General features: G+C 40.0%; 2 protein-coding genes, 1 non-coding gene and 2 pseudogenes across 6 annotated transcripts; 4 read left to right on the top strand and 1 right to left on the bottom strand.

Moving 5' to 3' along the window:
• The first annotated feature begins 26,466 nt into the window (after window positions 1–26,466).
• Window positions 26,467–27,304, top strand: LOC125356896 (annotated as a pseudogene).
• A 60,678-nt stretch (window positions 27,305–87,982) lies between these two features.
• Window positions 87,983–88,809, top strand: LOC125355988 (annotated as a pseudogene).
• Window positions 88,810–92,710: 3,901 nt separating this feature from the next.
• Acyp2 (acylphosphatase 2) lies at window positions 92,711–212,790 on the top strand. Of its 4 annotated transcripts, none has more exons than XM_048352935.1 (6): window positions 92,711–93,011; window positions 99,704–99,720; window positions 101,723–101,832; window positions 112,886–112,943; window positions 134,204–134,276; window positions 134,311–135,057. In XM_048352935.1, the coding sequence occupies exons 1-5, from the start codon at window positions 92,879–92,881 to the stop codon at window positions 134,249–134,251; spliced, it is 366 nt and encodes a 121-aa protein (XP_048208892.1). In that variant the 5' UTR covers window positions 92,711–92,878; the 3' UTR covers window positions 134,252–134,276; window positions 134,311–135,057. The 4 variants fall into 4 exon arrangements, with proteins under 4 accessions (XP_048208892.1, XP_048208894.1, XP_048208893.1 ...); XM_048352937.1 differs by lacking the exon at window positions 112,886–112,943 and adding an exon at window positions 131,299–131,306 and having other exon boundaries at window positions 134,212–134,276; window positions 134,311–135,056; XM_048352936.1 differs by lacking the exon at window positions 112,886–112,943 and having other exon boundaries at window positions 134,311–135,055.
• On the bottom strand, window positions 137,192–137,373 carry LOC125356972. Its single transcript, XR_007212007.1, has one exon. It is a non-coding gene; the product is annotated as a U2 spliceosomal RNA (small nuclear RNA).
• Window positions 212,791–231,665: 18,875 nt separating the features above from the next.
• Window positions 231,666–281,206, top strand: C8H2orf73 (chromosome 8 C2orf73 homolog). Its single transcript, XM_048352933.1, is given in 8 exon segments — window positions 231,666–231,691; window positions 237,001–237,205; window positions 245,443–245,596; window positions 257,591–257,703; window positions 258,768–258,810; window positions 258,813–258,955; window positions 258,958–259,125; window positions 280,650–281,206. Coding segments are annotated over 7 exon segments (732 nt in total). The 3' UTR covers window positions 259,006–259,125; window positions 280,650–281,206.
• Window positions 281,207–288,358: the final 7,152 nt, after the last annotated feature.

The raw sequence follows: 288,358 nt of genomic DNA, 5'->3' as shown, positions 1-288,358 counted from the left end.
AGAGAGCTAGAAATGTAAATGCTTTAGGTTAGTAAATCATTGTTTACTTTTGGGAGTTGAACAGGATACATTATCTCAGAAACTTTGGCAGATTATTTAATGTTGAACAAAATATAAAATTATTTCCATAGTGAATTTATTACCAGTAATTTAAAAATGGAATACTGGGCTGGGAATATGGGTTAGTGGTAGAGTACTCACCCTGCATGCATGAAGCCCTGGGTTCAATTCCTCAGCACCACATAAACAGAAAAAGCCAGAAGTAGCACTGGCTCAAGTGATAGTGCTAGCTTTGAGCAAAAAGAAAGCCAGGGACAGTGCTCAGGCCCTGAATCCAAGCCCCAGGACTGGCAAAAAATAAAATAAAACAAATTAAAATGGAATACCAAGAGAAACTAGCTCAAACTTAGTTCATCTTCCTTTAAGAGATCTGTTGCCAGATCATATAATTCTTTATTTTTTCTTTTGTCAGTCATGGGGCTTGAACTTAGGACCTAGGTACTGTCCCTAAGCTTTTTCCACTCAAGGCTAGTGCTCTACCACTTTGAGCCATAGCACCACTCTTGGTTTTCTGATAGTTAATTGTCAATAAGAGTTTCACAGTAGCTGGGTGCTGGTGGCTCACACGGGTAATCCTAGGTACCCAGGAGGCTGAGATCTGAGGATTGCCGTTCAAAGCCAGCCGGGGCAGAAAAGTTGTGAGATGCTTATCTTCAATAACATACATGGAAAAGGCCAGAAATGATCTGTGGCTCAAGTGGTAGAGTGCTAGCCTTGCACAAAGAGGCTCAGGGATAGAGCCCTGAGTTCAAGCCCCAGGAAGTTTTGTTTTTTTTAAGTCTCAGGGGGCTGTCTTAAACAATGATGTTCAGATCTCATCCTCCTAAGTAGCTAGGATTATAGGCATGAGCCACCACTGCACGGATAGCCATATATTTCTGTTAGAGCATAAAATTTTTGCTGCTAATAAAAAAATACATTATGTATAGTATGCTGTGGTCGGTGGTAGATGATCAGTTGTGAAGAACACACATGCTTCACCATTAGCTGTCTAAACATACCTATCATTTGGAATGTAAGGGCTTCATAGTATCAGCTTGTTGAACACTGGCTGACTTAAAGTCTGGTTTTCAGTGGTCAAAACAAGAATAGTTATTCGAATTAATGAGCGGACTGATGATCACTGCAATGGCCTGCAGCCATCATGTCACAGATATCTACTGTTCTATAACAATCTGCATTATCTCAGAAGGGCTAAGAGTTATTCAAACTGAACTAAGATATTAAGCATGACATTCACATCTACAGTGTTTAGCCAGAAATATGAGACTATTTCATATTGATCTTATATTTTTAATCTGGTTTTAGCACCTAATTTAATGTCAGTATATTTGGTCATCAAGCAAAAGCACTATATTAGCCATTAGCACAGACCTCTAATCCTAGCTACTGAGGTGGCTGGGATCTGAAGATTGTGGTTCATAGCCATCCCAGGCAGGAGAGTCTATGAGACCCTTACCGCTAATTAATCATCAAAAAGCTAAAAGTGGAGTTGTGGTTCAAGTGGTAGGGTACTAACCTTGAGCAAAAAATCTCAGGGACAGCACGCATGTCCCAAGTTCAAGTTCCAAGACTGGGGCATGCATTCAAATGGGGATACACACACACACACACACACACACACACACACACACACACACACTACATTAAAACAGTTTTTGTAGTTTCTCGTGCTGAAAATTTTACATGGAAAGTTCCATTAGTCATAAGAATTTGGGCCTGTTTCAGAGAGGTAAGAAAATAAGGGGCTGGGAATATGGCCTAGTGGCAAGAGCACTTGCCTCGTATACATGAAGCCCTGGGTTCGATTCCTCAGCACCACATATATAGAAAAGGCCAGAAGAGGCGCTGTAGCTCAAGTGGCAGAGCACTAGCCTTGAGCAAAAAGAAGCCAGGGACAGTGCTCAGGCCCTGAGTCCAAGTGCAAAAAACTAAACTAAAATAAAACATTACATAAATATGCTTTAAAATAAATTCAATTTTAAGTCAGGTGTGGTAGCACTTGGTAAGTAAGATGATCTTTGAGATGGTTTTGGGTTGGAGATGAAGCTCAGTAGTAGGTTTGCTTTGCAAGTGTAAAGCTCTGGGTTTATGCCTCTTCCTGGGAGTGGGAGAACAAGAGGAGAGGGACAGTTTGTAGAAAAATGCAAAGCTAGCATAGTTCCCATGTATTCTTCACCTACTTCCCTTATCATTAACACTCACATAGTTGAGGTCCAGCAAATAATAACTCCAAATATAGCTCTCTGGAAACTGAGAAAATAGCAGGCACACACAGGTCATTTTGACCTTCTCTTGGATATTTCTTTTCTGAAGGAGGTTATGGAAACTAGCACTGTCTTTACCACATTTCTCTTCTAAAAAAGGCCATAAAAATGAGGAAAATCCTGGGGTTTGAACCCTGGGCCTGGGCTCTGTCCCTGATCAAGGCTAGCACTCTACCACTTGAGCCACAGCACCACTTCTGGATTTTTCTGAGTAGTTTACTGGATTTAAGAGTCTTATAGACTTTTCTGCCTAAACTGGCTTCAAACTGCAACTCTCAGATCTCAGCCTCTTGAGTAGCTAGGATTATAGGCATGGGCTACCAGGGCCGGCTATTTCCTTCTTTTATTTTTCAATTAAAATGTTTATTGTGGGGGCTGGGGATATGGCCTAGTGGCAAGAGAGCTTGCCTCCCATACATGAAGCCCTAGGTTCGATTCCCCAGCACCACATATACAGAAAATGGCCAGAAGGGGCGCTGTGGCTCAAGTGGCAGAGTGCTAGCCTTGAGCAAAAAGAAAGCCAGGGACAGTGCTCAGGCCCTGAGTCCAAGGCCCAGGACTGGCCCCCCACCAAAAAAAAAAATGTTTATTGTTATTATAAAAGAAATGCACAGAATGGTTATGATTACATAAGTTAAGTAATGAGTACATTTCTTTTTTTTTACAATCTCACCTCCTCCTTTGCTCTTTCCCATTTTTTTTCCCCACTGTCCTATCTATAAATCGTATAGCTCAATTTTTAACATATGTCCAGTGAGCACCACTGCTGCATTTGGCCTTTTATTTTTTTTGGAAACTTTTGAGAAGCATTTTATAGGTAGTTTGTAAAGTATCCCTCAGCTCAGATTTGCTTTATGTATATATCTTACAGCTAGACTAGATGTTGTGGGGAAGAAAACCATAGAAGTAAATGCTGTTTTCATCACACACTTCAAAGGTTTGTGCTGCCAACACGATTTATTGCTGTGTCTGTGGACCTTAGTTATTTTCATAATACATTCAATCTCTTTTTCCATTTCCAAAGTAATATGTTTATAAAAAAAATTACAGACCTTAAATTACCTCAAATTTCATTATTTCCTTTCCCAAAGTATCCTTAAAAAGGAAAACAACAGTCATTGATGCTTTCCAGCTTCCTCTTCCTTTAGAAAATCATGATGAAAGTCAAGCTGTTGATCATTGTATGCTATAACAATGATCATAGAACAGTAATATCCTCAAGAAATGCACTGTGGTTAGAGAAAAAGAGAGCCAAGATACATGGTAGCCTGTGCTATAACAGAGGAGAATCTGGGGGTTCTGTGGAAGGGGAAACCATTGCCTTTTCCACTGCTTCCTGGGGAAAATACTTCTGAAAGACACAAAATTGGCCAGGTAAAACTGGAGAAAAGGTAATTTCTAGATAGAGAAAGTGACTTCTGCAAAGATAACCAAGTGAAAGAGAAACCTTTGTATTTATTGGATATTTAGGTAGTTTAACTAGGGTTAAAGGCTAAGGCAAGCTGGTAAATGGGGGAATCCAAATAGAACAATAAAATGAGGTTAATGACAAAAGCAAATTGAGAGAGCTTTTTTAAAATATTAAATTTTGGGGGGCTGGGAATATGGTTTAGCAGTAGAGTGCTTGCCTTGCATACATGAAGCCCTGGGTTCGATTCCTCAGTACCACATAAACAGAAGAAGCCGGAAATGGGGCTGTGGCTCAAGAGGCAGAGTGCTAGCCTTGAGCAAAAAGAAGCCAGGGACGGTGCTCAGGCCCTGAATCCAAGCCCCAGGACCGGGCAAAAAAAATGTTTTTTTGGCCGGTCCTGGGCCTTGGACTCAGGGCCTGAGCACCGTCCCTGGCTTCTTCCGGCTCAAGGCTAGCACTCTGCCACCTGAGCCACAGCGCCCCTTCTGTCCATTTTCCATATATGTGGTGCTGGGGAATCGAACCGAGAGCTTCATGTGTAGGAGGCAAGCGCTGTTGCCACTAGGCCATATTCCCAGCCCCAAAAATTTTTTCAAAATAAATTTTTTATTGTTATAAAGGTGATGTACAGAAGGGTTAGAGTTACATAAGTTAAGCAATAAGTACATTTCTTTTTGGACAATGTCACCCTTGCTTTCTCCAAGTTTTTCCCTCACATTGAGAGCGTTTTAAAAGTAGAATTGGGGGGCTGGGGATATGGCCTAGTGGCAAGAGTGCTTGCCTCGTATGAAGCCCTGGATTCGATTCCTCAGCACCACATATACAGAAAATGGCCAGAAGTGGCGCTGTTACTCAAGTGGCAGAGTGCTAGCCTTGAGCAAAAAGAAGCCAGGGACAGTGCTCAGGCCCTGAGTCCAAGGCCCAGGACTGGCAAAAAAAATAAAATAAAATAAAAGTAGAATTGGGCCAGGCACCTGTGGCTCACAGCCATAATCTGAGCTACTCAGGAAGCTGAGATCTGAGGACCAACTAAATTCAAGCAGCCTAGGCAGGAAAGTCCCTGAGACTCTTATCTCCAATTACCGACCCCCCCCCCCCCAAATCTGGAAGTGTAGATGTGGCTCAAGAGATACAGCACTAGCCTTGAGCACAAAGGCTGAGGGGCCAGCACCCAGGCCCTGAGTTCAAGCCCTAGGACGCATGAGCATGCGTGCACGTGCATGCGCGTGCATGCACACACGTGAGCATATACACACACATAGTTGTGAAGTCATTAAGGAAATAGGACTTATACTTGTCTTAAGCTGCCTTCTGAAAGTTAAACCTTGACCAGTTTGACTACAAGCATCTGAATGATCAGGTACAAATATACCAGATTCATGTCCAAAAGTTATCAAACTCACCTTTCTATTTTGGTCTAAACATTTATTCCTTTATCCCCATGTCATGGTAAAGTTTCCCACCAAAGAATTTTTAGTATAACAACAAAAAGAATTTGGGGTGTGGGAGTACAGGTAATGATAGAGTATGTGGTTAGCATGCATGAGACGAGGCTCTAGGTTCAATTGGCCCAGATCCCCTCCTCCAAGAAAAAAGAAATTTTACTTATTTACAAAACTTTTTTTTATTCTGCCAGTCCTGGGGCTTCGACTCAGGGCCTGGGCACTGTCTCTGGCTTCTTTTTGCTCAAGGATAGCACTCTATCTTTTGAGCCACAGTGCTACTTCTGACTTTTTCTGTATAATGTGGTACTGAGGAATCAAACCCAGGGCTTCATGTATGAGAGGCAAGCACTCTACCACTAGGCCATATCCCCAGCCCCCTTATAATATTTTTTGTTATTGTTATTGGGCCTGGGGCTTGAACTCATTACTTGGGCACTGTCTCTGAGCTTTTATGCTCAAGGCTAGCTCTCTACCACTTTGAGCCACAGCACTACTCCTTTTCTGGTGGTTAATTGTAGATAAGAATCTCAAGGACTTTACTGCCTGGGCTGGCTTCGAACTGTGATCTTCATATCTCAACCTCCCAAATAGCTAGGATTAAAGGTGTGAGCCACGGACACTCTGCTGCCTTACAATACATTTTGTTAACTAGTTGCCTTGAAATAAGTTTTTGCTGCCTTGCACCACTTGTTTATATATGTTCTCACATTCCTTGTCTCTTTCAGAACACACACTGATTAACTGAATCTGTGTCTGTCAAATTACCATTTCTAAGATACAAAATAAAGTTTTCACACTTTCTGAACTTAAATTGATTGACACAAAGTGAAAAAATTTTTACAAACTACCCTGAAGAGTTTAGGTTGGTGGTTATCAGTGGGGCTGGGCTGAAAAGTATAGGTGGTAGGGTGGTGTTACCTCTCTGTCTTAGGGAACTATAGGGTATTTTGTTTTGTTTTGTTGTTTTGAGATGACTCTCTCCCTAAGTTGTTCATGCTGTCTGACTATTGTAAGTTAAAGATGTAAAAAACTATTCCTTTTTGGGGCAATATTGTGGGACTGAGCCCTTAACACATGGTGGGGTTTATGTGTGTGTGTATGTGTTGATTTTTTTTTTTTTGCCTGCCCTGGGGCTTGAACTCAGGGCCTGAGAAGTCCCTGGCATCTTTTTGCTCACAGCTAGCTAGTACTCTACCTCTTGAGCCACAGCACCACTTCTTGCTTTTTCTTTTTATGTGGTGCTGAGGAATTGAACCCAGGGCTTTGTGCATGCTAGGCAAGCACTCTACTGCTAAGCCACATTCCCAGCCCCTGTGTTGATTCTTTGTTTGATTTTTGTTTTGTTTTGCTCTGCTTTGTTTTATGTATGTATGTATATATGTATGTATGTATGTGTGTGTATGTATGTATGTATGTATGTATTTATTTATTTATTTAATTTATTTATTTAGCCAGTTCTGGGGCCTGGGACTGAGGGCTGAGATCTGTCCCTGGCTTCTTTTTGCTCAAGGCTAGCACTCTATCATTTGAGCCACAGAGCCACTTCTGGCTTTTTTTTTTTCTTCTATATATGTGGTGCTGAGGAATCAAACCCAGGGCAAGTACTCTACCACTAGGCCATGTTCCCAGCTCCTTTTATTTTGTTTTTTTGATAAAGTTTTACTATGTAGCCATGTTTGGTCTAGAACTTATGATCTTCCTATTTCAGTCTCCCAAGTGCTGAAGGAGTACAACACAACATCTAGCTTAACTTGTAGGATTTGAAACTATCTTCAGGAAATTAGAACCAAATTAAATTTGTGGGCATACAGCTGGTGTCTACTGCAGAACTGATCGGCTGTTGCTGGGGAGAAATTCCCACACTTTTGGTGATTCAAGGTCTCAGGTATTTTATCATTATGATGAAAAGAAACTAACCCAATTATTCTTCACTGATCACTCACTAAAAAGAACTTAGAAGCAGGGCACTGATGGCTTACACTGACAATCCTAGATATTCAGGAGGGTGAGATCTGAGAATCGAAGTTTGAAGCCAGCCTGGACAGGAAAGTCCTTGAGATTCTTATCTCCTATTAATCACAGAAGAAGGTGGAAATGGAGCTGTGGCTCAAGTATTAGAGTGCTAGTAGCCTTGATCAAAAGGAGCTCAGAGACAGCACCCAGGCCCAGCGTTCAAGTCCCAAGCCCCACACAAAAAAATAAAACAAAACAAAATTTGGACACAAGTAATGTGGCATCAACCTATCTATAGATTCAGGTATCCATCTATCTATATGGTATCTATCTCTGTATAGCTCTATATTATAATGGGGTCCCTCCAAGGGAGGGGACTACAATGTAATGGGGTCCAAGGGTGGGTCTCGAGATCCCCCATCCCTCCAAGAGTTCGCCACTCAGAGACAGTCTCAAGTAAAAAGATGAATTTATTGGGGAAGTAAAAAGCATACTGACTGGCCAGGGTCATGGCTCAGACTCGGGAGCTGGAACGGCAACCATAAAAGCAGGCTAGTCGGCCAGGGCCCAGACTCACACGCCCCGGGCCATGGTCAGGTTATAAAGGCAAACACCACATGGTCAAGCTTGCCACACACAGGTGGCCAATGAGGTTACAACACTTACAGAAGATGCCAGGTCACTCTCAGGTGTCCAATGGAGCTACAGTCTTCCTCATAACAACTGTTTGAACCAACCTATCATTTTAGTTAGACTTGGTGCACAGATTTGTCAGGGCTCACATGATGCAGGCAGGTACGCCTACTCATAGGAGGGCAAAGGTTTAACCTTGAATGTTCCATTACTCAGTTGGTCAAGCAGTTTACACAATCTTATTACAGCGAAGGGGAACCTCCCTGGATAAGGTGGGGGAGATCTTAGTGAAGATGGAGTCGGCTTCTGCTCTCTTTAACTAATCTGAGATGGAGTCAATCTGACACCCCTCAACAGCCAATAATGGCACTGGCCAGATCTGACCTCCATAGTACATATATATGTTTTCTTAAAACAGGCTCTCACTATGTAGCCTCAAGTCTCAAATTCACTGGCCTCAAATTCACTATGTAGACCCAGGCCATTTTGAATTTATATGCTTCCTGCCTGAGCCTCCCTACTGCTGGGATTATAGACATGTGCCACCATACATACGTACATACACACACACACACATATATATATATATACATATATAAATTTACAGGTATATTAGTGTAGTAAAAATCCTTTAGATTTAAATACACATTAGGGTTTTCTGTTCTAAGTAATTACGATCAGCATATATTTCTGATCATGTGAAATAAGTAAAACATGCAGCTGGGCATAGTAATATGCAACTATAATCCTAGCACGCAGCAAGTGAGGACAGAAGTATCATGAACTCAGAAGAGCCTGGGCTGTATCAAAAAATCAAGGGCTAGTGATGTTGCTCAGTATCAGAGTATTTGCCTAGCATGTACAACATCCCATGTCCAATCCCTAGCACTAGAAAAGAAAATAATTTAATAGAGTATATGACAAAACTGAAATTTGTGCCTTTTAAAAAAATTCCAGCACTGGAGTTTTGAGCTAAAGGTCTCATGCTTGCTAGGAAGGCACCCTACCACTTGAGTCTCTCTGCCACCCCCTTTTTGCACCCTACCACTTGAGTCTCTCTGCCACCCCCTTTTTGCACTGATAATTTTCAAGACAGGGTCTTAGTTTATGCCTGGGCCAGCCTGAATTTGTGACCCTCCTACTTGTGCTTACCTACACTGCTGGGATGACAAGCTTGTGCCATCATACCCAGCCTTAGTGCTTCCCCTGTAGCTTGGGATGCAGGCTGTGCACAACAATGCCTAGCCATTTGTTGAGATTTACCAACCTCATTTCTGATTTTTTGGTCACCCTGGAGCTTATATTCTAATTTTACCAGGCTTTGGAATTATCTCCCACATTGTCATGTACTATTCAGGCAAGAAAGAACCCTTCAGTTATATAAGAATGGTATGAGCCATAATATCAATTGGGTTCTTAGGCTTTATGGTATGAGCCAACCATATATTTACTGTAGGAATAGACATCGATACTTGAGCATACTTCACTTCTGCTACCATAATTATTGCTATTCCAACGGGGGTTAAAATATTTAGCTGACTAGCTACTTTTCATGGAGGTCATATTAAATGGTCCCCTGCCAAACTTTGATCCCTGGGGTTTATTTTTCTATTTACTGTAGGAAGCCTGACAGGAATTGCATTATCTGATTCTTCCCTAGATATTGTCCTTCATGATACTTATTATGTAGTTTTCACTATGTTCTTTCAATAGGAGCTGTCTTCACTATTATAAGAGGCTTTGTACACTGATTCCCTTTACTAACAGGTTATACCCTAAATGATATGTGAGCTAAAATTCACTCTACAATTAAATTTGAGGCGAGCACTTTACCACTAGGCCATATTCCCAGCTTACAATTATATTTATCGGTGTAAATATAACATTCTTTCCACAACATTTCCTAGGTCTAGCAGGAATACCACGATGCTATTCAAATTACTCTGATGTTTTATACCACATGAAACACTGTATCCTCTATAGGCTCCTTTATTTCACTTACCACTGTAATCCTCATAATTTTTATAATTTGAGAAGCTTTCACATCTAAATGTGAAGTTGGTCTGATCAACTTTTATGCCCAGAATAGCCTGGAAACATGACAATCCCACCCCCTATCTTTGCCTCCTAAGTAACTAGGGTTACAGGCTTGAGCCCCCATGCTCTTTTTTTTCCCTTTTTGATACAAGGTTTTGTTATGTTTTCAGGCTGGTCTCAAACTTGTGAGTTCAAATAAACATTCCACTTAAACTTCCCTAGTAGGTAGAAAGGCACTCATTGTTATAGTAGATATGACTACTTGATGGTTCCCTAGTAGGTAGAAAGGCACTCATTGTTATAGTAGATATGACTACTTGATGGTCAGAATACCACCAAGTGTGTGCAGAGCTTTATATGTATGTATATATGTGTATATTTCTGGTGTTAGGGTTCAAACCCTTGGCGTTGAGCATATTACTAACTAGCCACACCCATAGACCTCAGTGAGCCCTTCAAACAAATGAAATTTAATAGAACACATTTAAGCTAAATGGCTGTCAATGATTATACCAGAAGATTGAGAATAACCACAAAGTTGAAGGAGCCTGAAAATTCTTTCAAGAACGTTAAGGTGATTTAGTAGGTTCTGTTCACCATATATATTCAAGTGAATTGGGATAAACATTTCCCCAGAGTGTAAATTTTTTTCCAAAACTTTCTCTCCTACACAGTGAAATGACTACAATTTGATATTCAGTGTTACCAACACCTTCCCTTACATAATAAGGTAATTAAAGCATAAAGTAGGAAAACCAAGCTGGATTTATTGAGACAGCTCCAGATCATCACTTCCTGGAAGGTGGGAGGACAGATTTATTCTTACCTCGGTCTCCTGATTCAACCATTTGTTCTGTGTCCTCCACCTGAAATGCCCTTCTTGTTAGCCTACTAAACACTTCCACACTCCAAAAAGCATACTAAACACCAGCTACTCCAAAGACTTCTTTCCCCTTAAGAGAAAGTAGACCTTCCCATCTTCTTTGCTACATGGAAGACTCAGTATATTTTCACACATATGTCTTAGAGTTTTCATTATATGTGAACTTCTTTTTTTTTTTTTTTTTGCCAGTCCTGGGCCTTGGACTCAGGGCCTGAGCACTGTCCCTGGCTTCTTTTTGCTCAAGACTAGCACTCTGCCACTTGAGTCACAGCGCCACTTCTGGCTATTTTCTGTATATGTGGTGCTGATATGTGAACTTCTTGAAGGTAGGATATACATATATATATGTGTGTGTGTATATATATATATATATATATGTATATATATATATATATATATAACTTAAAATAGCACCTACTAAGTCCAGCTGCTATTTCAAACACTAATGAACAGTCAGTCATTTAATCTGCAGAATAGTTCCATGAAGAATTGTGTGTGTGTGCGGGGGGGGGGGGGGGTTATGACAATTTGGTCAAATTTGTAATCACTCAGTTACTTAATTTATACTCCTCTACAATATGTGTAGAAAAGTTAACATTAATTGTAAATTATTGTACAGGAGGGGTTTTATGGTGACATGTCCTCATCTCCACACAATGTACCATTATAAAACTCACCTCCTATATCATTCTCATTTACTTTCTCCTCCTTTCTTGTTACAATTCAGAATCTACTTTATTATTAATGGCTTATATGAGAACTATACTACCAACACAAAGAGCTTGTTGTTAAACTAGTAAGTGTTGTTTATGGATAAGAATAATTTGAGAGACAATGATATTCCATAAGTCATATCATAAATGGATTTTTCTTTGTTTAAGTTTTCCCTTAGATTGTTTAGAATTCTTCCATTCAAATATTAGCTCATTCTGGCAATAAAAACCACAGCCCTGTGGTAAATGGTGGAGACTGACTCACTCAAGTTTCCATAAACATACATTTTTTTTCTCTTTCTGTTTGACCAGTCTCAGTATCTTTATTAGAGCTTGCTAAATGATGGGTTGATCCTATTGATGAGATATGTGTTAAGACATATGATGGTGAGGGGATTTTATTCCCTTAGGCTATCTGTTTGGCTTTGACTTTTATATTCAACAGTCAGAAAGAGAGACAAATATTACTACCTGTCCTTGGTCAAGGGAAAAATATTCATAACAGAATTTTCTTAAGCTAATGTAAGCAGGAGGAGAGAGAACCAGGGAACAAAGCACAAGACAAACCAGTTTTGTTTTGTTTTGTTTTTTTAGGAGCCTACCTCTATCTGAACACCAATCATTTCCACCTCCCTAAAATGGAACTATAGCACAAAGGAAATGCTTTGTCTGTCTCTCTTTATATTCTTCAGTCCATGAACAGCAGGGCCACTCCCTGACCAGAGCCTCTTCATTCTCCCCTACCAAGGACCTTACAACATGGGATGTGGTTCTTTCTGCTTGTGCTATTTTTAAGCCAGTGGCCTAAAAATACATGTGTACAAATAGAAAATAAATGCTTGTTGAGTTCAAGCTTACCAAGCCCCAAATCTCTTAGTTTGGTAGGATAGCAAATATATCTTGACCTATTACCTAGAAATATTAACCAACGAAGAACCAAAAGGAATTCAATATGTAAGTACTCTTATGGAAGAAAGTGGTTCTTCACAGTGGCCATAGCACTTTTAGAATGTTGTTTGGGTGTTGTGGGTACATAATTGATTATCATAATTTTGGAGTGCATATTAATTCACATTTGGTGGCCTAAGGCCAGGATGTGTGAGACAGTTCCATAGAACAAATAAATTATCCTGCTTGACTTTCAAATGCCTTGTTGGACACTTATGTGGAGGAAAATCTTTTTTTTTCTTTTTCTTTTCAGGCAGAAGACAGAACTTTATTTTCTGAACTGTCTGCCCTGCGATGCATGGTGGAGACACATGTAGCTGAAGGGCCAGAGGGCCGTTTTGGGAAAAATCTTTGTGTAATTATTTTAACACAGATCTTAACACTACTTTTTGTTTGCTTTTATTTTGTGCCAGTCCTGGGGCTTGAACTGAAGGCCTGGGCACTGTCCCTAAGCTTTTTTGCTCAAAGCTAGAGCTCTACTGCTTAAGACACAATTCCACGTCTGGCTTTTTGGTGATTAACTGGAGATAACATTCTCACAGAATTCCCTGCCTGGAGTGGTTTCAGAATGCAATCCTCAGATCTTACTGTCCCGAGTAGCTAGGATTCTAGGCCTAAGCCACCAGTGTCTGGCATTTTTCTTTTTTAAATTACACTTAGGGCAGTGTGTTAACTTTTTCTGTGTGTAAGATTACTATATGTAAGAATTGCATTTCAGGACAATGAAGGGGATATTTTGTTACAAAAAGGTGGATAGTGTGTCTAATACAATTGAGAACTACTATCCTAATATGTATGTAGACATCCTTTCCATAGCATATGTACAGGCTGTCTGTAGTTTCACCCAACCTATCCACAAAATACAGGAAGACATCAATTCCAGTAGTCTGCATTTAAATCTTAAGTGTGAAGACTTTCACTTGAGGGCTTGCTGTGATTCCTCTTCCTTAGCCCAGAGTAGGAGGAAGCTAAAAATAGGAACTGTCAAAGTTTCTTATGGAAAGGGGAATCACAGTAAAAATGTGTGTGGAGAAGGGAAATAGGCAACTCCAGCGGGGGAGAAAAAGCAGGGAAAGGAGAGTCCAGGCCCAGGCATCAAATTTAGTGAAAAGCCCACAAAAGACAGAGATTTGTTTCCCAGACCTCGCTCTACCACAGATGTACACCTAGAGCAAATTCCTGCCTCTACAAGTAGAAACTGTGTGTCTGAGTTCCTTGCTATACATCACAAACAAACTCCCTTGCTTCTCAAGATATATGTTGGATAGTAAAACATTTACACTAGAATATGTTTTCACTAAGCTCTGGCTTTTCTATTGAATGAGGGTTCCAAGTGTAAGGTTTGATAAGATCTTCAAAATAAGATCTAGAGAAGCAAAGCATTCATTATCAGAACCTTACAATGACAAGGATGTAAGATCTTATTGAATCATTAGGATGAGGCAGTTGCACATACTTGTAACAAGAAGACACAAGTATATAGCATGCTATGTAACATGCTTAACAACACAGTGAAAACTGCCTGAAGCTAGTTTTAGTCTGGTGTTTATGTCTATGTCTACAATGGTGTGTGTGTGTGTGTGTGTGTGTGTGTGTGTGTGTGTGTTGTTCCTAAGAGGGAAACAAGATGGAAGTCTTCGGGTTAGCCAAAGAGAAGATTTGATATTCAAAATTCACATAAATTTATGAGATACATTCCACTGTTGAGTAATGTTAAGAGAGAAAATTTGATTCAGCAAGTGAAAAGATTGTATTTGTCTATAGGTTGGGCCTCTGTCTCTTGTGGATCTATACAGGACCTCTAATGGCAGAGTTGTTGCTTGGACAAAACATTTTCTGAATTAGATTGAAATACGAAAATGACGATGTGATAAAAGGCAGCGAACTAGAGTTAATTTAAAACACCAACTGTGAAATAAGAAAATAAGTGAGTCTGGATCAAATATCAGTAACCAATGGTGCCAGAAGCACCAACTCAAGCTACCTAGACTAATACAATTATTCTTGTGAAAGAGGCTGTATAGGCTTTTGTAGACAGAAAAGAGTAGTTGGGATCATCAAGTATATGGACTACAAAGAGGTGGAATTCAGGTAAGATCTTTAACAAGCAAGGAAATCCTTTACAGGACTCAGATGTTGACTTTAACAAGGTAAAGAATCCTACTGTATTCAGATGCTATCACATTCTTAGCTTTAGGTTTGGAAGAGCCCAAAGTCTATCAAACTTAGTTTACATTCCAAGCATTTTATCTAGTAGTAACAAAAATGCCAGATCAGGTACAGAAGTTAATTGCAAATGGCTATTAGAAAAGGCTAAAGAGCCTTGAATGGTGGCAAACCCTATAATCCTAGCATTGGGGAAGTGGAGGGAGGAGGTTTGAGAGTTTGGGACTAGGCTGGACTACATAGGTAGACTGTCTCAACAAAACAAAACAAAAAGCCAGGTGCCAGTGGCTCACATCTGTAATCCTAGCTACTCAGGAAACTGATATCTGAGGATCATGGTTCAGAGCTAGGTTGTACAGGGAAGTCTGTGAGACTCTTATTTCCAATAAAGTACTCAGAAAATGTCTGAAGTAGTGATATGGTTCAAGTGGCAGAGCACTAGCCTTGAGCACAAAGAAGCTTAGGGATAGCACCCAGGCCCTGAGTTCAAACCCCGGAACTCGGGGAAAGGAGGTGTGAAAATAGAAGAAAGGAGTAAAGAGAGGCTAGCATAACTTTGGCTTCTTGATTTTCAGTATTCTGTCTCTTCATAATCAGATAAGGTCAAATAGTCTGAACGTAACACTTGTGGCTTTTTAATAGAACTTCAGTTCATGTGGCAATTTAATGAGTGTACAATCTCTGCAATAGCACTGTTTTAGAAGGGCCCCACATCCAATGGTCACCTTGATGCTGCTGGTCTAGAAATTAGTTGTGTGTGTGTGTGTGTGTGTGTGTGTGTGTGTGTGTGTATGTGTACATGTGAGCATGGTACTGGGAATCCATACCAGGAGTATGTACTAAGCAAAAATTCTACTACAGAGCTATATCCCCAGACCTGAAACTAATAATATTTTTTAAATAAGGGGGACTGGGAATATGGCCTAGTGATAAAGTGCTCGCCTCATATACAAGAAGCCCTGGGTTTGATTCCCCAGTACCACATATATAGAAAAATGGCCAGAAGTGGTGCTGTGGCTCAAGTGGCAGAGTGCTAGCCTTGAGCAAAAAGAAGCCAGGGACAGTGCTCAGGCTCTGAGTCCAAGCTCAGGACTGGCAAATAAATAAATAAATAAATAAATAAATAAATAAATAAATAAATAAATAAATAAATAAAATAAGGGGTCCTGATTCTTTTGCCAGTCCTGGGGTTTGAAGTCAGGGCCTGGGCACTGTCCCTGAGTTTCTTTTTGTTCAAGGCTAGCACTGTACTGCTTTGAGCCACAGCACCACTTCTGGCTTTTTCTGTTTATGTGGTACAGAGCGCTTCATGCATGCAAGGCAAGCACTCCACCACCAAGCCACATTCCCAGGCCCTGAAATTTTAACTTGCAACTGAACTTATCAAATTATACCAACAGTCCTGGTCAAAAGAGCAAATATCTGAATCCAAGAGAGCCAGTTTTTTTTTTGTTTTTTTTTTTTGGCCAGTCCTGGGCCTTGAACTCAGGGCCTGAGCACTGTCCCTGGCTTCTTTTTGCTCAAGGCTAGCACTCTGCCACTTGAGCCACAGCGCCACTTCTGGCCGTTTTCTGTATATGTGGTGCTGGGGAATCGAGCCCAGGGCCTCATGTATACAAGGCAAGCACTCTTGCCACTAGGCCATATCCCCAGCCCCAAGAGAGCCAGTTTTTAATCTTAGCTCCATTAAATAGTGGCTGTATTATCGTGGGCAATTTTACTCTCTTTTCATATATAGAATAGGACTATAATGGGACTATTGTCAAATCTAAAAGGAATAACCACCTAGCAGTTTTCACTCACTATTATTATTGCTATTTCCAATGACAAAGACTAAGATGACATTGCAGAGGCACCAGGGCACCAATGCTGAGATTTGTCAAAATCCATTTTTGCTAACACATTTCTGATCTGGATGTGTAGATGACGTCACCATACTGTGGCAAGACAGGCCAAGATAATTTTCCTAATTGCAAGCTTCACTGACACATTTTGTGCCAGAACCAAAGGAGAGTAGGTGTTATTTCAAATCTGTGAATCATCACCACACATTTCTGCATAGCATATTTCTAATAGACTTAAAAGAATTAAACTCTAACGAAGATAATGGAGACACTATTTTAGAATGTAAGAATATGCCCATATAAAGGCAACTTGCTATTAAAAATACTCCTGCTGCGTGGGTCTGCTAAGTCATTTTATTGGCCATAAATTAATTGAATATAATATTCCCAGCCAAAGAAGGTACAAATCAAAAATTATTATCAGGCCCATTTTGCTAGGACTACATACTAATTATCACCTTGCTATGAATAAATTGATGGGATTGTATTGTATTCGAATATGACTTGGGCTAAGTTAGGAATAAAATGTGGAGATAGGGCCAAGTGGAATAATTTTCTTTCATTTTGACTGATGTTCCCTATTAGCTACTTGCTTATTACTATAATGAAAAGTTGTCTTTGGCAGTGCTTGTTCTTTTCCAAGCATTTAGGGAGTTGAGAACAATTTTTTAATGTAAAATAAAAAATTTTAAGTGTAGTTATAGGGCATATTAGATATGCCAAAACCATTCTTCGAAGTGGAACTTACCAACTTGGGCTAGCGTACTGTGATAAGAAAGTCTCCCTGAACAAGTTGAGTCATTATTTTGACAGAAAACTCTTCAATGGACAGAGAGACAAGATTAAAATGTGGAAGTGAGTGCAAGGCTGCTTCAATGGCTGCATAGGAAGGTCAAGTCCATCTGCTAAAATTGGTGGTGGTGTTCAGTGGTAGAACTAGTGCATCAGAGGCCCTTTGTGGGATCCCAAATAAGTAAATAAATAAAAATATTAAAAAATATTCAGCTTGGGGCTGGGAATATGGCTTAGTGGTAGAGTGCTTGCATAGCATTCATGAAGCCCTGGGTTCCATTCCTTAGCATAAACAGAAAAAGCTGGAAGTGGCACCATGGCTCAAGAGGTAGAGTGCTAGCCTTGAGCAATAAGAAGGTAGGGTCAGTGCTCAGTCCCTGAGCCCAAGCCCCAGAACTGGCAAAAAAAAAATTCAGCTTTACTCCATTACTTAAATAATTAGAAATAAGCTTATTCTTGTAATCCTAGTTACTGAGGATGCTGAGACTTAAGGATCCAAGGTTGAAGCCTGTTAGAGTAGAAAAGTCCTGTGAGTCTTAATTACACAGCAAAAAAGCTGTGTTGAATGGTGGCTCAAGGGGTAGAACACAGACCAGCCATGAATGGAAAAAGGTGAGCCAGAGTAGGAGCCTGAGAGTTCAAGGTCTAGTTAGAATTCACCCAATAGAAAGAGAGAGAAGCAGAGAGAGGAAGAATCTCAAGGACTTTCCTGTTCAGGCTGATTTGGAACCACGACTCTTCAATTTCAAGCTGCTGAGTAGCTAGGATTACAGGTATGAACGATTGGTACACAGATCCATGACAGTTTTGATTTCAAGTTAATTTTTATTTTCACCACAAAAATGTTCTGCTTGTCTTGGTCCAGATTTTTTTCATAAAATAGTAAGCATATTGCAAGTTTTTCGTGAAGGCTTATTATGTTTTTGTTTTGTTTTTTGCCAGTCTTGGGGTTTGAGACTCAGGGTCTGGGCACTGTCCCTGGCTTCTTTATGCTCAAGGCTAGCACTCTGCCTCTTGAGCCACAGTACCACTTCTGGCTTTTTCTATCTATGTGGTGCTGAGGAATCGAACCCAGCACTTCATGCATGCTAGGCAAACACTCTACCACCAAGCCACATTCCCAGGCCCTCATAAGGCTTATTAGTTGCCAGCTGACACTGATATTTTGACAGCTTTCTAATGTATTACCTATTGATTCCTATACTAATCATATAAAGCAGCAGCATATGACAAGTAATCTATCAAAGTCTTCCTGACAGTTGCAAAATTTAATGAAAATTATAGCTATTATGAAAATAATGCAAGTAAAATAGCATTTTCAGCTGTTTAATATTTTCTTATTTGATTTATTTGATAATTTCATCCTATCTTTTTTTCTGTTTTCTGTTTCTGGAATCTATTAATCAGATGTTGGACATTCTGGACAATCCTTTAAGCTTCTTATTTTCCTCCCTTTATTATTCATCTTGTATATCATTTGATTTTACTTTCTGGGATGTTTCCTTGTTTTATTTGCTAGGTCTTCTATGGGATTTTTTTGTTGTTGTTGTTCAGTTCATGACACTGTTCTCTTCCTTGCATTGTCTCTGTTTCCTTTGGGATTATTATTTTTCTTATTATTATAAATTTATTATTGTTTTCATGTCGGTTGCGGGGCTTGAACTCAGGACCTGGGCATTGTCCTTGACCTCTTTTGTGCATGGCTAGCCCTACCACTTTGAGCCACAGTGCTACTTCAGGTTTTTGTAGTTTTTTTCTTAAATTTTTGTTAGTTGTGGGGCTTGAACTCTGGGCCTGGGCACTATCTCTAAGCTCTTCATCTCAAGGCTAGCATTCTACCACCTGAGTCACAGTTCTGCTTCTACCTTTTTCTGAGTGGTTTATTGGACATGAGTCTCACATTCTTTCTTGCTCAGGCTGGCTTTGAACCTCAATCCTCAGATCTCAGCCTCCTGAGTAGCTAGGATTACATATGTGAGCCACTGGCACCTGCTGGGATTAATTATTGGTATTGGAAACTTCCTTCAACCAACTCTTTGGTTATCTTACTTTTTTTTCCCCTGGCATTGGAGTTTGAACTCAGAGCCTAGAGTTTTCTTGGTTTGCTTGTTTAGCTAGTGCTCTACCATTTGAGGCACCAGTGTGGCTTTTTGTTGATCATTTTGGAGATGGAGTCTTAAGGAGTTTTCTGTGCCAGATATTTGGAATCATAATCGTTGCCTTGGTTTTTGTTTGTTTGTTTGTTTGTTTTTGGTCTTTTGTAGTGTTTGTTTTTGTTTCTTTTTCCCAGAGCTGAGGACCAAACTCGGGGCCTTGCGCTCGCCAGGCAGCCGCTCTTCCGCTGAGCTAAATCCCCAGCCCCTCAGTCTTCTCAGTAGTAATAATTACAGGCATGAGCCACTGGAACCTGGCTGCATTTCATTTCATTTATGGTGGTACTGGGGTTTGAACTCAGGGCACAGAGAGAAAGTTTATTTGAAAGTGAATGAAAAGTCTGGGAAGTGGGGGTGGGGGGGGGTGAGGGACTCTGAAGAGAGGGTTCCCAAAGAGAGATCACATAGAATCCTCTTGGGGAGCAGTTAGTATAGCCTGAGGCTCCGTCCATTTCTTCTTCCCCGGGCATTGTGCTGATTGCTTGATGACTTGTGCATGATTCTCCCCACTCTTTTTCATTGGTGGAAACCCTAACTGTGGTTAGGGCACAGGGGCATGTCTGTTCCACACTAGTTCCTGTGGAAAGGGCGGGGTGTCTGTTCCACACTAGTTCCTGTGGAAAGGGCGGGGTGGGGTGGTGGTGTGGGAGCTTCTGCTGAGGGTCTTTTACATGGATGACAGGACCTGTGGTTTGTAGGTTGTTCCAGTGGATCATGGAAAGACTCAGAGAACAGTTTATGTGAGGATTTATTTTTTGCCTTTGGTAGCTTGATGGACTGTAATAGAGAAGAAACAAATTTGACAAGCAGCATTGAGCATGGAGAGGCCAAATATTAGCAGAATTATTATATCGCCTCGCTGATCTTTACAACATAATGTATTGATTTTCTTTAGAGGTACCTAGCTAACTTATTTGCTGACTATATTTTATACTTACAGGACTGAATTTTATCTACTCATGAGGCATGAAACACTTCTGTGTGTGGGGGGGGGGGGGCATATCAGTTGTGAGGCTTGAACTCATATAGCACTTTCCCTGAGCTTTTCTGCTCAAGGCTACTGCTCTACCATTTTGAGCAATAGCTCTGCTTCTAGTTTTCTGGTGGCCAATTGGAGATAAATGCTTCTCTACACAGAGGAAATATTCATGCTTCTATGCCCTCAGTTTTTCTGGATGCCTGCAGGGTAAACTGGCTGGCTGCTGTTTAGTATCTACCTCTATGGAACTTAGGCTTTGGCTTCTCTTGGCTTAGCCATGTCAATTACTGTTCTGCCATCTGTTCCCTAGCTTTCCAAAACTGGTTGCTTTTTGTCTACTGATGTTCATTTCCTCTGTGCCCTATAGTTTCTGCCATTTGTAGAGGTGAGATTTCAGGGAGGGTGTGGGGATGAGCTGGGTTCCTAGCTACTGAGGAGGCTGAGATCTGGGTATTGCAGTTGCAAGCCAGCCTGGGCAGGAAAGTCCATGAGATTGTCTCCAATTAATCACAGAAAAATCTGCAAGTGGCGTTGTGGCTCAAGTGATAGAGTGCTAGCTAGCCTTGAACAAAAAAGGAGCTCAGGGACAGAGCCAGGCCCAGAGTTCAAGACCCAGGAACATTTAAAAAAAAAAAAAAGAGATAAGCACATTTAGTTAATTTGCCGCATTTAACTGGAAGTCTCTAGTTTTTGACTAGAGAAATATGACTGGTGAATATGAAGATGTCTTTATGGTTCAGAACTATTAAATTTAAAAAACTACTTTTTTTTGTGCTGGTACTAGAGCTTGAACTGTGTTTGGGTTCTGTTCCTGAGCTTCTTTGCTTAAGGCTAATGCTCTACCATTTGAGCCACAGCTCTACTTCTGAATTTTCGGTAGTTAATTGGAGATGAGAGTCCTACTAACTTTCCTGCCTGAGCTGACTTTGAACTGTGATCCTCAGATCTCAGCCTCCTGAGTAGTAGGTGTGAGCCACAGGTGCCCAGCCAACTAGGTTATTTTTGATTGGCCAGAATTATTTTCCTATTTCCTTTGGAGAGGTGAGATTTCCTTTCCTTTCCTTTCCAAAAAGCAATTAATTACTTTGGGCAAACTGGTTGTCTTCAGTCTGTGTAGTCTTGATGGTTCTGCTAATTACAGAACCTCAGGACTCTGACCACACAGGTGGGCCTATGATATAACTGGAAAATTGGTTTCACTGTTCCGAGCAGAGACAAATGGAGACAAAGGTGTTGGTGGTCCTCAGTTCCCCCACTCATGGTGCTTGAGGACCAAACCCAGGGCATCATGCATCATCTCCAGGCATAGTGCTTAGTCAACTCCACAGGGGATGACTTGGGATTTTTATCACCTGGGACCTTTGTCAGACACAACAGAACAGTTTCATCAGGAAATGTCTTTATTGGAAGCACAATGAGTAGTTCAAAAAAATGTATGAGGTTTTAGTTTATTTGTTTTTTTTTTTTTTTTTTTGGCCAGTCCTGGGGACTGGACTCAGGGCCTGAGCACTGTCCCTGGCTTCTTTTTGCTCAAGGCTAGCACTCTACTTCTTGAGCCACAGTGCCACTTCCGGCATTTATATATATATATATATATATATATATATATATATATACACACATATATACATATATACATATGTATATACATGTATACATATGTATACATGTATACATACATACATACATACATATATATATATATATATACATATATGCGCTGAGGAATTGAACCCAGGGCTTCATGTATACGAGGTGAGCACTTTACCACTAGGCCATATTCCTAGCACCTGTATGAAGTTTTAGAATCAGACTTAGAAAACAGTTACCAAGTGATTAGTGTACTACTATTACTAGATTACTAATACTAGATTACCACAGGTGTGGCATAAAACCACACGCATTTCATATAGTTTCTAGGATTATAAAATCAAAATCTGTCCCTTTTTGTAGGCTGCAGGGAAGTATCTTGTGTCTTTGCTTCTTTCAGCTTCTAGAGGCTGCCTTTACAGTTTGCACCTAAAATGCTCCCAAAGTTCATGTATTGGAGGCTGGGCTCCCAGCTGATGGCATTTTAAGGAAGTGATGGAACCTTCTGGAATCAGGGCCTTATGAAAGGTCACTGAGAGTGATCTCATGAAGGGATATTGGGACTCTGATCCCTTCACCATGAGGTGAGCAGCCTCCTCTGCCACATGTCCCTATCTTGATTCACTTGCCAGGCCCGAAGGCAACAGGACCTGGATGTCAGGGCCAAGTAACCATGGTCTGACAATTTTGAAATAAAAAAATATATATCTGCTTTATTTAATAAATTTTCTTTAACTTGATTGTCACAGATATTTTGTCACAGTGATGGAAAGCTAACACACTATCCCTTCCTTGCATACCTCCAAACTCTTGCTTCCATAGACTTCTCCCCCCTCTCTTCCTCCTTCCCTCTCTCTTTCTCTTATAATGATTCATCTGGTTAACCTCAGAAAATCTTCCCATTTCAAGAACCTTCATTTAATCACTCCTTCAAAGGTCATTTTACCACGAAAGGTAGTGCATAGACAGGTTTCAGAAATAAGGGCATACACATGTTAGGGAAGCCTCCACACCAAGGAAGGCTAAGCAGGCAAGAACATAGCTGGATAACAAAATGAAACAGTCATAAACCCTTCATACTACTGATGTGAAATATGCACAGACAATGGTGTGAGCAGAGACCTGCATCTCTTAATGTTTCTTTTCTTCCTAAGTAGAACACTGATTATTAGTTTGTCATCCAACATCATTTTGAGCTGATCACATGATTTTCAGGTGGTAATAGAATTTTCCACTGTTCCCATGATCAACCAGAATAAACACTACACTCCTCAGCTTTCCTGTGGTTAAGCACAGTCCTGTGACTAAGATATAAATGGAATTGTCTTGGGGCAGCTTCTGAGAACTTTCCTTAGAAGCCAGCATGGTTATCTCTCCATATCTGTAGCTCAGCATCCACAAACTTAACAAAATGTGGATTAAAAACTGTTAGGAAAAAAATGCTACTGTATTGAACATGTGCATATGTTTTTCTTGTCTTATTCCCTAAACAATACAGTATAACCTCTATTTAAATAATGTTTACATTGTATTAGGCATTTTAAGTAATCTTGAGATGTGGGGTCTTTTTGCATGCCAGGGCTCAAAGCCAGAACCTTGAACATGCTGTTATGCAAGTGCCTTGCTATTGAGCTATTCCCAACTCCACAAGAGATGATACAGAGGATGTGTGTAGGTTAAATACAAGTAATATGTCATTTTATTTAGGAGAGTTAAGCCTCCATTAATTTTGACATGGGTTGGGGAGAGGATCCTTCACTAATCTCTTACAGACACCAGGGCATTAACCCTTTGCCTTCTTCATTCATTCTTACTTTCTGCTACCATGTTGGACCCTGTGGACCAGATCTACACCTTAAAGATCATGGAGCTGTCAGCAGAAAGAGTCTAGGTCTCTGGAGAGTTCTTGCTATGTTAAGTCTGTACATCTCACCCTGGGCTCAATGAGATTAAAATTCTGTTGTGTTTAAGCCACGGTTGTTTTTGGCTTTCCTTTAAGTTTTCTAGAACTTAATCCTAAATGATACACTGAGGGTAGCTTATTTAGCTCTTCATTCAATAGGGTGATGTTCTCTAATGTCCTTCCTATAATCTTTAAATTAAAAGCAAAAGGAAGGATTTTGTTTCTGGGAGTGCTGCAAACAATTGTACCAACCAAAAGAAGGTTTAGAATGTCAGTATTACAGTGATACATTCATAATCAGAAAACAGATTTCTGACTCCTCCATCCCAGAAGATCTTAACAGAGGAGACATCATATACTACTGTGGCAGTTTGGAAGCTTGAAGACACATTAATATATATATATATATATATATATATATATATATATATTTTTTTTTTTTTTTTTTTTTTTTTTTGCCAGTCCTGGGGTTTGAAATCAGAGCCTGAACTCTGTCCCTGAGCTTCTTTTGCTCACTTGAGCTACAGCGCCACTTCTGGCCTTTTCTGTTTATGTGGTACTGAGGAATTGAACCAGGGCTTTGTGCATGCAAGGCCAGCACTCTACCACTAAACCACATTCCCAGCCTTGAAGACATATTTTGATTTGTTAAAAATGATTGGAGGACACTTCAGATATTTAGCAAAAACATGCAAGACAAAAACATGCATCAAAAAATCATTGTAAACTAGGCAACTGTGGCATATGCCTACAATATTAGCTAGATCTGAGGCTAGTGGTTTGAAGCCAGCCTGGGCAGGAAAATCCATGATACTCTTATCTCTAAGTAACACCAAAAAGCCAGTAATGGAGCTGTGACTCACATGGTAGAGCACTAATCTTGTGGAAAAAAAAGTTCAGGGATCCTTGATGGAAAAGGGGTGAAAAAGTGCAACAGTGAGCTCACTGTATACTGATGAAAGTAAACTATATAACTCATGGATGAGACAGGAGGGCTGGACTGGAAGAGAATGAGGGAACAGAAGACACTGTATAAAAGACATTGTACTCATTACCTGACTCATGTAATTATAATCGTACTGTACATCATTTCTATAATAAAAGAAAATAAATTAATGAAAAAAAAAGAGGAACAAAGAGAGAACACAGAAAGGGAAGGAGGGAGGGTATACAAGTGCCATGAACAACTCATGCTATTCAGTATACACTATGTGGAAAATGAACTGTGCAACTTGGGGGGCAGGGATAGGAGAGGGAAACTGGAGGAAAACAATGGAAGGGGTGACATTGTCCAGAAAAGAAATGTACTCATTCCTGACTTATGAAATGGTAAGCCTGCTATACAACAACAATATTAACAATAAAACCATATTTTTTAAATGGAAACTGAAAAGCAAATAAATAAAAAGAAAAGAAAAAGAAAGCTGGCATCAGTGGCTCATGCCTATAATCCTAGCTACTCAGGAGGCTGAGAACTGAGGATCATGGTTCAAAGCCAGCCAGGGCAGAAAAGTCCTTGTGAGATTCTTATCTCCAATTAACCATTCAAAAATGAGAAGTGGCACTGTGGCTCCAAGTAGTAAAGCACTAGCCTTAAGTGAAAGAGCTTAGGGACAGAACCCAGGTCCTGAGAACAAGCTCTACAACTGACAAAAAAAAAGCAAAGCAAAACAAAAAAACAAAGCTCAAGGACAGCCCTTAGGCCCTGAGTTTGCTATAGAGCTGACTCCATCTTGTTTAGTGAAACATGGTAGGATATGGCGCGAGATGCATTGTCTTAAAGAGAAACAACAGTTAAAAAGATTTCTCTAATTTGTGGTTGAAAATTTTGGTATCTTAATGCATAAGACTATTTGTACTGTAATCAAGCTATCTATCTGGTTTAGCAAAAGGCATTGAGAACTTAATTTATTTTCACTGTTAAAATTTGGGTCTTAACTGTTAGAAATTTGGATATTAATGTTTGATTATCACTGTTAAAGAACTGCTTGGGGTTTTCATTCAGAGATCAATAGGAAAGGACAGGAAAAACCTGGGGCAGGCCTGTGAGCCTCTCCTCAGGAGTGAGGGGGTGATCTGGCAAAAGTGCAGCTTAGCTAGTCCACGCATGGTGGAAAGTACAGGCCCTGAGGGGAGTCCAGGCATGGTGTAAAAGGAGTAAAAGGAGTAAGCTGGCACAAAGGCAATTCATCAGGCCCCAAGGAGTAAGATGGGTATATACCCATTCTATAGGATAGGCCAATGGAGGCCTTTCTTCATCCTCTTTTGTTCTCAGATGAATCCTGGAAACCTGATGGTAAAAATGAATGATTTGATTGGTATTTCTAAAACTGCCCCTTAGGATAGATTAAAATTAGAAAGTCTTTAAAAGGTTAAAAAGGTTTATTTGTATGATGTAGCTTGATTTCTGTGCTATTTTGCAATTTGGATGTATTGAAAAACAAAGATGCTAAGTCCAGATTCTTGTGTTTGTAACTCTGTAAGTCTTGCATTAAGGAAAACCTCAATAGAGTTTAGATGTTCTAGGCAGTGAGTCAGAGTGACTGCACTTGCAGGGACAGTAAGGACTGGGCGGAGGGCCAGGAAGGTGGGGTGTCCCCGTTTTCGCAGGCTAGGAAGGGAAACTTCGTGGTGCACATCACCAGGAGCTGAGCATTTCAGACCTGCTTAGTAAACTTGGTTCATCACCATGCTGGCTGTACGGGTGGTGTGTCTCTGGACATTACTTTCTAGGGTTTTCCACCCAGCTTTCACCAAGGCCTCCCCCATTGTGAAGAATTCCATCACAAAAAATCAATGGCTCTTAACACCTAGCAGGGAATATACCACCAAGACACGAGTTGGGATGTGCCATGGGAAAACTGCGCAAGAACTCAAAGAAGCAGCATTCAAACCATCAATTGAAAAAGTATTTAAAGTTGTCCAGATGGGAAGGTGGTTTGTTGCTGGAGGGGCTGCTGTGGGTCTTGGCATGCTGGAGGGGCTGCTGTGGGTCTTGGCATGCTGAGAGGCTCTTGGGTGACAACTGGCACAACTCTTGCAGCCGTGATTAGAGTTGGAATGGTAGTTCAATCCACATCATATCACCAGAACATGGGCGCAAAGCATCTTGCTTGGTTTCTTCATTCTGGTGTGATGGGTGTAGTGGTGGCTCCTCTGACTATACTAGGGGGACCTCTTCTCATAAGAGCTGCGTGGTACACCACCGGCATTGTGAGAGGCCTCTCCACTGTGGCCATGTGTGCTCCCAGAGTTTTTGAACACGGGCGCACCTCTGGGAGTAGGCCTGGGTCTTGTGTTTGTGTCTTCACTGGGGTCCATGTTTCTGCTACGTAGAACTGTGACTGGTGCTACTCTGTACACAGTGGCAATGTATGGTGGATTAGTTCTTTTCAGCATGTTCCTTCTGTATGACACTCAGAAAGTAATCAAACATGCAGAGGTAACACCAATGCATGGACAGAACACTGAATATATTTATGCACATCACAACTATGCTAGCAACTAGAAGTAACAGAAAGAAATGAAGTGGCAGTTCCTGACTCCCCAGTATGTCAGGAGTCTTGCTGTCGAATAGCAGATATTCATGGCACAGTTTGGACAAGCAGCCTGAAGCAATGGGTACCTGTCTAGGCTTCAGAGTTCTTCAAATGAAAGCTAAAGTGTAAGTGTTAAAGCAGAGGTCAGTAAAAGGCTTTAGAAATCAAGAATGCATTTTAGATATGAAATTTGAAAGTGAAATTGTCCTAAATGTTTGTTTCAAATTGTTGCTTTTAATTGGAGTAAAGTGGCCATTTGTAAGACTCATTTATCTGAAATCTGCGGTTCAAAGCCAGCCCGGGCAGAGAAAGGTCCCTCTGGGAGTCTTCATCTCTAGTTGGCCAGCAGTATGCTGGGAACAGAGTTGTGAGTTGTGTGGAGCTCAAAATGGCAGAGTGCTAGCCTTGAGCTGGAGAGCTGAGGGACAGCACTCAGGCCCTGAGTTCAAGTCCAGAGACGGTAAAAGTGGAAAAGTCACTCCTGGGACAAAAGTGATGGAGCATCCAGAGGCAGTAAGCCACTGCTGGGATGGCAGAGATGGTGTCAGATCCTAGAGTCACTTGTGTTTGGCCCTTCAAAAGTTAATCGGGGGGCTGGGGATATGGCCTAGTGGCAAGAGTGCCTGCCTCGGATACACGAGGCCCTAGGTTCGATTCCCCAGCACCACATATACAGAAAACGGCCAGAAGCGGCGCTGTGGCTCAAGTGGCAGAGTGCTAGCCTTGAGCAGGAAGAAGCCAGGGACAGTGCTCAGGCCCTGAGTCCAAGGCCCAGGACTGGCCAAAAAAAAAAAAAAAGTTAATCGGAGCCAGGAGGTCCTAGAATAGTTTGTAAGCATACCTTTCTAATGCCCATGTCTGTCTACTTTGTAACTAGGCAGGAACTTGTCAGTCATCTGTGATAGTGGTTAGTATAGCTAAGTTTGTCAAATGGGGGTATAGTTTAAAATCCCAACCCCTGCATCTGCTCAAAGCCCTAACTGAATTTTGAGCTGGCATATCTGTTTAGAAAGGAAGCTTGTGGACCTGAGATCGTGTCTTTATTGAGATCTGTCTAACGCCTACAAAGGTAACTTAGGCATTGTTAGGCCATCAGAGATCAGTTTCCCCAGCCAGTCAGGAAAATGCTTCTGCAAACCAGAGTGCTAAAAGACTCCAATGTTGTGGCCCAAGAAGAAGTCTGTGCAGTTAAGGTTATAGGTTCCTGGCTAGGTAGGGTCAGCGTCCCTTAGACAGCCTGAAGTTACAGAAGATGGATGATCTTCGCCCATTAGCTCCCCTTTAAGATCAAAGTACCAGAATAATTTTTGGGAAGATGAGGCAGGATAACTTAGAGGCATGGAAGACAGTGGTAACAAATGTATAAGAGTGGAGACTTGGACTTGTGAGAGATGGTTCTTTAACCAGTCTATGCAGAAAGTTGCAGGCAACCCAGCAGAAGGTGTGACATTCTATGCGACACTGGGAGAAACTGCTGCCTGCAGCCACCGCAACCCCTGCCCATCCCACATGGATGGCCTGAGAGACATCTGGAGGAATCTACATCTTCAACCTGAGCATCTCTACTGTGGTAAAAGTAGATCAGACTTCATCACACGCATGTGATTCCTTCTGGAAGGCTGCTTTGGATCTGCTGAAACTAAGATTTTGGGGGGACATTCTTTCTGCGGTAACCTCCCTACTCCTGAGTTGACTGACTCGCTCTATTAAGAAAATTGGATAAAGCATGTGTGGCAGGCTAGAGAGTCTCTCCTAGGCGATACCTGGGATGGGAGGTGTGTCCAAGTGTATAAGGGTGTGATCTCAGACAAGAAAGGGAGCTAACTGCCTCCAGGTGTGCCAGTCACCTAGGTAAGTGGATGGAGATTTAAATAGGTGAAAGCACCTGCATGGAGCCCTCCTGGGGGTGGACCTCACAGATATCACTAGAAAACCTTAGGCACTTAGAGGCACAGGAAGCTGGATTGGCCCATATGTACCCAGAATTGGAGCCATAAAACTGATGGTCTTATGCACCCAGTACACACCCCTCAATGTAAACAAAATAAGTCAAGGGTTTGACTAGGCTGAAAGAAAAGGGATGCTGTAGAGCTGACTCCATCTTGATTAGGGAAACATGGTAGAAAATGTTGGGAATAGAACTGACTCCATCTTATTAGGTCAACCTGACCCCAAAATTCTGCTTCTGTAAACGGCTTGTGCATTTGTTGCTTGCTTACCCCCTGTGTCAAGCCCCTACATCTGTGCTATGCTTTTACCTTTATAAACCCTGCTAACTGAAGGGTCGGGGCTCTCAATACAGATCTGCTGCATCAGTGGCAGTTGTGAGTTCAAGCTTGAGCTTGCAATAAAGACTCTCATCCATTTGCATTGGAATCGGCTCCTTGGTGTTTTTTGGGGACCCCAAATATGGGCATAACAAGTTCAAGCCCCAGTCCCAGCACATGCATATACATACTTGTGCATTTACACACATACAGACACACGCACACACATTGCATATAGTTTTCTGGGGGAAGTGAGTGACAAGAGGTGGTCACTATTTTGAACATTCATGGCTTGAATATCAACACTACTCATGTCATTTGAGGCCCCAGCACAACATGATATTCTCTGCCTCTGTGGCTTTAACAGTGATTCTGTCCACAAATATAAGCTTCTGGGGCTGGGAATATGGCCTAGTGGTAAAAGTGCTTTCCTCGTATATATGAAGCCCTGGGTTCGATTCCTCAGCACCACACATATAGAAAAAAGCCGGAAGTGGCGCTGTGGCTCAAGAGGTAGAGTGCTGGTCTTGAGCAAAAAGAAGCCAGGGTCAGTGCTCACGCCCTGAGTCCACGCCACAGGACTGGCAACAAAAACAAAACAAATAAACAGGGCTGGGGATATAGCCTAGTGGCAAGAGTGCCTGCCTCGGATACACGAGGCCCTAGGTTCGATTCCCCAGCACCACATATACAGAAAACGGCCAGAAGCGGCGCTGTGGCTCAAGTGGCGGAGTGCTAGCCTTGAGCGGGAAGAAGCCAGGGACAGTGCTCAGGCCCTGAGTCCAAGGCCCAGGACTGGCCAAAAAAAAAAAAAAAAAAAAACAAATAAACAAATATAAGCTTCTGATGGCCTAAGATTTCACATTTCTGTAATACTGTTTTTTACAAGGATATCTTATTTACTCTTTATTTTGTATTGTTAGATCATTATATTGGTTTTTCAAGTCTTTTGTTTCACTACTTATGAATTCCATTTCAGGATGGTAAAGGAGACGTTACAGAATATGATATAGGCAGAGAGCATAAGCCTAGGAAACACAAGCACGATCTGCTGGAATAGTGGGAGTGACACCTGGGGATGCTAAGTTTGGCTTTGGACCTAGGATGGACTTATCCCTTGATAATGCTGACAGACTTCTCTCATTTGCTTCAGCACTGCATAGATTTTGAATTCCCAGATCAAGAATTGGACCTGCTTTGCTCTATAGATTATTTTGTATTGACTTCACCCATCAGCCATCTCTGTTCCATTTCATCTCATTCCCAATATGAAATTGGAAATCAGTATTTTTAGATGCTGGTACCAGATAAACTAATATAGAAAAAAATAAATATAGTTCCATTTTTACTTCCTGTTTAGGATCTCATTAGCATATTTTCCATATGAATAGGGACCGTCATGTGCCATATGTTATTCACCATATGGCATTGTGCCTCTTATAAGGCATCTTTTAATATAGCACAGAGTCAAAGAAGTTTAAGTGGAAATGTTTATGCACAGTGGTTTAGACTTTCTGGTATTCAGGAAGCCTAAGTTAGCCCTCTGTGTGTATGCCATAGAATGAGCTATCAATAAATTAACTAGACAAGTTAACTGAGCAACTGAGCAAGAAAAACTTCAAGCAAAATAAAAAGAAGGGGCTTTAAATGTGGCTTAGTAGAGTGCTGGCCTTGCATACATGAAGCCCTGGGTTTGATTCCTCAGCACCACATAAACAGAAAAAGCAAGAAATGGCACTGTGGCTCAAGTGGTAGAGTGCTAGCTTTAAGCAAAAAGAAGCCAGGGACAGTGCTCAGGCCCTGAGTCCAAGCCCCAGGACTGACTAAATAAAAGTAAAAAGAAGTTATTTGAATTTTATGTCAAGTTAGGCAAGATCTCAGATTCTGCAACTGAAGGCCATTTTAATGGGTGGGTAGAAAAAGAACTTGGGAAGTAGTTTGGCTGAAAGTAGGAAAACGAATTCTCCTATTTTATTTATTGAAGGCCCAAGAATTAGACTGTTTTAACCTTAATCAAGTAGTGCAACCATCATCAACCATTTTTATATTATTCATTGATTTTTAAAAATTATAAAGGTGATATGCAGAGGAGTTACAGCTATATAAGTCAGGTAATGAGTAGGCTTCCTTTATTTCTTTTTTAATTTAAACATCTTATTGTTATTTAAAAGGTAATGTACAAAGGGGTTACAGTTACATAAGTCAGGTAAAGTGTCTTTCTTTTTGGATAATATCACCCCTTCCCTTAATCTCTCCCAGTTTTTCCCTTCTTCCCCATCCACAATTTGTGGTTCATTTTCAACATAGTATGTACTGAGTACCACTGTTGTATTTGTTTACACTTTGTCCCTCCATTTCTGTGCTTATTCATTTGCTATTGTTGTTGTTTTGTTTTGTTTTTTTGCCAGTCCTGGGGTGTGAACTCAGGGCCTTCTTTTGCTAAAGGCTATTATTCTGCCACTTGATGCCACAGCATCACTTTTGGCTTTTTCTGTTTATGTGGTACTGAGGAATCAAACCCAGGGCTTCATGCATGCTAGGCAAGCACTCTATCACTAAGCCACATTCCCAGTCCATTCATTTATTTTTATTTTTCATTTTTTTTTTTTTGCCAGTCCTGGGGCTTGAACTTAGGCGCTGAGCACTGTTCCTGGTTTCTTTATGCTCAAGGCTAGCTCCCTACCACTTGAGCCACATATGTGGTGCTGAGGAATCGAACCCAGGACTTCATGTATGCGAGGTAAGTACTCTACCAGTAGGCCATATTCCCAGTCCCCAATTCATTTATTTTTTTTTATTTTTTTTAAATTAAATTAAATTAATTAATTTATTTATTTATTTATTTTGGCCAGTCCTGGGGCTTAGACTCAGGGCCTGAGCACTGTCCCTGGCTTCTTTTTGCTCAAGGCTAGTACTCTGCCACTTGAGCCACAGTGCAACTTCTGGCCATTTTCTGCATATGTGGTGCTGGGGACTTGAACCCAGGGCCTCATGTATACGAGACAAGCACTCTTGCCACTGGGCCATATCCCCAGCCCCAATTCATTTATTTTATTTATTTATTTATTTATTTATTTATTTATTGCCAGTCCTAGGCCTTGGACTCAGGGCCTGAGCACTGTCCCTGGCTTCTTTTTGCTCAAGGCTAGCACTCTGCCACTTGAGCCACAGCGCCGCTTCTGGCCGTTTTCTGTATATGTGGTGCTGGGGAATCGAACCTAGGGCCTCGTGTATCCGAGGCAGGCACTCTTGCCGCTAGGCTATATCCCCAGCCTCCAATTCATTTATTTTTAAGAAAAAGATTATCTCTATTTTGCCCAGACTTGCCTTGAACTTGCAATCTTCCTGCTTCAGTCTCCTAAGTAGCTATGACTATAGATAAGTGCTACTACATACCCAACATGAATTAGATTATTTAAAGAACTGTGTCTTGAGCCAGGTGTCAGTTGCTCATGCCTGTAGTTCTAATGTTGTGCCAAGTCGCAAGACCACCCCCAAGAAGACCACCGAGATTCAGACACTCCGAAATGCAAAAGCAAGGCAAAGCTTTATTTAACGAGCTGCCAACTCGGGCCTCGTCCTACCCACCGACACAGCGGAGGTTAGGAGGGAGCCCCGAGCTGTGATTACACAGGGCTTATAAAGGCAAAGAACAAGGTTACAACAATCAGCTGTGCAAGCAAGATTAGAACACAGGTACAAATCTGATTGACTCAGGGTTCGATTCTAAAATGGGGTTCACGTGGTGGGGCCTGACTTCAAAGTCTGGCACCTCACTAACTATTCAGGAGGCCGAGATTTGAGGATTGCTGTTCAAAAGTCAGCCTGGGCAGAAAAATCTGTGATACTTTTTAATTAAAAAATATAAAGATGATCTACAGAGTGGTTACATAAGTCAGGCAATAAGCACATTTCTTTCTGAACAATGTCATTCCTTCCTCTATGAGACTCTTCTCTCCAATTAACCACCAGAAAATCAGAAGTGGTGCTGTGGTTCTGTTGTGCCAAGTCGCGAAACCACCACCAAGAAGACCACCGAGACTCAGACATTCCGAAATGCAAAAGCAAGGCAAGGCTTTATTTAAGCGAGCTGCAACTCGGGCCTCGTCCTACCCACCGACACAGTGGAGGTTAGGAGGGAGCCTCGAGCTGTGATTACACAGGGCTTATAAAGGCAAAGAACAAGGTTACAAGAATCAGGTGTTTAAGCAAGCAAGATTAGGACACAGGTACAAATCTGATTGGCTCAGGGTTCGATTCTAAAATGGGGTTCACGTGGTAAAATGGGGCCTGACTTCAAAGTCTGGCACTTCAGTTCAAAGTGGTAGAGTGCGAGCCCTGAGCAAAAAAGCTCAGTGACAGTGCACCCAGGCCTTCAGTTCAAGCCCCACAGTCAAGGAAACAACAACAAAACTGTCTCATGTTGCAGATGCCTTCATTGACTGAGGCCTCACTCTGTGTCAGTTACTATGCTGATTCCTAAAGGAAAACTGGTAAGAAAAGATAGATAAATCCCTGACCTCAGGGTGTCTACAATCTAATGAGGCAAAGAGACAATAATCAGTTTTAACTCACTCGTGATTACAAAGCTACAAAAGAATTAAGAACTGTTAAGGAAAGAACATAAACAATAGTGACTAACTTCTTTTTCCATTAGCCCTTCCAATTTCACCCTCCATCTCTCTAGTTTTCTTCACCCTGCTCCCTCCCTCTCTGAGTTGGACCAATGACCTGCAAGTGAAATCACTACTCTCTCCCCATCCTTGCCAGCCTAGAGATGAATTTCTTTTCTTTGCGTCAAGCCACAGCTATTCTCTCTGGCTTTTGGGATCCATCATTTCCTTATTCTTTTAGGTGAGAGGTGTGGAGAGTTCCCTGCTGTTGCTGGCTCAGGATGCTTTGTCACAGCTGGGTGGTTTTGTTTAAGTAAATGAGCCCCTTATTAAACACATAGATGTACCATCTGTTTCCAGCCAAATCCTGACATAGGCCTAGACCTGAGGAGTGTGAGGCTGCTGGAGGTGAAAGGAGCATTCTAGATGAGGGAAGAGATCTGAAGTATAGCTAAATTATAGAGGAAGTAGAGGAGAGAAGGGGAGGCAAGGGCCAAATCACAGGCCATAGAATATAAGTGATGCTTTTTCCTTTAGTTCTTCCCTCTCTCTCTCTCTTTCTCTCTCTTCCCCTATCCCCTTCTTTCTTTTTGGGGGCAGTGGGGTAGGTGCTGCTCAGCATTTGAAACACCTCCTTATGTTTGAGGAGCTCCTTACTTTGTCTTGATGGGAAGCCATCTGTCTGGCCTCTTATTGTATCAGCTCAGTGAAGACATTGAGCTCTGGACTCAATTTTGGCTCCCAACCCAGAAGCACAACAGTGAGAAATTCTCTTGAGTCTTTGCAGTTGTGGCAGTGGCTCCAGCTAAAGTTTCCAGAGGATTGCCAGTGCAGGCTCATCCTGGCCCCAGCCTTCCTGGTGACCACCTGCTTTCATGCCTTTCTTTTTTGCTGAGTAAATTACTATTAGATGCACCAAACTTGTACACTAAACCTTCTGACACAAATGCACAAAATTAAATTGGCAGCATTAAAGAAAGGTTGCATGAATATTTTGAGATATGTAGTGTTTGATGTTGAGAAGTCTTCTGTTTTGGCCATCATTGAACAAAAATTTCCCCCAAACCAATTTTGAACCAATTAGATTAACAAAGCTTTCACATTCCTATATGAATGGTCAGAAACCATTTCTTTTCTTTTTAAATCAGACAGAGTCAATTTCTATTGTTGATAACAGAACTCGACGACTAAGTACAGTGATATGTAAGAGCAATATACTTTTTAGGCTGTTTTATGTGTATTGACTTTAATCATAAGAACAAAAGGAAACGATTAAAGACTTCTTTTCTTTCCTCTTCCTCCCAATCCCCTCCTCTTCTCCCTCCTCTTCTACAAGATCTCATGACATAGTCCAAGGCTTGCCTCAAACTGTGTGTAGCTCAGACCAGCCTTGTATTTGAGATCCTCATGTAGTGCTGTTATTATAGGAGTGTGCCACCAAATTTGTCTCCATTGAAAACTTTTAGGCAACATAATGGAGTGGTGTCAGAGACAGAAACAGGTCCGCATTTTAGAGAGATCTTTCTCTCTGGATTAAATGTGAGGAGACCAAAGAACAGATGATGGTAGACAAAGAGAAGTGCACAGATTTAAGGGTTATTTGTTATTATTAGCTGTGTTGGAGGTGAAAGAAAAGAAAAAAGGCCAAGTGCTTGTAGCTCCAGCACTTGGGAGACAGATCCTCACTTGGGGGAGGATCCCTAGCTCAAGATTCATTTGGATTATATAGCAAAACTTTGTCTCAAAAAAAAAAAGCATCAAGATTGATCCTCAATTTTCTGCTTCTTAAACTGGTGTTGACTACATGAAGTCCAATTACTTTGTTTATATCCTTGATTGCTAGCAAGGATTCAACGGCTGATTGAAATGATCTTTCCATTTTTTCATGCTGCTATAAACGTGTATAAACTTCGAGGAGCTGGATGACAAATTGCACATAAATTTCCTTCAGCTCCACACTCTCAATTGAGACCAAGTTTCAGTGGTTGGCTCTCAGAGATGAGGAGAAACCCAGTTGGTCTCTGAGTCACACTGTGAAGCAGAATTCAGAGCTGAGGATTCATCTGCAATGCTCAATGCAACACATCCTTGGGATGGTGCAAGTAGGAGGAAAACCATTTTAGAGAGGCCAGAATTGGGCTGCCATCTGTCATGCCTGGGCTTTGCTCCTTAGATGTGAATACAACATTTAGCAAGCAGTAGCTGGAAAGGGATATACAGCATCTCCATTCATGAGAAAACTCTAAATTTGGTTTTCCATTTAAGGCCATTGTTTAAATGTCCTCTGAGCCATATTTAGGCATCTTCAGTTGAAAGAATTATTACCTAAAGTCCACTATCATCATCACTTACACTAGGACCTAATATGAGAAAATGATAAAAGTAGGAATTGCTGCTTACTGGTGGTCACAGCCTCCTCAGTGCAAGTCAAACCATATTTAATATCTCTTCCAAACATGACTTATTTACAACTTTCCCCAACCAAAGTCATTAAATTTCAGTTGATTCGGTACTTATTTTGTACCAACAACTCTGCCAACCACTAATATGTATAAAACAAAATAAAATAAACTGCCTAAATAAACTAGTCTCTCTCCTCTGTTCTGTGTTTTCTCATCAGGTAGCAAACCAGACTGTGTACGGTGTTTTGAAGGTGGAGACATCCCTATTAAATAGAGATAAATATGTAGATAAACAAATGAGCAAGTAGGATGAGGTATTATAGAAATCGTTAAGGGAATTTAAATTTTAAGTGGCTAAAAGAAGTCATTAGGATCTGATCAATTTTTAAAAAGTCAGCCGAATATTCTTCAATGGATTTTTCCATTTTACTCCTCTATCACAAATTAGGGTAAGAAATAGGACCAGAAGATACTTTAAATATCACACTAGGTTCATCACCATAAAGGGAAAAAGCTGGACCTACTATAGGGTTTGATTTGGAGCTTTAAATCCTGCTTTTATTATCAGTTGTATGAAGTTGGGCAAATATTTGACATCTCAGCGCTTCTGTCTCTTCTGAGGGTAAAAGTGTTAGATAACATGAATTAAGTGAATAACATTTGTAGAAATTATTTAAAAACCATAAGTCATTATGCAAATACAGATATTGTTAACTTGAAGCTCTAAAAGCTGGATGTCAAGTTTAGGTCAAATGATAGCTATGTTGTTATAAGCAGAACAACATCACCAACTGCAATGGCAGTCATCAAGATATTTTGTTTTATTTAATTTTGAGTGAGTGTGTGTGTTTAAACTCAGGGCCTCACCACTGTCCTTGAGCTTTTTTTTTTTTTTGGCCAGTCATGGGGCTTGAACTCAGAGCCTAAGAACTATCTTTGGCTTCTTTTTGTTCAAGGCTAGCACTCTGCCACTTGGGCCACAGCGCTACTTCTGGCTTTTTCTATATATGTGGTGCTGAGGAATCCAACCCAGGGCTTCATGTATGTGAGGCAAGCACTTTACCGCTAGGCCACATTCCCAGGCCCTGTCCTTGAACTTTTTTGCTCAAAGCTAGCACTGTTCCACTTAGGCTTTGCGGTGGTTAATTGGAGATAAGATTCACAAATATTCCTTCTTGGGCAAGCTTCAAATCCTCAGATCTTCACTTCTTGAGTCCCAAGGATTACAAGCGGACACCACTCATGCCTGGCCTGGTTTGGTGGTTTTTTTTTTTTTGGCCAGTCCTGGGCCTTGGACTCAGGGTCTGAGCACTGTCCCTGGCTTCTTTTTGCTCAAGGCTAGCACTCTGCCACTTTTAGCCACAGAGCCCCTTCTGGCCGTTTTCTATATATGTGGTGCTGGGGAATTGAACCCAAGGCTTCATGTATATGAGGCAAGCACTCTTGCCACTAGGCCATATCCCCAGCCCTGGTTTGGTGTTTTTGAATGTAGCTCAAACTACCCTCAAGCTTGATATGTTGCACAGGCCTTCCTTACTCTTGTAACACTCTTGCTTCAGTTTCCTCAGTGCTTGGATTATAGGTGTGCACCACTTATCAACACAACAAATTTTATGTTTGCCAAGTCTTTACATTTTATTCTTTTGATTACAAGACATTGCCATTGTATAAAACTTTAAGAAGAAAAACTGAAATAAGAACTTCTCTAGTATCAGAAATAAAAAAACACACAATTTATTTCTCTCTTGCCCTGTGCACCTCCCTCTTTGGAATACCTTTGCTTAATACCATTTATGGGGAAAAAATGTAACTTAAGCATCTGTAGTTAAATTTAGCAGATAATGTGGAAAGATGAGACTAGGAGAATATATTTAGAGAGAAAGCCTACTTGACATGAATCTACTAAAGGGAAAAAAAATTGAGTTCCAGGTATTCCTAGAACTCAGTCTATCAATCTGTTCATCATTAAGGGCAGAATGCAGTAACTATGCCTGAAATTATTGCTTTAATATCTCAATTGTGAATGTATACCTGAAAGTGTTTCATTTAGGAAATTCTCAAGAGAAAGTAAAACCTAACAAAACAGCAGATAATTTTCAGTTCAGAGATTCTTTAAAGTTAATGTAGCAATTGTTTGCTTCTTTTCCAAATAAAAACAATAAGCACAAATTGCTTTATAATTAGCTCAAGTACTTTAGTTGTCGTAAGTATAAAATAATTTTAGCTCTATTTGCATAATGAACTGGATTTAAGAAACACTGAAGGAAGGAGAGTGAGCATTTAGTGTGACATTTTATTCTACATTTATTCTGGCAAAGAAGTCCAGTTAAATGTTATTCATAGCTGGTTTAGCTTATGTTGCACTAGAATTGCTATGTTTTGCTGGGCACTGATGATTCATGCCTATAATCTGAGCTATTCAGGAGTGTGAGATCTAAGGATCACAGTTTGAAACCAGCCTGGACAGGAGAGTCTGTGAGACACTTCTCTCCAATAAACTACTCAGTTAGGGACAGACATTCCTCCCCCCCGCCCTGCAAAAAAAAAGATTTTACTTTTTTTTTCCTTGTAGTCATTAGTTTTCTTTCATACGCATTCACTTTATTGGCAACTTAGGTCACATTTATCTCCAGATTACCTTGAATCTGGTCAGTAAAATGGATATGTTTATGTCCAGGAAAATTTATTTCTTTAGCCTCTTTGGATTTTTTCTGCTTCTTCAGTTACTTCATCCCAGAAGAGGTAAGATGATTCATTTCTTGCCCAGTTTGAGTGAAATTCTAGTCTTGCATAGCCCTGTCTACTTACAGTAGACATTATTTGACATATTTTCCTAGCCTATAATAACAAGGATATATACATTTTTTTGAATACTTCACAGGGAGGGACTTCAGGCAGTTGGCTGCCCATATCTGGTAACAAGCAGGCATCTGCTATATTGAGCCAATAAGATTTCTCTCTCACTAAGGATTTGAATGGGAAGGTGGAAGAGAGCCAGTCAAGCCATGGTACAAATCTGAACTCAAAAGTTTTAGCAAAAAGCCAGGAGCTGGTGAAGAGAGAAAGATGGCGCCGAAAGAATAGGGAGGCACCCCGACTCGCACCAACTGAATAGCGAGGTGGGAACTCCAACACCCAACACCCCATCAAGAACCCAGCAAAACCAGCAGCCAGAAGCAGTGGAGAAACGCAGGAAAACAAAAAGGAGCAAAAAAGAAGAACCGAAAACCTACACAGAGCCGGAGATTCTCCGGGGCACCTCCCCCCCACCAGCTGACCCTGGCCCAAACAGGGCCAGGCTGGGAAAGGGGAACCCGGTGATCGGCAGACAGGCTGCCAGGAGCGCAGAATTCATATAGCGGGAGACCCCACAGACACAAGGCAGGGTGCGGACCAAGACACACACCGGCAGCGATGAGAAGTTCGGCTCCACACCGGGTTCGGACAAGGGAACCCAGCGCGGCAGAAAGAGGGAACGGGGAAGCCACCATGACACTTCACCAACCCCTGAAGGGCCAACGGCTGCGCGGGACACACACACAAAGCAGCAACTGTGAGTCCCCCATTATCTCCTCCCCCAACGGGAGACCAGCTATCAGAGACCCAAGCCCGACAAAGAAGCTAGATCTCCCTCCCTCCCCCTCCCCACCCCCGAGGGAACAAAGAACCCCCAAATCAGGCGGGAAGCTCCCATCAGGCGCAGGGAAGCCAGTTTAGCAGGGGAAGGGCAGAACAGCCCCAAGCCCCCACAGGTTCCTGAACTGGCAGAACCGGCCCCACCCCCATCCCAACAGGACCATATGGAATCCAGAATCTCTCGCCAGGATGATGAAGCAGCTGACAACAACCAGAAAATGACCACAGTCCAAGAAAAGGTGAAGCTTCAGGGAAGACTAATCCAGGAACTAATGGACAAAGACAAGAGATATAATCTGCGCATAATTGGAATAGAAGAAGGAGCCGAATATCAGAACAGAGGGCTTAATCATGTTCTCAATAAAGTTATTGCAGAAAATTTCCCCAATCTCACAGGGGACCCCATCCAGGTAACCGAAGCCTATAGGACACCTGGCAGGCCAGACCCCAGGAAAACCACCCCAAGGCACATAATATTCAAGACTACAGACCTCAAGATTAAAGAGCAAATTCTGAATTCAGCCAAAGCGAAAAAGGAAACGTTTTTCAATGGGAAGAGGATTCGAATAACATCCGACTTATCCACACAAACTTACCAAGCTCGAAGTGAGTGGAAGAACACCATCCAAATACTTCAGAATAACAATTTACAACCTCAGATCAAATATCCAACGAAATTGGAGTTCACATTCGAAGGGAGAACCAGATCTTTCCACACCAAAGAGGAGCTAAAGGAGTATGTGAATAAAAAACCAGCCCTACAGCGAATATTAAGAGGGGAACCCCACCCAACAGAGATCGTAAAAGACACACAGACAGAATCAGAAAGAAACTACAATAGCCAAAGTCCAGCAGAAAGAACAGCTCACTAAAGACAAGAAAAAAAAAAGAGGAAAAAACAGCCCAACAAGAAAATGGAAGAAGAAAAAACACCCTTATCCTTGATCTCTTTAAATATAAATGGTTTCAACTCCCCAATAAAGAGGAGCAGACTGGCAGAATGGATTCACAAACAAAAAGTTGACATCTGCTGTCTACAAGAGACCCACCTTACAGCAAGGGACAAAAACAGGCTTCGAATGAAAGGATGGAGCAAGATCTACCAAGCAAATGCACCCACCAAAACGGCAGGTGTAGCCATTCTGATCTCAGACAAGCTGGACTTCTCTTTAAAGTCCACTCAAAAAGACAAAGAAGGACACTACATATTAATACAAGGAAAAATCCAGAATCAAGAAATCACGGTGATAAATGTATACTCACCGAACAAAAGAGGCCCGACATATGTCAAGCAAATTCTCACAGAATTACAGAGCAAGATAGACGCAAACACAATCATAGTGGGTGACTTTAATACTCCTCTCTCTCCAAGAGACAGATCCAACACCCAGAGGATTAGTAAGGGAGCTGAGGACCTAAATAACACCATTTCCCAAATGGATCTAACAGACCTATATAGAACCTTTCACCCTACAGAGACCCAACACACCTTCTTTTCAGCAGCCCATGGATCATATTCCAAAATATACCACGTCATAGCCCACACAAAGAACCTCAGCAAATATAAAAGTATTGACATCATCCCATGTATTATATCTGATCACAGTGGATTAAAGGTAACCCTCAACAACAAAGGAAACCACAGACACTATACACACTCTTGGAGGCTAAACCCCACGCTGCTTTCCAACACTTGGGCCACAGACCAAATTAAAGATGAAATCAATGAATTCATAAGCCACAATGACAAAGAAAACACATCACAAAGAAACCTATGGGACACAGCTAAGGCAGTACTGAGGGGCAAGATTATTGCACTCAGCACCCACATTAAAAGAATGGAAGCAGGGCTGGGGATATAGCCTAGTGGCAAGAGTGCCTGCCTCGGATACACGAGGCCCTAGGTTCGATTCCCCAGCACCACATATACAGAAAACGGCCAGAAGTGGCGCTGTGGCTCAAGGGGCAGAGTGCTAGCCTTGAGCAGAAGAAGCCAGGGACAGTGCTCAGGCCCTGAGTCCAAGGACTGGCCCCCCCCCCAAAAAAAAATAGAATGGAAGCAGAGCAGGTGAATACCCTCACGGTGAAAATAAAACAACTGGAGAAACATGAAATGACAGAATATAAAACGACTAGGAGGGGAGAGATCACAAGGATTAAAGAAGAGATAAATCTGATTGAAAATAGAAAGACCATTCAACAAATAAATACGACTAAAAACTGGTTCTTTGAGAAAATAAACAAAATTGACAGACCCCTTGCAAGACTTACAAAAAAAAGAAGAGAAGAGACTCATATACATAAAATCAGGGACTCCACCAGAAAAATTACAACAAGTACACACGATATTCAAACAATCATAAGGAGCTATTTCCAAAACCTCTACTCAGCAAAAGACAATAATTTTACAGAAATGGATCAATTCTTAGAGAAGTACAAACTGCCCAAACTGAACCAAGAAGAAATAAATCAACTAAATAAACCAATAACTTACGGTGAGATACAGGGGGTCATCAAGAACCTCCCTACTAAGAAAAGCCCAGGCCCAGATGGATTCACCAACGAATTCTACAAAACCTTTAGTGAGGAGCTAATACCAATACTCCTCAAACTCTTCCGCGAAATAGAAACAGAGGGAGAAATCCCAAACTCATTCTACGAAGCTAATATCATACTCATTCCCAAACCAGGCAAAGACCCAACAAAAAAAGAGAACTACAGACCAATATCACTAATGAACACAGACGCAAAGATCCTCAATAAAATATTAGCTAACAGGATCCAGAAACTGATCAAGAAAATCATACATCATGACCAAGTAGGCTTCATCCCTCAGTCACAAGGATGGTTCAACATCCGTAAATCAATCAACGTAATTCACCACATAAACAGATCTAAAATTAAGAATTACATTGTTATCTCAGTCGATGCCCAAAAAGCCTTTGACAAAATATAACATCCATACCTATTAAAAGCTTTGGAGAGAATAGGAATAGATGGAACATTCCTCAAAACAATAAAAGCCATACAACAGACCAACTGCTAATATCATATTAAATGGAGAGAAACTTAAATCATTCCCCCTAAACTCAGGAACAAGACAAGGATGCCCATTCTCCCCACTTCTGTTCAACATAGTGCTGGAATCCTTAGCCATAGCAATAAGGCAAGAGGAGGACATCAAAGGGATCCACATCGGCAAGGAATAAATCAAGTTATCCCTATTCGCAGACGACATGATCTTATATCTGAAGGACCCAAACAACTCAGTCCCCAAACTCCTACACCTAATAAACCAATTTGGCAAAGTAGCAGGATACAAAATCAACCCACAAAAGTCAGCAGCTTTTCTGTACACCAGCAATAGACAAACAGAAAAGGAAATTATGGAAACAATTCCATTTACAGCAGCCAAAAAAAGAATAAAGTACCTAGGGATCAACTTAACCAAGGACGTGACGGACCTATTCAATGAAAACTACAAAAATCTAATAAGGGAAATCAAAGAAGACACAAGGAGATGGAAAGACCTCCCATGCTCATGGGTAGGCAGAATCAATATAGTGAAAATGGCCATATTGCCCAAATTGTTATACAAATTCAATGCAATACCTATCAAAATCCCAGCCACATTCTTCACTGAAATAGAGAAACCAATCCATAAATTCATATGGAACAGCAAAAAACCTAGAATAGCCAAAGCAATTCCAGGCAAAAAAAGCAGTGCAGGAGGTATCACAATACCTGACTTCAAGCTCTACTACAAGGCCATCATAACAAAAACAGCATGGTATTGGTATAAAAACAGATCGGAAGACCAATGGATTAGAACTGAAGACCCAGAAATAAAACCGCACTCTTACAGCCAACTGATAATTCGACAAAGGAGCTAAAGACATACAATGGAATAAACATAGCCTCTTCAACTACTGGTGCTGGGAGAACTGGGCAGCCATATGCAGAAAACTCAAAGTAGACCCAAGCCTATCACCATGCACCAAGATCAACTCAAAATGGATCAAGGACCTCAACATCAGACCTGAATCCTTGAAACTACTGAAAGACAGAGTAGGAAAGACACTAGAACTTATAGGCACAGAAAGGAACTTCCTGAATAGAGTCCCAGGGGCACAACAAATAGGGGAGAGACTCGACAAATGGGACTACTACAAATTAAAAAGTTTCTGCACAGCTAAGGACATAGCCACCAAAATAGAAAGACAGCCAACGATATGGGAAAGGATATTTACCAGCACAGCAACAGACAAAGGCCTGATATCGGTCATCTACAGAGAACTCAAAAAACTTAGCCCCTCCAAGCCCAATAAACCTTTTAGGAAATGGGCAAAAGAGCTAAAGAGAGACTTCACAAGAGAAGATATAAAAATGGCAAAGAAACACATGAGGAAATGCTCAACATCCCTGCTAGTAAAGGAAATGCAAATAAAAACAACCCCGAGATACCACCTCACCCCAGTTAGAATGGCCTATACTCTGAACTCAGGAAACAACAAATGCTGGAGGGGCTGTGGGGAAAGAGGAACCCTTCTCCATTGTTGGTGGGAGTGCAAATTTGTACAACCATTTTGGAGAACCGTATGGAGGTTTCTCAAAAAGCTCATTATAGACCTACCCTATGACCCAGCCATACCACTCCTAGGCATCTATCCTAAACAGCAAAACCCAAGATATCAAAAAGACATTTGTACTTCCATGTTTATCGTGGCACAATTCACAATAGCCAAAATATGGAAACAACCAAGATGCCCCTCCACAGACGAATGGATCCAAAAAATATGGTAGTTATACACAATGGAATACTACATAGCGATTAGGAATGGTGAAATATTGTTATTCGCAGGGAAATGGTCAGAACTCGAACAAATAATGTTGAGTGAGACAAGCCTAGAACACAGAAAACAAAGGGGCATGATCTCCCTGATATATGACTGTTAACAAAGGGAGATGGAGAGACAGTAGAGACCAAGTCTGTGAACACTGTTTATGTGCTTGATACATTGTATATTGCATATGTGTCTACCTGACCTAGACAAGGGATGGAAAAACAGGTTGTAAGATATCACAAGAAATGTACACACTGCCCTACTATGTAACTGCACCCTCTTTGCACAACACCTTGTAAAAAAATTTATGTTCGGGGCTGGGGATATGGCCTAGTGGCAAGAGAGCTTGCCTCGTCTGCATGAGGCCCTGGGTTCGATTCCCCAGCACCACATATACAGAAAACGGCCAGAAGTGGCGCTGTGGCTCAAGTGGCAGAGTGCTAGCTTTGAGCAAAAGGAAGCCAGGGACAGTGCTCAGGCCCTGAGTCCAAGGCCCAGGACTGGCCAAAAAAAAAAAAAAAAATTTATGTTCAATTAATAAAAAAAAATTTTTTTAAAAAAGCCAGGAGCTGGTGTCTCACAACTGTAATCCTAGCTACTCAGGAGGCTGAGATCTGAGGATCACAGTTCAAAGCCAGCCCATGCAAGAGAGTCTATAAAACTCTTTATCTCCAACTAACCACCAGACAGCCAGAAGTAGTGCTGTGGCTCAAAGTGGTAGAGCACTAGCCTTGTCAGGGACAGTGCCCAAGCCCAGTCAAAAAAAAGTTTTAGTATGGCCATTGCATTCCCCTCATGGATGGAAAGAGAAGTCTAAAGTAGGCCTGAAGAGAAAAGCTCTTGTTCTGATAGGTTATTTATTTTTATTTCCAGTCCTTTTCCTTTGTTTTTTTAGCATATATTTAGTTATACAAAGGAGTTTCGATATTTCCACACACGCATATAATGTAATTTGGTCAAATTTACTACTTCTATTATTCTTTTTATACATCATTCTCCCCTTAAAATAGACACACACGCACACACACACACACACACACACACACACACACACACACACACACACACTTGCCGGTCCTGGCCTTGAACTCAGGGCCTGGGCACTGTCCCTGAGCTTCGTTTTATTCAAGGATAGCACTCTACCATTTGAGCTGCAGTGCCACTTCCGGCCTTTTCTGTTTATGTGGTACTGAGGAATTGAACCTAGGGCTTCATGCATGCTAGGCAAGCACTCTACTACTAAGCCACATTACCAGCTCCTTAAAAAATATTTTTAAACTGCTTTCATGATTATACTTTTTCTAGAGCCTGGTTGAAGTTCCTACACTGGGCAGCATGATATACCTGTATCCTTGTAGAGTCAAACAACAGCAGTGATTAAAATTGAAATTGAATGTTGGTTAAGTAATTTCAAAGAATAAGCCCAAGTTTAGCATCTGTTGTTCCTCTTCATTTTCTATTGTGCTTTCAGGAGTGAGGATCTTTCCCTGCTTCCTTAGCTCTACTCATTGTCCTCAATCCAGGCATGATTTAATGTACACTATTGCAAAATTGGTGATGATTGTACCAATTAAGGCCTCTGAATGTCAGAGAATTCCTCTTAGTAACTCCATTTACTTTGTAAGCTATACTCTAATTTTTAGTGATCTCTAAATAAAAAATATAATTCAAAGGTTTTTGAATATAATCCAAAGAGTTGTTTGACAAATAAAACACTCTTTCACAATAATTAGAAACTTTAAATTAGAAATAAAAAGGAAGTTTCTCAACCCCATAAAAGGCATCTGGTGAAAGACTGAAAACATTCCCTCTAAGATTGGGAATAAGACAAGAAAGTCTGCTTTCAACACTGCTATGCAAAATTGTACTACATGTTCTAGTCAGCATCATTATGCAAGAAAAAGAAGTTTGGCATCCAGACTGGAAAGGAAGAACAGCTCTATTTACAAATCACATAATCTTCTGTGTAGAAAATTCAGGGGAAGTTACCACAGACCTCTTAAAGCAAGGGTGTGGCAGGCACACAAGATCAAAATGTAAAAATAAATTGGTATACATTAGCAATGAATCTAAAAATGATTGAAGAAAATTTCCAGCCAGGTTTGGTGGCTGACACAGGAAATCATGAGTTCAAGGTCAGCCTTAGTTACACAATGAAATCCTATCTTAACACACTCCTCCCAAATGAACAAACAGAACAATTCCTAGCTGGGGATGTAGCTCAGTGTTAGAATGTTTGCCTAGCAAGGTCCTGGGTTCAATCTTCAGCACTGAGAAAGCAAAAGGAAAAGAAGAAAGAAAATAATTTTTATATAGAAAAATTTAAATCAACAAAATACTTAATGAATTTAAGAGACAAGTGTAACCTCATACCATGAAAACCATGAAACTTTGTTAAAAAGGAAAAAAATGCCTAAACAAATGGAAAGCCAAAGTCATCTGATATTCAGGAATCAGGAGACAATGATAAATGTCCATACTTTCCAAACTGATCTACAGAATATAGGTACTCCCTGTCAACACCTCAGCTGCTTTTAAAAAGTAGAAATTGAAACGGACAAAAAACCCAAACATATGAAAATATAAGGGATCCAAATAATCTCTTCTTTTTGCTTTTTTGCAGTGCTGAACCCAGGACCTCATATATGTCTGATCTTAAGAAAGAACAAAGTCTAAGGTCTCATTTTTCATAATTTGCAGAATTATGAAAAAGCTGCATTAATTAAAACATTGTGATACTGGCAAAAATCCAGACATGCAGATGAATATAATAGAGCTGAGAGTTCAGAAATACATTCTTAATTTTTGGTTACTTGATTTTTGACAAAGGTTACAAGACAATCTAAAGGGAGAAAGAATAGTCTTCAGCAAATGGGGCTGGGATAATGAGATATCTAACTGCAAAAGAATGAAGTTGGAGCTAGGTAAATTGTGGGGTTGGGAGAGATGTGTGAGAATGATGAAAGGGGTGATATTAACCAAGATGCATTGTACTCACAAATTGACATGTTGAACTGGAATTCCTTTGCACAACTACTTAAGGATAATATGTTTTAAAAAATGATGTTGGATTCCTACCTCACTCACAGTACACATAAAAATTAACTTAAAATGGATCAATTAACTTAAAATGGTCAGAACTCAAAGTACAAAATTCTTAGGAAAAAAGCAGATATATGTTCTTGTGATCTTGGAATAGGCAATAGCTGTTTATATGTGATTCCCAAAGCACAAACAACACACACAAAATAAATAACTTGGATCTCAGAAAAATACAATGAATAACGTGTGTTTTTCATATAATTGGGAGGCTGAGATAGTGAGGCTTGAATTTCCAGGCCACCCTGGGCAGAAAAGTCCAAGAGACTCCATCTGAACAGAAGAATCTGGATGTAGTGGTGTGCATTGCAGCTATGACAGGAAACCTACACTGGGCAGATCGCTGTCCAGGCACTTATCCAGTCAGGAGTAAGACACTCACTGAAAAACAACTGGTATAAACAGGGAAGAGGCATGACTTAGCAGTATGGCACCTGCTTAACACATAGAAGGCCCTGAGTTCAAATTCTGGTCACACAAACACACACACACACAAATCAATACATACGCATACATACATATACCACACAAAAGTGAAAAGACAGCTCATGCATATTAGCTGACTCATATTATTCAGCTCTCTGGCCTTGGGACAAAATACCTGAGATAAATAACTCAAGGGAGAAAGTGTTTATTTGGCTCAGTTTCAGTCCATGGTTTTTGCCTGTGGTGAGGCATCATGAAAGTAGGGGCATGTGGCAGAAGAGATTACTTACCTCATGGTAGCCAGGAAGCACACACACAAGAAGGAGAGGTAGAAGAAGAAGGGTGCAGGTGAAAAAGTCTTGCCAACCCTTCATATATAACCCAAAATGCCCTCACAGAAACAATAATGTTTGTACAATAATGTTTGACCACATGTTTGCATGCTGTGGCCCAGCTAATTTGAGACATAAAGTTAACCATTGTAATAGCCTATTATTTCCAGTTTTTCATTGGTCTAGTGTGGTTGAATAATTGTTAATTGCCTAAATAGATCATTGTTAATATACCTAAAAATCAGTCTTAATATAGCCTGCTATTCACAATGAAAGTTCACCAGACTGTGTTATGCTTGACAAGCTAATTTGGCTATTAATAGAGTTAATAATGGGAGTGGTGAAAATAAGTCCTAATAATTAAATAAGATACTGTCTATTTCTAGAGGTTTTCCTTTTCATAAACTTATATAATAGGAGATTTTAAAATACTTTACTCATATTGACATTTATCCTTTTAATTAACATTTATATGCTGTGAGTTCCATGTAGTAGGCACCATGAATTTTGCATTTTAAAAATGTGTTTTGGGGGCTGGGGATATAGCCTAGTGGCAAGAGTGCCTGCCTCGGATACACAAGGCCCTAGGTTCGATTCCCCAGCACCACATATACAGAAAACGGCCAGAAGCGGCGCTGTGGTTCAAGTGGCAGAGTGCTATCCTTGAGCGGGAAGAAGCCAGGGACAGTGCTCAGGCCCTGAGTCCAAGGCCCAGGACTGGCCAAAAAAAAAAAAAAAAGTGTTTTGATTTTAGAGTTAACATTCATTTTAAAGTATCCACAAGGGCTAGGGCCAAGAGTAAAAATGTTCCCATCTGGGAAATTAGACATTTGAACACAAGTTAAACTCCTTTTCTTTGCACAAAATCTGCTTAGTTATGTGTAAAATATTAAGTCTGGTAGGGAGCTTATGTAAATACGACGAAAGCATTCTGGATGAACACATACCAGCTGATGGCAATGGGAAGAATGAAAGAGATCAGGATCAAGTAAGTGATGGAAGGAAGTCCAAAAGGAATTCCAAACTGGACCATAACATAGTTAAAATTTATATGGAGAACACACACATGCTACTTGTGTAATTAGCAATCATATGTAATGGGTCTGGTCTGATTTCCTTGCATGGCTCAGAGAGATCGAGAGGCTCCTGGAAAGAACACTATGATGAGTTGTAGATAGGACTAGAAGACAGGTGTCCGGTCATCAATCTGGTACTCTACTTGAATTATCCATCCCTCACAGTACTATACTAAACACATCCAAAAGGCTCTTTTTTATATACTGAATATAGAAAATATTAACTAGCATGGAAGTGTAGTGGATTTTTACATAGAAATTAATTTGGAAATCTTAAATTGAATTTAATTTTCCATAACCAACAGGGGATTTCTCCTCTCTCTCTCTCTCTCTCTCTCTCTCTCTCTCTCATCAATCATGAGGCTTGAGCTCTGGGCCTGAGCTCTGTCTCTGAGCTCAGCACCACTTCCCATTTTCTGGTTATTAATTGGAGGTAAGAATCTCATTGCCTTTCATGCCCAGTATGGCTTTGAACCATGATCCTCAGATCTCAGCCTCCTAGGAAGCTAGGATTACTAGTGTGAGCCACCAGTACCCGGCTTGCTTTCTTCTCTTTCTTTCCTTCTTTGTTTGTTTGTTCCTTTCTTTCTTTCTTTGTTTCTCTCTCTCTTTCTTTTTTCTTTCTTTCTTTCCTTCCTTCCTTCCTTTCTTCTCCTTCCTTCCTTCCTTCCTTTCTCTCTCTCTTTCTCTCTTTCTTTCTTTCTTTCTCTCTTTCTTTCTTTCTCTCTCTCTCTCTTTCTTTCTTTCTTTCATTTTCAGTGTTTTGGAAGAGGGAGAGACTTAGAACTGCTGGGCTTGGAGACAAGTTGAGGAGGGAGAACTTAAATCAGCAAGTTCTGACATGGAGTTGGTGGACAGGTCTGAATCCCTTCAGAGTGGCTCAGTGCAGCTCCATGCAGGCAGGGAGAAGGCCTGGAGCCACCTGGACTGAGTACTGAAAGTCATAGTAGTAATTTTACTTCTGTGAGCAGGTAATTTCTACCTAATTCCAAATCTAAAGTGAGGTTTCCATGGTCTTTCAAATAAGTATTGTTTGGACATAAAATGGTTTTATTAAACAGGCATATACATATATGTTAGGTTACTAATAATGTGTTTTCTTCATGTCAAGTTTGAGAGAACCTTTAAACACATTCCCTATGTGGTTTACATCATTTCAGAATATTACAAAATTTCTTGAGCAGTGACAATCTTAAGCACTTTTGGGTTCATTACATATAGTTAGAAATTGTCCTTAATGTCTTCTGTGTTGTGGTGGGGTATAAAGTTTCTGTTTTTCTCAATGATATCAGTATTTTGGGTGAGTCACCTATATGTGGCTTCTCTCAGTTCTGCTTGTAATGCTATTATTGTTTGAATCTTGTAAGTACTGGGATTCTGATGGATTTCGCCTCAGGTGGTCCCTATCAAGAAGAAAACACGGGCTGGGGATATAGCCTAGTGGCAAGAGTGCCTGCCTCGGATACACGAGGCCCTAGGTTCGATTCCCCAGCACCACATATACAGAAAACGGCCAGAAGCGGCGCTGTGGCTCAAGTGGCAGAGTGCTAGCCTTGAGCAGGAAGAAGCCAGGGACAGTGCTCAGGCCCTGAGTCCAAGGCCCAGGACTGGCCAAAAAAAAAAAAAAAAAAAAAAAAAAGAAGAAAACACAACAGGATGCACTCATAATTATGTATTACTGAGTATATACCAGAGAGGAGAATTTCCAGTATGACTAGGTATCTGTGTATGTTTGTGCATATCTGAAAATCTCTCTCTCTCAATCTGTCTCTCCCCCCTCCCCCCCCCCCAATCCTGGGGCTTAAACTCAGGGCCTGAGCACTGTCCCTGGCTTCTTTTTGCTCAAAGCTGGCACTTTACCACTTGAGTCACAGCACCACTTGAGATTTTGTTTTCTGTTTATGTGGTGCTGAGGGATCGAACCCAGGGCTTCATGCATGCTAGGCAGGCACTCTATCACTAAGCCACATTCCCAGCCCTGATAATCTCTCATTAGGGGGGTGGTTTTCCTGCTCTGAGTCAGCTCCGCTGATTTCACTCACCCATTCATGGGCAAGTGGTGGACTGACTGTCCACTGCATGATGTAGCAAGACTGTCATGACTGTCTTTGGCTGGCAATCAGCTGAGCCAACAGGGATGACTAGCCATATCTTTCATCTTGCAGTGGCTACTTTTTTTTTTTTTTTGGCCAGTCCTGGGGCTTGGACTCAGGGCCTGAGCACTGTCCCTGGCTTCTTTTTGCTCAAGGCTAGCACTCCGCCACTTGAGCCACAGCGCCACTTCTGGCCGTTTTCTGTATATGTGGTGCTGGGGAATCGAACCCAGAGCCTCATGTATACGAGGCAGGCACTCTTGCCACTAGGCCATATCCCCAGCCTACTTGAACTTCTTTATAGGACAGTTATTGTCCCAAGGACAATAAGCACTTTCCAAGTTTCTGCTTCCTTTGTGTGTAGGGCCTCAGAGCCTTATATGCCACTGTAATCCTCAAACTCTGCTTTGTCCTGCCCTGCAGCTGCTCTCCCTGAGCCCTAATCCTGGCCCAAGGGGTACATTGCAGAAACTAGGTATAGGAGTATGACATCAAAGGACCTCTAATGATGAGCTGAATTTTAAAATATAAGTTTCATTATTCTTGTTTAAAGTCAGAATACATACATAGTTCTTTCACAAAGTAATTTTTTTTTTTTTTTTTTTTTTTTTTTTTTTTTTTTTGCCAGTCCTGGGCCTTGGACTCAGGGCCTGAGCACTGTCCCTGGCTTCTTCCCGCTCAAGGCTAGCACTCTGCCACTTGAGCCACAGCGCAGCTTCTGGCCGTTTTCTGTATATGTGGTGCTGGGGAATCGAACCTAGGGCCTCATGTATCCGAGGCAGGCACTCTTGCCACTAGGCTATATCCCCAGCCCACAAAGTAATTTTTCATTAGCAGAGAATTACTTCCTCCCCATAGTCATGCTTTTAAGCTTTATGTTCTATATTATTTTAGCCCTTCATGTTTTTAATCTACACAAGTTTTCTAGAATAGACAGACTTGTAGTGATTGAGTTAGGGGTTGACATTCATAGTTTTTAGGCAAAAATCTAACTTCATAGGTAGGATTCGTAAGTAATTATTATCTTCTCAGGGAACTTTCAGAAACAGAAAAACAAGAGACTTGATGATGTGTTGTCATGGCAACAGCTGCCCAAGTCTTCCCAGTATCACAATCTATTATTGAAGCTAACACAAAAGTTAGTCTGCAGCCACAAACAGGAGTCAGCTTGAGCATGATGTCTTTCTTGAGGGCTAATCAATAAGCGTTAGAGTCCACAGCAATGTCAAGCCATGGGAATCTGACATACGATCTCTATTTCTCATTCTAGCTGGAGCCTTGTTCAATTACATTTTACTTGTGAGCTATAAAGATTTTAATTCCCATAGCTGACCCAGAATTTATGACTGGAACAAGTTCCAGTTGTTGCCTCCAAGAGAAATCAAGTCTGAAGTTTATAGCCATTGTTACAGTGTTCTACAATAAGCAGAGTGATAGGAAAGAATAGTGAATCTAAGATTGTCAGAATCAAGCACACACTACAGAGAGAAATTCTCTACACAAAATGTGCTGTCAGGAGTCTGACATGAGGCTCCTGAGTTCTGCTCAGAACTGTAGTTTTGGTTCCCACAAGCATACAATCTGGACAAGATACTGTACTGAACTCTCCTAGATTCTGATATACAAGCACATCTGAGACAAAAATAAAATTTACATTCCAGGTAAAGTATAGATCCAAAGAATGAAGTCTCTCTCATCTAAAACATATAAGACAGTTTTAGAAATCTTCAGAGACTGGAGAATATATTTTTTGAAGGACCATCTTTCCAAGGATCAAATGTAAATCTTAGTATTCAGTTTATCTCTTCTAAATAATGCAGATTTGCTTTTCCCCTTGGGGGTTTGCTAACAGTAGAAGTAACAGTCACAGTCACCTAGGTGAGAAGTTCGATTACTCACAACCAATGAATATCATTACTTATTAGGGAAGAAATACCACAGGAGTCACAAAGACCAGCCCCAGCTCTCAAGGACTTCATCACACAGTCTGTCCCTTGTCTTGCACTGCCCTCTTTCTGCCAGCCAGGGCCAGCCACAGCAGGGAAGGACATTGGAGGAGGATGCTCAGGAAATCCTTCACTGGGAAAATTTAAATATAGACTTGAAAGTAGATGAAACTGTTAAATTTGTGTTCGTTTTCTTATTGTTATTAGAAAGGAGATGAACAGAAGGGTTCGAGTTATTCAAGTCAGGTAGAGAGTACATTTCTTTCTTTCTTATTTTTGTTAGTTGTAGGGCTTGAACTCAGGGCCTGGGTGCTGTCCTTGAGCTGTTTTGCTCAAGGTTAGAGCTCTACCACTTTGTGCCACCGTGCCACTTCCTGTTTTCTGATAGTTAATTAGAGATACGAGCCTTACAGACTTTCTTGCCCCAGCTGGCTTTCTACTGTGATCCTCATATCTCAGCCTCCCGAGTAGCTAGAATTACAGATGGGAGTCACCCTGGCTAAGAGTACATTTCTTTTTGGACAATATCACTTCTTCTCTCACTCTCTCCCACTTTCCCCCTTCTGTTCCCACCTATAAGTTATATAGCTCATATTCATCATAGTGACTAGTAAGTACCACTGCTGCAATTGTTCACCCTTTGTTCCTCCACTTCTGTGCCCCGCCTTACTCTGATAGTTCTTGAGAAAACTAGAGATACACTAGAGTGACACAAAAATATAGTTCAGAAAATTCATGATATTTTAGATTATGCACTCCTGGCAGCAAAGGACTAATTCTTGCCTTGTTTCCAGTATTCAGCTCAATTAGAATTAGAACTAGAGCTAGAAAACTACTTAATTTGTGTGTATGCATATGTGTTTGCTAGTACTGGGGCTTGAACTCAGGACCTAGGCACTGTCCTTTAGCTTTTTTTTTTTGGCCAGTCCTGGGCCTTGGACTCAGGGCCTGAGCACTGTCCCTGGCTTCTTCCCGCTCAAGGCTAGCACTCTGCCACTTGAGCCACAGTGCCGCTTCTGGCCGTTTTCTGTATATGTGGTGCTGGGGAATCGAACCTAGGGCCTCGTGTATCCGAGGCAGGCACTCTTGCCACTAGGCTATATCCCCAGCCCTGTCCTTTAGCTTTTTAACTCAAGGCTATTTCTCTACCATGTGAGCCACAATTCCACTTCTGGCTTTTTAGTGGTTGAGGATTAGAGTCTCACAGACTTTTCTGCCTATGCTGGCTCTCAGCCTCTTGAGTAGGATATCAGGTATGAGCAACTTCAACCTGTTTAGTTTTGGGGAGTGGGGTGAAGGTGGTGGTGAAGTTTGTGTTTACTAGGCAGGCACTATACCATCTTAGCCACATTTCCAGCCCTTAGAATTGTTAATGGAACTTGCATAACAGTTAGCTAATTAACTAGTACAATGTACTTATATTAGCATTATTGTCCTCATTATTGAGTCTATAACTATTTTCCAGCAAAAATTTTGTCTTAATATTTTTCTTATATTCCTTTAATAAGTTCATAATATTAAGAAGAGTGTAAAGGGAGACACAGAAATGGAGGGATAAAGGGTAAATAAATGTAGCAATGATACCCACTAGACCCTATGTTGCAAATGAACTATACACCTTGTGGGTGGGATGGGAGAGAAAAACTGGGAGAGACTGAGGGAAGAAATAACATTGTCCAAAAGGAAATGTACTCTTTGCCTGACTTATGTAACTGTAACCCCTCTGCTTTTTGTATTTTCAAATAAATATAGTAATAATATCTTCATCAAATCACCTGACACTCAGCATTCTCCTCCCCCTGCCCCCAAGATTGTAACGATAAAAATGTATACCTCTGTGTTATTCTTCATAATCTCGAAAGAAAGTGTAAGGAATTCTGGGCTACTTGGCATCCTTAAACACAGTGTTTTCCCTCTTCCTGCCCTTGCTATGCTAGTTTTTCCCTGTCAAAAGCAATCTTTCTCTTCCTCTTCTTGCTGCACTATCTTCCTTATGAGTTCCCTTGGCCCTGGCCCTCTTCCTTTGTAACACTGTCCTGACCAGCCCTGGCAGTGGTATTTCTTCCTCTCACTCTGGTGGGATCTCTCAAACAGCACCCACTGCATAAATTGGCAGGGCTTCCCTTGCATTTGCATTATTTTACATTCTGCATCTGATGCTGTGAGGCTAGGAAGTCTGTCTCAGATACCTTCATTTCCCTCATGTTCCCTCGGACGTAATGAACATTGACATAATTGTTGATTGAGCTAAAAAAGATTTTTCTGTTTAAAATAGAAAGAGAAACTACTGGTGTTTCAAAAGCAACACCCACAGGCACTGCCTGGAGTTACTGAAAGTGTCAGAAGTGCTATTATGTGTTCTAATTAAATATTTCCAATTCAAAAGAGTATTTATGAGATATAAAAAGAAAGCTCTGAACATTGCTTTAGTACATTTGTAATAAAACCATGTTGGAAGATGGGAGAAAGAAGTGTATATTAGAGGTGGAGGATACAGAAAGAATGCAGAATGCTAAATCCTCAACTTCTCTCTGGGCTTTCTTTAGGAAGTTCTTTGAGTCTCAGACTATCCTGCCTGGGCTGGCTTTGAAGTGAGATCTTTAGATCTCAGTCTCCTGAGTAACTAGGATTGCAGGCATGAAGTGATACTGAATTTCTAAAATAGGAAATAATTTCAAAATTGCTGCATAAACATTTTCAACCATGAAGGTAAATAATGAAAGAATTGGAAAATAAAGTTTTGTAGTGGCCTCTGTATGTCCTTATCTCTATCCCTTTGAGCTTCTCTGATTACATATGTTAACTCTTTTTATTTTATTTTTGCACTACTGGAGAACTGAGCACCTTCCCCACGTAAGGCAAGTCCTCTACCACGAAATTATATCCCCAGCCTCTTCTTTCTTTCCTTCAATTTTATTTCTGGAGCAGTTTTAGGTTAATCTTTTAGCAGAAAATTTAGGTAGAAAGTACAGGGAGCGGTGCTCCTAGTCACCCAGTGATATGTTTGTGGTTTTGAAACTGGAGCTTTACACCTCTGACCCAAACTTCAAGAGTTCCACAGGGCAGGTTCAGTCATCTGTCCCTACATGCCAAATAAAGAGACATGGATGAAGGGCAGAGAAAGGAGATATTACACAGTAGTGAAATATTTCCTTATGTTTGGTGCTGAAATCTGGGACTCAAAATTCTGGACTTGAAATATTTCCTTAACAATAGTCACAGGAAAAACATTTTCAGCCATCTTCTGGGTACAAATGTGAGCTAGTGGTAGAGTGCTAACCTTCAGTGAAAGAGGTAAGGGACAGTGTAAGCCCTGAGTTCAAGCCCCAAAACTGACCAAAAAAAAAAAAAAAGTAGGGAACTGGAGACAAGAAGAGAGGCATGGTAGAGATAATTATTAGACTGTCCTGAACATGGCCCAATTGATAATTATTTCAGTCCTTTATTTTGGGAAGTGTTCCAGAGTCTTTACCACTGTTATTATTGGTCAGCATAAACAACTCATTGTTGCCTGTGGGTGGCATATCCCAAGGAACCTTAACTGTTCCTTAGGAGTGGTTTCAGTCCCTTGTCATAAAGACGATATCAATCAGTCTGTCCTTCTCAGATTCCAAGGTGATTGCCAAAGGTACTGCAGAAGGAAGGCATAGAGCAGAGACACATGCAAAGTGGAGGCAGAGATGCAAAGCTTTTCTCCTGATTTTAGTCAAAGACATGGATCCCCAAAGGCAGCTTTTAAGTCCTTCTCACAGTTACAACAGATGAATGCATATTGATCCATTATTAATGATTAAAATATGTATTTTACATTGGGGTACACTCTTCATATTACACAGTCCCATAACTCATGTATTTATCATGACAGTATCACAGTATGACCCCATTGTCCTCAAAATCCCATGCGCTATGTATGGGATTTGCATTAGTGTATTTTTTTCAGTCAAATTAATGTGACTAAATATCAAATAGCAGTGATACAAGAGTCTCTGCTTTATCATATCATCAATAACACAGGGTATTACAATATTTACTTATTTATTTACGTTGCCTTTTGGAGCCAGGGTCTCACTATGTAGACTAAGCTAGCCTACAACTCTAGTTTCTTCTGCCTCAGCCTTCTGAGTGCTGAGATTTCAAGTATGTGCCACTTTACAAGGCTTTATAATTTTTTTTCTTTTTGCTGGTCCCTGGGGCACTGTCCCTGAGCTTCTTTTGCTCAAAGCCAGCACTCTACCACTTGTGCCACAGCACTACTTCCAGCTTCTCCTGGATAGTTTATTAGAGATAAGAGTCTCATGGACTTTCCTGTCCATGCTGGCTTCAAACCATGATCCTCAGATTTTGGCCTCCTGAATAGCTAGGATTACAGGTATGAGCCATCTGTGCCCAGCCAGTCTTTATAATTTTTTATTTTTAACTTTAGGGAAAATAATTTTGTACATATTAGGAGAAATAGCAACACGATATCAATGTCTTTAGATGACGCAAATAACAAATAACATTGGAGCCAGTGATAGATCAGTTCTAAGACTGAGTCTTCAGTCAGTCTTGCACAGAGGTGAGAAAAGGACAAGAAGAAAATTAAGAGCAGATATACTAAAGTAGGCAGAGAGCCATATATGAGCTTATTAGAAACCCAAGTAAGCGAAAATAGGATAAGTTGCTTCCTGCATCTGGATGCTGGCCTCATGGTTAATTTGACTCAAGAACTGGAATAGTGTTGATAGAAAATGTGTTGTCCCTCATTCCTCTTCTATTGTACACTAGCTTTTTCCTAAGGGAAAAGACATGGTTTCAGGTACCTCTAGGCCTGTGTCCTCTCAATTAAGGAGGTCTAGAGGAAAGAGAAGTCTTAATTTTTTAATTTAATCCTACATTGATCAGAGTTCATTAGAATGTTGTGCTAGAAGTCTAGCAAGCTAGTTTAAGCAAACAAAGTGTGAATATATTGTATCGCATAATTGCAAAATTTATGGAAGGGTCATTCTTTCAGCAACAGCTAGATGAGGAGCACAAACAATGTTTTCCAGAGTTGCTTTTTAGCTTCATAGAAGTTGCTCTTCCTTAGCTTGGCTTCACCCTCACACAGACAAATGGTTCTTGGCTCTTGACTTGGATGACTCAGCAGTATCATTACTGATAGATTCAGCAAAAATCTGAAAAGACTGGTTGGCCTCTTTTCTATGTTTATCTTGAAGCCAGTCACTGCTTCAGAAGGGTGAAATAATTGGATTAGGTAAGACTGAGTCTTCTATCATCCTTGCACAGAAGTGGAGAAAGGAAAGAAGACACAGGAGAGGCTAGGCAGGGAGCCAGACATTAGAGGGAAAGAGAACAGGCCCTCTCACCTGCTTCTGGCATTCCAAATGTAACAATCAGTCTTGTCTCATCATCAGCAAACATCTTTCTGATAGGCAGCAGTGAGTCATAAATGATGGAGATACTAAGTGGGAACCTAGTGCATAGGATTCTACAAATCCTCCAGTCCTGGAGGTGGGAAAAATGGTTGTTACCATGAGAGAAAAAGATCACAAGATCTTTGAGAAAAAAAATAATTTGGGCTGGGAATATGGCCTAGTGGTAAAGTGCTCGCCTCATATGCATGAAGCCCTGGGTTCAATTCCTCAACACCACATATATAGAAAAAGCCGGAAGTGGCGCTGTGGCCCAAGTGGTAGAGTGCTGGCCTTGAGCAAAAAGAAGCCAGGGACAGTGCTCAGGTCGTGAGTTCAAGCTGCAGGACCGGCAAGAAACAAACAAAACAAAACAAAAAAATAAACAATTTTTCTCATACACAAGTGACCAGTTTCTAGTAAGATCAAAATACTCCACCAAAGTCAATAGCATGTCACAATGGGATGTTTTTTATTCTACCTAAAGATTGCCTAATTAGTCTAGCCTAAAATGGGTTCACAACAAGAAACTCTTACAAGCTCAAATAAAACAAAGACATAGGCCTGTAGCCATACCACAGGGGTCATATTGACCCAATGGTCATTTATAGATTTCCCCTAGCTTCCTGACACATTAGGTTAACAGGCAGATGTAAGTTGTGATGTGAGGAAAAGATCATAAGATCTCTGAGAACACACACACACACACACACACACACACACACACACACACACACACACTTTTTTCTCACTCATAGGTGACCAGCTATTAATCAAGAAAAATATATTGTCATCAGTTACCTCTGCCCCATAGGTTGGGCCTGGGAAGGGACTTAATATGCCAAGTCCTTCACACTTTAGTAAAAACCTGTACCAGGTGAAAATAATTATCCTTTTCACTCTAAAGATGACCTGCTTTCCATCTATGCAGTGTGTTCTTTTCTTAATAAACTGTGATTTGCAGTCCCTCTGTCTTGCCTGAATTCATCTCATGCTGGACACAAAGTACAATATTGCCACCTCTGCAGGGGTACAACTTCATTTCAAAATTAAATATGTATAATGAATTATATAGAAGCTGCTTGAACTAAAAGTTGTCTCCATTTTGAATCTGTGTTCTTTGCTTTGAGTTGTTCTCTCTGTAGTCACTTTACAATCACCTTGGAATCCAGATGTGTAGGACTGATGGACAACATCTTTACAAGAGAGATGGAGGATACTACCCTCATAAAAATAAATAGCAGAGCTGGGCACTGGTGGCTCATGCTTATAATCTTAGCTACTTAGGAGGCTGAGATCTGAAGATCATGTCTCAAAGATAGCCCAGGCAGAAAAGTCACCTTGAGACTCTTATCTCCAATTAATCACTCAAAAACTAGAAGTGGAGCTGTGGCTCAAAGAGCACTAGCTTTGGGCAAAAAAGAACTGAGGGACAGCACACAGGCTGTTCAAGCCCCATGATGGCTAAAACAAACAAACAAACAGCAAAATTTTATCAAGACAAACTACTAGGTGACAATGACTTGTTTATCCAGAGGAGGATGTTGCTCTCCTCAATTAATGGTAGTTATGACAACTTCTCCAGAGCCCCTCTTAAAACAAGGGCTAGGTAATGATCAACTAGACAACCCTCATGACTATGACCATCATACCTTTGGCTCACTACCCAAATACTTTCTCTATTTAAAAGAGAAAATACCTTTACCATAATAATGTTTGGAGGTGGCCTAAGTGCTTACTTTATCTCTTCCCACAGAAGATACAAGTCATGTAATGAATCTCCTTCCTCTGTTCTTTGCCACTTCTGCCTCTTTTGTCATGTTGGAGTGAGTACCTAGACTTGACATGGAACTCCAGGAGTCTAGCCTAGAGCCTAAAATTCTGGTCTTTCATGCACACATTAAACATAAAAGCCACAAGTGACACAACTCAACCTTCCTAGAGTGGCCTCAGACCCAAAGGGAGAAAAGGATCCATTTAAAATGAGTTTGCCCTTATTTTTGTTACTGTGAAGGAGTCTGCTTTCTTACAATTCCACACTATGTACACCTTCTCTGGCCAAACTAGGTGGAGTTAAGGATAGAGGCAAGGGGTTGTATGAAGGGATTTCTCCAGTCTGTTGCCTAACAAAGGACTTGGACAGCAATAGCTTAGAGGAAATCAGGCTTTCTCTCCAAACTCTACAGAGATGTCATTTTTAGTAAAAAAAGCCTTTTTTTCACAATAAAAGTTTGTCTACTGTGCTTCCCTTTGTCTTACTGGCTTATTTTTCTTTTCTTGACTCTAGGGTGGTTCTAATTTTATTCATACAACCCACGCTTTTACAATGCCATTCTTCCAACTTACCACTAACAACTAGTAGCACATTCTGTATCAACAAAAAAAAAACACAATTATTCCAAATATCAGCTCTCTCATAACCATATTTGCCATGTGAAAGAAGAGAAAGGAACAAATATATAGACAAAAGCAACACATATACATTCAGTTAAATGTCTTAGCAATTTATTTACTTTTTTCTGAGTTAACTCTGTGTGTGTGTGTGTGTGTGTGTGTGTGTGTGTGTGTGTGTGTGTATGTGATGGTTCTGCAGCTTGAACTCAGGGTCTGGATGCTGTCCCTAAGCTTTTATTGTTCAAGGATAGCATCACTCTGCCACTTGAGCCACAGCTTCACTTCTGGCTCTTTGGTTGTTAATTGGAGAGAAGAGCCTCAGGAATTTTCTTGCCTGGGATACCTTTGAACTTTGATAATCAGACCTCAGCCTCCTGAGTAACTAGGATTACAGATATGAGCCACTGGTGCCCAGCTTGAGTTAACTATTTTGCTGTTGAGCAGTACTTTTACTTTAGTTCACAGAGTCCCTAACATACTGATCTTGGTCAGTCATGTATGCAGGGAATGTTTCCCACAACTGTAAATTGCTTATCAGTCAAAACATTGTTTTTTTGTTGTTTATTTTGGTCATGGTATTGAACTCAGGGCCTAGGTGTTGTCCATGAGCTTAAAGCTAAAGGCTAGCACTCTACCACTTTGAACCACAGTACCACTTCAGTTTTCTGGTGGTTAACTGGAAGTAAGAGTCTCACATACTTTCCTGCCCTGAATGTCTTTGAACCAGAGTCCTCAGAACTCAGCCTCCTGAGTAGCTAGGATAACAGGCGTGAACCACTAGCGCCTGGCTTGGATAGGCTTTAATTTTACTACTAACATGAGATAGTTTTACAGCTTATTCTGACTTAGTTAATTTCTGTAGTTCATCTGCAAAAGTAGGTCATAATTCTTCTTCCTATCTGTATAATTTGTTAATGGTTGTCAAATAACATTATTTGATTTCAAAGACTAGTCCTGAACTTCGTGGGTAGGAAATATTAGGAAAATCTCATTACAGTAAAAATAGCCATCATCAAGATGTGGGGACAGGAGGAATGTAACTATTATGGAAATTAGTACGGAGGTTCCTTGAAGAATTAAAAACAGAACCAAAGCTAGGTATCAGTGGTTTATGCCTATAATCCTAGCTACTCAAGAGGCTGAGATCTCGGGATTGAGGTTCGAAGCCAGCCTAAGCAGGAAAGTCCATGAAACTCTCATCTCCAGTAAAAATACCCAGAAAAAGTGGAAAGTGGTACTATGTCTCAAGTGATAGAGCACTAGCCTTGAGCACAAAGAGTCTTGGGGATAGTGTCTAGGCCCTGAGTTTAAGCCCCAGGACCAGAAAAACAAACAAACAAACAAACCAGAGCCAACCTATCATCTAGTGTTACTCCTCTTGGGCATTTATCCAAAAGACTATGTTAAGGACACTCGCACTCATGTTCATTGCAACGCTATTTTCCATAGTTAAGCTATGGAAATAGCCCCAATGCCATGCCCAAAAACAAATGAGTGGATTAAGAAAATGTAATTACCTACCTACCTGTCTACCTGTGTGTATGTAACCATTAGGAATAATGGCATTATATCATTTGCAGGGAAATGGATAGATCTAGAAAAAAATCATAGTGAAGTAAGCCAGGTTCAGAAAGACAAAGGGTCCATGTCTTTCTGTGGTGTATGCTAGAGTGAAATTCCATGGTGTAGCTCCTTTGAGCAACCAACAGACAGCTTAAAGAAATGGCTATCAGGAAGCTTGAACAGGGTAAGGGCTAATGGGAGGGGGATGGATAAATGGAAAAAGGAATGGTGAATTAATACAGTCAGAATACATAGTGTACATAGTGAAAATGAAAGTTGGAAACTTGATGTGACTGGTTAGGGGAAGGGGTAGGTTGTGGGAGGAGGAGGGAAAATGATGGAAAAGGCAACTTTCATCAAGATGCACTCTATACGTAAAACGGACATTTTAAATTGAAACTTCATGTACACCTACTTGAAGATAATAGAAAAGAAAGAGTATAGGAAGTATCTGAAGCGGTCATTTTGTAGCTTGAATTTAGTATATATCATGCCAAATAGAGCAGAATAAGCTCCTTCTCTCTTGCCCTAGCCAGCCAACGCCTAGAGCAGGAGGAGGAAATGCCTGAAGCTCCAGAGAACATGGATGCCCTTCAGAGTAATTGGCAAGAGACAGTAAGGCTGGGCTACGTTAAACAGATCAAAGCTTGCTCCAGGTTGAACAAGAAAGAAGGAAGCCAGTACATTCCTAAGAGTAACCATGGGCACAGCCTCCACACCTTGCTTCTTGAGAATATTGTTTTGTTCTGTTTTAAATGCTGATGTCTGGCCTAGCTCTATATTAATTAAATTAAAAATCTCTGTAGGGGAAAGAACACTCTCTAAATAATTATAATGTACAAGTAGATTAAAAAATAAAGGCTAGGGGTCAAGTCATCTGTAAGAGGATATTTTTGCCCACAATCTAACATGTCAAACTAACATATAATGAATAATTTAATTCTTCCCTTCCAAAACTGCATGTATTGTATGGGGTGGGAGGGGGGGATGGTAGGGCAGTGTCTTGCTATATAGTTCAGACTGGCCTTAATCTCACATTTTTTGTACTGAGTAATGGGAATATAAAAGTGTGCCACAATGTCTGGACAATTATTTTTTTATTTGTTTATTAATTGAACACAAATATTTTGACAAGGCGTTGTGCAAAAAGGGTACAGTTACATAGTAGGGCAGTGTGTACATTTCTTGTGATATCTTACGTCCTGTTTTTCTATCTCTTCTCTAGGTCCGGTAGACATATATACAATATACAATGTATCAAGAACATATATAGTAGACACTTGGCCACACCCAAGAAAGTTCGCCTAGGGCTTTAAATGTACTGTCGATATTAGACCATATGTCGAGAGTAGTCTTATATGAACGAACATAGCTAGCTTTTGAGCTATTGTATTCCCCTGAGATGTCAAATTTTTGACCTTTATATGTTGAGTAATTGTTTGGTTTTAGTTACATACTATTGGGTCACTGCCCCAATCCTGTGGGGAATACTATTTGACAAGAAGTTTTTGGTTTCACAGACTTGGTCTCTACTGTCTCTCCGTCTCCCTTTGTTAACAGTCATATATCAGGGAGATCATGCCCCTTTGTTTTCTGCGTTCTAGGCTTGTCTCACTCAACATTATTTGTTTGAGTTCTGACCATTTCCCTGCGAATAACAATATTTCACCATTCCTAATCGCTATGTAGTATTCCATTGTGTATAAGTACCATATTTTTTGGATCCATTTGTCTGTGGAGGGGCATTTGGGTTGTTTCCATATTTTGGCTATTGTGAATTGTGCCACGATAAACATGGAAGTACAAATGCCTTTTTGATATCTTGGGTTTTGCTGTTTAGGATAGATGCCTAGGAGTGGTATGGCTGGGTCATAGGGTAGGTCTATATTGAGCTTTTTGAGAAACCTCCATACTGTTCTCCAAAGTGGTTGTACTAGTTTGCACTCCCACCAACAATGGAGAAGGGTTTCTCTTTCCCCGCACCCCCTCCAGCATTTGTTGTTGCCTGAGTTCAGAGTATAGGCCATTCTCACTTGGGTGAGGTGGTATATCAGGGTTCTTTTGATTTGCATTTCCTTTACTAGCAGGGATGTTGAGCATTTCCTCATGTGTTTCTTTATCATTTTTATCTCTTCTCTTGTGAAGTCTCTCTTTAGCTCCTTTGCCCATTTCCTAAAAGGTTTATTGGGCTTGGAGGGGCTTAGATTTTTGAGTTCTCTGTAGATGACAGATATTAGGCCTTTGTCTGTTGCTGTGCTAGTAAATATCCTTTTCCATATCGTTGGCTGTCTTTCTAGTTTGGTGGCTATGTCCTTAGCTGTGCAGAAACTTTTTAATTTGTAGTAGTCCCATTTGTCGAGTCTTTCCCCTATTTGTTGTGCCCCTGGGACTCTATTCAGGAAGTTCCTTCCTGTGCCTATAAGTTCTAGTGTCTTTCCTACTCTGTCCTTCAGTACTTTCAAGGATTCAGGTCTGATATTGAGGTCCTTGATCCATTTTGAGTTGATCTTGGTGCATGGTGATAGGCTTGGGTCTACTTTGAGTTTTCTGCATATGGCTATCCAGTTCTCCCAGCACCAGTAGTTGAAGAGGCTATGTTTATTCCATTGTATGTCTTTAGCTCCTTTGTCGAATTATCAGTTGGCTGTAAGAGTGCAGTTTTATTTCTGGGTCTTCAATTCTAATCCATTGGTCTTCTGATCTGTTTTTATACCAATACCATGCTGTTTTTGTTATGATGGCCTTGTAGTAGAGCTTGAAGTCTGGTATTGTGATACCTCCTGCACTGCTTTTTTTTTTGCCTAGAATTGCTTTGGCTATTCTAGGTTTTTTGCTGTTCCATATGAATTTATGGATTGGTTTCTCTATTTCAGTGAAGAATGTGGCTGGGATTTTGATAGGTATTGCATTGAATTTGTATAACAATTTGGGCAATATGGCCATTTTCACTATATTGATTCTGCCTACCCATGAGCATGGGAGGTCTTTCCATCTCTTTGTGTCTTCTTTGATTTCCCTTATTAGATTTTTATAGTTTTCATTAAATAGGTCTGTCACGTCCTTGGTTAAGTTGATCCCTAGGTACTTTATTCTTTTTTGGCTACTGTAAATGGAATTGTTTCCATAATTTCCTTTTCTGTTTGTATATTGCTGGTGTACAGAAAAGCTGCTGACTTTTGTGGATTGATTTTGTAGCCTGCTACTTTGCCAAATTGGTTTATTAGGTGTAGGAGTTTGGGTACTGAGTTTTTTGGGTCCTTCAGATATAAGATCAAGTCGTCTGCGAATAGGGATAACTTGATTTCTTCCTTGCCGATGTGGATCCCTTTGATGTCCTCCTCTTGCCTTATTGCTATGGCTAGGGATTCCAGCACTATGTTGAAAAGAAGTGGGGAGAGTGGGCATCCTTGTCTTGTTCCTGAGTTTAGGGGGAATGATTTAAGTTTCTCTCCATTTAATATGATATTAGCAGTTGGTCTGTTGTATATGGCTTTTATTGTTTTGAGGAATGTTCCATCTATTCCTGTTCTCTCCAAAGCTTTTAATAGGTATGGATGTTGTATTTTGTCAAAGGCTTTTTGGGCATCGACTGAGATAACAATGTAATTCTTAATTTTAGATCTGTTTATGTAGTGAATTACGTTGATTGATTTACGGATGTTGAACCATCCTTGTGATTGTGGGATGAAGCCTACTTGGTCATGATGTATGATTTTCTTGATCAGTTTCTGGATCCTGTTAGCTAATATTTTATTGAGGATCTTTGCATCTGTGTTCATTAGTGATATTGGTCTGTAGTTCTCTTTTTTTGTTGGGTCTTTGCCTGGTTTGGGAATGAGTATGATATTAGCTTCGTAGAATGAGTTTGGGATTTCTCCCTCTGTTTCTATTTCGTGGAAGAGTTTGAGAAGTATTGGTATTAGCTCCTCACTAAGGGTTTTGTAGAATTTGTAGGTGAATCCATCTGGGCCTGGGCTTTTCTTTGTTGGGAGGCTCTTGATGACCCCCTGTATCTCACTGTAAGTTATTGGTTTATTTAGCTGATTTATTTCTTCTTGGTTCAGTTTGGGCAGTTTGTACTTCTCTAAGAATTGATCCATTTCTGTAAAATTATTGTCTTTTGCTGAGTAGAGGTTTTGGAAATAGCTCCTTATGATTGTTTGAATATTGTGTGTACTTGTTGTAATTTTTCCGGTGGAGTCCCTGATTTTACGTATATGAGTCTCTTCTCTTCTTTTTTTGTAAGTCTTGCAAGGGGTCTGTCAATTTTGTTTATGTTCTCAAAGAACCAGCTTTTAGTCTTATTTATTTGTTGAATGGTCTTTCTATTTTCAATCAGATTTATCTCTTCTTTAATCTTTGTGATCTCTCCCCTCCTAGTTGTTTTAGATTCTGTCATTTCTTGTTTCTCCAGTTGTCTTAGTTTCATCGTGAGGTTATTCACCTGCTCTGCTTCCATTCTTTTAATGTGAGTGCTGAGGGCAATGATCTTGCCCCTCAGTTCTGCCTTAGCTGTGTCCCATAGGTTTCTTTGTGATGTGTTTTCTTTGTCATTGTGACTTATGAATTCGTTGATTTCATCTTTAATTTGGTCTGTGGCCCAAGTGTTGAATAGAATTGTGGGGTTTAGCCTCCAAGAGTGTGTATAGTGTCTGTGGTATCCTTTGTTGTTGAGCATTACCTTTAATCCACTGTGATCAGATATAATACATGGGATGACGTCAATACTTTTGTATTTGCTGAGGTTCTTTGTGTGGGCTATGACGTGGCCTATTTTGGAATATGATCCATGGGCTGCTGAAAAGAAGGTGTATTGGGTCTCTGTAGGGTGTAAGGTTCTATATAGGTCTGTTAGATCCATTTGGGAAATGGTGTTACTTAGGTCCTCAGCTCCCTTGCTAATCCTCTGGGTGTTGGATCTGTCTCTTGGAGAGAGAGGGATATTAAAGTCACCCACTATGATTGTGTTTGTGTCTATCTTGTTCTGTAATTCTGTGAGAATTTGCTTGACATATGTCAGGCCTCTTTTGTTTGGTGAGTATACATTTATCACCGTGATTTCTTGATTCTGAATTTTCCTTGTATTAATATGTAGTGTCCTTCTTTGTCTTTTTGAGTGGACTTTAAAGAGAAGTCCAGCTTGTCTGAGATCAGAATGACTACACCTGCCGTTTTGGTGGGTGCATTTGCTTGGTAGATCTTGCTCCATCCTTTCATTCGAAGCCTGTTTTTGTCCCTTGCTGTAAGGTGGGTCTCTTGTAGACAGCAGATGTCAACTTTTTGTTTGCGAATCCATTCTGCCAGTCTGCTCCGCTTTATTGGGGAGTTGAAACCATTTATATTTAAAGAGATCAAGGATAAGGGTGTTTTTTCTCCTTCCATTTTCTTGATGGGCTGTTTTTTCCTCTTTTTTTTTTTCTTGTCTTTAGTGAGCTGTTTTTTCTGTTGGATTTTGGCTATTGTAGTTTCTTTCTGATTCTGTCTGTGTGTCTTGTACGATCTCTGTTGGGTGGGGCTCCCCTCTTAGAATTCGCTGTAGGGCTGTTTTTTTATTCACATACTCCTGTAGCTCCTCTTTGGTGTGGAAAGATCTGGTTTTGCCCTTCAAATGTGAACTCCAATTTCGCTGGATATTTGATCCGAGGTTGCAAATTGTTAGTCTGAATACTTGGATGGTGTTCTTCCACTCACTTCGTGCTTGGTAAGTTTGTGTGGATAAGTCAGCTGTTATTTGAATCCTCTTCCCATTGTAAAAAGTTTCTTTCTTCGCTTTGGCTGAATTCAGAATTTGCTCTTTAATCTTGAGGTCTGTAGTCTTGAATATTATGTGCCTTGGGGTAGCTTTTCTGGGGTCTAGCTGCCAGGTGTCCTATAGGCTTCGGTTACCTGGATGGGGTCCCATGTGAAATTGGGGAAGTTTTCTGCAATAACTTTATTGACAACATGTTTAAGCCCTCTGCTTTGGTATACGGCTCCTTCTTCTATTCCAATTATGCGCAGATTATATCTCTTGTCTTTGTCCATTAGTTCCTGGATTAGTCTGCCCTGAAGCTTCACCTTTTCTTGGACTGTGGTCATTTTCTGGTTGTTGCCGGCTGCTTCATAGTCCAGGCGAGAGATTCTGGATTCCATATGGTCCACTCTTTGTGTTATGGTTTCAATTGCGGAGTTTATGGATGTCAGAGAGCTATTCATGGTTGTCAGATCAGCTCTGATCGTGGAAATTTCTTCCTTTAAAGAGTTGTATTTTAAATCTATTTTTTCATGCATTTCAATTCTCAGGATGTGAAGATTTTCTTTAAAGAAGGCTTGCATTGTATCCATTTTTGCTTCCATTTCTCTAAACGAGGCTTGCATTGTATCCATTTTTGCTTCCATTTCTTTCTTGGCTTCTTGGGTGTCCTTCAAGATTTCCGCTCTAAACTCCTGGAATTGTTTTCTGATTTCATTTCTGATGCTTTCCATCATTCCTGTTAACATGGCCTCTTTTGCTTTTTTAATCTCCATCTCCTCTTCAGTCGTGCTGCTTTTTGGAGCTGGTGAGTTGGCTTGCCCTTTGATGAACTGTGTTATGTTTCTTTGTGATTTGCACATCTGGAGATCTGTGGATCGCTTCTCAGGTTTGGTTTGTAGCTCTGCCCTCCCTCCTGTGTAGGCGTGTCTACGGCAGCAGTTGCTGCTGCTGTGGCCTCACCCACCAGAGCAGGGTACGCCTACCAGAGCGGGGGCTGTCGCCGGGGGCCCCGCCCTCCTGTGCGCTGTGCGCCTGCTACAACAGGCTCTGGCATTGTGGCCCAGGTTGTTGGGTTGTGTTTGCGCCCTCCCGTGAGTCCGTTGGGGGGGCGGTATGTGTGGGGCCCAGTGGGATCGACTGTCCGGGTGTGGGTTAGCACCGTCAGACCTCGCCTCCGCTGTGAGGGGGGGACGTGATCAGGCCCAGGTGTCCCTGCTGTGCTGGTATTGCCCACCAGCGCCTGTGATTTTAGTTGTAAGTGTCCGAGAGGTCCAGGTGCCTCGTGTGGGGCTTGCACTGCCGGCCGTCCCCTGGCCCCTGTTGGGAAGGGGGCGGGGCCGGTTCTGCCAGTTCAGGAACCTGTGGGGCCTTGGGGCTGCTCCACCCTTCCCCTGCTAAACTGACTTCCCAGAGCCTGATGGGAGCTCCCCGCCTGATTTGGGGATTCTTTGTTCCCTCGGGGGTGGGGAGGGGGATGGAGGGAGATCTAGCTTCTTTGTAGGGCTTGGGTCTCTGATAGCTGGTCTCCCGTTGGGTGAGGGGGTAATGGGGAACTCACTGATGCTGTATTGTGTGTGTCCCGTGCAGCGGTTGCTCCTTCAGGGGGTGGCGAAGTGTTGTGGTGGCTTCCCCGGTTCCCTCCTTCTGCTGCGCTGGGTTCCCTTGTCTGAACCTGGTGTGTACCCGAACTTCTCATCGCTGCCGGCGTGTGTCTTGGTCCGCACCCTCCCTAGTGACCGTGGGGTCTCCCGCTATCTGAATTCTGCGCTCCCGGCAGCATGTCTGCCGATCGCCGGGTTCCCCTTTCCCAGCCTTGCCTTTTTTGGGCCAGGGTCGTCTGGTGGGGGGAGGGTGCCCCGGAGATTCTCTGGCTCCGTGTAGGTTTTTAGTTCTTCTTTTTTGCTCCTTTTTGTTTTCCTGCATTTCTGCACTGCTCTGGCTGCTGGTTTTGCTGGGTTCTTGATGGGGTGTTGGGTGTTGGAGTTCCCAGCTCGCTATTCAGTTGGGGCGAGTCGGGGTGCCTCCCTACTCTGTCGGCGCCATCTTTCTCTCTTCTGGACAATTATTTTTAATATTCAGATTTTTGTTTTGTTTTGGTTTTTTGCCAATCCTGGGGCTTGGGCTCAGGGCTTGAGCATTGTCCCTGGCTTCTTTTTGCTCAAGGCTAGCACTCTGCCACTTGAGCCACAGCACCACTTTCAGCTTTTTCTGTTTATGTGGTGCTGAGGAATTGAACCCTGGGCTTCATGCATGCAAGGCAAGCACTCTACTGCTAAGCCATATTTCCAGCCCCCAATATTCAGATTCTTGAATGTTATTTTTGTTGAAAACTACTATTTTTGTTTGCAACAGAGAATTAAAAAATAGATATGTTGCAGATGTTGAGGTTACAAAGTTCGCAAAGAACATGAGTATAGAGACATTTTATAAATGAGGGAATTTTATATGATAAAATTCATATGGATAACTTTAGTGGAGATTTTATGCATTTTGTCATTTTTCTTCTTTCCCCCAAATACATTGTGTGTGTGTGTGTGTGTGTGTGTGTGTGTGTGTGTGTGTGTGTGTATACCAGGACTTGAACTCGGGGTCTCGTGCTCTTGCCTAAGCTTTCTTCTCAAGCACTCTATCACTTGAGCCATACTTTTACTTCCAGCTTTTTGGTGGTTAACTGAAGATAAGAGTGTCATGGACTTTCCTGCCAGGGAGGGCTTCTGACCGTAGTCCTCAGATCTCAGTCTCTTGAATAGCTAGTATCACTTGCCCAAGCAACAAGCACTCAGTTCCACTTGTCCTTAATTGGCAAATTGATACATTTCTTTGTGCTGGGTATAGCTGTGTAATTGAATGTCTAAGTTTTTTCCTCATACGAGAAAACCAGACTTTAAAACAAAGTCTGTTTTACTTGCACAAGAACAGTATGTTTAGAAGGTATAGCTTCCACTAACAGAGAAATGGGAAGTCATAAAGAGAAGGGGATGCATCCACTAGAGGATGTGCTATTAAGCCAGTTCCTTGGATCAAGAACTTTGAAGCATGGAGCTAGAGATCCTGACTGTTGGATATATGCTGAGGCACAATGGGAGTCTATGGCAATTGGAGGGAACAGGACAGGATTGCTTGGGTGGGTTGGGGTGGGGGGATTACACAACTAAGTAGACTGATGTTAATACAAAGTCTTATTTCAGCCTCAAATAAGCACTTAATACAGCTGGTATTCTCTGTGTTTTTCTTATAAGCTTATTATATTCCTACTCTCAGAACGTCAATGCCTGATAATTGCAATGTTGGATTACTTGTATTCTGTTTCAATCACCTGCTTTTCTTTTGTCTTTTGGTCCTGATATTGCTTTTTTATTTTTTTGCCAGTCCTAGGCCATGAATTCAGTACTGTCCCTGGCTTCTTTCTGCTCAAGGCTAGCACTCTACCGCTTGAACCATAGCACTACTTCCAGCTTTTTCTGCTTATGTGGTACTGAGGAATTGAATCCAGGGCTTCAGGCAGTCTGGGCAAGCTCTCTACTGCTAAGCCATTCCCAGCTCTGGTCCTGCTCTTGGTAGGAATCATCTTATACTTTTTTCTCTTCTTTTCTCCCTTCCTCTTTTCCTTTGTCCTTCCTTACTTTCCCTCCTTCCTTTTTTTTTGCCAGTCCTGGGCCTTGGACTCAGGGCCTGAGCACTATCCCAGGCTTCTTCCTGCTCAAGGCTAGCACTCTGCCACCTGAGCCACAGCGCCCCTTCTGGCCGTTTTCCATATATGTGGTGCTGGGGAATCAAACCAAGAGCTTCATGTGTAGGAGGCAAGCACTCTTGCCACTAGGCCATATTCCCAGCCCCCCGCTTTTTTTTGCCAATCCTGGGGCTTGAACTCAGGGCCTGGACACTGTCCCTGAGCTTCTTTTTGCTCAAGGCTAGCGCTCTACCACTTGAGCCACAGAGCCACTTTCAGCTTTTTCTGCTTATGTGGTACTGAGAAATTGAATCCAGGGCTTCACGAAAGTGAGGCAAGAACTCTACCACTAATTCACATTCCCAGACCTCCTTTCTTCTTTTCCTTCTTTGGCCCAGACTGTCCTTGAACTTGAGATTCTCCTGCTTTAGCTTCCCAAGGACTAGGATTATAGGCCTGTGTCATAATCTTTGCATTCCAAAAAACAAGTATCTAGTTGATGTTATCTTCTCTATAAAGATTAACCTTTTTGTTAACAGTGTAGAATCTTGCTATCTTGATGCTATCAGGAAGTGAGAACATTCTAGATATTGTTAGATGGTGTGAGTTGTTCTATTTCTGGTTAGCCACATTCCTCAAGAATCCTCAAGTGTCTTCAGGAACATTAACAGAAAGTGGAGGGGCTGGGGCTGGGAATATGGCCTAGTGGCACAAGTGCTTGCCTCATATACATGAAGCCCTAGGTTCAATTCATCAGTACCCCATACTCAGAAAAAGCCAGAACTGGGCGCTATGGCTCAGGTTGGCAGAGTGCTAGCCTTGAGGAAAACAAAGCCAGGGACAGCGCTCATGCCCTGACTTCAAGCCACAGGACTGGCAAAAAAAAAAAAAAAAAAAAAAAAAAAAAAAAAAAAGTGGAGGGGCTTGTTTCTTTTGGTGTGACATAAAGTACATTTTTCCCTTCTACCTAGTACCATGACACCATCCAAAATTTGTATTTTTAACCTTGTAGAGTATTATTTCTTCTTAGTTTCTTTTTTTTTTGAATAATTACTTATTTATTGTCAAAGTGATGTACAGAGAGGTTACAGTTTCTTACGTAAGGCAATGGGTACATTTCTTATACAATTTGTTATGTCCTCCCTCATTTCCCCCTTCCCTCCTCCCATTTCCCTCTCCCCACAAGAGTTGTTCAGTTGATTTACACCAAATAGTTTTGCAAGTATTGCTTTTGGAGTTGTTTGTCTTTTTATCCATTGTCTCTCAATTTTGATATTCTCTTCCCTTTCCCTAGTTCTAATACCAGTATATACAGTATCCAGGGTATTCAGATGAGATACAGTGATAGTGTGGGGACAACCACAGGCAGGGGATACAAGGGGATCATCAACAAAAGAAGCTATGGATACACATGGGACGTTGAAAGTAGTTACAACTGTGAAATAACAATCGTTTCCATAACATGGAGTTCATTTCACTTAGCATCATCTTATGTGTTCATAAGGGTATAGCTATTGGGCTCTTGTGATGCTCTGCTATTACTTGCCTAAACCTGTACTAATTATTCCCAATAAGGGAGACCATAGAGTCCATGTTTCTTTGGGTCTGGCTCACTTCACTTAGTATAATTTTTTCTAAGTCCTTGCATTTCCTTACAAATGGGGCAATGTCATTCTTTCTGATAGAGGCATAAAATTCCATTGTGTATATGTACCACATTTTCCTGATCCATTCGTCTACTGAGGGGCATCTGGGTTGGTTCCAGATTCTAGCTATGACAAATTGTGCTGCCATGAACATTGTTGTGTTGGTGGCATTACTGTGATTTTGTTTGTGGTCTTTTGGATAGATACCCAAAAGTGGGGCTGCTGGGTCATAGGGGAGTTCTACATTTAGCCTTCTGAGGACTCTCCATACTGCTTGCCAGAGTGGCTGAACCAGTTTACATTCTCACCAACAATGAAGTAGGGTTCCCTTTTGGCCACATCCCCTCCAACAATTGTTATTGTTGGTTTTCTTGATATATGACATTCTTACTGGGGTGAGATAGAATCTCAATGTTGTTTTGATTTGCATTTCTTTTATGGCCAGTGATGTAGAGCACTTTTTCATATGTCTCTTGGCCATTCTCATTTCCTCATCAGAGAAGTCTCTTTGTAAGTCTTTAGCCCACTTGATGAAGGGGCTATTGGTTCTTTGCGGTTTTGTTTTGGAAGAAGGTAATTTTTTAGTTCTGCATATATTTTAGAGATGAGGCCTTTGTCCGTTGAATGGCCGGTAAAGATCTTCTCCCAGTCTGTGGGCTTTCTGTTTATCTTGCGAGCTATGTCCTTTGCCATGCAGAAGTTCTGCAGTTTGATGCAGTCCCATTTGTCCAACCTTTCTTTGATTTGTAGCCTTTCTGGGTCTTTGTTAAGGAAGTTCCGTCCTGCGCCAAGGAGCCCAAGTGTTTCTCCTACTCCTTCCTTTAGTGTTTTCAGGGTGTTTTGATTTCGAGGTCTTTAATCCATTTGGAATTGATTTTGGTGCAGGGTGATATATAAGGATCTAGTTTTAGTTTGTTGTATGTGTTGAGCCAGTTTTGCCAACACCATTTGTTAAAGAGGCTATCTTTCTTCCAAACTATTGTTTTAGCTCCTTTATCAAAGAGTAAGTAGGCGTAGTTCTGTGGGTTCATTTCTGGGTCTTCAATTCTGTTCCATTGGTCTTCAGGCCTGTTCTGGTACCAATACCAAGCTGTTTTTATTACTATAGCTTTATAATACAGCTTGAAGTTGGGTATTGTAATTCCTCCAGCACTGTTCTTTCTGCTTAGGATTGTTTTTGCTATTCTAGGTCTTTTATTGTTCCATATGAATTTCTGGATTGCTTCCTCTATTTCATTAAAAAATGGTGTTGAGATATTGATGGGTATTGCATTGAATTTTCACATAGCCTTTGGCGATATTGCTATTTTGCCTTTGGAGTTGTTTGTCTTTTTATCCATTGTCTCTCAATTTTGATATTCTCTTTCCTTTCCCTAGTTCTAATACCAGTATATACAGTATCCAGGGTATTCAGATGAGATACAGTGATAGTGTGGGGACAACCACAGGCAGGGGATACAAGAGGATCATCAACAAAAGAAGCTACGGTTTCACCTGGCATGTTGAAAATAATTACAACAGTGATATAACATTTGTTTCCATAACATGGAGTTCATTTCACTTAACATCATCTATGTGTTCATAAGGGCATACCTATTGGGCTCTTGTGATCCTCTACTGTGACTAGCCTAAACCTGTACTAACTATTCCCTATGAGGAAAACCCCATGTTTCTCTGGGTCTGGTTCACTTCATTTAGTATAATTTTTTCCCCCAAGTCCTTCCATTTCCTTACGAAGGGGGCAATATCATTCTTTCTGATAGAGGCATAAAATTCCATTGTGTAAATGTACCATTTGCTGCATGATTCATTTGTCTATGGAGGGGCATCAGGGTTGGTTCCATATTTTAGCAATGACAAATTGTGCTGTGATGAACATTGTGCTGGTAGCTTTAGTGTGGTCTTGCTTGTAATCTTTTGGGTAGATGCCCAAATATTTCTGCTTAGTTTCTAACCTTTTCTTTTTGCCATTGCACAGTTTAACATCAAATATAAAGCACATCAATACAAAGCCACATCAAATATAAAGCTTATTTCTCAAGTCCTAGCTACATTTGTTTTCCCTCAACTCCCATTTTTGTTGCTTTGCTTCCAGGGGCCAGTCGAGGACTCTATTCTGCGGTGATGCTGGAAATCATCAGGAGAATTTATGGATTCTATTTTCTCCTGAAGCAAGATGAGTAGCTGAGATGAAAGGACAATAAAAGAAGTGGTGAGGTGATTAAAGGAGTTGACATGATTGAAAAAAATAAAGAAATTTTTTGCAGAGGAAGCAAGACTCATCACTAATCAAAACTGGATAGGGAAACAAAATAAAGGCCCAGTACCTGTAGCTCATGCTTATAATCCTCTCTACTCAGGAAGTTGAGATCTGAAGATTGTGGTTGGAAGCCAGCCTGAGCAGACAAATCCAGGATACTCTTATCATCTCCAATTAGCCAATGAAAATCTGGAACTGGAGGTATGTCTCTAGTGGAAGAGTACCATCCTTGAGGGGAGAAAGTCAACCAGGTCCATGAGCCCTGAGTTCAAGCAGTAGTATAGGCACGGGGGCGGGGGGGGGGGGAGCTTCCAGATGTTTGAAAGCATTGTGAATAAATAAAAGTATCAAAACTTTATGCACTAATGTCTGAGAAAAAGGTTAATACAGTGTAATGACTGGGCAGTTCCTGTTGGTTTTTCTCTGTGGGAAAAATTTCTAATTTGCTGCATGAAACAAAGAGCCCAAATGCTCTTCCCTGACTGCCCACTGTATTTGAAACAGAAACATTGACAATAACCCACAAAGCCAGGCACACTATTATCTATAGAAACTGGGCCTGGAAGCATATTCATGTCAGGCATGTTCCTGATTCTCCTTGTCTGGGCTAACAGCTATATTTAATGTCACTTTTCCTTGTTTTTACAATGCTTTGGCCACACCCTGGGATTCTTTCAGTTCCATCTACTTGGGAAGCTCCAGCTTCCCCCACGTCACTCCCTCTGTCTAGGTCAAGATCTCCCACATTTTCTCTTGGCTCATTCATATCCATCTTTCAGAGATTACTTCCTCAGAGACCCTCCTGACAATCTCTTTATGCCCCAATCCCCAGTTCGAAACTGAGCATCATGCACATAAAGCACACACTAGTCACTCTTTCCTTCCTTCCCCTCCTTTCTTCCTTTTTTCACTCTCTCTTTTTCTTTCTTCTCTCTCCCATCCTCCCCTTCTGTCTTTCTTTTTCTTTTTCTTTTCTCTCTTCAATAGCTTCTGTAAATGTAGTCTAGGCTGCCTTTGAAATCTAGCTCCTCTGCTGCCTAAGTGTTCAGATTATATAGCTGTATACCTCAGCCAGTCTCTTTGTGTTGTGTTTATTGCTTTTTGATGGTACTAGTGGCATGAATTGTGCCACTTGGGCCGAAATCCCAGTCTTCATTATCAACTTTTTTTTGTGGTAATACTGGTGATTTGGACTCTGGGCCTTACTCAGGCTGGCATGATATCTCCATCTCTGTTTTTTCCTGACTGTTTTTAGGATGAGTTCTTGCTTCCTGCCTCTGCACACACCTCAGGCACAATCTGCCTATTTTTAGGCTTCATGTTGTTGCTGGGATCCCAGGCATACCACTGCATCCAGCTTTCCTCCACGAGAATGGAGCACGTTGAACTTTTCTGTCTAGATTGGCTAGAACCTTGATTCTCCCAATCCTAGCCTCGTTTATAGCTTAGGATGACAGGCATATGCCACAGCACCCAGCTATGGGTTAACAAGGGAGTCTTAGAAACTTTTCTTCCTGGATTGGGCTCAAATGGTGATCTTCCCTTTTCAGCCTCTTAAGTAGTTAGGAGTACAGGCATGAGTCACCAGTGCCTAATGTCATCACTAGTATGTTAAAGTTTTTTGTTTTTTGTTTTGGCCAGTCCTGGGCCTTGGACTCAGGGCCTGAGCACTGTCCCTGGCTTCTTCCCGCTCAAGGCTAGCACTCTGCCACTTGAGCCACAAGCACCCCTTCTGGCCGTTTTCCATATATGTGGTGCTGGGGAATCGAACTGAGAGCTTCATGTGTAGGAGGCAAGCACTCTTGCTACTAGGCCATATTCCCAGCCCCTATGTTAAAGATTTTATAAAAAGTAGTGGAAAGTAAATAATTCTGTGTAAAACTATTCTACATTGCAAAAAAAAAAGTTCAAATAAAACCAAATTTATTTATTTCTCTGAAACACACAGTCTCTAAAAAAGCTAATTTTAAAGATTGTAGTAGATGAATACATTTAAACATTATGCTATATAATAGAACTTAACCAACTTTAATTCAATAAATTAATTTTATTGTTTTGTTTTTCCTATAACATCCATATCTAGTTGTAATTTAGGGTCAAGACTCGTTCATATTTGCCTATTGAATGATTAGCCCTAAAATCACTGAAGGGTCTTAAAATTACTTAACTGATTGTCATTTAAAGGTTTGTCATTTAATGTATTCTGGAAGTGGGACACTAAACTGAGACACAATGTAGGTAGTAACAGTCCTGAAAGCTTGAGAATACTATCCTTGTGCCTTTCCTTCAATAGTTGGTAGATGGCAGCAACAGACCAGAAATGATGGTTAATGTAACTAAACAGCACCGAAATAATTTTATGTTTGTGGGGGCCCTGAGGTTTGGACTCAGATCCTTCAGCTTTCCAGGCAGCCGCCTGACCCATGCCACCAGTGAGAGTCTTTTTAATGTTATAATTTCATTGATTTAAAAAAAATCAGCCAGGAGACAATGGCTCATGCCTGTAATCCTAGCTACCAAGGAAGCTGAGATCTGAGGATTGTGGTTCAAAGCCAGCCTGGGCAGGAAAGTGTCTGAGACTCTTATCTCCAATTAACCATCAGAACACTGGAAGTGGCACTGTGGCTCAAGTGGTAGAGTGCTAGCCTCAAGTGAAAAAGCTCAGGGACAGCACCTAGGCCTCCTGAGTTCGGGCTCCCTAACTGCCCCCCCCCCCCAAAAAAAATCCCAAACAAGCTGGCACCATGGCTCAAGCTTGTAATCCTAGCTTATTGGGAGATGGAGATTAGGAGATAGTAGTTCAAGGCCAGCCCAGACAAAAAAGTTTGTGAGACTCTGTCGTGAGAGATGGCTGGGCACAGTGCCTGTCATCCTAGTGACACATGGAAATAGAAACAAGAGGATCAAAATCCAGGCATGCCCAGGCATAAAAAAGCATGAAAAAGGCCAACACAGAGGGGGCTGGTGGAGTGGCTCAAATGATAGAGAGGCTGTCTAGCAATTAGGAATCCCTAAATTCAGGACCCTAGAGCTTCCTCACTCTACTCCAAATAAAAATAAATCAACATAGCTGAAAATCAAGTATATAATATAATAAATAGGATGCAACTATTTTACAGAATATGTAGTCTACCCATGCCTTTATCCTATAATCTTTCCAGGATGGCCTTGAACTTGTGAACCTCCTGCCTCAGGCTCCCAAATGCTGAGACTATGTGTATGAACTACCACATTTACCATCTTCTTCCTCCCTCCCTCCCTTCCTCCCTTCTATGCCCCCACTTTTCCTTCCTTTCTGCCTTTTTTCCTTTTTATTCCAGTTCAGAGGCTTGAGCTCAAGATTTAGGGACTGTCACTGAGATTTTGTGCTCTAGGCCAGCACTCTTACTACTTGACCCACAGCTTTACTTTTGGCTTTTTAGCGGTTAATTGGAGATAAGGGTCTCAGGACTTTCCTACTATGCTGGCTTTGAGCCTTGATCCTCAAATCTGAGTCTCCTGAGTAGCTAAGATCACAGGCATGAACCATCAATGCCCAGCTCTACCATTCTTAATTCTTGTCCTTACTCCTACTAGAAGTGTTGCCCTTACAAACTGTGTCAATCAAGTTAAGTTACCTATAATGTAATGCATTTATACAATTTAAACAGAAATGGATTTAGCAGTGTGTATTAGGTGGCTAATGAAAGTGTTGGGAGGTGTTGAGAGTTTCAGATCAATTCTCTCTACAGAACTAGGCCATCAAGGGAGTTACTAAGTCTTCCGTAGTCAGAAAACCATGCTTTAGAAGCTGCTGCTCCAGCTGCTATATTCGAAATGCTGCCTTTGCCACCACTGAAAGTTGTTATTATCTGAAAACTCCCATATCCAGAAAGATGCCACTCCAGAACTCACACTTGCTCTGATGCTAACCAGTAAAACAGGTGTCCTATACTGTCTTTTGGAGTTTCAGAAGTCGCAGACTGAATTCCTCCACCCTATGTTTCTCATAGAACTATTTAGCTCCTCTGGCTCAGCCTCTACCAAATGGAATCATAATTGCAAGGATGTGCAGGGTGTGTAGTTTTGAACTGAAAGATAAGCTATCAGGATATTGGAATGAATATGTGCACCAATGTACTGCTCCACAAGGACACTGTGAAATACACGTCTTAAAGACTAGAAGATTACTTTTTTGGGAGGGAATGGTACTCAGTTCTGAACTCAAGGTGTTATCTCCTGAGTCATGACCCCAGAATTTTATTTTGGTTACTTTTTTAAACATTTTAAATAGTTATTATAAAGGTGATGTCCACAGTGGTTATAGTTACATGTGTCAGGTAATGAGTACATTTCTTTTTAGACAGTATCACACCTTCCCTTGCTCAATCCCAGTTTTTCCTTCCCATCCCCACCCACAAATTGTAGGGTTTATTTTCAAGAGTGTCTGGTGAGTCCCACGGCTGCATTTGTCCACCTTTTGTCTTGAGAGAGGGCTTCCTTTCTGCCTGGGGCCAGCCTGGACTTTGATTTTACTTTTTATACTTCCAACAGTAGCTGAGATGATAAGCACATACCACACAGAAGATTTGTATTGCTCAGTATGGGGTCTTGTAAGCTTTTGCCTGAGTTTGACATCAAACCTAAGTTTTCCTGCTCTCAGCATCCCAGCTAGGGTTACAGGAATGAGCCACTGTGCCTGACAGGAATGAAAAACTACTCTTGATGTCATACTAGCCTCTTTCTGAGGGAAAATTTGATTCATGTTTTTTAGGGAATATGTGTGTATGGAAGAGAATCAGAAGAGATCCCTTAAGGTCCTTGCTTCCACTAAGACTGGCTAAAGCCCATGGTTGGGGCATGTTAAGCAGGAAAGGCCTTGGTTGCCTACATTTTTGTCTGAGTTGGCTTTTTTTGTCTGAGTTTGTCTGGCTTTTTCTAGCCTTCTTGTTGGACACATGTTATTAAAAGCCCTGCTTTGCCATTTGTTGCTCCTCTGATAAATCCAAGCAGCTGTATCTGTGATTAGGGTTAACTTTACCCTTCTCTCAGTACTAATTATAACTTCAGTTTTTCATATTGTTTCTTCACTTCTGGATATTCTCTTCTTTTTCTGGATATGTTTCTCTTATTTCTTCTTCTAGAAACAAACTATGTGTCTATAGCTTTCTCTTCATTAATGAAAGTTTTAATGTATGTTTCTACTTGTGTTTCTTTATGGTAGTTTAGATGTATGTTAGTGCCTTGAAATATTGCTTGGTCTTGCCTTTGTTTGCCTGAGTATAACTTAGAAGTTGGCTAAAAATTTAAATTACATGCTTATATACCAAAATAGTGATTCTGAAATAGCGATTTCTGAAATAGTATTATTGAAAATACATGACAAGATATTAAAACTATGTTTTAAAAAGTAGATTTTTGTTTGGGCACTGGTGGCTCCATGCCTGTGGCTACTATCTGTGAATCATAGTTTGAAGTCAGCTTGAGTAGAAAAGAACATGAGACATTTATCTCCAATTAACCATCAAAAAGCCAGAAGTGGAGATGTGGCTCAAGTGGTAGAGAACTAGCCTTGAGCAAAAAAAACACAAGTGAAAGCAGGAGGCTTTGAGTTCAAGCCCCAGTATTGATATGCATGCACACACACACACACACACACACACACACACACCCTCTTTGAGACCTTGGTATTTAGTCCGTAGAGCTAGAATGAACTGGTAGCTGTGTCATACATGAGGAAGGACTGTGGCTGTATAAGCCAAGATAAAGCTTACAAAGCAAAGTGCAAGTAAAGAGTGTCAGTGAGACAGTGCCTTCTAACAATGGCAGCACTGAGATGACACCCCATAATTAAATGGCAGGAAGATTTGGTCCTGTGCCCAGTTTAAAGTGGACCCCTCCTCCCTGTCCTGGGGCTTGAACTCTGGCACTAGGCGCTGTCCCTGAGCTTTTGTACTCAAGGCTAGTGCCAGAGATCCTGTTTGCTTGGAGATAGTCTCTCTCAAGTAGTAACCATTTGGAGGATCACATTTACTACAGACTCTGGCATGGAGCAAGAACACAGCACAGACATTGCCTATCAAGCAACAGCAGCCTGGAACAACTACAGCAGCAAAGCCTTGAGTCCTTTCAGAAAGTAGTTCACAAAAAAACTAAGCTTTTAATATTTCCCAGTCCCAGAGAGCCCAGATGGTAACAGTTCCTCCCAGCTCTCAGCTAGGGATGGGGGGGGGGGGATGAAGGAAAGGGGAAGTATGAGCCATGGCTTCTCCCCATCTTAGCCTAAAGCGGAGTGGAACTCTGAGAGAGCAAACAGCTTTAAGATTACATGTCCTTCTGTGATTCTTAAATTAAATTGCTCCAAACCTGAGACAGATTTACTTTCTGGGAAGAAACATGTTTTCTTGATAAAATGCTCAAGTAATTTTCTAATAAACTGTAATAAGATGAAAGTGTCTTCTGGGAAGCCAGTTACTTACTCAGCTGACAGTCCGGAGTCCAATGATTTTTAGTTCAATTTAGTAATAATTATCTAACTATGTCCTTACCTATAAAATAGTCCTGTCCTGAGAAGAATTATTGATTGGCTTCTTTATGCTGCTCCCCTGTGGAAGCTCATGTTATGCTAGATTTCTGTTCCCCAAAGACCACCAAGGAGCCGATACCGATGCGAGTGAGTCTTTATTGCAAGCTCGAGCCTGGACTCCCAACCGTCACCGATACAGTGGATCTGGATTGAGAGCCCCGACCCTCAGATAGGCAGGGTTTTTATTGTGATTACAACAGGGACAGGGTATTTCCAACTTGGCAGATACTTGATTGGATGACATTTAGCAAGCAAGCCTTGTCCTATTTCCATTGGCTATCTACCCTTTCCGTTACCTATTTTGGCTTTGATATCGGGAACTGGCCTTCATATCAGGAATTGACAACAGGTGGTCACATAGCACTGACACAGAGGGTTAGTGCAGGGGGTAGAGCAAGTCACAAATGGGTTAAGCAAGCCATTTACAGAAGCAGAATATTGCGGTCAGGCTGACCTAGTACCAACCTTATTTGAACAATTGCGACCATGTTTTCCCATTACCTCTAAGCAAGCTTGAGTGGGCTAAAACAATCCAGTACTCAATCATAAGTAAACCAACCCAACAGTTACCATGGCATTTCTACTACTATTATGGTTATTTCTATAGTCTATGACTATGATCATTTTTTACTGTCCGTTACCATGGTTGTTACCCAGGTACAGAGGGGAACAAGTGCTCCCTACATTTTTAAATGTCAAACTATAAGAAACTAGTCTCACAGGTGGGGGTGCAGCCCTCTATCATGGAGTCATCACCAGAGTTTAGAAGCTGTTATAATTTTAACACTAAAACTTATATTTAGTTACTCCAGTTTTCAGGTCAGCCCTAACACTCACAGTTTGGATCCTGCCAAGCCCTGCTCTTTCAACATGATGACAAAAATAGTTTAGGGATAAATATATGTTGAGGGATGATATCATGTGAGTTGTTCTTGAAATCAAAATCACATTTTTTCTTCTAGTACTGGGGCTTGAACTCAGGGCCTCTCTCATTCTTGCCTGGCTTTTTTGCTGTACTACTTGAGACACTACTCCAATTCTGGCTTATTTTTGCTGGTTAATCAAAGATAAGAATCTCTCAGACTTTGCTGCTGTCAGCCTTCATGAGTAGCTAAGATTACAAGTTATGAGGTACCAGCATCCAATGAAATCAAGTAAATCTGAAAATCAAATGTCAAATATATCATTCCAAGAATCACTCTCAACTGTTTTTTAAATTAAATTTTATTGACAAGGTGATGTACAGAGGGGGCACAGTTACATAATGAGGTAGTGAGTACATTTCTTGTCATATTTATTATACCCTCCCTCATTTTTATTTCCTTTCTCTAGTTCAGGTAAGCATATAAACAATATCCAGTGTACCAAAATCATATACAGTAGCCACATGGGGTATGCCAAAGGAGCTCTCAACTGTTTGCAGTGATGACAAATTAGAGATTTGTAGGTGGTTCCTCCACAATTCAAAGGTCATTTGGTCATAGAGACAGTGTTGTCTACTTTTGTTTCACAGGATTTAGTGCCTGGCCATCTTTCATACCTACATTATACAGGCAGGATATCTCTCTGCTATGCATTATATTAAACATGATCCTCTATCATGAATTGTTAAAAAGGATTAAAGGAAGAGAATAACTTAGCAAGGTTTTAATTTCAGTCAGTCATAACACAGTGCTTACTTATTCCAAAGTTGTTCAGGTTGTAAAACCCACACTTTTTCCAGGCCCTGATGGCTCACACCTGTAATCCTAATTACTCAAGAAGACTAGATCTGAGAATCCCAGTTTGAAGACAGTCAGGGGAGGAAAAGTCTGTGAGACTCTTTTTAAAAATCTTTAAGTAGTTGTACAAATGAGTTGCCATTTTAACAAAGCAGTTTACGAATACAGTATACCTTGATCAATGTCACCCCTTTCAACATTCTCACCCATTCTTCCTCTTCCCACCCTCTCCCTCATTCTTCTTTTGGATTCTTGTCTGCATTTTCCCCCTTGTCTCCTCTTCATTTGTCTATCTCTTCCCCTTGACTCCACCCCACCCCTTTCTAGTACCTGTTTTCCGGTGTTTTATTTTGCTGAACTTTGATTGCCTTTCTAAGGAATTACACTATTTGAGTTTCCTTTGAGCCTACCATGTTTCAGTTAATACTTTTTTTTTCTTTTTTTTTTTTTGCCAGTCCTGGGCCGTGAACTCAGGGCCTGAGCACTGTCCCTGGCTTCTTTTTTGCTCAAGGCTAGCCACTTGAGCCACAGCGCCACTTCTGGCCATTTTCTGTATACGTGGTACTGAGGAATCGAACCCAGGGCCTCATTTATACGTGGCAAGCACTCTTGCCACTAGGCCATATTCCCAGCCCCCTGTCCCTGTCTTCTTTTTGCTTAAAGCTAGCACTCTGCCACTTGAGCCACAGCGCCACTTCTGGCCATTTTCTGTGTATGTGGTGCTGGGGAATCGAACCCAGCACTTCACATATATGAGGCAAATGCTCTTGCCACTAGGCCATATTCCCAGCCCCAGTTAATACATTTATATACACTTGCATACCACTCCAAAACAACAAACTAGCCAGGTGCTAGTATATACATGTATTTACTTATAAATTGTTTTTGAAGCAAGGTCTTGTTATGTGGCTCAAGTGGTAGGATGCTAGCCTTGAGCACAAAAGTTCAGGGACAGTGCCCAGGCCCTTTGTTCAAGCCCAAGATCCAGTGAGCACATGTATGTGTATGTGCATGAGTGCATACATCCCCTCTCTCAATATTCAAACATTTCACTCAATTTAATTATGTATATGTGAAGAGCCTGCATACATTGGTTGGCATAAAACATCTATTAATCATGTACAGTGTTGGTAATAGTAGATTTAAATTGGTAAGTGTCTTTGAAAAACACTAATTAATATGTATCATGAACAGTATATTCTTAGACTCCTTGATGTAACTCCTTAAATTTATAAGTATTCTAACTTTTAATTTAAAAATATGGAAAGAAGTTACATATATGAATATTTCTTTCATAATATTTTTTATGGTAGTGAAATAAACAAGAAGTGATCCGAATGTATAAATTTATGTGTTTTAAAATTTTATATTTACTTTTGTTGTTATTGTCGTGGGGCTTTTACTCAGGGCCTAGGCATTGTCTTAGAGCTATTTTGCTCAAGGCTAACCTCTACCACTTTGAGCCACAGCTCCACTAATGGTTTTCTGGTGGTTATTTGGAAATAAGAGTCTCAAGGGCTTTCCTGCCCCAGCTGCCTTTGAACCATGATCCTCAGATCTCAGCCTCATGAGTAGCCAGGATTATAGGCATGAGCCACCAACACCCACCCTAAGACATGTTTTATATTCCTGTTATAGCTGAATTCATACTGCATATATATGCACATATGGAGAGGGGAAAAGAGAATATGCAAAAGTGATAATAATTTTGTTATGATTATGGATTTTTTCACAAATTTCTCTGGAGTTTTCTAAAATTAAGTGTCAGATGCTTAGCAATTCTAAAGTAAACATTTAAATGTTCAAAGTTAGTTTAAATATTAGAAATATTTGCTTAAAATGTCTAAAGTCTTAGAATCACAACTTATTGGCAGTCCATGTTGAAATGGTACATAAAAATTTCCGTTTGCTAATGTTTGGCTGTTGGCAGATAAAGTAAATTTTTTAGCTAAGCAAATGTCAGTTGTTGCTATAGCACTTCTAAAGTTAAAGCTGCATGATAATTGGCAGGGGTACTCTTGGGTAAATGTGAAGCAAAGTCAAGGATTGATTAGGAAAAGGAAAATGTCAAACCTCCCACAAGTGACTTGGAAGACAGAACCAGAGGGAAGAACACACTAATAATGATGATGAAATCTGGCAAGCCATTGCAAAGGCCACTGCCCAGAATAGAGATTTGGGTGCAGCAGGGGGTATTTCAGATAAAGAATGGTAGATTTTTTTTTTTTTTAAAGCTTTCTGGGGCTGGGATGTAGCTCAGTGGCAAAGCGCTTGCCTAGCAAGTGCAACATCCTGGGTTCGATCCCCAGTACCAAAAAAGAAAAGAAAAGAAAAAAAAAAAAGCTTTCTGTGCAATGCCCTGACTATAGGCCACCTATAAGATTTGGGAAAGCAGGCGACAAGAGGGTATTGGAAAATGAAGACTTTAGGACTCATTCTAAATGTGATGGAAAGACTCAAGATATTTGAAAATAATTATTTAAAATCTACATTGAGCTGGATGTGGTAGAGTATACCTGCAATTCTAGCACATGGGAGGCTAAGGCAGAAGGATCACAAGTTTGAGTATAGCCTTGGCCTACATAGCAAGACCTTGTCTCACAAACAACAAACTAGCCAGGCCTTGTTGGTTCATCCCTGTAATCCTAGCTACTTAAGAGGCTGAGATCTGAGGATTAAAAGCCAGGATTGAACCAGCCTAGACAGGAAAGTCCATGAGACTCTTATCTCCAACTAACCACCAAACAGTTGGAAATTGGAAGCTGGCTCAAATGGTAAAAGGCTAGCCTTGAGTGGAAAAAGCTAAAGGACAGTGCCCAAGCCCTGAGTTTAAGCCCCAATATTGGCATTAAAACAACAACAAAAAATGACAACCAACAAAACCCCATAGTCTACATAAACTAACTGTAAAGAAAACAAGAGGAAGAGATGAATTGTGAAGTCTCTGCAATACACCCAGACCTTTATCCAAAGTAGCACCCTCAGAATGTATTTTACCTTAAGAAGATATTTAGAATTGAACCAAAAGGAAGGAAAGAAGCAGAATTTTCCAAGACTAAATAGAAGACTCCAGCAAAGTGGTACTCGGCAATTCAAGATGAGATTATGGTGGAGAATCCAACAGAATTCTGGTTTTGGTAAAACTAATCTGAACTGTAGAGGAAGAATAACGCCTGCAAAAAGACGTTCTTATGGAGTTGTCACTGGCCTTGCAGCTAGGAAAACACCTGGAATTCAAAAGGGAATTAGTCCTATGAATTGTCCTCCTCTCAGTGACAAGAATATAGAGCGATATTTTCCAGTGTTAAAAAGGAAGGCAAACCTGAGACAGAATGAAGCACAAAGGAAACCAGTTGCAGTTCTCAAGCAACCTAACCAGTTAAACAGAAAAACTAACCTCCCAGTTAATTTTACCAGGAGTGGGAATAAATTAAGCCATCAGAAAGATACTCTCCAGGCAACTTTTCTTTTCTGAAGAGGCCTGAAGGTTCAAGCCCAGGTGAACACAGAACAGAAGCTAGAAGATGTAGTAGCAAAGAGAACGCGTCAATGGCGTACTTCCACCACAAATGGAGGAATTCTTACAGTGTCCATTGACAATCCTGGAGTGGTTCAGAACCCAGTAGCTCAGAAACAAAATGAGAGCAATCTGATGTAAAGAAAGATCTTAAAGGTGTTCTCCTACAATTTGACATAAATAGTGTTGGAAAACAGACAGGAATGACTTTGAATGAACGATTTGGGATAGTGAAGGAGCAAAGAGCCACTCTCACGTTCAACAAAGGAGGAAGCCACTTTGTAACTGTGGGATAAGATCCCTTGTCAAAGGAACTTTTCAGTTTGAGAGGTTGAATTGCTTGAAGAATTCATCATAGAAATTCAAAACTTTACTTCAAAATATCTAGAAGGCTAAATAACTTTCCTTTTGGAAGGTTTTTTTTTTTAATGTATAAAGTAATCCCCTGAAAGAATAACAGGGAATATAGCTATCTGTTCTTGAAGATTTCTTGGTTGGCCCAGACAGAATAATTTTCTGTTGACTTCTTTGGTGCCTCATGAAGCAGAAGGAAGACAGAATGATAGCAATTGCTTATTTTTATGATAGTGACATTTAGGATCTCATTACTTTTGCCCATTTTTCAGTTCTCGGCCATGGCCAACCTTAGTCTTCGGATATATACATAGCCCCCTTTGTTGCTGTCACTTAACTTTGAATAGGGTTGACATAAGTGCAGTTGCCTTTTCTTCATTAGTTATATTAAAAAAATGTTGGAGCTGGGGATATGTCTTAGTGGCAAGAGTGCTTGCCTTGTATACATGAGGCCCTGGGTTCGATTCCCCAGCACCACATACACAGAAAACGGCCAGAAGTGGCGCTGTGGCTCAAGTGGCAGAGTGCTACCCTTGAGCAAAAAGAAGCCAGGGACAGTGCTCAGGCCTTGAGTCCAAGCCCCAGGACTGGCCAAAAAAAACAAAACAAAAAAACAAAAAAATGTCAGAATTTCAGTTTTGGCTTTTAGGATTTATGGGAATATCTGGAACTTGGTTCATTTTTCAGATAAAATTAGGTTAAATCCCTAAAGTTTGTCTTTCATGTTGAAATTCTGACAAGGAATGTGGTTCTCTTATATTAGTCTCAGCCTAAAATGTTGATGTTTCCCTACTATAAATGCATATTTACAAAGTTACCTGACACTTTAGAGGGTAAGTTTCAGTGTAAAACCCTGAAAGTTGGTGTTTGAAAAATGTAGAAAGGATGACAGGGAATAGCAAGTTGAAGGACCAAAAATTTAGATGAAATACTTCAAAACCCCAGTTGTGGGTAGACTCTTTGGGTTTAGTGGTATCATCAGTCTAGTGTCCACACATTATTCTTCAAATGGTATTTATAAGATTTTTTTTTTTTTTTTTTTTTTGCCAGTCCTGGGGCTTGGACTCAGGGCCTGAGCACTGTCCCTGGCTTCTTTTTGCTCAAGGCTAGCACTCTGCCACTTGAGCCACAGTGCCCCTTCTGGCCGTTTTCTATATATGTGGTGCTGGGGAATCGAACCCAGGGCTTCATGTGTAAGAGGCAAGCACTCTTTTTTTTTTTTTTTTTGCCAGTCCTGGGGCTTGGACTCAGGGCCTGAGCACTGTCCCTGGCTTCTTCTTGTTCAAGGCTAGTACTCTGCCACTTGAGCCACAGTGCCACTTCTGGCCATTTTCTGTATATGTGGTGCTGGGGAATCGAACCCAGGGCCTCATGTATACGAGGCAAGCACTCTTGCCACTAGGCTATATCCCCAGCCCGAGGCAAGCACTCTTGCCACTAGGCCATATCCCCAGCCCAAGAAAAAATTTTAAGATGGACTGAGTCACTTAGATATTTTGATAGTAAACTTAATAGCCATAAGTCCTAAACTGTCCTTATTCAGAGTTAAAATTTCTAAGTTTCTAAACTTGCTAAATTAACAATTTCTAGTTCTAAAAATATACTTGTATGTGTCTCAAAGAAAAGTTGAAAAATTAGAATTACATTGTAACCTTGTTATAAACCTTTTATTCTGATTTGCTCTTTTTTTTTCTTTTTTTTTTTTTTTTTTGGTATGATATAAAGTTCAGACATTTAAAGGGAGAAAGATTTTTCCTGTTCTGGACTACTGATCAGAGTTGGTCTGACATGCCAAGATAATGGTAAAAATCCTCAGACTATTGTATACACAGATTATAGTAAAATGCCATAGTGAAGAAAAATATTCCTGGTTCAAGTTAACAAGTTTGGTCATTTTGAAGTTTGACCTTAGGTTTGCTATAATTTGTATAAGCCTCTAAGTAGGTGTTAGGTTTCTGGTGTTTATTGACTTTTTCTATAAAACAAAACATCACTCCTGCTTACCTTGTATTGTATATTAGACTTCATGGTCTCTCATGCTCCTTGGTTTATTCTAGCCATAGAATGCTATCAGTAACAGTTTCATGCTTATACCAAAGAATTAAATCTGATCTTTAATGCCAGTATTTCTATTTAATAAGGAATTATTGGAAGCCAGTCACAGAATTTTAAAATAAACACTAGTCTCTCCTTCACTATATTTGAGGCTTTTCATAGAAACCAAGGACTCATTGTAAACTATTTTTGAAAGTCTGAATTCTTCTATTTGGTCTATAATTCTTCTATTTGACCTATTATAGACTGGTTTGGAATTGCTAGTAGCTTAAAGAAAAACAATTGGGCATGAGTTGTTTAAAGAAAAACCAATTGTGCGTGAGTGTGTTATCTTTAAAACTGTCTGTGAAAATGTATTATAAAGGTATTCATTTTCCTGTTATTTAAAATATTATACAGAGGGGCTGGGGATATGGCCTAGTGGCAAGAGTGCTTGCCTCGTATACATGAGGCCCTGGGTTCGATTCCCCAGCACCACATATACAGAAAATGGCCAGAAGTGGCGCTGTGGCTCAAGTGGCAGAGTGCTAGCCTTGAACAAAAGGAAGCCAGGGACAGTGCTCAGGCCCTGAGTCCAAGGCCCAGGACTGGCAAAAAAAAAAAAAAAAAGAAGTAAAATATTATACAGAGATTATTCATGCCATTTTTTGTAAACGTTAAAAATTGCCCCAAACGTTAATATTAAGTGCATCAAATAAGTGTCATTGGTATATTAGATGTTTGCTCCTCGTGCTTTTGTAATTTTCATTCAAAGTGGTTTTTGCCTTTGGTACAACTAAATTAAAACTCTTGTGTACTAACATACTGTATATAAACAAAACAATATGCTTTGTTAAAAAAAAGAAGGGATTTAACCATATTCTATAAATTTATAAGTGGGGTTTTTGATGTATAATATCAATAATCAGGTTGTAGTAGATTATTTTGACCATGTGGCCAGATGTAAAGAAAAAAGGTAAAGGTATTGAGAACAAGTTCAGAAATGCAAAATCTCATGCATTCAAGGGACTTGAACTGTAGAGGGTAACAGATTATCAAAAGCTGTATTCATATCCTTTGGAATGATAGGCTAATAAATTAAGACTTTATAATAGTTCACCATGAAACAAAAATTCTCTAAAGTGCTATTACTGTCCTAGGCAACTAAGATGTTGCCAAGCAATTGTCAGGATTATGTATATGTATGTGTGTGTGTGTATATATATATATACACACATATATACATATATATCACATATGTATTTCCAATCAACAGACAAGATGACTACCATCTGTTATATTTTTGTTCCTGTTAACACAAGAGAACACAGATTTTTAAAATGTAACTTATTCTTATAAAGGTGATGTACAGAAGGATTGCAATTACATGAGTCAGGTAATGAGTATATTTCCACCCTTTCTGAATTCAGATTCTTGAAAATGTTTTCTTGTTCCAGAAAATACCACCATGTATTTAGAAGAGGGGTAACAGGCCTTTGTGTGGCAGAACTGCTGAAAAGGTTGCAGACCTCATCCTAGGAAATGCCTCAAAATGATCTGGCAGGTGCCAGAACGTGTTTCCTATTCCATTCACTAACCAAACACCCTCAGCAAAGCTGAGCGGGGAGGAGAGATTCATTAGCCCGCATCGACGCAGCGGCTGTCTCCTCTGAGGATGACCTTGCCTTAGCCTCTTCTCAGGGTGTACCTCCTGTCCCAGCATCCGGCGGGCACAACCTTTCCGGGTGTATTTCGGTCACTCTTCCATGGCGCGTGGGAGGGAAGGGGCAGAGCGCGGGCGCACGCGGGGCTCCCCGGACCGGCGGGCCTGGCAGGCCTCGGGCGTTCCGCAGGTTTCCTTTCCCTCTCCATCCCCACCCCTCCTTCCACGCCGTCTTATTTGCGGCCTCTGACGCGTGACCCCGCCACGCTCGCGTCCCGGGCCGGTGCCAGGCGCGGGGTGCGCCCGGCGCCCCCATGTTCCTCGTCCGGGTGGCCGCACTCGCCGCGCCCCGTATCCCACTCCGGCTCCTCGGGAGAGGGCGCGCCGCCATGTCCACCGCACAGCCACTCAAGTCCGTGGACTACGAGGTGTTCGGCCGAGTGCAGGGTAGGGGCTCCCTTGCAGTGGAAGACCCACACCGTGCTCGGGGAGGGAGTGGAGAAAGTTAGGAGGAGAACCTTCCATCTTGAGAAGGCCTCTTCGCTAGGGCGGGACTTCCGCTCAGCCATGACACAGCAAATGTGGGTGGGAAAGGAGTCGAAGTGCGCATGCGCGGGAGTGTAATGAGCGGGAACTAGGAATGGAGAAGGGGAGGAAGAGAAGGGGCTGTGGGTGGGGAGGATGCTGAAGGCCTGGGCCTTAGCGTCCAGACAGAAAGGTTACAAAGAGTAGGAAAATCAACAACTAAATTACTTTTGAACAAAATGAATACTAGGAAGCAGAAACATGGGGTGGAGGCCGGGGTGTGGGAGCAGATTGGATGGAGAGAGGAAGAGTGGGCGAGTATAGTCATCACATTTAATGTACTTATGTGAAAATGGAACTAGGTATCTTGAGATGGGTGGACTTGGGCGAGAGAGGGGAAAATGAAATGGGATGACATTAATCAAGATGCACTGTACTAAACTGATGTGTGAAATTGAAACCCATTTTGATAACTACTTAGAGAAAAATTTCAAAATTATATAAATTTTTTAAAATGGAGAGGAAAAGAACAGAAGGTGTTTAAACTACTTGTCCCCTTAACTTGCTAACTTGGGCTTGACTTAAATGTTTTAGGAGATTTAAATAATATTTGACCATTCTCTTTCTTAAAGGTTATAGTAGCATCTCAATTCTTAAAAGAAGTACTACCTGATTTGCATTTCATTAGATGTTAGTTTAAAAGCTTGTAGTGGCTGACTTGTAAATAATATTTATAAACTACATTAAATCACTTTAAAAATTATTCAATGGGATGTAAATACTATGGTCATTAATATTCAGTATCACTTACTTAAAGCTTTCTAACAGTGGGAAATGTTACTTCATTTTTTTTCTCTTTGAATCTGATTTTTGTTCTATGTTGCCTTAGAGAATTTTATCCCCTTGATATGCTTGAGAATTTCTTATTGCTTACCCTATTAGAATGTTCTACAATCTACATAATATATGTATATATGCATGGGCACATATGTTCATAAAATAAAGAATGTTTCTCTCCTTCTCCCTCTCCCTCCCCTTCTCTCTTTCTCTCTCATCATGGGATTTGAACTCCAGGCCTGTGTACTGCCTCTGAGCTCTTTTTGCTCAAGGCCAGAACTCTACCAATTTGAGTCACACCTCCACTTAACCTTTGATTTCTTTTTCTTTTATTATTGCTTCTTCTTCTTCTTTTATTTTATTTTTTTGCCAATCCTGGGGCTGGGACTTGGGGCCTGAGCACTGTCCCTGGCTTCCTTTTTTTGCTCAAAGCTAGCACTCTACCATGTACTTGAGCCAGAGCGCCACTTCCGGTCTTTTCTGTTTTATGGTGCTGAGGAATTGAACCCAGGGCTTCATGCAAGCAAGGTGAGCACTCTAACACTAAGCCATAGTCCCAGCCCTATCCTTTGATTTTGTATATACAGTTTTTGTAGTTTGAGGCAGTGTACCAGGGTGGTGGTAAAAATAGTGAAGGTTTGTCTCCTGCATGGAGCCTTTCTTTTACAGATTGTGGGAAAGGATGTTGACAGAGAGAACTATGGCAGATAGGTCACAGGTGGGTTTTTGTTTGTTTGTTTTGTTTTTGGTGTTTTTTTTTTTCCAGTCCTGGGGCTTGAATTCAGGGCCTGAGCACTGTCCCAGGCTTCTTTTTGCTCAAGGTTAGCACTCTACCACGTGAGCCACAGTGCCACTTCCGGCTTTTTCCATATATGTGGTGCTGAGGACTGGAACCCAGGACTTCATGTATATAAGACGAGCACTTTACCACTAAGCCACATTCCCAGCCCTATTTTATTGTTTTTAATTGTTATTATAAAGGTGATATACAGAGAGGTTAATAAATGAGGTAATGAGTACATTTCCTTTTTTTGTTGTTGGTCATTGGGCTTGAACTCAGGGTCTGGGCACTGTCCCTGAGCTCTTTTACTCAAGGCTAGCCCTCTACCACTTTGAGCCACAGTGCCACTTCCAGTTTTCTGGTGGTTACTTGGAGATAAGAGTCTCATGGAGGGGCTGGGGGTATGGCCTAGTGGCAAGAGTGCTTGCCTCGTATACATGAGGCCCTGGGTTCAATTCCCCAGCACCACATATATAGAAAATGGCCAGAAGTGGCGCTGTGGCTCAAGTGGCAGAGTGCTAGCCTTGAGCAAAAAGAAGCCAGGCACAGTTCTCAGGCCCTAAGTTCAAGTGGCGCTATGGCTCAGTGGCAGAGTGCTAGCCTTGAGCAAAAAAGAAGCCAGGGACAGTGCTCAGGCCCTGAGTTGACGGCCTAGGACTGGCCAAAAAAAAAAAAAAAAAAAAAGAGTCTCATGGACTTTCTTACCCAGGCTGGCTTTGAACCATGATCCTCAGATTTCAGCCACCTAAGTAGCTAGGATTACAGGTGTGAACCTCTGGTGCCCAACTCAAGTACACTTTGTTTTGGACAATGTCAGTTTTTCTCAGTTCCAGCTTTTTGCTGGTGAACTTTTAAAATAAGAGACTCAGATCCTCAGATCTCATCCTCCCTCAGTGGCTAAAAATATAGGCAAGAGCCACCAATGCTTGACTCCATTATACTTCTTATTTTTGCTTCTGTCTACCCATTCTGCTTTCCACTGCATTAGTTATTCAAATAACTATAGTATACACATGACTGTGTCTCTCACTAAACAATAGATATGATATTTTGAAGGTCAGGCTGGTGTCTTGTTCCCTTCAGGGCTGTGCCTCTGGTGAGACCTTCAGTATGTCTTAAATTACATGGAAGTGCCTGGAGATAGTTCTAAGAAGGGATACTGGTGTGAGGCAGTTTCAGCTATATTAATGATGCCTTGTGTGTGGCTCCTGGGACCAGATCTTGGGTCATGGGGAAAGGCTGAGTGAGGCAGAATTTCATTCCTTATAAGCAAAGCTTTTCTGACAGTGAAAGTCATTAAAAAATCATTAAGGAATGCTTTTTAAACTGGTGAGTAAATTACCTTCTGCACTCAAAATTTATGTATGCAGTGAGATCCCAGATGAAGGGGTTTATCAAATTGTGAAAATTTTGATTTTCCTCCCTGACATTTAAAAATTCATATGGTTTCTTGAAATACCAATGTTTCTTTGTAGATTTAAAGTGCATTTGCATTGTACATATTCACCTCAGGTTTCCTACTGATCCATCTTCCCACAAAGTGAGGAATAGTTGCAGCTGACTGAGCCTTGACTGTGTTGTTCATGACTGAAGGGCTGATGTCTGCTCTAGTTTCCAGAGCAGTGTGTCACATCAGCCTCTCTTCTCTTTAGCAAGCCAGGCGGAAGCAGTGCAGGACCCTGAAAGCCCATACAAAGCATGTTCTCCAACAGAGGCCCTGACCTGAGTGCTGTGCTCCAGCCATTGCTGATGAATTAGTTTATCAAAAAGAGCCTGGAATATGTCAGGGGGGTGATAGAGCTTGACATACTTGATTTCCACATGGCACAGTGCTTCTCAAAATTAACAAGCTGGAGGTCTTGAGACTCCTTGACATACATTTCTTCTAAGTATTTAAAATAGGTAGTATTTGAGGGGCTCCATAAATAATACCTTTTTCTGTTATGTGATTTATTGAGAAGGAAGACCGGAGAGTGGAGTTTGGGGAATGTGGCTCTTAAATATCTGTATTGCAGAATTAAATATCCCCAAAACGGTTTAGTCCTGAGGGTACCTTGCTCCCAGAGGGGAGGAGACGAAGCACCTAGCCTATGCATGCTTCTCCTAAAGTTTACCCATCAGTAAGCCACTGTGTGTCCATGTGGAGGAGTCAGGGCAGGGTAGATGGTTGCCAGGAGTTACTTGTAATCTTAGCTACTCAGGAGGCTGAGGTAAAGGGTGGAGATGTGGCTCAGATGTTAGACTGCCAGCCACTGAGCCAGGTACTGAGTTTGAGTTATGGTCTCTGACCCAAGAAAAAGGGCTGGGAATGTGGCTTAGTGGTAGAGTTCTTGCCTAGCATGCATGGCACCTGGGTTCAATTCCTCAGTACCACAAAAACAGAAAAAGCTGGAAGTGGTGCTGTGGCTCAAGTGGTAGAGTGCTAGCCTTTGATAAAAAGAAGCCAGGGACAGTCCCCAGGCCCAGAGTTCAAGCCCCAGGTCTGGCAAAAAACCAAAAACACAAAACTGGTGATTTATGCCTATAATCCTAGCTACTCAAGAGGCTGAGATCTGAGAATTACAGCTAGAAGCCACCCTGGAGAGGAAAGTTTGTGAGACTCTTACCTCCAATAAACTCATCAGAAAAAGGCAGAAATGGAGCTGTGACTCAAGTGGTAAAGCACAAGCCTTAAGCACAAAAAGTGTAGGGACAGAGCCCAGGCTTTGAGTTCAAACAGCAGCACACACACTAATAAGAGGCCGAGATCTGGAGGAACATGATTCAAGACAAGTCCAGGCAAAAAGTTCCTGAAACCTCCATCTCATTCAATGAGACCTGGGCTTTTATTGTCACCTCAGCTATGGTAGGAAGATTGTGGTCCAGGCCAGCATGGGGAAAAAGTGAGATTGTATCTAAAAATAGCCAAAGCAGAAAGGATGGATGGTGTGGCTTAATTGGTAGAGGCCCTGTGTTCAAACCCTAGCAAAAACAAAACAACCAACCAATTTAGGAAGTCAAACCCAAAGTCTCTGATTTTGTGGCCTTTCCTTCATGATTTCAATGTGGCTGCTGTAACTCCAGTCGTTAGATTCATATAAGGTCAAGAAGAGAGAGGATTCTGGTGCAGTCCCCTTGGCTGAGTGAGTCCCTTTGGAAGAGCTTTCCTGAAAAACTCAACCAATGAGGCGCTCATTGACCACCCTATAATAAAAACCCTGGGAAACACAGGAGGTCATATTGGCTTTTACCAAGTGAAATCAGAGTTATGTAAGATGGAAGAAGAGGAGAATGAATTTTGTATATGCAACAAACAGTAGCTGCCATAGGGTTTTTTTATTTGTCAGTTGTGGGGCTTGAACTTGGGGCCTGGGAGCTACCTCTGATCTCTTTTGCTCAAGGCTAGTACCCTACCACTTTGAGCCACAGTGTCATTTCTGTTTTTGGTGTTGTTGTTTGTTTGTTTTGGATTTGAGTAGTTAATTACAGAGAAGGGTCTCTTGGGGACTTTTCTGCCAGGCTGGCTTCCAACCATGATTCACAGCCTCCTGAATAGCTAGGATTATAGATGTGAGGCCCTGGCGCCTAGCTCAGCCATAGATGTTTTTTAGTGAATAAAATTTTTAAATGTAATTATTACATTTAATATCCTTTCTCAAGTAGTGACCCCAAAAGACACACTACAGGAAGACTGATCTACATGGTTACCATCTCCAAGTATCAGATAGATAACCAGGACAACTTAAATTTCGATTAAATATGTATTGAGTTTTTTCACATTGTCACATTGCCTAAAGTAATGAGTAATGCTAGCCTTGAGCAAAAGAGCTCAGGGATACCTCCCAGGCCAAGAGTTCAAGCCTTACAACTGACAAAAACAAAAAAAGGCAAACTAACTTTATTCAGATAAGCTAGTCTTAAATTTTTAAATTCTAAGATTTATGTATTGAGTTTTTTCACATTGTCACATTGCCTAAAGTAATGAGTAACACTTATCTAGTTTGTCAGTCAGAATGAATTTAGCCTAGAATTAACCTAAATTAGCTTCTTAAACTTAAATGAATTCTTCAGTGCTACTATTTTAAGATTTTAAACATAGGGCTGGGTACAATGGCTTAAGCCTATAATCCTAGCTACTTGGGAGGTAGAAATTTGGGGTAAAAAGTTTGCAAGACTCATCTCAACCTACTAGTAGCTAGGTGAAGTGTCTTGTGCCTGTTACCCAGTGACCCAGGGCAGTCCAGTCATAAAGTGAGACCCCCATCTCAAAAATAACTCACAGAAAGGGATGGCAGAGTGGCTCAAGTGATAGAGCACCAGCCTAGCAAGCACAAGGCCCAGAGTTCAAACCCCTGTACTGCCAATATGTGTGTATGTAGTCTTATTAATAATAGTTACAAATACTCTTAAATTTAAAACTATGAATATTTCAATTTAATCTGTGCACATTAATTTAAACAAGAACGTACAGAAACAATAGCCACCATATCCTGTTTCAGTTTGAGATTCCTGTTCCTAGATGGTCTAACAGACTAACATTCTGGTAAAAGGCCATGAAGAGGGAATCCCTGTGGCATGTTTAAGGGGCCCAAAGAGGCCCAGAGGTTGGCTGCAGGAATGAGTGAAGACCAAGGTGCCAAGAGATGAGGGAGAAGCATTGGGAAGGAGCACGGAGAACTTGGAAACCAGAATTCATTTTATTTTGAGTGTGATGGGGAATCACTAGAGCATTGGAAGCTGGGGGAGGAAGTGATTTGATTTTACTTAAGAAAACCAATGTGGCTGATTTCTGAAGCGTACCTTCTAGGAGGCCTTACTGGAAGCAGGGACATCTGTCGAGGAAGTGCTTGCAATAGTTTAGTTGAAAGATTGTGGAAACTTAGGTGTAAAGGCATTATTACTCATAATTTTATGAACAACTTGAACAGAAGTGAACTACTTTTTTTTAAGTCTCAGTGAAGTTTGAAAAGGTAAAGGTACAAATGCTTACATTTTTTCTTATCTTTCTTTTATGCAGGTGTTTGCTTCAGAATGGTAAGTCAATACAATCTGTTTATTTTTGCCATTTTTCCAGTTATTTTTTTAATCACAGAGATAGAATTTTTCTATATAATGTGGGTCTGGTTTGTCTTTGACAGCAAAAAACTCATGGATTTTCCTTGAATTTACTGATTGTGGTTTTTATTGACAGTTAAAACAAAAGAAAACAAAATACTAGTCTATTGTAGCTAGCTACAATAGTGAGGCTGAGATAAGCCAGCCTGGGCAGGAAACTCCATCAGATTCGTATCTCTAATCAAGCACTAAAAAGCCAGAAGTGAAACTGTAATTCTGGTAGTAGTAGCAAAAAAGCTCAGAGGCAGCTCCCAGGTCCAGACAACCCACACCCACCAACACCCCCCCTACCCCTCCCCGCCCCCAAAAACAACACATCAACCAAAAACCCTCTAGTCTATTAAAAACATTGCAGATTCCCTAGCTTTTAGTTAATATTTCCTGTGAATTCTCAAAGTAGTCTCTCTCGGTGATTCAAGAGAAACATTTTCAGTCAGAGGTATACAAATATTAATTATGAGACTTCCTACATATATGTTCTCATAGAAAAAGGAAAATGTTGTATATGGAAGGGTTCCCAGAGTTTCAGTAGTTAAAATGAAGTTTCTTTCTATATTTTTACTAAAATTAAAATCCTTACTATCTGAGCTAGGAGTCATTTTGGTTCCCAACCTCTCAAAGTTCCAGTGTATTCTCACAAGTGAAGTCTCTGTGAGATGGCTCTATGCTTCAGAGTTCAAATTGCCTCCAGTTTCTTTAGTACCTTGGTTTGTTTTCAAGCCATTTCTCCCTCTGTCTTAGCTGCAATCAGTTTTGTTAGTGTGGCTTCACTTGGTGGAGTCTTGGTGGAGATCTTGGCCATGCTGACTTCCAAACAGATAAGTGTACTTCTGAAGGGTTCTGGTGGAAGAGCTTTTTAGTGTGTTGTGCTTAAAATAACTTAATCTCAAAATGTTTCTTTTTCATTTTCCAGAAGTATAACAGAATCTGAAATTGGGAAAAGGAATTTTGAAAACAACAACAAAAAAACCCCCAAACTATTAAGAATAATAGGTTAGGCTGGGAATGTAGCTTAGTGGTAGAGCTTACACAGTATGCATGAAGCCCTGGGTTAAAATCCTCAGTACCACATAAACAGAAAAAGCCAGAAGTGGTACTGTGGCTCAAGTGGTAGAGTGCTAGCCTGGAGCAAAAGAAGTTCAGGGACATTGCCCAGGTCCTGAGTTCAAGCCCCAGGACTGGCAAAAAAAAAAAATGGTTAGATCAATTTGACTAGAGAAAATAAAAACATTTTGTTGCAAGTCCAGAGCCAATCAAAACAGAATCTTTTAATCATGCAATAGCTCTGTCAACCAGCATGTTTGGACCAGTGTTCTTGTTAGTTTAATTTTCTTACTAAAATTATTATCTCCCAATTTTATTGGAAATTTCAAAATGTTTTAGGTTTTGTTTCAAACTGTGAGTGCTTTATGTTGATCCTAACTAGATACTTTTTGTCAGTGATAGAGAATCTTGGATCACTTGTCCTTTGGAATCTAGATTAACAATGCAATTCAGTTAGCAAGTGTAAGAGAAATCCACCTGAATTTTATGAATCACAAAACACATCATAGAAAGTGTCTATGAAGTAACACCCATTTTTAGTTGTTAGTGCCACTTCCAGCTTTTTCTGTTTATTTGGCACTGAGGAATTGAACTTGACACAGAGGGCTTCTTGCATGCTAGGCAAGCCCTCTTACACTAGGCCATATTCCAAGCCCTTGATTTGTTTTTTAATAATATGCTTGTCTTTACTGAAAGTACAACCTCACAAAAGATACCCTTTAACTAAAGGTCCCTATAAAATGTGATTGTTAAAGCAGGTTAGCTACACAATTGTTGGCATGAACTGTATTTTATTTCTGAATAATTAGAATTGAGTAACTTATGAGTTCCAACTTTTGATGATGGACTTCATGTCTCTTGTTTGTTCCTGAACCAGTACACAGAAGGTGAAGCTAAGAAAGTAGGAGTGGTTGGTTGGGTGAAGAACACCAGCAAAGGCACGGTGACAGGCCAAGTCCAAGGGCCTGAAGAAAAGGTCAATTCCATGTGAGTAGTAAGGCTAATGTGGATGAAACTTTTGAAGCTATTTTAATATTTCATTGTATAATAAAAATGGGGTATGATTCAGTTTGTAGATTATAACTAAACTCACATACTGTAGGTAGGCTAGCAAAAAATTTATAGAGCTGGGTGGCATTTCTTTGTTGAGGAGTGGATTTCCCACTTGGGCAGGCTTTAGGAAAAACTGTCACGAGCTGGGAATGTGGGTTAGCAGTACAGTGCTTGCTTAGCATGCATAAAATCCTGGGTTTGATTCCTCAGTACCACATAAACAGAAAAAGCCGGAAGTGGCATTGTAGCTCAAGTGGTAGTTTGCTAGCCTTGAGCAAAAGAAGCCTAGGGACAGTGCCCAGGCCCTGAGTTCAAACCCCAGGACTGGCAAAAAACAAACAAACAAAAAACTATCACATCATTCCAGTCTATGAAGTCATCTTCCCTAGTTTCCTCCAACAAGTACTTATGAATAGGGTCCAAGGATTCCTCATTTGAAATGTTGGAACAGAAAAGCATAGGACCTGTCGAGTACCAGTGGCTCATGCCTGTAATCATAGCTCATCAGGAGGCTGAGATCTGAGAATCATGGTTCAAAGCCAGCTTGGGCAGGAAAGTCCATGAGAGCCTTATCGCCAATTAACACCTCCCCCCACCACAGAAAACAGAAAGTGGTGCTGTGGCTCAAGTGGTAGAGCACTAGGCTTGAGCACAAAGAGGCTCACAGACAACACCCAGACTCTGAGTTCAAGCCCTATAACCAACCACAAACATAAACAAAAGAAAAAGAAAAGCATAGGACCTAATGATGGTTCTTCAGGATCTTAAAGTAGCTTTTTAAAAAAAAAAATTGTGTAAGCATCTTATTTACCTAATTGAAATTTTATTTTTTTTAACTGTCTATGAAAATGTGTCAATGAGCTGTATGGCTATGGTAATACAGGTCCTTGAAGTCCAAGGGAGAGTCATAGGGAACCTTAGTCATAGGGAACCTTGCTTTATGTACATTTCATTTTCAAAGGCTTTGCCCTTTTCGACTTCATAATTTCCACTGATTTATTTTTAAAGTAAAAATAGTTAATATTTATTGAACACTTACAGCGTGTTTGAAAATATGCTAGGTACTTTATATGAATTATCTTGTTTAATCTTTTTTTAAACAGGTCCTATGAGGTAGGTACTAAGTAATGCCAATTTGTGTTCTTATTCATAAATTGGTTTTGTTTCAGCTTTCCAGTATTCATTTTGTTAAAGTGTACATTACCAACCCTTACTTTCTTTATCTTCTGCTTTGCAAATGATGTGTACTGGGAAGCTGGTTTGCTCTTCTAGCTTGGTGTCTGAGGTTACATTCTTTCTATCTCTGTCTCACATATGCACAGCATACACACAGATACATTTAGACACATTTTTGTCTTTTGATCAATACATGTTTTTATATCAATACATGAATTTATCTCAGTATTCCTAATGTAAAAATATTCATCAAACTGCTCTCAAAACAGCTGTAAATATGCATTTCTGTTGTCAATTGGTATTATTACTTTCTAAATCTTATGTAGTTGGCCATGAAGTGATTATTTTACTGTAATTTGCATTTCTCTAATTATTAGTGAATTTGAGCACTAGGCTGTGGCTAATGGATTTGTTCTCATGAACTCCATTTTATTTTTTAAATTGTAATTACATGAGTACATTTCTTTTTGGACAGTATCACCCTTTCCTTGCTCTCTCCCAGTTTTCCCCTCTGGTCTCCAACTACAAGATGTTTAGTTCATTTTCAATTCACCCTTTGTCCCTCCATTTCTCTGCCTCTCCTTATACTCCCAGAGACATATAAACGAACAAACAGGGCAAAAAGAAAAGAGAACAAAAACAGCAAAAAAGAAAAAAAAAAAAGCCTCATTTCCATTCATGAGCTCCATTTTCAGGTCTTTCCCTGTCCCTCGCCCCTTGTTTCCTGCCAGTATTTTAGGGCTCTTTGTGTTAGGTTTTTAAAGTAGGTAGCCGGTAAAGGAGAATGCCATGCGGTATTCAGGCAGGAGAGAAAAGTTTATCACCGAACCGCTGGCCTGTGGCTGAGATGATGCATGGCCAGAGAGAAGGGAGAGAAGGGACACCCCCCAACCCAGCCCTGCCTTAGATAAGGCAGGGGCAGGGGGTGTGGCCAGGTGGATTAGGATGTGACCTCAGGGAAAGAAGAGGTAACTGCCTCCAGGTCTGCTGGTTACCCTGGTAACTGGGTGGAGACTTAATGAGGTGTGTGTGTGTGTGGGGGGGGTGGGCATCTGTATGTAGCACTCAGGGGATGGACCTTACACTTTGTGTCCATGTAATGGACTAACCCAGTGTTACCTAGTTGGCACAAATTTCCCTAAATCTAGCATGGTCTATTAGTTTTGTTTATGATAGCTTCTGTACCATAAATTGCTTTTAACTTTTATGAACTCAAATATAGCTATCATCTTCTGGTTGAGAAACAGATTGTGAGCATTGTCATCTAGATTTTCTCTAGCTTCTAATGCTTGGTTAATTATGTTTAAGCATTGACTCCATCTGTAATTTGTTTTTAATTCATAACGTATGATAAGGGTATTGTTTCTGTCTTATGGATAGCCAGTTGTATCAGCACCAAATACTAAACCTTCACTCTTCCCAATCAACTTGAAATGCATTTTGTTAAATGTTACAACATCAAGGGCTAGGAATGTGGCTTAGCAGTAGAGTGCTTGCCTAGCATGCATGAAGCCCTGGGTTTGATTCCTTAGCACCACATAAACAGAAAAAGCCTGAAGTGGTGCTGTGGCCCAAGTGGTAGAATGCTAGCCTTGAACAAAAAGAAGCCAGGGATAGTGGTCAGGCCCTGAGTTCTAGCCCAAAGATTGGGGGGAAAAAACACCTTAAACTACATTTTATTCTTGGATTCTGTTTTCCACTGATCTATTTACTTATACCATACTAATATCCCATATGGATTTTTTTTTTGTCAATCCTGGGGCTTGAACTCAGGGCTTAGGCACTGTCCCTGAGCCTCTCTGTGATCAAGGCTATCACTCTACCACTTGAGCCACATCATCACTTCTGGCTTTTTCTATTTATGTGGTACTGAGGAATCAAACCCAGGGCTTCATGCATGCCAGGCAAGCACTCTACCACCAAGCCATATTCCCAGCCCCTCCCCCCCATAGATTTAATCACAGAAGTTTTATAGTTTATTTTCTCTCATTGTTCTTTACTCTTTTATCTACTTTCTTAGGCCTTGTTCTCTCTAAAGTTTAAGATACTCTTATCATATCTACTTAGTTGGAATTCCATTTTATTTTCCTTAACTGGGTGTGGTGACTCCTGGGTGTAATCCTCCATCCTCTGTGAGACAGAGATTGGGAAGATCATGGTTAGAGTTCCCATCAAGCCAAAAGTTCATGGGACATCATCTCAACAGAAAAAAAACACACACCAACAATGGCATGGTAGTATATGTACCTGCTACATCAGGAAGTATGTAAATAGTAAACATAGGCAGGCTGGGGGAATAGGAAAGCTTAATTTGAAAATATACAATGAAAAAAGGCTGAAGGGCCTCAAGTAGAAAAACATCTGCCTAGAAAGCACAACTCTGAATTCAAGCCCCAGTATCACACACACACACACACACACACACACACACACACACACACTTCTCTGATTGATTTATGTTTTATTTTTAGTAACTGTAATTAGAGAAAAATTGTATAGAAGAGATTTCTAAATATTTTAACTCATTTTTACTTTTATTAACATTTTTCATTAATATTATACATGTTATGGTTAATGAATTTTGATACATTACTATTAAGTAATTGCATTGTGAAAGTTAAGTAAGAAAAACTCATACAAAGCATTTAGCACAGTGTCTGGCATATAGTCAATAAACACTCATTACTGTTGTATTGCCCCTTTGTACATGGTGAGTGGCCAAGTGGAAATGCCACTGGGATCCTAGCTATAGATTGTTCTTACAGAACTGGGATAGAGACATAAATGTGGTTGTCATTAGTATGTGAGTGGTGTTTGAAGTCATATGTATCAATGGGATTATCCAGGGGGACCTTGTGTAATGACAAAGAAGCAGGAAGATGACACTGCAGAGTGCCTTATTTTCTTCTAGTTATTAAAAAAAAAAAGACTTCTAAAATGTGTTGTGTTAAAGAGATGCAGAGAGTAGAGTTAAATTACAGACAGAGCTAGCCTGGCTGCACTTGTAGCAGCGCTGCTTTGTCCTTGCTAACAAGACAGCAGTATGGAAGGACACACTGCAGATGTGTATGTTTTATTTGCTCACAAAGAATGACAATGGCTTCCTTTTGCAAATTGCACTGTGATTCTAATTGTAGATGTGAGTCTGGCGGCCTTTTTTGATGTCTAGGAGCCATTTTTGAGTATTGTTTTTATTAAAAGTACTTTTGAGAGCAAGATAAAAATATTTTTCTCTTTCGCCAAGTCGCGAAACGACCACCAAGAAGGCCACCTAGACTCAGACATTCCGAAATGCAAAAGCAAGGCAAGACTTTATTCAAGCGAGCTGCGGCTCGGGGCCTTGTCCTACCCATGGACACAGTGGAGGTTAGGAGGCAGCCTCGAGCTGAGATTTCACAGAGCTTATAAAGGCAAAAACCAAAGTTACAGCAATCAGGTGTTCAAGCAAGATTAGGATACGAATACAAATCTGTTTGGCTCAGGGCTGGAGGCATTCTAGGGGTGGTTAGAGTTAAGCATTCCCCGTCGTTAGAGTTCTTGACCAGCTGGGCCCTAATAAGCTTGCCCTGGGTTTGCTCATAGTTTAAACAGACAACAAAACGGGGGCTGCCTGAAAATGGGGTTCACCCTAACTCTTCATTCCCCCCTTCAGTAATCACTTAAAATTAATGTACCAAATGATGACAATAGGCATAGGTCTTTGACAGAAGCCTTACAAAATATATTTTAATTAAAGGCTAAGCATAATTTTTTGAAACAAATAATGTATTTGGACACAGGGAGCCAAATTTTAAAATTAAAATTACATCTCCATAGCTACTTTTTTTCCCTTTTTCTTTTTGTCATTCCTGTGGTTGACCTCTGGGCCTAGGCACTGTCCCTGAGCTCCTTTCGTTCGTGGGTAGCATTCTGCCACTTGCACCACAGTGCTACTTCCAGCTTTCGGCTTTCTGTGATTAATTGGAGATAAGAGTCTCACAAACTTTTCTGTATGGGCTGGCTTTGAACCATGATCCTCAGGTCTCAGGCTCCTGAGCTAGAACTACAGGCATGAGCCACTGGCACCAGGCTTTGCTACTTATTTTTTAGGTGTTGGGTTTTTTTTTTTTTGCCAATCCTGGGCCTTGGACTCAGGGCCTGAGCACTGTCCCTGGCTTCTTTTTGCTCAAGGCTAGCACTCTGCCACTTGAGCCACAGTGCCACTTCTGGCCGTTTTCTGTATATGTGGTGCTGAGGAATTGAACCCAGGGCTTCATGTATACGAGGCAAGCACTCTTGCCACTAGGCCATATTCCCAGCCCTTTGCTACTTATTTTTAAAACCATATGTCTTGAATCTGTCTTCTACATGTTAAAAGATTGTCAAATTGATCAAATTGTTCCCTGGTCAGGAAAACTATTTCATAATACAAGGAATGCTTGCAAGCCTTGGGAATAATTAGCTGGAGAGAAATTCTCCCAGGAATCATGACCGTTTACATCAACTATTTCAAGGGCGAGTACATGAAAAAGAATAGATCTTTTCTGGGGCTGGGGATCTGGCTCAGCGGAAGAGCACCTGCCTGGCGAGCGTGAGGCCCCGGGTTTGGTCCCCAGCTCCAGAAAAAAAAAAGACAAAACTACAAAAGAATAGATGTTTTCTGTTGTTTCAGAAGGAAATAATTTTGATTGTAGCAGTGAGTTGATTTTTCTCATTTCATATCACAATGGCAAAAATAATTCTATAAAGTTATCAATGTATCTATCTAATGGTGGGCTTTTATCATTAACTAGGAGTAGATTAGATCAGAGATTTATAATTTACAGCCTGTGGGCAAGCTCTGTTTTGGAGGTTTTACTGGAACACAGCCACACCCATTTATTTATTATCTTGTTTATAGTTGTTTGGCAAAGTTGATTTGTTGCAACAGGAAGTCTGGATGGCCACAAAGCCTAAAACCTTAAAAAGTTTTCTGAAGCCAGGCCTATTGGCTTATATCTATAATCCTAGCTACCCAGGAGGCTAAGATCTGAAAATCTGGTTTGAAACCAGCACAGACAGACAAATCTGAGACACACTTACCACCAGTTAACTTAGAAGAGTGGCTCAAGTGGTAGTAGAGCCAGGGTTGGAGAAGACAAAGCCCTAAGTCCACCCTCTGTATGAAAAAGTTTGCTGACTTCTTTGCAGATATCTTATAAGTGGAGAGTGTTGCAAAAGATCTAATATGTTAGATTGGGTGACTTCTGATGTGTTTTCTTGCTAAGATTCTGTAGCTTTGTAGAACTGACAATATGTACTTAGAATTAGAATTCACTGACAGAGTTGGTGCTTGTGTAAAATATGAAGCTGGAACAGCATTCTGTTTTTTAAAAATTTATTTATTCTCAAAGTGATGTACAGAGGGGTTAAAGTTTCATACATAAGGCAGTGAGTACATTTTGTATCATATTTGTTGGGGGAAGGAAAAAAGGGAGGGGGATGGGGGAAATGAGGGAGGAGGTAACAAGTTGGATAAGAAACATATACAGTGCCTTACGTATGAAACTGTAACTCCTCTGTACATCACTTTGACAATAAATAGATAAAGTAATAAAAACTTGTTACCTCCTCCCTCACTTTTCTCTCTCCTCCCCCCTCCCCAGTTCCTTCCCCTCCCCCCACCCCAGTTGGATTATGAGTATTGCTATTGCATTGTTTCACCTTTTACCCTTTGTCTCTCCATTTTGACATTCCCCTTCCCTTCAGTAGTTCCAATAAATATATATACAATACCCAGGGTCCCCAAATCAGTGACAGTGATAGCAGGGGTAAAACCCTGGGGAAAAAAGACAAAAGAAAGTGGCATAATTTCAGATGGTACATGGAAAATAACACAGCATTCTGTTTTAACTATGAAATGGTATTGTTTTGAATTTCTAGCTGTTACGGTCATAGATTGGAATGAAGCAATAATTTTTTTGAACAATTAGGTGGTATTGGATTCAGAGATATTTTTAATATTAAAAATATAACTTTCTTTGGCAGATCATTAGTGGAGTGAATTTGTATGTAACCAGAGCTGTTGGTTTTTCCCTGCTTTTTCATCTGAGAATCTTAAAGTACGTTGCTAACATCTTGATACCTTATTCATCAAGGTACTTTGAACACAAATAGAAGGGGTTATGGAGAAGGGTTCCTTTGAATGGTCTCTGGAAAAATTAGAAGACTTGGATACTTTCCAGCAACAGAATTTCATGGAGAAGCTGTAATTTTGGAAGCAATTTAGTGTAACCTAATTGATATGAATTAGTGGGAAACTAGAGACATGAATGATACAGTTGAAGTAGGAAAGGCCTCAGAAAAGTGAGTCATTTATTTTCTTCTAGAATACCATAGATCTATATTAACATGACTTAAATGCATGACTTTGGCCTCAGAGTTAACATATAATGTACATTCATTAAAGCACCCATATTTAATAAAACATATAGTACTGTACTAATTACATTTTTTTTTATGGTGCTGGGGATCAAACCCAGATCTTGGCACATGAGCTACCACTGTTATACTCTCAGTGCCAGCACTAATTACTTTGATAAAAATTAATAGACTTTGTGTTTTACAGAAATTTCTAGCTTATAGAAAAAAATGTACAGAGTTGTCATGCATCTTCTCATACCCCTCCCCGTAACTCTTGAATTTCCCCTTATCGATAACTTGTATTAATGTGACTGTTACAGTTGATGAGCCAATGTTGATAAAAGATCATTGACTAAAGCCCATAGTTTATATTAGGGTTCACTCTGATATTGTACATTCCAATTTAACAGACGTATTGTGACATACACCTACCATTACAGTATTATACAAAATAGTTTCATTGTTCTAAAGATCCCCTGTGAGCCTAGAAGTTGGGGTCTGTGTGCATTAGCCTCTGAAATACTGGAATTATAAGGGTCTGCTTCTGTAATCAATTCATCGTTATTATTCATGAAGTTAACTTATAGTTAAAAAAAAAGGGGGGAGCATAAAATATTTTTTAGAAAGATAGCTCAGCTAGGTGTAGGTGGCTCAAGCCTGTAAATCCTAGCTACTCAGGAGACTGAGATCCAAGGATCATGGTTCAAAGCCAGCCTGGGCAGGAAAATCCAGGAGACAGTTATCTCCAATTAATCATCAAAATGCCACAAGTAGAGCTGTGGTTCAGGCGATGGAACTGAGCAAAACCAAGATCAGAGACAGTGCCCAGGACCAGCACACACACAAAAAAAACACATTTCAATTTTTCAAAGAAAATGTGATCATTCTTTTTTAAATCTATGAAAACCTTGTGTGATTGTTCTAAAAATTCAATGCCATAGAATTATATTGAGTAAAAATGTATTTCTTTTCTGTCTTCCTAAGCCCTATATACTACCTATTTTCCCTGTTTATAAAAATGAGTGTGTGTGTGTGTGTGTGTGTGTTGAGTACATACAACCTTATTGTAAAAAATCTAATTATACACACTTTCGTGGTTCTTATGTGAGGAGACCCAAAATTAACTAGGTATTTTCAGATAATGGTAATTGCCATGAAAGAAATGGTGTTTTCCTTTTTTTGCTCAAGATTAGCACTCTGCCTTTTTGTGCCACATTTCTACTTCTGGTTTCTAGTGTTTAATTGGAAGTAAGAGTCTCATGGGTCTAGGCTAGCCTCAAACCTCAATCCACAGATCTTAGCCTCCTGAGTAGCTAGGATTACAGGCCTATGTCACTAGCACCGGGCCATTTTCCGTCTTTAAATTGGATGGACAGGGCCTTCTGTGAAGTGACCTCTGAGTGGAAAGCATGATGAAGAGATTTCCAGCATTGAGCCCTGGTAGAGCATTCTAAGCACAAGGAACAGAAAGCACCTGTGTGCATAGGCAGGTTGTGGGGACTCACTTTTATAACTGGGCTCAAAAAGTCATAAATCAGCCCCTCCACTAGACTATAAGGGGTGGTGTGTGTGTGTGTGCATGTGCGTGTGCATGTGCGTGTGTGTGTGTGAGTGCGCCAGCCAGTACCAGGGCTTGAACTCAAGATTTGCCTTGAGTTGGCTTTTTGTTTATAGCTGACACTCTACCACTTTTGAACTATACCTCCAAAAGACAGAGTTGCACACTTTTCTACCCAAATTGGCTTTGAACTGTAATTCTCAGATCTTATAGGACTAGCACCCAGAATTTTTTTTTTCTTTTTTACCTGTTGGGTTCTTGCTATGTAGCCCCAGCTGGCTAGCCTCTATGTTGGCAATCCTCCTGAGTGCTGGGATTAAAAGTATACACTATTACATCTAGTTTTGGATTGTAACTTTTGGGGATGCGTTTTAGTTAAAATATTTTGTCATAATTTTTTTACTCAACAAATATTTGTGTCTTTCCATGACCCTCTGCCAGATGCCAAAGGAATTTATATTCCTGATTAAAAGTATTGTGAAAAATTCAAATAGTTTAATTAGGGTGAAAGAGGTAAACTCAACACAGTATGGAATGTACAAAGGTGGGGTTAGGAATGAGGCTGAGAGAACACAGGGAAAGATGTCTTTCTCCTACCTTGAGAAGAAAGACAGACATGCCTTTCTCCTTCCAGACTTTCTTGTCTCTTATGCTAGCATTTAATTCTGATACACCATGCTCCTTTTTCCTTCTTGCCTTTGTGGGATCCCCTGCTCTCCCCAGAAAGTATACCTCATTCCTGTCTCCCACCCTCAGTGTACATCTCCCCCTCCCCCTATGGTGCTCTCAATGTAAGCCTGCTTCTGCCCATCACTCAGCACAGCTGTTAGGAAAGAATTTCTTGCTTCATAACCCCTGCCTTCATGCTAAGAGAATGCTTTCAGCTATAAGCAACAGAGAAACCTGAGAGACAGTAACCTGATAAACAGCTGAGTCCAACAAATGGGGTTTCTTCTATTCAAACATAAAGGAGACTGCAGTCTCCTTTGTTGCTGAGTGGTTGCTGGCACTTGTGTCAGGACCTGTGTCTGTAGAATTCTCTTGTAGGATGGCTGCTCCAGCTTGAAGCATCATACTCACACTCAAGGTTGGAGAACAACCTTGAATTTGCAGAATGTCTCTGGGCTTCCTCCTTACCTGCTGGTGACACTGTTTTAGAAGGTTCTAGAAACTTTAGGAGGTAGGTCTTACTTGGTTACTGGGGGTGGTTCCTTGGGAATATCTCTTCCCTGGATATGGCACACTTGTCCAGCTCTGGTATACGTCTAAGTTTTTTTTGCCATGGGCTTTCTCTAACTGTGATTAGCTTTTCCAGCTGCTAATAAGTAGGGAAAGAAGAAGGGGGTGGGGAATGTATAAAAGAGGGTGCTGGGTTCAGTATTCATCGTCACTTATCACACCTCTCAAGACTGAAAGCTTCTGGAAGACAGGGATTTTCCTGTTGTTTCTTGAGTTCCCAATATGCAGCCCAACATCTGCCATACACAAAGAGAAAACGAATTCTAGAAGAAAATTTCTGGTACAAGGGCACTGTTGAATGAACCTCTATTGTGAACATAGGCAGAAAACAGGAAATGGAGAAAATGGAAATGAAGACTGAAATGTAGGATTAGAATCAATGTATTGAAAGCTTTGATGTCATGTTAACTTCTTTTGTGAGTAGTGAGGAGTTGTTGAAACATTTCAGGCCAGTGACTGACCCAGTGAGACTATGGGTTATGATATAGTTTTAGTTAGTTTGGCCAAATGCTATACATAAATAACTTAAGGGAGGAAGGGTATGTTTTGGCTCATAGTTTTAGAGGTTGCCCTCATCTAGGAACATCCTGGCAGTAGAAGCCTTGGTGTAGGACCTTCTTTACCTCATTTCAGACACAAATCAGAGCGAAGGAGCCAGGAACAAGATAGCTTGAGGAACTGCTCCCTTCAGGTCGGTCCTACCTCCTAAAGTTTCTAGACCCACCCAACATAAAGCCACCAGAGGGGGACCAAATGTTCAAACCATGAGCCTGCGAGGGACATTTTACGTTTAAAGCTTAATAGGTAATAACTGTGCAGAGAGACTACCATGTCATTTTGTGGTTTGATAAAGGAGAACAAGAATGATTTAGGGACTTTAGCAAGTATAAGTTTATGGTCCTCTGGGAGAATGATTCTCTAACATATAATCCTGGGTCAGTAGCATCAGCATTAGCCGGCAGCTCAGTGGAAATGTAAATACTTGGGCTCCACTTGAACTTAACATACTGCAGACCCCTCTGGAATAGGGTTCAGAAATGTGTATTTAAGTCCCCTTGGTGACCCTGACCTACACTAAAGCTGAGAACTATTGAACTAGAGAAACAGGCCCTGAACTGTGAAGAAAGCCTTGGGATAGGTCATCCAATCTGGTGCACCCAGACTACACAGTAGTGGCACCTGAGAGCTTGGACAAGACTGTAGTCTACTCCCTCCTCCTCCACAACTGAATCTGAATGTCTAGAGCTGAGACCCAAGTATCCAGTTGTTCCCAGTGCTCCCAGGGGGTGCCCAGAATCCAATAAGGTTTCTGCAAAGCATTGATCTTTTAAAGCTGTTCATGAGAAAACTCAGGATGAGGAGAATTGTTCAAGGACATACAGCACGTTCAAGTTAAGAACTATATCTCTGGAATCAATAGTAAACTGTCTTCTCCATGATAGTTTAAACACTATTCCAATTTTATTTTGCTTTAATATAATAATCCAATTTTCCTTAAATCACTTAATTACAGACAATATTATAAAGAATTCAGTTCTCAGCCAGGCACCAGTGGCTCATGCCTGTAATCCTAGCTACTCAGGAGGCCAAGATCTGAAGATCATGGTTTGAAGCCAGCCCTGGAAGGAAAGTCTGTGAGACTCTTATCTCCAATTAACTACCAGAAAACTGGAAGTGCAGCTGTGGCTCAAAATGGTAGAGTGTTAGCCTGGAGTGAAAAAGCTCTGGGACAGTGCTCAGGCCCTGAGTTCAAGCCTTATGACCAATAATAAATAAAAACAATTCAGTTCTTATTTACATCAATGGTATTTCACATACTAGAAAGTATTCCTTATTGTAACACTTTGTAAAATTATATATTTTGAACATGAATGGAAAAGATATAGAGGAGATATGGTTATATAGTGTTTTATTTGTGTGCATATAAGAAGTAACTTTTTTTTTCAAACTGTAGGTGGAGCTCTTTGGTGTGTGTTTATACATATACATATATATGTTTATTTATAATTTTGAGCCTTTTTTTTTTTAAAGGAGCTATTTTTGGGCTTTAAAAACACATTTGAAAATCCATAATGAGTATTGTCAACATTTCTCAGCTCTACTTTTCTGCTTATTTCAGAGCCATAGAGTTAAATTTTTATTTTTTTTTCATGGCTGGACCAAATCCAGATACAGGCTTTAGAGAGTCATGTTCATATCCATCTTGTATTTGTGTTGCTGTCTCCTAGTATTTTATGAGCAGAACATGCTTCTCATGTTTATTGTTTCTGATAAGCCTTGGTGTTTAAGTGGAATTTCTATGAGGCGTGTCTTCCTTTATGAATGATGCCGGTGGAGAAGGTCCCTGGGGATAACACAGCTGTTGCTATAGTAATTTCTCCAGCTATTTTTATCCTACTGTGCAAAAGAGCATTAGTAGCTATGTTCTTACAACATAAATGAAACATTTTGCTGTGACTTCCTTTTCTCTTCCTTCTCCTTTTAGTAGTTGAGAGGACTTGAGGAGGATACACTTCCCTACATTGGAGACATGGTATTTGTAAATGGTATACACTAATGATGCAGTTCCTAGAACAGCAGTACGACCATTGACATCACCTGGCAGTTTATTGGAAATTAAGATTCTCAGGTTCCGCACTACCCTGATTGAGATAGACATCTTGGGTGGGGTTCAGCCATTTATGTTGACTCACTGGAGTAAGCTATTTGAAAGGACAAAAATTCTGTATTAACTGGATTCTAATTCTTTCGGTGTAGTCAGTTCTGCCCATGTTAGGTTTCTCCAGTGTTTCTCAAATCACCCCTCAATGGTGATCAAGGGCAGGATTCTCAGCTAGTAAATTAGGGGTAGAACTTCAAACTTTACATTTCTAAGAAGCTCTGAGAAAGTATGGATTTTGCTTGCCCTGGAACATATTTTGAATGGTGACAATATTGACTAGCCAAATAGTACATGATAAGCCATGGTTTAGGGACATGGACTTTTGGTTTAGTATGCCTATAACTAGCCAGCTCTTACTTTTCATTCACAGTGGTGGCAATTTCTGGGCCACAATATTTCCTTGTCTAGTTTACAGCGAAGAAATCCTGGCCACGTGGTAGCATCCAGGCATGACCCAGGCATGTATACAGGAACAGGGAGTAGTTCAGACTACGTCAAGCTTGACTTCTTGTCTAAGAATTATAAAAGTGAGTCCAAAAGCTTGTTGCTTGTTGCTTATGCCTGTAAATCCTAGCTGTTGGAAGGCCAAGTCAGGGAGGAAGATAAGCAAAATGTTCATGAGCCAGGTGTTGGTGGCTCATGCCTATAATCCTAGCTACTCAGGAGGCTGAGACTTGAGCCTCATGGTTCAAAGCCAGGCTGGGCAGGAACATCCATGAGACTCTTATCTCTAATTAACCACCAAAAAGCAGGGAGTAAAAGCTGTGGATCAAATGGTAGAGTGCTAGTCTTGAACACAAAAGCTCAGGGATAGCTCCTAAACTCTTGAGTTCAAGCCCAGAACTGATACAAAGAAAAGACAGAAAAAAAAGTCTATGAGACTCCATCACCTATATCTAGACATGGTTTGAAGAACTGTCATTGATGAAATATGCAGCTTCAGAGATTGGAGCCTAGCTTAGCTGGTAGAGCATTAGCCAATGAGCAAAAGCAGCAGGTACTGAGTTTGAGTCTCAAATCCAGACCTTAAACAAAGGAAGGAAGGAAGGAAGGAAGGAAGGAAGGAGGGAGGGAGGGAGGGAGGGAGGGAGGGAGGGAGGGAGGGAGGGAGGGAAGGAGGGAGGGAGGGAGGGAAGGAAGGAAGGCAGGCTTGAGTTGAAATAATAGACTGGAAGCTGAAATACTGCATTGAGTGTGTAATGATGAGTTAAAGTGGAAGAAAATATAAAAAGGAAGGGAATTGGCAAAGGAGAAACAGAGACAAATGGAAGAAAAATGAAAAAAAAATTGGCAAAGGAGAAACAGAGACAAATGGAAGAAAAATGAAAAAAAAAATCAATCAGTTACAATGAATGTCAAGGGTGTTTGGGCTATATACCTGTCCTTAATGATATCCTTACTTTCCAACTAGCTTTCTTGGAGATGCTGTGTGGACCAGGTGGTTCAAATGATATTGCCATTTTCCTGATTTGAAGTTTCTGTATTACTGTATTTCATTCATATGTACCCTTTGGTTTTGTATCTTCCTTTAGGATCTGCTTTATTTCCCATAGTCAGTGAATATATTTTGAATACTAATAGTCATAAATTCTGAAGGACCTCCCTCTAACCCTTCTCCCTCGAAAGATATTTTTTAAAAGTCTAGTACTTGCAGCAGAGGGAAATTACTTGTAATAGTAATGCCAGGTGTCTCCATGCCCCAGCTCAGATGAGAGTAAGTTGGTTACTGTAGGATGGAAAGGAGATTTGGTGTCAGGAAACACTTTGAACCAATCTTTTCAGGAAGGTTCCTCCCTTTCTACACTCCAAGGAAGAGCCAAAGCATAATGGTCCCTTGGACTCCTTCCTAGATGTAGGATTTTCTACAGCTGTTTATCAACAATTACCAGCCATTTTGCAGAGTCTTTCCCTAAAAGTCCTTGGAATCCATGTAAAGATATTGGGTCAGAGTCTGGGGATATGGCCTAGTGGCAAGAGTGCTTGCATTGTATACATGAGGCCCTGAGTTCGATTCCCCAGCACCACATATACAGAAAACGGCCAGAAGTGGCGCTGTGGCTCAAGTGGCAGAGTGCTAGCCTTGAGCAAAAAGAAGCCAGGGACAGTGCTCAGGCCCTGAGTCCAAGAACCAGGACTGGCCAAAAAAAAAAAAAAAGATATTGAGTCAGCGACACCCAAATCTCATTTGATATAGAAAACCCTACAATGACAAATCACATGTGTAACACTTTTCTTTTTGCCAGTCCTGGGGCTTGAACTCAGGGCCTGGGCACTGTCCCTGAGCTGCTTTTGTTCAAGGCTAGCACTCTACCACTTGAGTCACAACTCTACTTCTGTTTATTTCTCTGTATGTGGTACTGAGGAATCAAACCCATGGCTTCATGCATGCTAGGCAAGCACTCTATCACTAAGCCACATTCCCAGCCCCTGTGTAACATTTTTTAATGACAAATGTGAAACTTTACATTTCAGTTTACTCATTTCCCAATATTATAGCTTGAGCTATTGGTCCAGTGGTGCCTTATTGTTATTTTTGTCTGAGTACAGCCTTAATAATGGTTGATTTTGTGCTATCTATGTGGTCAGCCAGTGAGACCAAAATGTGTATGTGTCAGTGGCTTTGTAAAGTTTCCAGTACAGCTTAAGCTGATAGACCAATGGACTAGCATTTATTCATTCCATGAACATGGACTATATATATGGTCAGGCAGAACTGTGGATACAAAGACCAGTAATGCATCTTCTATCCTTAATCACTTGAGAGGAGAAGAATATGTGTACAGGATGAATCAAGACATGGACAATTTGGTCCAGAAGGGTCTTAGGAGTTTTGTAAAGGACCTTATCCTTCAGGAGAGTCAATGCTAGTGTGATCTCCATTGTGATGCTGTGCCATTTTACATTGTGCAGATCATATCTGCATCTCCAGTTTGGCTGACATTGCTGTTTTCTGTCTGACATAGGATGAGGTAAAATTGGATGATGGCTAAGATCAGCACAGGGAATCAGACAACTGAACACACTCACCCTCTCACTAGCAAGATGGTCAGGGTACCTTTCTGAAGTTTTCTTGTAGCCATGGAAACATACCATGATTCTATAGCAGTTTCACATTTGTATCCCATTGTTCACCTCTCCCACATTTCTAGTTGCCATTTACTACTCCAGTCCCCTGATAATACTAGAAAGATCCAATATATCAGCATATCCTTTTACAGGTTTGGAGGGCAGTTGCCCTTCATAGTGTGTGTGTGTGTTTCAGATAATTCCATTCGATCTAATCATTACTAAAGCTAGATAGTAGCACGTAGAGCTTTTTTTTTTTTTGGTTAGTTGTGGGGTTGAACACTGGGTATAGGTGCTATTACTGAGCTCTTCAGCTCAAGGCTAGTGCTCTACCATTTGGAGCCACAGTGCCAATTCCAGTTTTCTGGTTAATTGGAGATCAGAATCTTATGGACTTTCCTACCCTGGCTGGCTTTGAACCGTGATCCTCATATCTCAGCCACCTGAGTAGCTAGGATTATAGGCATGAGCTACCAGCACCCAGCCCTTAGATCCTTCATTACAATCTGCTGTGACCTTTGGTCTCAAGCTCTTGCTGAAGATAGAAGCACAGTGTGTCACCAGCCATTTCCTCACCTGGATCTTTGTTCAGGTTTCTAATATATTTTGCACTTATTATTCCCCTGTCTCATCAACTGAAAAATTTGATAAGCATTGTTTTTCTCTCTCTTTTTTTTTAGATGGAAACCATCACAAATAGGCCTTTTGTCACTATTAAAAATCTGAAATTTGGACTGGGAATGTGGCTTAGCAGTAGAATGCTTGCCTAGCATGTATGAAGCCCTGGGTTCAATTCCTCAGCACCACATAAACAGAAAAAGCCGGAGGTGGTGCTGTGGCTCAAGTAGTAGAGTGTGATTCCACCTCACCCCAGTGGAGGTGGTGCTGTGGCTCAAGTAGTAGAGTGTGATTCCACCTCACCCCAGTAAGAATGTCCATTATCAGGAAAACTAATAATAACAAATGCTGGAGGGGATATGGCCAAAAGGAAACCCTATTACATTGTTGGTGGGAATGTAAACTTGTTCAACCACACTGGAAAGTGGTATGGAGGTTCCTCAGAAGGCTAAACATGGAGCTCCCCTGTGACTCAGCAGTCCCACTTTTGGGCATCTACCCAAAAAATTACAAGCAAGACCACACTAAAGCTACCAGCACAACTATGTTCATCACAGCACAATTTGTCATTACTAAAATATGGAACCAACCCAGATGCCTCTCAGTAGACAAGTGGATCAGGAAAATGTGGTACATATACACAATGGAATTCTATGCCTCTACCAGAAAGAATGACACCACCCCATTCGTAAGGAAATGGAAAGACTTGGAAAAACATCATACTAAGTGAAGTGATCCAGACCCAAAGAAACATGGATACTATGGTTTCCCTCATAGGGAATAATTAGTACATGTTTAGGTTATTCATAGCAGGAGGTCACAATAGCCCAATAGCTATGCCCATATGAATACATAAGATGATGCTAAGTGAAATGAACTCCACGCTATGGAAACAAGTGGTATATCATTATTGTAATTATTTTCAACATTCCATGTGAAACAGCACCCTTTTTTTCTCTCTCATATTCCCTTCCTGTGGTTTTACCCCTGCTATCACTGTATCTTAGTACCCTGGATATGGTATATACATGTATTAGAACTAGGGAAGGGAAAGGGAATACCAAAATCGAGAGACAAAGGATAAAAAGAAAAATCATTCCAAAAGCAATACTTACAAAACCATTTGGTGTAAACAACTGTACAACTTATGAGGGGGAGGGGGGCTAAAGTGAGGGAGGAGGTATCACAAGTTGAATAAGAAATGTACTTACTGCCTTACATATGAAACTGTAATCCCGCTGTACTTCACTTTGACAATAAAGAAAAGAAAAAAAGAATAAGCCCAGGATGGTGCTTAGGCACTGAGTCCAAGCTCCAAGACTGACCAAAAAAAAAAATCTGAATTTTAAACGGATTCTTGGATTGGTGGTTTGTATCCATCAGCTTGCTGAACTTTAGCACCAGTCTCATCCCCAGTAGCTTTTCTAGAACTCCCACCTTCACCATGATTTTTCCCAATTCAAACTTGGGCTTCTTCAGCATTTTTACTTTGCTAGTAAAGACATCATGTAGTGGATAAATAGGCTGGCAAACCTTTTCTGTGTTTTTCCCAATGCTGTCTGGAATCAATTTATTAACTACTTCTTTCAAGTCATTTGTCTGTACTTCTAAGGTCATGATTTCCAACATCTTTTGGATATGGTGGACCGGCTGATGCTGAGCATAGGGGGGTCTAGTAGATTTGATTGTTACTATTTTTAGTAAAACCAATACAGAACAGATGAAGCAAATAACCATCTGTAGTCTTGACATTCACATGAGCTTCAATCATGGTCTGCCACTTTTTGCCCATGGAGCACATTTTGTCTCAGGTGAGATCCATGCCATGAAGGTGGTTAGATACTTCTTGCCCTGAACACCCTCAGCAACTAGCTTTTTCCAAATGCAACTTCATCATTCTGCAGATCAGCAAGGCTCACTTCAAGCACCCCACCTTTAAGGCCATCAGATGCGATTTTGGTTCCTTGAGTCCTCATGACTAGTGTTTCCCCAGTGTTTCTTTTTTTCTTTTTTTTTTTTTTTTGCCAGTCCTGGGGCATAGACTCAGGGCCTGAGCACTGTCCCTGGCTTCATTTTGCTCAAGGCTAGCACTCTACCACTTGAGCCACAGCACCACTTCTGGCCATTTTCTACATATGTGGTGCTGTTTCTGGCCATTTTCTACATATGTGGTGCTGGGGAATCGAACCCAGGACTTCATGTATAGGAGTCAAGCATTCTTGCCACTAGGCCATATCCCCAGCCCCTCCCCAGTGTTTCTTATACTGAATATGGCTAGTGCTTTCACATCATGCCAATCTTAGAAAACGAACCAATCACTTTTTTCTTGGCTTCCTTTTTGCTGCCTTTTGTAAGGCATGTTCTTGCTGATGGCCGTGGTGTTGCTCAGCCCAAAGAGGTAAACATTATTTCTCTATCATTGTCCAAATGATTGATTGCAATACCAAATAGGACAGGGCCAAGTAGTATGCCCTAGAAGCTTCCTTCTCATTCATACATAGACATGATTATAAAGAGGTAATACTGTGCCGGGTTCCAGTGGCTGATGCCTATCATCCTAGGTTACTCAGGAGGCTAAGATCTGAGGATCACAGTTCAAAGCCAGATGGGACAAATCTGACTTTTATCCTCCAATTAACCAGCAAAAAGTTGAGTTGTGGTGGCTCAACTGTAAGAGAAACAGCTACAATCAGAAAAAAAGCCCTACTGGCACAAACACCCCCCCACCCAAAAATGTTATGTTTACAAGATTATTATTGCTGTCATCATCATCATCATCGTCATCATCAGTGCTTGTCTTGGAGTTTGAACTCAGTGCTTGGGTGCTGTCTCTGAGCTTCTTTTGCTCAAGGCTAGCATTCTGCCACCTGAGCCACAGCTCTACTTCCAGCTTTTTTGGTGGTTAACTTGAGATAAGAGTCTCACATTTTCCTGCCTGAGCTGGTTTTGAGTCACGATCCTCAGATCTCGGCCTCCTGAGTAGCTAGGATTACAGTCACAAGCCACTGGTGCCAGCTACAAGTTTATTATTCACCAAGTTTTTTTGTGTTGTTTTTTTTTCTCGCCAGTCCTGGGGCTTGGACTCAGGACCTGAGCACTGTCCCTGGCTTCATTTTGCTCAGGGCTAGCACTCTACCACTTGAGCCACAGTGCCACTTCTGGCTTTTTCTATATATTTGGTGATGAAGAATTGAACCCAGGGCTTCATGTATGCAAGGCAAGAACTCTTATCACTGGGCCATATTCCCAGTCCCCACAATTTTATTATTGATTGTCATCATGACAGTTGTTTTGGTGTCCTGAATTACAGTATATGCTAACTACATTATTTACCTATTTAAGAACAACCTGGTGTGTGTTTGTCTATAAAGGTGAATTTTCACTAATAGAAGCAATACAAACAAATTTAAGTGGAAGAACTAATTTAATAGAAGCAATACAAACAAATTTAAGTGGAAGAACTAATTTTTTTTTTTTTTGGCCAGTCCTGGGCCTTGGACTCCGGGCCTGAGCACTGTCCCTGGCTTCTTCCCGCTCAAGGCTAGAACTCTGCCACTTGAGCCACAGCGCCGCTTCTGGCCGTTTTCTGTATATGTGGTGCTGGGGAATCGAACCTAGGGATTCGTGTATCCGAGGCAGGCACTCTGCCACTAGGCTATATCCCCAGCCCAAGAACTAATTTTTTTATACAGTAGATTTTATTTTTATTAGTGAGTTTAAAATTTTAAATGAAAATTTAATAATAGAGTAAGTAGCTGTAAGCTTCTTTGGAAGTAGTACTGTCAGGTCTATTTGTGGTTTCTTAGGAAATAAGTTAAAAACAGCCTTGTAGTCCTTGATAGATTTCTAGTTACATTTCTTTCTCCTCTTTTCAAAGGTTTGTTGCCCTTTTTAAAGGGATAGGGCTCTTTTCCTGTACTAATTAGAATATTGGTTTTAAAAATTCATATTTCCTCCATCCACAGACATTAAAAATCTCTGTATAAATGTTTATACGAGGTAACACAAAAGTCAGATGCTTGGGCAAAACTTTAAATGGATGTAGGGATGGACTTGGCTTATAGGCCTGGAGAGTGGTAGAGCCAATCCATGTGTTTTTGAATACTTTTAGTTTCACTTTTGGCAATATGAAAATTTATCATGTCAGTTGAAAAAGTCACTTATTCACCAATAAACCTATTTGCTAATTAGCATGGTATGACTTAACTGATTTAAATGGTAGAAAGATTTGGAGAATCTACTTCTAGAAAATATCTTTTAAAGCATAGTGCTAGCTGACTTCTCAGGACTAAGTTTCTTTTTAAAATGATTTTTGTTATTTTTAAGATTTTATGGGCTGGCAAGAGTGCTTGCCTTGTATACATGAAGCCCTGGGTTCAATTCCTCAGCACCACATATATAAAAAAAATGGCCAGAAGTGGCGCTGTGGCCCAAGTGGCAGGGTGCTAGCCTTGAGCAAAAAGAAGCCAGGGACAGTGCTCAGGCCCTGAGTTCATGGCCGAGGACTGGCAAAAAAAAAGAAAAAAGAAAAAAAAAAGATTTTATTTTCCAAGACGTGTACTATGCAACCTGTATACCTCCTTTTGCAGCCTAAGAAGCTTTATCTGCAGCATTAGAAGCTGTATGCTGAGGGTTCTAGAACAACCAGCTGGGAGGACAGGTATCCTCAATGGACTTCTTAAGTTCATCAAGTGGACTTTTTAAGGCCAGGGAAATAAACCCAAATTTCTTATGTCACTATTTAAATCTCCTTGTCACAGCATCTTAATTGCTCTGTATCCTAATACTTTAAAACAGGAAGTGATTTGGCCACAATTCTATAACCCAGAACCAACCATTGTTAACAGCCATCATGGTGGATGTTGTGGCATGCCTCCTTCCCCATCCCTTCAGAATGATAACATGATAAGTTGCCCAGTATTGCATAATGGTTGCTTACTGACTCTAACCAGACATTATCTTGGGACTTGTGGGAGGAGCCTGCAAGCAGTAACCCACTTCTCAACTTCATTGGGACTCTCTTTGAAGGGCTATGCTGGTTCTAGAACCTGATAGGAATGGTCAGGGGCTCTGTTGGAACTGTGCTGCATTTTACCTTCTTCTTCCAATCCTGCTTCCCTTCCTACCTAATCTGTTCCAAAGGGCATTCCACAATAACCCTGCATCCAAATCTTAAACTCTTAAATTTGTAAATACATATAGATTTACAGATTTGGGATTATAATACCATATTTCCTAAACATTATATGGGACAATCTTCAAGTGTCCCTCTCTCCCCCGCCCCTACCAAGACCCACATTACACCTGATCCACCCAGCTCTGTATTGGGAGACTGACCTCCATAGACTGTGCCTATGCCTTCTGCCTACTCACTGATGCCGCCAATAACAGACACTGGCCGGAGAGTAGATGGTAGGGGAATAGAAAGACTCTAGTTTTTGTTTTCTTTCTTGCCTGGCTATAGGTTGGAAGAATCACCATTCCCATACTGACATTCCAGATTGTTCTGTAGCCTAAGGTGTTACTATATTTTGCTCAGGCAGTTGCTTCCTCCCAGCACCCCTTTCCGTCCAAGCTAGAAGTGGTAATGATTTCCTCACTGCTGCCAGCCCTGGATGCTTTCCTTTATTTTTGGCTGCATCTTCTTGATTATCTACTTTGATTGTGCCATCCATTTGCTGGCAGGGCCATGATGGATGGTCTAAAGGTACTGCCCTGCTTCCTAAGACTTCTTCAGAACATGGTTTCTGTTGCTCATCTATAATTCTCTCATGTACATATATCTACCTTTCTTCAACTAATTCCCCACTCTTTTGTTTTGTTTTGCTTTTGTCTTCTTTCAGAGACAAGTTCTCTATGTAGCTCAGGCTAGCTTCACCATATTAGCTCTATTATTGACAGGTATACACAATTTTGTACTGTTTTTTTTCTCACAACATATCAAAGCGTTTATTATGCTATTAAAAACTCCCAGTAAACACCTTTCTTTAAAATGACTTCTTATGGGTAGACTGTGTACTTTGAATTGTTTATTCAACAATGATAAGAGATTGGTTTTGTTCTATCTGATTTCTTTTGTTCAGTGTTTACAATGACTAAGGAAATGTATTTTCAAAATGTTTGGTTAGCTTTACTTTGTAGCTGTCACTGAATAAAGCAAGGCCATGTCCCATTCCTACTACTTTAAGGTTAATTCACCAGGTGAATTCACTGGTACAAACACACGTTTGAACTCAAATCCAAGGTTTTCCTGGGGAAGGCTTTGCTTAGATGTTGCATAATAGACTTGGTGACCCTATTATATTCCTATGTGCTTGTACCTAGAAGAAAAATTTACAAAGTTCTCAGTGGAGAGTCTTTGAAAGAGAATACAGTTGGATCACCATGTCTCTTGTTAAAGAATAGCACCATGATTGAAAATACTTAAGAGCAGGTTTTAAAGAAAGAGAATTGAGACCAGAACCAAATAATTATGATGTTTTAAATTCTGGCCTGCTAGCTCTCTTCATTCTTCAGTGACTTGTAGTTGTAAGATCTTGTCCCAGTTTGTCTGGGCTGCTATAACAAAATACAAGATTAGGTTGCTTATAAACAAAAGAAACTTGGTTCTCACAATTCTAGAGGCTGAGAAGCCTTAGATCAAGGTTCTAGCAAGTTCATAATCTGGTTAGGACTTGCCTCCTTGTTCAAAACAGAAGCATTCTTGTCTCCTCACATGGTGGAGGATGCTACAGAATTCTACTACTGCTTATTGCGTGAGAGAATTGCTATGATTTGAATATGTATTTCCTTAAGGCTTCTGTACTGAATGTTTGATCCTCAGCTGGTGGTGCTATTTGGGGATGTGGTGGAAACTTTAGAAGGCAGGGCCTATGTGGAGGAGGTGGGTGGGTTACTAGGAGTGTTGCTTCTGAAGGTTACACCTGGTTCCCTGTCACCTCTTCACATGCTGTGCTTCCTGGCTACCATGAAGTGAGCAGCTTCCCCCTCCATGTCCTCCAGGCATCATAATATTCTGCATCATCATGGGTCAACGACTATGGACCGAAATCTCTCAAATCATGAGCCAAAATGAGTAATTCCTCCCCATAAACTGTTCTCTGAGGTATTTTAGTCATAGCTACAAAAAGTAACACAGGTACTAATCTTATTTTAAAAGCTCCATGACCTCCTTAAAGGTATTGCCGCTATACTCTCACATTGGGGATTATTCCAAAGGACAGATCTCCTTAGGTAAGTCAACCTTCCTTTAGTACTACAAAAATGACCTGAGTACATTCATTCATTCACTGATAATAGTTACTGAGAACCTACTATGTTCAAAGCACTAAAATTAGCTGTAAAAAGTGAAGAATCATCTACTCTAATTACTCTGTGCAAGGAGTCAGGGTATTAACAAGTAAATAAAATGGTTATGAATTATGACAAGTGCTAGAAGGAAATAAGCAGGATGATGAGAGTAAATGTGGCAGGGATAGGAAAGATCAATGCAAATCTCATTCTCTGTATTCTGGGAGGTAATATGCTTGAAAGGGGTAAGAGAAAACTATAGCTTTAGGGCCTTGTGCAAGTCCCTTCTTGTTGAATATCATGATGGGTTAAAAGATAAATAAAACCAGTAAGAGAACAATGATTACTACTATTTATAATAATTACAGAATTAAATTAGAGAAAAATCCAAACATTATAAGTATTCCTTCCTCCCTTCCTTCTTCCCTCCCTCCCTCCCTCCTTCCCTCCCTCCCTCCTTTTTATGTTTTGGTGCCAGTCCTGGAACGTTTGTGCTCTAGGTTAGTGCTATACTACTTGAGCTACAGCTCCACTTTTGGCTTTTTGGGTGTTTAATTGGAGATAGGAGTCTATGGACTTTCTTGCTCAGGCTGGCATTGAACCGAGATCCTCAGATCTCAACCTCTTGAATAGTTAGGATTATAGGCATGAGCCACCCATACCTGGTTATTAGCATTACTTTCTGCCAGGCCCCAAATATTAATTTCCTGCTGATCACTCTTGAAATTGTGGATACTTGTAATTCTGTAATGCCATTCTTCAGTGACATGATTTCACAAGAGAGTTCTGTACAATCCGAATCAGTTAATTCATCACAAGTTTTTGGTATGATGTACCAGTTTTCGGTGATATAATGGTGACCAAACCACTATCTCTGCCTTGTCAGAGTTTAGGGGCTCACAAAGCTGTTTTTCACTACTGACTCTCCTGACTAGTAGTAATGATTTCTTTACTGCATCAGTATGCATATTTTAAGCTTTTTTATTGTGAAATAAAATTAACATGCAAAAGTGCATAAAATATAAGCCATAAGTCTTAACATGTGACAGACACTCTTGTACAAAACTCTAAATGTTTATTTATGGGCTTACCATAAACTTTCTGTCATTCCCCCTAAAAATAACACAGGGAAGAGAAAAACAGAAGATAAAATTCCTGACCACTCTGTATTGTCTAGACTGCCTTGCTTCTGGATTGTTTCAGACTTGAAGGAGTAAAGTCACCCAAAGCCACACATTTTGTCAGTGAATTTAGAGTAGTTGTTTAACAGGGTTGAAGGTTTAGTTTTGATTTTTTGTTTATTTTTTCTTGGCTTATTATGTTTGTCCACAGTGGCAGTGCCTGCATTGGTATAGTCCTAAATTTTCCAAATCTCAACAGGGAGACCTGGCCACATAGCTCTCAAAAGATCTCACACGGGAAGGTTGGAGGGATATCAGTATGAAGCCAACAACAACGGGTTACTCACTGATGAGCTACCAGAGGCAAATCCAAGTCAAGCTAGTGACAGGATGGATGCCTACCATCACCACTACTTAATAATATTCAGGGAGTTCAAGAATGTTGTGGGGGCTGGGGATATAGCCTAGTGGCAAGAGTGCCTGCCTCGGATACACGAGGCCCTAGGTTCGATTCCCCAGCACCACATATACAGAAAACGGCCAGAAGCGGCGCTGTGGCTCAAGTGGCAGAGTGCTAGCCTTGAGCGGGAAGAAGCCAGGGATGGTGCTCAGGCCCTGAGTCCAAGGCCCAGGACTGGCCAAAAAAAAAAAAAAAAAAAAAAGAATGTTGTGAAAATGCAGAAGAAATAAGAAATACTATAAAGTAAGAGACAGGACTATCAGTGTTAGCATTCTGTAACATTGTGTATCCAGAAGAGCCACAAAACCCAATATAAAACTGTTAAAGCTAGTAAGAAATCAATCCATTTGCACAATGAAGTGTCTGCCTTAGGTTTCAATGCAATGGATTTCATTTGAACTGCCATGTGTAGGAGTGAGAATGAAATACAGCTCAATGGCCCCAGATTCCTTAGGTACTATGATGAGTCTTATGAACATGTGATCTACAAGGACTAATAACAAATGTTAGGAGAACAATACCTACTTTCTATTAGCATATCTGGCTCGGATGTGATTGGATGGTCAGCAGCCATCCTGCCCTGATGTCACCAGTCTATGAGGCTACAGATAACACAGGACCAGGTACACTCCTAATTATTGCAGAGTCAAGTAGGAGCATAAATGAGGGCCCACAAGTCTTATTTTTAAATATTGACTTTTAAATCAAGCTCCTAAACTTCTTAATGAAATATATCCTAATCCCCCTGCCTTGTTAAACTTTCCATGACAAGAATACTGAAAATGTCAATAAAAATTATTAAGCCATGGTTTCTACACATGTAAGCTTGCAAAATTTTAAAAATGGTTACATTGGATAACTATGCACACCTGGGTATTCTGATGATATGCCAGCATTTTGGGAGCAATGGTAATATAAAATAATGTATGAATCATAATCTGAACTATAAAATTTATTTACTTTGCTTTCATTTTCAAAATAGTTAATTTCATTATAATCAAGATGTTCATAATTTTTGTTCTAGTCACAGTAATGACCTGGAATATTTTTTAAAAACTTATTAAGTAATTGTGCAAAGGGTTTTCCATACCAGAAGTCAGGATATGAGTATAATGCACCTTAGTCACTGCCACCTCTTCTCTAAAATATTTTTAAATGTAATTATATTCAAGATGTATTTAATTTGAATTTTTTTGTCAAAAATGTAAATTAAAGCAACTGGAAAAGTTTTAAAAATTAAATACTAATATGTTTTCCTTTGGAAATTTTTAAATGATTTATTCATAGTCAAATAGGTCATGACTGAATATAAAATTTTAAGTAAATTTGAACAAATAAAATTTAATCTTTAGAAAATTTTGTCTCTTACAATTGACTATAATCTTACTGTATTCCCAGGAAAACAAAACAATTTCCAATTTTAGTGCTAAATAGTCTGCTAGTTGCCAATGCAAAGACTTGATCTTATGGTTTGAGCCTGTTACAGCTGCATCCACAGATGTACAGATTTAAAAGTAATATGAGTTTATTCCTTTAGAATTACACCTTTGAAGTTAAGAGAAGGTGATGGACGCATCACACTTCCAGTGGGGAGAGCACTGCCTCATGCCAGAAGCTACGGCGTTGATTCCTAAGAGAAAGGACTGACAGGGTAATTAATTTGTCATTTCTTCTCAGCCTTGCTACCATTTGGATCCTCCAGCAGTTGAAAGCCAGGTCTGACTCTAAGGTCACAGTACTACAACATTTAGAAACAGTGCTTTTTTTTATTTGGAGGACACAGGAACAAATATCCAGAGGCTGAAAAATGTCATTCACAAGAGAGGATGCTCAGATTACAAGTTGCAAGTTTTAGTGTCATAGTCTGATTAAAAAGCATTCATGCAGTAGTAAATTAACTTTTTGTGTAGGCAGCAAATATGACAGAAAATAAGAGCACATTCACTATAGAACCTTAAATTAAAATATCAAAAATTAAAGAAATTTATGTGCCAAATAATGTGCAGAATATATGTGAAGAAAACCACAAACCCATTCTGAAATACACTAGGAAAAGCAGAGTGTTTGAATAAATGCAAAGAGGTTCTGTGTCTTTGCATGAAAAGAGTACTGTGGAGATAGGAATACATTTCAGATAAATTAATGAATCCCGACTGAAAGGAAAATTGTGATTCTCTCTCTACAAGTATTAGTCCAAGCAAATAATTTTAATACTGTCTTTCTTAGTTGGGATTAGTAGATGAATGAGGTGACAGGATTCAGTGTGACATACAAAAATGATTTGCTAGTGGCTTCTAGACTCTTGCTACATGTGAGTGAGGATGCAATGGTCCAGGTTCTTCTACCATCTTATATCTGTGAGGAGACATAGCTGTAAGGTGAGCTTGAAACAATGATGGCCGAACTGGTAGAGGTGAGATGGAGAAACCTAAGTTACTAACGGCATGGATAGAAATTTGTTCTACCATTGGGCTCATAGTTATGAAAGGGCACTTCCTTTATTGTTCAAGCCCTGTGGATTAGGTTTACAATTATTACAACCTAAAGCATCTTAACTAATGATCACTTTTCTCCTAGGAATTGTTTATGTATTTTCTTCTTTTTTGGGGGGTGGGGGTTGGATTGTTGAATTCAGGGCCTGGGCACTGTTCTGAGGTTCAAGCCTACTCTAGCAGTTCTACCACTTGAGCCATAGCTCCACTTTGGTGGTTAATTGAAGCTAAGAGTCTCACAGGCTTTCCTGCTTGGGCTGGTGATCCTCAGATCTCAGCCTCCTGAGTAGCTAGGATTACAAGCAGGAGCCATTGGCACGTGGCCACTGGGGACTTCTTGAGTCTCACAGTGTGATTTCTGTCACAACTGACTAGGACAAGAATAGGCAGAGAAACTTACTACCAGCCTTCACCTCCCTTTAGATCTCCCAGGGCACTGACTTGCCCTGTAGGTTACAGGTGTAAGTGGTGAGTCAGATTCACATAGGGTCCCAGCTTTTGTGGACCTTGCAGTCTTTTAGGGGAAACAACAAATAAGTAGCACAGCATGGGGCAGCAGCAAGTGCTGAGGAGAGGAAGGGAAGGCTTTGGGGACTGCAGTAGATGTGGTGGTTCAGGAAGGTCTGAGGTAAAGCATTCCAGGCAAAGGCCCCTGAACCAGTACCATGTTCACTGTAGAACCACAGAAGACTGGTGGGGCTTCATGGTTGTGAGAGAAGAGATATAATAGGGGTTTAGGTAGGGAGGTTAGATGGAGGCCAGGCAGGCCTTGAGTAGGAAGTTGTCATTTTTAGGTTCTTCTGTTAGCGAGGGTTGTTTTTTGTTGTTTTGTTTTGTTTTGTTTTGCCAGTCCTGGGGCTTGAACTCAGATCCTGAGCACTGTCCCTGCCTTCTTTTTGCTCAAGGCTAGCACTCTACCACTTGAGCCACAGTGCTACTTCTGGCTTTTTCTATATCTGTGGTGCTGAGGAATCAAACCTAGGTCATGCACTCTACCACTAGGCCATATTTCCAGCCTTGCTAGAGAGTTTTGAGCAGGAGCCAGGCAATCTACTTGGGGTATTTCCTCCCCAGTCTTGGGGCTTGAACTCAAGGCCTGGGTGCTGTCCCTGACCCTCTTTGTGCTCAAGGCTAGTGCTGTACTACTTGAGCCACAGCCCCACTTTCAGCTTTTTCTGAGTAGTTTATTGGAGATAAGAGTCTCATGAACTTTTCTACCTGAGCTGGCTTCAATCCATGCTCCTCAGATCCTGGCCTCCTGAGTAGCTAGGATTACAGGTGTGAGCTCTTTGGCTGCTGTGGAAAGGAAGGAGCTGAGAAGGAGAAGAAGCCAGAAGACCATCAAGGAAGGAGGTTGACATGTTCTGGCAGGGACAGCTGTTTAATTTGTGGGGCCCAGTGCAAAATGAAAATCTGGGGTCTCCAGTTCAAATAGCTGGAAAAAACATCATGCCATTAAGACTACTTAAATATAAAGCTTTTCCTTTTTTCAGTCTTCCGATCAGCTTCCTAGGTGTTTAATTTCCTGTCACTGTTATCCTAAGATAGTTAAAGTTTAAAATCATTAGCATGACTTTCACAATTTATCTATATATTGTACAATGCCAATTTTAAGTGCAAATATGAGAACATTTAATTTTTTACGTAAATATTCTTTACCTGCTTTCTTTAATCCTGTAAGACTTTAAAATATATGCTTGATCATAATAAATATCGAGTACGTCTTTCCCCTCACGTTAGGTTTGCCTGGCATTTGGTGAGCTCCTTTGATCTGAAAACTCAGTTTTTTCTTTACTTCAGAGTCTTTATCACTGCTTCTGTTCTTTTTGCTCTGGCATTTGCATATTGGATCTATTTTCCATTCCTCATATATTTCCCCCAGTGATTGACATTACTTTGTTTCTTATAGTACTAGGATTTGAACTCAGAGCCTCACGCTTGCTAGGCTGTTACACTACTGGACTAGACTCCAGCCTTGTTTTTCACTGGGACAGGGTTTTACTTCCCACTCAGTGTACACCTGAACTGTGATCTTCCTACTTCTAGATTTTCCTTTGCTGGGGGTATCACAGATTCTTACCACCACATGCAGCTTCCTTGAGTAGAGATGGAATCTCACAGACTTTTCTTCTTTTGCTGACCTGAAACCCAATCTTAGCTTCCCAGCTACCTTAGAATGACAGTTGTCTATCACTGTGCCCAGCTGTGGATTACAGATTCTCTATAGCTTGACTGGCCTTCAATCTACCTGCTCTCAGCCTCCCAAGTAGCTAGAATTAATGATGTGAGCTACCAGCATTGGCTTTGCAGTGTGCTAGTTTCCTTGTGCTCTATATCCTTATAGGATCTTTATATGTAGCCTAAATTGATTTTTAAAATTATTTTTAATTATTTAATTTTAATTGATTTTTAAAATTTAATTTATTTATTAATTGAACACAAATTTTTTTGACAAGGTGTTGTGCAAAAGGGTACAGTTACATAGTAGGGCAGTGTGTACATTTCTTATGGTATCTTACACCCTGTTTTTCTTTCCCTTCCCTAGGTTGTAGACATATATACAATATACAATGTACCAAGAACATATACAATAGCCACATGGCCTACGCTGAAGAAAATTTGCCTAGAGCTTTAAATGTAATGTCGACAATAGACAATATGTCAATAGTCTTATATGAAAGTACATACATAGCTTTTGAGCTATTGTGATCCACTGAGAGGTCAATTTTTTACCTTTATATGTTGAGTAGTTGTTTGGTTTTAGTTACATAGTGTAGGGTCACTGACCCAAACCTGTGGGAAATACCATTTGACAAGAAGTTTTTGGTTTCACAGACCTGGTCTCTACTGTCTCCCCCATCCCCCACCTTAACAGTCATATATCAGGGAGATCATGCCCCTTTGTTTTCTGTGTTCTAGGCTTGTCTCGCTCAACATTATTTGTTCAAGTTCTGACCATTTCCCTGCAAATGCCAATATTTCACCATTTCTAATCGCTATGTAGTATTCCATTGTGTATAGGTACCATATTTTTTGTATCCATTCATCTGTAGTGGGGCCTCTGGTTTGTTTCCATATTTTGGCTATTGTGAATTGTACAGTGATAAACATGAATGTGCAGATGTCTTTTTGATATCCTGAGACCTGTTGTTCAGGATAGATGCCTAGGAGTAGTATGGCTGGGTCATAGGGTAGGTCTATGTTGAGCTTTTTGAGAAACCTCCATACTGTTCTCCAAAGTGGTTGTACTAATTTGCACTCCCACCAACAATGGAGGAGGGTTACTGTTTCCCCGCAACCCCTCCAGCATTTGTTGTTGCCTGAGTTCAGAGTATAGGCCACTCTAACTGGAGTGAGGTGGTATCTCAGGGTTGTTTTTATTTGCATTTCCTTTACTGCCAGGTACGTTGAACATTTCCTCATAACTTTCTTTGCCATTTTTATCTCTTCTCCTGTGAAATCTCTCTTTAGCTCCTTTGCCCATTTCCTAATTGGTTTATTGGGCTTAGAGGGGCTTAGTTTTTTGAGTTCTCTGTAGATGACAGATATTAGGCCTTTGTCTGTTGCTGTGCTGGTAAAGATCCTTCCCCATATGGTTGGCTGTCTTTCTAATTTGATGGCTATGTCCTTAGCTGTGTAGAAACTTTTTAATTTGTAGTAGTCCCATTTGTCGAGTCTCTCCCCTATTTGTTGTGCCCCTGGGACTCTATTCAGGAAGTTCCTTCCTGTGCCTATAAGTTCTAGCGTCTTTCCTACTCTATCCTTCAGTAGTTTCAAGGATTCAGGCCTTATATTGAGGTCCTTGATCCATTTTGAGTTGATCTTGGTGCATGGTGATAGGCTTGGGTCTATTTTGAATTTTCTGCATATGGTTGCCCAGTTCACCCAGCACCAGTAGTTGAAGAGGCTCTGTTTATTCCATTGTATGTCTTTAGCTCCTTTGTCGAATATCAGCTGACTGTAAAGAGTGCGGTTTTATTTCTGGGTCTTCAATTCTATTCCATTGGTCTTCAGGTCTGTTTTTATACCAATGCCAGGCTGTTTTTGTTATGATGACTCTATAGTAGAGCTTGAAGTCTGGTATTGTGATACCTCCTGCACTGCTTTTTTTGCCTAGAATTGCTTTGGCTAGTTCCATATTAGCTTATCTGCCTTTCCACAACATTAATGGATATACTCTTTTAAAATAAAATTTAATTCTTTTGAATAAAATTAATTTTCTGTTCTGTTTACGTCTTTCAGCCAGCCAGTGATCACAAATTGGCAGTTGTTGAATTCACCTTGAGTTGATACATTTTATTGGAAAGAAATACAACCATTTTTGTATTGTTTAGTGTAAACTTGCTTCTCCACATGGGATTCCTGCTCTACCTCTTTGTCACAAATGTATATAGGATTTTTTTTTTTTTTTGGTATATAGGATCTTGATATGTAGCCTAGACTGGTCTTGAATTCCTCCTGCCTTATTCTCCCAGGTGCAGGGATTATAGGTGTGTATAGCCATATCCAGCTCAACTCCTCTGTGTACCTGCAACTTCCCACATTTTTTTTATTCTCCTGGCATTTAGGTTTCAAGTTTGCCACCTTGGGTTAAAAATGTAACTTATTTGTTTGCAAATAATTTTTTAAAATATTCATAATGAATGGCATTGTGAATTAGAGGCAGACACTATAAACTACAGTTAGGTATGGCTTAGAAAACTTCTTTGAATTATGTTTCTATTCAATTTTTTTTTCAAGTCCTATGATGTTTATAAAATGCTCCTATCTAACAGTGCTATCATGTTTTTGTTTAATTAATTAAAACTTCAGTCTTTGCTTCTTCAACTGATGGGATAATATTCCCTCCCATGAGGAGGCTAGCTTCCTTTATTTTGTTGTCAACTAATTATGAATGTAAATCGAATGTAAAAAATGCCTTGACAGCAACACCTCAGCTAGGGTTCCACCAAACAATTGAGTACCATAGTCTAGCCAAGGTGATAGATAAAATTTGTCATCTCCAGCATCTTGTATATGTTTTTTGTCAGTGTAGCTATGGTCCAAATTAAAACTAGATATTTTTGGTAACTTGGATTCAGTACTTTTAATAATAGTTGATTAGTAACCTTTTAGTAATAAATATCAATTTATGATTTAGTGTCCACAGTTGAGTGCATGGGACATGAAATATAAACTGTGGATTATAATTCTTGCCAGTTTGGATTTTTTTGTTACTTTTTTGTGTGTGTGTGTGTGTGTGTGTGTGTGTGTGTGTGTGTGTGTGTTGTAGTAGCATTGTTCTAATTGTGTGAAATTTGGCTTTCGTAGATCTAAAATACACTGGGACATGATAAATTATACAGGACTCTAGGCATTCACACACAGTGAGATCAAAGGAGGATACTCTTAAGAGAGGAACACAAAGGCAATGCCTCTGTGCCTCTAATTATATAAAATAATATTCATTGCAATGAACAAATGGGAAAAAGACACTTTTTTCTTTTCTTTTTGTCCTGTTGTTCATTTATCTGTCTGGTGGGAGGTTTAAAGGAGGAGCACAGAAATGGAGGGACAAAGGGTGAACAAATGCAGCAGTGGACATTGTGCTGAAAATGAACTATATAGGGCTAGGAATGTGGCTTAGCAGTTGAGTCCTTGTCTAGCATGCATGAAGCCCTGTGTTTGATTCCTCGGTACCACATAAGCAGAAAAAGCCAGACGTGGCATTGTGGCTCAAGTGGTAGAGTGCTAGCCATGAGCAAAAAAAAATAGGCCCAGGGACAGTGCTCAGATCCTGAGTTCAAGCCCCAGGACTGGCAAAAAGAAAAAAGAAAGAAAATGAACTCGTGGGAAGGGACAGCAGGGAAAAACTGGGAGAGAGCTAGGGAAAGAGATTATGTTGTTCAAAAAGAAATGTACTTATTACCTGACTTACGAAATAGTAACCTTATCACCTTTATGATAACAATTAAAAAAAATAATTAAAAAAAAGAAATTTAGCTTTCAAATCTGTTGTGTGCCTTGTATATTGGCAATTTCAAATGCATTCTGTGAATAGTGGCCAAAAATGAAGATTGGAGAAAAAAGACTGATTATCTTGGCTGCTTTGTATGCTTTCTGCAATTTGAAAATTGAACAATACAAAATGTTCCAGGACCTCACACAGAGCCACAAATAGTATCTCTTGGGTTGTGGTCCTCTTGAGGTCTGTCTGCCTCCAGCCCAAGGGAATGGCAAGCTGGCTTTTCCTCCAACCCACATCATCCTGTTGGATGTATTCTCTCTGTATTAACTCTAATTGTGTGAGTCTTTGCTTATTTGTTTGTTTTTTAACCTCCAATTTTTTTGTCTGCAATCCAATATACATTAAAAAGTTTTATAGTTATCTTTCCCTATATATTTTTAACAATGGTTCTTTCTCTCCCCTCCATCTCTTTTTCTATATGGCTTGCTTAGTTCTGATCTTAATGCTAGTAATATATTATCTTTAATCATAGCATTTCTTATTTTCACTTTATATTGAAATGTGTACTTTTCTTATAGTTTTAGCTTTTAAAATCTGTAGAACAGTGAATGGCAGTGTGGGTGTCTTTTTAATTGTTGGAGTTTAGTCTCTATCTATATGACTTTCCACTGACTTGGTGTTGTGTAATCCCCATGGTTGGGCAGGAAATTAGTTTTTGTCCAAAATAGGATACAACAGAAATTTTTTTTCATTCTAGACTCTTTGTTGCACAAATTGAAATAGTGGCTTAGTTATTGACTTAACTCATTAGATATCCTGCTGATAAGAAATTTCTTTAGATTTTGGAAGGAAAGAGATTTTTTTTTTCAGGGCTCACCATAGATCAGCTAAGAAGGAAATTTTTTGTTTGCATATAGCATTGAGCAATATTCTGTGTTATAAACCAGATTTTGTGGGATTTTAATAGACAATTGTCAAATGTCTCCTCACATCCTACACTATGATTATGTGTGTATACATGTAGGTTCACTGAAGCAATTCTTAATATAAAATTTGTTGGCTTTCAGTTTGATTTTTCTTTTGAAGAATATAGAGGAAATGATAAAAACAACATTTTGCTCTTACTCTTTTCTTTTTCTGGCAAGCTCAGCTTTCAAAATGTTTGTTTTTGCAGATGTATTTCATCAGTTCTTAAGAATGAGGCTAGGAATGTTTGCTGGCTTCTAGGTTAGTACCACCCAGAAATTGGAGGGAAAATTCTGTTTTCTTAAAATATGGTACTGGAGGAATACAGAATCTTTTCATTCTGTGAACTAATTAGATTAAAAAATTAATATATTCTCACTGTTCAATATTGAAACATTTGAAGCTAAGTTACACTGCTTTTCAGTGTACAGTACTGCTTATTTTAAACTGATAAGAACAGATACTACACTTGATGTTAGCCAAAAGACCGAGAAGTGAGAGTACTGCTTATTTTAATTCCATACGGGCCTTTTGAATCTTATTTTGGGCTAGTATATTCATTGTTTTGTGCTTAGTGATTTAAATGGAAAGGGGATGAAGATTGCTTGTTTCCCTCGTCCCCTGGAAAATTGGAATGCACTTTTCATATCATCTGACAAATGTTTCTTATTTAGAGTCTCCTCTACATATGCATCTCTAAGGATGTTGAGTCTTAAAAATCAATTGTGCCTGTGACTTTCTGATAAGTCAGCAAGTATACTTCCTATGCAACATTTTTATGTAATTAAACTAATTTAAGTCATTATTAAGTTATGTAGTTAGAATAATATTAAGACATTGTTCTGATGCATTTTCTTTGAATCTGGAGTAACATGATTTTAGAAAATGACTTGGCATGGTTTGTTTCTTTATTTGGTAAGCATTTATATTAAACTTTCCAGTGTGACTGGTTGCATATTATTCTTCATAAAAATATTAATACCTGTAAGTCTTTGATTGGAAGTTAGGTTAATGAAGCTTCATACTTTACAAAATTCTGCCAGCGAGTGATCTTGGATTAGCATATTAAAGATGCATCACTTAATAACTCTGTAAAGTCTCATTATTTGAAGGGAAAGTTAGCCTCAGAGATTCATTAAGTAGATATTATTAAATAAAATTAAATCAATGCTCTGAAATGAAAATAGAAAAACTTTTTGTACTTGTAATCATGACTATTTCTAGTAAATTTATGTTGGTAGAGACAAAGATAATCCTGGGCTCTCTGACTTCTTTGCTTATATGGAACGTGGGTCCTTCCAATCATACTAATTTTTCATGATGCCACTTGACATAAGCTCAGTGTACATACAGACTCCGTCCCCCCTCCCCCCAAATCTCATGGCAGTTACACAGGCCATCCAATAGCTGTTCGTTGCTCACCTTTTTTTTTTTTTTTAGATATTATGACATTTTTTAAAGTCCTGTTTAAATGATCAAGCCTCTGATAAGAGATTTGTAACTCTTAGATTGAAAAATATTGTTATAGAACACACAGACATTTCTAGACATTTCTATAGTTGTGAAAAAAAGACTGTGGATCCACATTTCTACATATTTAAATAAGCATTAATTTTTTCAACTCTAAATCTTATTAAGGTCTGGCACTATAATAGTATTTACTGTGATGTCTGGAGGCTTGACATATGAAATATGTGTTGTTTTTTTATCTGTCCTCAATTTAAGAGAGAAACCAAATCATGATTAGCTTTTTTCTGTTGATCTGATTTACTGAGCATCATGATCTACTTAGTTTGAAAGAGTGATTGGGACACTCACTCCACTCAGGTTTGGTGTCTTCTGTATCCCAGCTCTGCCAGCTGCTATTAAGACTTTGGTATGTGTTTTTCCATTCTTGTTGCAACAATAAGTTAGATACTAGGCATATAATGTTTTATGAAATGGGAAGAACACCATGCAAACTTAGGTATCATCTTTTTCTCTTTTTTTGGTGACAGACATAGGGCTTGAACTCAAGGCCGGGGTGCTGTCTCCGGGCTTCTTTTTGTGCAAGGCTAGTGCTCTATCACTTAAGCAACCGCTCCACTTCCAGCTTTTTTGGTAGTTAATTGGAGTTAAGAGTCGCAGACTTCCCTGCCTGGACTGGCTTTGAACTGTGATCCTGAGATCTTAGCCTCCTGAGTAGTTAGGATTACAGGCATAAGCCTCTGGCACCCAGCTATGTATAATTTTGTCATTACATGTCAATAAGTATATATTTACAGTCATTACTATTGGCTACAGGTATTCCATTGTATTGGTGTTTGAAACACATTCATTTAAAAAAGCTCATAATGATGAAAATTATATCATTTGAAAATTGTATTTTATGCTTATTTTGGTGTTTATGCTAAAATAGTTTTAAATGTATGGTGTGTGTGTGTATGTATATCCATCCTCTCTCTCTCTGCCTGTCTGTTTCTCTCTCTCTCTCTCTCTCTCTCTCTCTCTCTCTCTCTCTCTCTCTCTCTCTCTCTCTCTCTGTCTCAGAATTCAGCAGTGAATCTATCCCATCCTGGGCTTTTTGTTGTTATTATTACATCAACATCATTGCTTGTAGTGGTTTATATCCTCCTGGTTCAATTTTCACAGGTCATATGTATCTAGAAATTTATTTGTTTGGGGGGAGTATTTTCTCTCTTTCCCCCCTCCCCTCCCCCTCCCCCTCCTCCTCCCTGACCCCCTCCCAGTCCCCCTCCTTGTGTTTGAACTCAGGGCTTTGTGCTTGCCAGTAAGGCACTTCACCATTTGAGCCATATCCCTAAACTCCCTCTTTCTTTTGGTTAGTTTGATTAAGCATTTTTCAATCTTACTTGTCATAAAAGAGCTAACTCTTTCATTGAATTGTTCTCTTACCCTTCATTTATTAATTTCTACCCTAATATTTATTGCTTCTGACTACTGCTTGGGGTTCAGCTTGTTTTTATTTATTTTATTTTTTTGAGCTTGAAGTGCATTGTTTAGCTACAAATTTCACTCTTGGTGCTGCCTTTGTTGTGTGACTCAATGATTCTGGAAATTTTTGGTTTCAATTTCATCTGATTCTAGGGTTTCCCCTCTATTTCTTTGATATCAAAAGTGTGTCCCTGTGTTTAGATATTTTCTTGCAGTTTCCCTTGTTACTGATTTCTAGTTTTATTCCATATGGTCTGATAATATACAGGAAATTATTGTAGTTTTCTTTTATTTGTTAGGATTTGACTTAAGATGTGGTCTAGTTTGGAGAAAATTCTGTAGGCTGATGACAAGAATGTCTGTTCTATTACTCTTGGGAAAAATATGCAGATGACTGTTAAGTCTGGTTTTGAAGTTTCCATTTTTTTTTTCTGGGCTGCCTGTCTATTGGAGCAAATGTGGCATTATGCACTATTATTTTGTTAGGGGGTTTTAATCTGTGTTCTTATGTTCAGTAGTGTTTGTGTTATGAAATTGTGTGTGCTGACATTTGGATTATTCCCTTTATCAATAGGAAGTGACTTTGTCTCTCTGGATTGTTTGGCTTAAATCTGCTTTGTTAGATACCAGTGTAGCTACTCCTGCTTGCTTTCATACTGCATTTGCTTAGAAAACTTTTTCCACTCTTCTCCTCTAAGCCTATGTTTAACCTCATTAATGAAGTACATTTCTTGTAAGCAAGGGGTGCGCGTCCTGCTTTTTGATCCAATCTACCAGACTTTGTTTTGTGACTAGAGAATTGAGACCCTTGACATTCAGTTACTATTAAAATATACATTGTAATCTCTGATTTGTGTGTGTATGTGCATGTGTACTTGATTCTCCCTTACTCTTCATTTCCTTATTTTGCCATTTAGTGAGATTTATTATTTCCTGTATGTTCATGGCTGCATTTATCTTCCTCTTCTATTTCTATATTTTCTTTAAATGTGTTCTGCAGTTCTGGTTTAGTGGTCATGAATTCCTTTAGTTTTTGTTTATCATGGAAGTTTTCATCTCCAGTGAACCAGCAAAATACCCAGAAGTGGAGATGTGGCTCAAATTGTAAAGCATCAGTTGTGAGTGAAAAGTCAAGCTAAAGCTCAAGAGCTTGAGTCAAGCCTTAGTATCAGCACCAAACAAAAGAAACGAAAATGAAAAAGAACTCTGCTGTTATTCTGATGGGTTTGCTTTTATATTTGACTTGTTATATCTCTCTTGAAACTTTCCTTGCTGTGTATGTATAAGGTTTTAATTATAATATATTGTGTGGAGTTCAACGGCCTCCTATCCCTCTGTGACTGTCTCCCAACGTTTGGGAAAGTTTCTGCTATTATTTTGTTGACTATATATTCTGTCTTTTGTTGTAGAGCTGACTCCATCTTGATTAGGGAAACATGGTAGGAAATGTTGGGGGGAATAGAGCTGAATCCATCTTGATTATTAGGTCAACCTGACCCCAAAATTCTGCTTCTGTAAAAAGCTTGCTTAACTTCTTTGTTATTTGCTCTACACCCTGTGTCAACTTCCTACATCTGTGCCATGCTTGCTTTGTTGCGTGCTCTACCCCCTGTGTCAACCCCCTACATCTGTGCTACGCTTTTACCTTTATAAACCCCAATTTGATGACTGCTTGGGGGTCACAAGCAGTCTCGGCAGCTCTCAAGTCTGCATTGTAGCCCTGGCCTGTTAGCTCACTTTTCACTGTCAAAGTTTCAGCTCCCAAGTCTGTGCTGCGTCCCTGGCTGGTCAGTTTGCTTTTTGCTTCCCCAATAAATCCATCTTTTTGCTTGAGACTGTCTTTGAGTGGTGGACTCTTGGAGGGATGGGGAGCCCCCTCCCTCGAACCTCGTAACATCTTTAGTTTGCACTTCTTCTATGCCTGCAATTTGTAAGTTTTTTCTTTTAGTGGTGTTTCAGAGGTCTTAATTAAAAAAATTGTATCTTGATTGGCATGTTTTAAAGCAGGAAAGACCTCTGGCCCATGTCTACATAAAGCCTGTTAAATCATTTGGGTACATAATGGGACAGACATGTGTGCTTCTCATATGCTTCTATTGGCAGACTGTGGCTGCCTGCCTGTATTGATAATTTTGTGTGGCCCATTAATGATATAAATATCAATGTGGCCCTTGATAGAACACCACTCCTATATCTAATACATCTACATTGTCTCCACACCCTGATATTGTCTTTAATTTGACCAAGTTTAATGGGGGAGACTTTTTGTTTGGTTTATTAAGCCATCATTTCTACCATCTCAATTGTTTTCAGAATTTTATATCTTTATTCAATTTCTCTTTTATATCTTACATTGTCTTTTTTTTTTTTTTTTTTTTTTGCCAGTCCTGGGCCATGAACTCAGGGCCTGAGCAGTGTCCCTGGCTTCTTTTTTGCTCAAGGCTAGCACTCTGCCACTTGAGCCACAGAGCCACTTCTGGCTATTTTCTGTATATATGGTGCTGAGGAATCGAACCCAGGGCCTCGTGTACGAGGCAAGCACTCTTGCCACTAGGCCATATTCCCAACCCTTATATTGTCTTTAAAAAAAAAAAATTATTGTCAAGCTGGTGTACAGAGAGGTTACAGTTTCATACGTTAGGCATTGGATACTTTTTTTTTTTTTTGGCCAGTCCTGGGCCTTGGACTCAGGACCTGAGCACTGTCCCTGGCTTCTTCCCGCTCAAGGCTAGCACTCTGCCACCTGAGCCACAGCGCCCCTTCTGGCCGTTTTCCATATATGTGGTGCTGGGGAATCAAACCGAGAGCTTCATGTGTAGGAGGCGAGCACTCTTGCCACTAGGCCATATTCCCAGCCCTGGATACATTTCTTGTACTGTTTGTTACCTCCTTCCTCATTCCCCCACTCCCCCTCCCTCTCTCCCTTTCCCCCCATGAGTTGTTCAGTTGATTTATACCAAACAGTTTTGCAAGTATTGCTTTTGTAGTCATTTGTCTTTTTACCCTGTTTCTCTCGATTTTGGTATTCCCTTTCAGTTTCCTAGTTCTTTTTTTTTTTTGCCAGTCCTGGGGCTTGGACTCGGCCTGAGCACTGTCCCTGGCTTCTTTTTTGCTCAAGGCTAGCACTCTGCCACTTGAGCCACAGCGCCACTTCTGGCCATTTTCTGTATATGTGGTGCTGGGGAATCGAACCCAGGGCCTCATGTATATGAGGCAGGCACTCTTGCCACTAGGCCATATCCCCAGCCCCAGTTTCCTAGTTCTAATACCAGTATATACATGGTTTCCAATGTACTCAGATAAGATACAGAGATAGTGCAGGTACAACCACAGGAAGGGGATCAAGAGGGTCATCAATAATAGAAGCTACAGTTTCATTAATTAATTTGAGCATTTACTCATGTCCTCGTTACATTCCTTTTTTTCCCCCAATACCAGGACTTGAACTCAGGTCTTTTGCTGACTTGGTGAAAGCTCACAGCTGACATTATATCACTTGAGTCATGCCTCCAACCTGTCTTTTTGTTTATTATTTTGGAGGTGTAGTTTCTCAGAAGTTTCTGCCTGGGTTGGCTTTGAAGGGCAACCTTCTAGATCTTAGAATCTTAAGAGCTAGGATTATAGTCATGAGCCACTAGCACCTGACAATTCTTTGTTTGAGATACCATACCTTCGCTGTCATTAGTTCTTGTTACTAGAAATTGTTGGATTTTGGAAGATTAATATTGCTTTGCTTTTTCATATTTTTTGTTTCTGTGTTGTGATTTGTGTATCTAAAGACATTCCATTGGTTGGAAGTGTTAATCACTTGTAGCCTTTCATAGTTTCAGTATTCAGACAGGACAATGAAATCACCAGGTTGAGGTGAGTTGAGGTATTTCTTAACTCTGGACCAGTGGTATGGTTTGGTAGCGTTTTCCTATGTTCTAAAGTACTGAGCCTGATCCTCAGCACTGCTCAGATCAAGGCAAACTAGCTGGAATCTTTTGCAGAAAGACGGGTTACCCACTTCTGAGCTGTTTTCATTGCTTCCCTTTTTGTATATTGGGAGCTGCTGCTGGCTGTGGGGAGTTTTAAAGCCTATGGGTTGGATATGTTGTCACTTGTTCATTACCTCCCCCCTCCACCCCACTCCCCACCCCCGGCCCAGTTTGTATGTGTCAACAAGTATCCAAGCCTCTGGGTGACCACCAAATGCATTGAAGAGTGAGGGGTATGTCACTGAGGAATGGGTTCTGCCCTGGCTTGGGGGAGAACTCTGCTTGTAGGTCTCAACCCATCCAGCAGTTCATCTCCTTGTAGGGAGGAGTAGGCTGTGGAAATCCCATGAAAATTAAGTTGGGACAACCTAATGGAGGCTTTTAATGCTACCATAAGGGGTTTGCACTTGCATTTGAGACTTGTTCATAAAGCAGATCTATTTCAGGTTTCTAAAAAGGGAAATAATATAAGGAAGTAGAATAGAAATGTTTATATTAGCATTTAAAATGATTCATAGATTCATTTCTTAGAATTGATATCTGCTGCTGTATTGTCTATCTCCAAGTTAAGTTCATGACATTTTTACATTTGGGGTCAGAGTTATAGAAGAATGAGGTTCTGTTTAAAAAAAACAACAACTTTCTATTAAACTCATTTTTAAAAACGTTGCTAAGGAATTCTTTGTTATCATTGCAACATAAACTTTAAATATTATGTCAGAGAATTTTACCATATTAATACCCAAATGTAATATTTCCTAATTAAATCCAAACACTCACTGAATAATTTACAAAATGATAATTAAAAACAGATTGGTACTCTTTTGATGAGACATGCTTTTGTTTTCAGATACTTTCTCAATCTAAAATTTTAAGTCTGTTGGGAATGCTTAAACTTTCTTTCTTTCTTTTTTTTTTTTTTTTTTTGCCAGTCCTAGGGCGTGGGCTCAGGGCCTGAGCACTGTCCTTGGCTTCTTTTTGCTCAAGGCTAGCACTCTACCACTTAAGCCATAGCACTACTTCTGGCCTTTTCTATATATGTGGCTGAGGAATCGAACCCAGGGCTTCATGGATACGAGGCAAGCACTCTTGCCACTAGTATATAGGGAATGCTCAAACTTAAAATACACTTACATTGACTTAATGTCTCATCTTCTTTTATATTTTATTTTAATTTTGTTTTTGAGGCAGGCTCTTGCTATATATTCCAGGCTTGAACTTGTAATCTTCCTATCTCAGCATCCTGTGTCCTGGGGTCCCAGGCAGGCACCACCACCCCAGTTGCTAGTTTTAAGTCAATCTTAATATACTCTGTAGTTTATTTTAAATAACTGAGGTGTATTTGAGCTTTCTCCCAATAATAAACTTATGAATTGTTAAATGGTGTATTTATTCACCTACAAACCTCATAAAATAGTAAGGACTTGTTATCTTCTATTTTAATAATGGTATCAATTACTTTTGATGGTGTGACTTAACTATTTCAGTAGACAATTTAAAAACACATAAAATATGTTTGAAATTATTTCCTACATAATTACAAATTAACACCTGAAGTTGACTTGCTTCATTTCTTTCTTTCTTTCTTTTTTTTTTTGGCCAGTCCTGGGCCTTGGACTCAGGGCCTGAGCACCATCCCTGGCTTCTTCTCGCTCAAGGCTAGCACTCTGCCACCTGAGCCACAGCGCCCCTTCTGGCCGTTTTCCATATATGTGGTGCTGGGGAATCGAACCGAGAGCTTCATGTGTAGGAGGCAAGCGCTCTTGCCACTAGGCCATAATCCTAGCCCTCGTTTCTTTAGTAATTAAAATACCAGAAGTTTTCATTTCAAAATGTCAAAGTTAGTGCTACCTCTCTCCATAATCTCTTCCTTCATTACCAGAAGACTTTTCCTTAAGGGGGTCTCATTAATTTATCTGTATGTAAAAATTCAGACAAATAATTGATTACAATTACTTAGCTGGTTAAAATTTTTATATTTTTGGAGGGTACTTATTTATTCTTGTTCATCCTCATCCCACTGATGCTGGGTTTGTCTACTGGATTGGAATACAGTGTTAGTGGATATGACATGAAGCCCTAATAAACATGCTTGCATTGTCTGGCTTAGGTTTTACACACTGGTAAAACAATAAGGAGAAGAGTGTTTGCTGCATAGCTGCTGTCCTATCAGCTTGGGGCTTAGATTGCACATCTGCAGAATATATGTGAACCCAACCTGCAGCCTGAAGCAGGGTCTTCATTTATTCTCAGCCTAAGTCAGCCAGCATATAGACAGTGACAGTGTTTGTGCTTGAAAGCCATGGGATTTGGTTGCTTTGTTTATATAGGAGCATTGTGGCAATAGCTAATACAGCTATGATTTATTAAATCATACAGATATATCCTTTAAGAAAAAGCACAATTGGGGCTGGGAATATGGCCTAGTGGTAGAGTGCTTGCCTTGTATACATGAAGCCCTGGGTTTGATTCCTCAGCACCACATATATGGAAGAAGCCAGAAGGAGCACTGTGGCTCAAGTGGTAGAGTGCTTGCCTTGAGCAAAAAGAAACCAGGGACAGTGCTCAGGCCCTGAATTCAAGTCCCAGGACTGGCAAAAACAAAAAGAAAGAAAGAAAGAAAAAGCACAATTAGAAATGGCTAACCTACTAGCTCTCTGTTAAATTAACTTGAAAACAATAGCACACATTAAAGACTAGTTAAGAGTTTCCGGTGGTTAGTGGCCATTGCAAATTATATTTAGTAAAATGCCTGAAATAAGGAATACATTTTTCAAAAAGTTTTAAAATAAATTATCTGTTAGTATATGTCATCATCAAGTGGAATGATGTAGGAGCCACAGCTAATATTGGTTCAGGGTCTGATTACGTGTATGCTTGGCATTCTTTCCTTCTCAGAACAAGCCAGTTGGGTCATCAGCACATACTTAGCATTATTTGCCAGGTATTACCAAATGTGTATTGTACCGCTTCTGCTGAATGAAGAAACTGAGGCTTAGAAACATTAAGTGACTGGTTAGTTCAAGCTCTCATAGCTAGGAAGATCACAGTTAGGATCTAATGCAAGATTGGTCACGGCTTCAGAGAATATGTCACCATTATACTTGTATCCCTTATGCTTGGAAGGGTAGCATTAGGAGAAAGTGGCATTTCCAGATGTGCCTAACATTTGTGGGTGTGCTGTGTCTGATCATCTACAGAATCCAGAGATCATGATGACGACTTTCCTTGATATTCAGAAGCCTACATATACTTAGTGTGGACCCCAATCCCTTCCTGTAGCCCAATAAAAGCTGACACTTTTTCACGTTTTGACCTAACACCAAGTTTTATCCTCTGGTAGCTTTCCTCATGTGTCCCTAGAGGCTGCCTGGACTTGCCACATGGATGTGAAACCTCACCCTTTCTTATTTCTACTGGACATTATCTTCACCAAGCCTTTTATGAACTATGCAAATTAATAAAATCTTCCACTACTTTTCCTCTCTCAACTTTGATGCTTGACTGTAAAACCCGCCTCTCTCTCTTGCAGAGCAGCCTTTTCCTTCTGGAACTCCAGCTGGAGTATCAGTGTGTGCCTGCTTGTCTGTATCTCATTAAAGGAAAACAATGAAGAGCTTCTTTGGTAAACAACATAAGTTGGGATTAATCCCATCAGCCTGACAGCCCCCATTTAGCTCAATTTTAATTTTTTTAATTGAATTTCACTGAATTCTCAACATTGACTATTTTGTTCAGCTAACCTTAAATGGTGAGAACTGAAAGCATCTAAGAAAGAGCAACTCTTCTTAGATGAGAAATAAGATCTTGACTTTACATAACTAAGAAAAAGCCTATCTTTAGAATTTACTCGCTTCCTCTTTCCAAAATTGTGATTTACAAAAATTGCAGAGTAAATCTGGACGCAAGCTTTTTCTGTAGTTTCATCTGTAGTTGTTTTTTCCAGACAACTTTCCTGTTAGCTATACAGAGTATATTTCAGGAGTTCGAGGGCTTGATCTGTTCGCTCATTTGAGACATGGGGATAAGTTGACATAACCAGGAGATTTGGTTTTCCCATCCTATTAGAAAGCTGGAGGATCGCCCAGCCTGGAGTCTCATCTTGCATGCAATTGCCCCTAAAATTTTAATTCCTGTCAGAATTATTTTTAATGGGAGAAAACTGCATACCAATTAACCGGAAGAACTTCAGTTCCTTCTCGTTTCTAATATAATTTTCATTGACTCATCTTTAATTTAGAAAGCAGTCTTCCTAGATTGGCAGGCATTAGTTTCTTATGAGAGATATTGCTTTAATGGGCTTTTGAGGGGTTTGGGTTTTCTTATAGCCCATGATTACAGTGGAACTGTTTTGTTTTTAACTTAACATTATTTATTAAACAAAGCATTGCACTGGGATTTAGTCACACATATAAAATATAAGGGAGAGAGAGGAAATGATGAGGTAGATCCTAAATGTGAGCCACACTTGGATTGATGTGTTTTTAGAGTCCACTCAGGAACGCTGGAGTTCAGATTCTATACTATGAGTTCCATCATTCTAAGATCATATGAAAAGTACTTTATCTTGTGTGAGACATGATCAAATTCTCTAACCTTCTTAAACCTTTCATTCCTTAGCTGTTAAGGTTGGGCTATGTTGCCTTTCCACACAAGGGTATGGTAAGGGTCAGATGCAAGCAGTCTGTGTGAAACTGAACAGTACCTGAAGCATTAGTGACTGTGCCAAGAAAAGTCAGCAAGGTAGAGGAGAAGAAAGGTGGCTCCACTGCTGCAGTGTGGTTGGAGATGGACAGTCCTCTAATCCTAAACGGTGGAAAGGTAGTGGGGAAGGCACTCTCAGCCTAGGGCACAGTGATGGCAGGGAGTCTAACTGGCCCTCAGGAAAGCCAGTTCCAGTCATTGTGGGTAGCACTGAATATCTTCAGTGTACTTGGGTACCATGTACCATGGCAGTCACTAGAGACACAATGACAAGCGAACAGAACTTTCATCTCCTAGCAATTCTCAATCTGTTCGTGGACTGCCCTCCATGCGTCTCCTGCAGGAGTAAGCCGGGATGGACAGGCTGGGCAGGGTATGGTCAGGACAGAAAAGGAACTGTTTTTGTGTATTTGATTTCAGCCTCTAGTAGCTAAGATTATAGGCCTGAGCTACTAGCACCAACCAATGCATGGGATTTTTTTTTTCAAATTTTTATTATCAAACTGATGTACAGAAAGGTTACAGTTTCATACGTTAGGCACTGGATACATTTCTTGTACAGTTTGTTACCTTGTCCCTCATACCCCCCTCCCTCCTCCCCCTTTCCCTTCCCCCCCCCCCCCCACGGAGGTATTCAGTTCACTTACACCAAACAGTTTTGCAAGTATTGCTTTTGTAGTTGTTTGTCTTTTTTTACCCTGTGTCTCTCAAATTTGGTATTCCCTTTCAATTTCCTACTTCCAATACCAGTAATGCATGGGATTTTAACTTCATATTTTACACTCAAAGCTAAGTCATTAGGCAGGTGTTGGTGTTTTACACCTGCAATTCAATCTACTCAGGAGACTGAGATCTGAGGATCCTGGTTCAAAGCCTACCTGGGCAGTTAAGTACCTAACTAGCTAGCAGAAAGGTGGAAGTGGAGGTGTGGCTCAAGTGGTAGAGTGTGAGCTGTGAGCAAAAAAAGTCAAGCAAGAGCACAACGCTCTGATTAGAAGCCCCAGTACACACACTCTCTCTCTGCCCTCTCTCTGTCTCTCACACACACACCACACACACACACACACACACACACACACACTCAGACACATGCATCATTAGTCATTATTTATGTTTTTCTTTGATAAGTTTTAAAGGAAATAAATGTGTATTATTTGTGCTAATGAGAGAACCTATTGACGAAAATTCCACCCAATTAGTGGTAATCATTTTTTGTTCTAGAATGTCTTAGGGTTTTCTTTTCTACATAAGGATTTCTTTGTTAGACAAATAATGAAAAAAAACACCTTTCTCTTTCTAAATATAAAACAACTGGATGGGAGTGAGGGGAGACAGTCCAAAAGATGCCAAGTCATATAGGGTGTTAGTCTAGGATTAAGAACTCATTGCAGAAACTCCACAGGTTGATGGGATGCTAAACAAAATCCCTTACTATAGCTAATGCATTATGCTAGTGGAGTTGCCACTTTAGTGTCTACTTCAAGGTAAATATTTAAAGAAAATATGGGCAAGTTTGTGCAAAAACAAAGTCTTGGATAAACATGCTGGTCTTAATTGTCTTTGCTGTATAAATCCCAGAGTGGCACCAGTGTGGCCCAAGTCCTCACTGTGTTACTGTAAATTCACATGCTGTTCTGGATGTTTTGGGAGGTAGTAGCCAACTCATACTCAGGATTCAAGGGGGAAAGAGAGAGAGAGAGAGACAGACAGACACAGACACAGACACAGACAGACAGACAGACAGACAGAGACAGAAACAGAGAGTGTATGAGAGTAATATGTATCTATCTAAATACACACACATACAGTCTCTAACCTGATTTTTCTGGGCACATCTGGACCAATCTTTGGGATGTGTTGACTTGGGGAATGTTCACGTGCATTTATGAGGCTGCACTTTGCTCTGACAGACAGTTCGTTGTTATTACTGGCTGTAGGCAGGCCTGAAAGGGCAGAGTCAGGAAGAACAAAGAATTTATAGTACTGAACTTTCAGTAAATGTGTTGATGTCAGGAAAAGAGTTGAGTCCTTTCTTGATAAGAAGTGTTCATTTTAAACAGCTGTGAATGTACTTTCTGTGATTGACTCCTGCAAGTAACAGCAGGGTGATTCATACACTGCGGGTCACAAGATGAATTTGGGTAACTGATCCCTTGATGAAACCAGAGAGAAGTAAATACTGGAAAAGGTGACCTGGGAGGCTGATCCTGGGAACAGAACACAGAGTCTTTTACAACTTGATGTTCCTGCCCCAGGCTTAGATTTGTCTACTTCTCTCCTTGGAGCCCTCACCCTCCACTCCTTACTATAAATCAACTTAGTAGTAGCTGTGTGGATGCAGAATACGGCATTCCTAACTCTCAGTAGCATTCCCATCTTGATGCTCAAGGAAATGTGAGGTGTCTTTCCTAATCTGATTTAGAATTTTGGTCAACACTTGGCTGGCCCTATGAGGAAATGCTTGAATCTGAAGGGGTCTGGTGAGAACTTGTTTGTTTTTTAATTGAAGGTGCATATATCCTGAATAGCTGCCTGGGTATACCCAATGTGACTTGAATTTGGAAGCCAGCTGTTTCAGGATTCCATGTTGAACCACTGGTGTTAGAATCTATAGCATTTGAAATACAGTCTAATAACTGTGCATGTAGGTATCATTTTTCAAAGAATGAATGGTTGCTTTTAATTTCCCCATAGATAGTTTAGCAGGTATTAGGTATTTAGGAATCATACTCTTGTTCAACTCTTTCTTAGGAGTAAGCCATTTATTCCATACTTCTTATTTCACATATAAAATGTACATATCATTCTGGCCCCTTCTTTCTGAAGATGTCATATAGGAAATACTCTTGGTGATTAAAGCCTTTTTTTAAAAAAAAAATTAGCCATACTTTAGATTGGACTCAAGAGCATGTGCTTGCTAAGGAAGTGCTCTACCAGTGAAATAGCCTGAAAATATCAGAAATAAATGGTAAAATTTTAGGGCCTTAACAATCCAATGTTTTGTTATACCTATGAATAATGGTGCAAACATTGCATAGCATAAGAACAGAATCATGTAAATAAATGTCATTACTGTTTTATCTTTATTCATTATTCATTCTTTATGCTTTAATCTTTTTTTGTTTTGTTTTGTTTTTACTAGTCCTGGGGCTTGAACTCAGGGCCTCAGTACTGTCCCTGAGCTTCTTTTGCTCAAGGCTAGCACTCTGCCACTTGAGCCACAGCACTACTTCGGGCTTCTGTTTATGTGTTACTGAGGAATTGAACCCAGGGCTTCATGCATGTTAGGCAAGCAGTCTACCACTAAGCCACATTCCCAGCCCTTATTCATTCTTAATGAATTTATCTGTTTAGATTTTATAGTCTGTTAAATGTTTGTAATGACGTTATAAGAAGCACATGTCCATACATGTCTTTTTTAAGATTCTACTTCTTATGGACAAATTTGACTCAAGTATATTGCATTCAAGTTGTAAATATCACAACAAAACCCCCTTTTATTTTTTATGCTAATAATTTTTAACAGATTTGGCTTCTTAGTCCCCAGCACAAAAATTCCAGTGATAAGGATCTAAGAGGCCTTATAAGAATGGACTCAGCCGGTACTTGAAGTATTACCCATTTAGGGGGCTTGATTTTGCATAATTTTCAAATCATCTGCCGTGAAACCTAAACCCCAGCTGTTCTTCAAGATAAGCCCTGGTGACAGAGTGGCTGTGAAAGTACCATGTCACAAATGTAGTCTGAGCAGACTCAGGATGGCTGAACTGTGGCCCCTTTCTGTTTGGAAAGAAAGGAATATAACTGCAAGCGGTGGTATTCAATGTCTTGTTTGCTTTGTTTGGAGAAATGACTGAGTTTTCTATGAAGTCATTAGCAGGAAGAATGTACATGTAAGTGCAGAGGCAGATCTGAAGGATTAGACAGAGGGCCAGGATCTCAACATGGAGTGAAGATGTAATACAGCCTACACTTCTGTAGGAACCACAGTAACAGCAACAGCTAGCACATAGTGAATGCTCCTCATTTATTAACACCAATACCATCTGTTGATTATTCTGCACAAGGTAGGACCTCTCTTAATACTTATTTTAGAGATGAAGCAGTCAAGGTTTATAGCAAATCTTGTGCACCTTTGATATTTAGGGGCCCTGATGATGGAAACCATGCTCTTATAACCTCTACATCATACGGTTGCCATGAATTTGAAAGGTGAATTTCTGACCCTCCCGTTGATGTTAAAGGAGGTGGCCCTGATTGTTCTAAATTGTTCAGAAAGTGGCTCAATTCTCACACTAATTCTAAACTAAATGAACAAACAAATAAGTCAAAAAATAAAGAAAGAGGCCTGTTCCAACAGGCATTGAATATTGACTATTGTGGGTGTCTCTCATGAGGGATTAGGAACCTCTCACAAAGACTGAGGAAATGGGGGCTGGGAATATGGCCTAGGTGTAAAATGCTCGTCTCGTATATATGAAGCCCTGGGTTCGATTCCTCAGCACCACATAAATAGAAAAAGTTGGAAATGGTGCTGTGGCTCAAGTGGCAGAGTGCTAGCCTTGAGCAAAAAGAAGCCAGGGACAGTGCTCAGGCCCTGAGTTCAAGCCCCAGGACTGGCAAAAAAAACCCAAACCAAGCAAAAAAGACTGAGGAAATGGAGGTAACAAAGCAAGGAAAGCAATCCCAATGGCCTGGAATGAAATCAGAGGGATAGAAATCCAGTGCAGACGTAAGAAGACCTTGACAAGTGATTTCTTACATTGTCTCCCCTGTGGAGGGCTGGAGTTGTCTGGAGTCAGATGCATAGCTATAAGTCAGGGCTAATTGAATAGATTCTGCTCAGAGGAAGGAGAAGCAAGGGCACCAAGCCAGGTAGGCCATTACAGACTGGCTCAACTGTGTGTTACAGTTCCAGGCAAGAGGCTAATTTTACTAACATCATTTCTCCACCCAATGCTGCAATGGGAGCCGACATCATGTGGCAGTGACATTAGATAACTGAGGAGTGCGGAGGAAGAAGGTGAATTTTCATAATATAATTACAGAACCTAATAGCATCCTTTCATATGTATTTTATGGGTTGGTTTAAGTTGTTATTCACTTGCTATCGTTCAAAACACAGTATGTTGTATAATACTGATTGTAGAGTTTACTAAGCCAGTCAAAAAATCGTTAGGAAGAATAATGAGTTAAGACATTGCTTTCCATTTGTAATCATTTGTTTATTTGGCCTAAATTTTGCAGACTATATATGATTTGTATATTTCCTTTTGTACCTCTAGAAAATAAATATTCAGTGTAGCAGTGTTTTTACGAAGAGTTAGGTTTTTGTGTGTTTTGGTAGTACTGAGGTTTTAACTCAGGACCTGTGCTTGCTGGGCAAGCATTCTGGTACTTGAGCCACACCTCCATCCCCTTTTGCTTTATCTTTTAAAAAGTCTCTTAAACTTTCCTTTAAAGAACCTAGTTGGCTTTATTTGTACTAAGATGTTATTTTCCCAAAGATGACATTATGTAAGGTCATTTCCATCAGAAAAGTATCTTGCTGAACCTGTTTTTTTCTGCCTGATAAAGAGCTTTGTTACTATGAAACAGGTCTAAAATATACAAAAGAAAAAAATGCTAAGACACAGAATGCATCCAAGAAATACAGTCCTTCTGTTCCATGCGTATTTATAGCAGAACCCTTCCTGTGCAGCCCCTCCCTCCTGCCCCATACTAGAGTTTGAACTCAGGACCTCATACTTGATAAGTGGGTGCTCTATTGCTGATCTACACTCCAGCCTGGCTTTTTGCTGGTTACTTTGAAATTTAGCAGACTTTCTGCCTGGGCTTGCCTTGAATTACAGTCCTCAGATCTCAACCCCCTGAATACATAGTATTATTATTTGTGTAAGCCACCAGCATCTGGCTTGCACTGAGTCATTTTGAGATCCAGTGCCACTTCCTACCCAGCACATACCTAGATTGAAGTCCTACTGCTTTCCACTATAGTTGAGGAGTCTTACATATTTGTGGAGGGGGGTCACCAGGGCTAAGCTGGCCTCAAACTATAATCCTCCTGATCTCAACCTCCAAAGTGGCTAAGATTACAGACATGAACCACCACCAGTACCTAGCAATTCCTATTTATCTGTGAGTCTCATCTCACAGTAGAAGGGCAGAGAGTGAGTGTGGGCTCAGCTTGTGACTGGTCCTATAGTAAGCATTACCACTGAATTGGCTGGGACTTCCCCTCTGTCACTTTACCTGTCTGACTTTGTCTTCTCCTGTATCAGTGGGATAAATACCTATCTTGCAGCGTCCCAAACGAGGAAAGAATGTATGTAGAGCTGCAAATGTAGGTTTCCAATAAAACGAACTTATCTCCCTTTGGCATCTAAGCCTTAAGACTATTTCACTCCAGGAAGCTGTGTCATTTTAGATAAGATAATACTTTCCATGTGTTTCCTGCCTCCCTGGGTCCTGCACTCCCTGGTCACTGCTGCTAGGTGTGCCCGGGTGCTGAGAGCTTGGGGTGCCTCCTCCATCATGGGCAGTGACTATTATTTAATAACCTTAATCTTTTCAGGAAATTTTTGCTTTGAGCCTTTCTACCACGAACCTTGAACTCTATATTTTCTTTTTTTTTTTGGCCAGTCCTGGGCCTTGGACTCAGGGCCTGAGCACCATCCCTGGCTTCTTCCCGCTCAAGGCTAGCACTCTGCCACCTGAGCCACAGCGCCCCTTCTGGCCATTTTCCATATATGTGGTGCTGGGGAATCAAACCGAGAGCTTCATGTGTAGGAGGCAAGCACTCTTGCCACTAGGCCATATTCCCAGCCCCTATATTTTCTTTTAAACTATATATTCTCTTTCATCTTACTCTGTCCACTGCTTTGTTCCAATTGTGGTACTTCATGCAACCAACCTGTATCAGTTAGGAGGCTTTTGGATATAGAATGCAAAGAACCAGATTTGATTTGAATAAAAATATAAAGGGATTGTATTTCTACATACTCAACTGAATGATTCCTCACTAGGTTCTATTTCTGTGTGATTATTTTTTCTTTGTGGAGTTAGAACTCAGGGCCTTACCTGCTAGGCAGGGACTCTACTGCCAAACCATGGCTCCAGATCTTTCTGCACTTTTTAAACTTGCTATTATTAAGTAGTTACACAAAGGGGTTATAATTCCATGAGGTTGGACAATGTCACTTCATCCTTTGTTCCCCATTTTCTTCCTCCCATTCCTACCCACAAGTTACATAGTTAATTTTTATTTTTTAATTTTGTTCTTTTCTTTATTGTCCAAGTTCTGTACAGAGGAGTTACAGTTTCATATGTAGGGCAGTGTGTACATTTCTTATCCAACTTGTTACCTCCTCCCTCACATAGTTTATTTTTAATATGGTATACATTGAATGCAGTGACTGCATTTGCTCAGCCTTCCTCCTTCTTTTCCTGTGCCATCCCTCTTAAAAAAACAAACATGTTTTCATTTTGATAAACTGTATGTTAGTTGTTCAGAGGAGTTATGCCTTTGGACTCCTCCTCTCCATACACCCTCCTTTAGTCCATTTGTGTGTAAATGTATTGAGTCCTGTATAGGTTATCAGGTCCCAATATATTTTATATCTGGCTTCCACATATGAGAGAAAACATGTGCTGTTTGTTTCTCTGAGTCTGGCTTATCACTTAATGTGATTTGTTCTAGGTTCATCCATTTCCCTGAAAATGACATATTATTCTGATGGATGAATAAAATTCCTCTGTGTAGTCCACATTTTATTGATCTACTCATTGTTGTAGGGCATCTGGGTTGGTTCCATAGCCTGGCTATTGTGAATAGTGTAGCAGTAAACATGGGTGTGCAAAGGTCTTTATGGTATCATGACTTGTGATGCTCTTGGTAGATGACCAACAGTGGTGGGTTTGGGTCTAGAAAAGTTCTGTATTTAGGTTTTTGAGGAATCTCCAAACCACCTTCCAGAGTGCCAGTTGACATTCCCACCATCAGAGTAATAGAGCTCCTTTTCCTTCACATCCCCACCAGCATTGTTTGCTTGCTTGTTTTTGAACTACTGAAATCAATGGAACCTAGGATTTTCTTGGTGGAAAGTTTTTATTATTGATTCAGTTTTGAAATAGGTATGGACATGTTCATACTTTCTCTTTGTGGTGTCAGCTTTTGCAGGAGATAATGCTGTCTCATTTTTTTAAATAGAAGTACCACAGACACAGCAAGATACAAATGCAAAATTTATTGCTCTAAAGTTGTTCTTCTTCTAACATTTGTAAGCTTTGTACTAATGACCCTCTTTATTCATGCTTGTTGTTTAGAGTTACCCACTGTTTCTTCCTTTCCTTCATGAGGTTTAGAACCTTGTCATCTCAAAGAACCAACTTTTATCTTTGATGATCTTCTCTCTTGTATTTCTGTCTGTTTCACTTTTTGCTGATATTTTTAACTTTCTTTTATTTAAGTTGCATTCTTTATAACTTTTCATTAGGGCTTTTCAGCTTAGTGCTTTATTTGATTTGTTTTTTTTCTGAATAATTATTTATTTATTGTCAAAGTGATGTACAGAGGGGTTACAGTTTCATACGTAAAAGTAGTGTATTTGATTTGTTTTGATGAATAAATATTGATTGGGTTTACTGTGTCATTTCAGCACATGCACACAGTGTACACTGATCAAGTCAGGATGGTGAGAATCTCTCTCCTTATTGCTTCCTTGTGATTGGACCCTTCCAGCTCCTTCCTTCTGGGTCTTGGTGTGTGTGTTTTTTGTTTCTTTTTTTGCCAGTCCTGGGCCTTGAACTCAGGGCCTGAGCACTGTCCCTGGCTTCTCTTTGCTCAATGCTAACACTCTATCACTTGAGCCACAGCGCCACTTCTGGCCGTTTTCTATAAATGTGGTGCTGAGAATCGAACCCAGGCCTTCTTGTATACAAGGCAAGCACTCTTACCACTAGGCCATATTCCCAGCCCCTTCCTTCTGGGTCTAATATCTAGTAGGATATTAGGATCTGTAGCTATCCCCTATGCTGTACAACATCAGAACTCATGTATTTGTGTCTTTCTTTTGTCTTTCTTCTCCTTACTCACAACCACCTCTTGCTTTCCAACCTCTAGTAATTATTAATCTACATTCAGATCAACAAGCTTGGACATAGGAGAGAGAAAATTGTCTTTATGGGTCTGGCTTATTTCCCCTGACATAATATCCTCTAGTTCCATCCATTTCACTACAACTGACAATAGATTTAACAAGCTTGGGTGCTTTCCCTGAGCTTTTTTGCTCAAGGAAGTGGCCTAACACTTGCTACAGCTCCATTTTCAGTGTTTTGTTTTTTGTTTTGTTTTGTTTTTTGGTGGTGGGGATAAGAGTCTCATGGACTTTCTTGCCCATACTGGCTTTAAACCATGATCCTCAGATCTCAGCCTCTTAAGCAGCTAGAATTACAGGTGTGAGCCATTAATGCCTGGCTTGTCTAAATCTAGTATCCTCACTAATTACTTTGTCTGATGTATCTGAGAAAGGTATGTTTGAATTTCTCACTAATTTTTTTCTTTCCTCTATTTTGTTTTTTTCAATATTATTTACTATGTAATTTTGATGTTACTTGGTATCAAATGTAAAATTGTTACTTTAAATAGTGAATTTAAACTTTCATAGTTTGAAGTCTACCTATTCAAGTAATTTCTTTTGTTTGTTTGTTTTTGGCCAGTCCTGGGCCTTGAACTCAGGGCTTGAGCACTGTCCCTGGCTTCCTTTTGCTCAAGGCTAGCACTCTGCCCCTTGAGCCACAGCGCCACTTCTGGCCGTTTTCTGTATATGTGGTGCTGGGGAATTGAACCCAGGGCCTCATGTATATGAGGCAAGCTCTCTTGCCACTAGGCCATATCCCCAGCCCCAACAATCACCTATGTCTGATAGTTTACATACTACTGACCCACATTTTCATTTTATATATACTTAAAATTTCATCATAAAACCACTGTAATATTCAGATAAACTCATTAAAATTTATTTACATTTGCCTTTTCCAGTTTCCTTGTTCGTCCTTGAATCCTTGAGCTTCAATGTGGGAGCTGAGAACATTCTTTATTATTCTCTTGAGATTGTTGATGAAAAATTCTCTAAACAAAGGGAAAACATCTTTCACTCCATTCTTGAAGCGTACTTTCACTGATGGAGAGTTTTAGGTTTGCCTTATTTTTTTTAATTCTTTGAAAATATTGCCCTATATCCTTTGGCTTGATTCTTTTGGAAAAACAGCTGTTGGCCTAACATTTGCTCTTTTGAAGTTCATTTTTTTTTCTTGGGTTTCTTTTAATACTTTCTATTCCACTTTTATTTTCAGCATTTTTATTATGTTGTTTCAGGACATGCTTTTCTTTCTTCTTGCTTTAGGTTCATAGATCTTGAGTCTATTGATTTTGCCAATGTTGGAAAAGCTTTCACCACTATCTTCTTAAATACTGTGTCTTTTTGTTCTCCTTTTCCTCTCATGATTTTTTTGTCTTAACTTTTGGAACATGCGTGAACAGACACTGGAGACCTCTCTGTCTCACTCCCTGCCATTCAGTGCTGTCCCTCATTTGTCTCTATTTACCTGTTTTTCCAACAAACCAATCATGCCTCTGGGTTTGGGGAAATATCATTTCTTGGCCTGCAACACTGTTTCCAAGGTATATCCAAATTCATTTCCTCACAGAATTGAGGTCTCTTCTCAAACATGACTTTACCACTGATGTTTTTTTTTTTTTCAGAGAGATCCTAAGATCTCTCTACCTGTCTCCCTCCATCTTAATATAAACTCCAGAACAGAAGAGTCATTTTTGTTTACAGCTATGTCCTAACTCTGGGATAGTGGCTGGATCAGAGCAGGTGCTCTATAAGTACCTGTGTGAAAAATGGAACAAGGATTACTGAATGATGGATACAGAAAGATAAAGTTCTCTATAGATAGTAAAGAATCATTGTGAGGGAAAAAAATATGTGAGAAAATGAGGGCGGGGGTCACACTGTTCAAAAAGGAATGCACTCATTAACCTTCTTATATAACTGTAACCCTCTATACATCACTTTTACAATAAAAATGTTTAAAGAAATAAGTAAAGAGAATCAGACAAGGAGAGAGAACAAACTAAGCAAGGCTTTACTTTCTCCCATCGATGTTTTCTTTTTATACAGTTAATATTATTGCCCATATTTCTATCACTCTTACCTAAAGTAGCCAGATAAAATATTATGTGTGGAAATATTGTATTTATTAGTTTAAATTTAGTTTTGACATTTGCTTCACAAATTTTAATGACATATAAAATTTATATTTTTTAAACTTACAAAACATGATTATTTCCAGAAAAATCAATGTATAAATAGACACAAAAATCTTTCAGTGGTTTTTATAATGCAAAATTATTCTAATTACACATAAAGTGTGTTAAATTACTTTGGTAATGTTCCTAAACATAAAGGCTAAAACTAGTCAGCATCTGGATACTGACTGACCTATTTCTTTTTGTGATCTTGGGTCAATCTATTTACTGGGTAGATTTTTTATGACTCATATGATTATCATTTTATGAGCCCCACCAAAAAAAGAATAACTTAAGTGATCTTTTCAGCATCTTTTGTAAGTATCTTTTCCCTAAATAAACCATAAATCCATGGATACCACTAGCCCTACACATAACATGCAGACATTATACTTACTCAGACAAACTCTGTAGAGCAGATAAAGCTACTTGACTAGAGAGTCTTGACTGCTAATAATATTTTTACCTCACTGGTGCTCATGGTATTTTTTCTGGGTTGCTAGAGGTCAGCACGCCATCCTGATATTCCTGGGCTGTGCTACTTTTCCAGGAATGTCTCAAAGGTATCCTGCCTGAGAGAAAAGAAGCCACATTGTGACATGTTGCTGCTCTCAAAGAGAACAAGAATGGCCTCTGTCTCATTATGAACAGATGACATCATCAACCCAGTCAGTGCTCTCCCTCCCTCGCCCCTCCCCCATGTGTTTTCTTGTTAGAATGAATCTAATGATAAATGATTCCTAGAGAGGAAGAAAGGAGAGAAACACCCCAGCTCCCAGCCTTTGCTGTCCCCACTCTCTACCTCTGACATAGGACTGTTAGAGGCTGATGGGAGCCAGGGGATGATTTGAGGCTGGGCAAAATGTCCCTGCTAGAAACCCTGAGCTCATAAGGTTTAAGAATATTCTGGGGGTTGTCTAAGCCACCAGGGTTATAAAGGGCACAGCATTACCACAGCTGAACCAAAGTTTAATATGATTCCTACTTTACCACCCATGGTGACCTAAGCAGTAGTAGTATAGCCCAGGTTCACCAAAAGGCCAACATGCTCTTTCCTTAGTGGAATAGAGAAAAAGAGACTGACCAGTTGCTTATAGATGAATCTATTTTTTATTTTATTTTAAAATTCTTTTGAAAAATACTTTTATAATAATCCCTAAATTTAAAATATAACAAAAACTCTACATACATTCACCAGTTAAAAATCACAGTGGCCTCCAGAAGGAACTATGTCTCAAGTTAAAAAACCTAGTGGCCAGGTATCCATCACTCATGCCTGTAATCCGAGCTACTCAGGAAGCTCAGACATGAGAATCAAGATTCAAAGCCAGTGCAGCGAAGTGCAGTGCAATGTAGGCAGGAAAGTCTGTGAAACCCTTATCTCCAGTTAACCACCTGTAAGTTAAAAATGGAACTATGTCTCAAATAGTAGAGTGTCAGCCTTGAGAAAAAGAAAAGTTAAGGCACAGCACCAAGGCTAAGCAACCAAAATAAAGAAAGCCTGGGGTTCCATCATTAGAAGTGGGGATTATTTCTCAGAAGGAAGTTTGAGTGTTCTCTCTGTGAGATGGTTACTGTGATGAAGGAGGAGAGGGGACCGAGGACACTCCTGGGATCTAGGCTTAGAAAGGTGGGTGTCGCCATGACCCCAGTGTCACATTTTTGGAAACTGAACTTAGGCTACAATCATCTAAGAAGAGAATGAGAAACAAGACAGGTTATTAAATTAGAGTAGAAAACAAACCACACGGAAATCAGTACTCATGTGGCAAGAAAATCAAAACAGAAAATTGACTTTTTCCAAAAGAGCAGCACAGCAGAGATGCTTCCTGTTCCTCTAGAGAAAGACTGTCTCTAATCACATCTTCTCTGTCACCCGTAAATATGTCTCTGCTCTCTTATTCTCCAACTCTAGTTTTCCTGTTTTTTATTTGGTCCTCAGAACACGTCTTCTGCTTCAACATGCCTCTGACAAGGCAAAAGTTCTAGGCCTTAGATCTGTATCAGCAAGGATGTGATTTAAAAGAGTTGCAGAGATTCACAGCTCTCCAACAGATGGAAAGAGGGGCTGTGTGTTGTAGGAGTCAGAGGACCCAGGGCTTCATTTAGGACTTCTGTAAACTAATCATCTAATCTTGATTTTTTTTTTCTGGCTATAGTGGCTTATGCCAGAAAAGGTTCACCTGTAGACATTTTAGAAAGTAGATGTTTAGGGTGAGGGGATAAAATTCTGTTTTCCTTCAGAGAAATAGGTTTTGTGCCATTTTCTTGTCAAAATCTTCTCTTTTAAGTTGGGATCCTGTTTTTAGGTATGTCCTCCTTTCCCCACCCCTCCATCCCCGCTTTTATTTTTCTTCCTTTGGCTAGTGGAGAGCAAATGCCATTGATGTGGTCCAAAGAGGATCTTCTTTTCAGTACTGGAAAACCCCCTGATCCAATGTTTATGACAAACATTTTAAATTAAGTCAATTCAATTATTATGAATTAAATCTCTAATTTAAGTATATCTTGGGCAACTGAAATATATGCCAGCTGACCCTTATCCAGATTTCTATAGAAATAGCAGTCTTGCAACACAGTTTGTTCTTGGCCTATGCCAAGATTCCTGGCTAGTTTAAGTGCATTTTTTGACCCTAAAAAGGAAAACTTCTGCTAACAAAATGTGTTGGAGTATGTACTTAGGTGCTTGAGAGGCAGGCTTAACAGTTCACTGAAGTTTCAAGGCACAATTCTTTGGCCTTCCCCTCAGCCCTTAAGACCTTGTAATATTGTATTGTTTCCATCTGAACTCAGACAGTGGAAGGGATTGCAGAAAGAAAGATGTTAGGCAGTAATGTTTTTCTCTGTGAGGTAGAGTCTTCATGCCAGGAGAAGTGGAGCAGTCAGTCATACTGTTCTTTCGAATGACCCAATAAAATTCTATTTCAAAGGACAAACTATATTTTAGCAGTACAAGATTTACTTACCAAATGGGCTGCTATTGCACATGGATCTAGTACAGATGAAATAATAGCATGGGGAAAAACTAGCTGTGTGTTACAATATGCCTAATGCAAATGCAGAGGCTATGATAATGTTACATGCTCAGTTGAGGGAATGGCAGGGTTGTTGTGTTCAGAACTTTGGTGTTAATCTGTTCAAACCTATGCTCACTATGATAGAAGTCATGTTTGCAGCACAGTCTGTGGGATGAAGCAGTTTTCTTTTTTGTTTTCTTCTGGTTTGTTTATTACACAGAATCCAACAAGCTAGGAACAATTGGGCCTAGTAAAGAAAATGCCTTTCCAGAATTTAGTAATGCTAACGTCACCTTGCCCAATGCTGATATCCTGAGACATCAAGGCTTGTCCAACTCATTTACCCTCCTGTCATTGTGGTTATGGGTTTGCTCTATCAAAATGGAAAATAAAATTTGACAGAATAAACTTACACATGGTGCTTTGGATCAAATCTACATATATATTCTGAAAATTGTGTCCCTTTGATATTTATCCTTTCTTATCCATCTAGTAATTTGTTTAATATAAATTTATGTATTAAAATATTAAATTATTTTAAAGAGCTATGTTAGAGAGATTAGCCCCCTCTCTGTGGGATGAGATGAAATATTTTCCTCAGTTTTTGTGCCAGTCCTGGAACTTGAACTCCAGTCCTGGGCACTGTCCCTGAGTTTTTTTTTGCTTAAGATTATCACTCTACCACTTGAACCACAACTCTACTTCTGGCTTTTTAATGGTTAATTGCAGATGAGAGTCTCACTGATTTTCCTCCCCAGGCTGGCTTTGAATCACGAGTCTCAGATCAGCTTCATGAGTAGTGAAGATTATAGGCATAAGCCATCAGTTCCTAGCTCTTGATTTTTTTTTTTTTTTTTTTTTTTTTTTTTTTTTTTGGCCAGTCCTGGGCCTTGGACTCAGGGCCTGAGCACTGTCCCTGGCTTCTTCCCGCTCAAGGCTAGCACTCTGCCACTTGAGCCACAGCGCCGCTTCTGGCCGTTTTCTGTATATGTGGTGCTGGGGAATCGAACCTAGGGCCTCGTGTATCCGAGGCAGGCACTCTTGCCACTAGGCTATATCCCCAGCCTAGCTCTTGATTTTTTAATTACAGTTTTCCCCCCTACATAGTTGTATTGATTTCTTTTGTCCTTAAATTTTAAATGACAGGCTTTCCCACTCCACACTAACAAAAAGTTCTCCCACTTTTTTCTAGCATTTTTATCATTGCACTTTTAAATATAAATCTTTGGTTCTTTGGAATTTACCTGATACACAGAATGAGACATGAATACAATATATTTAGATGCCTTTCTGAAGACAGTTTTTCATATTTTGAGATTTCATGTTTATTACATACCTAATTCTGTATACATTGAGCTGTGCCTTGTTTTGTTATGTTGATTAGTGTCTATTCTTGCATTAGAACATTTTTAATGATTGTACCTTTATATATTTTATAATAAGTACTTTCCTCATTCTTACTTCTTTGTGGAGGTAAAATTCTTATTTTATTTTTTAGTTAATACTTTAGAATTTGCTTATCTAATTGTTCCCCCAGCCCTTCTCCAATTTTGGTATTGTTATAATTACAATAAATATATAAATTAGCTTAGGAAGAACTCCCACTTTGAGGTTGAGTCCTCCAATGGTATGTCTTTCCCTTTGAACAAATCTTTGTTTTTCAGGAATGCAGTAAATTCTGTTCACAGCCCAGAGTGGTGGTGCACACACCTGTAGTCCTGCTGCTTGGGAGGCTGAGACAGGAGGATGGCAAATTTGGGGCCTGGCTGAACTACATAAGGTGACCTGGTCTTAAATAAACAAACAAAAGGGTTTATACAGATCTAGAATATTTCTAGGGTTTCTTAGCTATTCATTTGTTACTGTTGCCATTACACATGGAGTCTTCCTCACTTGATCATTCACCTTTGAGCATCTGAAATCTGCAAATCTGTATATCTTTCTGTTTTACTAAATTTTATTTCTAGTATAGTTTTAGTTGAATATTTGAATTATTCCATATGAATTGGAAATCGTTTTAATCGGAAATAGTAAGTTTTATTTTCTTCTCTAGGATTTTTATGCCTCCAAATAGTGTTCCTGTTATTAGTTGTGTTGTCTAATATCCAATACTGTGAAGTAAGGGTGGTGACAAGAGGTCATCCTTTGTTCCTGACCTGTGTGGGTGTACACTTCACTAGGATCAGTCCACTAAGCATATTTGCTTTGGGAGCAATGTTGACTTTATCAAATCTAGAAGGTGTGCTAGTTATTTTTATCATTGCTGTGATGAAACACAGCTTAAGAGAGGAAGGATTACTTTGGCTCACAATTTCAGAGGTGCCACCATCATGACAGGTGGGACCTGGTGGAACAGGGCAGCTCATGTCATGGTGGCCAGGAGGCAGAGAAAAGGGAACACAGGAAAAAGCCAGGGTAAGACAGAATCCCAGGAACACACCTGCAGTGACCCATTTCCTCCAATTAGGCCAAACTGCTACCTTTCACCACCATCCAATAAGATGCTTTGAATTCATCAAGGGATTGATCTACTGGTAAAATCAGAGACCTCAGCATCTAATTGTCTCTAGACACAACTTCATACACCCATCCAGAAGTGTGATTTACTAATTTCTAATTAATCTAATCGAGTTAACCGTCAAAACTGACCATCACAAAGAAGGTATACATCTGTTTCTAAGTCACTGGATTTAACCATATTTCTTAGTAATAGGAAAGTGCTACACATGTACTTGGAACCTCCTGACCATGATGGATCAACACTGTAAAACTATAACTTAGGGCTATTTTGTCTACCTCTCTGCCATCATGATTAGTAAATTACACACAAGGAGGTTGCAATTATCCTCAGAAGTTCCTCAAGTTAGAAGACAAACAAGAGCACTGTGTGCAGGTCTCATACCAATGTTCTTTTGGGTACATGAGACTGACACTGGAAATTTCCCTATGACTATTTTTCTTTTCTATTGTGCTCTCTCCCTGAGATTTTTCCACTTTATTCCTCTTTTTTCATCAATCCTGGAAGTCCCCATGTGCTGCGTGGCTGTGCATTCTTCTTCCAGTCTTCCATAGCTGAGGAGCCAAGTTTATCGAAGGAGATTTTTAGACAGTGACATAATCTCATCCCCACCCAAAAGGACCTCTTTGCTATTTGCTCTTCCTGGATAAAGTGTACTGTCTTCTATATGTTTGGTACATCTGAGCCCTGAACTATGTGTTAGCTAGATGGTTCCTTTAGAAAGGTGATTTTTAACCAGAAGCACATGGATCCCAAGGTACCACTGTATCTTACATGTTTGGTTCATATCTAGGTCTCAAAACAACAATTTATGTGATAATATTTAAATGGAAAAATGTATTACATAAAAACATAAATTACACATTAGTACTGTATTTCTGATTTGTGTTCATCCTGTGTTCTTACTTCCATGAATCAATACTAAAATTAGTAAATGCTATCTATATAAGCCTAAAAATTATGTGCAACTAGGGAAAAGACTAAGCAAGTTATTATTTTAATACTTTTCTATTACAAAACAAAGGACAGCAATGATGTCCTCATATGTAGTCCTGAGACTTGAGATTAGATGTGGGTTTGAATTGGGGCTTTGCCACTGTGTGGCTAGGTGACTGGGCATATAATGTAATCTCAGCTGAGTCCCCTCATCTGCCATAAGAAGACTGGAATTCCTTATAGCATCCTGTGAGAATTAAGAGAATGTGATACCCTATTGTGCTTCCCTTTGTCACAGGGGCTCAAATTACGACTTCTGATCCTTAGTCTACATGGGCATGCATAGTGCTTCCACAATGGCTCTATTTCTCTATTTTCACCTCAATTTCTCTTATCTACAATCATGGAAATCTCCAGGCAACCTTTCCTAAGTCCTTACTCTCTTTTCTCATCCCTCATACTATTGACAAAATGATCAGATACCTTTTATTCAAATTCTTGTCAAAGCTCAACAATGCCTGCCGAACACTCACCCCCTGCCTGATACATCTTTTTTTTTTCTTTTTGGCCAGTCCTGGGCCTTGGACTCAGGGCCTGAGCACTGTCCCTGGCTTCCTTTTTGCTCAAGGCTAGCACTCTGCCACTTGAGCCACAGCGCCACTTCTGGCTGTTTTCTGTATATGTGGTGCTGGGGAATCGAACCCAGGGCCTCATGTATACGAGGCAAGCTCTCTTGCCACTAGGCCATATCCCCAGCCCCTGCCTGATACATCTTGCCAGATTCCATTCCCTGGAGCTCCTTAACTCTTCTGCAAGCAGACCTTGCACTGCCCCGCCTCCCCCTTTGCTCATGAAGTTCCTTTATCTTGGAGTCTCTTGCCTTCCTCTTCCATCTGTGGAAATCCTGCCATTCTTACTAAATTCAATTCAAATTCTGCCCTCTCCAAATAATTTTCTTCAAAACCTCCTAGGTCTGATAGCATACTTTGTAGCATGTATTCATACAAGTTTATATGGAAATTCCTTCATTCTATATACTAGTAGTTTTGCTGTTGATTTTAAGGTCTTAAAGAAGTTAAGACACAATCCTTATCCTCAGCCTACACTCACTAGCATAAAGGACAGGCAGTCAGTGAATGGTGTGAAAAATGCTAAAATAGCCAGGCACTGATGACTAACTCCTGTAATCCTAATTACTCAGGTGGCTGAGATCTGAGAATCTCAGCTTGAAGACAGCCCAGGTAGGAAAGTCCATGAGACTCTTTAATTACCCACCAAAACGCTAGAGTGGAGCTGTGGCTCAAGGGTAGAGCACTAACCTTGAGCAAAAGCAGTTCAAGGACAGTACCCAGGACTGGGACCAAAAAAAAAAAAAAAAAAAAAAGCTAAAATAAGCACAAGCATAAGGTGCAAAGGGATACTTCCTCCACCTAAGGATTAAGGATGGTAGAGGAGGCTTCCTACAATAGATGGCATTTAAGTTCCATTCTAGGCACCTATTTATTTATTATCATTATTATTTTGCTGGTCCTGGGGTTTGAACTCAGGGCCTACACACTGTCCCTGAGCAGCTCTGTGCTCAAGGCTAGCACTGTACCACTTGAGCCACAGCTCCACTTTAGGCTTTTTCTAAGTAGTTTGTTGGAGGTAAGAGTCTCACAGACTTCCCTGCCCAGGTTAGCTTCAAACTACAGTCCTCAGATCTCAGTCTCCTGAGTAGTTAGGATTACAGGCGTAGGCCACTCACTGGTGCTCATCTTAGACAGCAATTTAGACTGTAAGCTTCTTTTCACATAGGGAGCTATCCTTTTCATGTATATATTCCTAGGGAAGAGTATTGTGCCTAGAACAAAATAAACACTCCAAAATTATTGAGAAATGTGTAAATAGAAGCTGCAGAAGTTCTTTTAAGCAGTAAAACTGTAGAGTAGACTTGAGCATCTACCCAGGATATTGTAAGTTAAGACCTTTGCACACCATGTTTATTGCTGCACTATTCACAAGAGCCAAGTTATGAAAACAGCCAAGGGTGAGTGGATCCAAAAAATGTGGTACATACACACAACGAAATTTTACTCATCCACCAGAAAAAATAATATATCTTTTATAGGGAAATGGATGTACCTAGGTAAATCATATTAAGTGAAATAAGCCAAGCTCAGAGAGACAAAGGGCACATTTTCTGTCATATGTGGAAGCTAGATCTTAAATATAATGGGACATGATAACCTATACAGAACTCTAGGCATTCACACACAAACAGACTAAAGGAGGGGTTATACAAAAGCAAACTCCCTTGAACATTTAAAATGCTATTAATTGAAAAAAATTCCAGAAAACAGAAATGTGGATTATTTATGTTGTTTTTGGTGGTAGTGGTGCTGTTTGTGTGTCCTAGTTTTTAGCTATGTAGAGGGAGCAAAGGACGGATGCAGAAAGAGGGAGGAAGGGTGAACAAATGCAATCATGGTAGTCAGTATATATATATATATATATATATGTATATATACATATATTCTATATGAAAAAATGAACTTGCCAGCAGGGACAAGAGGGGCACACTTGGGAAAGGAAAGGAAAAAGAGACATTGTCCAAAAGTATAATGTATGTATTACCTGAATTATGAAATTGCAATCCCTATGTACACATGGTTATAATGATAGAAGTATATTAAAAAGTGTAGAGTAAAAATCATATCAGTCTTTTATGTTCTACTTCTCATGTGGCTAGCAGGTACTAATTAGCTAATGAAAACCTAATAAAAAAGTTACTAACATACTTTTGGCTTTGAGAATTTAGATAAATGTTCATTTGATGTGGCTTCCCAAATAATTCCCAAGAAAGAAGACTTGGAGCAGACTTTCATCAAATCTCATAAATATATTAATTCTAACTTAGAAAGGAAGCTAAATGTGGATGAATGAGTGGTTTTGCAGTTACAGATCCAAGTTAAGTCAAGCTGTCACATTTACTCTTTAATTTCTAAAGTAACATAAGAATACTTAAAGAAGGTTGGGTATGATGGTTCAGGCCTATAAACCCTACTTAGAAGGTGGAGTTCAAGGAGTCATACTTTGAGGCCAGTCTAGGCAAAAAATATGTGAGGCTCCATCTCACCTGTAGCTCAGTGTGGTGGATGATAGGTGTCCTCCTAGTGACAAAGTTTTGTTGGAGACTGGGATCAGGAGGATCACAGTTCTAGATCAGCTCTGTCCCACTCCCCCCCACAATTCCTCATCTCAATAGAAGAATCTGGGTAGTGTGCACTTGTCATTGAACAACTAACAGAGGAGAACATTTGTAAATACTAAAAATTAACGGCTCATTGCCTAGAACATCCAACATTAGATGGGCCTACAGCAAATCATGGTAATAAGGTAACCCAAGTTCAGAGAAACAAATGGCACATGTTTTCTCTCATGGAAGCTAGGACCTAAAATACACTGGGACATGATAAATTATACAGGACTCTAGGCACAGTGAGACCAAAGGAGGAAGCTCTTAGGGGAGGAACACAAAGACACAGTGCTTATGTGGATCTGATCATACAAAATAGTATTTATTGAAATGGACTCCAGGAAATTCAAATAGGACGTTTTGTCTTTGTTGCTGTTTTCTTTTTCTTTTTGTCATTTGCTCCTTTATATATCTTTGGGAGGGTAGGGGGAGGCACAGAAATGGAGGGACCAAAGGTGAACAAATGCAGCAGTAGTACTCCCTAGACACTGTGTTGAAAATGAACTACACAACTGTGGGTAGAGATGGAGGGAAAATCTGGGAGTGAGGGAATTTCCAAAAAGAAATGTACTCTTTACCTGACTTATATAGCTGTAACCCTTCTATACATAAAAATTTAAAAAGAAAATATTTTATAAAATTAAAAATTAATTTTAGTGGAACAATTTGATTATTCTTAGAAAAATTTTAGCTATTTGAATATGGCATAGTAAATAATCTTCTTAGAATTCTTTTTTTTTTTTTTTGCCAGTCCTGGGGCTTGAACTCAGGGCCTAAGCATTGTGCCTGGCTTCTTTTTGCTCAAGGCTACCACTCTACCACTTGAGCCACAGTGCCACTTCTGGCTTTTTCTGTTTATGTGGTGCTGAGGAGTGAAACCCAGGGCTCATGCGTGCTAGTCAGGCACTCTACCACTAAGCCACATTCCCAGCCCCTTCTTAGAATTCTTATATATAGATTCTTAGTCTACTCAAAGATCTGAGATCTACTTATGTACTTATTTTCTTTAATATTAGAATTTTACTTATCACTTAGCTCATTAGAAATTCATTTATTATTCCACTAATTGGTCCAACTTCATACTATTTAAAATAGGTTCCAAAGGCAGTCTAAACTCTGATAGGACAGATTAAATGCAATGGCAATTAGGAGCTGTAAAATTCTATGTCCATTCCTGCTACTGTAAGATGCTTGACTTACTGAAAGAGCATAGAACATTGAATCATCTTAGATGAGTGAACACAAGATTTCCACGAGATTTCATTTTTTTATTTTATTAATTAAATTTTGTTAACAAGGTGTTGTGCAAAAGGGGTACAGTTACATAATAAGGCAGTGAGTACATTTCTTGTGATATCTTACACCCTCATTTTCCTTTCCCTTCCCTAGATCACGTAGGCATATATACAACATCCAGTGTACCAAAATCATATACAGTAACCACGTAGGGTACGCCAAAGGAAATTCACCTAGAACTTTAAATGTAACATCAACAAAAGAATCCTCCTGTGTCCTTCTCTTGGAGTTGTTTTTGCTTATCCTTGTCTTATATGATCATATGTACATAGCTGTTGAGCTCTTGTGATCCACTGACAGGTCTATTCTAGACCTTTTTATGTTTAGTAGTTGTTTGGTTTTAGATACATAATGTAAGGTTGCTGACCCAAACCTGTGGGAATACCATTTGACAAGAAGTTTTTTGTTTCGCAGACATGGTCTCTACTGTTCCCCCCCACCCCCACCCTAACAGTCATATACCAAGGAGGCCATGCCCCTTTGTTCTCTGTGTTCTAGGCTTGTCTCGCTCAACATTATTTGTTCAAGTTCTGACCATTTCCCTGTGAATACCAATATTTTATAATTTCTAATCGCTATGTAGTATTCCATTGTGTATAGGTACTACATTTTTTGTATCCATTCATCTGTAGTGGGGCCTCTGGGTTGTTTCCATATTTTGGCTATTGTGAATTGTGCAGCGATAAACATGAATGTGCAGATGTCTTTATGATATCCTTAGACCTGTTGTTCAGGATAGATGTCTAGGAGTGGTATGGCTGGGTCATAGGGTATGTCTATGCTGAGCTTTCTGAGGAACTTCCATACTGTTCTCCAAAGTGGTTGTACTAATTTGCACTCCCACCAACAGTGGAGAAGGGTTCCTCTTTCCCCGCATCCCCTCCAGCATTTGTTGTTGCCTGAGTTCAGAGTATAGGCCATTCTAACTGGAGTGAGGTTGTATCTCAGGGTTGTTTTTATTTGCATTTCCTTTACTGCCAGGGATGTTGAACATTTCCTCATATGTTTCTTTGCCATTTTTATCTCTTCTCCTGTGAAGTCTCTCTTTAGCTCCTTTGCCCATTTCCTAATTGGTTTACTGGGTTTGGAGGGGGTCAGTTTTTTGAGTTCTCTGTAGATGACGGATATTAGGCCTTTGTTGCTGTGCTGGTGAAGATCCTTTCCCATATGGTTGGCTGTCTTTCTAGTTCGGTGGCTACTAAACATAAATAGACCTATCAGTGGGTCACAATAGCTCGGCAGCTATGTACATATGATCATATAAGACAAGGATAAGCAAAAACAACTCCAAGAGAAGGACACAGGAGGATTCTTTTGTTGATGTTACATTTAATGTTCTAGGTGAATTTCCTTTGGCGTACCCTACGTGGTTACTGTATATGATTTTGGTACACTGGATATTGTATATATGCCTACCTGATCTAGGGAAGGGAAAGGAAAATGAGGGTGTAAGATATCACAAGAAATGTACTCACTGCCTTATTATGTAACTGTACCCCTTTTGCACAACATCTTGTGCACAGGACACACACACACGCACACGCACACACACACGTCACTCGCAGCTCACTTCACTAAATAAGTGGTGTTTATTTGAAGTAAAAAAAAAAAAACAAAACAGTTGGCAGTCAGACACCTAGCTACTCAGGAGACTGAGATCTGAGGATCATAGTTCAATGGCAGCCTGGACAGGAAAAGGTCTGAGACTCTTATCTCCAATTAACCACAAAAAGCCAGAAGTGGAACTGTGGCTCAAGTGGTAGAGTGCTAACCTTGAGCACAAAAGCTCAGGGAGAGCATCCAGGTCCAGAATTCAAGTCCCAGGACTGGGACAAACAAAAAAAATCAATTGGCAAAATTTGTATCACTCAATATTGAGACTTTCCAGATTTTTCTGTTTCATTGACATAGGTCTATCTTTTTGCAATCATCACAGTCTAGACTAACCATAGTTAAATATGTCTTATAATTAGGTAGACTGATTCCTCCTACTTAGCGTTTTAAAAATTAATTTTATTTCTATATCATTATGGTTTCTGTCTCTTCAAAATTCCTATACTACCTCCCACCCCCCAATGAAATGGTTTTTTGAGGTGGGGAATTTAAAAGATTTAAAAGGTTTAGGTTGGAAAGATGGCGCCGATGGAATAGGGAGGCACCCCGACTCGCTCCAACGGCATAGTGAGCTGGGAACCCCAACACCCAACACCCCATCAAGAACCCAGCAAAACCAGCAGCCAGAAGCAGTGGAGAAACGCAGGAAAACAAAAAGGAGCAAAAAAGAAGAACCGAAAACCTACACGGAGCCGGAGATTCACCGGGGCACCCTCCCCCCTCCAGCCGACCCTGGCCCAAACAGGGTCAGGCTGGGAAAGGGGAACCCGGCGATCGGCAGACAGGCTGCCAGGAGCGCAGAATTCATATAGGGGGAGACCCCACGGACACAAGGCAGGGTGCGGACCAAGACACACCGGCAGCGACGAGAAGTTCGGGTCCACACCGGGTTTGGACAAGGGAACCCAGCGCGGCAGAAATCGGGAACCAGGGAAGCCACCACGACACTTAGCCAACCCCTGGAGGGCCAACGGCTGCGAGGGACACACACACAAAGCAGCAAAAGTGAGTGCCCTCCCTCCCCCCTCCCCCACCCCTGAGGGAACAAAGAACCCACAAATCAGGCGGGGAAGCTCCCATCAGGCGCTGGGAAGTCAGTTTAGCAGGGGAAGGGCTCAGCAGCACCAACACCCCACAGGTTCCTGAACTGGCAGAACCGGCCCCGCCCCCTTCCCAACAGGGGCCGGGAGACAGCCGGTTGTGCAAACCCCACCTGAGGCACCTGGACCTCGCAGACTCTTACAACTAAAACCACAGGCGCTGGTGGGCAATACCAGCCCAGCAGGGTCACTTGAGCCTGATCACGTCCCCCCTCCTCACAGCGGAGGTGAGGTCTGAAGGTGCCAAGCCACACCCGGACAGTCGATCCCACTGGGCCCCACACGTACCCCCCCCCCCCCAACGGACTCGTGGGAGGGCGCAAGCACAACCCAACAACCCAGGACTTGCTCTGGGAGGCATATCCCGCCGAAGTGCCTGTTGCACTGAATGCACAGCGCGCAGGAGGGCGGGGCCCCCGGCGACAGCCCCCGCTCTGGTAGGCGTGCCTTGCACTGGTGGGCGGGGACACAGCGACCGCACCTGCTGCAGTAGACACGTCTACACAGGAGGGAGGGAGGAGCTACAAACCAAACCTGAGAAGCCATCCAGATCTCCAGATGCGCAAATCACAAAGAAACATAACTCAGTTCATCAAAGGGCAAGCCAACTCGCCAGCTCCAAAAAGCAGCACGACTGAAGAGGAGATGGAGACTAAAAAAGCAAATGAGGCCATGTTAACAGGAATGATCGAAAGCGTCAGAAATGAAATCAGAAAACAATTCCAGGCATTTAGAGCAGAAATCTGGAAGGACACCCAGGAAGCCAAGAAAGAAATGGAAGCAAAACTGGATACAATGCAAACCTGCTTTAAAGAAATGGAAGCAAAAATGGATACAATGCAAGCTGCCTTTAAAGAAAATCTCCACATCCTAAGAATTGAAATGCATGAAAAAATAGATTTAAAATACAACTCTTTAAAGGAAGAAATCTCCACGATCAGAGCTGATATGACAACCATAAATAGCTCTCTGACATCCATAAACTCCGCAATTGAAACCATGACACAAAGAGTAGACCATATAGAATCCAGAATCTCTCGCCTGGACGATGAAGCAGCTGACAACAACCAGAAAATGACCACACTCCAAGAAAAGGTGAAGCTTCAGGGAAGACTAATCCAGGAACTAATGGACAAAGACAAGAGATATAATCTGTGCATAATTGGAATAGAAGAAGGAGCCGAATACCAGAGCAGAGGGCTTAATCATGTTCTCAATAAAGTTATTGCAGAAAACTTCCCCAATCTCACAGGGGACCCCATCCAGGTAACCGAAGCCTATAGGACACCTGGCAGGCCAGACCCCAGGAAAGCCACCCCAAGGCACATAATATTCAAGACTACAGACCTCAAGATTAAAGAACAAATTCTGAATTCAGCCAAAGCGAAGAAGGAAACTTTTTTCAATGGGAAAAGGATTCGAATAACATCCGACTTATCCACACAAACTTACCAAGCTCGAAGCGAGTGGAAGAACACCATCCAAGTACTCCAGAATAACAATTTACAACCTCGGATCAAATATCCAGCGAAATTGGAGTTCACATTCGAAGGGAGAACCAGATCTTTCCACACCAAAGAGGAGCTAAAGGAGTATGTGAATAAAAAACCAGCCCTACAGCGAATATTAAGAGGGGAACCCCACCCAACAGAGATCGTAAAAGACACACAGACAGAATCAGAAAGAAACTTCAATAGCCAAAGTCCAGCAGAAACACAAGCTCACTAAAGACAAGAAGAAAAAAAAAAAAGAAGAAGAAAAAACAGCCCACCAAGAAAATGGAAGGAGAAAAAACACCCTTATCCTTGATCTCTTTAAATATAAATGGTTTAAACTCCCCGATAAAGAGGAGCAGACTGGCAGAATGGATTCGCAAACAAAAAGTTGACATCTGCTGTCTACAAGAGACCCACCTTACAGCAAGGGACAAAAACAGGCTTCGAGTGAAAGGATGGAGCAAGATCTACCAAGCAAATGCATCCACCAAAACGGCAGGTGTAGCCATCCTGATCTCAGACAAGCTTGACTTCTCTTTAAAGTCCACTCAAAAAGACAAAGAAGGACACTACATATTAATACAAGGAAAAATACAGAATCAAGAAATCACGGTGATAAATGTATACTCACCAAACAAAAGAGGCCCGACATATGTCAAGCAAATTCTCAAAGAATTACAGAGCAAGATAGACGCAAACACAATCATAGTGGGTGACTTTAATACTCCTCTCTCTCCAAGAGACAGATCCAACACCCAGAGGATTAGTAAGGGAGCTGAGGACCTAAATAACACCATTTCCCAAATGGATCTAACAGACCTATATAGAACCTTTCACCCCACAGAGACCCAATACACCTTCTTTTCAGCAGCCCATGGATCATATTCCAAAATAGACCACGTCATAGCCCACACAAAGAACCTCAGCAAATACAAAAGTATTGACGTCATCCCATGTATTATATCTGATCACAGTGGATTAAAGGTAACCCTCAACAACAAAGGATACCACAGAGCCTATACACACTCTTGGAGGCTAAACCCCACGCTGCTATCCAACACTTGGGCCACAGATCAAATTAAAGATGAAATCAACGAATTCATAAGCCACAATGACAAAGAAAACACATCACAAAGAAACCTATGGGACACAGCTAAGGCAGTACTGAGGGGCAAGATCATTGCACTCAGCACCCACATTAAAAGAATGGAAGCAGAGCAGGTGAATACCCTCACGATGAAACTAAAACAACTGGAGAAACAAGAAATGACAGAATCTAAAACGACTAGGAGGGGAGAGATCACAAAGATTAAAGAAGAGATAAATCTGATTGAAAATAGAAAGACCATTCAACAAATAAATAAGACTAAAAGCTGGTTCTTTGAGAAAATAAACAAAATTGACAGACCCCTTGCAAGACTTACAAAAAAAAGAAGAGAAGAGACTCATATTCGTAAAATCAGGGACTCCACAGGAAAAATTACAACAAGTACACACGATATTCAAACAATCATAAGGAGCTATTTCCAAAACCTCTACTCAGCAAAAAACAATAATTCTACAGAAATGGATCAATTCTTAGAGAAGTACAAACTGCCCAAACTGAACCAAGAAGAAATAAATCAGCTAAATAAACCAATAACTTATGGTGAGATACAGGAGGTAATCAAGAACCTCCCTACCAAGAAAAGCCCAGGCCCAGATGGATTCACCAACGAATTCTACAAAACCTTTAGTGAGGAGCTAATTCCAATACTCCTCAAACTCTTCCGCGAAATAGAAATGGAGGGAGAAATCCCAAACTCATTCTACGAAGCTAATATCATACTCATTCCCAAACCAGGCAAAGACCCAACAAAAAAAGAGAACTACAGACCAATATCACTAATGAACACAGATGCAAAGCTCCTCAATAAAATATTAGCTAATAGGATCCAGAAAGTGATCAAGAATATCATACATCATGACCAAGTAGGCTTCATCCCTCAGTCACAAGGATGGTTCAACATCCGTAAATCAATCAACGTAATTCACTACATAAACAGAACTAAAATCAAGAATCACATTGTTATCTCAGTCGATGCCCAAAAAGCCTTTGACAAAATACAACATCCATACCTATTAAAAGCTTTGGAGAGAACAGGAATAGATGGAACATTCCTCAAAACAATAAAAGCCATATACAACAGACCAACTGCTAATATCATATTAAATGGAGAGAAACTTAAGTCATTCCCCCTAAAATCAGGAACAAGACAAGGATGCCCACTCTCCCCACTTCTGTTCAACATAGTGCTGGAATCCCTAGCCATAGCAATAAGGCAAGAGGAGGACATCAAAGGGATCCACATCGGCAAGGAAGAAATCAAGTTATCCCTATTCGCAGACGACATGATCTTGTATCTGAAGGACCCAAAAACCTCAGTACCCAAACTCCTACACCTAATAAACCAATTTGGCAAAGTAGCAGGATACAAAATCAACCCACAAAAGTCAGCAGCTTTTCTGTACACCAGCAATAGACAAACAGAAAAGGAAATTATGGAAACAATACCATTTACAGTAGCCAAAAAAAGAATAAAGTACCTAGGGATCAACTTAACCAAGGACGTGATGGACCTATTCAATGAAAACTACAAAAATCTAATAAGGGAAATCAAAGAAGACACAAGGAGATGGAAAGACCTCCCATGCTCATGGGTAGGCAGAATCAATATAGTGAAAATGGCCATATTGCCCAAATTGTTATACAAATTCAATGCAATACCTATCAAAATCCCAGCCACATTCTTCACTGAAATAGAGAAACCAATCCATAAATTCATATGGAACAGCAAAAAACCTAGAATAGCCAAAGCAATTCTAGGCAAAAAAAGCAATGCAGGAGGTATCACAATACCTGACTTCAAGATCTACTACAAGGCCATCATAACAAAAACCGCATGGTATTGGTATAAAAACAGATCGGAAGACCAATGGATTAGAACTGAAGACCCAGAAATAAAACCGCACTCTTACAGCCAACTGATATTCGACAAAGGAGCTAAAGATATACAATGGAATAAACATAGCCTCTTCAACTACTGGTGCTGGGAGAACTGGGCAGCCATATGCAGAAAACTCAAAGTAGACCCAAGCCTATCACCATGCACCAAGATCAACTCAAAATGGATCAAGGACCTCAACATCAGACCTGAATCCTTGAAACTACTGAAGGACAGAGTAGGAAAGACACTAGAACTTATAGGCACAGGAAGGAACTTCCTGAATAGAGTCCCAGGGGCACAACAAATAGGAGAAAGACTCGACAAATGGGACTACTACAAATTAAAAAGTTTCTGCACAGCTAAGGACATAGCCACCAAAATAGAAAGACAGCCAACGATATGGGAAAGGACAGCAACAGACAAAGGCCTGATATCGGTCATCTACAGAGAACTCAAAAAACTAAGCCCCTCCAAGCCCAATAAACCTATTAGGAAATGGGCAAAAGAGCTAAAGAGAGACTTCACAAGAGAAGATATAAAAATGGCAAAGAAACATATGAGGAAATGCTCAACATCCCTGCTAGTAAAGGAAATGCAAATAAAAACAACCCTGAGATACCACCTCACCCCAGTTAGAATGGCCTATACTCTGAACTCAGGAAACAACAAATGCTGGAGGGGCTGTGGGGAAAGAGGAACCCTTCTCCATTGTTGGTGGGAGTGCAAATTAGTACAACCACTTTGGAGAACAGTATGGAGGTTTCTCAAAAAGCTCAATATAGACCTACCCTATGACCCAGCCATACCACTCCTAGGCATCTATCCTAAACAGCAAAATCCAAGATATCAAAAAGGCATTTGTACTACCATGTTTATCGCGGCACAATTCACAATAGCTAAAATATGGAAACAACCCAGATGCCCCTCCACAGACAAATGGATCCAAAAAATATGGTACTTATACACAATGGAATACTACATAGCGATTAGGAATGGTGAAATATTGTTATTTGCAGGGAAATGGTCGGAACTCGAACAAATAATGTTGAGTGAGACAAGCCTAGAACACAGAAAACAAAGGGGCATGATCTCCCTGATATATGACTGTTAACAAAGGGAGATGGAGAGACAGTAGAGACCAAGTCTGTGAATACTGTATATGTTCTTGATACATTGTATATTGCATATATGTCAACCTGACCTAGACAAGGGATAGAAAAACAGGTTGTAAGATATCATAAGAAATGTACACACTGCCCTACTATGTAACTGCACTCTCTTTGCACAACACCTTGTAAAAAAATTTATGTCCAATTAATAAAAAAAAAGGAAAAAAAATAACTTTAAAAAAAAAAAAAGAATAGAGGCAAGATTAGAAAGTGAGGCCAAAAATAAACTGAAACATCTTGAAAAAAAAAAAAAGGTTTAGGTTAGGCATAACAGTGCACACCTGTAATCAGCATTTATCTAGTCTAAGCAGGAGGATCACAACAATGAGCTATACAGTATGACCCTCTCCTGAAATGTAATTTTATTTTATTGTTACTATAGAGGTGATATATCACCTCAAAGGGGTTACATTTATGAGTCAGGTACTATTCTATTTGAACCATGTCTCCCCTTCCCTCTCTCTCTCCCAGTTTTTCCCTCCCATCCCCACCCACAAGATTAATTTTCTGCAGTGTCTAGTGACTACCACTGTTGTATTTGTTTACTCTTTGTTCCACCTTTTCTGTGTCCCCCCTTACCCTTCCAAAGCCAAACAAGACAATAGAAAAACAAAACCAGCAACAACAGCAGCTCAAAAAAAATCTTGTTTCCTTTTCCTGGAGTGCATTTCATAAAATATTATTTTATATGATCATAGGCGCATAGCTATTGATCCTTTGTGATGTACTCCTATGCATACCTTCCTTTGGCCTCAATGTATGAATGTTTATTTATATATATATATATAATTAACTTCCCAGTTTATATATATATATATTTTTTAAATCATTCAGTGTATTTATTTGTAGATTTATAGATACATTCTAGTTACCACAAATGAGGGAAACCATGCAACCAGTGTTTTTTGGGATCTGGCTTACTTTGCTTAATATATTTTTTTCCAAGCCTTTCAGTTTCCTTACAAATGATATAATATCATTCTTTCTGATGGATAAATAGAATTCCATTGTGTATATATGCCACATTTTCTTGATCCGTTTATCAACTGAGGGGCATCTGGGTTATTCCATATCTTGGCTATGGTAAACAATGCTGCAGTAAACATGGTTGTGCTGGTCATTTCAGTGTGGCCTTGTTTGTGGTCATATGTGTAAATGCTCAGGAGTGGGATTGCTGGGTCATAGGGTAGCTCTACATTTAATCTTTTGAGGAACCTCCGTACTGCTTTCCATAGTGGTTGAACAAGTTTACATTCTCACCAGTAGTAAAAGTTCCCTTTTGGCCACATCTCCACCAATATTCCATAGTGGTTGAACAAGTTTACATTCTCACCAACAGCATAGTAAGAGTTCCCTTTTGGCCACATCTCCACCAATATTCGTTGTTAGTTTTCTTGATAATGGCCATTCTAACTGGAGTGAGGTGGAATCTCAAGGTTGTTTTGATTTACATTTCTTTTGTGGCCAGAGATGTTGATGTTCTTCACATGTCTATTGAGGTGGTTTGGGATAAGGATACATTGTATGTTAAGCAGCATATATGGCATTTTGAAGCCAAGTGACAAGATGGAATTACTAAGGAAATTGATAAACTGAGGCTTGCAGCCTCCAAAATTACAAGATCAAGAAAGAAGGAGACTGAGGAGAGTCCTGGGAAGTGGGATGAAAGTCAAGAAAGTGCAATATGCTAGAAGCCAAATTTGAAAGAAAGATACTCAGCTGTGTCATGTGGGGCTTTTAGGTCAATGAGGATGAGGTCAGAGAATTGCCCATTGTATTTTAAAATGGAAGAATGATGTGAGTCCACAGAACTTTTAAGTGGCTATGGGACTTTGGAATAAATTTTAAAAAGAATGGGTAGTAAGTATTTAGATGCTGAATGTTGACAGTTCCTTTGAGTAATTATGTTCCAAATAGAACCAAAGAAATGGGGTCATGGCTTGAAATGAATGGTTTCAATGAAGTTGTCAGGTAACAGCTTGGCTCTCATGGATTTAAGAGAAAATGGAACAGGAGAAAGTAAAAACAGGAATAATTCTCTGAAGAATTTTTCTTCAGAGAAATTGGAGAAGAGCTGGTTGGAAATGTGGATCAAAGAAAGCGTTTTCAAAATAGGAGAAAAAGAAGTGTACATATTGATGTGAATAGTCTAATGAGAGCAAAAGCTAACAATGCGGGAGATAGAAAGCAGGATTATTGGAGAGATGTCCTTGAATGGATGAGAGTAGATGCATAAGGAGTACTTAAGGAGTCAGTACTTCTGAGTCAGCTTTAGATAGAAATATGACACATTGACCTCTGGTGATTGACAGGATTGAGGATGTGTATGCTGGTAGATTATTAGAAGTAATGGAGAGATCCATGGAATTCTCAATTGCTTCAGTATTTTCAGTGAAATACAAAGATTGTCAAGTTAGCAAGAGGATGGGGCAAGATGATGAGGAGTCCCAGGAGAGACACAAGAGTATGAAATAGTAATTCAAAGAGTAAAAGAGTGACTAGACAATGACATAAAGTATGATGGTCAGACATCATTAAGGCCATGAATTTGGAATAAGGTTTATCAACATGGTTGTGAATTTTCCTGCAGTTATATCCAAATTATGGGTACAGCATGAGAAAGTAGATTTGGATTTAATCAGAGCTGTACAAGAAAGGCAAGAGTATGGTAATAATAATGGATCTTAGAATTTCAACTGAAGAAGTGGGGATAGAATCAGTGAAGGTGTTCTAATCAGTGGATTGTAAAACCTGGGATGTTAAAAGGTTTCCAAAGTAAAATACCTGGGAGAGTGGCTTAGAAGGATGAGGCCAGTGATCTGAGTATGCACTGCAGATGATTGATCAGAATCCTACTACTTATCCATGTTGGCCTCTAACGAGGTAGATCGAGAATACGATTGTTGCTGGGAAGGAAGTCAATGAACCAAGGCGATCAAGGTGGGAAGGATCTCCTGTGTAGATATTAAGGTTTCTGAAACAGCTCTACAAGGGAAGCAAGAATGTGTCAAGAGCCAAAATGAGGGAATAATGTAGATATAGCAACATGCAGGGCAGTAGTGATCTAAGCCATCAGCAGGAAGTTCAAAACTGCATCTATATTTATAGAGCCAAGGTACAGCACTACCACCTCTGCATAAAATCAATTAGTGGAATGGCAATGTCACAAGTTCTATATTTTTTCTCCTTCAAAGTGAATGTTTTTAAAGCTTCACGTACACAAAGTTATGAAAAAAAAAGGAACATATGTGTGTGTTTTTTAATTTGAAACTGAGCAGAAATGGTACTCGGGGTTCTTTTTTGAGATCACTCTGCTTATATGGATGAAAAACAATTGATCAAAACAAAATTCAGTCTCAATATGAGATTCAAACATCCTGCTTTATATTTTTAAAAGAAGGAACAGTGAGCTGAATTCCAGTGGCTAATACCTATAATCCATGCTACTTAGGAGGCTGAGATCTGAGGATCTTGGTTCAAAGCCAGGCCAGGCAGACAAGTCTGTGAAACTCTTATCTCCAATTAGGCACCAAAATAACTAGAAATGGAGCTGTTGCTCAACATGGTCCTTAAGTACTGTTACTCAGTTCCAATTGATTTTGAAATGGATTCTTCACATTTCTTTAAACACCCTATTTGTGTAGGACTATTTGTGTATTTGTTTTTTTGGACTAGGCTGCTCCTTTAGAAAGCTGAGAAACTCAAAACAATGTTCCTTTCTTAAAGAGTCAAAACAAGATTGGTAGACAAGAGGAGAACTATACTATTAATTTCCTGTTTCCCACAGAAAGTCCATTAAACTGTGTTTGTAAAGGGAGTGGTTAGAAGCCTTTAAGTGTACTCTTCACAGCTGTATTCAGTCTTCATTACCTCTTAGAAAAAGCCTAAATATATAGACAAGTGGGGGGAAATATTTAAGTTGCCAAGGTTCAGGTAATAATTTGTCCTAGTTAATAATTGTGATTTAATCATTTCTACTAATATAGTGCCCATAGACAGCAGATGCATGTGACTATGCCTGGTGAGTGGTAAACTGGACACAGGGTGGAAGAGCCAGATGGCAGGAGGGACCACATTAGCCATGCTTGTAACTAGACCTGTGTCCCCACTGGAGCCACAGGTCCCCACCTGGGAATGCAGTGCAGCAGCAAAAGGACACAACCACTGTTAGCATTTTTATGTTCTACAGGGTCAGACACCAGTATTTGTACTGGCCATTTATTTTAGAAGTGGTTATGATTCATAAAATGAAACAGAGTGAAGCAAAGACCAGGCATAATGGCTCACACCTCCACTTTAGGAGGCTGAGATTGGGAAGATTGTGGTTTGAGGCCAGTCCAGGTTAACAAATTCATGAGATTTCATCCCAATAAAATCTGAGCATGTGGCATGGGCCAGTCATCCTAGTTACAGGCATAAATAGAAAGATCACCATGCAGGCTGACCTAGACGTAAGTGTGAGACTCTATCTCAGAAATGAGGCAGGGGCTGGGGATATAGCCTAGTGGCAAGAGTGCCTGCCTCGGATACACGAGGCCCTAGGTTCGATTCCCCAGCACCACATATACAGAAAACGGCCAGAAGCGGCGCTGTGGCTCAAGTGGCGGAGTGCTAGCCTTGAGCAGAAGAAGCCAGGGACAGTGCTCAGGCCCTGAGTCCAAGGCCCAGGACTGGCCAAAAAAAAAAAGAAATGAGGCAGAAAAGTCTGGGAGAATAACTCAAACGGTGGTAGAGTATCTGCCAAGCAAGTGTGTGTATGTGTGGGGGAGAGGGGTGAGTTCAGACCCAGTAAAAAAAGAATGAAACACAGTAATGAACAATTTAAAAAATACAAAAACGAAGTATAAATCTATACTGTAAGTTATTTTTTTAAGCTATATGATGCTGGTTCAGAATAAGGGTCAGGGAAAGCTGTGAAAGACGTTTGTGGGATAGTGGAAGAAATTTGAATGTGGACTAGCTATTAGATTTTTAATAGAATTATATGAATTCTGTTCAAAAGGGAGATTTTGAGGAATGGAGCAAAGAAAAGTAAGAACAGTAAAATGTATGTTGTACATGTGTGAGTATGTAGTATTTAATCCTACTCTTTCTCTTATGTTTTTGCATATTATGAAAGTTTGTATAATAAAAATGTAAGTCAAAACATAAGACCAAATGTGAAGTGCCTGCCTAGTAAGTGGAGGATCTTGATGTTAAAAACACCTATATTGCCCAAAAGAACAACAAAGATTAAGCTCCATACACTTCTTTTTTTTTTTTTTTTTTGGCCAGTCCTGGGGCTTGGACTCAGGGCCTGAGCACTGTCCCTGGCTTCTTCCCACTCAAGGCTAGCACTCTGCCACTTGAGCCACAGCGCCACTTCTGGCCATTTTCTGTATATGTGGTGCTGAGGAGTCGAACCCAGGGCCTCATGTATATGAGGCAGGCACTCTTGCCACTAGGCCATATCCCCAGACCAAGCTCCATACACTTCTGACAGTGGTTGGGTGATATGACTAATAATGTGTTATAGAGACAGTGTTGGCTGGACATACTTATTCTTCATTCCTATAATGCCGTTATTTCAAGAGCAGGGGATAATATAACAGCTTCCTATTCAAAGTGTAGTTCAAGACCAGCAGCATCGGCCTCAGCTGGGAACTTGTTAGAACAGTAGAATTCTAGGCCTCAATGTTCCTGTCTCTGCAAGACCCCATCCCTATCAATAAAATGTTAGGCATTGCAGCATGTGCCAATATGTGGGAAGTTTCCATTACTGCACTATATCACAGTCCAGGCTGGCCTGGGCCATAAACAAGAGCTCCTATCCAAAATACAGGGAGAAAAAAAAAAAAAAAGAAAGAAAAACTGAAGCCGGCTCACATAGAATGCTTACCTAGTAGGCTCAAGGCTCTGAATTCAAACCCCAATACTACTGCTACCACCACCACCACCACAACAGCACCAAACACCAGACATACAGATAAGAAAATTGAGGTATGCAAATGCCAACTAACTTGCTCATGAAAAAATAATAGCAAAACCAAGAAATGATTCAAGAAATCTGACCCAAAAGCTCTTCTTTTTAACTCTGGTCCTTTTTCAATTTCCATTTTTCAATACATCAGATAGAGCCAATAATTCTTATCTTTCATGGTGGATATGACAAATTAGAGGTGGGGCTAGGTAGAAGGGACACTGATCGTGTTTTTATCTGATTCGATATTGTCTGACTTGTTATAAAGGAACGTGTATTATTCATGTATTTTTTTAATTAAGGAAATGTTTTTTTTAAAGCCCTGTTAGAGTGCCTGGCATCTAGAGACATCTAATAAAGTCATTATTACCATGTCTGAAAGCTAAGTCAGAGTTTCCATTAAACTTAATAGGAATTCATCAGCTGCAGAAGCTTGGGTATAAAGGGAAGCAAAAGGTAGAGGAAAATCAGAGAAAGGCTTTTACTTTCAAGTGTGAAAGCCTTGTGCATCCTAAAGTAAGAGGCAGGAGGCAGTAGAAGGGAAAAGATGCTGATTCAGGCCAGGGGAATTACCACCAATGGAACAGGGTCCCAAGGAATTGGGAATTGAGGAAGGGAGGCACTTATTTGTGGGATGCTTCATAATGGCTAATTATTGGATGATAAGACCCATTTAATAAGTCCTGTGAACAACAGGCCTCCCTGAGGGAATAAAAATATCGAGATCATTTTGGAAAATAAAAAAAGAATGAAAAGAACTCTGTGGCTTTATTTATCTACTTGGTTCTGAAGAATGTAAGAATAGGTGTTCTGAAGAGGAGCCAAGAGTTTATTTTTCCATTTGTGGGATATAAGAGTAAAAGGATTGTGGGAAAAAGAACATCTTTTCAAGTAGCTTCCCGTGGTGCAGGCCAGAGGCACAGCAAGAGGAGTTATTTCTGCAGCTGGGCTGTCTTCCTGGAATGGGCTCTCACTTCAGAGTGTAAAATAGACTTTAAATACTGTGCTATTTGGGAATTGGACCTATTCATTCTAACTGCATCTGTAAGTAGCTACTGAAATTCAAATCAATTCAAATCAAGTTCAAGTAATGCTCATCTGACTTACCAATTTCATTTTCAAAAAGTTCACAAAAACCTATAGCCCCAGTTTCTGTTGCTGCCTACGATGCAGTATACAAAGCCTGGATTTCCTGCTAACCATGGTTACCAACACTTAATTTCCCTAAACTTGTCAAAAGAGATTTGTTTTCATTTATTTATTTATTTATTTATTTATATATTTTTTGGCCAGTCCTGGGGCTTGGACTCAGGGCCTGAGCACTGTCCCTGGCTTCTTTTTGCTCAAGGCTAGCACTCTGCCACTTGAGCCACAGCACCACTTCTGGCCGTTTTCTATATATGTGGTGCTGGGGAATCGAACCCTGGGCTTTATGTATACAAGGCAAGCACTCTTGCCACTAGGCCATATCCCCAGCCTTGTTTTCATTTTTTAAAGTTTAAATATGGACTCTATTATTTAGGATTTGATTATTTCACAGCCCTTAAGAGTTAAAATGAGGTTGTTGGACTATTCAGAACATGAAGTCAATGTTGGATAAATTCCTTTTTCCTTTATCTTGACTGTGCTATAATTAAGAATTTGGTCTATTTGTTTATACATGATTCCATTCCAAAAAGGATCTGTGATAGCTTTCAGAAGGCAAGCCTAGAACATCAGGATAAGGGGATTTGCTTTTAATTTTTTTAATTAGGGAGGAAGAAGACGACTAATTATGACACTGGCATCCAGATTGAGGCTCCATAGACAACGTGTGGCAAAACTGCACATACTTGGTGTGATTGCCTTCTCTTATACCTTTGGAAACATGAGTTCTCTCTGTAAAGTCTCACAGAACGAAAGATCACAACTCTAGAAAGCCTAATAACTTACCAGTTTGGCACTTATACCTTGATTTCTTCTGTCTAACTGTTTACTTTCACATATATGTTAGATGTTTACCAGGCATCGCATTCTGTAATGTTCAACAACTTCCCTTCTTTTGCTTCAACCTCATTCACCAGAACATCTGTGCTTCAACTCCTCTGTCAGTAGTTTTCATTTTTCTCTTTTATTGTGTGTACAATATGCACCATTGAAGTGGAATTATTATTGACTCCCTTTGATTATATGATGGAATTTTTCAGTTTTCATAATTATAATTTTAATGACATAACAGTATATGGAGTTGATACAGTTAATACTGAACCTTGTGGGGGTTTTTTTGGCCAGTCCTGAGGCTTGGACTCGGGGCCTGAGCACTGTCCCTGGCTTCTTTTTACTCAAGACTAGCACTCTACCACTTGAGCCACCACGCCACTTCTGGCTTTTTCTGTTTATGTAGTGCTGAGAGAATCGAACCCAGGGCTTCATGCATGCTAGGCAAGCACTCTACTGCTAAGCCACATTCTCAGCCCCTGGAGCCATTTTCTAAGGACTTTTGGCTATTGTAAATATCATCCCAAGAATTTACTTGAATTTCTTTTTTGTGTATATATTTATATTCTCTGGTTATTTATCTCTTAAGGCCTCAATATGTTTTTAAGATTTGAATAAATTATTTACTTATTATGTGCACTAACTTTCTATGTTTGGTCTTTTTTTTGTCTTTTGTTTGTTATCTATCTTTGGCCTTAAATTGATCCCAGCCAGATCACAGCCTCTCAGAGAGCTAGGATTATAGTTATGAGCTATCATGCCCAGCTAGATATGGTTTATAAACTGAAGGTTTGAGGCACTCCTGAATTGAGCAAGTTTCTCAGCACTATATGTCCAACAACATGCTTATTTTGTGTTCTGGTATCTCCTTGAGGTAATTTTTGCAATATTTCAAACTTTATTGCTATTATGATCAGTGGTCTTTGATGTTACTATTGTACTGTTATGAAATATCAAAATGGCTCATGTCTATAATCCTAGCTATTCAAGAGTCTGAGATATGAGGCCCATGGTTCAAAGTCAGCCTGGGCAGGAAAGTCTGTGAGAATGTTATCTCCAATTAAGCACCAAAAAAGTTGGAAGTAGGGCTATGGTTCAAGTGATAGAACACTAGCCTTGAACAAAAAAAGCTTAGGGACAGTGTCCAGGTCCTGTGTTCAAGCCCAAGACCAATGTGTGCGCGCACACACACACAATCCGAGTTGAAGAAACTGAAGTTCAGCATAGGCTTCTCAGACTAGGCACAACACATTAAGAAACAGAATTCTGAATTGCCTAATAGATTGGCCATTGTAGGTTTACTTCTCTCTGGGAGTTATTGGCACAGTGGTCTGTTAGGAACTGGGGAAGGACCTAGGAGCAGATTCACTTCATATAGATTCTTGTACTTTCCATTTCCTGTTTCTAAGGGAAGCAACCTTTAATTCTCATTATACTTGTTTTCTAGCCAGGATCAGCCTAGTTAGGTCTTGGTAAGTTAAGTAATTTGTCCAAGATACTCAAATTGTGAATGGTGGAGGAAGTGATTTGCTTGATAGCCAGTACACTTTCCATTTTGCCATGGTGTCCATCCCAGCCATGTGGCCTCATCTGTAACTTCCTCATTCACATATAAAAGATTGAAATAATATGACCCCATTTGACAGGCTGATTCTCTTGTTAAATATGCATTATAACATCTTACCTTTTCTCCAAATTGTGACTCCTCACAAATTTTTGAGTTGCTTATATAGCTTTGCATGCAACCAATACTCAGTGAGCATTTATTGATCCAAGAAAACACAAATCTTAATGCTTTCTCCCAAGCAAGAGTTCGAGTAAGCTCCTTTGGGGTCTCCCAAAAACTTCATCATTTTACATTTCAACATGGGATCTTATATAAAAATAGATTTGTCATAGGTCTTTTAACAAGAAGACAATTAGCATGGAGTCTGCCTGTATTTCTCTGAAAAGAACAAAAGACTTGGGGCCAGGAAAGCAGAAAGTAGGAAGGACCCAGGTGGGAACTGTGGTAGATAGGCTTTTCTCTAATAACAACGTTTGGGTTATTTTTGTCTTTGTGCTGCTGTTATGGCAACAGTATGACAAAATGGTCACTACTCAAATTTAATAAAGCCTGTTCCAACTCGGTTTTAATAATGATTAACTGTTGTGTGCAGCATGCCTCAACATGTTTTGGCACATTATAGAGAACTCAGTCTTATGTTTTTTATCTTTAATTCAAACATTGTGTTTTAAATGCACTGAGAAAATGCAGTCCAATACTAGTCCATTTGTAATAAAATGTTCTTTATTCCAGAAAATCCAAAGGAATGTACACAGCCCCCAGTACGCATAGAATCTATAGGTTTTGTAATTATTGTTTTTTGAGCTTAAAAACTCATCAAAGTCATTAGTTAACATTTCTAAACCCTTATGCTTGAATAATTCTAAGCAGATACCCACCCTCTATTTTATTTTCAAAGAGAGTAGGAAGGGAAATCTGCACAACCAATGGTTACAACAGTTATTTTTGGAATAAAAAACAGGAATTTGCAGCATGCACAAGTGTCTGGTTTTAACTCTTATTTTATGAAGACAAGCATCACATTGAGACCATTAAATTATTATTCTCTAAAGCTAACGAAAAATCTGGGGAAACTAAACATTTCTTGTTGAAATGCTCTTAACCCTGGGATATGAAAATGCTGTACTGAGTCTATATAAAAGGATGCTGAGAGAGAGAGAGAGAGAGAGAGAGAGAGAGAGAGAGAGAGAGAGAGAGATGAGGAGTTAGGCTGATGCTGAGGGAGAAAAGGCATTACATAAACCAGGAATATTTCCTTCAACATAGACACAAAGGAGATGATGTAATCACAGCCCCAGGTCTGTACTTTCACATTCATGGTGCTTTCCATATCATTTAACTAAACTGGGATGTTCAGCTTAGCCTGACAAAATCACATACATACACACAAAAAAATGGCTCTACTTGCAAAAAAGAAATCTATTCTAATAGGATTCGCAGTATTGTCCAACAATATGAAAAGAAAAAGTCATGTTAATTAAATTTGAGTAGTAACATATTCATAATGTAGATCATTTTTATATTTTGTGTTATATGAGGTTACCAAAGAAAGCATAGGACTCAGCTATTCAAAAATGCCATGGCAACCTGAACTGAGGTGGTCCTGAATTCTCTAGACCATGTTCAGGCTGCCTGATATCATTTTACAGTTCTGTTTAAAATGGGATATGGAAAAAGAATCTTCTCACTTAAATAATGTTGCTCTCGATAAATGCTCTAATAAAATTTATTTTGACCTTGAATGACAATGATCCAGTTTACTGCATGGCTGTAACCTGTATTTATTCAAGTTGGATTTTGTGTTAAGTCTTTAGACTTTATGAGTTCAACTGTATTTTGTCAAAGAGCCAGAACATTGTGAACCGTTTCCAGTAACAGCTGGCTATTTGGATTCATTATCTGTCCCTTGTCTCACTCTCTTGCTGCCCAAACACAGGAAAATGAGGTTTGGCAGTTAAATTATTGTCCAAGGTGAAAATGTCATATGTGTTTTCCACAGTTCTTACTTTTGCAAGATTAGTACCACTTACCCATTCCTACCTTCAGATATTAATCCAGGAGAAAACATAATTTTTAACCCTTTTGCTAAAATCATGGAATAATTTAGAGATAGGATTACTAAGTAGACAGGAATGATGGAACAGGTTTACAGAATTGAATAGATTAAGTCAATTCCATTTGGGTGAATTTGGAATGTCAGCCTGTATTGCTTATAATAAACATCCAAGCCCTGCTTGATTGTCTAATAGAATATTTGATAAGAACAAAAAATCCTAATTTTAATTGTAATTCCATATTAATAATCAGAAATAAAACATAACACTAAGCATATCTTTAACTATATAATAGTTTCACAAAGCAATAGCTTTGTATTTTATATTTCCCTTTATACAATGTACATCCTTTCTGTGAAAAAAGAATAAGGCTAAAACCTAAACAGCTTATAGGTTCCTCCTTTCTTTCCTTGTTCATGACCTTTAAAGAAGTTACAAATAACCTGGTGATAGTGGCTTAAGCCTGTAATCCTAGTGACTCAGGAAGCTGAAATCTGAGGAGAGAGGTTTGAAAACAGCCAAAAGAAAAAGTCCACATGGTCCTTTTTTGTTTGTTTTTGCCAGTCCTGTGACTTGAACTCAGGGCCTTGACACTGTCCCTGTTTGTTCACTCAAGGCTAGCACTCCACCACTTGAGCCAGAGTATCGCTCTGGCCTTTTCTGTTTATGTGGTACTAAGTAATTGAACCTAGGGCTTCATGCATGCTAGGCAAGCACTCTACCACTAAGCCACATTCACAGCCCCAAGTCTACATGATTCTTATCCCCAATTACCCAGCAAAAATCCAGAAGTGGAGGTGTGGTTCAAGTGGTAGAGTGCCAACCTTCAGCAAAAATCTAAGGGACAGCACTCAGTACCTGAGCTCTGGCACATGTGTGCGTGTGTGAACACACACACACACACGTTATACATATAAATGGCACAGATAGACTCCTTGTGTTTAACTTCACTTTCTTTTATTTATTCTCTACTAGAGCCAAATTCATTCCAAATACAGTTCTGTCTATGACCATGTTTGCTTTGGTCAGGACAGAGTGAATACCTGGTAAAAACTGCCCTGCACTCAACATCACTTCATACAGCCCTCCATTACTGTATTTGCGCATGCAGAAATCTTAATTGATTTGCCTTTCCTGCTTGACTTTGAGCTCACTAAAGTCAGGTTCCCTGCCCTCTTTGTCATAGTATCCTACATGCCCAGCACAGAGAGCAGAATAGATGTACTTAATAATGATTTGCTAAAGACTTTGCATTTGCCACCTCATCATTTTTTGTGACTATTTTAAGATCAGTTTGAATTACCATGAAGATTAGATGCAAGTTGTAGTTTTTTTTTGTTTTTCTTTATTCCTAAGACCCTATCCCACTGAAATACAGAAATTGGGTACACCCAGAGCCCAATAGTGACAGAAAGGATGCAAAATTTAAATCTCACTGCACCCAAGGCTTGAAGGAAAATTTGAGAGCCTTATATAAGAAGTAATAAGGTGTGTGTGTGTGTGTGTGTGTGTGTGTGTGACAGAGAGAGAGAGAGAGAGAGAGATGAAAATGGACTAGCATTAGGGAATGTCATGGTTGATGAACTGGGTTCATGGTTAAGAGCATGTGACCACCCAGATTCTGTCATTTTAGGATGCAGAAGAACACATGGCTAAGGTCCAGGTGGATGGGGCATAGGGTGGTGGTGGTTGATAGGGTACCATCAAGTGAGCATACTATGGAGGACTATACGTATGTGAACTTTCATGCTAAATCTGAGCTTGGATAAAATCATTCTGAGTAGATAGAGACTGAAGGAACAGGAAATTTAGCCTAGAGATCACCAAAATGAGGGACTCCCACTAAGAAGGATTCCAGGATACCCAGAACCCAGTTGTAATTAACCTTGTCAGTACAGCTCACAAGTAAAGACTTAATTTCCCTTTCCTAACAATGGATATATTTTCATGCTTGGATGTCAGACAACTCTACTTAATCAATTTGATTCCGTCTAAGGTTTTGGTTCATTTTCTCCAGTGTTTAAAGAATAAAGGGCAGGAAAGTGTTTAGAACAAAGAAGATTTATTTGAAAGCCAAAGAACAGCAAAGTGCAAGGGGAGGCCTGGGAACTTGGAGACCATAGTCTCTTCTCTCTGATTAGTTGAGGGGTGGACATCCACATGCAAAGCCCACAGCTACAAAGGGCCCACGCATCTGGGAGCCCAATGGGAACAAGATGGTATTTGTTGTTGCATCATTCTTCTTGCCATGTTGGAGCTGGTCCCAGCTACCATCTATTCCTAACTACTTCACCCAGGAAGCCTAACTTCCTCTCAAGTTCATCAAGTGAAGTATAATATATAAATTAACTCGATGGCACTAGCCCAGTGCATGTGTTCAGTGGGTATCATGGGGGATACAAATGACTGAATAGGATGAAATATGTATGTTATTAGCTTTCTTGATGACAGGACAGGTAAGGATAGTCTGGTGCTAAGTTCCAGACAAAATTCAGTTGGATAAGCCTTCCCATGGCCCTGGAACTAGACTAGCAGAGACACATGACAGAAATCATCAGAGCATAGGTGGGTGGAACTCTGGGCTCCATTTTCTTTATAAATATAAAGTAATTCTAGGCTCTGGTATTATGAACTAAAACTGAAAAGCAAAAATCAGAACATTATTCTCATAACTAAAAGTTCCAACTCCTGGTGAGAAGACCAGGAGGGCAATTTTGATGGTAAGGCCTTTTTCTACAGAGTTAAATATAGATTGTAGCAACATAGATCCCAGATGATTATGGAAAATGCTTTACCAAGTTCTGCTTTTTTCCTATTACACAAATTAAATTAAATCTGTTTGAACAAGAGTCATAAAAATAATAATTATGTCCTACCAGCTAATTATTTTCTTCTTTAGGATGAATGAATTATAACAGAAACAACACAATTAGCAAGCTCCCTTACTGCTTGTTTTCATTTATGTTTACTAATTTATATCCTGTGTCCTTCCAGAAAAGACATGAAGTGATTTTGCTTCATATTTAGTGCATAGTCTATTACTCAGGAGACCTCAGTTCTCCTAGAAATGAAATATATGTTAATTTAGTATTTTGCTTCAAATATTTTTTACTCGGATAGTAAATTTAAATTTCCTATGAAGTGCTAGGTATGCTAGCAAACTCCTGTAATCCTAGCTACTTGAAAAGCAGAGATTGAGAGGTTGTGATTTGAGGCCAGCCTGAGCAAAAAGTTAGTGTGACCTAATCTTAACCAACAAACCAGAAATCATGGTCAACACCTGTAATCTCAGCTATGCTGAAGGCATAGGTAGAATTGTGGTTTGAGGTCAACCTGAGCAAAAAGAACAAAATCTAGCAGAAAAATAACCAAAATAAGGACTGGGGACATGGTAGTGTCTGTGTGTCAATGTGTGGCCCTGAGTTCAAACCCTGGTATTACAAAAAACAAAATTATCCTAAAAGAACAACAGTAAAATTTGCAAGGTCTTTAACCCTTCAGAGAACTCAAATCTCTTGAGCTTTACACTAATGTGTCTTTTCTGTGGGTTGGTCATCGGAGACTCATAATGAGTAACTATAATAAATGATGAACAGACCTAGCTATCATGGAAGTCAGCCATAATATTTCAGACAAGTTGCCAGCCTATCTTCCAATCCTCCTCTGTGTCTGACTGTGCTGTTAAGCAGTCTGCCCAATGGTCAAGATCCTAGAAATGAGTCCTGAGCTAGAGCCCATTTTTGCCTGATTATCTAAGTTCATGCCCCATGTTCTCACCCTTATATTCCTATGCATGTTTAAAAAAATTAATACTTATCCATAATAAGTATTATAAGTAATACTTATTTTCCTACTAACAAAAAAAAATTGGCAGAGGGGCTGGGGATATAGCCTAGTGGCAAGAGTGCCTGCCTCGGATACACGAGGCCCTAGGTTCGATTCCCCAGCACCACATATACAGAAAAAACGGCCAGAAGCGGCGCTGTGGCTCAAGTGGCAGAGTGCTAGCCTTGAGCGGGAGGAGGCCAGGGACAGTGCTCGGGCCCTGAGTCCAAGGCCCAGGACTGGCCAAAAAAAAAAAAAAAAAAAAAAAAAAAAAAAAAAAAAAATTGGCAGACTTTTAAGTAATTAACCAACAATACTGGTCTACTCCCTTCCTGTAAAATCACTGGAAATGAATAAAAACACCAAACTTGTTTGATCACTTAGAAGTTTGTTTTTGTTTTGTTTTGTTTTTTTGTTCTGATTCTGGGACTTGAATTCAGGGTGAGTTTTTTCACTCAAGACTAGCACACTACCACTCGAGCCACAGCTCCACTTCTGGCTTTTTGTGGTTAAAGAGCCTTATGGACTTTCCCACTTCGAACTGCAGTCATCAGATCTCAGCTTCCTGAGTAGCTATGATTACAAGCAGTACCTGGTTAGGTTTCTTTTTTTAAAAAATATGAACATAGAATGGCATCACTTACATATCTGTGATGATTACTGCATCAGATGTGTCCTCTACTCTCCCATGGAGCCTAGGTAAGCCTCCCCCTTCTCCACACAGAGCCTTCGACAGCTACCACTAGCCAGTTCCAGGTGGTTCTTAGGGATGAATCCTCTTGGATTTTTGAGTATTTATGACACTCCATTTGGTCATTAAAACTAGTAATGAGTTTACCAGATATCTTTGGTCTGTTTTATCTCATCTTGTATAAAGTGTTCTTCCTCTCTGAACACTCTTATTTTTTATTCTTTTTTTCTGAACACTCTTCTTGTCACTGCTTCCTTTTTTGGAGGCAAACATGTTTCCTCATATGGTAGAAGGGATGAAGGAATCAACTTGTCCTACTTGTCTATACTGGGTCCTGACAGACATTAGCTACCAGTGCCTGGCTTTCTCCCATATCCTCACATTTTCCTTTTAGATCTCTCTCCCTTGCATATAAATATGCTCATAATTGTTGTGGAACATTTTCTCTAGATCCCTACATTTTTATTTAGCTGTTGCCCTTCCCAGTACAACTTTGTGATAAAGCTGTCTAGGCTAGCTGTGTCTACTTCCTCAATCTTCTGTTCTGCTCATTCTAGGCCTCCTATAGGATGAGACTTAGTCTCTTTCCCAAATTGTATGCTTAATTCTGTCACACTGGCAATGAAGTTTCAACACATAAATTATGGATGGCTTATTATGGAGCAGGTGAGGTCTAATTCCCTCTTGAATTGAATGTGTTCGAAATGGCACAGAGCCAAGGCTATGTTAGAGAAGGCACTACAGCTCCTGCTTGTAGTTTGTACCTCTCTCTTTTTCTTCTTTATGTCTCTCAGATCTGAACTCAAGGCCTCACAAATGATATAGCTGATTCATGCCTCCAGCTCTGCTTTTTGCTGTTTATTGTAGAGATGGAATCTCACAGACTTTCCTGTCCTGGCTGGCTTTGAACCATGATCCTCCAGGCCACAGACTCCTTAGCAGCTAGGGTTATGTATTAGCTACTGGCACATGGCTTGATTATCAAATCTTTGTGTGACTCAGCCTTGCTGTTCAGAGATTTGCTTTCCCTGTTAGCTCAGCCCAAACTGCAGACTTGAAGAAGAAATAGTGTTTCAAACCTCTAGTTTACTGGCAGTTTGAATAGCTGCCATGGCAACAGGAACCTTGCCTAGTAAGCACAGGGGCTGATGGTATTTGCTGCTCTCTTGATTGTCTTATGACAAGAACATTATGACCTTTCATCTCCTTCCTTTGAGTCTAATTCTCTCCATGTCTGGGGTCATTCTTGTAGTGGCCTGCTCCTGCTGTAGCCCCTGGTCAGAAAGGGCTTCTTTTTCTTGCCCTTTCTGAATCTAGGAAACATAGCAGAAATATTGCCTTCCAAAACTGAATCAAATAAAATCACCTCTTTCAAAGCCAACTGCTTTAGGATATGGCTTATAAATATGGTATAGTAATTATTTTACCACTGTCCTAGAAATTACCTGGAATCCTTTCTTGTCTTTCTTGAGAGATAAGCAACTTGGTTATATGATGATTTCTTGTTATTTGTCTATGATTTATCAAGCTGTTCTTAATTTTTCTTTATGAAAAGCACAGCATTTGCAGTCACTAAATAGGCAGCATTTTAATTTTTTTGTTACTAAGGTGATAACACTCCATTTTGGATAAGAGCACATTTATTAGAATTTAGCCATGTCTTTATTATACAGCTTGCAAAAATAAACTAATATCAGGAAGCTATATGTTTTTCCTCAGCTGTTTATTTTATATTTTTAAGGGAAAGGAAATAAGTTAGCATATGTTTAAGAATACAAAAGGGAAAACATTTTGAAAGGAGACTGAAATTGGTGAGCATTTAATACAGTGTTGCTGAAAAATATTGAGCATATTATAATATGCTCATTTATAGGCAACTACTTACAAACCTCCTGTCATGAGCTCCCTACTTAAGCCTGTGCTTGGACTTAAGGGTAAAACACTCAAGTTTAAACATAAAATCCTCAATACTGAGGACTGAACCTGGAGCTGTGTGTATAAAACAGGGTTTCACTCAGTTGTCCAAGCTAGCTGGGAAATACTGACTGCTCTCAGAGTTTTTGATTCTCCTGTGTCAGCCTCCCTAGTAACTAAGATGATAAGCATGTGCAACCATGCCTAGCTAAAAATTGAGAATCTTAATGAATAATATGAGCTGGATGTGGTAGCATACATCCTTACTTTTAATATTCCAGAGGCTGTGGCTGGAGGATTGAAGATTCAAGGCCAATCTTGGCTACCTAGTGAGTTCTAGGCCAGCCTAGGGTACCTAGTGAGACCTTGTCTCAAATAATTATAGTAGTAACCTTTTTTAAGTCCTGGAAGGTGTGAAAGAGAAGCCATTTCCCCAACTCCCATAAAGAGTAGTTATTCTAGTCTTTCTGTTAACTATCTAAAGGAATTCTGCACATTCCCATCCTCAAGTTCAACAGTATGTAGCACAGTATGCTTTGTCACAATCTCTTTATTTTTGCTTTTTATTTATCAGCATTCAAGCTTCCTGTTCTCCCAGAGATGTTGTGCCATTGGCTGTTTTTCCATTTTGTCTTTAAACTGTTCTTTGGTTCCATTGTGCACAGATTACTTTCAAATTGTCGGGGAGACACCTCATGAATTCTTCTCTGGAGCTGTGCAGGCACTGCTCTTCCAGGCCAGACCCAGGCTGTTGTCTGCAAGTTGGACAATAGCCCCTCATTCAGGTGCTCAAGCCCAACACTGTCCTAGACCTGCTGTGATTGGAGCTCTTAGTTGGGGAATTCCTGGCCATAACAGGATGGCAGCCACAGATTCTTGTTTTTATGAGCACAGACCACTGTATGCTTAGCTTTAATGGAGAAAAAGTCTCCTGTAAAGTCAGTACAAAGCAAAATTTGGTAAATAAATCTATCCCCTTGTACTTTTCATGGTAAAAATCAAAGAAATAGTATCAGTAAGGGGGAAAGAAAAGCCACAGCTTTATATATCTATATCTCACTTCTTTCCCTGCAGAATTTGAAGTGATTATAAGAATATGCAGCACTGTAATAAAAAAATAGGTATTTAAAAGAGAAAAAGGATGAAAACAGTGGTGAGGACATAAAATAGAGCCAGGAAGGAGGCTTTAATAAAAAATGCTTACAATAAGGACTTTCTCTATGCTTGCAGTTTGGATCTAAACTATGTAGAAGCCCTCTATCAGCTAATGGCATCCCCTACAAACTGAATTTTCTCATGAACGTTTTTTTAGGGAGAGGGAAAGGGAAGGATGAAGGATGAAAGTATGAAAGGGAAAGTATGAAAGGGAAGTATGAAGGATAGAGGGGTACCTGGACAACTCAGTTTTCATTTGGCTTCCTGTGGGGGTAGATCTGAACATATCTGGAATAGAGAACATCCTGGACTGTGTCTTCAATGTAGTCTTCCTTCAATATTACACTTCTGAGACAAGATACTTGTAAATATTGGAAGGTATTGAATTTAAAAAAATCTAGGCTGGCTAGACCTGCCAAGAACAGAACCTCAAAGATGTACAAAGCTGCTCTCTCACAGTCTGACAATTCAGAAGATTTATCTATTCTTGCTGTCCCCATCTCTTCTCTTTCCTTTAGCTCCTTAAAGCCATTTGAATCTGGCTCCGACTCCAGCACATCTCAGAAGCATTTTCCAGTTCATGTTCTACTTGTGTCCCAGCACCATTTGGAGCTCCTGGGCTCTTAAAATTCTCAGCGCCCTGGGTTTACTTAACACTTGATAACACTTGGTGGTGATTTCCTCCTTCTGTGGTCATTCTGCTTCACCACTTCTTCTGCCCCTTGGGATTCTGTTCCAATGCTGAGAACTCTAGATACACAGACACACACAGATGCACACATACATGCTCTGTACCAGCAAAGTCATAGACCAAAAACAGCAGCAGTAGCAACTCCAGTACTTCTGAATCCCCAAGTACAGCTCTTGTTCATCAAATAATGCATGGATTAGTCAGGGTCCATTGTCTTGGTCAACTTCTGTTCCAAATTCCCATTGTTTCCTTCACTTCAGAAACGAAGGGAGTTAGAAGCCACGTTTCCCTAGTCCAAGGTTCTAAGTTTGTGATCTAAGCTTCACCCAGTCGTAGAGGCTTAGATGAAATTTGAACTTGGACCTGTGTTTGGTGGAGAGCAGGCCCGGCAGAGTGGTGAGGAATTGTTTAGCTACTGTCAGGTTCTAGTGGATGAGTAATGGTTCTGAAGCCAAGGCTTCCTGATGTGTACACTCCAGCAATGTAGCACCTTCGGAGCAAGTGATTGCAATGGCTGTCTACAGGCTCTCAGCAGTGGCTATCATGAAAAAGTATTCAAGACTTAGAACTGGTCATTAAAAAGCAGGATGTAAGTCCCAGGTATTCTTTACTACAACCTTCAGGAATTTTCTGATTCTGTAAGGATGTGTGCATCTGATTCATTTCCTATTGACCAGTATACTTTACAACTCTGTATCACAGAAATTTGCTTTCAGAAAACCATAGAAATGTAAAGAACATGTCCACAGTAAACAAATTATATCTATTTAAAGTTAGAATCTATCTTATACCTACAATGTATAGCTACATTGGTAGATACACACAGGATTTTTGCACCAAAGAAAAGGTAACCCCAAACACTTTTTTTTAATTGTTCCAAAGCTACAGTGCCTAATATGGGAGCTGCCAGCCACAGGTGGTTATTGAATACTTGCAATGTGGCAAAATTTGAATTGGTAGGTACTACATGTATAAAATATAGACCAGGTTACAATAGCCAAGTTATAGAAACAGCTCAAATGCCTTAAAGTAGATGAGTGGATCAAAAAAATGTAGACCTTCACACAGCCATTAGAAAGAATAATGGTATGTCATTTGCAAGAAAATGAATGGATCTAGGACAAATCAGGTTAAGTGAGGTAAGCCAAACTCAGACAGGCAAATGGCTCATGTATTCTCCTATAAGTGAAAGCTGGATCTAAAACACCCCAGGATAAATTATATAGGACTCTAGGCATTCACACACAGTGAGACCAAAGGATACTCTTAGGAAAAGAATACAAAGGCACATGCCCCTGTTCTTCTAATCATATAAAATATTTATTGAGGGGGAAGGTGGAATGTGGGAGGAGGTAACAAACAGTACAAGAACTGTATCCAATGCCTAAGGTATGAAACTGTAACCTCTCTGTACATCAGTATGACAATAAAAATAAAAAAAAAGAAATAAAGATTTCCCTCACTCCAAAAAAAAATATTTATTGAAATGAACTCTGAGAAATAGAAACAAGAGGTGTTTTTCTTCATTGTTATTTTGTTTTGTTTTCTTTTTGTCTTTTGTGTTTGTTCATCTGATTTTAGGAGAGCAAAGGGGGAACAGAAATGGAGGGACAAAAGGTGAACAAATGCAGCAGTGAAAATGAACTACACAGCTTGTGGGTGGGGACAGGAAGGAAAAACTGGGAGAGAGCAAGGGAAGAGGTAACATTGTCCAAAAAGAAATGTACTCTTTATCTGACTTATGAAACTGTGACCCCTTTGTTCATCACCTCTATAATAACAATTTAAAAAATTTTAAAAACTACAAGCCAGGTCAAAAAGACTCAATATGGGGCTGGGGATATAGCCTAGTGGCAAGAGTGCCTGCCTCGGATACACGAGGCCCTAGGTTCGATTCCCCAGCACCACATATACAGAAAACGGCCAGAAGTGGCGCTGTGGCTCAAGTAGCAGAGTGCTAGCCTTGAGTGGGAAGAAGCCAGGGACAGTGCTCAGGCCCTGAGTCCAAGGCCCAGGACTGGCCAAAAAAAAAAAAAAAAAGACTCAATATGAAAAATGTCTCATTAATTTTATTATTGTATTTACTATACCTTGAAATAATACTTTGGAATATATATATACATATATAATGTATATATACACATACATACATGAATACAAACATACACATATTAAATAGTGCTTTTGAGTAGTGATGTACTATAGAATTCTAACCAGTTTTGCATCTATTAGGAAGTTAATTTCAACACTCTTGATTATTTGTAGTATATATTCATGCATGTATGTTTGTGTTTCTCTAAAATTTCATCAGAATAGTGCTTAACATCTTGCAGTTTCCCTCACTATTTTATTGAATGAAATCTGTTGTATCAACAGGCCCAATCTAAAGCTGTTCTTGTAGCCCCTCCAGTATGTTGTAAGAACCTGATTCCTTGTTATTAAATTCCATCCGTTTTATTGCACCCCAATCAACACAATAGCTGAAAATCATTAAGAATTGATTATTGAAATACTGTTAAGCACTTTCCAAGATTGTCTTATTCAACCTTCCTAACAATTTGATGTGATAGGCATAAAGTTTTAAAGGAAGACACTGATGACCTAGAGATCAGTGGGAGTCTTGAAACTTGTTCAAGATGACCAAATAGGAAGGCAGCTGGATTTACACCAAGCATAGTGATCTCTAAGACCATTTTCATGATCACTTTGTGGGCACTAACTTTCTTTCCACTAAATTAAACAGAAGTAAGAGTGTATCTGTCACTATGCTGATGTAGAAGCTTTGGTCATAATCCTACCTTCTCTGCTCCCAGTCTCTGGATTCATGGCTTGGTTTGGAGAGCAGCTCATAGCTCATGCCTTAGTAGCTGAGGAGGTTGAATGACATGCCATTTCCCACTGGTGGTCAGAAGCACCTTGGCCAAGACCAAGAGTCACACCAAAAGTATGTGATTGAAGGTCATAGAGCTTGCTGAATAAACCCCCACTCCCTTAGACAAAGGCAGGAAAGAACACTTTGTAACAGCGGTCATTAAGGGTCCACTGTATGACATGTATTAGATATTTACAAACTTTCACAGAGTATTTTAAAAGTGTACAGTTTGTTTCATGTGAGATAAAAGCAAGGTGAATAGCCATGCTCAGGGTTCCTTTTGTACATGGGTAATGTAGGACCCCAGGTACACTCTTTTTGCCATGTGTCAATGCTCCAGACCTGAAGAGGACATAGACAGAGGTTCATTCTTTCATGTGTAGGAGGCAAGCACTTTTTTTTTTTTTTTTTTTGGTCAGTACTGGGCCTTGGACTCAGGGCCTGAGCACCATCCCTGGCTTCTTCCCTCTCAAGGCTAGCACTCTGCCACCTGAGCCACAGCGCCCCTTCTGGCCATTTTCCATATATGTGGTGCTGGGGAATCGAACCAAGAGCTTCATGTGTAGGAGGCAAGCACTCTTGCCACTAGGCCATATTCCCAGCCCCAATCATTCTTTCAATACATATTTACTGAGCAGCATTGTGCTAGAAGTTGGGGATTTACTAATCCAGCATCTCAGCAAGGACAGTAGTAGTACCCTCATTTTAAAGCTGAGGAAACTGCTCTCTGGTTAATTATGGATGTGCTGGGATTCCCTGGGTGATCATCTGACATATATTTCAGACATTATGTCAAAATATCACTAAAATATTTGCTTTGATGATATGGTATGGAAGTCGATGCTATTATTTGTTCACATGAAATTGAACAAGGGAACTTATTAAAGAGGGGAGAATAGCAAAGATGCTAGGGTGCTGTCTTTCCATTATTTATGCTAGCTTAAAAGCCTGAAATGATCAGGCAACTCAATATTTTCCAGCATGCATCACATTAGCTTTTAATTCAGTAGCAGTCTTTTCCTACTGTCTGCTTTCTTGCTATGGTATATGTTTTATACTGGTGCTGCAGGATATCTGAAAGGATTATTTCACCCCCCTTCAGTCCAGGAAATAGAACTACTATGAATTATTGATAGTGTTGGCTTTCTCGTGCTTTAATTTCACCTCTTTGTTTCAGATGAAGATGTTGGTTAAATGGGATTTTTTTTTTAATTTCACCTCAGGAGCTTACTGCATTCTACAGGAAATTCTAACTGGCTTGAATTATAGAAAAGACAACTGTATGTTGGTTCTCCTTTGACATGGGATAGATTCTCCACACATTTCCTTCCCCTACATCCTTATGCAGTGCTCAGCTCATAGTACAGTTCTCTGACTGAGCTCTGCAACACCCTTGGGATTCCCCAGCCCTCATCTAGGGGGCTTGAGTTGTAGTTAGAGGAGAAAGAGGTGTGCATGCATGCATGCATGCATGCACGCACGCACACACAAAACCATTTTCTTGCTTCAAAGAAAAACTTTGCTCTGGCTACTTGTGTCTCACACCTCTAATCCTAGTTACTCAGGAGGCTGTGATCTGAAGATCATGGTTCAAAGTCAGCTGGGGCAGGAAAGTCTGTGAGACTCTTACCTCTAATTAACCACTAAAAAGTTAGAACTGGAACTCCAGCTCAAGTGGTAGAGTGCTAGCCTTGAGCACAAAAGCTCAGAGACAGCTTCCAGGCCCTGAGTTCAAGTCCCAGGACCAGAGAAGAAGGGGGAAGAGGAGGAAAAGGAGGAAGAAGGAAGAGAAGGCAGCAGCATGTCATATGACTCACCCCTCCTATGATATCCTAAGAATCCCTGTGAATACAGAAACCCATTTCTGTGCTTATTTATATCATGAAGAAACACATGATCACAAGAAGTGCAGAAAAATTCGGGCAGCTGGATTGATAAATAATTAAATTGCTTTACATACTCATATTCAAGTGGTTAGTCAGATACATAGGCCTCCAGCATCCTTTGAGAGGATGGATGCATAGACTACTTGTGTTATTTCATAGAGTAAACAGGTTACTATTTCCTGTAATAACAGTTATTGTTTTTTTTAACATTCCAAGAGTATATAACAACCAAGGAGTTTGTTTTACACGAGATAAAATGAATAGCTATGCCCAGGATTCCTTTCTGTACATGATGATTTGAAATACCCCTCCTCCATCCTCAGAAGCCATAGACCTGAAGGAATCCCCCACAGGCGCCGAAAGCTTCCCTCAATGTGCATTTAATGACAATGCACTATCACCAGACATTGTGCTGAGGATGAGGATCTAATAGTAAGTAAGACTCTGACCTTGCCTTCTTTGAAATTGTCCTGTAATGTGGAGGAGGCACATTATGAGTACATAAGCAATTACATAAAAATAGCAAGGTGCAGAATGTGATCGTCACCACAACAGAGGGGAGGTGGGACCCTTTTTATATTAGGGCACAGAAAGGACCCCGGGGGTGGGGGAGCAGCAATTCAAGTGCATTTTAGAAGGCCACAGCTGGCCTTTGCTGGCTGCTAAGGTCATAAATGTGTGGCACTTACTGTTTTTGATAGCTAAATATGTACCATCTGCTCTCAAGAATTTTAGTGAAATGTTACAGAAACTCTGAGGGGGTGTAATAGTTGATGACTGCCCAAATAGGAACAAGAAAAAATTTATAGCACAGTGAATTTATTAAACAAATACTAATTTCCCTAATCATGTAACACCAGCACTGTTTTACTTATTCATTTATAATGTACAAATGGCCTGAAGGCTACTTTAATACATGAAAGATCATTTCTCTTGTTATTCCATAAAACATTTTCACAATTGTGTTTAATCTTCATCACACAGCTTAGAAATACCTCCATAATATCCAATGCCTAACGTATGAAACTGTAACCTCTCTGTACATCAGTTTGATAATAAAAATTTGAAAAGTAAATAAATAAATAAATAAATAAATAAATGGCAAAAAAAAAGAAATACCTCCATAAGACTCCTACAAATAAAATGTTTCTGCACCGCTAAAGACATAGCCACCAGACTAGAAAGACAGCCAACCATATGGGAAAGGATCTTCACCAACACAGCAACAGACAAAGGCCTAATATCTGTCATCTACAGAGAACTCAAAAAACTAAGCCCCTCCAAGCCCAGTAAACCAATTAGGAAATGGGCAAAGGAGCTAAAGAGAGACTTCACAGGAGAAGAGATAAAAATGGCAAAGAAACATATGAGGAAATGTTCAACATCCCTGGCAGTAAAGGAAATGCAAATAAAAACAACCCTGAGATACAACCTCCAGCTAGAATGGCCTATACTCTGAACTCAGGCAACAACAAATGCTGGAGGGGATGCGGGGAAAGAGGAACCCTTCTCCACTGTTGGTGGGAGTGCAAATTAGTACAACCACTTTGGAGAACAGTATGGAGGTTTCTCAAAAAGCTCAACATAGACCTACCCTATGACCCAGCCATACCACTCCTAGACATCTATCCTGAACAACAGGTCTCAAGATATCAAAAAGACATCTGCACTTCCATGTTTATCGCTGCACAATTCACAATAGCCAAAATATGGAAACAACCCAGATGCCCCTCCACAGATGAATGGATCCAAAAAATATGGTACCTATACACAATGGAATACTACATAGCGATTAGAAATGGTAAAATACTGGTATTCGCAGGGAAATGGTCAGAACTTGAACAAATAATGTTGAGCGAGACAAGCCTAGAACACAGAAAACAAAGGGGCATGATCTCCTTGATATATGACTGCTAAGGTGGGGGAAGGGGGAGACAATAGAGACCATGTCTGTGAAACCAAAAACCTCTTGTCAAATGGTATTTCCCGCAGGTTTGGGTCAGCGACCCTACATTATGTAACTAAAACCAAACAACTACTCAACATATAAAGATCAAAAATAGACCTCTCAGTGGATCACAATAGCTCAAAAGCTATGTATGTATGTTCATATAAGACAAGGATAAGCAGACTCTATTGTTGACGTTACATTTAATGTCCTAGGTGAATTTCCTTTGGCATAGGCCACGTGGCTACTGTATATGTTTTTGGTACACTGTGTATTGTATATATGTCTACCTGATCTAGGGAAGGGAAAGAAAAACAGGGTGTAAGATTTCACAAGAAATGTACACACTGCCCTATTATGTAACTGTACCCCTTTTGCACAGCACCTTGTCAAAAAATTTTAATTAATACATTTTTTAAAAAATTAATAAAAAAAGAAATACCTCCATAAGGAAATCTCTAGTCATATTGTTACTTTATAATTGTTGCAAGCACTATGATTTGGGAAGAGGACTAAAATAAGCTTTACAAAAATTAGTTTCATTTTAAAATTTCTATTTAAGTTGTTTAACATTTATTGCAGAGAGTGGAGCACATGGGTATCCAATAGCATAATCTGTGTCAAAGATTTTCTCAATTTCTGTTCTTATTCTTTTCTTTTGCTAGATGAAATTTGTTTTTTAAGTTATCAATGGATCAGATTCTTTAAATAGAAATGCCCGAGAGACATATGCACACTAACAGATTCAGATTTATAGCAGAAATAACAGGTTTCCGTGTCTTTCAAGTACATATAATTCATCTATCCATCCAATCATCCATTCAGTATTTATGTAGGCAACTAAATGAATGGGTAAAATATGCAGGAGACAGACCATGTACCCTGGTATGTGGCCCCTTGGCTGAATGAGCATGGTTTTTCTCTCCTCTCCTTTCTTCTCCCCTCCGCTCCCCTTCTCTCCCCTCTCCTCTCCTCTCCCCTCCTCTCCTCCCCTTCTCTCCTCTCCTCTCCTTTCTCATCTCCTCTCATCTCTCCTCTCCTCTCCTCCTCTTCTTTCCTCTCTCCTCTCCTCTTCTCTCTTCTCTCCTTTCCTCTCCCCTACTCTCCCCATCCCTCCCCTCTCTTCTCCTCCCCTCCCCTCTCCTCTCTGTGTACTTGCACATTCACTGTAGCAATTCTCTGAGAAACAAGTAAGTAATGTAACTAAAGACCTTAACTTAAAGAACAATTAGAAATTATTTAATCAGTGTCATAAAATTAACAGAATTAATTCAGAAAATAAGTACACCATATGGTTTGTATATAAACCATAGGAACCCTAAAAAAGATAAATAGAAACTATTATCCTACCAGCAAAACTTAGTTAAGACTTGCTTACAGTGGAAGACCACTTGGTTAAAAAAAAAAAAGACACTAGTTTAAAAGCATAATGACTAAAACAGTTTTGTTCAAAGGATAATAGAATATAATTAAATGTACCAAGACTTGTACAGGACCTGAATTAAACTATAAATTTTTATTTTATTTTATTTGAAATTTTATTTTCTAGTAGTTGTAAAATTTAACAAAGCAGTTTATGAGTACAATGTATCCTGATCACTGTCACTCCCTTCCAAAGTCTCACCCCTGTCCCACCCACCCTTTCTCTTTCGTTAGTTTTGTGGTATATACAATAAACTCTTGACTGCATTCTTCCCCTTCCCCTCTTCATTCCTCTACCCCTCTCTCCTTGGCCCCAACCCTGGTCTTCCTGGTGCTCATTTTGTTGGGATTTGACCTAGTCTTTCTAAAAAAATTATCCTATTTGAGCTCCCCATAGTCTATTATACTTCAGTTAATTCATTTGTGACCACTCACACACCTCTCAACATGTTTACTTATGAATTTATAGGTACATTTTTTTCCACCACAAATGAGGGAAACTATGCAACCTTTATTTCTCTAGGTCTGGCTTCACTTAATGTAATTTTTCTATGTCTTTCCATTTCCTTATACATAGTACAATAAGTTCTAATGGATAAGTAAAATTTTATTGTGTATATATACCACATCCATTGAGGGGCATCTGGACTGATTCCATATCTTAGCTATGGAGAGTAGTGGTACAATGAACATGGTTGTGCTGGTGGCTTTACTGTAATCTTGTTTGTGCTATATCAGATAAATGCCCACGAGTAGGATTGCTGGATCATAGGTTAATTTTATGTTTAGTTTTTTTTTTTTTTTTTTTTTGGCCAGTCCTGGGCCTTGGACTCAGGGCCTGAGCACTGTCCCTGGCTTCTTCCCACTCAAGGCTAGCACTCTGCCACTTGAGCCACAGTGCCGCTTCTGGCCGTTTTCTGTATATGTGGTGCTGGGGAATCGAACCTAGGGCCTCGTGTATCCGAGGCAGGCACTCTTGCCACTAGGCTATATCCCCAGCCCATTATGTTTAGTTTTTTTAGGAACCTGCACACTGCTTCTAGAGTGGTTAAACAAGCTTACATTCCCACCAACAGTGTATTAGGGTTCCCTTTTGGCTTCGTCCTTGCCAACATGTTATTATTGCTTTTCTTTTAATTGGGGTGAGGTAGAATCTCAGTATTGTTTTGATTTGCATTTCCTTTATGGTTACAGAGCATTTCTTCAGGGGCTGGGGATATGGCCTAATGGCAACAGTGCCTGCCTCGTATACATGAGGCCCTGGGTTCGATTCCCCAGCACCACATATACAGAAAACAGCCAGAAGTAGCGCTGTGGCTCAAGTGGCAGAGTGCTAGCCTTGAGCAAAAGGAAGCCAGGGACAGTGCTCAGGCCCTGAGTCGAAGCCCCAGGACTGGCCAAAAAAAAAAAAAACAAAAAAACAAACAAAAAAAAAAAAAAACAGAGCATTTCTTCATTTGTCTATTGGCCAGTTTTACTTCTTCAGAGAAGTCTCTCTTTAAATTATTACCCATATATTAATTGGGTTATTTCTTTGAGGGCTTAATTTTTTTAAATCAGTCATGGAGCTTGAATTCAGGGCCTGGACACTGTCCCTGAGCTTAAGCCACTCAACCAGCACTCTAATACTTTGGACCACAACACCACTTCCAGTTTTCTGTGGTTAATTGAAGATAAGCATCTCATGGACTTGCCCACCCTGCTGGCTTTGAACTGCAATCCTCAGATCTCAGCCTCCTGAGTAGTGGGGATTACAGGAATGAGCTACCAACACCTGGTGAGGGTTTAATTTTTGGTTCTCTTCCTGTGGTAGTTCTTGAGCTCCCTGAGCTCTTACCAATACAATAGAAGGCAGTCATTTGGACCTTTTGTCTTTTCTATCTCTTGTTCATTTTCTTGATGACCTCAGCCAATTTGTCTGCTGACAAATTTCAAATTCTATTTCCTCTAGCAAGACTCACAGATTCAACTGCCTACTCAACATCTCACTGACATCTCAACTAAACATTCCCAAAGTGAGCATCTATTCTTCCATTTTTTTTTAAATGAAACCCCTACCCAGATAGGTATTCAAACCATTCTGGTGTCATCCTTCACGCCTCTGCCTTTCCCACACCCACATCCAGTCTGTCAGTAAATCTACTTACTGCACCTCCAGAATTCCTTTCAAATTTGGCTATTCCTCACCACTGCCACTGCTCCCACCCTGAGAAGTCACTCAGTGCTTAGGTTCTCTCTCCTCATCCATCTGGGAGTATAATAAGTCAACTGTGACTTAAGGCTCATGTTAGGATTAATAACTAATGCATGTAAAGAACTTATAGGGCTGAGCAAGCTGCTAGTGCTCAATAAATGTTAGCTTTCATCATTATTCTTGCCTTTTGTTTTCTAGGTTGAAGGGGTAGGATGAGGCCAAGGGAAAAGGAATAGATAAATGAAGAGGTATGAAGAATGCAGTCAAAATTCAATGTGTGTCCCACAAAATCAAAAGTGAGGGAAGGGGTTGATTGGCAGGGATAGATGAAACTGTTAAAAGGGGTAACATCAATCAAGATGCATTCTATTCATAAACTGCTTCGCTGAATGGCAGTTCCTGTATACAACTACTTAAAGATAATAAAATATTTTTAAAAGATTTGACTAGTATAATTGATGCCACCAGCTCTTTTGCATAAAAACTGAATTTCATTCTTCAACACATAAAATTTTCATTTTTAAGATTTGAACTAAATGGGTTAAAGAAAATGAATGTGTTCCTGTATCGACAATTTAGCTTCTGAACAGCCACCCAGTAAAACAATCACAAGAAATAACTTTAAAAGCTAAAGTTCAGACCTGGTGCTGCTGGCTCATGCTTGCAATCCTAACTACTCAAGAGGCTGAAATCCAAGGATCATGGTTTGATGCCAGACCAGGCAGAAAAGTCGTCGAGACTTGTATCTCCAATTAACCAGCAGAAAACCAGAAGTGGAGCTGTGGTAATAAGTGTTTTAGCCTTGAGCAAAAGAGCTCAGGGACAGTTCCCAGGCCTTGAGTTCAAGCCCCATGGCTGACCAAAACAAAAAACAAAACAGCAGCAACAAAAAAATTGAGGTTCCAAAGCAAAATGTCAATTTGAACCTTTAGAATTCTCAACCTTGAGTACTTTTGAACTAATCAGGAAACTTTGGTTATGTAAACGTGTATTGCACAGTAAGATACAGCTATAGCTTTACAATCTGAAATAACTTTGGGGTAAAAAAAACTCATAAAAATGTTTCTACAATAGCAACTGGGCTAATAGCCATCACTTGTATAAAACAGACTTATATTGTATTAACTTGTGGTACCACTATCATTCAACTAGTTATTAGTAATTAGAAAGATTCTAAAAAGTCCTCGACATTAACACCTAAGTTATCAACAGTGCATACAATAGGTCTGAATTGCATAGGAAACTAAATACTAAAGTGCATAAATTAAACACATGGATTAACCCATTGCTCTAATAATTAGAAAAATGTTTTCAGAACAGTTAACTTACTCTTTAATATAATGACTTTCTTAACCTATGGGAAGAATAGGATTTCAATATATAAGAAAAATATTACTCTAATTTTATTAATTGGTTACCAAAACACAAAGGTACAATGCATATGTGCCTCTGATCATATAAAATAATATTTATCAAAATGAGCTCCAGGATATAGAAACAAGAGGTTTTTTCTCTGTTATCGTTTTCTTTTCTTTCTTTTTGTCTTGTGTATTTATATCTAATTAGGAAGTAAAGGGGAAGAGACAAAGGGTGAACAAATGCAGCAGTGGTACTCACCAGACACTACGTTGAAAATGAAGTATACAACTTATGAGTGGGAACAGGAAGGAAAAACTGGGAGAGAGGGAGGGAAAGGCTGGCATTGTCCCAAAAGAAATGTATTCTTTACCTGACTTTTGTAACTGTAGCACCTCTGTATATCACCTTGATAATAACAATCTTTAAGAATTAATTTAAAATGTTACTGGAAATTATATTATTTTTCAGTCAGTAATCCCCATAATTTTGTATACATGCACATACACTCATATATACACATTTATATATAAAACATCTATTATGAATGAGCAAATGAAATATTATGAATGAGCTAATGAAAAACAATAGTGACTTGTTTTTAGTATGAGCCTCTTGTAAAAATACTTTTTGGTTCTTGTTTTGTTTTTGTTTTTTTTTGCCAGTCCTGAGGCTTGAACTCAAGGCCTGAGCACTGTCCCTGGCTTCTTTTTGCTCAAGGCTAGCACTCTACCACTTGAGCCACAGTGCCACTTCTGGCCTTTTCTACATATGTGGTGCTGAGGAACCGAACCCAGGGCTTCATGTATACGAGGCGAGCACTTTACCACTAGGCCATATTCCCAGCCCCTATTTTTTGGTTCTTTTGAGTATAAAAACTAGGTAAAGGCTAAGGTATGGCTTAGTTAGTAGAGCACCAGTCTAGTAAGTGCCAAGTGAGTTCAAAACCCAGTATCATCAAAAACGAGCTACAGAATAATGAACTTGGAATGTTTTAAGGTGAGGAGAGGACAACCCTAACATGAAATTTGTAGTTAGCTTTTGTCCATAATTACTTATATTTTGTGTTACTCCATCAATGTTGTGAGATCATTTTAGTTGATGCACATATATTTTATATTCTAATGTGTGTTTTCTTTTTGTTTTGTAGGAAGTCCTGGCTGAGCAAGATTGGGAGCCCCAGTTCTCGCATTGACCGCACTGAGTTTTCCAATGAGAAAACCATCACTAAGCTGGAATACTCTAATTTCAGTATCCGATACTAAGGAAAAAGGAGTAAAAGTTGTAGTGCTTACAGTGCAAGATAACTGGCTATGTTCTCAGTCTATATTTTAGAGTAATAATTGCATGGTAGGATTAAAAAGGAGAACTTCCATTCTGATAGCTACCGAATTACATACGACTAAACATGTCTGTCACTGGAATGATTCTACTCAACTATATGTTCAGGTAAACCCACAATATTCCAAGATTGAAAATGACATTATAAGCTATTTCATGTGAATGTTCAAATTAAGCTTTGTCATGAAATATTTCATTTCAGTGAAAAATCACAACGTACATGTTACTCCACTAGACAGAAAATAATAAAGTTAACCATCTAAAATTATTTTTAGGTACTGTTGTCTGTGATAAATTTGAATGTCTTATGAATAATAATTTGCTGTTAAAGTTGAGTAACTTATTTTTAATTATATTTTATTAACTCTATGTGGTTGTACAAAGGTGTTAGCATTCAATAAATCAGTTTATGAATACAAATCTTGATCGTTGCCACTCAAGTATTTTGATATTTGAGTCTTAAAAGATTTTAAACAGTGGTTAAAATAAATACATGGGGTGATCAATAAAACCATAATAATAAACATAAATAGTTAACTTTTAACATTTTGGTTCAATGAGAATATAATTACATAGTAAGTTGGACTTACTTAATGTCTATATATTATTCTATATAGTAGATAAGATGGCTTGGTGAGGATAGCTATATGATCTCACAGTTTCCATACAGAAAGCCCAAGATTTTATCAACGATTCTCAGTCGATGACTTATACCTGAAAAAGCACTAACAATATCCCCTAAACTTGTAATATCATTTGAGGATTTTTTTTTTTTTTTTTTTTTTTTGGCCAGTCCTGGGGCTTGGACTCAGGGCCTGAGCACTGTCCCTGGCTTCCTTTTGCTCAAGGCTAGCACTCTGCCACATGAGCCACAGCGCCGCTTCTGGCCGTTTTCTGTATATGTGGTGCTGGGGAATCGAACCTAGGGCCTCGTGTATCCGAGGCAGGCACTCTTGCCACTAGGCTATATCCCCAGCCCCTCATTTGAGGATTTTAAAATATAAATGATAATCAAGCCACAGAATATTTCAAGGAAAAGATTTGTTTCTCCACAATAGAATTGCAAGATTGAATAAGGAAGACCTTAAGTGGAAAAAGAAAAAGCTGAAGAATTTAAGATGTTGTAAGTAGGTACTTGCAAATATTCTCCAATGATTTCCAAATGTTGATAATAATGTAACACTTCACTAAAACTAAAATTTAGCCAACTGTGGTAATACATGCCTATAATCTTAGCTACTTGGTCCAGCAGAGAGGAAGATCATAGTTCAAGGTCAGACTAGGCAGAGTTAACACAAGACTGTCTCAAAAAAAAAACAAACTGATAAAGTAAAAGGACTAAAGACATGGTTTTCAAATGGTAGTGTACTTGCCCAGCAAGTTCGAGGCCCTGAGGTCAATCCCCAATACAGTCAAAATGTGTGTGTGTGTGTGTGTGTGTGTGTGTGTGTGTGTGTAATTGAATATCTAAAACAAATTATTATTAAAACAGGGTTAGGAGGATCCTTGAGATCCTGGACACTTGTTCTCTCCTCCTCTTCTTTGTTAGTCTATTTCAAATCTTTTGGAAGTGCAGGTTGAAATTTCTGTTCTATGTATGGCACAGAAGCCCTCTCCTGTGTTCCAAGACCTGGGGAGAGAATCTAGGCCTCTTTACTCTACCTGCTGCATACAAAGAAAGAGAAAAGGAGATGAAGGGCAGCCTGAGCTGTTTGAAAGTTAATTTCATTGATTTTTGGTAATAAAGATACCAAATGTATTTCTACATTTATATAGAAATAGGGACAGTGTTACATTGCCCTATACCTAAATACCCAAATATAATTATGTATACTAAATACATATAAATAAAGGAATAAAGAGAATGCCTATTGTTCTAATGTAGGAACCACACTAAGTAGTATATGTACTGAACATAACACAGAAGAATTTGTCTGTTCACATGGGCTTTGCTCTCCTATGTCCTCACTCCAGGTTAAGGAAAGTAGGCAAGTCTTTGTGTTCCTTGACCTCAGAGAAAGTTTTGGAGCCAGATACCCTTGAAGAAAACTTTACTTCAAACATTTCTGTTTAAAGAAGGCCTAGTCCTATTGGTTGAGGAGAAAGCTAGAAGCCTGGGCCTTTAGCAGGTGAGAGGGGAGCAGAAATAGTGAGAGACAGGGGGCAAGGAGGTCATCCAAAAGGAATGGTTCCTTAGACAGGAACCCAAGGCTGTACCTTTCTTAAGTTATGGAGACTTGCTTCTTTCTCCCAACAGCACCTCCAAAAGTGGAGAACTCTGAGTGGTGAGCAGTGGGTACACAGTGAAGCAAGATCACAAATTTAGGGGTTCCCACCTCCAGCAAGATTCTTATCCCCCAAAATGCTGGCAGGCATCCTATAGGTACCATGGCGCTTGCGCAGTAGTTATGGTAACTGGATTTCTCTGAATAAGACCTTTTGTGAGGGTACAGCATACCACAGAGAAACAAGATTTAACTTCCTAACTCCCACACAGCATGGCAGGTGAAGGCACCTTTTGATTTAAAGAAAATCAAATTGACATTTTTCCTACACAACTTTGGGAAACAAAATCTATATTTCTCTACATATAGAAAAGTTTAGTGGGGCTGAGGATATGGCCTAGTGGCAAGAGTGCTTACCATGAAACCCTGGGTTCGATTTCTCAGCACCACATATATAGAAAATGGCCAGAAGTGGCACTGTGGTTCAAGTGGCAGAGTGCTAGCCTTGAGCAAAAAGAAGCCAGGGACAGTACTCAGGCCCTGAGTTCAAGCCCCAGGACTGGCAAAAAAAAAAAAAAAAAAAAGAAAAGTTTAGTGTTTTTTTTTAAAGTCTTAGAAGTGACACTAACATATTCCTTTTTCTTTTGTTATATTCTTTAATAATTCTTTTCTCATCTCTATAAGGCAAGCACATTTGCTAGATGAATCTTGTGCCGATACAAAATAAATCACATTAATCAAAATTACTTAATGATTAATGCATCCCTGGATTCCATTACTGGATGGAGAATGTAAATAATTACTGAGAGTAAGTGTTCATGAATAAGTAGAAAGCAAAATAAATATAGCATAATATAAAATCGAGACCAGATATCACTCTGAATAGTTAACTTGCTATTTTCAAATTTCACCCGGCATTCACACAGTGAATTTTAAACTTACATATCATATTTTAGATAACAAGTCCAGGTAGGTTTACTTCTGACAGAATTATTTATCTTAAAGACCAAGAAAAATTAAGCAAAAAAATAATTCATGACAATCAGCTGGGGTCTCAATACACCACATAACTATACCTCCCTTCAAAAAGCAACCCGAATCCCAAGGTGTGTGATTTCTAAAAGCATATTCATGGTTACTTTTTACATATTTTTATAAAAGTTCCTGTCTTTTTCAAAAGCTACCTCATATGATCTTTGTGGCAGGATGGAATGACCCCAGCAGGTCTCAGAGGAAGGCTTGTGGGAGAGAGTATATGTTCTGCTAGGAAGGGAACGGCCTCTAAGGCTGAGAAGTAGCAGCTGAGTTCCATCTGAGTCTGTAATCTATAGAGCCACGGATCTATGGCTGGAAGAATTCAGGGCAGATCTTTGTGATAAATGACAGCTAAGCAGCAAAGAAGGAGACTAACAGGCGGTGAGTGAGTTTGAATAATAATACATTAATTTGACTATTCTGGAAGTTCACCATTTTTTCTTGTTTTTAAATTGTTTTTATAAAGGTGCTATACAGAGAAGTTACGGTTACATAAATCAGGTAATGAGTACATTTCTCTTTGGACAATGTCACCCCTATCCTTGCTCTCTCCCAGTTTTTTCCTCTCATCCACACCCAGAAGTTGAATAGTTCATTTTCAAACACAGTGTTGTTCACTATTTTAAAAAGATTTAAGTTTTAGCCAGGTGCCAGCGACTCACACCTAATCCTAGCTACTCAGGAGGTTGAGATCTGAGGATTGTTGTCCAAAACCAGCCTGGGCAGAAAAGTCCATGAGATTTTTATCTTCAGTTAACCACCAGAAGGCTGGAAGTGGAGAGCACTAGCCTTGAGCATAAAAACTCAAGGGGTAGCATCCAGGCTCTGATTTCAAGACCTAGGTCTGGCACAAAATAATTTTTTTTAATTTATGTTTTGAGATGCAGTCTCACTATGTTCACATAGTGAAAGTTCTCAAACTTCTGGGCTCAAGTTATGCTCCTTCTCCAGCTTCCTCAAAGGAGTAGCTGGGGCTAAGGTGCAAGCCACCTCATCAGGCAATGATGAGCCTCGTCTTGTACAGGAATTTTTCCTAAGCATGTATTTTGAAACTCATAATTAGAATCAGTGGAAAAGCAGAATCCCTTTTAAAAAATTAGCTTACTTTTGAAAACATATAGCCCACAAATACAGTTTATTCAGTAAGGTGTATCCTAGCTCTATTAAGAGAGAAATTGAAGAATGTTCTCTGGAGGAAGAATTATATATCTGGAACAAATTTCAGGAACTAAACCTAGGCAGCATGGTAAAGGATGGTCTAGAGGATGGTCTATTTGATGCATCAGACCTATATTCTGGTCCCAGAACTCACTAATTCACAATATGCCTTGGAATCGTGTGCTACAAGGTCAAGAAACTAAACAAGACTTTTTACAGGATTCTGCTGAGCTAGATGCCTGCTGGGGCCTTGAACATGGTAGGCAAGTGCTCTACCACGGAATTATACTCCCAGCCCTGGTTCATGGTTTTGAATAAAACCAAACTCTAATTTTTAAAAAAGTTAAAAAAAAAAAAAACTTTAGCTGGGCATTGGTGGTTCATGCCTGTAATTCTATGAGGCTGAGATCTAAGGATCAAGGTTTGAAGCTTGCCTGGGCAGAAAGTCCATGAAACTCTTATCTCCAATTAGCCAACAAAAATCTGGCAGTGGAGATGTGGCTCAAGTAGAAGAGTGCTAACCTGGAGCAAAAAGTTCAGGTACAGAGCCCAGGCTCCAAGTTCAAGCCCCAAGACTGACACACAAGCAAATAGAAGAATTTAAATATAGGAATTAAGACATCTACTTACTGTATCATATTACTAGCCTTTTCAATAAAAAGTACTTTGTTATGTTATTTTGTTCTTTTGTTCCCTTACGGAGCCTGATATGCTTTCTCCTCTGTTGTAAGTATCAGTATATATTCCTGGATGGCCAAGATACTTCTTTCACTATCAAAGTACATTTTTCTTTTATTAGTTTTATTTTTCATTTTGCACAGTGGACTCAGCAAATAGCAGTGGATATAACCCTCCAATATAGCAACTTCCTCTTTCTTCTCCTTCTATTTCCTTCTTTCTTCTTTCCTACCTTCCCCTCCACCTCCTGCTTTTCATTATTCCTCTGTCACCCTTCTCATTTTTTTTTTTACAATTCTTTGGAGCTATATGGAAGCAAATTGGAAGATGCAGTCTGTTACTGCATTAGAAACGTAATCCTTGCCACTCAGGAGGCTGAGATGTGAAGATGGTGGTTCAAAGCCAGTCCTGGCAAGAAAGTCTGTGAGACTCTTATCTCCAATTGACCACTAAAAATCTGGAAGTGAAGCTGTGCCTCAAGTGGTAGAGCCACTAGCTTGAGAAAAGGAAGGAAGGAAGGAAGGAAGGAAGGAAGGAAGGAAGGAAGGAAGGAAGGAAGGAAGGAAGGAAGGAAGGAAGGAAGGAGAAAGAAAGAAAGAAGGAAAGAAAGAAAGAAAGAAAGAAAGAAAAGAAATGAAGGAAGGAAGGAAGAAAGAAAGACAGAAAGAAAGAGAAAAGAAATGAAGGAAGGAAGAAAGAAAGAAAGAAAGAAAGAAAGAAAGAAAGAAAGAAAGAAAGAAAGAAAGAAAGAAAGAAAGAAAGAAGGAAGGAAGGAAGGAAGGAAGGAAGGAAGGAAGGAAGGAAGGAAGGAAGGAAGGAAGAAAGAAAGAAAGAAAGGCAGGCAGGCCAGAGAACATGAGTTCAAGATGCAGTGCAGACTGATCTAGATTCAGATCTAACTGCAGAGCTCACCCAGGAAACTGGCATAAAGGAAGTACTCTGTGTATTTTTTTGAAGATTTTAATTTCTTTTGTTTAAATTGTTATTACAGAGGGGTTACAGTTTCATAAGTCAGATAATGAGTATATTTCTTTTGGGACAATGTCACCCTTTCCCTCGCCCTCTCCCAGTTTTTCCCTCCCATCCCCATCCACAAGTTGTGTAGTTCATTTCAACATGGTATCTAGTGAGTATCACTACTGCATTTGTTCACCCTTTGTGGTTCCATTCTTATGCTCCCCTCCCTTACTCCCCCAAAGACAAATAAATGAAGAAACAAGACAAAAAGAAAAGAAAAAAAAATGTTTCCATTTCCTGGAGTTCATTTCAATAAATGTACTGTGTTTTTTTTTTTTTTTGACATGCAGTATTTTCACCAACCAGGAAAAAAAAAATAGAGCAGGAATTTTTCCACTCTTCAGGGATAATTTCCTGAAGGAACAGTAGGGGAATCAGCCTTTCTTTCTCCCCATTTACCCCAACTACCACTCTTTCTCCATTGTCTAGAATACCCAACTCCCATATCTTAGCTCACAGGAGAAGGACACAGGTCAGGCGCAGTGGGCACTCCCTTTACATAAACTACGGAAGAAGCCTCAGAAGAGAGTGTCAGAGAAATTGTGTTGAGGGATGCCAGTGGCAATAACAAAACTACTAACAAAAGAAGGGAAGGATGATCACAAAATAAGGATGATGGTTACGTCCAAGCTAGAAGAAATGCGTTGTGATCCCAAAAAGGCACAAACAGGCCTCCTGAGCACCTGAGGCTCTCATATTTCTTTATTTGAGTAGTAGCTTCATGAATATTACCTTTATAATTATTTGAATGCTATAAAAGAGTTTACATATCTTCTCATACATATGATAGATTTCATAATTTTAAAGGAATGTAACAGTCCTAAACTCTTATAAGCAAATAACAGCAAAATACTGGGTTAAGGCATCTAGATCAAACATTCAGAGTCTTTAGATTTGGGAAGAATATATTTGTGGGCAAATATATAATAATAGTTTGTATCAATAAACTGTTCTCATTTAAAAAAATAAGTATACAAGCTGGGCACCAGTGGCTCACACCTGTAAACCTAGCTACTCAGTAGGCTGAGATCTGAGGATCATGGTAGCCCAGGCAGAAAAGTTTGAGACTTTTTTTTTAAATTAAATTTTCTTGACAAGGTGTTGTGCAAAGGGGGTACAGTTATATAATAAGGCAGTGAGTACATTTCTTGTGACATCTTGCACCCTTTTTTTTTCTTTCCCTTCCCTAGATCAGGTAGGCATGTATACAACATCCAGTGTACCAAATTCATATACAGTAACCACGTAGAGAGACTCTTATTTCCATTAAATTACTCATAGAAAGCCAGAAGTGGCTCAAGTAGTAGAGCATTAGCCTCAAGTACAAAGAGGCTCAGGACAGTGCCCAGGCCTGGAGTTCAAGCCTCAGGACTGGCAAAAAAAATTTTTTTAATTAAATATATATATACATATATGATGACTATACAGGAATAAACAAGAAACAAAAGAAAAATCCAGACTTACTCTTCACAATACTCTAGCCCCAAGGTAAAAGTTATATTATCCTTTAGGACTGGGGAAGTGCATACCTAACGGCTATTTGTTACAGGAAGAAAGTAACACTTCAGGAAACATCTGCTGGTGTGCTCAATGGCATACAATGAAAGCTGACCTCTGGAAATGCAAAGGTGAGAGCATATGGACAGATTAAAATAAAATACACTGGTGGCAGAGAATGAGCTGAGACACAAAGTCATCCTTAAAGAGAAGGCAACACCCACACAACCACACACACTTACAATGTGCTCAAATGACAGTATCTAAAAGGGAAGAGAAGAATTAGAATCCATTTTGGATTGGTAAACAGCAAATTCTATTGCTGGTGTATAACTGTGGCTGCCAAAGCCATAAGCCATTCGATGATGATCAGAATTCCCTGGGCAAACAAGTCAGCCCAGGCCACACCTCCATGCAGAACCTCTGCACTCTGCACCTCAGGCTCAGTAATGGCCCTGCCCCAGTAGTTGCAATGTGGTGGAGGCCACACTATCCAGCCTCCCTTCATCTTACTTGACCCCCCATGTCTTGCTGCTCTCTCATGGTCCCCAGAGATGTCAAAATCCCTCTGCAGTCCCTCACATCATAACCCAAACAAATGACAGTTATGAAAGATAAAATAAACAAACAATAAGCAAAATAAAGTCTTTCACCATCATCCACTGGTGCAGTGGCAAACCCTTGATGCAAGGTCTTATGGTAAACAACTGGAACACTAGATGAAAATATATGGAACAACTATTTTTAGACATTGGATAACTGCCAGTGCAGGACCACAATTCCCGAGAAGAGGGAGTGGATGAAACAAGCCCAAATTACCAGGGTCCTGCCTACAGGCAATTTTCAGACTAAGGAGTAGGAAGTTGGAGGAAATGGAACAGAGTCTGGAAGTCTTGCTAAGGGCAGAGCAGCATGGAGTCTGGAAGACCAAGGAAGTTGGAAGTGGCAGAGCAGAGTTCTGGAAAAACTGCGCACAGGTGTCCCTTGGGATTTTTCCTGGATGTGGAGTCATTTGTATGTAGAATGAAATCCCACGCATTATACAAAGAACACCCAGGGAACTGTATTAAGAAGAAAATCTTGGCATTCGGGAGTTCAGTCCAGAAGCAGGGAGTTCTCAGAGCTCATATTCAGACCCATATTCAGACAGCACTGGAGAGCTCAAGGAGAGCAGCAAGTAACTTAATTGCTGGCCAGAACAAAGCACAACACACTTAAGGAAAGAAACAGATGTCTAGAGCCTCAAGACCCTAACTTTCAGAATAGCCAGCATTAAATTCTGGAGTAAAAAAAGTGAAAAATGTCAGCCTAGAATTCTTCATCCATTCTATAATTTTTTTTCAGTGAATTAAATCTGAAAAACAAAAACAAACAGAAAAACCACACATCGTCACCAGCCTATGTGTACACACTATAATGTCCTATCAAGTTCTTCCAGCAGAAGGAAAAGAATAGGGATGGAAACTCAGATCTATATAAAGAAACAAAGCACTAAAAATGGCAAATATGGAATGAGTACTCATGGTAAAAGTAATGGTGACAACATGGTTCAAATGCTCACCTCTTGAATTGGAAAAACATGGCTTGATGCAAAAATTAATACAACAAATTGGCATCACATAATTTTTAAAGTAACTAAATGTAAATTGATGGTGCATATTGTATTTTGAAACAATGTATATGAAAATAGAAGAGATAGAAATATGGGTCTGGGTCTTGTATTCTAACTAAAGTTAGTTGTACAACAGAACTTAGAGATAGACTACCATAAGTTAAACTTGTACTTTGTAAATTTATAGCTTGCAAAGGTTTTAAAATTCAAAAAGTGAAGTTCAAACACTGGGGTTTAAACCTGGCCTTGTATTTGCTAAGCAATTGTGTTACCACTTGAACCACACCTCTAACCATTGTTGCTTTAGTTATTTTTTTCAGGTATGGTGTTACACGTTTGCCAGATCTGACCACAGACTACAATTCTTTTCTTTTCTTTTCTTCTTCTTCTTTTTTTTTTAATCGGTCCTGGGGCTTCAACTCAGGTCCTGGGCACTGTCCCTGAGCCTCTTTGTGCTAAAGGCTAACGCTCTACCCCTTGCCACAGCACCACTTCCAGCTTTTTCTGAGTAGCTTATTGGAAATAAGAGTCGCATGGACTTTTCTGCCCTTCTGAAGGCTGGCTTTGAACCATGACCCTCAGATGTCAGCCTCCTGAGTAGCTAGGATACAAGCGTGAGTCTCTGGTGCCCTGTTCACAGACTACAATTCTGCCTATTGCTTTGTACATAGCTGGGACCACATGCACATACACTATACCTAGCTTGTTTGTTGAGATGGGGATTTTAAGAACTCTTTGCTTGAGCTGCCTTAAATTGAGATTTAACTCTGACTATAACCATCTCTAACTCTGAGTAGTTAGGATTACAGGCAGAGCCATCACGATCCCTTTAAACACAACTGACAATTATGTGAAAAGTAAATCCACTGAAATTGAACAATAGTCATCTCTAGCTGGTAGAAATTTCTTTATTATATCTATGTTTCCTTTTTTTAATTAACAAAGATAAAAAACATATTGGAAAAAGTATTCATTCATTTCCTACTATCTAGTTTGAAAATGATGATTTCAATAGAAAATTTTTAGAATTCAAATAGAAACACAGTCAGCACTTAATTTTTCCAAGTATTGTCCACCTACATATTTTTCCATGCTAACAAAAAGTTTTGCTGTGGAAACCTCATCTTAGTGTGAGTGAGTTTTAAGTTTTCTTTTTTTTTTTTTTTTGCCAGTCCTGGGGCTTAGACTCAGGGCCTGAGCACTGTCCCTGGCTTTTTTTTTTTTTTTTTTTTTTTTGCTTAAGGCTAGCACTCTGCCACTTGAGCCACAGTGCCACTTCTGGCTGTTTTCTGTATATGTGGTGCTGGGGAATTGAACCCAGGGCTTCATGTATTCGAGGTAAGCACTCTTGCCACTAGGCCATATCCCCAGCCCGAGTTTTAAGTTTTCATGTTGGGATGAAACCAGTTTTTATCATAAAAATATTTAATTTGTATTCAGATCAATCTAGATGGGCTTATTTATAAAAAAAATGTTTTGAAGTAGGAAAGGGCATTCTAGCTCATAGACATAAGGGATTTCTTTGAAGGACAGAAATAAGTGTTGAGACTTTCATTCATTGTCTAATTGTATATCATGATTTTAACTTTTTTATTAGCATAGATTATATGAAAGACCTCACTGTGATATTTACACATGCACACTTCAATCAGCTTTACCCCAGCTATGCTGATCTTTCTTAATCTTCTTAACAGTTTTTGGTGAGTTTCCATGTGCTATTTTCATACATATATATTATATATTTCTGCAATGTTCACCACTCCCATCACTAATTTCTGCTTCCCTCACCCTCAAATAGTCTCCCTTTTACAATCATATCATATTTTTATTTTAGGCCTAGATTCCACATTTGATTGAAATCATGATATTTGTGTATGTGGTGCTAAGGAATTGAACTCAGGGCCTCCTGGATGCAAGGCAAGCACTCTACCACTAGGCCATATTCCCAGCCCCAGATATCTGTCTTCTATGTTGATTTTCATAAATTTCTAAGAGCTGTATAGCAGTGTCTGCATATGAAATTTTATTTTAGTTATTGTGGGGGTGGGGGAAAGGGTTTTTGCCAGTCTTGGGGCTTGAACTCAGGGCCCTGTACTTCTTTTCTGCTCAAGGCTAGCATTTTACTTGAGACTAACTGGAGATCAGACTTCCTCAGGCATTCCTACCTGGGCTGGTTTCAAACTGCAATCCTCAGATCTCAGCCTCCTGAGTAGCTATGATTACAGGTGTGAGCCACCAGCAGCTGGCTTAACAAATTTATATGTAAATAGAACTAGTCTAGTAGACCTAAATTGAAACCAATAAATGACTTAGCATTTGATTTTTGGAAAAAATATACTTTCGATCCTTCCATTTGTCTATGACCTTTTATCATCCCTTTGCCATAAAAATCTGCTTGGATTTGGCAACAAGAAGAATTCTTTTAATGGCCCATTTGTGCTTACAATATGTGTGTGAATAATACATTTGAGGCCTCAGCATTCTGGCTGCTAGGCTGCAGCTTAACTCTGGCTTTAAAAACAATGTTGGTATCCCATTTATTTTATTGTGTCACTAGTAGTTTGAAAACAGAATGGGAGGAAACCCTAGGACTTTTCAAATGTCAGCAGGCCTGGGTAACTGTAAATGTTTAGAGCTGTCAATCCATGGCATATCACAGAGGTTTAGCTCAGCAGCCCACACGCACGTGGCCAGCAATGCCAGCCAAGATCGCTGACCCTACCAACACCTTACTTTTTTTTTTTTAATTTTGCCAGTTCTGGGACTTGGGCTCAGGGGCCTGAGCACTGTCCCTGGCTTCTTTTTGCTCAAGGCTAGCACTCTACCATTTGAGCCACAGCACCACTTCCGACCTTTTCTGTTTATGTGGTGCTGAGGAATGGAACCCAGGGCTTCATGCATGCAAGGCAAGCACTCTACTGCTAGGCCACATTCCCAGCCCCCAACACCTTACATCTTACTGGGACTTTGCCTTAGTGCTAAAGGAACTGCTTTTGTAGCCTACAGTTTTTGTAATAATCACATGCAAAGGCAAAACTTGAGTGTATTAAACAACATGATTAAGTTTGGAGGACTTAAATACTGGCCACTTCTGCAACTCTCACAATTTGATTGGGAAATAAGACATTCAGAAACTCATGTCTAGACTGAAATGTTTAGGTGATGAACAGACAATGTTATGGAACTATCATCTGTGTGGTGTAAGTCCTAACATTCAGATCCAATATTACATGTATTGCTTTGACATGTGGAGAAGGTAGGAGAACCTCAGATAGCTTATCAGCAAGTCCTTCTCCTCTTAATTCTGCTCCCAAGAAGGTTGCTACCTTGTTAGAGCTGGGTGTGTGAGTCACTGGTTATAGTACTGCCTAACAAGCAGGAGGCCCTGAGTCCAAACCCCAGTACTCCCCTGAATGGATATACATGGTGCATATCACTGAGTGGCAGGTTTCAGTGCCTTGCCAGCCTGCAGAACTATTCAAACAAGCTAATCCCACCCTCGGGACACCATAGAGCTACCTGCTGTGTCCTCTGATCATCTGCTCTATTCTCAAATGGAATCATGTGACCTTGCCCGGTGCCCTGTCCTCTCCTCTCCCACCACTAATGTATGTGACTAATTACCTACTACCAGTTTCATCTACTGATAATCCCTGTGCTGCAACTCTAAGGCAGGAATGTATCCCTCACAAATGGGGTGAAGGTAACCTTTTCTAATTGGGGTGTACAATTTTAGTGGTGGGGGGGGGTCGGGGACTCATAGTGGCTGTCTAAAAACTTTTTGTAAAGCAGGTTATTCCAGAGAGATAATACTACTAGTGCTTTAGTTTTTTTGCAGATAGCCTTGGTTTTATTTCTGGCATTCTTTGTCCAAAGGAACTTGTAGACAAGAGGTACAGCCAAGCAAGGGATAGAAGTACATTCCTGTAATACCAACACTCAGAGGCACCAACAGCAGGATCACAAGTTTAAGAATACTATGGGCTATATAGTTAAGACCCTTTGTGAAACTAACAAACAAAACTGATAACCAAATAGCAAACAATATTGATTTCATTGGTTGGACAGGAACCCAGTTCAACAGTAAGTTAAGATAGAAGGTCAAAGTGAACCTTCCCCCTTGCATTCTTTGTCCTCTTTCCAGAAAGCTGTGTGGTTGTGGCTGACTGGTCTATCAGCCCCTGGTTCCAAGGTGACAGTGTGGAGATGGTGTGGCTAGTGGAGACAGATCCTACCTATGTGGTTCACTCACTGTGACTAGAAATGCAATGAATGTCCATCCCTGAGCACTGACCTTTAACCAGAGGCTCTTTCCCTCTGCTAAAATGATCCCTAGCAGAGCAACTTGGACAAACGGATTAGCAGTACTGTTCTCCAATAGAATGAGAGGGGATGGTGACAGGGATGCTAGAAACAAATACTAAACACACAAACACACACACACACAGCAGGCTCAACAACAACAACCAAACAACAAAGCCTAAAATAGAAATGATAGCCACACAAGTAAAAGGTTGAGGGGAGGCTGTCAGCAAAGTGAAAACGGATGCAAACTGTATTTGGTACAGGGAAGTTACCTTCTCTGTGAAAATAACCCCTAGAGTGGGATGTCAGGACATTGCTCAGGTTAACCATTGGATTTAAGGCATGCTGGGCTTCTCCACGGACCCAAGCATGAGCAGCTGTGACACAGATGAAGCAAAGATGCTGAGCCACAATTCCCATACCTATACTGTGTGGCAAAAATGCCACATTCCACTCTGATCCTGCTTTACTTTTCTTATCATAAAGGGAAATTCTGTCAGATTTCTTTTCTTGAATCTTATAGTCCATTATTACAGCCCCAGAGTTGGCAGAGAAAGCAACTAAAAAGGAAACTTAATTCAGGGGAAAAGTTTGCTCCTGGGCTTACTATAAGAGGATTTAAAAAACACCACTGAATTTCCAAGCTCTTGAAAAGATTATAGCTGCTGCCATGGTTAACTTCTTGAAACACATAAGGCTATCATAATTGTATAAAGGAAAAATAGGTTGGAATAATAGTTTTAAAATGATGATTTGTGAAAGCTTTATTTGCTGTGTTGTTTTGAAAAGAATGCACTGGTTGGGAGGTATCTAGGGCAAACTACTCATTAATTAGAAGGAGCGCGCTTTCCTTTTAAAAACCTTCACTGTGATTTCTTTATAGGCCTAATTCAAAAATGTAGGTTAAACCATCACTTAAAAATAATAGAATCTTGGGGATGAAGGCATGGTTCAGTTGGTAGAGTGCTAGCCAATGAGTGAAAGCATCAGGTACTGATGCTTTCCCAGGAAAAGAAAAATAATGGAACCATAATTTTTCTCTTAATTCTTCACTTTTGTAATGAAGAGCCAGACTTTGATGTCAGGCCCCCCTTTACCACGCGAACCCCACTTTACCACGTGAACCTGAGATAAGCAGGCCCTGTGAGCAAGCCCAGGACAAGCTTATTAGGGCCCAGCCGGTCAAGAACGCTAACCGCTGGGAATGCTTAACTCTAACTGACCCCAGAATGCCTCGAGCCCTGTAACTTTGTTTTTTGCCTTTATAAGCCCTGTGCAATCGCAGCTCGGGCCTCCTCCTAACCTCTGCTGTGTCGTGGGGGGGGGGGGGGTAGGACGAGGCCCGAGTTGCAGCTCACCTGAATAAAGTCTTGCCTTGCTTTTGCATTTCCGAACGTCTGAGTCTCGGTGGCCTTCTTGGTGGTCATTTCGCGACTTGGCATAACAGTAACAGAGCAAAGCATTTTTATTTATTGTAGGTCTGCTCATCCAGACCAAAGTAATTACTACTGTCTAGTTAAATGTCACAGTTAATGTCACAATCTGAAAATGTCGCACCACAGAGTTAAGAGCAGGAGCTATGGTGATTGGTGATAATGCACTCAATCCCAGATTCATATTCTCTCTGTTTAACCAACCCTGGAACCTAAATGGCTGCAAATTATGTATGGTGGCATTTTTTAAGTAGAAGGGGCACACTGTCACCCTTCACTTCCACATCATCCTTGCTGGCTCTCATGTTTTCCTCCCAATTGCAGCCTTCCTGTCCTGGCTGACTTTAGTTTTGCTAGGTATGTTTGCCCAATTTCATACCATAGTGGTTAAAAAGTTGTGCTTTGATTTTAATTTTTTATTTCTTTCTATATTCAGTTTTTATTACCATGATTGAAAGCAAGAAGTGGAGAAATCAGATGACAGGTTGAAAAGGCAAAATGAAGAGAGAGTGGGAAGGGAGAGAGGGACAGGGAGAGAGAGGGCGACGGGGAAGGGAGAGGTAGACTTATCTAAACTCAAATCATGGATCTATCCATTTCCAGCTGGGTGACCTTAGATGAGAGACAAGAAGCAGATAAGAATGGGCAAAAGTGGTAGAAATACTGGAGTCTTGCATATGTTAGGCAAGTACTCTGAACTATGTCTTCATCCCTTGATTCTTAGAGGGTCTTGCTATGTAGCTCAGATGCCTCCAAATAAAAGACCCTCCTACCTCCTCTGACTCCAGAGTGCTGGGATCATAGGCATGTACCATCATGCCTAGATCATCTGTTTAAAAAAGATTAACAACTAATATAATCAAAAGTCTCAAAGAATTTAAATCATTTCCCTGGAGTCATGAAGTTAGGATTTAAACGCAAATCTAATCCCAACATTCAATAAACGTTAGTTTTTCCACCCCTAAGGAAAACACAGAGTGGCAATTTGTATCATCAAAGGGCTCAACGTACATTTGTATGGACAGAAGCTAAAGAACTTAAGTTGTTTAGATTAAAAGGACATTTTAATGACTTTTTTAAATGTGGAGGTTCACTAATTAGTGTGTTGAACAGCTTTTATGTGTCCATAAAAATCACTGAAAAAACTAGAAATGGTATACATTTATAGGACATAAGAGGATTTTTATGGGTCAATTTCACTCACAGAACCTTTCATTTGGAAGGTTGAAGTCTCAAATAAATGAATTAAGCATCTCCTGGTCCAGTAAGAATAGAGGATTTGTTCAGTATACATTGGGTTGTTTAATAAGTTTGTATATAATAAGTCTGATAATGGCCTAAGCAAAAGATGATTATATCTCTGAAATTCTTCAGATAGAACATGAAAAGTAGCCTTTTAAAAAAGCTAGGAGAGAATATAGTGAATATAAAATAGTTTCGTGATTCTTATACTTTTGAGAGTGACACTCCAACCCTGTTTCATTTTATACTGCTCTTTCCTCAAGAGACTATGATGCCAGCCATTCACTCTCCCAGCCTTGGCTGCATGACCACTGTTTATGACTCCGCTGTGGTACCCAAGTGGCCTTTCACTGTTCACATCTGTGGCCAGCCTTTCACTCATGTTTTGCTTATATTTATTTATTGCCAGTCCTGGGCCTTGGACTCAGGGCCTGAGCACTGTCCCTGGCTTCTTTTTGCTCAAGGCTAGCACTCTGCCACCTGAGCCACAGTGCCACTTCTGGCCGTTTTCTGTATACGTGAACCTAGGGCTTCATGTATGGGAGGCAAGCTCTCTTGCCACTAGGCCATATCCCCAGCCCCGCTTATATTTCTTTTATACAGGCAACTGTAGCTGAGATTATTAAAGATCAGCCATGACTCATGAAATCATAGAAGTAGCTAGAACCATCCATACAAATAAAATACAGGTTGCTTCTTTCAGTCAGATAAATTTCAAACTAGTGATTTCTAACAATGATTTTCAGTAACCCAGGTTGTACTATTATTTCTAGAGATTGACTCATTTTGATTTTTGGAATTTATTCATCTATGTAAGTTTACATATGTGTGTGTATGTGTATATAGAGAGAGGGGGGAAGGAGAGCGAGGGAGGGAAGAAAAAGTAAAACTTAAAATTTTAGATATAACATTTTAGATGAGCAATTCCCATCCTCTTGTGGTCTCCCACATATGGGGTGGTAGCTCAAATAGTACTAGAATTTTTAACTGAGACAGTACTAAACTTAGTTTTGAATTATTCTTTGTTGACAAGCATGCAAACTACCTATCATGCATGAGAAAATTACATGTATTGTTTAGGATGGTGTTCACTTGTGTTTTTTTTTCAGACATGAAGTTTCCAATAGAATCTCAGGAAGTGATCATAAAATGATTTAATCTGTCTACCTATTTTTCATAAGTGACAATCTATAGCACAGAGCACTTTAAGTGCTTCTCCTAGGTCAAAAAGTTACTAGTAGAAACCACTAATAGCAGTCCAGTGCTTTTTCTGTATAAAAAGTCAATAATTATTTTAAAATCCATATTACGTAGTATGCTACGGAGAATGCACCAATAATAACTGGGCTATTATAATACATTATCATCAATACTGTAATTTACCATGTGACTATGTTGTATATTATGGATCATTGCAATTTTCTTGGCAAATGTTTTGCATCCCTAACAAAGACTTCTTTGTGAGAGACATACTTTATTATGTTAATGTTTTTCATGGCCTTTAATAAATCCTAGGCATATACAAACTACTAAATAATTGGAATGACATTGACACAAATATATATATATATATATATTAGATGAATACTGTATTTCAGGTGAAGTTGAAGAGAAAGCTGAGATGTCTTCATTTGGTTTGAGGAATTTGTTTTCTGGAGGGGCCAGTCCTGAGGCTTGATCTCAAGGCCAGTGGTCTACCACTTGAGCCACAGCTCTGTTTCCTGCTTTTTGCTGATTGACTATGAGTCTCACAGACTTTCTTGCCCAGGCTGGCTTTGAACCATGATCCTCAGATTGTAGCCTCTTGAGTAGCTCCTCACTTATTCTTAACAAGCAGTTGAGGCTGCCTCTGAAAGTGACTGGTTTCCAAAGCTAAAGAGATTGGTGAAAGTTAAACAGAAAGTAGAAGGTATGGTGAGGCAGTAGATTAAATTTCAGGTACGTGGCAGCCTAGAAATGTGGTAATGGCTAATAATGACCAAGCCTGTGTACTAAGCCTTAGACACTATTCTTGATTGCCCCTACCAAACCATCTATACTCTACAACCACCGGTTACTGTAAAGCTAAAAGACATTTTTGTTGATCCATGTGAATGAACTAAAAGTCCCCCAACTTTGTATCCGCTCTTTGATCTGATCTATTTTCTGCTGCAGTCCCTTGGTCTCCAAAAAAGAGAAGATTCACTGATTAGTATTTTGTGGGGAAGGAAAATGACTCCTCAAACAGGAAGTACCTTCATCTTATGTTGAAATAGCTAGAAACTCAGGAAATCATCCACCAGGCAACTTGTCCCAATAGTTAAGGGATTAACAACTTCTCCAGAACTTCCCCAGAGATAAAGACTGTGCTAAGAGTCAAGCAAGCTATATCTGTCACTTGGGACTGTTTTAACCATGCATATCTTTCTCACCCACTGCCCCCCAATTCTCCCTACTTAACCTGAGGCCAATGTCTGTATTTCTGAAGATGGCTGAAGACAGTATTGAAGTGAAGTCTTCCCATGGCTGAGGGTTCAGTTTGAGGGTTTATTGGTCACCAAGTGTTGTTATGACAAAAGCTCAACAAATGCCTGGCTCCCAAGGCAGGTGTCCATTCAATAAATTTTGGGTCCCTTCCTCCTGCTTTCTGGCTTCCAATCCACTTTTCCCATACTGATTTACCCACCCACACCTTCCTCCCCAAACACACACACACACACACACACACACACACACACACACACACCACAGACACTCTACACACTCCATCTTTATTAATAAAGTCCACCCTTAGGAGCCTGTCACTGGATGTCAAATCTGTACTCATCCCCCCCCTCCCCCAGGACTTCGTAGACCCTAGCTCTGTGCGCGGGTTCGGAACCCCCGGCTAGGCCTCGTGGAAACTGGCCACAGGGCCGGGGATGAGAGGGTTGTTGTTAGAAATCGTGGGAATCGCTGACTGTCAAGCTCTCCTTCAGACAGAGGCTGGCAGCCCCGGGAAAACGAACCACGGCGTGCCGGGATTGAATGGTGCACCGGGAAACAAGTGCGGCCTGCCCGCCCGCCTGCATTGTGGAGCCAGCTCACGCAGCTGTGGGCGCCCCGGCTCAGGAAACGGCCCCTCGCTGATCCCCAAAGACAGAGCTGGCGCCAGGCACACCCCGCCAGACCTGCAGGGGGATGGGCAAACTCAGCTGCGGGGCTCCTAGACCCGGGCGGGGCGGAGCACACGCGTCCTGCCAGCCCCCGCCCCACGGTTCCTCGCGCAGCCGCACAGCGGCTCCCCTGCTCCCTGGGCTGCGGCTATTGCGCCGGCGCACTGTGTCCCAGGCCAGGGTCCCCGTTCCAGGTCAGGCTCCGGGAAATCTGCGGTCGCTTAGCAACGCCCAAGTCACAGTCGCCCGGTTCTCGCGCCGGCCTCCTGCCGGTACCACGTACCAGGCCTTAGGGAGATCATGGAGGGAAAGGAGGAAAAGCACCAGTAAGTGCTGGGATTCGTCTTTTCTTTTCTTTTTCTGTTTCCCCCCTCCCCCTTGTGAAAATTATTTTCCTCCTTCCAGCAGAGGGTTCGGTGAGACCCAGAGGATGATGCCCAGCACCCGTTGTCTAGGCTAAATCTCCAGTCTATTTCCTTTTGTACTGTAGAAACTGAGAGCTTACGGTAGTGTCCTTTTTTTTTTTTTTAACGCACTTATTGAGCACTTACCGGATGACCAGACATTACACGCATTGCTGGGCCTTCACTTCTTGAAGTCGTCTTGCAATCATCCCTTCTCACGCCCCACACTTCCTACTAATCCTGCAGGCTTTACTCAAGTAGTACCTTATTTTAAAAGAATGATATCTGTTGTGAAAGATGCAAGAATCACATTAAATTACTCATTCTGACAACACACATCCTCTGCTATTGTTTGTCATGTGTTGGAGGCAAGGAGGATATAACAGAAACAAAGACAGAAAATGAACAACCAAAAAACTCCAACTCTGTCCTCACACAGCTTGCATTCTAGACAGAGAAGGCAGATGAAAAAGAAAAGTAAAATACACACCTGTGTCAGGACAACCACAAAGCACAGAACCTCCGCCTCCTGCCTACCACTGTGCATCCTTGCTGCACACCCCCACCGGCCCCAGGTCCCAGCGGCTCACCCATGCACTGCAGCCCCGTGCCTGCTTCCCTTCCCTTGTCATCTGCAGCTCCTCAGCGGGCCGGGTGGGCTCTATGACACAAACGGGAGTCTTCTCCTGTTGTGCTAAGTCGCGAGACCACCGCCAAGAAGACCACCACCAAGAAGACCACCACCAAGAAGACCACCGAGACTCAGACATTCCGAAATGCAATAGCAAGGCAAGACTTTATTCAAGCAAGCCGCTGCCCGGGCCTTGTCCTACCCACCGACACAGCGGAGGTTAGGAGGCAGCCTCGAGCTGCGATTACACAGAGCTTATAATGGCAAAAGACAAAGTTACAGCAATCAGGTGTTTAAGCAAGCAAGATTACGAGTACAAATCTGATTGGCTCAGGGCTCGAGGCATTCTAGGGGTGGTTAGAGTTAAGCATTCCCAGTCGTTAGAGTTCTCGACCGGCTGGGCCCTAATAAGCTTGTCCTGGGTTTGCTCACAGGGCCTGCTTATCTCAGGTTTATGTGGTAAAGTGGGGTTCGCATGGTAAAGTGGGGCCTGACTTCAAAGTCTGGCTCTTTATTTCCCCCCTTCACTCCCAAGCCTTCCCATGGTGACAGCGCAGACTCCCACATAAGGCCTACACACCAGGTGCTCGCAGGATCACGCTTCCTGCTGTCATCTGCAGAGATTCTCAAACATCATCCCCACCTGGAAAAGTGACAGAATGGCAAATTCTAAGGGAATGCTGGCCCCACCCTCGCTGAATCAGAAGCCCTGAGTGTGGGAGCAGATAATCTGGCCTGAAACTGGACTTGAGGAGACTGTGATGTACTGAAAATTTGGTGACCCTCCCAATCAAGATAGTAAAGCTTGCTAAGGATTGTGTGGAGTAGGGACACCTGCTTCTAAAGCCGGTAGTTCTGTTGTCAGAACAGTAGTTCTCAAACTGTAACCGGCAAATGAACTAGCTAGAGAGCTGGTTAAGGCAGGGTTCCAGGAACTAGCTGTATAATAATGATTTAAATGGTTAAGTTGGAGCCTGTGTATCTGTGCCTCTAACAAGGTCATAATCGATGTCAGTGCTGCTAGTCCAGTTATGTTCTGAGGAAGGGACGTTATCTGCAAAGTTTTTGCAATGAGTACTCACCCTGCTGGGATGCCACCCCTCTGATTACCACTTCTCTCTCTCTGCCCTCTTACTTTCTTTTTCCAATTGCCACCTTCACAGTGCAGCCTCCACCTTACCTAAATACGCAGCCTACCTCCCACATGCGCACTTGCCTTCTCCAAACTCCGTTCTGTGCTTTGTGGTTGTCCTGACACAGCTGTGTATTTTACTTTTCTTTTTCATCTGCCTTCTCTGTCTAGAAAGCAAGCTGTGTGAGGACAGAGTTGGAGTTTTTTGGTTGTACATTTTCTGTCTCCTTTGTTTCTGCTGTATCCTCCTTGCCTCCAACACATGACAAACAATAGCAGATGATGTGTGTTGACAGAATGAGTAATTTAATGTGATTCTTGCATCTTTCACAACAGCTATCATTCTTTTTGAATAAGGAAGCCCGGGTCAGGTACTGACTAACAGAATTAGGATTCCAGTCCAGGTCTAACTAATTAGTGTTTTTAATCTGCATTTCCCTCTACAAAAGACCACTATATTCACGTTTCACAATTCCAGATCATGTGTAGGAATTCACACCATAAATGGTCATCAAGTGAGTGAGCAAGCAAATAGACATTTCTTTCCTTAAGAAAGACTTAAATTAGGATAGGCAAATTGGTTTAGGCCTATAATCCTAGTTACTTGGGAGGCCAAGATCAGAGGATTGTCCTCCAAGGCAGCCCAGACATAAAAGTTCTCGCTCCATCTTTTTCAATGGCCAAGTGAGGTGGAACCTGCCCATTATCCCAGCTACGGTGGAAGCATAATAAGGATTATAGCCCAGTCTGGCCTGGGCATAAAGCAAGACCCTAATTCAAAAATAAGCAATGCAGCAAGAAAGGTTTGGCTTAAGTAGAACATCTGTGTAGCAAAAGAGAGGTCCTGAGTTCAATCCCAAGTATGGCCAGGAAAGAATTCTAGTATAAAGGTCAGATACAACTATGAGAAACTTGAGGAAGCCAGTGGTCCACAATGATAAATTAATTGACCCAATGGTCATAATCTTTAAATAAATGCTAGCATCTCTGGAAAGGTCATAGAAAAGAATTGGAAGTTATTTACACTTTACCAGTATGTTTTTCCAAATCCTTTTCAGAGAGCAATTCCTGTTGGGAAGCAGAGAACTCAGATTAAAGGATTCTGAATGGCCTTTGTATAGAGGGTTGAGGGTACATGGCTAACACAAAGCCACTGTGAAAGACAATTCTAGGAGACTCACCACAGATATGTGAATATTATAAAGGAAAACCATTTACCTTTGGTGAGCGAGACACTTGCCTGCTTGTGGGGTAAATAATGATGAATGAAACAATCCCTATGTCATGCAGTTTATTGACTAGTAAGGGAATTTATGGTATTTATTACAAACAATAACCAAAGTACATATATTATGAATTGTGGTTGTCATGGAAGAATGAATAAAATAGAATAGAGAAAATATTGAGTGGGATAGAATATGATTTACTCATAAAATGGAATGACATTATGTCATGCTCAGGAAAATGGATGGAACTGGAAGTCATCATGTTAATGAAATAAGCCAAACCCAGACAAAGAATGCATATTTTTAAAGATATGATCTAAAGAAAAAAACCCCAAGGACATGGACATAAAAGGAGGACTGTTTGAGGGGAGGAGAAAACAGTGCAAGAGGAGAAAAAGAAGGCCGGGAGAGGAGAATATGACTATAATAAAGCCCACTTTAAAAAAAAAAACCATCAGCCAATACATGGAGTAGGAAGAGAGGAAATGTAGGAAAAGATTTTGAAGAGTGGATTTTTCAATTTAAGTCCTTTTTGATAATTAACACCCTATCAGGGAAACAGGAAGAGCAGCGGACAGAAGGAAGGGCATGTGAAATGCCCTGTAGCGAACAAAGAATGGAAAGGGAGGGCAGAGACACTTGAGTGCTGCTCAAGATTCTTGGGAGCAGGTCACACAGGAGCTGTTGAGGAGGAAATTTTTTTTTTGTAGTCAGGTAAGGGTTGTAATTGGAAAAAAATGACATAGCTGGATGCTGGAGGCTCATGCCTGTAGTCCTGGCTACTCAGGAGGCTGAGATCTGAAAATCACAGCTCAAAACCAGCCTGAGCAGTCCATGATACTCCGTCTCCTGTGAATCACAGAAAACAAAATAAAACAAAACAGAAATGGTGCTGTGGCTCAAGTGGTAGAATGCTAGCCTTGAGCAAATGGGAGCTCAAGGACAGCACGCAAGCCCAGAGGTCAAGCCCCAGGACTGGCCAAAATAAACAAATAAATAAATATAGAAGAGATGGCCAGGCTTGATGAGACAAGGCAGGGGTATGTTCGAAGGGCCGTGTGGCTATGTGTAAGGAAAACTAGAACTCTCCACTCTATGAAGTAGGAATCTTATTGACATTCCTCCTGCTTGGATTTTTAATGTTTCTATGTAAAAAGCATCAGAATAGTTATTTCATTGTTTTTCAGGTATGTGAAAATTTAAAATAATGCTCTTTATAGTATCAAATTTCAGTTACTTAAAAGAAAAATGTCCAATGACCAATTTTAAACATTTCCTTAATGTTTATTTCAAAAAGGTTTTTGAAAGAGCTTCATATTTGTGAAGCAGTGTAGTTCATAGAAACATCAAAAATGATAAGATCAAATGTTTTGCCTGTAGTGTTTTGTTTTTTTCTCAAAGAGGAAATCTTGGGTTTGGCTTGGTTGGTAGAGCTCTAGCCAGTGAGCCAACGCAGCAGGCTCCACATTTGAGTCCGAGTTTTGGATCTAAAAAGAAAAAGAAAAAATAGAATTATTTGTGGCCATTTGGTAGCTTTTATATGTTTTCCAGGTGAACTGTTCAAGTTAAGTAGCTGTCCTTGACCAGCCCCGATTGCTAAATTTACTAGGTTAAACCAAGGGAGACCAGCCCTAGATCATAAGTCTTAAAGAAGGCATATTCAGATGATCATATAATTTAGTCATATGCATAACTACTACAAACATGATTTGTGTGATCAAATCACTACTGTTTTCTCAAAAAAAAAGCTGATATACTAAACTACTGTATTAGAACAACTAATCATTATTGACACATTAACCAACCCCAATTTTATTTTATTTTATTTTGCCAGTCCTGGGGCTTGGACTCAGGGCCTGAGTACTGTCCCTGGCTTCTTTTTGCTCAAGGCTAGTACTCTGCCACTTGAGCCACAGCACCATTTTCTATAATATGTGGTGCTGGGGAATTGAACCCAGGGCTTCATGAATATGAGGCACTCTTGCCATTAGGCCATATTCCCAGCCCCAAAGGTGTAGCCCAGATTAGTCTCGAACTTGTGATCCTCCTGCCTCATCCTCATTGATTCCCTGCATGTGCCATCACCCCCAGCCCAATTTTAATCATGAAAGTCTATTAAACACTGTTAACAAGGCCCAAATTATCTTAATTAATACTTGAAATACACTCAGGTCTTATTTGCTTAGGATTCTGTACAATGCTTATTGGAGTAGAAAATTTACTATTTAATTGTCTTTTTCAGACAGCACAAAATAGAAGATGATGGTCTAGTGTACGTAACTAAAAAAGAAGAAATCAAACAAGGACAAACCGGAAAAAGCATGCAACAGCCAACAGCTTGTGTCCGGAGAGGACGTGTCACTTATGCCAAATTCATTAACACAAATACAAGAACATTAAATGAACCAATTCCCTACATAGATCCAAAACAAGGGCCCGAAGTGCAGGTTGGACAGATGTTTGATGTATTCAAATATAGATTTAGATTTGGAAACTGTTTTCCAGGATAATTTGGTCACAGTTATTTTAGGGAACATGACATGCTTGTCTTTAAATAGGATTGTTGATAATCCAATGGTTAAAAGCAGTAATTTGGAACTATTCTGGCAGATACCTTTGTTATATAAACAATATGTATTTAGGGCAAGAATGCAAGTGATGATTTTCTACATCAGGTAGGATTGTAGCCACTAAGTAATGCTTGGGAACTACTAGAGGAATTCTGTAATGTTGTTTGTGGCATGTATTCTAATATAAAAACTTCACCTTACTCAGCTATAAAATAGCTACCAACTACTGAAAGTATATCGAATGTTAGGAATTAGATTTGTTTTTATATAAAGTATGTTTTTTGCAACCATTTCTATGAAGCATAATTGGAACACACTCCAGTGGGGCTGGAGGTTACACAGTAAGTGAAAACCATGTTTCTGATGTAGGACAGTTGGTTTAGCCATCCTACATATATTCCATTATCCTTTTTTAAAAGTTAGGATTGTTGAAGTATGATTTATTCTATTGTTTCCTGTTGGAATTGTTACAAATCACTACAAATTTAAACACTGGCTTAAAGCAACACAAATTACAGTACTAGAGTTCAGATATTAAAACCAGTATTGCTGGCTTTTGGCAGGTACATTCCTTCTAGAGGCACTGAGGAACAATCTGTGTTTGCCTTTCTCAGCTTCTGGAGCTGCTTACATTCCTTGGTTCATAGCACCTTCCTCTTTAGAACCAGAAGAATCCTCTTATCAAATCTCTCTGATCAACTCTCCTGCCTTTTAAAGGTATCCTTGTATTCTTTGGGGCCCACACAAATAATCTAGGATAATCTCTCCAGCTCAAGATCCCTTATTTTGGCTGGGTACAGTGGCTCATACCTGTAATCCCAATTACTCAGGAGATAGAGATGGGGGAGATGGCAGTTCAAGGCTAGCCAAGGAAAACAGTGAGTAAAATTCCCTTTCAACAAGCCAAGTGTTAAGCCTATCACCCTAGCTACACTGAGAAGTGTAGGTAGAAACCAATGCTGGACAAATGAAATTCAAAACTCTACAACCCCCCCCCCGCCCCCCGCAAATAACTAAACCAAAAAGAAAAGATTCTAAAGCTCATCTCCAAAGTTCTTTTGCCATGTAAAGTAACATAGAGGTTTGGGGGAGCAGTTTCTGCCTACAGCATTTATACTGTAAAGTTGACCTTTTTTAGGATGCAATCCTTTGGGCTGTGGTAAAGTTCTAGTCATATTATCTTACCACCATCAAGTGATGCAACATCTCTATCACTCCCAAAAGTCTCCTGTAATCAATCTTCTATAGCCCTCCCCTTCCTTGCACTAAGGCATAATGTTGTAGTTACTAGCATGTTGTAGCAAAAAGGGTCTTAGCACAGTGACTTTCAATGAAAACTAGTAAACTAGTCTGACTGTCTTGAATTTCCAAGTACTTGTGCTTAGAAAAGGCTTGTCTATGTCAGAGTGTATCTTTCAGAGCACTAGCCTTAACTCATGTACTTGAAAAATAAATTTCCATAATCAAGTAAGTTCTGGAAAAAGTGTAATTTTATATACCTTTCTCAGAGTGTCACAACTTCTATTTGCATATAGAGATTCAGAAACATCCTGTTTTAAAATTGTCTAACTTGGCTTATCTTACTATTTTGCAAAATTATTTAGCCATGGAAAACTTCTTTGTGTAACATCTATTAATCTTATAACTTATGTTCCATGGAACGAGTCCAGAGTGGTTGTACTGATTTAGGTTCCACAAACAATGTTTAAAAGTTCTTCCTCTCCCCTCTTGCTATTTTTGTTTTCTTTAGTGTTACCATTCTGGCTAGAGTGAAATGGAACCCCAGTGTCTTTTTGATTTGCATTTCTTTTATGGATAAGGACATTGAGCATTTCTTCATGTTGATTTGTACTTCTTTTGAGCTATTCAATTTATTTGCTTATTTCTTAATTTAATCATTTTGGTCTTGGTGGGTTTTATGTTTGGCAGCTCTCTCTATATTCTGGATATTCTTTATCTGATGAGTAGCTGGCAAATGCATTCTCCCATTCTGTGAGTTGTCTCTTCATTCTGTTATTTCCTTTGTTGTGCTGAAGCTTTTAAATTTGTTAATTTTTATTTGCATTTTCCATTTCTTCAGACCACTTTACCCAACAGCAGAGTCTGAAAGTTACTAAGAATTTAGGAAAACGTGTTCATTGTGCTCTTTACATTTGCGAGACAAATGAGACCATTTTGGTAAAATTCTCAAAGAATTTTGCTTCAACAGTGACCCTTTATCTCTACTTAAGAAGAGCAATTGGTTCTTAGCACCCAAAGCACACCTGTTAATCTTAGCTACTCATGAGGCTAAAACCTGGAGAATCCAGATAGAAGATAGCCCTGTCAGAAAAATCTTTGAGACACCATCTCCAATTAACTAGCAAAATGCTGGATTGGAGTCATGATTCAAGTGGTAAAGTACCAGCTGTGAGCAAACAAGCCAAACAAAATCTTGTGGCCCTGAATTTAAGCACTGATGCAGCATGGGAATACTAAAAAGAAAGAAAGAAAGAAAGAAAGAAAGAAAGAAAGAAAGAAAGAAAGAAAGAAAGAAAGAAAGAAAGAAAGAAAGAAAGAAAGAAAGAAAAGGAAGGAAGGAAGAAAGAAAGGAAGAAAGAAAGGAAGGAAGAAAGAAAGGAAGAAAGAAAGAAAGAGAAAGAAAGAAAGAGAAAGAAAGAAAGAAAGAAAGAAAGAAAGAAAGAAAGAAAGAAAGAAAGAAAGAAAGAAAGAAAGAAAGAAAGGAAGAAAGGAAGGAAGGAAGGAAGGGAAATGATTACAATACTCTAATTTTGTTTTTATTTTCTTTTTTTTAAAAGTCCAAGCATTTCCTGATGGTTCATTTACCCAGAGTCACTTTTCTAGAAACTCAAATATTAGCAAAATAAGTTTATGATCCACAAACGTGGGTGATATAGGGTGTGTGTCTTATAATGTTTTTATAGTAAAACTTCCTTGGGATGCTTACTGATATGGTTTGAGAGTTTATCCCCTCCAAAGCTGATGTAGAAATTAAATTGTGTTGTAACAGTTCTGGGAAGTGAGACTTTTAAGACATGAGTGCTTTTGCTTTTATGGGTGGAATTCTGTTTATTGTTGTTGTTGTTGTTGTTGTTGTTTTGGTGGGGTGGGGCTTGAACTCAGGGCCTGTGCACTGTCCCTGAGCACTTTTGCTTAAGGCTTTTACTCTACCACTTTGAACCACAGCTCCACTTCCAGTTTTCTGGTGGTTAATTGGAAATGAAGTCTGCCCAGGCTGGCTTTGAATCACAATGCTCAGATCTCAGCATCCTAAGTAGCTAGGATTACAGATGTGAGCCACCAGCATCCAGCTCTGGTTTTTTGTTTTGTTTTGTTTTTGTTTTTTTAAAGCAAGACAACTAATATTTAAATTTGAAAGTAATTATAATGGCTTGAATTTAAGCTTATTCAAATGAACACTGTCAAGTAATTTTACTTGAGTATATTCATCACCACTGTTTACTCTTCTTTTAACCATTAAGTCTTCAGCCCTTTATAACACTGGGCCAATTGCGGTTCAAGGAGTTAAATGATTTCATCTAAGAAGTTATTGCCAAACTTATTGGCACATAATTGTCATGCCTTTTGCGGGGGGATTGGGGTCCTGGGCTCTCTCCCTGAGTTTCTTTTGCGCGAGACTAGCACTACCACTTGAACTACAGCTCTACTTTCAGATTTTTGTGATTCATTAGAGATAAGAGTCTGTTTGAGGTAGCTTTGAACCATGATCCTCAGATTTCAGCTTTCTGAGTAGCTAGGATTGTAGGTGTGTGAGACACTAGCCCCCAGCTTGTCATTCTGTTTTTAAGGGACACTAAAGGTGGCTTAAATTAATTCTTAGGTTTATTTGTTGGGATTTTTAATTCAGGTTTGCTTGACTTAAAGAAAGAACTACATTGTCAAAATTTGAAAAATGAACAATTTTCTGAGTTCACAAATGTGTTAAGAAAACATTGAAATACATTTTGGGTTTCAAAGACTATTTGAGATTCTGTTGTAACAGGGCAAGATCAATCCTTTTCTCTTCCTTTCCCCCGCTTGCACTACATAAGCATTCAAGATACCATCTTGGAGCTAGAATGACCAAACCTCTATGCCTTGGTGTCTCAATATCAGATTTTCCCAGCCAACAGAACTGGAAGCCAATACATTTCTGTCCATTATAAATTACCTAAACTGTGATGTTTGTTTTTTTTTTTTTTTTTTTTTTTTTGGCCAGTCCTGGGCCTTGGACTCAGGGCCTGAGCACTGTCCCTGGCTTCTTCCCGCTCAAGGCTAGCACTCTGCCACTTGAGCCACAGCGCCGCTTCTGGCCGTTTTCTGTATATGTGGTGCTGGGGAATCGAACCTAGGGCCTCGTGTATCCGAGGCAGGCACTCTTGCCACTAGGCTATATCCCCAGCCCTAAACTGTGATGTTTTGATATGGCCACCAAAACATACTAAGACACTTCCTTAGAGCCTGTGACTCTTGGCTTTTGCAACAATATGGTTAAGTTTCTCCTTATCTGCTTTAGCATTCCATAAGAGACTTGACATAACATAGAGTTTACAGGTATGTGTACATAGGTGTAGGTCAAATTGTGGTCGTGCGGTTGTGTTTTGGCCAGCTAGAGACATAGTTTAATCTCGTGGGAGTCTCCTCCTATGGAAGGGGGGGCGGGTGCCTACCACAAAGAACTGTAGAGAGAACGATGAGGCTGTGAATTCTGGACCTTGTACGTAATAAGCAAGATGGTAATCACCGAGTGGAGAGCTGGAAGAAGCAGCCACTCTGATTCTAACAGTAAGTCCTGACTATTTTTAGCCACATAGCGAGAAGATACCATCTGCTTAGGTAATCTGTTCTAGAATTTTCATTGGATCTATCAAGTAGTCTTAATTTGTAAAATTTATCTTTTAGCCCATTCTGAAAATCTGGGTATTAGCCAGTCCAATTTTCCAGAATTCCCTAATTCCTAAATTTCTCGAATACCACCAGAAATCACCCATTTGCAATTGCCTGTCATTCCATTAGTTCTGGTAAGAAGTTGTCATTAGCCCAAAAACCTAGTACTAAAGTGACAGAATGATATCTAATTCTTTCCTCTAGTCAAGTCTTTGCTCTTCTCTCTGGTCTGGGCTCATCTCAGATAATTTCCCTTCATGAACAACCTCACATTGAGTAGGCTAACTTTCAGCTTTGAATGTTACAATCCTTTCCTTGCTTTTATTCTAAGCTCTCTCCCAGAAAAAAAATCTTATTTTTGATGCTCTTAGCATATTTCATGGTTTTCTTCTAAGCATCTTGATAGTCTACTGACAAGCTGGCTCAATTATACTTGAGTTTGATATTGCACACTTCTCTTGAACATGCTTATTTTTTCAGAAGCTTAACTCATTCAGGAGCTGACTTCCTATGCAGCCACATAGGATTCTCTTTTATTTTTATTTTAGTTTTACTTTTTGCTGTGCTGGCGATGGAACCCTGGGCCTCACACAAGTTAGGCAGGTGCTCTACTCTACCACGTGTGCTGTACCTTCAGCCCTTTGGCTCTTGCTTTTGGTTTGGAGAAAGTTGTTTCCTTTTATTGAGCTCACAATACTCATTCCTTTGCTGCTTGAACAACTGGGATTGTAGGAATGCCCTACCATGCCCAACTTACACAGGGTTCTTTAGAGGCCTCTTCCTTTTCGCATTAATTTAGCTTTGATTATGGTATGAGAATTTTAATACTGGAATACCAAAATTGTGAGACACAGGGTAAAAAAAGACAAACAACTACAAAAGCAATACTTGCAAAACTGTTTGGTGTAAGTGAACTGAACACCTCATGGGGGGAAAGGGAAAGGGGGAGGAGGGAGGGGGATATGAGGGACAAGGTAACAAACAGTACAAGAAATGTATCCAATGCCTAACGTATGAAACTGTAACCTCTCTGTACATCCGTTTGATAATAAAAATTTGAAAAAAAAAGAGAATTTTAATACTAGAATCTAATATTCTCCTTGAATTGTATTTTAAAATTTTGGTTCCTAGTTTGTTTTTGTTCCTGTCCTGAGTCTTGAACTCTGAGCCTGGGCTCTGTCCTTGCACTTTTTCCCTCAAGGCTAGCACTTTATCAATTGAGTCTCTGCTCCAGATAGTAATAGAAGACAAGAGTCTCATGGACTTTCCTACCTAAGCTGGCTTTGAATTGTGATCCTCAGATCTCTAATTCCTGAGTATCTAGGATTATAGGCATGAGCCATGGATGCCCAGCTTTAAAAAAATTTTATTTTCTTATGAGCCAAGGTAGGTGCTAGCATTTACTGAAGGTCACTTCATTACCTCATCACAGCCAGGAACTTCTCAGTGTTCCATTTGCCTTCCCTCAGGCTTTCTTTATCCTGATCAAGCATATTTTAATTTTTTGATCAGAATTAAGGCAAGTAACAATTGCTTTCTCAGCTTCTGAGAGATGAAATAATGGTCTATGTGCCACCAAGGAATTCATCTCTCCTCCCACTCCTGCACACCCAGCTGTGAGCATCCAAAATTCAGTAACAAAACATTGTTGAACTGAGTCATTTGGGAATTGTAAATCAATGTGATTCGCAAGTAGCATTTTATTATAGTTACATTTATGAAACAAAATAGTGCTTTCAATGAAGTAGAAGAAAAAAAACAACAGAATAGAAAAAGAGCCAAATACTGTTCCATATATAAAGTAAGATAATACTCGGGAAAATTTTGTTTCAGGTTTATGTATGAATAGCATTGTATATTCTTGTGTAAGTGCATTTCATGGCATAAGTCATCCACTAAAACCTTTTTCTTTTGCCTGTCATGGGGCTTGAATTCAGGGCCTCAACACTGTTCCTCAGCCTCTTTGTACTCAAGGCTAGTGCTCTACAATTTGAGCCCTGGCTTTTTTGAATAGTTTTTTGGAGATAAGGGTCTTATAGGGACTTTTCTGCCTAGGCTGGCTTTGAATCACAATCCTCAGATCTCAGCCTCCTGTGTAGCTAGTATTATAGGTGTGACTCACTGGTGCCCAGCTTACTAATAACTTTGAAAGGAAATAGTGTTGTGGCTCAAAGTGATAGAGTACTAGCCTTGAGCAAAAGAGCTTTTGAAGCCAATATTTTAGATAATTATACATTGGTATAAAATATATTGAACAGGGCTGGGGATATGGCCTAGTGGCAAGAGTGCCTGCCTCATATACATCAGGCCCTGGGTTTGATTCCCCAGCACCACATATACAGAAAATGGCCAGAAGTGGCGCTGTGGCTCAAGTGGCAGAGTGCTAGCCTTGAGCAAGAAGAAGCCAGGGACAGTGCTCAGGCCCTGAGTCCAAGCCCCAGGACTGGCCAAAAAAAAAATATATATATATATATATTGAACATATTTTAGATTAAATCATGTTTAAATTATTTATACATATAATAAAATTAGAGTACAAAATGTAAAAATACAATTTGTTTCTTTTTATCACACTATGTGCTGATAGTAGATAACTAAATAAGAATTTAGAAGCTTATTTCAGCTAAAAATTATATAGGCTGATTTGTTTTTAGGTGCCTCTTAAGAAATACAGTCTTCGGGTTGGAAGTATGCTTCAAGCGATAGAATGCTTATGTAGCATGAGCGATGGTCCTGGGTCCAATCCCCAATAACACACACACACACACACACACACACACATACACAAAAGTTAAAAAAGAAATGCAAGCCGAGAGCTGGTGGCTCCTACCTGTAATCTTAGCTACTCAGGAAGCTGAGATCTGAGAATCCCAGTTTGGATCCAGCTGGGCAGATAACTTCTCAAGACACCTGTCTCCAATTAAGTAGCAAAATGCTGGAAATAGAACTATGACTTAAATGGTAGTGTGTCAGCCATGAATGAACAGAGCAAGAGCTTGAGGCCCTGAGTTCAAGCTCCAGTAGGGGAAAAACACACACACACACACACACACACACACACACACACACACACACACACACAAAATCTTTGTGAAAAGGTACTTATTCCTAGATCTAAGAATTCTATTTGAGTACTAGACTAATAAGTTAAATTATTGACCGCAAAAATCACATGAAATGTTCAACAGTATTCAATTTTGTGCTTCCAATTGTTTTTCTCTATAAAGAGCGATTGGTGGCCATGTGTTGAGTCACCGGCGTGTGGAGTCCAACCACCTTATGATATTCAGAGTACCCAGAGGACTGACTTCCAAAAACCAACAGGTCAACTGCTTTTTCCAGCCAAACACAACAGGCTGCAAAAGCCTTCTTGTGGAATAGGTAAGGTTAGCAGTGGTAAAAACCTCTTTTGTTATTTCAGTGATATACTGTTAAGATGGCTTCTCTACAGGAGTAGAAGTGACACAGAAGTCCAAGCCCTATGACCCCACCAGGTTATGTTTTAGTAGTCAGCTTATCTCCAAACAACTTTAATGTAATGCATTGGAAAATGGCACTGATCGTTAATAATACCAACTTCAAGGTCAGAAATTGTTTTCACCAGTTTAAAAAATTATAACTATTAAAATAACGGGTAATACCAAATGACACAATCCTACCAAGTGAACTCTTAGAAAAACTAGTTCAGTATGTTTGCAGCTATTGCTCAAGACCAAATAAAAAAACAAAAAAAACCAAAGTGGTCAAATAATTTGGAAAAAAAAAACTTAAAATGTCTTTTTAAGTTTAACTTACAAAAATTTAAGTTTACCTATAGAACTTTGAGCACCTGTATTGTAATAAGTATAAGCATGATTTCCAAGGAGAACAAGAACACAAGGTTTTTTTTCCCCCTTTCTCAACATTTGAAACATTCTACATGTCCCACTCATGTGAGGATGTACTGTTAACATCAGCTATTCGCAAAAACATTTTCACATCTAAAATTATTTTATCTGACAATGTCATTTTAATAAACAAAGTCACTTTTCATGAAATTCATATCTGTCTCTTAGCCTACATCCTAGATACCTCTGCCCGTGAGAGAGGATATGGCAAGTCTTAAACAAGTACAGAATTGAGTAAAACAAATGCATTTATCCACTATCAGTAAACATTCATAAGCTAAACTTCAAACAAGCAGCTGTAACACATGCTGATAGTCAACAAAGGATGACTTTCAGAGCTCTTAATTGTGGCCTTAATTGACTCTGTGATCTGGTCAATCCAGTTAAGGATGCATGGGGCAGGAGGACTGGAGGTCAGAATGGTAGAAAATGCGAATATTCAGCATCATTTCCACTTCAAGAGAAGTAGTTAATGAAGAAGCCTATTAATCTGTAACAATGGCCTGTCCTTTAGATATAAAGGTTTCTGCTTTTGATTCAGGAGAGTAGACTGAGCAGAAATGTATTAAGTAGATCAAAAGCAATAAACTGATCAAGGTGAGGGAAATTGAAGGAAGAACCTTATGAATGGAAGCCTCTTAATGGCTAAAAGAGTTCAAAGAAGCAATTCCTAGAAAGAAATGCAGGAAAGAAACACCAGTAGAGCTGACATTTGGGGTAGGCTCAGTCAGCCAGCACAAGTAGAGAGAGGAAAGGAAGGAAGGAAGGAAGGAAGGAAGGAAGGAAGGAAGGAAGGAAGGAAGGAAGGAAGGAAGGAAGGAAGGAAAGGAGAAAGGGTGGGAGGAAGAAAGAAAGTAAAGGAAAGAAAGGAAAAAAAAGGAAGGAAGGAAGGAAGGAAGGAAGGAAGGAAGGAAGGAAGGAAGGAAGGAAGGAAGGAAGGAAGGAAGGAAGAAAGGAAGGGAAGAGAGAGAAAGAGAATAGAACTCAGGGGGTTTCCCCAAGTCTCTCTCAAAGTATTTTCAGTCATGGTCTACCCACCTTATTGTAACATTAGGACTACTAGAACATAGTATTTTAGTCACTGTCACACCAAATGTAAATTTGGAAAATCACAGTCTCTATTCTATTCCTAGTAATTAATGGACCACGAAAGAGTAGAATTATACCAAAAAAGTTAGGTATAGTAGGGATTTGACAAAGGTAAGGAAGTATCAAGAGCATAAAACAATAAAAAATATAGGAGATACGAAAGAAAAAAGCAAAATGGAGAGACAGCTTTTCTGGAACACTAGAAGGGTAATGATGATCAACATATAACATTTACTGAATACGTACAATTTGCCAGCCACTTGGCAGAACTTTACAAATAGAACTCACTGAATCCTCACACAAGTCCTATGTTCTATGGTAGTGTAGTAATACTATTACTATTTCTACTTTTCAAATAAGGAGACAAAATTTTACCTCTATTCTGAGTTTTTTTGTCAAATCTAAGAATTAAATCTACACAAAGATCAATGACAGAAGCATATAGATTTATTTAAAGTAAGTTTTAATGTAGCACAAGAGCCTTTATAAGGAAATGACCTAAACCACAGAAAGAATAAACCCTATATACTGAATTGAATGGAGTGGTAGATTGAGTGGTAGAGGAAAGGCAAGGCTTGAGCTCAGACCATTAGCTGGGTAGTTAGTGAGCAACTGGTGAAGGGTTAACAAGCTTGTACAGATTCCCTCACCATTGCCTGGTGTGTGGCAATGAGAGAAATAACTTTCCTTCTGGTAGGGAGAAGTCATCTTTCACATAGGGATTTCATGTCCCGTACTTAAGAGAAACAAGGGAGCTCAGAATGTTTATCTTCCCTCCATTGTGTTCGATGCCATTAACTCAATACAGTCAGTATATTAGAGGAGCATTTTGGTGCATGTATTGAAACCTCAAAAGAAATCACAGAGTTTAAGCAACTTGCTCAAGGTTACACAATGGATAGAACAGTTAGTATTTGAACCCAGATAGCCTGAGTCTAGTATCTGAACTCTGCACAGCCTCTCAGAGAAGAGGAAAGTCCCCTGTACAAAATGGATTGGGAAGGTGCACCAAGTGCTTCGAAGGTGTAAGGAAAAGAGATGGACACTTACATGTGTATCAGTATGAATATGGAGCCACAATCATAAGACTTTCCATAAAGAGAAATAGAAATGGCACAATCTTAGTGTTCATTTTGAAATCAAGCAATTTTTTTACAAAGACATATCAAGTTAATATGTTCAAAGTTCATAGGGGAAATAATTCCTAACCTAGAGAAGAGGATTTATTTTCTACTAGAATCACCTTTTCTTTCTTCTTTTTTTCTTTGGCAGTACAAGGGTTTGAACTCAGGGACGATAGTGTACTCTCCAGGCAAATGTCCTATCACTTTTTTATTTGAGTGGCCCTGAGCATTAAACCCACTGAGAGGAAATGAAGCTCTGGCACATAATTTGACCCTTCAGTGAACAAAATTCACATAATTACATTGTGAAGTGCTCTTTCGTGGTTTTCAGCTAAAAGCTAGACACCATAGAAAGTTTAAGTACGGTTACTGACATTGTTGATGTAGATGTAAATTAGTCTAGCCACTACGTAAATCAGTTTCAAGAGTCTTTTAAAAAAAAACAATTAAAAATAGAACTACCATATGAATCTTCTAGACCACTCTAGGTATATACCTGAAAAAAAATCAGTATATAGTAAACATATGTACAGTCATGTTAATTGAACTGCTATTCAAAATAGCTAAATCATACAATCAGTCTAGGTACCCATCATCAACAGATGAATGGATAAAGAAAATGTGGTATAAATACCCAATGGAATATTAGTAAGCCACAAAGAAAAACAAACGTCATTTGTAGGAAAATGGATAGAATTGGAGATAATCATTTTAAACAAATTACACCAGACTCAAAATGACAAGTACCTCATGTTTTCTCCCATCCAAGTACTAACCAGGCCCAACCCTGCTTAGCTTCCGAGATCAGACAAGATCAGGCGCATTCAGGGTGGTATGGCTGTAGACAAGTGTTGGGGTCTCTGGGACCCCTTTTCCCCTTATCTCCCAGGGGAAATGCCTGAATCCCAAACTATGAAAGAACACTAGGCTTTGTCTCCCGCCCGCAGAAGGCAAAGCGTGTTCTTATGGAAAGCACTTAGCTGAGGAGAGAGTTGCCGAAACCCCCCCCCCCCCCCCCGGCAGAAAAGAAGGTTCTGGGGAGACAATCTGAAGTTTGAAGTGGTCTCAGAAAGCTTTAATGGGGGGGGGGGGATTTATAACGGTACTGGCGGGCAGGAAGAGGAGGGACTAATTGAATATTAACAATTGGTTGCATGGGCTGTTCCTCAGGTGATGTCATGAAACTTCCTCTGTGGGCGGGACCACAATCCCCCAAGGGCCAGGCCTCCACCATTAGACACGTGGCTGAACCAAGAGGCAGGGACCACTTGCTTCTCTTCTGGTTGAGGCCGGGAAGGTGGGAGGGGCTCCCTCCCACATTGCCCCAGGGCTAGGGGAAGGGAAGCATCTTGGGAGCTCTGTCGCCCCTCCCCCCTTAAGGCCAACTAAATCCCCAACAACAAGTACCTCATCTTTTCTTTCATGCAGAACTTCGATTAAAAAAAAAAAAAGACACAAAAGTTCAATGGGAAGTATGGAGTGGGATCACTGAGAGGAGGGAGGGGGAGAAAAGGGATGGGGTGAATATGATCAATGTAAATACATATAAGTATAAAAATACCATGATGAATCCCATCATTTTGTATCAATAATAAGTAAAGTTACTTAGCAGAATGTATGTTAACAATCCAGGTCCAGGTTGCTCACAATTGTAATCCTAGCTACTCAGGAAGCTGAGATCTAAGGATTGTGATTCAGAGCCATCCTGAGCAAGAAAGTCATTTATTATCTCCAATTAATCAGCAAAAAGAAGTGGAAAGTGCTGGTAGCTTACACCTGTAATCCTAGCTATCCAAGTGTCTGAGATATGAGCATTACAGTTTGAGAACAGACCAGGCAGACTCTTATTTTTAATTAACCATCAATAAACTATGGCTCAAGGGGAAGAGTGCCAGCCTTGACTGAAAAGGCTAAGGGAGAAGCTGAGGCCCCAAGTTCAAGCCCCATTACCCCCCCACACACACACACACAAACACACGAAGAAATGGAGGAGTGGCTTGAGTGGTGGAGCACCAACCAGCCTTAAGTGTAAAAGCTAAGGAAAAGCCTGTGGCCCTGAGTTCCAGCCCCAGTACAGGCACAAAGAAAAGATAGAAGACTATAGAATATGTGTTAACAGCCTCATTAAGAAAAGCAAATATATAGCTGGTGAAAGATGGTAAGTAGAAGAGGAAAGGGCTGCATATACCATTATATAACATGAATAATAAAGGGATACTACTCAATGTGCATGAAACAAAGAATAAAAGTTTATGGAAGTCATAAGAACCAGTTAAGAACAGATTTATACCTCTAATCCTACCCTTTGCATTAAGTTCCAAGCTCACATAAACAACCACCTACTAAACACCTCTTCGTGAGTAGGCAATCACCTTTTCAAGTTCCACATGCTGACAATACAAGGCTTCCTTTCCCCCTTCAAAACTAGACCCACAGGGGGATTCCTTCATCTCAATGAATGCCATTTCCATTCCCCGGGTACTCAAATTCAATCATCTAGAAGTCATTCTAAAACTTTCCCTTTCCCTATTCTTGGTTATTCCATCCACCAGCAAATCTTTTTTTTTTTTTGGCCAGTCCTGGGCCTTGGACTCAGGGCCTGAGCACTGTCCCTGGCTTCCTTTTTGCTCAAGGCTAGCACTCTGCCACTTGAGCCACAGCGCCACTTCTGGCCATTTTCTGTATATGTGGTGCTGGGGAATTGAACCCAGGGCCTCATGTATACGAGGCGAGCTCTCTCGCCACTAGGCCATATCCCCAGCCCCCCACCAGCAAATCTTGACACCTCTTTCTCCATCTTCACTGTAATTCATGTGCCACCACTCCCTGCTGCCTTCTTCCTCTTCCTCCTCCCATTGAATCATCAGAAGGATTTAAAAAAAATATTTTATAGCCCTTTCCTCCTTTAGGTATTCCAATTGTTTCTCATTGTACATAGGATAATTCTCAAATTCCTCATTAAGACCTACACAGTCCTGCCCCATGGTCTACTATATCTTGGTCTGCCCCATCTGTCTACTGTATCTTGTATTGGACCTGATATGGGGGTTCGGACATGGCCATATAACTCAGATTAAAGAGGTAGAGAAGCTCTCTGAAGGTCAGGCTTGTTTCCAAACAAATTTATGTCTGCATACTTGTTGACTTTACATAACTTAATTACATATTCTTCTAAATTAAAGTTGAATGCTTTTGGAAAGACTTGTTTAAAGGTAGTCAATAACTAAAATACACTCCTCAGGAATGGGCAAATAATTATAGAAGAGGAGGTGGAGTATATATATTTTTTCAATCTTAAAGGATTCTGTGCTTTTTTTTTAAAATGTGTTTCTATACTTCATTCTGGCTTAAAGAAACAAAACCTGGAAAGGATGCATTAGAGGTGTGATTTTTTCAAGACAGTAGAATTCTGATCTGTGGACACATGCAGAAAGGCTGGGCACACTACTAAAACTTAGTGAGTTGGTTAAAATGAAGAATCTAAATGTGGTGCATGAGTTTGTTTTTTTTTTTTTTTTTTGGCCAGTCCTGGGCCTTGGACTCAGGGCCTGAGCACTGTCCCTGGCTTCTTCCCGCTCAAGGCTAGCACTCTGCCACTTGAGCCACAGCGCCGCTTCTGGCCGTTTTCTGTATATGTGGTGCTGGGGAATCGAAGCTAGGGCCTCGTGTATCCGAGGCAGGCACTCTTGCCACTAGGCTATATCCCCAGCCTGCATGAGTTTTGCTTTCACTGATTTTTTGGCTAATCAAGCAGCCCTTCTTGCATCAGGAGCAGCCCCCCTCTACCTGCAGGGGACTGGAAGGGAGATAGAAGGCAAGACTAGACAGAGAGGCTTGGTTCTCAGTTGATCAAGAAGGGCTAGCAGTTTAATAGGGATTTCTCCAACACCAGGGGGACATCTCTGAGTCTGTTCTGTTGATCTAGTCAGTTTTGGCAGAGAGAATTCCTCCAAATTCCTGTCTGGGGTGAAAAGCAGATCATCAGAGTCTCTTAAGGAAGTGGGGTACAGAAGAGATAATCTAAGCATTTCTCAAATGATACTCTGCTACCGTGTTGCTGGTGGTCCCTGCCTCCATGGTATCTGACGTCTCTGGTCCCTGGGGGTTCCTGGAATGCTGTGGCATCAGTTGGTTTGGTTTCCCACCACTCTCATCCCCATAAACCCTCAGCTTCCAGTTTATGAGGTCTATTCAAATTCACAGCCACTTATCTAGCTTCCAGCCTCCACATTTGTTAGTATCTTTGTTCTCATGTGGGTTTTTTCCCCCTCTTACTCTTGTAGTCCTTCCAATTTCTGTACTATGGTTGTACTAGAGCTTCAAGAAATATGATGGTAAATATACATGTTTAATTGAAAAACAACTCTGTCACCTCCACCACTCCCCTTGGAATTTAGTGTTGATTCAACACTCAGAATTGTTGGATTTGGGGTCCATGACTTAACTTTCAGTTTATGAAATGAGACTACTAATTATTACACTGAAGAATTGTTATGAGAACCAAATGAAAGTGCACATGCATATCACAGTGCTTAGCGCATAGCAGACAATAAACAATAGCTATTCTTCTTATTCATTATTACAACACGGCTAAGTTAACTGTTGGGTTGAATTTAGCTTTAGACACTTGGCATATTCATTCACAGTCTCTGTGCCTGCCTGTCTCTCTGTCTCTCCATGACTGTCTCTGTCTCATCCTCTCTGGTGGCTTTCTTTCCTTTTATTAGTATTTCTCATTACTAAATGCCCAAACTCAATAAGCATTTATTGAATAACTGAATGGAAATTATACATTAGTCAAACAGTTATTTAAAGTCAGAATGTAATTTCAACTAGCATCCAAAAAGAAAGCCCAAAGGCCTGCAATGAATTCCTATTTTAGGCAGTGTTTAGAGACTACATTGTGCTGATTTTCAAAAGGAAAATATTTAATGTCTAAAAATTTGTATTAGCCATATTCTTACACATGCTACACATATTCTTACACAAACAGAAAAAATATTCATGCCAACATGTGCTAATTCCAATTAAGAGTCACCTCACAGTCATTCTGTCCCATCAGCCCTCTACATTACGCCTGGCCATCGGCATTTCAGCAATATTATCTCGTACTGACAATGAAAAGTGCCCTTTATGTCTTCTTGCCACACACTTTCCTGGCTATCCGCCAGGAAGTTAGTAAATGGCTCTACTTCACCGTAGCAGAGTCCATAGAAGTCTTCGCATTTGGTTTCATGGAACAAGACTTTATAAGCTGGAAAAGCTGATGTAATTGATGAATGGTGGTATTTGAACTTCAAATAAAACTGGCTGCTGATCAACTTCTTGATATTTTAGTATTCTTTTGAATTGCAAATTGAGATACAGTGGTAAGATTAGTTTTCTAAAACAGTATTTATGTTGCATCAAAGTATGTAACGATGATTTCTTGGTATAATTACATTTCTCTCTCTCTCTTTCTCTCTCTTACTGTGTTATGAAAACCTGTTGTATTTTTGTTAATGTAAGATCAAAGTAAATACTATTGTAAAGAATAGAATTTCTATAGAAGAAATACTACTGGTGAATTTTTTTTCAGCCACAATCAGAAAATTAAGAAAATTTCTCAAAGTGAATCTGCTAGGATCTCACCAATACAAGGAACAAATTGTGTCTTTGAATCCTGGCTTTGTTGATAAACTCATTTAGCAAATTATTTTAATTAGACTAAATTTCTGAGAAACAGGATGGATTAGAAACATTCTGCACAGAATTTGCCTTATATTTGTAGATTTTATTTAATAAAGCTTCTTTCAATGAATTAGTTGGAACTAATTTTAAATTCTAAATAATCACCAAGAACCTGAATGTCACCATTTATGCTTTCATACCTAGATATTCACTACTGAGAGAGGATTTGTTTGTTTATTGGCAGTATCAGGGTTTGAACTCAGAGCCTCACGCTTGCTAGGCAGACACTCAATGGTTTTAGCCACATCTCTAGCTCTTTTTGCTGTGTTTATTTGGAGGGGCCTCTCCTTCTCCACATAGTCCCACGTGGTTGTTAGACTTCTTCTCTAGCAGCTCAGGGCTCCTGAGAATGTAAAAGAGAAGATGATGCATGTCTTTTTTAAAGTTTATGCTTGGAACTCATACAGTGTTGTATCTGACATATCCTATCGACTAGTTTGGAGAGTTAAGGGAGGATAAGGGAGGTACAAAGGGTTGAACTTGGTCATGAGACATTGTATGCATATATGAACATGTCAAAATGAAATCCCCTTGTACAACTAAGTGATGCTAATAAAAATGTAGGAAAAGAAATTTCACTGAAGACATTTCACAATTGACCGATTAAACACTTAAAAAGAAAAGATACTTGATATTACTAAGCATTCGAGAAATGCCAGCTATCCCCATCATGAGATTACTAAACAATATCAGAAACATTAAAAAAAAAACTAGTGCTAACATCAAATGCTGTTGAAGATGCTGAGAAAATGGATAACTAGTTGACTATTAATGGGAACATGGGTACAGTCATGGTGGGAAGTAGCCTGTCAGTCTCTTATAATACTAACCATGCATTTACCATGCTATATAGAAACCATACTTTTATACATTTATACATGCAAAGTATAATTTTATGTTCAAACAAACAGAAGGCTAATCACAATGCCATTTCTGCCCCCTGTGAGAAAGTCTTACTCTGTAGTCCTGGTTTGTTTTGAGCCTTGGGTCCTCCTACCATCAGCCCCCCAAGTGCTGAGATGGCAAGAGTAAACCACAAGGCCCAGCTAACCCATTTCTTTATTGATAGTGTTGTTCTGAGTTTATATAGGTGTAACACTTTTTCTGTAGTTTGTCTTTTTTAGGAAACTAAACCTTTTCTATTTCTATTTCTATCCCCGGCACTCTCTTGACTATTTCTAGTCTTATTTGAGTTCTTTCTAAAAAAAATAGTAGATCTGTTTAATGGGGAAACCCTTTTAAAATTTTGACATTGTACTTAAATACAGCTTGGCTGGATATTAAAATTCAAGGCTTAGAGTTCATTGAAAAATATTTACTCACCTTGTACCTGATGTTGCTTTGGGGGATAGTTGATTATCTTTTCTTTCTCCTTTCTATATAACCTATTCTTCTCTTTGAAAGCATTTATAGCTTTTCCTTAGTTTCAGATCATCTCTATCAAGCATCTTAGGTTTGATCTTTTCCCCTACCCACCCTGAAGGACTGGGCGGAGTGAGGAGCAAGTGGGAGGCCACTGGTGGAAGTTCAGGAGCACTTGCTCTCCCAAGATCATGCAGTGCCCCCTTTACCCCTGCATTCCTGTGTCCCTGGCCTCTTCTTACCCCTGCCACAATTCTGGTGTTCTGTGAGATCTTTCAATCAATTCTTAGATAGTCTCACTATGTATTCAAACATTTTCTTCTATTTTTTTTGAGTTCTGGTGTTGGTAGTACTGTCTATGTTCCTTAGCTTTTTTATTGCTTTATTCTTTCCTACTGTCTCCTGGGAGAGCTTATTAGTATGATTTTCTAGTTCAGAAATCTTATTTGTCTCATCAGTTGTTGTTTTTTTTAATTTTAACTTTTTTTTTCATGTAGGATTCAGGTGCTCTTTTTGTGTTGCTTTGACAAGTTGTAATTACTTATTTTTGTTATCCTCAAGTAGTCATATAAAGGGGTTTCAGTTCAACATGTCAGTTTGTGAGTATGATGTCTCTTGATCATTGTTACCCCTTTCGTCCTTCTCCCCACTCTTTCCCAACCTCATCCACCTCAATTACCCACTTCCATCTTTACTTGTATCCATTGAGTATTACAACTACATTTCTCTCCCTTTCCTCCCTCCATTTGTCTATCCTTCTCCCCTTGACCTCATCTTCTGCCACTGACAACATGTTGTTGCTTCCTAGAATTCACTTTGTTAAACTGTTAAGTTAGTTGTTTCAGGAGTTGGTTTTTTTTTTCCATTTCTAACATTTTATGTGGGTTTTTAAAAACCATTTATTCATGTCTGATACTCATAATGACTTCTATATTTTTGAAGTTATTTGTTAGGCTTACTTTAAATTCTTGGTATATTGGTTCTAATAATTCTGCTTTATATATGCTAAAAATCTGTCTTTCATAGCTCCTGTGGTGCATTGTAGGTCATGTTCCTTTTAGGAAACTAACAGCCTTGTGGGGACTTAAGGGTTAAAGCCAAACTATATTTGCAAGATTTGTGGGCATCCCTTTATTTTACAGGGGTGAGGGCTTGGGGGAGGAACGACAAAGAGTTTGACATCACAAAAGCCGTTGCTGTCTCTCTAGTAGGCCAGTCCTCTGAGCATCATTAAGGGGAGAAGTTAATCTCTTGTTGTGTTAAATCCACCAAGTGCTTGGGCAGTGGTAGAAGAGGAGATTGGTGATGGCATCACCCATTTTCCAGCTTAATTTATATGCTGTTCAACAACAGATGGTTAAAGCAGTGAATGCCAGTTTCTGAGGCTCTAGGGCAAGCAGTGATTTTCCCAAGGCAATATAGGAGCAAGTCAAGGGTCACTTTTTTTTTTTTTTTTTTTTTGGCCAGTCCTGGGCCTTGGACTCAGGGCCTGAGCACCATCCCTGGCTTCTTCCCGCTCAAGGCTAGCACTCTGCCACCTGAGCCACAGCGCCCCTTCTGGCCGTTTTCCATATATGTGGTGCTGGGGAATCAAACCGAGAGCTTCATGTGTAGGAGGCAAGCTTGCTTGCCACTAGGCCATATTCTCAGCCTCAAGGGTCACTTTTAAAGGCTGTCTCCCAAACCATTCTCCTTTGGCTGCATGTGGACCTTCATCCCCTGCAGCCCAAGCTGCCATCTTGTCAACCATTTCATTAAGTCTTGATGCTAGTTCACTAAAGCCTTTGGGGCATCTCACACTTTGGGACAGGTTAACACTTGTATGCTTCCTTCTCCCTTGTATGTTTTCCCCAGTATGGAAAGAACTGAACCTTGTTAACTTTAAGGATCCTTGACAATTTGACATTAGGTTGTTTTATGCTCTTTTCTTCCCCCCATGGAGAAAGAATGGTAAATCCTCTATATGTATTATGTAGATATGGGTAAGTAACCTTGAATACCTAAAGAATTTCAATTTGTTGGACTGGGGATGTAGCTTGGTGGTTAACCATTTGCCTAATAGGCATGTTCAAGGCCTGTTTATTACAGGACAGTTTGTCATTCTGTTGACATTGTTTATAAAGTGATTCTATTTTCATCGACAAATCTTAAGACTTGACAAAAATCTATTTTGTTGTCCTTAGCTCCACTTGTCTGTGAGGATTCAACAGAACTTCCAAACAATTTTAGAGAACGCATCTCTTTTATTCACAAATATGATTCCAGGAGAACTCCCAATGAGCCCAGCTGGGGCAAGGTAAGATATTATTTAGAAGTAATGATGTGTTAGTTTAGAACAGGCTAGATTATTGGTAGAACTTTAAACCTTTTCAACTCATAATCCCTCTTCTAAAAGATTATTTAAATGAATAGAAATAATTCTTATGTATGTAGGATAGAATCTCAGCCACCTATTATAGTAAAAAAACAAGGAATGCTGTCATTATTTGGAATCACAATTTGGGAACTTGGCTTACTTTAATTATTGAAATCAATTGCTTAAGATAAAGTGTTTCATATAATATGCTATAAAACTGGTAAAGGCACTATCAAAGCAGTTTGGTGAACTTTTTGATATTCTCAATATGAGTATGTATTGTTTTGGGTTTGTTTGTTTTTTTGCCAGTCATGGAGCTTGAACTGGCTTCTTTTTGCTCAAGGCTAGCACTCTACCACTTGAGCCACAACACCATTTCTGACTTTTTCTATATACGTGGTGTTGAGAAATTGAACCCAGGGCTTTATTATACAAGGCAAGCCTTCTACCACTAGGCCATATTCCCAATCCCAATATGTGTGTGTATGTATGTATAAAGGGCATGAAAGGTATATATAAGGTTGAAGGCCAAATAGATATCTGATCATCCATTGCTGAGATTTTCTAAAACAACAGATATTTGCTTTTCTATTTTGCTTTTGTTGTAACTAATATTTAGGATACAATCATAAATGCCTAAAACTATGAATTTTGGTTTGTATTGTATCCTTAGCAACCTAAGCAGCTAAAAATAAAATTTGATCTGTATAGACTTACATAATCTATGATAGAAAAGTTGAGGAGCTGAGATGTTCTTTTGACTTTCTGCTTTTTTTTTCCTTCCTGTTCATTTTCTGCTATGCCCTATTTTATAATTTGTTTACAAGGCTTATGAATAATTATCCTGCTGGGTGTCTTTAGTTTTGGACTAGGATGACAGCCAACCCAGAGGCAGAAAAGTAAGTGCCTGCAGCACCCGGATGTGAGCTAACCCACACACTCAGCTGCGTCTTCCAGCAATTTTGTGTTCCCCTGGTTAATGTCAACTTTGTTTTCCTTTCCAGAGACATGGAACTTTTGTGCATACAGAGCTGAAACCAGGGAATAGGCAATAGTTCCAAAGGTAACGGAGGTATTACTGAGTACTTTGGGGTCATGGTCATCAAAATGGTCCAAAATAACAAAGAAAGTCAATTCAGCAGGAAGCAGAGTGGCTTCAGCAGGTCTCTGCAGACAGAATTCCCAAGAGCTGTGAAAGACTTGAAAACTCACTTATCAGAAGTAGACAGCAGACAGAGATAGCCAAGAAATTCCCCCAGGAGCCCGAGTGAGGGGAGGAGATCGAAGGCGTGCTTCCAGCAACTGCAGGACACGCTCTTCTCATCAGGCTTCAGCCTTCCAACCCGCCAATGAAAAATCAGGGTAAGTAAGAATAACTTCTCTTTTTCAGATAAAGATAGAATATAGAGAAATTTCATAATCACACAGGCCCTGGTACCTGCCTGTTTTGCTTTTGTTATCAGTAATATATAATTTATATTAACATATAATTTATAGTAATATAATTTATATAATAACATAATTTATATTAATAGAGAAAGATAAAAGACAAAATACACTAAAATTTTGAGAATGGTCTCCAATGAGTGATACATTATGAAACATTATTTATGTATATTCTTTATAAGCAAAACTTCATTTTACACAAAAATGAATGTTATTATTGAATATCATAAAATTCTTAAAAAGTACAGAACCTGTTGAACAGGTGTTAGTTATAGCTCTAGAATCAAAACAGGTTGGAATGGTGGCTTAGGTAAGTCACCATACGAACCTTCTAGACTTTGGTTCTCTTGTCTGTATCATTAGGAGAATAGCAACTTCATAAGATTACTGATTCCCATAAATGATCAATAGAATCATATGATCACATTACTATAACTAAAATGTCAATTTAAGAATACATTTTCCTTCTTATTCTAAAACCTAGAACTCCTTTAGATACAATTAAAAGTTTACCAGCCAGACATATAGGCTCACACCTATAATCCTACCTAATCATGAGGCTGAGTTCATGGACAGCTGAGGCAAAAAAGTCTGTGAGATTCTATTTCCAATTAACCACGTGTCTACTCCCCATAAAGCCCGAAGTGGTGCTCTGGTTCAAGTAGTAGAGTGACAACCTTGGGAAAAAGCTATGAGACAGCTCCGCAGCTCTGAGTTCAAGCCCTAGTACCAGCACAAAGAAAAAACCTCCTTATTTGAAAACATAGAAGTGCTCTCGATACAATTAAAAGTGTAAAAATCTGAAAATATTTCTGTCAAAACAAAATATACACATGCTTAATTAAAGACACATGAGTACTTGGAACATGAAAATCTTTTCTGAATTGTTTTCTGTTTTACTGAGGTCATTTGTAACTAATTCAACATTTTTTTTATCAGTTTGATAAAGGTTTTATTTGTATTACTTTTCTTGTTATTTCCTTTTCCTCTTCTTTTTTTTTTCTTGGTAATAGCTACTAGCTGTTCTAATATGATTTGTTTGAGGTACCCTGATCTATGTAGTGTAACATATGCTCTATTGAATGGGAATAGAAATCTGTAGGAGGTTCCTCTTCCATAAAGGCATTTCTAAATTCCCATGGGAATCTATGTGCTCCTCACTATTATCTGCAATATTGATAAGACTCTAGGCATATGTTTATCTCTTAATCCTTCCTCCACTTAATAAATTTTAATAGAAAGAATGAGTGCCATTAGCATATATTTGTGTATTTATGTTGGGGACTTCTGGTTCTTACAATATGACAGATTAAGGCCAATAATCAGCTCTTTCTTTTACAAGCACTTTGAAATGCTAGTGAAATGGAACACATAAACAAAACATATCCAAGCTCCTAAAGCAGAAAACTTCTGTGTTCCCAAATAAGAATGTGCTAATTTCTGAGCAAAGTCTTTTTTTTTTTTTTTTTTTTTTTTTGGCCAGTCTTGGGCTGTGAACTCTGGGCCTGAGCACTGTCCCTGGCTTCTTTTTGCTCAAGGCTAGCACTCTGCCACTTGAGCCATAGTGCCACTTCTGGCCGTTTTTTACATATGTGGTGCTGGGGAATCGAGCCCAGGGCTTCATGTATATGAGGCAAGCACTCTTGCCACTAGGCCATTTTCCCAGCCAAGAATGTGCTAATTTCTATAGCTATATAAATCTTGAAGATACCCTATGAATACATGCAGACTATCTTGTAGTTTTGGTCACCTCATTATCTTAGTATATATAAATGGAGCAATAAGAATGCATATTTTGATGGGGAAAAGGGAAGGGAAAGGTTATGGTAAGCAGATGTGGAAGAGGCTAGGGACTTAAGCTTTAATCCGTATTGAACAAAAATGTAATATTATGGTCTCCAAAGAAGAGATAGAGAATTTGAACCTGCACAAGACTAGATCTCTCAAATGGCTGACTTATCCATACAAGGCAGACTCCATTCCACTCATAACAAGGAAGACATTAAGAAAGTTCAGCGTTCCCTGAGCTGTAAACAGTAAGCTCTTTGTGAAAAACATCCTGAGCTTGTACCACATTCCAGTTGGAAATATGAATTTACATGTAGGACTTTTCACAGTACACCAATTAACATAAAGTTCTTGCTGGTGACACGACTGAGCTACCTGAGAAAGCAGCACCCTCCCCTCCACAGCAGAGAAATACTTCCATGATCCACAGGGAGAAAAATGTACTGAAACTAAGGTAAAAATAAAAAATTACAAAACGTACAAAGAAGAAAAGCAAATGAAGCATGAGTGTACAGTACAAAGAACGACTAAAACTTCAAAATTGGGAGTCTTTAACTCCTATTTCCTGTATGGGAAGCAGGAAGTGTTTTTCTCTCTCTCTTTTGAATGCTCACTAAAATCTTAAAAAAAAAAACAAAACAAAAAAAAAAAAACCAAGTTTGGAGATAATAGGATTTAAGCACCCATGGATCTTCAGATCCATGTGTATGCACATCTGTATGTGTTATGTGTGTGCATTATGTATTTGCATGTGTGTATCATATATAGGGCCTCATACATGCTAACCATGGCTCTGCCACAGAGCCTAATATCCAAATAGTCTTATCTTCTATTCAAGGACATTTTAAAAACTATTGCTTTTTCTGTTATTTTTATTCTCCCCTTTTCTTCCTCTTTCTTTTTGGAACAGCTACGAACTGAATGTTAGAACACTTGGAACTATCTTCTAGAACTCAATTGTTTCTCATCATTCTTATAGTATTTCCCACTAAGTAATGTAAGAATTCCCCTAAGGGCTGGGGATATGGCCTAGTGGCAAGAGTGCCTGTCTCATATACATGAGGCCCTGGGTTCTATTCCCCAGCACCACATATACAGAAAATGGCCAGAAGTGGCGCTGTGGCTCAAGTGGCAGAGTGCTAGCCTTGAGCGGGAAGAAGCCAGGGACAGTGCTCAGGCCCTGAGTCCAAGCCCCAGGACTGGCCAAAAAAAAAAAGAATTCCCCTAACTCCTTCTGCTAATTTGCTTTTTAGAATGTCTATTGCTATACAAGACTACCTTTTTAAGCTTAAAAAACTATTAAGCCTACTATTTTTAAAATGCTCAACCCCTGCATGTTTGTCTCAGTGCTCTTCCTCTATAATGGAAGATATCCCCTCTATTCAATCTTGAAATGTTGTAGTTAGGCTTTGCATCTGTGTTTATTCCTTAAATCCCTTAGTTATTGTCTGTGGGGTCTATACTTTTTTCCTCAAATGCTTGTGGTTCTTAGTTCAACAGCTCCTTGATCATGAGATTCCCACACCATCCTCAGTACAATGTTTCTGTTCACTACAGCATAGCTTCCTAACACAGCCAGGATACTCAGATAGGATCTGAGAATGAGCTGACTGACAGGCTCTTCCATTCTCCTATGAGTCAGTAGCTACTTTGGTATTGCCCTGCCTCTTTAGCTCTACCCTATGACTCAATGGAGGCAATATCTGCCTATTGTTTAGTACAAGTGGGAGAACAAGGCAGGAGGAGTGATTTTCTGTTCCAAGGGTAAATGTGTAATTTTCTAAACTAGTATCTGCCCATAATTGATACATCCTTCTCAACATCCTCTGACTCCAAGCTTGCAGATATCCACAGCACTCCTCTCTACTCATATGCTGGGCTTTCATTTTGTTCATCTAAGCATTTATTCTCTGGTAATATACTTATAGAATTTCTTTAAAATGTCATTTTTTTAAATCATAATTTCCCTTTTTTGGATCTGTATTTAAATACATTTTATTATGTATATTTATCTGTATGCATTTATATGAGCTTAATGGAGCAACAGATGTGCATGATCAGTCTGACATCTTGAGTCAATCTGTAGTCTTCTTTTAAATAAACTACTTTCAAGCTTAGCACTTTAACTATTAATAAGTAACATATTCTCTGCTATGGGCTTCATGGTTGACAGATAAATCTGGCTGAGAATTAGCATAGTCTTTTCTCTTCTAGAGAATGTAATTCAGTGAGTGGTTCTCCCTGAAAGCCCAGCTAGTGAGCTACTATATCATACACTAGATTGTTCCTCAACTTTTTTTTTCAAATCTGAGGATAGCCTCTCTGCATTAAAAAGGTTTATGGCTCTTCACAACATAGTAATTGAACTTTTGGGAACCCTTTTTTCTGAGAAAATACATAACAACAAAAATTCAGTGATGATTTCCAGGTTACATTCTTTGTTTTTTCTTAAGTGCAAAGGGTGTGTCTCTCCAAGATGAATTCCACTGTCTAGTAAGTCATAATTGTCAGTAATAATAAAATGCTTTTATACGTCACAGGAATTCTTGTTTTCCACATAATTCTCATGTCAGACATTCTTTTATAAATTTACAGATTTTTTGGATTATCAGGAAGCAAACCCAAAGTCACAGTTCTTCACACAACTTACTATTTCAAAATTAATGTGCTAATGTTTTACCTCTAACGTTGCATTAATAAAACATAAATTTGTATGTTTTGATTATTAAAGTATTTTTAAGTTGATGGACTTATTTGATCTTTACAATAATGTTATGAAACCAGGAAAATAATAGTATCCTAATTTTACAGCTAATAATGGATCAGAGAACATAAGTGGATTTTCCAACCCAGGTAACAAAGCTAGGACAAGTTTCTCGATATTCAGGTCACTAATTCAACTGGCAGGACAATGCTAGCTTATTACAAATGAAAAACAAGGACAGTATAAAAAGTATCGAAGCAAATAATGTCAATACTTTGAGGCCCTAATTTTACTCTCTTTGGGGACTTAAAAATGCTCCCTTAGACTTGTTGTCACTCTGATGGACTAAACTGATGTTAGAGAAATACAGATAGGCAATGGATAAACTATAACAAAAAAACAACACTTGAGATATAAAACTTAGCACTAAAACAAGAAATTAAAATCCCAGGTGTCAGAAATAGAGAAATGGAGAGAACATGAAATGACCAGTAAGCAAAAGTGATGCTAAATAGACAACTGAAAAACTAGGAGCAGATGAACTTAGGTGCTGAGCTGGAGTAGTGGCAGTGAAGGAATCATGTGGGAAAGGATAGGAAGCCAGGATCCTCTAAGACTTTTGCTGCTACAGAAAGGATTTAAGGATGTCTCTCCTCTGGCCTAAGAATTTGAAGGGGAAGGTGACTGCTTGCTACCCAGATGAACCACCTACCAAATTGAGCCATGTGCAGGAGTGGGGTCCAAGAATGCTTTCATGAGTAGTGCAGATGTATGGTTTGGATCTCGAACTACCCCAAAGAAGTATTGAAGACTTTAGTCCCTTCCTGGTAGCACTATTGGGAGGTGGTAGAACTTTAAGGAGAAGGAGCCTCATGGAAAAAGTGTGGGTCATTGGGAGAGTGCCCTTAAAGAGGACACTGGGACCACAGCTCTTTCCTCTGACTTTGCTTCAGGTCACAAGTGAACAGTCTCAGTCTCTGCATTGTGAGGTCTGCCTTGCTACAGACTCAAGGCAACAGAGCCATATAACCACAGACTGAAACCTCCAAAACCACCAGCTTTCAAAATCACTCTTCCCTCCTTTTAAGTTGATTTGTTTTCAGGGATTTTGTCACTAGAACAGAAAACTAACAATACAATACACCCAATAAGCACACATATATACACACAAACACATTCATACACAGAAAAATTCATCTATAGTAGAGAAACTTAACAGATCCTAGAGGAGACAACTCACTAAGTTTGAACTACTAAGAGGAGATTTTTTTTAAAGGGCAAAACCTGAAGAAGCAAGAATAAAAACTTTCAGAGAATGGAGTTAGCCAAGTACATACCTCAAGAATTATAGGCAAGAGAGCAAATAGACTACAAAGTAAATATGTTTAAAATGGTTCAGGACACAAAAGAATAAAAACTACAGAAAGATGAGAACACCATAAAGCAATAGGTTTGGGAAGTGTAGAAATCCTAGCAATAAAAATATAATATTTCAAAAACTTAACTCAAACTAGGCACTGATGGCTCATGCCTGTAATCCTAGCTACTCAGGAGGCTGAGCTCTGAGGGTTGCAGTTTGAAGCCAGCCCAGGCAGAAAAGTCAATGAGACACTCTTATCTCCAAGAAACTACTCAGAAAAAGCTGTGGCTCAAGTGGTAAAGCGCTGGCCTTGGCCTTGAGTTGAAGCCTCAGGACTGGCAAAAAAAAAGAGAAAGAAAATGAAAACAAAACTTAACTCAGAAGATAAAGCATTAAAAAAATCATTAAATTAAAAGATAGAGATGAAGAAACCTCACAGAATACAACCAATAAAAATAAAATAGAGAAGAAGATGCACAGAGAATAGAATGGTACAAATAATTTATGGGACACTATAGAAGGACCACAAGAAAGAGAAATAAAAAATACCTTATGACTGACTGGGGGTATAGTTCATGTGATAGAGTACCTGCCTAGCAAATGCCTTACATTCAAGCCCTAGTACTGCCAAAATAAAAATAAAAATTACTACAGTGAAATTATTCTTTACTTCCCAATAGCCAATCTTGCTTTTTTTTTTTTTTTTTTTTTGCCAGTCCTGGGCCTTGGACTCAGGGCCTGAGCACTGTCCTTGGCTTCTTTTTACTCAAGGCTAGCACTCTGCCACTTGAGCCACAGCACCACTTCTGGCCATTTTCTATATATGTGGTGCTGGGGAACTGAACCCAGGGCTTCATGTATACGAGGCAAGCACTTTTGCCACTAGGCCATATTCCCAGCCCCCAATCTTGCTTTCTTAATAGATTTAATCATTGTTTGAAATTTGACCAGAATAAAGGCACTGTTTCTCAGCTTCCCTTTAAACTGGGTCCATCATGACACTTCCGGAATATAACCAGAAGAGCATAGGTAACTTCTGGAAATGCCTTTGAGTGGAGAAGGTAGACCCTTTCTGCACCTTTTCCTCCCCTTAGCAGCTGGAATGCAGCTGTGATGGCTTAAAGTCTTAAACATCTTACTGGAAATGGAAGTATAATAAAACTGGAGTCCTTAAGCTCCTGGTATGATCAGATACCGCCTGCATAGCCTCAGTTTATTTTCTGCTTTATGAGACAGGAACTGCTATCATATATGAATTATTTCTGATTTACGTTTTTTACCATTTGACTAACTTATAAAATAACAAAGAATTTTTCTAGAACTAAAGAACAATGTGAGTCTTCACTTTGAATGAATAAACAAAAATTAGAGCTAGAAAAATTAAACACATGCATTCATATTAGCAAAACTACAGAATATTAAATGTAAAGAGAAATACCTTTAAAACAAATCTGAGCTAGGTACCAGTGGGACACACCGGTAATCTTAGCAACAATGACCCCCCCCAAAAAAAAAAATATGAAAGCACCAAATCAGAGATGAAAGAGATTCTTGCCTTTAGAGAAAATTAAAATGTCAGCAGACTTTTCATCTACAGCAGCAGATTAAAGACAGTAATGTTAAAAAATGACAAAGGCAGCCAGGTGCTTGTGGCTCATGCCTATAATCCTAGGTCTTCAGGAGGTAAGATGAGGATTGTGGTTTGAAGTCAGCCCAGGCAGTAAAATCTTTGAGACTCTTTCCCCCAATAAACTACTCAGAAAAAGCCAAAGTGGTAACTATGGTCAAGTGAAGAAGAATCTCAGGGATAGTACCTAGGCCCTGAATTCAAGCCCTAGGATTAGGACTAAAAAGAAAGAGAGAGGTGGGTAGGGGGAGGAGAGAGGGGAGGGGAGGGGAGGGGAGGGAAAAGGAGGGGAGGGGAGGGGAGAGGAGAGGAAAGGAAGAGCCTCTAATCTGAGATCTGAGTATTGTGGTTCAAAGCCAGCCCGGGCAGGAAAGTCCATGAGACTCTTATGTCTAATAAACTACTCAAAGAAAGTCAGAAGTGGTGCTGTGGCTCAAGTGGTAGAGCTCTAGCCTTGAGCAAAAAGCTCAGGACAGAGCCTAGGACCACAGTGTAAGCCCCAGGACTGGTAAAAATAATAATAATAAGAATAAGACAAAGATAATTATAGCACAGAATTTCATGCTAAACTATAGTTTAAGAATGACAGAAAAGTATGAGTTACAGACATGCACAGATTAATAATAATACTAAACACTTACATAATATTATTGTAGAAGGCACTTTTGGGATCATGTTCATACTTCAGTCTTTGAGATGATGAAACTAAGGTATCAGGAGGGTTTAAGTAACTTGACCAAAGTAACAAAATAGGCTGTGGCCAAATTGGGACTTGGGGTATTCTGCTACAGACCCCATGTGTATTTACTCTGCTACACTATCCTCATGGCTAATAAAGCTAGCTCTCCACAGGTCTTCACTGAAATAACCCATGAAAAATGTCACATAAAAGATAGATACTAGAATAGGGTACCAGTTGACCTAATGCCTGTAATCCTAGCTACTTGGGAGGGTGAGATCTGAGGACTGCTGGAAGAAAAGCCTATGAAACTCCATCTTCAATTAACCAGCAAAATGCTGGACAGAGACATAGCTAAGTGGTAGAGTACCTGTCTAGTAAGTACAAGGCTAAACCTCAGTGCCACCAATAAATAAACCTAAAACAGATAAAAGACTAATAGTAGGGGTAGGTGCTGATCGTTCATGCCTGTAATCCTAGCTATTCAGGAAGCTGAGATCTGAGGATGCTGGTTTGAAGCCAGCCCAGGCAGGAAAGTCCTATGAGCCCATCAAAAAGCCAGAAGTAGGAAGGTGCCTCAAGTGGTGGAATGCCTTGAGCAAAAAAACTTGAGCCCAAAACAAACAAAAAAGCCTTGAGCAAAAAAGCTCAGGAGCAGCACCCAGGCCCCAAGTTTAAGCCCCAGAACTGACGCTCTCGCTCACACACACACACACACACACACACACACACACACACACGACTGATACTAAATTTAGACAGCAAAAGTAGGATATAAGCAAAAGAGTAAGGCCTATAAATCAGTAAATGATGTTGATTAACATAGGTATTAACTACAAAAATATTCTTTCATAAGATGTGACTGGTAATAGATTTATAGGAAATTTTTTTCTTCATAGTTTCTCTTTTGGCCAAAGAAAAATATTTGACTTCAAAACAGTAATTTTCCTATAAAATTTCCAAAGTGTAGAAATAATTGGTCTTATCAGAATTGGTCTATTGTACATTCCTTCAAAAAATAGTAATTTCCTGTAAAAATTTCAAAGTCTAGAGATGATTGGTTTTATCTATTGTGCAAGAAGTGTTTTTATTTTATTTTATTGTAAGGGTGATATACTGAGGGGTTACAGTTACATAAGTAAGGTAATGAGTACATTTCTTTTTGTACAATGTTATCCCCTCCCTCATTTTCTCCCATTTCCTTCCCCCAACTCCCCTATCCCCCAAGTTGTAAAGTTCATTTCCAACATAGTGACTAGTATCGTTGTTGTATTTGTTTACCCTTTGTTCCACTATTTCAATGGTTCCCCTCGCCTTCCCCAAATCAGATAAACTTATATACAAGACAAGGGGTACAGAAATAAAAAAATAGTGACAACGTAATAAATCAAAGGGAAAAAGAAAAAGAAAGAAAAAAGAAATAACTGCAAACAGTACACTAAAAGAACCTCCAGTTTCCATTTCTTAAAGTTCCTTTTGATAGGCATTTTATATGGTCATATGCACATAGCTATTGAGCTATTGTGATTCTCTGCTTAGAATAGCATAGAATAAATGAGGAAGACCATGCAGCCTATGTTTCTTTGGGTCTGGCTTACTTCACTTAACACAATTTTTTTCCAAGTCTTTCCATTTCCTTATGAATGGGGCAATTTCATTCTTTCTGATAGAAGCATAGAATTCCGTGTGTGTGTGTGTGTGTGTGTGTGTGTGTGTGTGTGTGTGTGTGCGTGTGTGTGTATTTAATCTACTGAGGTACATCTGGGTTGATTTCATATCTTAGCTATGGTAAATAATGCTGCAATGAACATGATTGTGCAGGTAGCTTTAGTGTGGCCTTGTTTGTGGTCATTAGGGCAAATGCCCAGGAGTAGAATTGCTGGGTCATAGGAAAGCTCTACATTTAGTCTTTTGAGGAACCAGCTGCTTTGAGGAACCAGAGTGGTTGAACAAGTTCACAGTCCCCCTGGCAGTGTAGTAGGATTCCCTTTTGGCCACATCCCCACCAGCATCTGTTATTACTAGTTTCCTTGATAATGGCCATTCTACCTGGGGTGAGGTGGAATCTTAATGTTCTTTTGATTTGAATTTCTTTTATGGACAGAGATATTGAATATTTCTTCAGATATCTATTGGCCATTTTTATTTCTTCTCCAAAGAAGTCTCTCTTTAATTCTTTAGACTACTTATTAATGAGGTTGTTGTTTCTTTGAGGATTTCTTTGGGGGGGGGGGGAGTTTTGAGCTCTCAGTATATTTTAGATATGAGGCCCTTGTCTGATATATAGCTAGCAAATATAAAGAAGTGTTTTTTATAGTAGATTTTCAAGATTTATTACTAAGTTATCACACAAAATACATATGTTTATTGATAATAGGTTATTTCGTTGCATCTTTTTATTCATGATGTAAAGGGGCAGGCTGCAACAAACTACTAAGATGCCTATGTTAGTGATATGGCCCCCACAAAGGGCATGCCATCAATCAGAATGTAAGAAAGGAGAACAATGCTTTCTACCACAGAAATCTATTGCCAATTTATTAAGATTATGGAGGGAATGTTTTTAGTTAATAAAATATATCAAGATAGTCTACAATATTTTAGTCAGACAAGAGTCCAGTGTTGCTATATACTCACTAATATCAAAGACAGGTTTTGTTAAAGAGATTTTAAAAAACATAGTGCTGGGACTGGGGATATGGCCTAGTGGCAAGAGTGCTTGTCTCCTATACATGAGGCCCTGGGTTCAATTCCCCAGCACCACATATACAGAAAATGGCCAGAAGTGGCGCTGTGGCTCAAGTGGCAGAGTGCTAGCCTTGAGCAAAAAGAAGCCAGGCACAGTTCTCAGGCCCTGAGTCCAGGTCACAGGACTGGCAAAAAAAAAAAAAAAAAAAAAAAAAAAAATATATATATATATATATATATATATAATAGTGCGTTTTTGCTTGCTTGTAATTTAATTCCTTCCTTCCTTCCTTCTTTCCTTCCTTCCTTCCTTCCTTCCTTCCTTCCTTCCTTCCTTCCTTCCTTCCTTGTTTACTTCTTTTCCTTCCTTGTGGTAATATGGGACTCAGAGCTTCATAGTTGCTAGGCTGTGTTTTACCACTTGAATCATACCTCTAGCCCTTTGTGCTCTGGCTATTTTTGAGATAAGGTCTCACTTTTGGTGGAGGTCCAGCCTGGGTCATGCTGCTTCCAACCATATACTACCATGTGGTTTTGAGACCTTCTTTTTCCCCTGGACTAGCTTCAAACTGCAACTCTCCTGGTCTATAACTTCCAAGTAGCTAGGATTACAAGCATGAGCCATAGGTGCCCAGCTAATAATTTCTTTATTATAAACTCTTTTCCAATTACTCTATAAATTATCTTCTTAAAAGTCTACAGATTAGAACCTAATACAAATCCTCACTAGGATTGGTCCTAGGACTCCCACAGATAACCAAATCTGCAGATTAAAAATGGCATCATGTGTGCATATAACCTGCAAACACCCTCCTGTACACTTTAAAGCACCTCCAGGGTATGTATAATACCTAGTCTAATGTAAGTGTTGTGTAAATAGTTGTTATACTATGTTGTTTCTGGAATAATGACAAGAAAATAAAGACTGCACTTGTTCAGTACAAGCAGAATTTTTCAAATAGTTTTGATCCATGGTTGGTTGAATCCACAGGTGCAGAAAAGGCCAAGTATATTTACTATTCACTAATCTTATAGGTCCCATAATTTCTTCATTTACTAGTCAACCTTATTCTTGAAGGAGACTCTCTAAAAATGCTCCCCAGCGGTTCTAACTCTGTGTTTCCAATTACAAACAAAAGAAACTTATGACCTAATAAAGTTTTCATGAATAGAATACTAATTGTACCAGTAAAAGTAAATGTCCAAGCTTAATTCTTCTGTGAAAATCACCTTCCTTGTGGGGAGGGGCTGTTTTCTTGCTTTTTTGTTTCTTTATAGTAGAAACAACAGCAGCTGACATGTTTAGCTGTGACTGGAGTGGGAGATAGTAGAGGAGTATTTTTTTAAAGTTAAGATTGTAAAGATGAAATTGTTGTGAATGTCCCTCACAAAGTCCTTGATGTCAAATATGTCCAGTAATTGTTACATTGAATATCACTAAGCTGGACAGACAAGAGGAATGTCCCCACCAGATGAACTTCCTCCTTTCTGTTTCAATATTTTCACCTACTAGATGCATATGGGGTAAGGGTATTTTGTTCATGAGGGGCCTTGGCCTTGATAAACAGATTATACTAACATATATGATGGGGCATCTTGGGCAAAATGGTATTAGTTTTGCCTCAGGAGGGATGAGAGATGAAGATCAACCACTCAGTGAACCATATCTTCATGATGAAACCCAACAAAAACTCTGGACACCAAGGCTCTCGTCACTCCCTGGATAGGCAGACCTGCATGCATGTGCCACATGTGAGCCAAGTTACCACTGCCCACAGTTCCACTGCCCACTGAGGGAGACAACAGAAACTTGTACTTGCAACTCCCCTGGGCCCTGCTCCTGTCTCTCTTGTTTGCTGGTTGAACTGATGTTTTCACTATAATAAACTTTGAGAAAACATTGTGGTGACTTCTAGAAGCCTAGTAAATGATCAGGTATGAATGTGACCATAAGGGCCTCAAATTTCAACTAGGACTCAGGCAGCAGGCACCTAACACACACCTTGTCCCAGAAATTTCATTGGTTACACCACATCACACGACCACACGGCTTATTAACATCCACCTTTTGCAAAAAACTAGCCTAGGCAATCACTTTCTGGAGAGAGAGAGAGTTGTTAAATCATCCTGAATTTTCAGACCTTTTGACTTGTGTAATCTAACGGAAATCTCTTCTCAGGAAACTAAAAAATTCCTAGAAGACAACATAGTCCAAACACAACTAAATGCTATGTTTTTCTTAACTTATGAAGTAGAAACAGTATAGCAACTCTGCCTATCTAAGTCATGAATGATACTAGGGACTATGAAGGACAATTGATTTGAAAGGACTTAAGATTTGCAAAGACGCTAATATAGAGTTTCCTTAGCTCATCTCTGCAGTTATGATCCTCTGAGAATTGTAATAGGCAAATAAAAATGATTTAAACACCTAAGACAACTCCTTGGTGATAAACTGCTTTGAAGGAAGGAAAATTACCATCAATTTTTTTTTGCAGTTATTTTCTGACATGTATACAACATATGCCTTCCTAGGCCATGAGGTATTGTATAAATCACTGACATACTGACATTTCTCTTTACAACAATCACACCAGAGTTGTGGAGTTGTTACAAGAGTGCAGTGAGATCTCTGAGGTATTCCCACCGCAGAATGTTGAATGGATTGCTCTTGCTTCAGCTTCTGACATCAGCAGCAGCAATTCACACAGCACAAAAACACTTAGGGATTTTATGCCTCTTTTAGTCCTATACTTTTCTTTTTTTTTTTTTTTTGTCAGTCCTGGGCCCCACAACGCCACTTCTGGCCACTTTCTATATATGTGGTGCTGGGGAATCGAACCCAGGGCTTCGTGTATATGAGGCAAGCTCTCTTGCCACTAGGCCATATTCTCAGCCTTTGTCCTATACTTTCCAAATCAAAATTACATTTTTAGAGAAGGGAAGTAAAAGTCCTTGCCCCTCTACAGCAGTAATATAGAAATCCTGAAATGTTAATTGTGAAAAAGTACTTTGTGAATTGATTCCTTCGAAGATGTACTACAAATATTAGTTATTGTTTTAGCACTTTTTTTAAAAAAGTATGCAAAGAAAACCAGTAAACCTGGAAATGCAGGCCTGTTATTGCACAGTTGATTGGATGTGTTTGGGGTTTTACCATCCAGGATTCCATCCCTCAGAATCAGAACTGGGCAGAAACCCAAGTCACTTGCTGGGGACAACAAATGTGAGCAGTTTTGCCTAGTGAACCATGCTGTGCTGTGGGGACTGGTGAGGGAACCCTGCTGGGTTTCCTTCAGAAGAAAGTTTTGTTGCCCAGGCCTGCTTTTCTTGTGAAGTGGGTGCACAGGAAGCTTGGATGGGGCGGAGCTATGACCCCCCAAAGTAAGGACAGAGTTCCTGACGTCAGGAACTTCCTTAGAAGAGGTGAGACTCAGTCCCTAGACAGGCATTCTGCCTAGTTAGCTTCGGTTGGACTGCCTGCCAAGGGAATTGATGTTATTGTTAGCAAATGCCACTCCACCCAAGACAGGATTTTCAAAGATTCCTCAGATGAATGGGAACTTCTGTTTGCCTCTTGTTTTCTGAAGTATGTTATGACAGGCATTTGATCTGTTCCTCCTTTGTAATTCAGGAAACATTCCTTGGAGCCTGAGGGTGACCTTTAACAGAGAGCAGCGGACACTGTTATCCTTTCTAAGCGATTGCAGGATCTGATGCTGACAGTTCATAGTCTCACAGTTGCATCCGTATTTTAGGTTGATCAAGGAGGAAGGGGGAACATGTCCCTGTTCACAATAGTTTGTTGTGTGATTTGGAGCCCTTCTAACTAGGAAAATGGGGGTAGTTTGGGACAGGGAGCCCAGGAAGTAAGAGCAGCTCCTCGGGGCACCAGGAAAAGCAGGCCTGACCTTGGCCAGCCCTGCCCCTCAGCTGTCTTGAGCAGGCACATCTGGGGCTGACATCTGTTCTGGCACATTCCTGAGGGGATGGCTGTGCAAGGATGTATCTGCTCTTGGTTCTGCCTGACTGTGGGAAAAAAGGGCTATCTGTACTCCATTCCATCTCCATCCCCAGAGCAAAGGCTATAAATTTCCAGCAGGGAATCTGGTGCCTGGGGCACCCCACCTGCTGTCACAGTTGTCTACCCCTTGCTTCTAATAAATTTCAGACGTGCCAGTGGTGGGCAAGAGTGGAGGCAGCCACAGTGATGTCTCCCTGGAGAATGATCCCAGTGCCCCAAACAGTGCCAGGAAGCTAGTCCCACAGTGTGTGTGGGCACGGGAGAGGTCCCAAGCATGCTCCTGTGTGGGGAGCAGCTGTGTAGCCGTGGGAAGAACTGAGTCCATGGAAGCAGGAAAGCGGGTTTCCGAGTCACCAAGCTGTCTCTGCCCAGCTGTGCGACCTTCAGAATGTGACTTGACCTCTCTGGGTCTGAGCCTTTGTCTGTGGAATGCTGTGGGCCTGAACTGCTCTATCAAATGGTCCGCATGAGGAATACGTGCACATGGGAATGCCTTGTGAACAATGCTAGCTAACTGTCTGTGGGGTTGGGCTGTGTGTCTGCCTCTGAAACAGGGACTTTCCATGTCCTCACTAGAATCCTCGTCAACTCTCAGAAGTAGCTTGCTGTTATTATGGGCCAACAGATAAGCAGAGTACAGAGAGATCAAGTGACCTGCCCGTCGTCATGTCCATCTGCAGTAGAGCTGTAATTTGAGCCAAGCCCACCCACCCTTTTCGTCACTAGCATGGATATTTCATGTGGGAAATGTCAGTGTTCACCTTTGAAACTTCCCTTCCCATAACTTGATGCTCAGTGATTTTTTTTTTCCTTATGCCAGTAATGGGACTTGAACTTAGGGCCTGGGTTCTGTCCCTTAACTTTTTTGCTCAAGGTTGGTACTCTAGCTTTTTCAGGTTACTTAGAAATAAGAAAGAGCCTCGTGAACTTCCCTGCCTGGGCTGGCTTTGATCTGTAATCCTCAGATCCCAGACTGTTGAGTAGGTAGGATTACAGGTGAGGGCCACCAGAACCCAGCTCTTAGGAGATCTACAATCCTAGTATCTCATGTTTGTCCAATTTCACTCTACCCTCACTGTGACCTTATTAAAACACAGCCTTGAACCAGGCACTGGTGGCTCATGCCTATAATTCTGGCTACCCAGGAGGCTGAGATCTCAGGATCACAGTTTGAACCTAGCCTAGGAAAGAAAGTCTATGAGATTCTCATTCCAATTAACCATCAAAAAGCTGGAAGTGGAGTTGTGGCTCAAGTGTCAGAGTGCTAGCTCATGGATAGGACCTAGAGTACCTAGGTCCTCAGTTCAAGGACACACACACACACACACACACACACACACACACACACACACACACTGACTTCAAACTTTTTAATGCTTCTACTAAGATATGGAATCCAAAGACCTTTCCCTTGAACCTGGTAAGACATGTGACTGCTTAAACCAATAGGGTAAGGCAGAAGTGATGACCGGAGATTTCTAAGACTGAGCTATAAAAGGCATTGGCTGCTGGATCTGTGCATGGTCTCACAGCCCATGTGGAAGTTTACTCTTGTGGGGCTGGGCCACATGGCTGAGTGCAGTCTTTCCTACAAGGCACCAGGCATGTCAGTGGCTCCTGTGGCCCCACTGCTCTGGCCCCAGCCTGCTGTGGACTGGGAGGCAAAGATGCTGAATACTCACTGTGCAGTGAAATGGCAGCTGTCTGCCACCGTCTTGGGAACCTTTATTGTGCTGCAATAGATACTTGATAGATCTAAGATGTCCCAAACCAGAGTTGTCCCAATGCTATAATTCTGCCTTTCAGTTAACAAAAGGTTCTCTCACTAAAAAGGCAGGAAATGTTCCTGTACCATTGCCATTCACCAAGTTTTATTTCTCTCATCCACTTCCTCTTTTCCACATCCACTGCCCAACCTTATTAGCTCAGTCCCTTAGCTCCAGGACTTAGTTCAGGTCCTGCTATCCATAGGCAATGGTCTCCAGGAGGATCTCCCTGCCTTTCCATCTGTTGTCTGTGTTTCTGGAACTGGTCACTGCAGATGCATGTAAATCTAATCCGTCTCAGGCCTTGCTTAAAATTCTCTGCAGGCTCTTCATTGCTGCTGGACTTCACATGACCTTTGCAGTTTGGCAGCTTCTCTCCTGCCAGCCAGGCTCTCATCCCATTGCTCTGTGCATCTCCCCAGAGCTACCCACTCTTTGCACAACATGCCAGTGTGTTTCTGTCCTTTCTCCATTCTCTTCCCTCTACCTTGGCTGCCTGTGCCTTTGTGCTTCCCATGTCTGAAACATTTTATTGTACCTCCAAGGTCTCACTGAGACATGGTGGCTCCCCTTCTGACAACCCCATGCAGAACAAATGTTCCTTCATAGACATCCTATTGTCTCCTAGTTTGTATGTCACTTTTGCATGAAGCATTTGTGTGCTGTATACTTCATATGTCCAGAGCCTGCCAGATAGCCTAGAAATGCTGCTGGGCGTCTGTTGCTGTCCTCTCAGTCAGAGGACGGTCTTCCCATGGTGGCATTTTAAAATTCAATCCCCAAAAGATCACATCCCTCAACAACTTTAGGTGTCTCTCCTTTCAATGAAAACAGAATTCTTGGTAAAACAGAGATGTCTCCCCCATGAGTTGGTGAATTAGACCCTTGCCCATTTCTGTGCCACTTCTAATCCTCTCCCTTGTGTGTTCCCGATTATTCTCCAACATAGTATCATCATAAATATGTGATTTCTGCATATCAATTTATTACTAGTAGTATATTCTTTTTTTCCTCTATTCTGTCCCTGCATCCCTGCATCAAGTCTCGGGCTTGCCCAAGAGGTTATACTTTTTTCCTGGGTCTTGAAATAGCAAGTATTCTCTCTCTTTGTGAAGGGAGACACCTACTAATACCTGAGGTCACACCTTTGTTTTTCCACCACCTTTCCTTGACCACCCAACATGCCTTCTCCAGCTCCCCCTTCTCCCTCACTCCATACTGATTGACTTTTGCTCTGAGCATTTCTTCCTGGTCAACACTGTAATTCTTCCAGATGAAATCTTTGGGGTTTTTTTTGGCCAATCCTGGGGCTTGAACTCAGGGCCTGAGCACTGTGCCTGGATTCTCTTTTTTTTTTTCTCAAGGTTAGCACTCTACCACTTGAGCCACCGCGCCACTTCTGCTCTTTCTATATATGGGGTGCTGAGGAATCGAACCCAGGGCTTCATGTATATAAGGCAGGCACTCTGCCCACTAGACCATATTCCCAGCCCCAGATGAAATCTTAAGACGCTGCAAATAGAGGTAGTTTTTTTTTGTTGTTTGCCTTTTCTTGTTCTTTATAAGATATTTCAGCAACTCTATACCTGGCCAGAAGTTCTTTTTTGTTTTTTAAAAATAAAACAAGCTTTATTGAGATGCAATCCATATGGCCATATAGTCCTTAGCTCTTTTTTCTTTTCCTTTTAAAATTCTATTTGAAATTTTAAATTGTTATTATAAAGGTGATGTGTAGATAGGTTACTGTTTCATAAGTCAGGTAATGAATACATTTCTTTTGGGAAAATGTCATCACTTCTCTCTCACACAGTTTTTTCCTCCTGTCCCTGCCAACAAGTTGATATAGTTCATTTTCAACATAGTGTCCAGTATCACTGCTGCTTTTGTTTACCCTTTGTCCTTCCATTTCTGTTCAATCCCTTACCCACCCCTAAAGACAGATACATGAACAAATAAGACAAAAAGAAAAGAAAAAACTCTAGTTTCCATTTCCTAAAGTTAATTTTGATAAATATTATTTTATATTAGGAGTCCTTTTTAAAATGAGGTATTTGAGTAGTTAAATTTGAGTGATTGAGAACTGAGATTTTAAATACCACTCGATATCTACAGTACTTCTATTCACTATGCTATTTTAAAGTAAAAAGAAAAAATATAGCATGGAAAAGGGAACATAAAGATTTTAATGTATGTTTGTTTATTTATTTTATTTTTTGCCAGTCCTGGGGCTTAGACTCAGGGCCTGAGCACTGTCCCTGGCTTCTTTTTGCTCAAAGTTAGCACTCTACTTCTTGAGCCACAGTGCCACTTCCAGCTTTTTCTGTTTATGTGGTGCTGAGGAACCCAACCCAGGGCTTCATGCATGCTAGGCAAGCACTCTACTACTAAGCTACACTCCTAGCCTAGGATTTTCATGTTTCAAGTAAAAATAAAATGGTACTTAGAGAATGAATTTTATACCCTACATTTATCAGGGAATAATGAATTTCTTTCACAATAACAGGGTAATTGGTCCTCTTTTCACGAACTTAATGGGGTTGAAGTATAGCTAAGAGGTAGATACTTTGCTACCATGTGTGAAGCCCTGGAAATAATAATTAATAATTTAATCACCAGTTCACATACTGGTCTCTTTAAAAGAATGTTGCATACAGTAATTAAATTGTGTGTTAGAAACCTGGCACCAGTGGCTCACACCTATAATCCTAGCTACTTAGGAGGCTGAGATATGAGGATTATAGTTTGAAGCCATCCCAGGCAAGACAGTCCAGGAGACTCTTCAATTAATCACCAAAAAGCTAGAAGGGGTGCTGTGGCTCAGAGTGCTAACTTTGAGTAAAAAAGCTAAGGGACAGTGAATTTAAGCCTGAGTCCTAGCATAAAAAATGTAAGAAATTAGAAAGAAAAAGCTGTAATAAGTCAGCTTGAATGTAGCGAACAGTTTTCAAATACAGAACACTTGACAGACTTCTAATTCTCTTATTCTTTTCTTTTTTCCATGGCAACATAAAGATAGAATAAGCCAGTGTTAAAGTTTGCCTTAAGAGTCAATGATGAAATACACATGTCAAAATACAACCTTCAGGTTTTCTGCAGTCTCCCTGGCTCCCTTCTCTTGCATGTGGTAGTGTGCAGAGACACCATACAGCTTTCACACCTCAGGCTGCAAAAAGCATTGATTAATTTTACTAGTGAAATCATTTTTGTTTTGCTTCCACAATCATAGACTATCTAATGAGGTATTTAATAAGTGCAAGTTATCTTTTTATAATATACATAGTCAAACTTTTAAGGCTTCTTTTTCTCCTTACACCTTTCCAGTTATTTTACCCACATTTATGAAGATCCAAAACAATATATATCCAGAGGCTCCAAAGAAACAGATCAGCAGGTTTATCTACTAAAGAATATAACATGTGGATATGGAAATATATAACTTTAATAAAGTTAATGATAAATGGGAGAATGAGAAAATATAACAGAGTGATTATTAATATCTTTAAAGAGTCAAAGGTTTGAAATAGAAAGCTCATACAAATCAGTAAAAGAAAGTTAATTCAATTAACCAGGAATTGGCAAGGGCATGTAAGGCAGTTCACAGCAGAAATACATAATAAATGCTGTCATATATCAGAATACAACTTGACCTATGAGATGAGTAGAAATTAATAAGATTATTCATATACAATGTTGGTAAGAACGAGGGGAAAATCAATAATAAGTACAACCTTTTCAGAAGAGCAATTTGAAGCTGGGCATGGGTGGCTCACACCAGTAATCCTAGCTACTCAAGAGGCTGAGATCTGAAAATGGAGGTTCAAAGCCCATCCACACAGACAAATTGGAGAGACTCTTATCTCCAATTAGCCTGCAAAAAGGTGAAAGTGAAGATGTGGCTAAAGTAGTAGAATGCCAGTCTAGAGTGAAAAAGCCGAGAGAGAGTTCAAGGCCCTGAATTTAAGCCCCAGTCATAGCTCACAACAAAGAAATTTTTACAAAAGTTAATAAAATTGTAAATACAGATGCTTTTTTTTTGTCATGGGGTTTGAACTCAGGGCCTGGGCACTATGCCCGAGCTGTTTCACTCAAAGCTAACAGTCTACCCTTTGAGCCGCAGCAGCACTTTAGTTTTCCGGGGGTTAATTGGAGAGAAGAGTCTCATGGACCTTCCTGCCTGGGCTGGCTTTGAATTGTGACCTTCAGATTTCAGCCTCCTGAGTAGCTAGAATTACAGGTGTGAGCCACCAGCACCCAGATACACATGCATTTTTAGTCTACAATTTTTCTCCTTGGTTATCTGTCCTACAGAAGTAACTACAAGTAAACAGAGACACTCAGTTTCTGTATTTCTGAAACTTCAAATAACTGAAGAAACTTCAGTGTTTATTAATAAGGCTCTTTACATTATGGTGCATCTGCACAATGTAATGTTCTACTGTGTATCCAAAACATGGGCTAGATGTTCTCCTCTTCCATTTTCCCTAAATTTTTACAGTGACATCAATTGATTTAACTTTGGAAACTTTAATGAAAACAATTGAAGAAGAAAACTATCTGAAAACATGCTAACTCCTGTCATGAATATCAACCCATCAAGTTTTATATTTACTAGGCACAGTGCAGGCACACATGTTTCTTGGGAGTTACTTGGGAAGCTGAAGTAGAAGGATGGCAAGTTCAAGGCCAGCCTGGGAAATACAGAGAGACCCTGTCTCAAAATAAATTACATTCATAGTTACCTTTAAAATCTCAAGTTTGTGCTATAGTCTTTCTTGCCCAATGACCCTGTCTTACTCATTTCCAGATGTCCCTCTTCATGGATAAACCTGACCTGTGGTGATGGCTGTAACCAGAAGATACTCACTGGGGCAGTGGGCTTGCAGTGCCCACTGGAGTAAAAGAGCCAAAGAAAGTCAGCCAGATCTCACCCTACTGTGAATGTGTGTTCACACACCTCACCAGAAGAGCTGCCACAGCTTGGCCATTTGTACTGAGGCCCAGGATGCAGTGAGACTCAGTGTCCTAGACCCAGATGTCCCTTCCTTTTCGCCTGGTTTTGGGCATGAGTCTAGGAGATGCATGAACAACCATTCTGGGGCCTGGAGGCTGTCTGTGTTTAACCCTCCTGGTTAGACTTGCCATTGTGAGGCACAAATGTCACTCCACAGGACTATCCTGGGTTAGTGGAGATAATATTGATTAGGATTAGCAAGGACAGACAACCAGTAGCCATTCCTGGAGAAATCCCAGCTCCACAGCCTTGTAGCCCCCAGAGTTTATTTGGGGAGCTAGGCCTTCATCTAAGCTAGTTCAAAAGGAGTTATAAACAAGATTCGCAAATAGAAAGTGAGTGTGGTGATTTGAATCTCTTTCTTAATTTGAATCTCTTAATCTTTCTTAAGTAATCAAATCATTTGCTTTGTGCATGTGAATGACAGTATTTTTTTAAGAATATCGCATTTTTTTCTAAAATATATTTGAGAAAACATACAAAACAAACAAAAAACTTGTTTAGGAAAGAAAGGATGCAAGAATTCCCAGTTTTCCTCTGAGATGGAACATCTTATAAAGTACAGTTTGAATAACAAGAATAATCAAAAGTAATATTTTACCACTCATAAATCAGTTTTTAAAAAGAAGCATTCAATGAAAAGAGAAAACTGAATGTGTTCAAGTGAAACTCTTCAAGCCTCAACTTAGTTCACACAAGTTCCAGTAAGCCTTTTTGGACCTTGATCTCTTGAATTCTGCAGCTATGGAATTTAAGTTTAGACCCAACTTTATACTTTCACTCTATTCTTGACTGTTTTCATTCAAAATGATGTCCACTATTTTTGAGTCCAAAAGCATTCATTGTTAGTCTCATGTAACATGTACTCCACTCATGAATGAATAAAGGAACCAGTAAAGCCACAAATGGGCCAATGACAGCTTCTGGAGCGTTGGTTTTTATATCTAGTCTTAGACAACTTAAGTTCAAAGCAAGACTTTTGCTAGTAGTGCAGTTTCTTGACTTGGCCATTGTCACTGACATCTCTGGAAAGTAACCTGTGTTCTCTAAGCCATTGATCTTTATCCACATAGATAATAATAGCCAAGAAAGGATTTCTGAAATTCCTTTTTTTAAAAAAAAAAATTTTAGCCTTTGGCTTGTACTCTTTTTCTCTAGTTCCATTTCCTTCTAAAATAGTGTTTCTTCATGGGTGGTTGTTAGGTTACCTGCAGCGATCACCTGTGACCCTCATTAAATGCACACATTGTGGGTTCCCTTGTGAACTTTGGAGCCGATTCTTAGGCATGGAGTAAGGCCTGTATCTTTCAGTGGTTCCTATGGATTCTAAGGTGTGAGAATACATTTATTTTCCTTTCTTCTCTCTTGTTCTCAGGTACTTGTGTCTGATTTTCACAAGCCCACTAAGGTTATATTGTATTGTTTCTCAGTGATGAGTCTCAGACACAGATGTGCTGATGAGATAAGTTGACAGAGTCCCCTAGTCAGTTCTGCCATGTCACACCATCCACCTGGCCAGCATCTGCCCATTTGCATGCACCTAAGGTCCCTGGTATCAGTAGATAATTTTCCCTGTTGATCTCTAAGATGCTTTACCACAGCCCCGAAAGCTGGGATTTGCTCATTCACCTGTGGATGCTACAGGAAGACAGTGTGCTTATGCCCTTTGTCCACACCCTCATCTACACCCACACACCTGCACACATGGGCACACCTGTGCCTTACCATGGGAACATGGACAGAGAATATGTAACTCCTTCACCTCTTTTTAGATATTTTTCAAATCAGTGTTTCTGTGGTGATGTCTTTTATAGCTTCGTTTCCTTGACTACAGGTTGAGAATGATGAAAAGCCTCTGCATGCCTTTTAGTAGTTATGTCTCTATTGGGCTTGGTGGCTGAATGACTGTATTCTTAGTCCTGAGTCAGAGTCTGTTATATTGATGCTATCATTCATCTCATTGAACTGGAATCTCAGAATCAATTTGCATGAAGCACATCCCTACCCAGGAATTGATCATCTTCATCCCTCCCTTTTTGTTGTTGTTGTTTTGTGTTTTGCCAACCCTGGGGCTTGAACTCAGGGTCTGAGCATTGTCCCTGGCTCCTTTTTGCTCAAGGCCAGCACTCTACCACTTGAGCCACAGCGCCAGTTCTGGCCATTTTCTATATATGTATGGTGCTGAAGACTCGAACCCAGGGCCTCATGTATATGAGACAGGCACTCTTGCCACTAGGCCATATTCCCAGCCCCTTCATCCCTCCTTTATTGCATCAAATACTAGCTCCACTGCTTTCAAGGGCTGCTGTGGCCCAAACTCTGTCTGCTCAAACCTTCCTCTGCTGCCTCGGTTCCATCCCCCTTTGATTTTTTTCCCAACCTTTGTTCTAACTTCTATCCCTGCTGGTTCTAATGAAAGGTTCACATCCAAATCCTAGCTCCCTGAGTGACTTGGGGCAAGTTTTTCGGTCTCTAGGTCTATTTCTTCACCCATTGGTAATAGGGGCCACCATGTTCTGATATGTAATTTGACCAACTGCCCAGTAACTAAATATATGTGTGTATGTGTGTATATATAACTATATATATATATACATATATAGTTTTAGCAGCTATTTTTGTGAGAAAGCTAAGTCCATACTTACCCCATAGTGACTCCAGTTGCTGAACAGAACAGTCAATCTGTAGCAAAGCACAATTTTTGTACTGTAAAAACGAATAAAATATCACAAACATACTTTCCTTTCTCTTTTACTCCTTTCTCTAAATATCTGTACCACTTGGGCATTTCATTCAAAGCAATATTCTAAATCACATCCTATCAGTGTTCAAAGAACTATAAGAGTAAATACTAGAAATTGAAAAAAGTAAAACGGAGCCAGTACAACACAGGATTTACTTATAAAAGTCATAGCCTTGAGAGGGAAAGAAAGCTCAGGGATAGTGCCCAGGCCCTGAGTTCAAGCAAAAAAGTGGGGGTTTGGAGGTGGGAGCTCCACTTTTACATTCCTGGTGGTCCCAGCATGTAACCTATGCTGCAGCTATCTCATTTCCTCATGCCCTTCCATTTATCTGCTTTCCTACTCAAAATACTTCTTCCCCCACCTCTGTCCATTTACCACCCATTCCTACTCAAACGTTACCACTTCTACCAGTCTTCCTAAATCTCTCCTGGTCCCCACCCACTAGCTAGGCCCTCCACAGACACTAGTAAATACACAGATGTTCTCTATTTGTTCTCCTCTCCTTGTGCTCACAAATAAACTACATTTCACAGGTATTCCTTTAACTGACCCTGAGGTTGATGTATACCAACAGATCATGGACAGAAGTAAGACTCATCATTTTCCATCTATTGACTTCAAAATATTCTTTGATAGTGTCCTTGAAACGAGCAGTGGAACTTAATTATTCTCTTAAGTGTGAGCTGGACTTAGTGATTCTCTTCTAATGAACAAATGTGGCATATGACTACTGAGACTAGATCATAAAAGGCACTAGAGCCAGGAACCAGTGGCTCACGCCTGTAATCCTAACTAGTCAGGAGGCTGAATTCTGAGGATTGTGGTTTAAAGCCAGCCTGGGAAAGGAAAATCTGTGAGACTCTTACCTCCAATTAATCACACACACACACACACACACACACACACACACACACACACACACACACACACACACACGCCAGAAGCAGAGCTGTGGCTCAAGTGGTAGAGCATAGCCTCGAGCTGAAAAGGCTCAGGGACAGTACCGAGGCCCTGAGTTCTGGCAACACAAAACAACAACAACAAAAACCCCAACTGCATTAGAATATCCACCTCTCCCTACCCCACCTAATTACTCACTGGCTTATGGGAACTCCAACTGCCATGTTGTAAAGTCACTTGGTCAGCATCTTTGGAGAGGTCCACATGGGAAAGACCTGAAGCTTCTAACAACTGGCAAACATCTGAGCCCTTCTACCAATAACCATATGAGCAAGCCATCTTAGAAGATCCTTTGTCATTCAGTTCTTCAGGTAAGTGTTGCCTAGCTAATCTTGAATCCATGTGAGAAATCCAGATCCAGAACTACCCAGCTAAGCTATTGAATTCCTGACCCACGGAAAGTATGAATTCCCCCCTCCTAGTCCTGGGCTTGAACTCAAGGTCTGGGAACTATCTCTGAGCCTTTGTGCTCAAGGCTAGTGCTCTATTACTTGAGCTACAGCTCCACTTTTAGCTTTTTGGTGGTTAATTGGAGATAAGAGTCTCATGGACTTTCCTGTCTGGGCTGGCTTGGAACTGCAATCCTGAGAGCTCAGCCTCCTGAGTAGCTAAGATTACAGGTGTGAGCCACTAGTAATACTTTATTTTTAACCTAGTAATATAATAAATGGCATTCAATAATGTACTGGTTTTGCCACAAAACATTTCATATACTAATGTACACAAATTCTCTTATTTGCCTCTTCATAGAAGGGTGCAAGAGAAAGAGGAGCAATATCTTAGAAAGTCACTTCTAGAACAAACAAGGCTATTTTACAGTGGTGAGAGCTATTTATGCCGTGTAAAACATCCTCCTCTTTATTTCTTATGCCATTTGCTGTTCTTTACCTCATATGGTATAATTAATGAAACTTTTCTTTTTCATTCTAGTCTTTCTTTTGTTCTTTGTGTTGGTTGTAGGCCTGAGTGTCTGAGTTCTTTTGCTCAAGGCAAGAGATCAAGCACTATCAGCCACAGCTCCACTTCTGGTTTTCTGGTTGCAGTTAATTGGAGAAAGAATCTAACAGGGACTTTTCTGCCTGGGGTTGGCTCTGAACCAGGATCCTAGATCTCAGCCACCTGAGTAGCTAGGATTAAAGGTGTGAGCCAATACCTGGCTAGTCTATAAATATAAAATGGACATGATTACAAGATGCTTGGCAATATATGCATTGCCAATATATCTCCTCAAATGCTCACAGCAACCCTAGAAAGTTGACACTATTTTGATTTTTCAGATGCAGGGTCTGAGCAGTTAAGAGGTTAAGTAGACTTACTTATAGACTAGAAAAGGCAAAGGTGACAAATGTTCTTGTTCCCAAATTCAGGCTCAGAGCTCCCTCCCCAATATTCCTTCTCCCACACAGTGCCTAAAAAAGCTCCTGAAATACCATTGTTGCTTAATTAATGTCTGTTTCTGCATGAATAAGTGAATGGACAAACAGTCATATGTTAAGAGGGGGAAATGTCATGAAACAGTTCACCAGTCATCAGAAAGCCCTGTTGTCCTGAAATGGGTTTAACTCCATACAAATGGTTCTTTTCACTTGTATGCATCTGAAATTTAGGGTGTCAGTGACTAGAACACATAAAGAGATTCATTCACTACATGAGAAGCATGCTTCAAGAACACTAAAATATTCTTCATCACATCTACAGCTTTAGATCTAGAGCTTTAAGTGTTTGGGGACATCAAACAAACTCAAGACTTTTGTGACTAGCCAGCTCATTAAGAAAAGATGCAAAGATCCATGGGCACCCCTTTACCAAGAGGACAGCAGCTGGAGGACAATCACTAGAAACCTGTGTTCATTCACAGGGGCCTGGCCAGGGAGCCTCAGCAGCACAACAAAGGCCCAATTGTTCCATCCAGAATAACACGGTAATGCAGAGAAAGAGTGGGTACTGAGAAAAGGCAGTAAATGAGTCCCTGGCACCCACACAACAGGTCAGCCTTCACAAAGATGGGGACAGAGCTCACTGCCAAAGAACCAGTCTCGGCAGGCTTGCTCTGTGAGTTCAAACTCTATCAGATTTAAGCTATAAAAAGCTAAATTTCCAAAATATGCAGACAGTACACCCTGGGAAAAAGAAGACTCTCCCTTCCTAGGTAGATAAGCAACAAATAGTCTCAGACTCTATGTAAGCAAAGCCAGGTCTTCCTTTCTGCTTTGCTCAGAATTGGCCTTAGGGTCAAGCCAACAGCCTGTGACACCCCACGTTCAATCCTCTGTCTATTCTAATTCTCCCAGGGGAAACTTACATTTTCCCAACTCTAAACAATTTTTTTAAATAATGAATTTAAAAATTTTGAAAGTAAACTTTGGGGAGAAATGTTTGGAACAAGAGAGAAACATTTGTTTTCCATTCTAGTCTTTTTTTTAACTTACTAATTTTTTTACTTACTAATTTTACTTTCTAAACATTATAGTTCATCAAGGATATAATTTGATTTTCTGTTCTATTTCAAAAGAAATCAGATATTACTCTTGGAAATTTTTACAACTACCAATCTCTGCCTTCTAGATAAGTATTGTTCCCATAAACAAAAGCCTATTTCTAGGGGAAAAGTCTACTCTGTGCATATTACAGAACACCTTCACAAAACAGAAAAAGTTACATTAGCTTATTTTTAAATTGTAATAATGCTTAAGATGGCATAACCATGTGTTTCTCTTTTATGAGATATGAAAGTATGATTTTTAACTGAAGGCGATTCCTTCCTACTCCAAAGGATGTTTGACAAAATGTAGGAACATTTTTTGATGTCATAACTGGGCCTAAAGGGGCAAGGTTTCTACTGACATCTAGTAGATAAAGGCCAGAAGGCTCCTAAGTATCTTCCAACACATAGGACAGACTCCCACAACAAAGAAATAATCTGGCCCAAAATGCCAATAGTGCCCATGTTGAGAAACCTTGACATAGATGCCATGACTTCATCATATAATGATTGCAATTCCACTTTAAATTGTTCTTACAGATTAACAAGAAAGGATCGGCCTTCATTGTTTGAATAGCACACAGTTTGTGCAGTTGAGATTGGCCAGATTTGGGGAAATGCACCTGTACACACACACACACACACGTGTGTGCACGTGCATGTGCATGTGCTTGTGCTTTATGGACATGCAATGTACTTGATAAATTCTGTGGAACAGAACAAAATCAACTCTCACTCTTTTTCCATTTTTAAATGAATACTTGTTGAATTTCTTCTCTAAGATAAGCACTGATTTTTTGTTTTTTGTTTTTTTTCTGCCAGTCCTAGGCCTTGGACTCAGGGCCCAAGTACTGTCCTTAGCTTCTTTTTGCTCAAGGCTAGCACTCTGCCACTTGAGCCACAGCGCCACTTCTGGCCATTTTCTATATATGTGGTGCTGGAGAATTGAACCCAGGGCTTCATGTATACGAGGCAAGCACTTTTGCCACTATTGCCAGCCCCAGCACTGATTTTTAAATAAATGACTCTTCAAGCATGAACATGCCTGTGCTTAACCAGAAAGAAAAGTGTCCAAGTTATTTCTAAATATTTCACTCAATATTTTGGCCAGGAAATGTTTTTTGCAGAAAAAAAATGAAATGAGATTTATACCAAAATGTCTAAAATGTACATGTTATAATTAACTTCAAGTATGACTGGTTTTGTGAGGCCATAATTATAAATAAACTATCCCTTGGGAAAGTCAGTTCCTCAAAGGGCACCGATTCAAGGGACCTGAGACTTCACTAGTAAGCCTAGGTTGTGAGAGCTTCTGG

The sequence above is a fragment of the Perognathus longimembris genome, chromosome 8 (assembly GCF_023159225.1).
Source record: "Perognathus longimembris pacificus isolate PPM17 chromosome 8, ASM2315922v1, whole genome shotgun sequence".
Classification (NCBI taxonomy): Eukaryota; Metazoa; Chordata; class Mammalia; order Rodentia; family Heteromyidae; genus Perognathus; species Perognathus longimembris.
Note: the sequence above shows the minus strand (reverse complement) of the source record. Positions and strands in the feature narration are given on the sequence as shown.

Excerpts from the sequence above, each read along its gene's own strand:
- Acyp2 (XM_048352934.1), top strand. The coding sequence starts at position 92,879 with ATGTTCCTCGTCCGGGTGGCCGCACTCGCCGCGCCCCGTATCCCACTC. Across the intron at positions 101,833-211,838 it reads GAAGAAAAGGTCAATTCCAT|GAAGTCCTGGCTGAGCAAGA; the intron begins GTGAGTAGTAAG and ends TTTGTTTTGTAG.